The 286,671-nt window shown below is 38.6% G+C and overlaps 17 protein-coding genes, 2 long non-coding RNA genes and 1 other non-coding gene across 41 annotated transcripts; 10 read left to right on the top strand and 10 right to left on the bottom strand.

Annotated features, from left to right (window-relative positions):
• The first annotated feature begins 332 nt into the window (after window positions 1-332).
• On the top strand, window positions 333-9,632 carry smg8 (SMG8 nonsense mediated mRNA decay factor). Its single transcript, XM_042432051.1, has 5 exons — window positions 333-1,022; window positions 2,270-3,173; window positions 4,082-4,227; window positions 5,265-6,149; window positions 7,724-9,632. The coding sequence occupies exons 1-5, from the start codon at window positions 390-392 to the stop codon at window positions 7,934-7,936; spliced, it is 2,781 nt and encodes a 926-aa protein (XP_042287985.1). The 5' UTR covers window positions 333-389; the 3' UTR covers window positions 7,937-9,632.
• A 5,760-nt stretch (window positions 9,633-15,392) lies between these two features.
• kcnj15 (potassium inwardly rectifying channel subfamily J member 15) lies at window positions 15,393-16,415 on the top strand. The gene has a single exon (XM_042431974.1). The coding sequence runs from the start codon at window positions 15,393-15,395 to the stop codon at window positions 16,413-16,415; it is 1,023 nt and encodes a 340-aa protein (XP_042287908.1).
• Window positions 16,416-20,641: 4,226 nt separating this feature from the next.
• On the top strand, window positions 20,642-28,688 carry vps26c (VPS26 endosomal protein sorting factor C). Its single transcript, XM_042431188.1, has 8 exons — window positions 20,642-20,863; window positions 22,865-23,008; window positions 24,011-24,160; window positions 24,543-24,623; window positions 25,663-25,737; window positions 25,831-25,981; window positions 26,068-26,220; window positions 27,218-28,688. Exons 1-8 carry the CDS (start codon window positions 20,807-20,809, stop codon window positions 27,298-27,300), a joined length of 894 nt encoding a protein of 297 aa, XP_042287122.1. The 5' UTR covers window positions 20,642-20,806; the 3' UTR covers window positions 27,301-28,688.
• ttc3 (tetratricopeptide repeat domain 3) lies at window positions 27,559-60,619 on the bottom strand. Of its 3 annotated transcripts, none has more exons than XM_042431185.1 (46): window positions 60,489-60,619; window positions 58,653-58,717; window positions 58,506-58,554; window positions 57,492-57,651; window positions 57,302-57,383; window positions 57,025-57,078; window positions 56,159-56,291; window positions 55,732-55,817; window positions 54,926-55,020; window positions 54,499-54,561; window positions 53,629-53,683; window positions 52,603-52,765; window positions 51,687-51,723; window positions 51,493-51,592; window positions 50,248-50,284; window positions 49,346-49,430; window positions 48,972-49,059; window positions 48,410-48,556; window positions 47,892-47,972; window positions 47,231-47,340; window positions 47,009-47,135; window positions 44,898-45,020; window positions 44,710-44,811; window positions 44,247-44,339; window positions 44,088-44,152; window positions 42,817-42,953; window positions 42,303-42,632; window positions 40,031-40,306; window positions 39,900-39,943; window positions 39,728-39,784; window positions 39,121-39,200; window positions 38,890-39,036; window positions 36,560-37,187; window positions 36,384-36,452; window positions 35,548-35,697; window positions 34,720-34,859; window positions 34,447-34,515; window positions 34,260-34,356; window positions 33,678-33,781; window positions 33,506-33,590; window positions 33,066-33,158; window positions 31,769-32,001; window positions 31,412-31,526; window positions 30,816-30,947; window positions 29,955-30,047; window positions 27,559-29,080 (listed from the first exon to the last, which is right to left on the bottom strand). In XM_042431185.1, exons 2-46 carry the CDS (start codon window positions 58,704-58,706, stop codon window positions 28,970-28,972), a joined length of 5,379 nt encoding a protein of 1,792 aa, XP_042287119.1. In that variant the 5' UTR covers window positions 58,707-58,717; window positions 60,489-60,619; the 3' UTR covers window positions 27,559-28,969. The 3 variants fall into 3 exon arrangements, with proteins under 3 accessions (XP_042287119.1, XP_042287118.1, XP_042287120.1); XM_042431184.1 differs by having other exon boundaries at window positions 58,644-58,717; XM_042431186.1 differs by lacking the exons at window positions 50,248-50,284; window positions 51,493-51,592; window positions 51,687-51,723 and having other exon boundaries at window positions 58,644-58,717.
• LOC121910141 lies at window positions 59,944-62,500 on the top strand. The gene is made up of 2 exons (XR_006099598.1): window positions 59,944-60,328; window positions 61,606-62,500. It is a non-coding gene; the product is annotated as an uncharacterized LOC121910141 (long non-coding RNA).
• An 85-nt stretch (window positions 62,501-62,585) lies between these two features.
• On the bottom strand, window positions 62,586-75,066 carry LOC121910139 (E3 ubiquitin-protein ligase TTC3-like). The gene is made up of 17 exons (XM_042431187.1): window positions 74,950-75,066; window positions 73,283-73,356; window positions 73,145-73,193; window positions 72,136-72,295; window positions 71,946-72,027; window positions 71,669-71,722; window positions 70,806-70,938; window positions 70,387-70,472; window positions 69,770-69,864; window positions 69,312-69,374; window positions 68,861-68,915; window positions 67,840-68,002; window positions 66,886-66,970; window positions 66,513-66,597; window positions 65,939-66,085; window positions 64,730-64,822; window positions 62,586-63,648 (listed from the first exon to the last, which is right to left on the bottom strand). The coding sequence occupies exons 2-17, from the start codon at window positions 73,343-73,345 to the stop codon at window positions 63,538-63,540; spliced, it is 1,524 nt and encodes a 507-aa protein (XP_042287121.1). The 5' UTR covers window positions 73,346-73,356; window positions 74,950-75,066; the 3' UTR covers window positions 62,586-63,537.
• A 1,851-nt stretch (window positions 75,067-76,917) lies between these two features.
• On the bottom strand, window positions 76,918-115,165 carry LOC121910512 (E3 ubiquitin-protein ligase TTC3-like). The gene is made up of 44 exons (XM_042431747.1): window positions 113,970-115,165; window positions 113,087-113,163; window positions 112,946-112,997; window positions 111,809-111,968; window positions 111,635-111,716; window positions 110,681-110,734; window positions 110,077-110,209; window positions 109,640-109,734; window positions 108,888-108,982; window positions 108,416-108,478; window positions 106,868-106,922; window positions 105,884-106,141; window positions 104,782-104,818; window positions 103,720-103,822; window positions 102,917-103,004; window positions 102,352-102,498; window positions 101,307-101,387; window positions 99,028-99,137; window positions 98,806-98,932; window positions 97,809-97,931; window positions 97,622-97,723; window positions 97,158-97,250; window positions 96,999-97,063; window positions 96,156-96,292; window positions 92,246-92,575; window positions 91,498-91,773; window positions 91,372-91,409; window positions 91,199-91,255; window positions 90,790-90,869; window positions 90,550-90,705; window positions 89,320-89,953; window positions 89,135-89,203; window positions 86,119-86,268; window positions 85,480-85,619; window positions 85,301-85,369; window positions 85,114-85,210; window positions 84,299-84,402; window positions 84,121-84,205; window positions 83,684-83,785; window positions 82,153-82,379; window positions 81,774-81,888; window positions 81,115-81,246; window positions 80,045-80,137; window positions 76,918-78,971 (listed from the first exon to the last, which is right to left on the bottom strand). Exons 2-44 carry the CDS (start codon window positions 113,150-113,152, stop codon window positions 78,861-78,863), a joined length of 5,391 nt encoding a protein of 1,796 aa, XP_042287681.1. The 5' UTR covers window positions 113,153-113,163; window positions 113,970-115,165; the 3' UTR covers window positions 76,918-78,860.
• A 1,157-nt stretch (window positions 115,166-116,322) lies between these two features.
• LOC121910596 lies at window positions 116,323-131,333 on the bottom strand. Of its 2 annotated transcripts, none has more exons than XM_042431846.1 (4): window positions 131,233-131,333; window positions 119,775-120,046; window positions 118,569-118,865; window positions 116,323-117,383 (listed from the first exon to the last, which is right to left on the bottom strand). In XM_042431846.1, the coding sequence occupies exons 2-4, from the start codon at window positions 119,904-119,906 to the stop codon at window positions 116,721-116,723; spliced, it is 1,092 nt and encodes a 363-aa protein (XP_042287780.1). In that variant the 5' UTR covers window positions 119,907-120,046; window positions 131,233-131,333; the 3' UTR covers window positions 116,323-116,720. The 2 variants fall into 2 exon arrangements, with proteins under 2 accessions (XP_042287780.1, XP_042287781.1); XM_042431847.1 differs by lacking the exon at window positions 131,233-131,333 and adding an exon at window positions 120,422-121,374.
• rabgef1 (RAB guanine nucleotide exchange factor (GEF) 1) lies at window positions 124,815-134,244 on the top strand. Its single transcript, XM_042431848.1, has 9 exons — window positions 124,815-124,908; window positions 126,998-127,189; window positions 128,712-128,923; window positions 129,351-129,517; window positions 129,637-129,718; window positions 129,869-130,001; window positions 131,253-131,344; window positions 132,251-132,507; window positions 133,795-134,244. The coding sequence occupies exons 2-9, from the start codon at window positions 127,011-127,013 to the stop codon at window positions 134,212-134,214; spliced, it is 1,542 nt and encodes a 513-aa protein (XP_042287782.1). The 5' UTR covers window positions 124,815-124,908; window positions 126,998-127,010; the 3' UTR covers window positions 134,215-134,244.
• Window positions 134,245-135,464: 1,220 nt separating this feature from the next.
• On the top strand, window positions 135,465-135,973 carry LOC121910598. The gene is made up of 2 exons (XR_006099687.1): window positions 135,465-135,542; window positions 135,669-135,973. It is a non-coding gene; the product is annotated as an uncharacterized LOC121910598 (long non-coding RNA).
• Window positions 135,974-139,173: 3,200 nt separating this feature from the next.
• kcnj6 (potassium inwardly rectifying channel subfamily J member 6) lies at window positions 139,174-155,684 on the bottom strand. 3 transcript variants are annotated; one of them, XM_042430092.1, is made up of 4 exons: window positions 147,097-147,197; window positions 144,384-144,641; window positions 143,347-144,267; window positions 139,174-140,362 (listed from the first exon to the last, which is right to left on the bottom strand). In XM_042430092.1, exons 2-4 carry the CDS (start codon window positions 144,520-144,522, stop codon window positions 140,010-140,012), a joined length of 1,413 nt encoding a protein of 470 aa, XP_042286026.1. In that variant the 5' UTR covers window positions 144,523-144,641; window positions 147,097-147,197; the 3' UTR covers window positions 139,174-140,009. The 3 variants fall into 3 exon arrangements, with proteins under 3 accessions (XP_042286026.1, XP_042286027.1, XP_042286029.1); XM_042430093.1 differs by lacking the exons at window positions 144,384-144,641; window positions 147,097-147,197 and adding an exon at window positions 155,441-155,684; XM_042430095.1 differs by lacking the exon at window positions 144,384-144,641 and having other exon boundaries at window positions 147,097-147,193.
• Window positions 155,685-158,697: 3,013 nt separating this feature from the next.
• kctd7 (potassium channel tetramerization domain containing 7) lies at window positions 158,698-169,736 on the bottom strand. Its single transcript, XM_042432218.1, has 4 exons — window positions 168,967-169,736; window positions 166,645-166,814; window positions 161,995-162,173; window positions 158,698-161,013 (listed from the first exon to the last, which is right to left on the bottom strand). The coding sequence occupies exons 1-4, from the start codon at window positions 169,345-169,347 to the stop codon at window positions 160,637-160,639; spliced, it is 1,107 nt and encodes a 368-aa protein (XP_042288152.1). The 5' UTR covers window positions 169,348-169,736; the 3' UTR covers window positions 158,698-160,636.
• Window positions 169,737-172,018: 2,282 nt separating this feature from the next.
• myl10 (myosin, light chain 10, regulatory) lies at window positions 172,019-180,324 on the top strand. Its single transcript, XM_042431251.1, has 7 exons — window positions 172,019-172,100; window positions 172,760-172,849; window positions 174,735-174,810; window positions 175,764-175,868; window positions 177,188-177,266; window positions 178,017-178,065; window positions 179,989-180,324. Exons 1-7 carry the CDS (start codon window positions 172,098-172,100, stop codon window positions 180,094-180,096), a joined length of 510 nt encoding a protein of 169 aa, XP_042287185.1. The 5' UTR covers window positions 172,019-172,097; the 3' UTR covers window positions 180,097-180,324.
• Window positions 180,325-182,643: 2,319 nt separating this feature from the next.
• si:dkey-183i3.6 (LAT2 domain-containing protein) lies at window positions 182,644-199,769 on the top strand. Of its 8 annotated transcripts, XM_042431594.1 has the most exons (14): window positions 182,644-182,710; window positions 182,824-182,938; window positions 183,431-183,566; window positions 188,568-188,663; window positions 189,263-189,305; window positions 190,444-190,487; window positions 190,606-190,639; window positions 194,218-194,252; window positions 194,400-194,438; window positions 194,577-194,607; window positions 197,458-197,504; window positions 197,665-197,721; window positions 197,977-198,033; window positions 199,643-199,769. In XM_042431594.1, exons 3-14 carry the CDS (start codon window positions 183,479-183,481, stop codon window positions 199,672-199,674), a joined length of 603 nt encoding a protein of 200 aa, XP_042287528.1. In that variant the 5' UTR covers window positions 182,644-182,710; window positions 182,824-182,938; window positions 183,431-183,478; the 3' UTR covers window positions 199,675-199,769. The 8 variants fall into 8 exon arrangements, with proteins under 8 accessions (XP_042287528.1, XP_042287534.1, XP_042287529.1 ...); XM_042431600.1 differs by lacking the exons at window positions 182,644-182,710; window positions 182,824-182,938; window positions 183,431-183,566 and adding an exon at window positions 187,186-187,211; XM_042431595.1 differs by lacking the exons at window positions 182,644-182,710; window positions 182,824-182,938; window positions 183,431-183,566 and adding an exon at window positions 187,877-187,927.
• A 1,211-nt stretch (window positions 199,770-200,980) lies between these two features.
• Window positions 200,981-217,429, bottom strand: pgk1 (phosphoglycerate kinase 1). The gene is made up of 11 exons (XM_042431947.1): window positions 217,275-217,429; window positions 212,640-212,690; window positions 212,346-212,501; window positions 211,677-211,821; window positions 208,072-208,175; window positions 207,777-207,896; window positions 205,765-205,879; window positions 203,628-203,807; window positions 203,277-203,454; window positions 201,982-202,080; window positions 200,981-201,884 (listed from the first exon to the last, which is right to left on the bottom strand). Exons 1-11 carry the CDS (start codon window positions 217,337-217,339, stop codon window positions 201,844-201,846), a joined length of 1,254 nt encoding a protein of 417 aa, XP_042287881.1. The 5' UTR covers window positions 217,340-217,429; the 3' UTR covers window positions 200,981-201,843.
• A 1,578-nt stretch (window positions 217,430-219,007) lies between these two features.
• LOC121910287 (cytochrome c oxidase subunit 7B, mitochondrial) lies at window positions 219,008-221,744 on the bottom strand. The gene is made up of 3 exons (XM_042431439.1): window positions 221,636-221,744; window positions 220,176-220,291; window positions 219,008-219,221 (listed from the first exon to the last, which is right to left on the bottom strand). The coding sequence occupies exons 1-3, from the start codon at window positions 221,670-221,672 to the stop codon at window positions 219,138-219,140; spliced, it is 237 nt and encodes a 78-aa protein (XP_042287373.1). The 5' UTR covers window positions 221,673-221,744; the 3' UTR covers window positions 219,008-219,137.
• A 237-nt stretch (window positions 221,745-221,981) lies between these two features.
• On the top strand, window positions 221,982-222,092 carry trnal-caa. Its single transcript has 2 exons — window positions 221,982-222,019; window positions 222,047-222,092. It is a non-coding gene; the product is annotated as a tRNA-Leu (tRNA).
• A 1,213-nt stretch (window positions 222,093-223,305) lies between these two features.
• Window positions 223,306-230,845, bottom strand: pgrmc1 (progesterone receptor membrane component 1). 2 transcript variants are annotated; one of them, XM_042430577.1, is made up of 4 exons: window positions 230,693-230,845; window positions 230,057-230,303; window positions 225,896-226,051; window positions 223,306-225,701 (listed from the first exon to the last, which is right to left on the bottom strand). In XM_042430577.1, exons 1-4 carry the CDS (start codon window positions 230,765-230,767, stop codon window positions 225,607-225,609), a joined length of 573 nt encoding a protein of 190 aa, XP_042286511.1. In that variant the 5' UTR covers window positions 230,768-230,845; the 3' UTR covers window positions 223,306-225,606. The 2 variants fall into 2 exon arrangements, with proteins under 2 accessions (XP_042286511.1, XP_042286512.1); XM_042430578.1 differs by lacking the exon at window positions 230,693-230,845 and having other exon boundaries at window positions 230,057-230,438.
• Window positions 230,846-232,043: 1,198 nt separating this feature from the next.
• rab24 (RAB24, member RAS oncogene family) lies at window positions 232,044-251,020 on the top strand. 4 transcript variants are annotated; one of them, XM_042430575.1, is made up of 10 exons: window positions 232,044-232,618; window positions 232,809-232,888; window positions 234,777-235,004; window positions 236,890-236,958; window positions 239,273-239,351; window positions 241,713-241,780; window positions 242,411-242,510; window positions 243,940-243,990; window positions 247,164-247,223; window positions 248,426-251,020. In XM_042430575.1, the coding sequence occupies exons 3-10, from the start codon at window positions 234,888-234,890 to the stop codon at window positions 248,494-248,496; spliced, it is 615 nt and encodes a 204-aa protein (XP_042286509.1). In that variant the 5' UTR covers window positions 232,044-232,618; window positions 232,809-232,888; window positions 234,777-234,887; the 3' UTR covers window positions 248,497-251,020. The 4 variants fall into 4 exon arrangements, 3 of the variants coding, with proteins under 3 accessions (XP_042286509.1, XP_042286508.1, XP_042286510.1); XR_006099528.1 differs by lacking the exon at window positions 232,044-232,618 and having other exon boundaries at window positions 232,790-232,888; window positions 248,426-248,570; window positions 249,738-251,020; XM_042430574.1 differs by lacking the exon at window positions 232,044-232,618 and having other exon boundaries at window positions 232,790-232,888.
• A 2,645-nt stretch (window positions 251,021-253,665) lies between these two features.
• Window positions 253,666-286,346, bottom strand: nsd1b (nuclear receptor binding SET domain protein 1b). 6 transcript variants are annotated; one of them, XM_042430857.1, is made up of 26 exons: window positions 286,075-286,346; window positions 285,888-285,980; window positions 285,678-285,771; window positions 283,130-284,046; window positions 278,731-278,872; window positions 277,628-277,800; window positions 274,270-277,381; window positions 272,388-272,500; window positions 271,973-272,228; window positions 269,788-269,888; window positions 269,346-269,388; window positions 268,653-268,918; window positions 268,366-268,503; window positions 267,131-267,254; window positions 265,525-265,725; window positions 265,260-265,439; window positions 264,318-264,474; window positions 263,945-264,150; window positions 263,659-263,771; window positions 262,200-262,346; window positions 261,835-261,957; window positions 259,914-260,030; window positions 259,028-259,169; window positions 258,376-258,482; window positions 257,801-258,002; window positions 253,666-256,602 (listed from the first exon to the last, which is right to left on the bottom strand). In XM_042430857.1, the coding sequence occupies exons 3-26, from the start codon at window positions 285,691-285,693 to the stop codon at window positions 255,854-255,856; spliced, it is 7,845 nt and encodes a 2,614-aa protein (XP_042286791.1). In that variant the 5' UTR covers window positions 285,694-285,771; window positions 285,888-285,980; window positions 286,075-286,346; the 3' UTR covers window positions 253,666-255,853. The 6 variants fall into 6 exon arrangements, with proteins under 6 accessions (XP_042286791.1, XP_042286792.1, XP_042286793.1 ...); XM_042430858.1 differs by having other exon boundaries at window positions 278,731-278,869; window positions 286,075-286,345; XM_042430859.1 differs by lacking the exon at window positions 285,678-285,771.
• Between the last annotated feature and the right edge of the window lie 325 nt (window positions 286,347-286,671).

The raw sequence follows: 286,671 nt of genomic DNA on the forward strand, positions 1-286,671 counted from the left end.
AAAGATATATACTTGATTTGACTAATGTGGACGGCTGAAGCTTCACAGCAGCTTCAGAAAAAAACTTTTAAATCCATTTTTGCACAGAAGGAGACTTGTGGATTTTGTCCCCCATCACTTACATTGTAAGTACATTATGAAGGGATCCTCTAATGGTCAGTATGAACAGGAGGAATTATTACAGCAAGAAAAACATGTTTCAATGTTCATTTGGGCACCTGACTGATGTTTTAAGACAGACTTGAAAAATTGTGAACCTCTCATAAAGTGAAGGATGAGAATACTTCTTCCATCACTGAGTGAAAGTAAATGTTGTATCTACACGGACATTTTAGTTTGCGGACCAGGAAACTGGTGCGTCGTTGTTTTTATTCCGCTGATTTTTCACCATGAAGGAAGCAAACATGGCTCTCCCTGTGAGTGTGGGGACTCTGCTGCAGGCGGACCTCCAGGAGGACGCTGCGTACCGGGACGACGGCCTGTGTGTCGTCGGTATTTTCGGTAAGAGCAACATGCAGGCCGGCCCGCTGAAGGAGTCTCTCATCAACAGTCTGGCGGACAAACACATCTTCTCTCTGTTCGGAGCACCGGAAGAGGACGGCGGCACCGCGGACTGCAGCAGCCACATCCAGGCTCTGTACAGCCAGGAGGACCGGGTGCTGTACCTGCTGCTCTCCTCCGTGTGCGACAGCCGTCAGCTGCTGCGGGCCTGCCGGTCTCTGAGCGCTGGCACCGGCCACTCCGACGCCCACGACTTCTGGAAAGGCCTTGACAGACAGCACTGCCTCCACCTGCTCTACATGTTCTCGGTGTGCCACGTCCTCCTGCTCGTCCATCCCAACCAGACCTTTGACGTGAGCTACGACCGGCTGTTCAGAGCCCTGGACGCCCTCCGGCAGAAGGTCCTGCCTCTGATCCGAGCTGCCATTAAAGACTGCCCGGTGTCCAAAGAGTGGAAGCTGAACTGTCGGCCCTGCCCTCCGCGCCTGCTCTTCGTCTTCCAGATGAACGGCACTCTGAAGGTTGTGTTTCCAATAATGTCCTGAAATATTTACATAAAAATATATGAGCAAGTGTTCATATTTTCTACCCTTTTGACTGTGACCCCAGACATTTAGGTACCCCAAAGCCCACAGATTCACTGTGTTCAATGACTAAACTATGAGGACCTTTAAGGCAGCAGTTCCAGGGGTCCCCAGAAAAATGAGGAATATTTTAATTTCACTATTATTTCATTGACTAGAAGTTAGCCCAATGAGAGAATGTATAAGAATGACTCTTCTGTTCATAGTTTTCACTCTCTTCACTATTGAACCACCAGTCTACAGTATAGACAGTTATGGATTAACTAAATCTTATCAGATGGGGATCCTTTAGACTTCATCTTATCAAATACAGGTCCGTGGTCTGATGTGTATCAATTTGGAGGTCTGTGACACCAAAAAAAAGTTGAGAACCACTGCACAATTTTTCAAGTCTGTCTTAAAACAACAGTCAGGTGGCCATACAGACATTAAAAGAGGTTTTTCTCACTGTAATCCCACTGGTACTGTATGTGTATATGTAGGTAACACTACTGCATATTAAATATAGTTTAATGAAATACTTTATTGCCATGTCAACACAGTTGATAGAAATTTGCCTCAGTGCATCTTAAAAACAGAGAAAAAACACACATTAATTAGATAAAACAAGAACAGCAAAAAAGTTATCACATTTATACATTCAAACATACATAATATAATGATTTCCTACATACTATCATCTTGTGTGTGTGTGTGTGTGTGTGTGTGTGTGTGTGTGTGTGTGTGTGTGTGGGTGGGGGGGGGGGGGGAGTCTTGTAAGTGCTTTGTGCTGTTACTTACATACTTTTGAAGTGCTTGTTGGCTAATGCTTGCTCTGCTACTACAAGTGCTTGTGGGGTCAGAGTTCAGGTATTATAACAGTCTCATGATATGTGCTGTTCCTGAGGTGAGATGATGTCTTACACTCTTTTCCTCAGTGCCTCATACTGTCTGAATGTTGTCCTGCTTGTGATGTGACATGGCAATGAAAAAATATATATGATATGTGTATAAGAATTAAACAGAGCCAACAGGCAAGAATATGTGATTATATTTTGTAACTGATTTAATTTTGTCACTTACTGTGAGTCACAGCCCTGAATGTGCTTTAAGATTTATTACATCAACAGCACTGTTTGCATTAAGCAGTCACACAATAGTCAGCAAGTTTCATATTAACCTCTTTTCTGTTTGTTACTCTGAAGGTCTCTGCAAACAGTTCAGAGTCTGGAGGAAACCCTGACAAGCCCAAAAAGCACTCTCCCAGGAGGAGGCTGCAGCACGCCCTGGAGGACCAAATTTATCGCATCTTCCGTAAAAGCCGAGTCCTGACCAACCAAAGCAGCAACTGCTTGTTCACCGTGCCGGCCAACCAAGCATTTGTTTACGTGATCCCAGCGGTAGACGAGGATCCTGTGGGGGCCTTGCTTGGCCAGCTGCGATCCAACTGCATCCTGTGTGACCAAGACTCCAGCACGTCAGTGGCAGGACCGAGGCGTTATCAGCAGATGCGACGTTCAGTTCGGCAGCCCAGCTACATTGGAGACACAGGCAGCATGTCTATGGGCAGTCAGCTGGTGGACTGCAGCTTGAAGGAATTCCTCTGGCAGCACGTGGAGCTGGTGCTGACCAAGAAAGGCTTTGATGACAGCGTCGGCCGCAACCCACAACCTTCACACTTTGAGCTGCCGACCTACTCCAAATGGGTTCAGGTCGCATCCAGACTTCACCAAGTCCTAATTAGCAACACAGAGGAAGAAATATCTGAGCTAGCCACCAAAGTGCAAAGCCAGCTGAAGGTTTTGGAGGGCTTTCTCGATGCCGACACAAAGTTCTCTGAGAACAGGTGCCAGAAAGCTCTGCCACTGGCTCACAGCGCTTACCAGTCCAACCTTCCCCATAATTACACCACAACGGTGCACAAAAACCAGCTGGCGCAGGCACTGCGAGTGTACAGCCAGCATGCCCGTGGTGTGGCTTTCCAGCGCTACGCCCTGCAGGTTCATGAGGACTGCTACAAGTTCTGGAGCAACGGCCACCAGCTCTGTGAGGAGCGAAGCCTCACTGACCAACACTGTGTTCACAAGTTCCACCTACTGCCTCAGCCAGGTGAACACTCTACTACTGTCTTTTCCTCTGCTGAACTGCATCTGGTCAATATAATATGTAATGATATGTAAAAAGAAATACAAAAGAACATATTCTGAGTATCTGCACACTAAAATCGTCCATGTAGTTTCTTTTAACAGTAAAGCTGCAACAATTAGTCAATTAATCAGTCAATTAACTGAAAACTAATCGTCAACTATTTTGATAATCAAATAATCATTTTGAGTCATTTTTTATTTATATGCAGGCCGTCCAGTCTAAAGCTGCAACAATTAATTGATTAATGGATTAGTTGTCAACTTTTAAATTAATCAGCAACTATCTTGATAAACAATTAATCATTTGGAGTCAGTTCTTAAGAAAAAATTCCCAAATTATCTGATTCCAGCTTCTCAAATGTGAATATTTTCTGGTTTCTTTAGTCCTTTGACAGTAAACTAAATATCTTTGGACTGTTGTTTGGGATAAAACAAGACATTTGAGGACATCATCTTGCTTTGGGAAGCAGTGAACAACATTTTTTTTACCATTTTCTGATATTTTATAGACCACAACAACCAAAACTGACAGATTAATCAATAATGAAAATAATTGTTAGTTGCAGCCCTAATTAACAGCGACATTTCAGTCAGCCTCAGACAAACATCCACTGAGTGAAACACAGTAGTGGGAAACAAATAACCTTGATGGATGTAACATTCTGCTGGAAAGTTGATCATCGTACCACTTTCTCATTCAAATAAACACAAAACACAACATAATGTAACAGCAACATCTCTTACAAACATACACAGGTTCTCTATGTGTACTTGCATGTTTCCCTTCGGATATATATTTACATATATTCAAATGGAATGAGGATAAAACCAGTGACACAGACACACAAAATCTGACATTCATTTCTGTAGGAGAGAAGCCAGACGTGGATCGCAACCCTCCCATCCTGAACCACAACAGCAGGGGGCGCTCCACCAGCTCCTGTAACTGTGGGAGGAAACAGGCTCCTCGTGAGGATCCGTTTGACATCCAGGCCGCCAACTATGACTTCTACCAGGTGAACGGTCACACACACCACTCTCCTCTCTCAACAGGTTGTCAGACATCACATGTGCAGCTCTGACGGTGCTGAACTGTCACTTCTAGTTTGTCATTTCTGGTGCTTTCTGCACTGCACTTCCTGGAGATCACCTGTCAGTCAAAGCAGCCATTTCTTCATGACGAAGTGTATTTCTGGCACTCTTTTCTTTGTCTATAGAGAGCTTCAGTATATTAATTTGATACATGATACAAATCCAGGTACCTCATCAATGCAAATATCATGTAAATCCAGTATTTCCATAAAAGGACTCTGACAATGGTCTGATACATCCACAGACATTAAAGGGCTGGTTACCATGTTATAAACAGAATAGAAACATCTCTGGCAATTTCGGTGTATACTGTCACATGTATACTGTCAATTCCATATTTGCCCGAATAAAAGATGATTTTTATTCTTAAAGTGGCATTTGAATAAGTTTGGGTCGTCTTACGTTGTTTATAGTGTGTCTTTTAGAGTCAGTTAAACCTAAAAGTGTTTTGTTAGCCCAATTAAACCTGCAGGAGTTTCTGAAGGCTTGTGTTTTTCTGCCACGGAGGAAATAAATTCATGACAAGTGAAAACCAGTTGAAAGCGTCTTCTGACGAAATGAATTAGTGCTGTCACAGATGACCAGAAACTCAAAAAGGCAAACAGACAGTCTGAAAAATAAGAAAATAATAGAAAATAATTTAGAACGCTTCCAGGAGCCTGACAGGAGTGAGTGTGATTATGTGACTGATGGACAAGCCAACATTACATAAATGTGGGTTTTATGTTCTGCTTTAATCGTATTATTTCATTTTTACGATAGAAAAGAAAAGGCTTCACAAATGAGGACTCTTTTCCTCCTCTCCAATAGTATCTCAGGGAAACTTTCCCAACAGAACAAGTGTGTCTTCAAAAAGTCAATAATCGGGTCATCTTATAGTTGAGCCCATACAGGTATTCGTTTTTCCACAGGTAAACTATTTCTGTTACACATGTTCTGTAACAGCGCTCTTCCTGAACAGATGCTGGAGGAGAAATGCTGCGGGAAGCTGGAGAGGATTGAATTCCCTGTGTTCCAGCCCAGCACTCCTGACCCAGCCCCGGCCTGCAACCAAGCCCAGCGACTCCCATCTGAGGCGTCAGGCTCTGGTGAGGCAGAGAGGCTGAAGGAGCCAAGCACTGCCCAGAGCCACACACCTGGAGACACCAGCCTCAGCCTGGCTCTCAGTCTCGGCCAGTCCACTGACAGCCTGGGGCCTTATGGGGACGGGGACGGAACAGAAACTCAAGTCCAGCAAAAGAGGCCAAGTCTCGTCGACCGCCAGCCTTCCACTGTGGAGTACCTGCCTGGTATGGTGCACTCTGGCTGCCCCAAGGGCCTGCTACCTAAGTTCTCCAGCTGGTCGCTGGTCAAACTGGGCCCAGCCAAGTCATACAACTGCCACACTGGTCTGGAGCAGCCAGGCTTCCTACCCGGTTCTTCCTTCCTCTTGCCGTGGGACTTGGTGATCCGCTCTCGGTCAGAGGAGGATACGGGACTGGTGGAGCCTCTGGATGGAGGCACCTCCTCATGGCCAGCCCCCAACAAGAGCCTCGTGGGAAAGCGAGGGAGCACCGGAGGACTTGGCAGGAGTCGCAGGAGGGACGACATGGCTCGGGTCTTTGTGGGCTTTGAGTATGAAGACAGCAGAGGACGACGCTTCATTAGCTCCGGGCCTGATAAAATAGTGAAGGTGCTGGGGCCGGGGGGTGCCAAGGATCCTGCTACCAGGGTGCTAAACACAGACATGCCGCTGTACATCCCCTCCCCTTCCCAGGGCCGCGGCCTGAAGGCTCACTTCGCCCAGCTGACTCGCCTTTTTATTGTGGTGCCTGACGCCCAGCTGGAGGTTACACTCAACCCTCAGGTAAGCAGCTGAAACTGACTCCACTTCCATGACTGCTTTATCCAAGACTAAAAACAATAGTTGCAAGTATTTCTTCTTTATTGTGTTGTTATTTGGAAAATACAAGGTCAAAGAATATACAAACATTTGGGATATTTCTACAAAAAGCCCATGTCCAGTTTTTTTATATATAAACATGCACAAGAATTAAAAACAGAGCAGTAGTTGCATATACAAGTGTTTATATCTATCAATCTATTCACATACTACTCACCCACGCACCCATGTGTGTGTGCAACATATACAGTTGTGCACTTCTACTTCATTCCGTCACCAATTTTCACTTTTAACTTTCTTACACTTGCTCATTCTACACTCACTGTTAGAAATGCAACTATAAACATTAGAGCCAGGGTAGCTTATATTACTGCTATTCATGAAGAGGAACGAAGCATGAAACGTTAGTTTAGTCTGTATAAAGTCTGCTCGCTCTGGGTTATAAATTTGATCACTTTATTCCACAATTCATCAAGTTTGCCTTGTTTCTTTTTGAGTTGCAAGTATTGCAAAGTCAAACAGAGAAACTAAAATAGTCAGCAATTTAGTTAATTATGTATGACTGCCTCATAATTTCAGCAGTAATGAGTCTCTATAGATTGCAGTGGAAACCTCAGGGGAGTTTTTACATTTATTTTACATCTATCTTTAGTGCTATTTGTTGGAGACGGTAATGTTGTTGGCCTTATTTCATCATTTAAAACAAGATGTTAAACTGGGCCTGAGCCCAGCGGAGCTCAGCTACGTCTCCTTCAGTATCACAGTGTTGCCAATGTTCATTTGGCATGAAACATCCACTTTCAGACTCTTGTCTCACGCTGACCGAACAAATGTATGTTTCATCGATTTCCATGAGTAGCTCACAGCAACAGGATCAATAGGTGTGATACTGATAGAGGGGCTGTGTGCAATTTATGCATATGGCACAGCAGCGATAACTTCATTAATTATTTAAATTTTCTGATATGGCACTGGGATCTTATTGTAGACAACTCTACAAACAGGTCAGCAAGTTTATACAGTGAAATCATGGGAAGGAAAAATGATCTGGATGCGATGAGTTTAGCACCATCACTTTTATAGTTCAAGGTTGATTTTCTTACTAAAATCTCTGTAAACAACAGTGTCACAGGGTCATCTGACTGTCTAAAAACAAAAAAACAGATGAAAGACGATCTGAGTTAATAAAAATGTAATGCTTATCTGTGTCACCTTTAATATTTATGCTGCACTCACAGCAGCAAGTGGTGCCACTGTGTTTTTTGCCCTGGGTTTGGCGTCTCAGGTTACAAACAAGCTGCCCCTACTTATTGTTGGAGGTTGAAAAACTTCACAAAGTACTTCACAAAGTTTAATCTTGTTCCCCTAAACTTATTTAAAGGGTCTCTTTACCCAAATTACAAATAAATTAATAAATATGAATGAAAAGGAAAACAGTAGCTAATGGCCTAAATTCAGTGTGAACTGTGGGCTCATAACGGTATCTGAACTGGTTGGTATCATCAGTGATGTCTGTGACGTTTGTTTTTTATTTTCAGGTCCAGCCTGGTCCTCCTCCCTGCCCAGTTTTCCATCCAGAGCAGACAGATTTAGTGTTGCCTCCTGATGGTCTCTGGGTGCTGCGGTTCCCTTATTCCTACTTGACAGATCGCGGCCCCTGTTACCCCCCCAAGGAGAATCAGCCCCTCAACAACTACAAGGTGCTGCGAGGCATCCTGAAGGCCACGACCGCAAACCCTCCTCCACAATGAACCTTAATCCTTTTTATAAAGGACTTCACTTTCCCGGACTCAGTCGTATTTATTTACATCTCCTGACACAGGCTGAGAAAATGTTGTTTTTTGTTGCCTTGCTGCTGGCAGGGTCAGTCCATGACCCCCCCCAGACATCTCGTCTCTCTACAATGTCAGGTCAGAATTTCCCCAAGTGTGTTAGAAACGAATGGCTGTACATGGACAAACATGGTCCCCATAGACTGAATCCTATTGATTTTGATGAGCTCCTGACCTCTCTGTCTGTTTACTGAACACGTTCATGTTTCCCAGAACAGCAAACCATCCTGAGGTTAAACTTTACAGTTGTAACTCTGAGAATAGCAAAATCATCAGTATGGCTTTTGTTCTAATTCTCCAAATCTGACTGAAGGGCGAAATGAACATCATAGCCTCTAACAGACTGTTAAGATCCTGGTTCAGGCTCTGCTGGGACGTCGTTAAGCATCTGTGTCTGACTGTTGGTTCTTGTGATCCCTTGTCAGCAACTGATAGATTGATCAGGTTAAATCTGTGTCAGAGGAAGTTGGTGAGAGAAAGAGCTGTCTGGCTCTAGCCAGGCAGTGATTTCATCCATTTGTCCATTTTTCCATCTACTCCACAAGCAGAAGACAACATGCTGACAATGTCAGTGCAAAGCAAAGAAAAACTTCAGTGTGCCAGCTGCAACTTGTTAGTGACGTGGATCTAGGAATGCCGATGTTGGTCAGTCCACCACTGTCATCCAGACTGAAATATCTCAACGATTGCCAAGAAATTGTATTTGCATTTACACCACCGTCAGCTGTACTTTGTGTTTAGTGCTCATAAGCAAATGTTTGCTTACACACTAAACTAAGATGGTGACCGTGATAAACATTGTACCTGCTAATCATCAGCATATTCAAATTATGAGCATGTTAGCAGACTGACATTAGCATTTGGCTACATGACTGTAGACTTGTGAGGTTGTGTCTCAAGACAATGATGAGATTAATTAGTTTCATCGGGTATGTAAATGATTGTCAGGTTATGTTTGGAGTGTGTTTATGTGTTCATTAAGAGTTTTCATCTAAGGCCATGTCCATTTGCTGAATGTAAGTTAAACAGTTACACAGAACAGTAGACTCACTGGAAGACGGGTTAAAGATGGTGGGTGGCACAAGAAGCAGTTTGTTCAATGACCATGTATGTTTCCTTTCTTTTTTCTCTTTCCTGGTCCTCGTGTTGGTGGAAATGTTCGATATATGGGTGCGACTCCCTCAAGTCATGGTTTTGGCGCATTTGAGGAATTATGACCTTCTCATAATTTTGATAATTCGACTCATGTCCCACCTATACTAAACTTGAGTCAGGCCTGTGTGTAAACGCCTCTGGCCTTTCAGTCTTGTATCTTGTGTCACAACTTTGCATATGTTGTTTTCACATTTTATAAGGTGAAGTCCGAGCAGCCAGAGTGAGAAAGAAATGTCAGCAACAGTGAACTTTGCTGCCATTAAAGCAGAAGGCGACAGTCAATAACTAGTTTGAACTTATGTATTTTGTATCATGTGCATGAAGGCACAATATTATCATGACACTCACATCATTGATCCACATCCTACTGCAACATTGATCACTACTTAAACATACTGAATACACTGGGAGCTGGAGTAGAACATGTTCTCGTTTTTCTATAAATAAAAATAACTGTTGGTGATTTTGTGTCAAATATTATTTATAACTTTACAAGTAAAATCTATATAAATGAACTAACAATCAGAGCAATCATTTCTGTTCCTCTATCATCTTCACTTCATATAACTTAACATTACGATACTGTTGAGGAAATTATTCAGAAACTCTTCTTAAAGATGCCAAACTTTGTACATAAGGTTGCTCAAAAATGGTGCTGAATCTCTCCCTGACATTGTTTCCTACAGTAGTTCATACCTTGTTACAAACAAGTCATCTCAGTAGGTTGGTGTTGAAATGTAAATAAGAATAAAAAGGCATCAGTACAAAGAAGACTAACACTATAGAGTACAAAAGAGTTTTATTCATCTAAATTAAAATAAAGAGAGAAAGTTCAAAACAAAGGAAATCTTAGAAGTAAATCCTCTGAAATAGAGAAAAGCCTCATGTTTCAGGTAGATTTTTACATGCATTGCATTTTACTTTTCTTCCACTAGATGGAGTCGGACTCATTTTGTTTAAACCTGCCCATCATTCCCAAGTGGAGGATAAGGGTTAGGGTTAGACCCATTTAAAGATGTACTATGCAGGATTTGTTGGTTGGTGTTTTGTAAACACACAGCATTCAGAGTTGGCCCCTCCTCCCGGAGCAAGACAGAGAGAGAGAGCAGCGGTGGTCGAGCGAGAAGCGAGAACAAAGCAGTGAATTAGATAAATAAAACATTATTTTCTGATTGTCTCACAGTGGTTATGTTCTAAAGCATAAATAAACACACCCACACCTCCACACAAACATGCAGAGCTTGTCTGCTGTGGCCTCTCTGCTCTGTGTGTGTGTGTAGCTCAGCCCCCCCCCCCCCCCCCTCGGTCAAGCAGACACACAGAGAGACAGAGAGCAGAGCAGAGCAGAGGAGATGGAGACAGTTGCTACACTATGAGTCCCGACCTCACACCCTGCACGCTGTTATTGGCTGGGGGCAACACACCCACCGCCCAAAAGTTGATGCCCAGAAACAAAGAAACAGAAAAAATACACAGCAAGATGTTTTATGCTGGGTAAAACAAATTAACCTTTACTCTGAAAAAAATCAGTGGAGGGCTTATCTGAGTCTTTTAATATTGAGTATTTGCGATGATGATTTACAACCAAATCCAGTCAAGAATTTGATTTTTTTCTCCCCTTCACATTACAGCTGTGCAGCATACTGAGACTATGGTAACATTTCATTAATTCATTCTTTTCTATACAGTCAAATGAGAAAACCATTTAAATCAGATGCATCTCAAGCTTTCTGTGATTGTTTCCTTTAATATTTTATAGCGTGCTGTTGTATATAATTTCTGTGCAGAATAGTGTCAGTGGAGCTTTGAACAAGAGTCAAACAGCCTCTTATCATATCCAGTGTGAACTAAATACTGAAGTTCAAGTGCAGTTTTGTGTTCTGCTTCACCTGCAAAATGTCAAGTTGTTTTTTGTTGTTTTGTGTCTTTTTTATTCTGGGTGTCTCGCTCCTATGTAGGAGTGGTGGGAGGCGTTTTACAAGTTTGTGCACGGGGGGCAATTGTCTCATAATCTGTCCATGATTCCACCTACCAGGCAGAAAAATTACTACAAATACTGATATTGATTTTTCTTTAGTCTGCTTTTATTCTCTGGTATTTTGCCTTACATCCCTAGAGAAAATGAGAAGTTGTTGCATCCAGCTTGTTAAGACTCTTTTTCTCATGTTGCTTCTGAATTTTTCATTTGTGATGTGAATGTTACAGATGATTAAGATCAACAGGCTGAGTTAACTTTACTGCTGGACGATAGAAACAGAGATCAATGTGTAACATACGTTCTGTCGCTCAATGCCACCTGCATTTTTACATTACCGATCGCACTCTTGATCCTGTAAGGAACAAGGAAATCAGCTGTTTATCTAAAACCTTAGTGACACACACACACACACACACACACACATACACACTTAGTGTTCGGGAATGTGGGTTATAACAACAAGGTTAATAACAAAGCTAAGGAGTGTGATTCAAGGTCATAAAGTTGAACAACCACTGGTCGAGACTTAAAGAAACACTTCCATTCATTTCTTAATCTTCAGCTGACAGTTTGAACTGTTTTTATCGACTACACGTCAACTAATTAAACTGATTATTACATTTTTAATGACAGTGCTGCTTTCAGCTCTTCATCTGACCTTTCCAAACTCCTCTTAGCTCTTAGACTTAAGTTGACACTTCAATTCCTTTCACTGACTACACTTAATATGACACTTATTGATATTAATTACTTTGTCCCATGTCCTCTGCCTGTTGCCAGACGGTCAGCTTAACATGGCTGTTGGCGATTCTACTACTTTACTAACAATGTGCTATGATCTACAGTTGTCTTACAACCCTTGAAGTTTAAGTGTTAGTACACTAATGCCACGTGACAGTCAGGATCAGCAGTGGGTCTCGGACCATTTGAACGATGACGAAACTGCTCAGCTTAGGGAAAAAAGTGAATGAACGGCATGGTCAGTGACTACAAATCTTTTAACTAAATTGATTGAAGTAATTCGAATCAGCAGAGTGACTAGTAATTTCTACTATTTACCTGTTGATTGCTGGGAGCAAAGATACAATTATTTCCAACATGATAACTTTCCACAGTTATAAATATTTTTTAATTGTAATTATAAATCCCTCCTCTTAATATTATAAACCACTGTGCAGTGTTTTGGTGTCTGATAAGCCTTCAAACTCATGGATGGACCAGTACCCGAAGCAACACACTCCCAACAACACAACCCACTGCATTTTTGAGTCTGAACACCCACATAAACAGAAAATTCAACTTAATTTTCTACTTCCACCTCAACTTCTTTCAGTGCTTCAAATTTGTTTCCTTTGATACCTTGAACTTCAGCTATTACTGCCACACAAAGACATTTCAAGAGATCCAAATACTTAAACATGCATTTTCCTTAAAATAATTAAAAAAAAAAATCATTTCTAGTTTCAGTTACAGCATAAGACCTAAATTCAGACCAGCATGCATTTATACTGACACCAAGAGTGTTGCAATAGTCCATAATGCCCTTCAGAGAACCCTTATTAGGCACTGGAAGCAGTAAATCTTGGTGTGTGTGTAAAGCAGCAACAACCATAAAAGGAGCATAACAAACTTAAAGGTTCAGTGTTGTTGTTCCCACCTGTGGACAGGTAGGGGAGGCGGGAGGGGGGGATAAAAGCCAACCCACATGTAGAGCAGAGTTTACAGCTCGGCTTTGTCTCTCATCTCTGTTCTACGCTGGATACCACTGTGCCAAAGTTCAGTGCTCACAACACAGGGACAATAGCAGAAAGAAGACACTGAACTAGATGTTCTCCGGCAGCTTCATCTTACCGATTGTGTGCGTGTGACCCCGAGACAAGTGAAGGCAAACACCTGAGACTGTTCAACAAGGCAAGCACAACGGCGTGAGTACACTACACTTGTCAGATTTATCAGGGAATCAATGATTATTTAAAGTTACAGCAAGTGTTCTTGTGCTCCTGCAATGGTTTACTACAAGGTTAACGTTCAACTTAAGATAATTAAGATAAGTCATATTAACAGTGAGAAGAAACAGAAATCTGTAATATCAGTGTGTTATGTAGACACTGAATTGAGTTTTGTAAAAGTATTTTATTCATAAGTCTGTTGATTTTTATTTGTTATGATGTGATTTTATAGTTTTTTTTATCTTATTTTGTTGCTCTGCCCTACTTTTTGTCCCCTTCAGAGGACAAATCTTGATGATCAACTTTAGAGGAATATACCAACATTTTTGTACACCTAACCTCAAGGGTGCAACTATATACATATACTCATATCCAGCTGTACTTAAGTAACAGAATTTGTACTTTCACTGCGGTACATTTGAGATTAAAACATTTTACTTATATTTAACTTACTTACTTAACTTTAAAATATATAGATAAATACTATATAGATTGTGGAGAATCTCCTGTGTCAACATTTTGTCAATGAAGAAGATGTATTCAAATGTGAAAGAGGTGAGAGTCTTTTCTCAGCCTGTATAAAAGCATGAGAACTTCAGATGTTAATTAATTAAAGGATTTTAACGTGTAACTATATGAGGCATTACTGTATGTAAAACTCATATACTACAGTATAATGAAGTAGTTGGATCAGGCTCTAGACCAGCTCCAGCTTTAAAAATGCTCCTTACAGTTTAACACATCACTAATTTAACTTATTAAAGGAACCTTCTGTACTTTTGAATGTTAATATTTGTTTACTTTTACTTTAGGAAAAATTGGAGATTTTTACTTGTAATTAAGTTTTTTTATTATTATTATTATTGTGGTAATGTTACATTTAGTATTTGAGTACTTCTACCCGTGTTTTTTTGCTTTTTCCTATTCTACAGGCAGAGTAGAAAGCAACACATACAACACTTGTTTTGTCTCTTTTGTGGTGCAGGGAATCAATTCCCCCGAAGATCCAATTCCAAAGGAAAAAGTCTATTCCCGCACACACTTATCACCTCTGCATTGATTTATAAGAAAGAGTCAACATTTCAGTCACAATAACCTTTTCTTAAGACGGTCCTTGTGACCAAAACGTCAACTCTTTTTAATAAATCAATGCAGAAGTGATAAGTGTGTGCAGGAATGGACTTTTTTCTTTGGAACTATTCTACAGGCAGCCATTGATGTCCAATTTATTTCTAGTGTAAAAAGCAACTTTAAAGGGGTTTCTTATAAAATCCATTTCTGTTTTTAGGCCTACTGTTATCCTGTGATTTTTTAAACTTATGAATGGTAATGTTGTGTAGATTTTTCATATCAAATTGCAGTAATGTAACTTTAACAACAACAAAAAAAGCAGCGATAATGTTCACTGTGCTCAGTTTGGTCTATATCTATCTCAAGGAAGTTTCTAGTCTCTGCAAGTTGGTTTTCATACATTATTCCAAAATCTAAAACACTATTTTTCAGCAATGTTACAGGAATATTTTGACACCGGAACAGCACTAATTCGCTCTCAAGCAGCTCTTGCTTTCTCTCCCTCAAGTCATTACTACCACTGAGGTGCCTTTGAACAATAAGCCCCTTAACCAACAGATCTGACTGTAATTTTTCTTATTTATTGTCGTATCAAGCCACACAGATGGTTGTTGGTTCTGTGTCCAGGTTTTAAGATACATCTGCGGAACAAATAACCGCCCAAATACATCTGAAGTGAAAGAAATATTATTTGTGTTGATCACAGCAATGAAAAATTACATTTGGAAAAACTCATTAGAAGTTTGCCTTTTGACTCTGAGGCTATTTTATTGGTAGTTGGTTAGTAGTTTCAGTGAAACCTGTTCACAGCGTTGTCTGTAAACATGAAGAAACTGTTTCTGGAAAGACAAGTAGCTGTTGGGTTTTTCAAATTGATAGGTCAGGACTTTGAGCACCAGATATTAAATTACATTGATCTCTATTGTCGAGACGGGGTGGAGACAGAAATCTCAGAAACTGGACAAATAAAATCTAAACTATCTGTGTGGCTAGATACTACAAGAGGCAAGTGATAAATTGTTTTTTGTTTTGTAATTTGGATGAGCTGACACCTTAAATGATATTTTTGTGTTAATATTGTTTTATATGTTTAATGTGAAATTCATATAACTCCAGCTGAAATATTAATTATATCTTTTTTGGTCTTTTGTCAGTCCTTCCACTGGGAATGCCAAACTAAAAGCTCAGACGTCACTGTCAGTTTTAATTGACCAGGAGCAACATGGCCATCAGGAAGGCAGGCGTCCAGCGAAGGATTGTGTCCAAAGACGGCCACAACAATGTGCGGATTGTCAACGTGGAAGGCATGGTCAAGCTGTACCTGCATGACATCTGGACCACTGTGGTGGACATGAAATGGCGCTACAAACTCACTCTGTTTGCCTCCACCTTTGTCATGACTTGGTTCATCTTTGGCGTCATCTTTTACTTCATTGGCATGGGCAATGGAGACTTTGAGGGTGGTCTGAATTCCAACCACACACCCTGTGTGGTGAACGTGGATACACTCACTGGAGCCTTCCTGTTCTCCCTGGAGTCACAGACCACCATTGGCTATGGTTTTCGTTATATCTCCGAGGAGTGTCCACTGGCTATCTTCACTCTGGTGGCTCAGCTCGTCATCACCGGCCTGGCTGAGATCTTTGTCACTGGCGCCTTTCTGGCCAAACTGGCTCGTCCCAAGAAGCGAGCAGAGACCATCAAGTTCAGCCAGTCTGCGGTGATCTGCTGGCGCCAAGGCAAGCTGTGTCTGATGCTGAGGGTGGCAAACATGAGGAAGAGTCTTCTGATCCAGTGTCAGCTCACAGGAAAGCTCCTTCACTCCAATGTGACTGCGGAGGGCGAGAAGACCCAGATCCACCAGAGCTCTGTTAATTTCTGCATTGACTCCAGTGGAGAATGTCCCTTCCTCATCCTCCCGCTCACCTTCTACCACGTCCTGGATGAACATAGCCCGCTGGCAGGACTGAACGCGGAAAACCTTCACACACGTGAGTTTGAGCTACTGGTGACCCTCAATGCCACCATGGAGTCGACTGCGGCCACATGTCAGAGCCGCACCTCTTACATTCCTAAGGAGATCCTCTGGGGTTATGAGTTCAAGCCGGTGCTGTTCAGCACCGCAAGTGGCCGTTATGTGGCAGATTTCAACTTCTTTGACAAGGTGCAAGTGAGCAACGACGCAGCGTTCCTCAGCAACAACACAGAGAAGCTAAAACTGGAAAATGATTATAAAAAAGAATAGAGGATAAATGTGTCATTAATGTCAATGTTTGATGTGACTTTGATATATGTTAGATAGGCCCTAATTCAAACATTATTATTAAAATGTTTGACATTTTTATATCATATGGCCCTATTTTTAATAATAACTTTATTTGTATAGCACATTTCATACAAAGATTGCAGCTTAAAGTGCTTTAAATGGAAATGTCAGAACATAAGGACAAAGTCAAATAAAAGATCAATAAAAACAGATAAGAAACAAACAAAAAAATAAACCAATAAAACCAGAACATATGGATAAGACAATAAAAGGTAATTAAAAGCAACGGCTGGGTTACAGCAAGAATGCGGACTGATAAAATACCAGGTTGTACAAATGTAGTTTGTGCTGTTGCTATGAAGATTTTTCTTATTTTTCATAATAATACAATGACTTTCTGTTTTTGTGAATCAAATTTACCAACAGACTTAAAAACCTCACATGAAATTGAATTTTGGCTTTTCATTTTATATATTCATATAATCATTTCATCATGAATTTGAATATGTTTTTATTTAATTAAGTACACCAGAATACACCAGAAATGGATGATGGAAGCCCCATCTTTAGTTCAGTTCAAATCAGATCTTTATTGTCCTTTGAGGGGAAAAAACACAAACACAACATACAAGAGGACATGGGACATTAATCACAAGTTACAGCAAAAAAAATGATCTGTTCTCTGTGCCTCAATAAAGTTCTGCTGAGCAGTGCAGTCAAGATTTAGTGCAAACGAAGCGCATTTATTTATATTGGAACAAAGGGGGGACAAAACAAATACAGCCGGCGAACAAAAATGGAACAATTTTTTCACGTGGGATTAATGTACTAACACTTAAAGGTGGGATCACCCAGACTGATAACCGTAAATAAAATTCAATTGTTTGAGTTTTAATGGAAGGTTTTGGTGTCCCCTAAAGGTCTAAATGCTTTTTAGTCTGAGAATAATTTAGATTTTGTGCCAAATAATGACAAAGGTGGAAATGAGAGTTTAAATGAGAAGATTCATACCACTCTGAGCTAGTAGCCGGTTAGCTTAATTTAGAGACAAAAAAAAGCGGGAAACACAACAAAATCCACCTACCAATACTTCTGAGGCGTTCTAAATGACGTTATTTTTTGTTTGTTTAATCCACAAAAACCAACATTTAAACAAAAAGTCATGGTTTTACGGTGATTATGTACCTGATTATTTCCTGACCTGCAGTTAAAACTAGAGAATGAAAAAAACATATTTCCCAAACTTTTCCCTTGAAAGAAGGAAGATGAGTCGTATACAATGTATTTAGCTTAGCATAGCAGGATGGAGCAGGACTTTTGAGATGTTGTGTTCAGTGGTTGTTGGTCAGGAAACAATTAAATAATAAAAGATATAATGTGTAATTAATAAGACAGCTTTTTTTGATGGAAGGTGTATTTTTTTTCAACTTTGGACAGATTTATAGGCTCAACATTCAAGAGATTTATTTGTTACATAATTGTACATGTACAACAGCAATGAAATAAAATTGCAACAACTGCGGCAACTGTGTGAATATCAAATGTAAAGCTATATAGCAGTGTAAAAATTACAATTAAAATATATATAAAGCTACATACAGGGAACAATAACAGAATATCACAGAATCTATATATACATAATAAAATAAGGTAAAAATAAAATAAGTAAGAAATAGGTGGCAAGTTATAAACAATTTGCAGAGTGTAAGGGACAGTTGGCAAAAAGCAAATGAAAGTGGTAAGGTATCATTAGGCTAGCAGTTTCCCTCCGTTTCCATTCTTTGTGCTAAGCTAGGCTAATACATTGTATGTCTGAGATGAAACTGTTATAAAGACTCCTCATCTGAAAGTGAACAAAATATCAGACTTTCCTTTGAAGACACTGATAATCAGAATTAATTATATATTTCTGGCAGCTTCAAACCAGAAATATCAGTACCAGTAGTTTGTAAACCGCATTTTGATGAATGAAGGTTGGATAATTTTGGTTGGATGAACAATTTTCAAACTCAGATCAAAGATCAAAGAAGATTTCCTTACCTGGAGTGGAGAAGTATGAATCTACAATGAGTCTATGTTAGTTATTATGCTACACATCTACAGGTGCGAGTGCTTCACTGTTACAGAACTTGTAGATGTAATTTTTACTTGTTTAGTTTTAAACAATTAACATTGACAAATAGGTAATTATGTTTGCACGAAGGGGTATATAATGAAGACTTTAAAGGCTGTTTTGTTTTGTAAATAAATATTTCTTTAGTAAAAATTACAGTGCTGTGTTCACTTTTTGTCTCCCACTGCATGCTACAGGCCTCAGTCACCAGTGACCCTGCATAGGAATAAGTGGTAATAGACAATAAATAGAGAGATGAATGGATAGAGCTGTTTGAAGGGTAAAACAGGTTCAGCCGCAAGCTCTTCCATCTCAGTTGTCTCTAGCTGTCGGCTTTTGTTGTGGCAACAAATGAACTCCAGCTCACTGTATCTGGTCAAAACAATATTTTAATCCAAAACAAAACTGATCTTTCGCTGACAAAGAGGTAAAATTTTGATCAACAGGTACTTTATTAAAAACGATTGGCTTAAAAAAATAAATCTGACATTTGCAGTGCTGATGTCAGAGCATCTACAGTCTGTAAATGATATAACAGGCCTCAGCTGTTGTCAGACAAGACCATATTATACAACTCTGTATAACTAAATGGAGATTGCCACCAGTAAATGATATCATTATTAACTCTATGAACCACATACTCTATTTACTTTAGATGATCCATTCCTCAAAGCAAACCCTCCTTATAATTAGTCATGGAAATTATTAATGAACAAGGTAAATATACAGATTCACAGAGATTGTACTTTCTTTATTTTGTGGGAACAAACTATTATATTGAATGAACAAGTTATTATCTTGGCTGGAGCTACATTTTATTTCACCTCAAAAATGTCACACATTGACATTTTTAATGCTCTAGTACAAAAACACAGGACTGTATGTTACAGGACACATGACTGAGCCAAAGGAAAGACTATGCAGGTTATTAAATGTGTCACTGTTTTCATCCACAATCAATTACAAAGTCTCAGACAGATACATAAATATAGCTAGAAGTGATGAGAAAATCACCTTAAAGAAAAAGAAGCTTTTTGCACAATACATTGTGGAATTTTGTTTCAAGATAAAAACTTGTTGCTCCACACAGAACATCACTTAACAAATAAACTTTTTTATGCATTTATGTACTCAAAAATATCTACAGGCGTCACTGGGACTATTTCTTCTAGAGAAAGTAGTTCCGATAAAAACGGTTCACAGTGAGATCTGTTAACTGTTCAGAGCTTTTTTCTGGGAAGAGATGTTGCAGGTGATTTTTTTAAATGTCTTTTTTATACTTAGACACCACAAATGAAACTGTATTTACCCCCATTTTATTGGATTGGGGCCAGAAGACTCAGAGACAGATATCTCAAAACGTTGGCACACAAAACCTTAAATTTGCATAGCCTGACACCACAAGGGATGAATGAAAAGATGTGTCTTTTGTATTTCGGGTAAACCAACCCTTAAAGGCTTTTATAATGTTGTAAAACTGTTTAATGTTGTATTCTTTTATTTTTTATTTTTTCATTTTGTAAAGGACTTACCTTGCCTTAAAGGGAAACTTTCCCATCTTTTTGTGTCTAAGTGACTAATGGGGACAACATTTTTTATTATGGAAAGGACCATACAGAGATATAAAACATTTTCTTTTACCTTTCAGGTCTCAGCTCTTGTAAGATTTCAGAGCCTTGAGGGAGACTTGGTTAGACACCATAACAAACAGACTAGATCAAGCGAAAGGTAAAGAAAAATGTTCTATTTCTCTGTATGGTCCTTTCCATAATGTTGTCAGACATGTATAATAACAATCTGAGCCTGTCAGAAAGAAAAACAAGCACTTTTAGTGGGTGTACATTGACGTCGGATTACGTTACAGCCTGTTTTGCAGCTGCAGCACTCTCGCTCAATACTGGACCGATTTCAAAAAATTATTGTCCCCATTAGTCACTTAGATACAAAATGATGGGAAAATAGGGTCCAGGTTGAAAAATACAGATGTTTCCCTTTAACTGTTTAGATTTGTGGAAATTACGCTTTTACTTTGAAGGATCCAAGCCGGAAGCCTTTTCGAAGAACACAGGCTGAGATTCCGCTTTTATTCTGAAGGATAGAAACCGGAAGTTATTCAGCTGCTGCTGCTGCTATTGCTGCTACCGACTGAACAACAAACCAGCTAGTAGATGTTAAAAAACAGTTTGTTTAGTTCATTAATACGAAGGAGCCTTGCAGCAGTTGATTAAACCGTCTGTCTGATTTGTTGTGGTCAGAGATGAGCGTCACTTTGGATATAAGACTGAAAAGAGCGAACAAAGTTTATCATGAAGGGGTGAGTAACGTACGTTAATAACGGCCAGCTGAGCTAACAAGCTGCTTCTGTGCAGCTCATCTTCCTGTCTTGCCATTTAAATGAACTGACAGTAATATAGAGCATTATAAGCACGAAAGTTAGCTACGAGGCATCATCCTCTCAGCACATGACCAGCAGCTGATCAGTGGGGTGTTACACTTAAAACTGTGACCCGTCAGATTGTGTGCTGCCACAACAGGAAGAACACAACTGAGTTTACCAAATACTGACAGACTGTTAGCCACCAGTCTCTGCTGTCACAACTATGAAAATGTGTGCTTCTATCTAAATCTAAATTCCAGGAGGCAACATTTATGTTAACTGCTAATAAAATACAGCATATGATCATGATAAAAAACATTTTAAGTGGCATCTATAGTTCATGTAAAGTAATGATATTACTTCTGCTATTACTTGTACCAGTGCTAGTAGTCCAACTAGACCTGCTACTGTTGCTACCAGAGCTGATTAGTCAATTAATTGCTTAGTTGCTGTGAGTCTTTTTTTTTTAAAGCGACTTAAAGCGAATTCTCTGGCTCCAGCTTCTTAAATGTGAATATTTCCTGGGGCCATTTGTCCTCTATTATATAAAACTAAATATGTTTGGTTTAGGGCTGCAATTAACGATTATTTCCTCGATAATTCATTTGGTCTATGAAATTTCAGAAATTGGTAAAAAAAAAAATTGTCAGTTACGACTTCCCAAAGCCCAAGATACAACCTCAAATGTCCCAACAAACAGTCAACTACTCAAAGATATTGAATTTACTATCATAGAAGATTAAAGAAACCAGAAATATTCACATTGAAGAAGCTGGAATGAATTTTAGTATTTCCTCTTAAAATATGACTCAAGACGAATAATGGATTATTAAAATATTTTGCAATTATTTTTCTGTCCAACAAGTTATCGATTAATTGACTATTCGTTGGAGCTCTATATTGGTCATGGTCTGTTGGTCGGGACAAAACAAGACATTTTAGGTTGCATCTTGGGCTTTTGGAAACAGTAATCAACATTTTTCACCATTTTCTGACATTTTGTAGAACAAAAAACAAAAGATAAAAAAAGAAAATAGTCAACAGGTTAATCGATAATGAAAATAATCATTAGTTGCAACCCAAGTTGCTACTGTAATCACTAGCACATCTCTTACTGATACCAAAGTGATACTAATTATAGTGGTATCATTATAACTTCCACTATCAATGTTGCTATTGTAGCTAATGCTAGAACTACAACTTTTACTGATACTGTTACTAAAACTGTATTACTTGCAGTAGTACTACCACCTCTTCTACAATGGCTAGTACTACAGGTATTACCAGTGATGTAAGAAGTCCTGAGATATTTTACTTAAGTAAAAGTACCAACACTACAATGAAAAATTACTCCATTAAAATAAAAGTCCTGTATTTATAAGTATTGGCAGCAAAATGTACTTCAAGTAAAAGTTCTCACAATGCAAACTGGCCCAGTTAAGTGTTATATGTATCATATATATATATTACTGGAATATTAATTCATATTGATTAATTGCTGTATATACAGCATTTTAATTTTGTGAAGGTAAAGCTAATGTTTAAAACGTATACTTTTTGGTAGTCTACTCTATAACAATGCATATTTTATAAACTGATCATATGTTTCATGTGAGGAGGGACTACTGAATGGCTCAAGGGGTTAGCGGGTCCCTAGACCAGAGCGTCTGTTTGAAGTGAAGTTAATATGTCTTGTTGAAAAGTCGCAGTGCTCTGTTTAGGTAAAAGTAGAGATGTCTCGATTACAGATTTTGCTCCTGATCCTGATTAGAGTATTTTAATATCAAGTATCTGCCACCCAAATCCGATCAAATACCCATTTTTGCTTATTGTTTCCTTCATATTACAGCTGCACAGCATACTGATGCTACAGTAACATTTCCTTTAAACAGTAAAATTAGTAAAGCAGTTTAAAGCAGTGTTGTTGTGTGTGTGCAGGAAACTGTGGCCGGCGTCATTGTGCTGGTGTGTAAGGAGGCGATGCAGCATCACGGCATCTCTCTGAGCATGGAGGGACTGGTGAACCTGCAGCTGAGCTCCAAGAGCGTTGGCGTCTTCGAGGCTTTCTACAACTCTGTCAAGGTGAACCGCAAAACACTCCATGAGTAATGGGTCATCTGCTGTTGAATGATTGCAATTCCGTATGGATGCCGCCCAAATGATTTGATCAAACCTCATTGGTCCTCACAGAGAAATTAGTTTGCATCAACAGACGTTGTAGGATTTGTCATTGAGGGCAGAATAGAAGCATAAACAGCAGAATACAGTTTGGTAAAAGAGAAGTAAATCTTTACATGTGCTGAAACAATGAATCATTAATTAGTTGACTGATGAAAAAATAATGAACTACATTTTCATGAGTTGATAAGGATTGATTGAGGGAGAATATTAATTGTTTTTCATATTTTTCCACAATGAGTAAGGACACAAAACAATACAGATAAACACAGAAAACACAAAATGATAATTTTTTCATTAGTCTCTGTCATACAAATGTTGCATTTCCTCATCAGTAAGTACAGAATTGGTCCAGTAACTTGATTCCCAGTTATTGGATGAAGCATCCCCAGATTTTCCAGTGTGTCTGTAGGTTCCTTTAATATCTTACGTCAGCTTTTCTATGGGCAGGGAACTTGAGACGGTCTCCAGCCATTGATTAACAGTTGGTGCTTCAGTTTTGCCTGTAAGATAAAAAGGCGAACCATTTGACCGTAGACTTTGATTATTTCATATCATCAGGCAAGAGACACATAATACAAAGATGTGGGCAGAGAGGTAATGCTAAAGAAACAATATCTGATAGCCTGAATGAGCTGTTAGTATGAGTGTTTGTATCCATGATGGGAGCTCATAATGTTGCTATGATGTAGACCTTGTCACATGGGGAGAAGGAGCAGGATCAGCTTCCTCACCTTCAGTCCTCTGAAAGTCTTATTCTGCAAATACTGGCCACAAATCTTTGACCTACACATATCTGACAACATGATATTGATATTTAAAACATCTACACACAGTAAAGTTAATGCACTGTTGCTCATATCAGTCAAACCAATCACGCTCTGACCTTCCTGTCACATGTTGCAGCCCATCCAGCTGATCAGCTGTAACATTGAGGTGGCCAAGGCAGGAAAGATCCCAGGAGGCAAGACTGAGATCCCCTTTGAGTTCCCTCTGCAGACAAAAGGCAACAAAGTGCTTTATGAGACCTACCACGGCGTCTTTGTCAACATTCAGGTGAGTTAGAGCCACAGAGTTTGAATCTTATGTTAGTTAGACACACGCTGTGATTAAAATACTGTGGGACAAGAAAGTAATCTTAACTGATACCTGAATCAAACAGCTGACTGTGTGGAAGGAAAATCACATACAGACTTCACACTGAAAGACTCCAGCCAGCTGGTGAATTGGTATATCAGATTATGAAACTTAATTTGATTAATTTGAACTTGACACTCCATATTCTGAATTTGTACAAAATGGTTTGAAATTAAATAGTTTTTAGATGAATAACAAAAATCTATGATTATGAATATATGACTAAGCTCAGATAAAGTTTGTAAGTAAAATGTTGTGGTACAACGTCATTAAACCATCGTGTATGTATTTGTCTCTTCAGTACACGCTCCGCTGTGACATGAAACGTTCCCTGCTGGCCAAAGACCTGAGCAGGAACTGTGAGTTCATCGTGCACTGTCAGGTAGGAGAAACAGGGTGGATTTAGATAAATAATCATGGAGTGGTGTATGAGGCTACAGGATTATAGGACTCGTAGGTGCCATTCTCAGTTGTATGTAAATATTGTGTTTATTTATGTGTATTTATGTTTGCACCTCTGACCACCAGGTGGTACTTCCTTGTTTTGGGTAATTGTGAGTTGTACCTAAAGGTGCGTTATGTAAGAATCAGCCACCTGTTGAATTCATACTCCAAACTCCAAACCAATTGGGGGCAGCATATCACCAGAAAGTTGGGGTGTCTTAAAACAACAGGCAGGTGCCCAAATAAACACTGAAAGAGGTTTTCCTCGCTGTAATCATTCCTCCTGTTCATACTGGATATTATAGATCCCCTTCAAATGGGCCTTTAATGTTAAGTGATGTGGGGAAATGTCTGACACTGAAATTTCTGTAGATTAAAGGTGGATTAGAGCTGCAATGATTAATCAATTAGTTGCCAACTATTAAATTACTTGCCAACTATTAAATTACTTGCCAACTATTTCGATAATCAAGTAATGTGAATATTTTCTGGTTTCTTTAGACCTCTGTGATAATAATTCAATATCTTTGGGTTGTGGACTGTTGGTCGAGACAAAAGAAGACATTTGAGGACGTCACCCTGGGCTGTGGGAAACAGTTATAGACATCTTCATAATTTTCTGACATTTTGTAGACTAAACAACTAATCGATTAATTGAGAAAATAATGGACAGATTGTTAGTTTTAGCCCTAAGGTGGATTTAAGTTTCCCTGCCTTTCCTTGTGGTTCGTTTAAATTCCATCTTTGCTATTTTTATATCTGCTCTTTGGGACAGGAGGAATCACACCTGCACATGGTTAAAATGACCGATCTTGGAATATGTAATGAGAACACCATGTCTGGGATCAGTTGTGTAGTTTAGTTTGTGCACCCTCATGTCAACCAAACAACAGCCTTGAACATAAATGTCCTGTGGTGTGAGCAGCAGTCATCAGCTGTTGAACTGTTTGGAATCTGTCGCTCTGTCTGATTTTCAGCCGCAGAAAGCTAAAGTTGTTCCCACTCCGGTCAACTTCTCCATCACTCCAGACACCCTGCAGAACATCCGCGAGGTGAGAAAACCAATTTCACGTCTTCATTTTACTGTTTCATTCTGTTTAAATTGAAGCTGTACTGAAAGGATGAACTTGCTTTTCTCTCTTCAGCGGAGTTTACTGCCAAAGTTTCTGATCAAAGGCCATTTAGACGCCACCAACTGTGTGATCAGCCAGCCGCTGACTGGAGAGCTGGTGGTGGAGGCTTCTGACGTTCCAATCAAGAGTATTGAACTGCAGCTTGTACGAGTGGAGACATGTGGTAAGTTTGTGTTATCAGATGATTAGAAGAACGTTTCTTTTGTAGTGGCAGAGTTGCTGGTTTTACAGATGTCTTCTGCGTTTCAGGTTGTGCTGAAGGTTACGCCAGAGATGCCACTGAGATCCAGAACATCCAGATAGCTGAAGGTGATGTCTGCCACGGCCTCCCGATTCCCATCTACATGGTTTTCCCCAGGCTGTTCACCTGCCCCACTCTAGAGACCACCAACTTCAAAGTCGGTCAGTAAAACCTTCCAGCCTGGTTCAAGTACTCTGCAGTAGTGTTTTTATTGAATTTAGCAATAAATTAGCATTTTCTCACAGTATTTCTTCCCAAAGTTACAGTAGTGTGTACATGTTTAGCCTCCTGCTTACACAGTTCATGTGTTTTTAATTGTTTTTGGACAGCAATGGAGATGAGTGGCACAGAAAAATAAGATAACAGGCTTTGGCTACACAGACAATACTTGGGTGTAATGAGGTCAATTAATTCTTGGTTTTAGTGTTTTCATGGGATTTGTTGACAGTAAGAAAAATACAGAAAATCACCAGACTTAACCGTTAAGTAATAAGGAATCGCAGAACAGAAATGCCAAAGATGCTGTAGCTATTTGGAAAATATTATGCTATATTCCCATATCTGTTTGTTGAATGAATAGTGTGACATGTTGGCGGAGAGTTAGGCTAGATGAGAGGACGATACCTCTCGTCAGTTAAATAAGAAGCTACAGCCAGCAGCTGGGAAACAGCTAACCTGTCCGGCTCTGTCCAAAGGTAACAAAATCAGTCTACCAGCACCTCTAAAACTTACTAATACACTTGTTATATATCGCTTATATAGTCTGTACAAAAGCAAATCGCCGTTTATCGGGTGGTTATGTGCCAAACTACTTCTTGCTTCTGAGCTGTTGCCAGACAACCAGTGGCGACTCCAGAGAGTTAGTTATTGTTCCCGGCCAAGAAGTAGTCCTGACTCTTGCACATAATCCCTTGTAAATGTTGATTTGTTACGTTTTAAACTTCGGATTTTATACGGATTAATCAAATTAGATATAAATTGTTAATTTGTGAGCTTCAGAGGTGCCTGGTAGGCAGATTCTGTCTTTCTGCCAGAAAAAGATAAAATTTGTTCCCCTAAATGTTGAACCATCTGTCTCTGCCTGTCTGATTATATCTGCCCAGTGTGGAGCTCTGCTTCTTTGACGATGCGACAATATGTTTGTTTCTGTCCTTTTAGAGTTTGAAGTCAACGTCGTCATCGTGCTTCATGATGATCATCTGATCACAGAGAACTTCCCTCTGAAGCTGTGCAGAGTCTGAACCCGGAGGTCACATCAGCACTGAGATAAGTTCACTGGAGGCCTGTTAGCTTTCACCTTCTCTGCAACACACAGGACTGAACATTTACAAACCACAAACACATCTGTGCCTGTTGACATCTGAACTGATTTTCCTCTGAAGCCAGAAAAAGAATAATGCTAATCTACAGTGTCTCTGATAGGAAATGGATTATGTGAATTAAAAAAGCCCTGCAGGGTTTTCCTTCATAAATAGATGGATATAATGAATATGACCAAAACTGTTTAATATAGTTTATTATTTTGTTTTATTGTCATAAACATCACTTAATGTACATTTTGGCATTTTACCTGTGAAGTTATACAGTAACAAACATTAGAGTTTACAATGTCCCAGGTTTCAGGTTGTTTGTCAATCAGTGAACCCAGAACCATAAACCATGTCATTGAACGTTATTATTCAAAGTATGTCCAAAAAAAATGAAGACAGTAATTTCCCTGTACTTCCATACTATGTTCATATTCTCATTACACCCAATAGTACTTTTAGCAACTCATTTCAATTTGTCAAAACAGTCCCACCTCAAGATCCACTTACTATACTAGCTTTTTCCAGAGCTTTCAATCACATCACAAAGTCTTTATCAGCAGATGGAGTTTGCTCAGTTCAGTCGTTATGGAGATTCATCCTAACAGCTACTGACAACTGTGTAAACTCAATCAGCTGATAAAGAATGTATGATATGATTGAAAGTGCCAGGGAAAAAAGTTTGTAAGTGGACCTTGAGTTAGGATTGTTTTGTTGAATTACTAGGAATGACATTTTCAAGATTAAAGGAATAATTCAAAATTTGAGGAAAATGCTTATTTGTTTTCTTGCCAAGAGTTAGATGAGAAGATCTATATCTATATCTCCGTTTATCTGTTAAATATGAAGCTACAGGAGATGTGTAGCTTAGCATAAGAGTAAAACAAGGGGAACAGCTAGCCTGGCTCTGTCTGAAAAAAGAAAAAAAAAAACCTGCCACCTTCTCTGAAGCTTTGTAATTAAAACTTTATTTCCATTAAGTGTAAAAACAACATATCGTGGTTTTGCAGGAGGTTGTGTGCTTGACTATTTCTTGGCAGGGAGCAAATAAGCGTATTTCCCAAAATGTTAAACTATTCCTTTAACTTGCAACATTTGGACATTTACAGAAGTAAACTGTAATTGTTGGTTTGTTTACTAGTGCAATGAATGAAACACAGTTGAGACACATCTCTGATCAGTTACTAATTTATGTACACAAATGATCAAAATGTTAACCCCTGATACACACTGTTCTCCAAACTGCAGAAGAATAATTGCTAAAGCACTTTGATGTAAAGTTTGAGGAGCAGTAAAGCAAATTAAATTCTATTCAATAATGAGTGTTGTTGTGTAGACTATATGTAGTAGTGTAAACAAGAAATCAGTGCACTTCATGGCAGTAAAGAAGTGCAGCTTTGGCCTTCAGAAATTTCTTTAATCTGACATTTTCATTTCCTTATAGTGTAAAATGGAATGGTGCCTCCCTAAACTAATGATACAAAAACTCAAATCAGCACATTTTTTGATTTTAATGAAATAAGTGGTAAAATAAAAAAAGAGTGATAAAAGATAAAATGAGACATGGGTAGTGAGGGATGAGGAGGAGAACATGGTTAAGACATTATGGTGCTTGGCGTCTCCTGCCGGGCAGCACGGGGAAATCATCAGGCAGCAAGGCGTGATCTCTGCAGGTGGGACAGGTGCTCTGCTCCTTCAGCCACGACTTTATACACTGAACACAAACAGATCAAACGTTGTACTTTAAACCCTGCAGCAGCTCAACAGAAACTATCAACTGCTGTCACAGTCCACACATCAAATCTAAGACTTGATATGTTTACTGCAACTTGTTTTGATAGAAACTGGAATAATTTGGTTAAAAAAAAACAATGATAATCTATTTTTTCATTCATTCACTCAGCATTTACACTGAGGATGATTAACAAAATCAAGTTTAGGCAGTAAGTTTCCTGCTTGCTTCTGTTTTCACAAGCTTGTATGAATGCCTCTAGTATAGAAAAGTAGCATTCGCTGCTGCTGCTGCTGCTGGCGCTATGCTTTCTGTGTAGATGTGGACCTCAAGGATACGCAATGTGTTTTGGTAAAAACAGTAAATGTAAACAGAACTTTGTTTATAATAATAATGTTTACTCCATAGGGTACCTTTAAGTTTAAGCTTGATTTGCTCTGTAGCTCAAGATCATGGATGAACTCTGGCTGATAAAATCAAAACTAATGACTTTAATATATATATTTTTTCACATTTTTAAATAACTGGAGTGTGCTCAAGCCCGACTTCATTAATTCTAACTGGAGTTGAATATCAGTGAAAATTGATTGAGCTAATATCCATAATCTGCAATTAACTATCTTTTAATAATACCATTATGGTTGGGCATTCACCTGCAGTTTTACAACAAAAACAGCTGGCTGTAGCACCATGTACATGTAATCTAACAGGTGATCTTAAACTGCATGATGCAGTTTTGAAATGGTCTGTTAAACTCATTTCACATTATTCCAACTTTAAGAACAACAGGAAGGAGGACTAATAAAATCCTCCCCTGGTGGTTCACTACAAACACTAGTACAGTATTCACCCTCACCTCCTTGTGGAAGCTGTGTCTGCACTCCAGCACGCAGATGTCATCTGGACTCATGTCTTCGTGACAAATGATGCAAGGATCCTCCATGTTCAGCTGCAATGAACACACACACACACACACACACACACAGTCAGGTCCAAGTACCTCTGCTGCAGAGATCACCACAATACATACTGAGTATATACTGTATGTATTATACAAATATATTCAACAGTTAGTTGGTGGATTGCAGGTTAAGGTTCAAAGATTTTCTAGTTTTGAGACGCAGCAGCAGACCTGGAAACAGGCCTGTTTAAAAAAAAAAAAAAAAAAAAAAAAAAGTGCCTGTAAGTGCAAAAAAATGTTGCTTAAAAGGAAAAGTCTTAATGTCAACAGATCCAATTAAAATAACAAAAACACTTTCTATCTTGTTTTTAATCTGTATTCCATCTTCTTTTTATGTATCTTACTATTGTTTCCTGTGTTATTATTTTTTAATAAAATTTAATATGTTTGAATTAGTATGTAATGGGAATTTATTTATATTATTTTTGATGTATCATAGGTGAAACAATTCATCAATGTTATAAATTAATTAATTGAAGAACAAAACAAAACAGAAATTGGTTACAACTCCAAGCCAGGCAACTTTTTGCCCTTTAAAATCAACATCTTATGAGTGCTCTGTGACACAATCAATAGCCTACAGAGACACAAACAGGTTACAAACACTGATTGCTAAGTGTTAAAATGTTTGTTTAGTCTCTTTGTCTATTACCTACAACTCTGCTCTTTGTTGCTACTTGTCAAAGAACATTTTCATCTTCAAAGTCGAACCTTCAGACTGAAGCCAGTTTATACTACTGGATGTTTTGGACTTACTGCATTGGAATGTGTGGGTCTTTGGGGTCCAAGTTGCTGCCAGACAGGGGCCGAGGTTACCAAAGGGGGCGTAGCACGATTAGCTGGACTCCTACGCCCCATGGCGCTGGCTTTGGCAGAACTGAGCTTCTCCTGAGAGGGAAAAAACAACCAGATTGTTCCAGATGACAAATGACTGGACTGTTAAAATCAAACACTAGAGGCCCTCTGATCTGAGACCTGAGCAGGCCAGGTCCACATTACCTTAGTGGCCTGAAAATTACACTTGGAAAAGTATTCTTTATAAAGAATATTGACCCTACAGAATGTTGCATTATGGGTGGTTTATAAAATACAAATAAAATCCTAAAAGTGAAAATTTGTTGAAAGTGTCTCCCAACATCTGTAACAACTGCAGAAACGGACCGGAGACCAAATCATCTATAAAGCAGCCAAGAATTACCGGAGTCACGGAATTTTACAACGAGGAGCTCAAAAAAAGTCTCAAAAAGCCCGACAGGAGTGTTTGAGTATGTGTCTATGTTTGGGTCAGTATCCAATCAAATCTTGACAACCCCCCCCCCCCAAAACAAACAAACAAAAAAAAAAACATCTACCTGATGGTCCAGGATCAGCTGGGTCACTCCACCGACCACATCCTGCAACGTCATGCTGCTAAGACTTCCACCGCTGGATGAACGCAGCTCCTGAACAAACCTCATCAAGTTCGACCTGAACACACACAAAGTAAATTAATTTTATTGCCCACACATCTGTCCTGCATGAGGATTTTTTATAAAGTCCAAATACTCGATACTGAGGTGTGTTGCCGTGTTTCAGCATTTTAATAAAGCAAGAATCCCAGCAGAAAATGTAAATAATAAGACCCTAGAAAAAAAGCCATAATGTTGCTTTATTTAATAGCTGATGCAGTAACAAGCGTGTATAAGCTGGTATCAGTGGCCCAGTGTTACCTTGTATAGTCAGGGAACATGATGGCCAGGCGCTCCATGGCCTTCTCAAACACAGTGCTGTGTGGATGCTGCAGTGTCTTGGTCGGAGGTTTGTGCTGCATCTTAGCCGGAGCGGCCGGTGCCTCAGCTGCAGCTGCAGCTGCAGCTGGAGCTGACTGCTGAATGAGTGGGGAAGTTCTGTGAGAGGCTGCAGCTGAAGACTGAGGAGAAAAGTCTTTGGCTGCCACCGACAGCTGCAACATTCACACAAGAAAGAAAAGAGTTTAATTTCTATATTTCTACCTGCAATTAGTCATTTATAGTAAATTGAATATTTTAGGTCCAACAGAAATCACATTTAATCATCCCTCTTTGTAGTCAAAAATACCGTTATGTTTTTTAAATATACTGTTAGAATTAAAATGTAGAACAAAGGTCATTCAGAAACGTCGCACTGAGCCATGCTATTAATGGCCTCCAGCAGTGGCGCTCTGCTAATTTGATGACAAACACATTGCACTTCTAGTCTCGTAACCTCTTCATGGTAAAAGCATCCCAGTTGTTTGCCAGTGGAAAACGTTTAATGTGAAGCAGGAAGAGAAGGAAATGATGGATTTACATCAGCAGTAACTTAACACCTCTTCTTAAATGGCTGATATCTGAAAGTACAAACAGGAACGCAGGACAGAAACTAAACTCCAGACTCAGTTAGAGGCCACAAATGTACTGAGAGCTGAACAGAGAGACTTTTAAAAATAAAGTTCTCTCTCTGGCACGGTTATCGCCTGCTGTGAAGCTGTAGTGTAACGCATGCCATCATGGCACACCTAAAGTGGACCGACCCAGATTAATGGAACCCCGCCCAAAACCCGACAGCAGCATCTACGCAGACTGAAGTGACATTTTCAGGTATTTTTACATGATTATTGTGCTGCAGCTGAGCAGCTCATTGGCTATCTAGCTAACTTACATTAGCGGTGCACTTTTCCCCAGTGAATACTTGTTTGGTGACTCGTTCAACAAGCTAAGCTGCAGGACAAAACGTGTGTTCATGTTTGTAAGTTAGATAAGGAGGACGTTTTCGCAGGGAAGTACGCCTGTTTTTTCATCAAATTGATAAACTGTTTTGTAAACAAAATGTCAAAAATATTGAAGTTGAATCTTAAGTTACTAAAGTCCAAATTAATGTCTTCCTATTAACCAGTAAGTGATATAAAACCGAGACAACCAGCACATCGTCAAATTAGAGCAGCTGGAAGTATTATTGTTAAACAGTAAGGTGTTTTACTGGTTAGACTAATCTGGTGAGACGTCTTACCGGTTTAACTGACGGTTCAGGCTGTTTAGTGTTGTTGACTGGAAACAGCTCAACGCCATTCTTCACTTGATCCATCTGCTCCTGATAATGCATCTGTGGACCAAAGACAAGTCTTATTTAAACAGACATCATAGGTGTCCAACTCAACATGGTTCATTCATACTATAAGTCCTAAAAAATTAAACTATTAGGTTGTTTTTAGCTGTCAAGTCTGTCCTCAATATTGAGGCCTGAAGTCCTGAAAGATTATATATTTTTTTTATCTTTTCATATTCACAAAAATGAATAACTTGTGTGAAGATACAGTATATAACAAAAAACGGAAAATGCTCTTCTTTGCCACAGTGCAGTGTTACTATACTGTAGTTTAAAGGTATATAAATGAATGAAATAATATAATATTCTTGACATAATAATATAGTGGCAACAGATTCATGTACCTCAGCAGTGGAGATTTTCTTTTCAACTTCTTGGACGTTGGCTCTACAGCTTTTTCTAGTAATTTCCAGGTCTTGGGATGGATATCTGGAAAAGATCACCACACATGAATCTGATACCAACCAGTTCATCTGTACTCCATCTGATGAGAAGCTGTGATGTCACTTCACTTACTTGTGTGCTGCTTCGTCCAGTTGGTTCAGCAAAGCCTTGGCGTCTTCCAGCTCTCTGTAGAGGCTGTACAGTCCCTGGTCCCGGCTGCTCTTTGCAACTGACAACTGGAGGAGCAAAGTAAGCAAGTTTCATGTGATTTACTGAGCTTTAAAAGTGAAAAAATAATACATTTCTTTAACAACCTGGTTACAGAAAAGCTGGGGCAAAGTTACTGATAAATTTGTCAGCAGTGAAGTGTTTTGTTCCTTTTTATTTCATTGTATAACCTGGTGGACACAATTAAGACACCATTGTCATCACTTAGTGTCTAATAGCGCAGAACAATGTTGTCTTATTCAGTCCGTGTTTTTACAACATTAATATTTCTCATTTCATTGCTCTGCATGTCTTGTATTATGTGTTTCTGTATCACATGTTTTAAATAGCAGCTGAATGCTGAATGAGGATGATGGATTTTGTTTTTAATTACTTACACAGGAGGAGATCTCTTTAGGGCCAGTATGAATATGAGGAACATTTGCATTTTAAGACAGACAGGAACTAACTTAAATTGACCGATTAGGGTCGAGATCTTGAACCTACCTTAGCTGTGTGAGACCTCCTGGAGGCCGTTGTGAACAAGGCTTTACATCGCTTGATCTCGTCCTCCAGACTCATCTTCTCGGCTGCTGACTGATTTCTGAAAGATCAATAAGACAGACATTTAGGAAAACTCTGGGAGATATTTAGTTAATGTTTTGTTAACGATCATCACTCTCTCACCACTTACCTCAGCTCAGAGAAATCACTCAGCTTTCCGTCATAGCTTTTTTTCTTCTCTCTGATGTTTTGGGTGAGACTACACGCGGAAAAAAACACAAATATAGAAGAATTATTAGAGATCAGTCTCATGTTTTCTTCGGTCACAATAAGTGTGAGCTGTTGAGACTATTGTCGATTAAGACTAGCACGATGTAACATCTCTACAAACATTGATGAATGATTCAAGACCAACCATTATATTAGAAATAATTTCATTAGTTTAATTCATGTTTGCTCATACCTCCCGTGTTCCTCCACCAACTTTTCTATCTCCACCTTCAGGGACTTCAGTACCTCCTGGTTGGCTTTCTTCTCCATCTGGTCCTTCTTCACCTCCTCTTCCAACTTCTGCTGGAGCAGTACCAGGTCCTTATTGGTCACCTTGACAAGAGAAATAATAAAAAAATAAAGTTTATTTATATATCATAGCACTCAAAATTAGGAATTACAAAACACCTTACAAAGACAGGCATAAAAAGAACAGAATAAAATACCAAATACACATACCTTTCCACATATGCAACATTTAGGGCTGCAACTAACAACCAAAGATTAGTATCTATTATTCAGTATCCAACCAAATGTGAAATATGGTCACAATCTCCCCTTCTGTTCCTGAGTTATGATGTTGAATAATGGCCAGAAAAGTGTTTTTGCAGAACATTATGATATTACAGTGAAGTGTGAAACTTTGTCACAATTAGCGTACAAATTGTTGAGTTTGGCCAAAAACGTGTTTTGTGAGGTCACAGTGACCTTTGACCGCCAAATTCTAATCAGATTCATCCTTAAATCCAGTTGGATGTTTGTGCCAGATGTGATGAAATTCCTTCAGGTGTTCCTGAGATCTGCTCATGAGAATGTGATGGATGGACTGTTGACGGCACGGAGGCATAAACATGACTCAAAACCATTAAACAAATATCAAAATACTTGTCAATCAATTTTCTGTTGATCAACTAATTGATAATTGATGAACTGTTGCAGCTCTAATAACAATAAAACAAAAAAAAGACACTTCATCATTCTGGTTGAGCTCATCTTTCATGATAAGTGGTTTTGGACTTACTTGAATTTTGACAGTGATCTCCTTTATCTCTTCCTCAAAAAAGGCGATTTCTTCTTTGCGCTTTAGATTGACTTCGTCACAGCCATTTTCCATTTTACTGATATTTTTCTCTAACTCCTTGATGCTCTTCTCTTTTTTATGGATGTCACCCTGAAAGAATGAACAAGCCCAAAAGATAACATCATCAAAACAGTTGGAGATGAATAGATATTTCTGCCTTCATGTTGTGCTGCTGACATGGTGTACTGAGTATTTTTTTTGACACTGTTCAGAGAAAAAAAAACAAATTTCACTGGTTGTGTGGCCATTTTTTTTACACTGTACACATAAGAGGTCTATGTTGGCATATGATGTTAATACAGCTGATTTTTTCAATACATATTTTTTGTGTAAAAACTGCCTTTTCTGCTCAAAATTAGCATTTTTTGCACCACGCTGTAAACATGTCTATTTCTAATGTAAAGTTCGGCATTTTAACATGGGGGTCTATGGGGATTGATTCGCTTTTGGAGCCAGCCCCAAGTGGCCATTCAAGGAACTGCAGTTTTTGGCACTTCTGTGTTAGCTTCGGAGGTTGCCACTTGGTGACCTCCTCCTACAACTCCTCAAGTCCCAAGCCACGTTCCTGTGTCTTGCTGGCCACCCAGCTGAAGTGAAGGGGTTGGCCCCAAAAACTTTGGCCCAGACTCACTTAAGGTGGACCAGCTATTCTCATTTTAGTGACAATCTCAGCCGCTTTTCTGAGTTTTGCTCGGCACTCCCCCCTTAGCATAATATGAGTGTGTAGTTACCCTTTAAAAGTAAAATTATAATGTATGAAGCTATAAAGGACTCACATGGCAGCTCTCAAAATGCTCATGAGGCTCTGTATTCACAGCTACACTCCTCATGGTCTCTAGACACGTCTGAAAGAATGTAAAACAAACATTTTACACACAATTTCAGCATTCATTCACGTATTTACATGCTCAATCTGATTTTTTTAACAATCTGATGAAACGTTGGTATCAACCTGTACTGCTTCATGTTTCTTCAAAACGCTTTCCTCAGATGTCACTGAAGCGATTCCACCTGAAGATGAATTAGTTTGCCTGACACCTACATCTACCTCACTGTCATGAGAATCCAGGTCCTCATAGCCATTAGGCAAAAAGTAAGCAGCATGCTGTTGACTGTCAAGGTCATCACCGTTACTCCAATGGGAGAAGGGATCAATCCCTGTCAGACTTCCTCCAATAGCTGACTGGACAAGTGGAAGAGGTTGAGTGCCAAATGCATAAGGATTTGGGAGGACGGGATAGACGTCAGTCTCTGCAGATGAATAAATATGGAATAAATATTCCTGATTATAACATGCATGCAAATCAGGAGGTGAAGAGTTTGTGTCAGGGTCCTCTAAGTCATCCAGGTCATCCAGGCTGCTTCCATGTTCAGCCTGCTGCAGGGAAACGGCGTGCTTAGCCAGGCCGATACTCCTCCCCATCTTTATGAAGCGAAGAGACTCCAGGAGGAAGCACTCAAAGCCGCCCGCTTCTTGGATCTTCAGCTGAGCCACACGAGGGAAATTTTCAACTTCACCCACCAGCAGGGGGTCCTCAGCAACCAGGGGTCCATGCTCTTCCAAGATCTGGGCAAAGTAGCTGCAGTAGAAGAGAGAGAGAAATCAAAATGAGGACATGGAACACATGAGACAGGGTTTCTGCAGCATTCACAAAGAGTGCAGAGTGAGGGTCTCTGGCACAACTTCACCTACTTCCAAGGTGCACGGAGAAGGGAAATAAGTCTAGAAAGATGAGAACTCCTGCAACGCTTGTAGTATGAGGAACAACTTTATTAGTTGACCGCCACGTTTAACTTTTTTTTTTTGCCTTTTTTCATATCGAACTTACTTTAAATGGTGTTTGTAATGTGTTTTATGATGACCCTGATGAAGACCACAAGCCAAAACGCATCGGTCAACTAATAAAGTTGTTCCTCATACTACAAGTGTTGCGGGAGTTCTCATCTTTCAAGATCTTTTCAATACCATATAGATTTCAATACTGGCCAAAGTATGAAAGTATACTAAGAAACCAGTAGGGACAACAAGGACTAGATTGATTTATTATAACTTTTTTCAGTGCTTTCCATCAGTATGTTATTATTTCTAATGATGTAATTAATCAAATGAATGCGACCTGGACTCGGACAAGAGGCAGAAATTGAAAAGATGGATTAACCAATTGAAAATGATTAATTTGTTAACGTTTTCTATCTGAAATTTGCCCATTACAAGTAGATGAGCTTCCACTGTCACAACAATCCCATTAATGAGTGTGTGAGACGTCTCCTGACAGCCCACAATCGGATACAAAAGCATTTTATAAATCAACATTACTGCCTACTGCAGGCAAGAGAGAATATTTAAGAGTCTTGTATTTTAAATTTAAGACTTTTAAATACCCTCTACTGCCTTTTTTGAGGAAAATCCTTAAAAAATTCAGTGCTTTTAAAGACTTTTCAATACCTGCAGAACCAGGGAGAATACAGTGTATGCAAGACAGAGTGGACATCAAGAATAAACACCAATGCTTCAGTCACAGCCTTAAATCAGCAAGGCTGATATATTGGCTGATAGTAGCTTATTGTAGATATATTGGTTTCAACATGTGTCAGCTAATAAGTAATAAAACATTACAGTAGAGACCTGTCAAAGATATGTTTAAGGTAATTTAGAAACAAGAGTTTTCTTTACATACTTGGTCCACCAACGAGCATTGACAAGTTTTTATTTTCAACTGTAAAATCTCCCATGAAATTATTCTACTGATGTTATCAAACAAAAATGGGAGAAAGAATTGGGCCTGGAGATATCAGAGAAGGACTGGAAAGACATTGCTCAAGATATAATGAAATGTTTTGGAATAGATATTATTGCTCTTCTGTTATATCAATATATCATGGCACAGGATGAATATCAGATATTTTTGGCTGCCAGCAAGAAAGCTACCACACGGAAATGGCTGCAAGCAACCCCCCTCAACAAAGGACGACTGGACGGCAGTTATCAATGAAATAAACTGATGGGAGAAACTGACATTTACTTTAAGACTATGATATTAACAATATGTAAAATAATGGAAAAGATGACCTACATATACAGTACTGTGCCTATTAGCTGTAACTCCATTATATACCGTATGTCACTGAGATAAAAATAAAGGTTACCATGAGGTTCATAGCTTTTTCATAATTCTCTTTGAGGCTGTAACATCAACAATTACTCCCCTCTCCTCACATGACAACAGCCTGACAACAGGTTTAAATAACTCTTGTAAACAAGGAAATGTAGCTTGAACTTACTCATACAAACTCTCTTTTGTTGGGTCTGGGTTGTTGTCCAAAAAGTGATTTCCGTGTCTCATGCTGTTGTACTGCTCCTCAAAATCAGTCACTTGCTCTCGAAGGTGACTTGGTACACTGAATGGATCAACAGGATGAAGGAATGATCTGTTGACAGAAAGCTCAACGTTATACAACAGTTACAAATCTGCAGGAGATGAGCTGTGTGTCCACGTGGATGACGCAACTTACAAAGAGTCATCTTCAAAAAAGTCTTGGTCCCACTCATCTCTTGGCGTTACACCTCTCATCCCAGACAAAACAATAACACCCTGAGAGGAAGACAAGAGGACACACTTCAGCGTGATGATATAAAACCATATTCTCTTTACTAGAGCTGACATGATTAGTCGTTTAAAACATATGTTGATTCGTACAAAATGAATTGGCAACTTTTAATAATAATGAATTAATAGTCCAAATACCAAACATCCCCCAGTTTCAGCTTCTTAGTGTTGAGGATATGCTGTTATTCTTTGTCTTTTTTTTTTTTTTAACTTAACCAAACTTAACTCATAACAGTTTGCAAAATGAATCTGACAAGTTAAGCTGCAGACAAAAAAGGAAACCAAGTCAAAAAAAAAAAAGAAAACATAGATTATGTTTGTTAAATGGTCTTTATAGGATTGTTGTCAATTTGGTATATGATCATTTTGAAGAGGCGACTGATTCTGATGTTTTATATACAGCATTTTTCACTATTCACAATTCATAGACTAAACAATTAATCAAGAAAATAAATGGCAGATTAATAAGTGATGAAAACACAATTGTTAGTTGCAGCAGCACAACTCCTGACCTTTGGCTCTTTCTGTTTCTTTTTCCTGCCTCGACTCTTAGTCTTCATAGGAGAATTCTGCAATGAAAACAAGTTGAAGTCAAATCGCATTTAGTTTAGTTAATGCAGAAACAAACATCTATCCTGTTTATCAGTAATTATAGTCATTACACTTTGGTTTCTAATGACTTACATTTTGATTTTCATCAGACTTTTTTAGGACTGAACAATGTCCATCTAAAAAACAAAGAACTGGAAGTCAAATCATGAAGTCAGGACAAAAAGAGCAACAAATCAAAGGTTAGTCAAGTTCAAAATACGTACCAATCATATCAAAATACTCATCCAATATAGTGTGGCAAGAGTCATAGTCACCCCTATGCTCCTCTAGAGTCCAGATAAAGAGTCTCATGTCATGTGGTGGGGCCTGTTTTAGGTATTCAGTCACAGTCAAACCAATGCTTGAAAAAAGTTCAGGCCTAGTTCCAAGTTTCTCTATAATCATCTCCTGCAACGGGCCAAAGTTGAGGAGAAGAGCCAAGTCCAGCTGCTCCAAGTGTTCTGCGTTCCGCTCAATGAAGAATTTGGCAGCATTCAGACCTAAAAGAGAGCAGCAGTTGGTCAGGATTCACACCCTGGCACTGATGTAAAAGTCTACAACTTTTACATGAATTCTGTATGTAAAAGTTCTTCATTCCGAGAATAAAGATGATGTAGCAACATTTCCAGGTCTGTATTTATATTCTGGGGCTCTACTGGAATATCTTTGCATGATTTAGAGTTAAAAAAAACTTATACGGGCTCTTTATGCAGCGACTCAGTTCAGCCTTCGTCTGAAACAGGCCATTTTAGCTCCTGTCTCTTTTAAGGCCCCCCTCCCGATGAGCCCATTCTGTTCTGATTGGCCAGCTGCCCCTCTGCAAACTTCTGCCAGCTCCGGAGGCTACGTAAACAAACAGTAGTAGGACTTCACTTCTTTTTGTCATTCTTTACTCGAAATATAAACTCCTCAAATACATCTGTACATGTTCGAGCCTGAATCCAATCCAGTAACATTAAGTGCACAATGGGTGTTCCACAAGGGTCAGTGTTAGGTCCTCTATTATTTAGCTTATATAGTAATGATCTCCCTCAACAGTGTCATGATGTAGAACTGCAAATGTATGCAGATGACACTGTTGTGTACACACATGCAAAAACAGCTGAGTTAGCTGCTGCTAAGCTAACAATTGCATCGGAAAGGATCACACATTGGCTTGATCATGTCTGAGTTTAAATGTAAACAAGACAAAGGGTATATTTTTCTCTGAATGGTACAACCTCCTAACGCTGATATTCTCATCAAATGTGAAAGGACTGACATAGTCACTGATTTTAAATGTCTTGGTGTGACAATGTATCCAAATTTGAACTTTAAGTAACATGTTAAAAAAAATGGTTGAAACCATAAAGTAAAACTTAGCAAATTTTAGACATATTAGAAACGGTCTCTCTTTGGACACAGCCAAGATATTTACGCATGCTATGGTTCTTTCCCATGTCTTATTGCATCACATGTTGGGGGCAGGCTGGAGAAACAGCCATTCAATTCAATTCAATTTTATTTATATAGCGCCAAATCACACCAAAAGTCATCTCAGGGCACTTTTCACATAGAGCAGGTCTAGACTGTAATCTTTAATTTACAGAGACCCAACAATCCCCCCGTGAGCAAGCACTTGGCGACAGCGGTAAGGAAAAACTCCCCTTTAATGGGAAGAAACCTCAAACAGAACCCGGCTCTAGGTGGGTAGCCATCTGCCTGCCTCTTGAGTCCTAACTCTTGACAAGACGCATTTCCATCACTGTAGGGTACTGGAGACATACAATTTAGTAAGTTTTGAGAATTTTAGATTATTCTCAAATTTGTGTCTAGTTTATAAAATTTTAATGGTTTGGCCCCTCCTCCACTATGTGACTTTGTGTACACTGACTCAGTAAGTTCTATTAGACCCTCCTGAATATCCTCTATACAAGACTGCACCATACCATTTCATCGCACTGCATTTGGGCAGTCAGCTTTCTCTGTGAAAGCCACAACTCAGTGGGATGCCCTACCTGACGATATGAAGAGCTGCAGTTCCATCAGTACGTTCAAAACCAAAGTAAAAAATCTGCTAAAAATTACTCAGCTCTGTTACCACCGACTCTAAATTTCATCTCATGGTCTTCTCATGAATGCAAATAATCTTACTTTTAATTTGACAAGCTTACATCATTATTATTGTCTCAGTCTCTTATTATTGTAAGAGACTGCAGATGAAAATTAGCTTTAAGCTAAATCTGGTGCAGTACATCAAATGTAAACATTTATGTTTAACATAGTACATGGTCCCAATAAATACAATACAACAACATCACAAAAATGAACTTCAAGCTCACCCATTTTGTAAAATTCTGATATATTCTGACTTAACTGTACTAAACTTTACACCTCACTGCTGAGTTTTATGTCACATCTTTCTGGTTATTGTACAAATAACCATTTTAACTGTAGTATGCTAAAGCTGTTCAGATAATCGCACACATATTTAACTGTAACATGATAAATTCTGACCTGCATCGTTGAGCCGGCAGGCCCAGTTGTTGAGTTTGGGATTTGTATCCAGACAGCCAGACAGTAGGTGGATGAGGACACGAGCCCAAACCCGGTTCTTCCTCTCTAGTAGCAGTTCAACAGCCTGACCAAGAGTCTCTAGGTTCTCCTGCTGCCAGTTCAGTATCCTCCCAGCTATCTCGTTGCCCCTCGACAAGTCCAGCTCCAGCCAGGGCTTCAGACTGCTGGTCAGGGTGGACATGTGGAGGCCCTTTTCCTCTCTCAGCAGCTCCATGTTCTGGCTGATCTGCAGAAGAACTCGATCCCTGTACAGCGACCAGGCTGACGACACTGTGGAAACATTTCAGGCATATTACACAACTGTTTTTAAATGAAAAATTACTATTATCATCATATGTTTTATGCCTTTATTAGATAGCCAACAGTGGAGAGATGACAGGAAATGAGCGGAAAGGTCTGCAGCTGGATGCAACCCAGGCACCACCAGCAATTGTGATAAAGATAGGAGCAGTACCTTTCTGTTGACTCTGGGTTGCTGAATCGTCTTTCTGCATCAGAATCTCATCATTGCTAGTCAGGTTATCTTGAAATGACTTCTTATACTGTTTCCTCTTGAGTCTGCGCTCTTCCTTTGATTTTAACTTCTTCACACTGAAAATTTAAAGGAAAATATAGAAAGGTGGTTATTTAGAAACCAAGTACTTGTCAGTTAGTATACAATCATTTAAAGTAAATCAGATGTATGTTTTCTTTTTAGACTGAATTCCAGCATCTTTTCAGAAGTATATTATAATTACAACTGGTCATCTGTAAATCAAAATATGAATTTCATTTTTAAAAAACAAAATCATGTAAACAACACGTTGGGGTATTTCTTCCATCATGAACAGTGTCTGAAGAGTTTTTTAAGTTCCACCCATGAAATGGTAGGAAAACCTGTATTTGTCCTGCGAGGCAAAAGCCAGGGCACGAAAACACCCCACAGTACTCCGTGCTCCTCATGATGCTTTTTGCTTTAAGCACATAACAGCTGAAGGCAACATTTGTAAGTATGTGTGCTTTTTTTTTTAAAGACATTTCATTTTTGTCTGTATTCAACAATTAAACGTAGATATGAAGAGAGAAAGAGGATGTCATGCAACAAAGGTCACCAGCCTTAGATCATACAGACATTTAGCCATTTTTATCTGTTTGGAAAGACTGGAGCCATTTCTACTTTGATCTGTGTCAATATGTCAGTATGTTTGAATGGGTTATTAGTCTAACTCGTTCTTAATCTGTCTTCACATAAATGATTTAATGATTAAACTGCAAAATCAACTTTGGCTTTCAAATCCCAATTGATACACAAATTGTAATTACAAAAACAGAATTATTTGGCAAATTTAACAATTGTTTTATTATTGTTTACTCATGTTCTAGTTCAAATGCAAATTTAATTAATTAAATTAAAAACAATTTCATCATAATTAAAAACACTGCACACAGTCTATAATCATTCTGATGGCACAGTCCAGGCTCCATTGTATTAACAATGTGAATGAAGGCAAAAGAAGCCGAATCAACTCATATCCAACTTGTGCACATGTGTAGTTCAAGAATTGCTATTGATTCTATCGGGGTTTTTTTTTATATAATTAGCCAAAAAAGGCTGAAATCAAAACACTCTAAAGAGTGTAAGAAGCTGCACTGACAGAGAAAACTACCCTCTCTTCTGGCAGCTGCTTCATATTTTCATATCGTCATAATGACTCAGCATCAACTGTTATTTGACTGCAGCCTCACCTTGTACATTTCTGATTCACTCTTGGCTTCTTTGGAGTCTGAGGTTTAGTGATGGCAACTTCAAACTGAAAAGAGAAACGACTCAGGTCAACATTGTTCATGTGATAAACCAGCATAGGAAGTCTAAGAGCCAAATTCACCTCCACTGAACATCCTTACCTTACATTTCACCAGGCCTGTTGGACAAAAGATTCTGATACTACAGATTTGACCGACACAGTCTGGAGTCAAACACGCTTCTTGCAGGAACTCCTGCAACACAAATATAACACGTAAATAAACAATTTCAACAGCTACCCTCTCTGTCCAAAATGAAAAAATGCAGCTATTTGAAATACAGCTAAATTTTAGCTTTACCAAAGGTTGAGCAAAAAGAAATGCACTTATGAAATCTAAATTTCGTTTATGCTTATGTTATTTCTTATGCACTTCCTGTTGTTTCTTACTTTATATATTTAAAAAACAGCAACAACAACAAAAAACTCTCACTGCACTTGTACCAGGTCAGCTACTTGTGAGTTTGTGGTCCTTCAGAGTCACTGTCCTCTAACCCTTGATTGTCTTGCCTTGTTTGTAAGTCACTTTGGATAAGTGTCTGCCAAAGGACAAAATGTTAATTTACCTTTTCATTCTTTTCAAAGAAGGATGATGTCTTGAGCATTTTCCAACAGGTGATGTGGTATTCAATGACGCAACTCTGACAGCAGCGTATTTGAATGAAGCCCTGCACAAAGAAGCACATTAGTCTGAATTATTTGAGTTCTTTTAATCTTTAAAATTTGTGATCTTTGTTTAACTGCCGCCATTTACCTTAAAATCTGGGTCAGTGAAATAGATTTCCGTTTTCAAATGACCATGGCATTTCTCATGTCGACAAATGGCATCAGGAATAGGCGGAAATTTGCACAACTCTATAACACTCTCCAGAATTTCCTAAAAACAGAAAACACGAGTCAAACTTAGGATAAATGAGATTACTAGAACTGTTTGTGAACTTTGTTAAATGTCTGCAATGTGAAAATTGAGTTATTACAAAGACAAACAACAACAAAAATTGTAATTCATCAAATTAATTTAATATATCAAATTAGGTCACACATTAACACAGTGATGAAAGTACAACCATTTATAAATGAAAATGAAATGAAAAAGAACACATTAGTCCAGTCTTAGCTGCTCTGCACTGGCTTCCTGTAACATTTACAATTAACTTTAAGGTCCTCCTCCTTACATACAAGCCCTTAATGGGCTAGGACCAAGCTACACTGCTAACTCCCTTGTTAACTATTTGCCTTCAAGAACACTGCGATCAACTACTGCTGGTTTATTGGAGATTCCCAGCAACAGCCCAAAGAAAATCAGAGATGCAGCCTTTGTCAATTACACCCCAAAACTATGGAACACACGACCGATAGATATCAGAGAAACCAGCTCACTAAATATTTTTAAAAGAAAGCCAAAAACGTATCTCTTCACTTTAGCCTTTAACCAGCTTTTCTCTCAGTCTGCTTCACACTTAGGCATGACTTAACTTCTTTTAAAATGTTGCATTTTATTTATTATTTTATTTTTATTATTCAGTATGTATTCTATTTTATGTGTCGGTGGGTCAGTGGGTTTTATTTTCCATTTTATGTTATGTTGCTGCGGTCAGTGGTTGGTAGGTCTGAGAAGAAAAAAAAAAGACTGTGGTGTGTGTTTTTTAACCCCCAAATTGCCACTAACGTTTTTTTTTCCAGGGCAGCTTCAGGTTGCGCCCGACACAAATAAATACCCACAGTGAGGTTAAACCTGTGGGAAGATGTTCTAGGGTGAGCTGAAAGAGGCTTTATTTAGGTTAATCAAGACCGGTGGTTAGTCTGTGTCTGTAGGGAAAAAGGAGGTGCTGTTATGCTTATGGCTTCAGAGACCTAGGTGCCATTTTAGAGATTGTCTACACATGGCGTAATACTTTAAGTTTTGCTCATTAAGTCTCAAATTACAACTACTGAAGTACGCATTCTATTTTCACTTTATCTTATCTTATTTTTATATCAAGTGAATTTATTTTCCATCTTATGTTACATGGGTGCTGAGGCCAGTTGTTGGTAGGTTTGAGAAAAAAAGACGGTGGTGTGTGATTTTCACCCCCCCTCCGGCAGTTTCAGGTTGCGCCCAACACAGACATGACCCACAATGAGGTTAAACCCGTGGGAAGCCGTTCTGCTGACCTCTTTCTGGTAAGCTGAAAGAGGTTAATCAAGACCAGTGGTGAGTCTGTGTCCGTTGGGAAAAAGGAGGTTCTGTTATGCTTATGGCTTCAGAGACCTAAGCGCCAATTTAGAGATTGTGTACACGTGGCAAAATACCTTCTGAGTTCTGGCTTAGTAAGTCTCAAATTACCACTACTGAAGTAGGATTTTATTTTCCATTTTATGTACATTTTATCTCGTTCATTTTATTTCTTTTTTTTGTTTTTTTGATGTGAAGAACTTGGTGCATGTAATTTATTTTGTTGTAAAGTACTTTGAGCTGCATTTTTTGTATGAAAGGTGCTATACTAATAAAGTAATAATAATCATAATAATTATTATGATTATTATTATTATTATATCATCCAACCGTCCATTGATTAAACACAGGTGATCTCCATTCATATTATGACATATGATGATTTCAGTGTCATAGCAAATGGGGTGAATACTATATTTGTAATAAAGATACACTCTAAGAACTATGCATTTAAGTCTGTTCTGTTGATCAGTGTCAAAAAATCTAATTACATTCACTGTAATTCAGAAGGGGATGTAAATACTTATTTACATACTAAAGACACTGGATGTTGTCCTACGTACAAAAACTTACATGCTACCTGAATAATCTTTAAAAATGTACTTAAAATGGTTTGTCAGATATAAAACATCTGGTTAATGACAACATACCTTGAAATAGTCTTGCTGCGTTTCTTTAACAATGTCTTTTGTTAAAGGCCAGGTGAGTTTACCCGGCGTTATTTGATTCTTGACCATCTGCAGGGAATCTGAAAACTGTTCCAGAGCAACTGCAAACCTGTTCAAAGAAGAGACACGTTGGTTGTAGAGTTTGAAACAGCACAAAATCTAAATGGACGAGACAAAACACCACAAGACTGGAAGCTACAGTACCTGTTCTCTTTGACATACACCTTCCCAACAGCATAGTAAACCAGACACTGAAACTTCCTCTCTTCAAATGATTTGATCTTCTCCAGAAGTTTTTGAGCTTCTGCAAGTTCCTGTTTCACAAAGCAACCACACATGTAAAGACTGAGACAGTTCATTTCATTTACAATTCTTCATTCTCATTGTATAATCCTATAGCCCATATAACACCACCATGACTTGTAAATGGTTGTGGTAAGCATTCACCCTGCTGAAGCAATGAACTAACTCTATCAGGAATACAGAGTAACGCTGGAGGGGAGATGAATACACCTGGAATAAAGTGCACCTCCACTAATGTCAGGGGAAATAATGACATTTTAATGAAATATTAGGCTTAATAATCTTCAGGGAAAACGAGCTGTGGCGCTTCATCACACAGTAAAGCTCACGTATTTAATCGAGTGAGGTGATAAAAGTCGTCTAGTAAAAAGAGAGGTATCAGAATCTGAATCAACGCAACAGGTGATTTGTTTGGGTAAACGACAACGTACAATATTTAACACAAATGTTACCAGGGCTACAACTAATGATTGAGCTTTTCATTATTAAATTTTTGCAACAAAGTTCTCAACAATCTATCCACATTATTTACTCCACAGACACAAAACTATCTGTGAGTTACCTCAGACTGGCCGATTTCCGTCAAGGCGGATGCACGGCCAAACAGCAACAATGGCACATCCAATGGGGAAAGTCCAAGTTCCTGAGAAAAGCAAAAGGGAAATTTATTATTCTCGTGACTATCAAATGAAGGCATTTTTTGCCCTCATTTGATAGTTGATAGTGGTGACTGACAGGAAACATCAGTAGAGAAAGAGAGGGAAAACGTCTCCAGCAGGAAATAAATTACAAAAGTGACAATGTTGTCCGGGCGGTGCCTCGTGGACAACAGTCAAACAAACAGCACCACAATCTGCAGCCAAAGGGAATTTGTGCAGCTGAATTTAAATTTTTAAAAGTCCTGTCATGTATTTTGTGCATTAAGTTGCCTGGTTTTATCATTGGAACACACATCTACATAATGTCTACAACAATCCAATACATAAAACAAAAACTCTACACACATTAGATAATTCCCTCACTCTGCTCACAGTTGTGGAACAGTAGAAAGTACTGAAGTTTTGGCACTGGTATGATTACCTTGGGTGTACTGGTATCCACTAAGGCCAGTGCCCGGCTGAAGGCCTGCTCGGCGTTCCGGCTGCGGAGGTCGGTCAGGGCGGTATGGGCGTCATGCACCGTAGATCTCAACTCTCTACACACATCTGATTTAGTATCAGCCACTTTCTGATTTTTAAAGGAGAACACACATCACAGCACATCAGCCATTTCATTCAGTGATACTGTTATGACTTAAAAGCTACAAAATATTCTAATAACATAATAAATATATTGCCAAGTTGTGGCTACGTTAATCCATCTTACTGGAAAAGCTTTAAAAAGGTCAATTAAGTCATAAGCTATTTTGTTAAACATCTTATTTTGTCCAACCAACAGTCCAAAACTCAGTCTGTTATCAGGTTTGACAAAGACCAGCATTAAATATTCACACTAGAGAGGCTGTAACCAGCAAATCTTTGGTTTCCTTAAAAAAAAATAATTCAGCTCTAGATGAATCATGTTCATCAAATGAGAGAAGCAGAGCTCCCCACAAAAATAATTTAAATATATTCTTGACTACATATGTAAAATGCAGCCTTACCTCATCTTCAGACGGACCATTTCTGCTCTTTGATTTCTTCTTTGTTGCAGGGTTTGAGTCTCCTTTTCCATTCTTTGAAAAAGACTCACTGGAAGTACAGAACTTTTAATCAGCTATATAATCCCAGTTGTATCTACATCTGTTGTTGATGTTTGCATCTGTTTATAAATTTATTTGAGTTATAGTTAATAAATAGTTAGTCAATAGCTCCAACGTTCCTTTTATCAACATCTGCGCAGGTTTCATGCATTTTTTAAATCAATAACAGTAAGTTGGGGAAGAAAATTGCAGTCCTAGTGGAATCAACTTAAATAATTTAAAAACGTGTGACATGATTCATGAACACTGATACTGGAAACAGAACTTCCACTGACCTCTTTGATGGTTTAAAGTCTTTAATGCTGCCTAAAGTGCTGCCTTTAGCGCTGCCCACTGCCTGTGGGGTCCTTTCTTTTTTCACTGCAGAGAGAATATTTGCTATTAAGTTTTTATGATGATAATAATGTCATGAGAATAAAATCCACTGAGATCTGCTATCAGCTTGTGTTGGCTAAATCAATTACTACAATTCTATATAGAGTATTTCTTAATACTCAGAGTTAAGGATGTTCCAAGTTGATTCAAAACACCGGGATGGACACCCGAACCTGCATTTTATCTCTAAACGGATATAAAATAATAAAAAACCCACCTAAAGACACTATACATAATAATAAAAAGGAATTCGACGAAGCAGGTTTTATTGTCTTAATATTGTCTAAAAAATAATTCAGTTGTCAAACATTTAAACTGATCAAAATAAATAATTAATGTAATTTAAAAAACAGTGTAAAAGTGTAACACAAATTGTGCAAAAACTCAGTGGTTGCTCTAAGCTTTTCATGTGACTTATTATTTCAACTTTATAAGCATAATATTTGAGATTTAATCATTTTACCTGAACAATGTGTGGTTTACTATATAAAAACTGATGATTAACTACGTTAAACAGATGTGGTGAAAAAAAACAGGAGATAAAATGTCAATACTTTTGACAAAATGGTGAAAAATGGCTCAAGATGTGCATTAAATCAATATATGTGAACAACATAACGTAACACCTCTTCGTACAAACATGACAGTTATGGGGACACGGCAGCCAGCAGCTTCTTTTGATACAGTGAGCTTAAGCCTCAAAAGGCACAAAATTGTGTTTGTTTGTTTACTGCTGCCAGAATCTTTAAAAAAATAAAATAAAAAAAACACTGCATCAGAAAGGCTGTTAAAACAAACTCACCTTGTTGGGTCGGCATGTTCGTTACAAGCCCGCAGCGCTGTCAACACACAAAAAGTTCATTATCAACTTCATCAAACTTCGGCTAATGTCCACACAAACTGACAAATGTGCCGATTAAATAGTAAAAGTTGTCTCTTCACTCTGACAAAACAATTTTTTAGTCTACAGCCATGCTAGCAGCTCTGTGGTGTTGTGCTTTGAACTCAATGCTAATATCAACATGCTAACGTGCTGATGTCACTAGCTTTGCAGGCATTTGGTCTTCAACCAAATTGTTGTACAAAATGAAATTTTGTCCTGATGAAAAGTTAGGGGATCAACAAAGTAATTACAATTCATCCTGAGGGGGGCGGGAATGTGTGTATGAAACTGGCATTATAGGAAAAGTGAGGTGATCACCAAAGTCATTTCGAAACGCAGATGTTGCGGTTGTATGGCATGTGTCTTAACCAGTAGGATACTGGGTGGAGCTACAGAAAAAGTCAAGAGATCACCAAGTTCAGTAGGATTATTCTGAATTCGTCTGTGGTGGGCAGACCAACCGACACTGCCATCGACAGCTAACAAAACAAAGGCTTAAATCTCTTCTTTCACCTATTTTAGTTACAAAGAGCTTTTTCAGACTGATCCATTCTGGAGACTGATATTTATCCTCCATGTTAACAGACCTAAAACTCTTCAATTCAGAGATTGTACCATGTTTGTCCCAATGAGGGCTGCAACAACTAATTGATTCATTTCATTATCTATTATATTCTCAATTAACTGTTAGGTCAAAAACATAATGAAAAATCCTGATCACGATATCCTGGAGCAGAGGGTGACGTTTTCAAATGTCTTGTGTTGTCCGCTCAACCGTCCAAAATCCCCCAAATATTAAATTTACAATAATGTAAGACCAAAAAAAAGCAGCAAAATCTTACATTTGAAAACCTGCGATCAGCAAATGTCTGGCATTTTTGCTTGAACAGTATTTTAAATGGTAACTTATCAGCAACTATTTTAATTGATTATCAAAATAGTTACCAATTAGTTTCCTTTAAATCAACTAATCGATTAATCATTGCGGCTCTAGACCCAAATATTTCAGTTCTTTTGTATTGGACTAATCATGCAATCATTAAGTGACCTACTGTCTAAATGGGGCCCTGGCTATTTTCTGTCAAACATTGACAACATCGATTAACATTGATATCTATTAAATTATTGTTGGGGAAATGTAAAATGACCCTGAGAGTTACTAACGATTCTCTGTGGTGCTCCTCCTCCCACTGAATTAATCTTAACAGTTTTTCCAGGCTGTAGTCGTAACTCTGTTGCATCTGCTCTGTTAGTGCTCACTGGCCTACAGAAAACCACAAAAATACAAAAAGGATCGTTATTAAGTTTATCAGCATATTTATCAATCATGTTAGTACAAAGTGTGTGGTAGCACATACCTTTTAGTCTTTTCTTTATCTGTCTTTATCTGTTCAGCTGAAAGGAAAACACAGAAACCAACCAGATTAGAATTTTTTTTCTTGCATTACAAGCAATAATCTATAACCTCTCGTTTCACTTTTTTCCCCTCTTGCCATCTTGACGTTTGATTTTTGTATGTAAATGAGAAGGTGTAGCAGCTCCTTACTGACACTGGTGGAAGTCTGTCATAGTAAAATCCAGAGTGTAATGTAGCGTTGGGTAAGCACCACTGACTGTAAATAAATATGGACGACGCATCTCCACTTCCTGCCGATATGCAAAAGTGAAGCCATAATATCTAATTTTTGGGAGCTGCTTGTGTGACGTCATTTGGAGCCAGAGTCTGTGCAGTAGAGTCAGGCGGCGGGATAACGGCCTGCGGGACACGCCCGCTCAGCTGTCCTGCCGCCTGACGGAGGTTTGAGAGCTGCTGTTACAGCTGTCAATCATGATGTCACACCCCCTTTCTATATCGTCTAATAACTCATTAAAAACAAACTTACAAGAAAAATGAGCACTTGGACAAACATCAGCATGATAAGAACTACCTGAAATGCTGGAAACTATTTTTGGGAAAAATTTATTTGATGTGTTATTTGATTTTTTTAGTTTGGCTCATGTCCCATCCACTAACATGGAGGAAGAGGAATTTATGACCTATATTGCAGCCAGCCACCAGGGGGCGATCGAGATGTTTTGGCTTCACTGTTAGGGAGCTGACATGACGTCCATATTTATATACAAGTCAATGTTAAGCACTAACAGTTGTATTTTTTAAATTTTGCTGGAAAATCCTGACTTTCTGGCACTTTTGCCGTTTCAGATGTATTAAAAAAAAACATAAATATGAATTAAGGTGGTGCTGTGAACAGGACGTGAGTGCAGTGACTGTACCGTAGGACTCTGGCATTTCAGTGATAAATTTCTGGTGTTGCTGTTCCAGGTCTTTGATTCCCTCTTGATCATCTTTACACAGATCCAGGGCTGAACTGTTGGCTTCGATCGCCATTTTGTAATGTCCCAAGGAGAACAAAGCCTCACAGTATCGGTAGTGACCCTGCAAACAAAACATGCACATGCCTTCACTTCCTAACCATAACTATTGTTTGTCTCATCAGTTACTGGCAGGAAGTACATTTTTGAGTCAACGTTTTGGAAAAGTTCCAACTCTGACCCAATAATGGCGCTAGAGGAAAAGTTCAGGGATCACCAAAGTCATTATGATTCTTCATCTATGGACCATGAATGATTTCACTTGTATCTGTGTAGTAGTACAATGTTTTGAGAAAATATATCACAGAATTAAGTACAAAAATAAAAAGATGTATACAAATTAACTGGGATCAAAGGATTAGTCATTAACATAATAGTATCATTTAAATCAATTCTAGCTCATATTAGAATTAATATGAAATCATAAAAATATTAAAACAGTATTAAAAAATAAATTGGGTCATTAAATTAAAATGACACACATCTGAGTATGTTTGACTTGTGCACTTCACTATTGTTTTCTACTGTAATAAAACTGATATTTTAGGGAGTTTTCAGCTTTAAATTGAGGGCATCAACATCCACATGAGATCAGTGTGATCTTATTTAAATATGACATGAATTACGTCACATTGAACACGTTGTCTGTTGGCCAGGGAAAAAAAAGTGTGCTTTTGATAAAGATTTAAAAAATATTGTAAATTAAATAATTTACAAATACACATCTCAACAGTGTCATGGACTGTAACTCTATGCCTCTATGGGGCCACAAAAATGCCTCGATCAGCGTCAATACTGACGTTGCTGATCAGCTCATGACATCCTTAATTTCTGTGTAACAAATGTTGGATCAGGTTCACTTTTTCAGTACATTTCACTTTCTTTGTTCCTAGATTACTGTGTTGGGATCATAAAAGAGATGAGTACCTTTGCCCAGGCTGGCTTTATCAGAGTAGCACGTTTTCCATCACCAACCGCTTTCCTGTAAAATCAAAAATTCATGTTTGGATTAAAACATTTCTTAAGATGAACCATTAAAATTAAAAAAAAAACAAAAAAAAAACATTTCCTGCAATAAGTAAAAGTTCACTCTTGCTCTACTGTGTGACTCATACTGACACTGGGCTCCTATTTATCACTAACACTAAACTACAGCAGACTGAGCAGGGACAACGATTTCTGAGTGAAACATCCATAATTAAGTTGGTCTTTATTTACTTAAATTTTGGTTGTGAAGAAATCAGTCAGAATGTTAGATTAATCTGTTGTTTAACTCTTATCACATCTCAGCACCTGTCTGTGTCACTGCCTGTGGTGTTGTAGACTGTCTGTCTATCTATCTATCCATCTGTATATGTATATGTATATGTATATATGTATATATGTATATATAGGCCTTCTAGTGTTGTACACAGCCATGTCTATTTCGTTTGTTATTCTCGTGTCGCCTCTAAATACTGGAATTGTCATTTCCAAACTAAAGGACGCTGATAAAAAGCTTTCATTCTTTGTCCTAAAATTAGGACCAAAACAAAGTATCACTGAAAATTTTTGGCAAGTGACGGATTTCCTACTCTGAGATGCTTGATAAATATGGGCTTCAAAAAGGTGTAATAATGTAGGTTTATTTATCTCTTTATTAACACTCTTCTATCTATCTATCACTTTGAATTATGGTTTCAAAATATAAAAAACTGAGACCTTTTGCTCTGAATAGCTCAAAAAAGCTTTGTACTTATACTGGCTGTTTCAATTATTTACAAATAAAGAGAATGAGAAGTCTGACGTTGTACTTACAGATATTTCTTACTTCTGATATAGCATAGGGCTCTGTTTCCATACAATTTGTGGTTGTCAGGGCTGGATGGAGAAGAAATACATTCAGTTAGTACACATTTAACAATTAATTATTAGATAAACCAGTAGGAAACAACAACCCTGCAAGAACCCCACTGTGTCGACGAGGTGTTAATTTAGCCAGTTCAGTTGCTTCAGTCACTTTTACTGCTGTAGTCAGTGGTGGATTTGTATTATAACGAGAGGTGTTTCTAAATTAAATAAACAACTGTCAACAAAAACTAAAATATATAAACTTCACAAAAGATTAATGTTCATGTACAGGTGTACCTTATAATCTGATGACTCAAACTTGTAAAACAACTCCATATAACATTTTAAACTCCAATACAGATTCAAGTTTCAGGCCTGACAAAATACAACTTACTAATGTTCGATGGCTTTGGAATAAAACTTCACAGCTTCTTCATACTGACTTTTCTGAAAGCTCTCATTTCCTCTCATCTTCATGTCTTCACTTTTCTAGATGAGGTAGAAGACAAACCAAAGTTTGTTTTTATCCACAGGAACAAGACAAACATTTCAGAATAAAGGCGGACACTTTTGTTCAAATTTGAGCTAACATTTGGACACGGGATAAATTAAATATTTAATATTTATTGATCTGTTTGAATTCAACATTTACAAGTGTCACAGGCTGCAACTAATGAGCCTGAAGAGATAATCATGACCCAAAACCATATAAGTAGTAACATGAGGGAGCATTTTGGATTTGACACTGTTGAAGGAAAAATCATGGATAAAGGTGACACTACTACTTTACTATATTATAGATTTACTATATTATAAATCTGTGATACAAATATGATGAGCTTCTTTTTTGTACTGGCAGTCTTTTTATTTCAATGTTTTGATGTTAGTATTGTTATTGAGATTATAAATATTAGATGTTTTACCAGAGAATTATTAAAAATTAAGAGTAGCTTCTGTTGTTAGAATAACAAATGAAGATCTATAGTGAACAAAATATCATGTAACTATAACTACAGTCTTCATTTTCAAACCACATGATTACTGTCTCATTAAGCTCAGATCTCTGTCAATAATTCAACTCAGTGAAGCAAAGAAGTAAAATCAAAAAAAGCCTAAGTTACGGAAAAGTTTAAGCAAATTTGTAGTGATGTCCGTCTCTAGTTGCCCAGCTGTTCCATAAAGCATGCCAGTGAGTCTTACCGCTATGTAACCGTCATTTGTTTGAGCTCCCAGTGTCATCATGGTCCTCATCATATCTCTACCCATTTCCTGAATATAATGAGCAACTGGTTGAAAGTAAAAGAGGAGTTTGTGTTAATTCACATTGAAAATAAACACTAATTGAATGAAAGCATATTCCTACAATCTACATACAAGTTCTACAGGCGTGTTTGCACAATTCATGACACAATGCACATTTCTCTGCTTTAAAATAGATGAAATGTAGTTGAAATGAAGTAAACAGAATTTATAAACATTGACACTGAATCCTCTAACTGCTCAAGCCTTTTAAGTTATCGTCCCTTCACTTGAATTACTAGATATGTTTTGTGACTATAAAATAGCTTTTGTAAATGTCAGAGAGGCCTGAGATGCATTACTGAGTAGCAGTGTGACTGTATCTTACACTCTGTGAAGATGAGGCGTAGGGCTGTGAAGCAGGTGTTTTGATGGCCGAGCTCCCCGATGCGGCTGCGGATAGAAATGTCTCCTGTTCGCTCCAACCAACATAAAGCATCGTTCAGAGCCTCTTTGGAATGCTAATGATACAAAGTCACAATCAGATTAAGTTGTCAAAGAGGGAAACCAACCAACTATCTCAACCGATCATTACACAGGCAATGATGTCGACTTTGTAAGCCCTTTCTCAATTTTTTTTTTTTTTTTGTCGGCAATAGCATTTATGGTTTATCTACCAATATTCACAAAAAAGCCAGCTAAGACACACTTGACATCACACTGTGCATATGAATAGTATACACTTTATTTAAAAGAAAAACGCAATCTAAAGCAATCCAATGTAATAACCCTTCAATAAACACAACAACCACGAAGCTTATTAATATTACTTTTCTGTGTTTTGTGTGCGTCAAAGAGGTATTCAATCAAATTTATGCTTCTTTTCAGGCTTTTTTTCTTGCTTTGGACTGTAATATATGTAAAAGGACTTCTTTTATTTTAGCAAGCACCATTTTTATGAAATTTATTTCAATATCAAGCAATCAGCACAAGAGCAGCACAACTGCCTCAAAAATACCAAAGAGCGGAATGAACACCTCCTATTGGAGGTGTTAGTACTGCAGAACTTTTAATATTTGATTGTTTGAGGTTTCTATTTCTTGGTCGTTGTGTTCTGTTAGCTGTTGTTCTCCGGATTAAACCAAAAACTAGAAAAAGGCGGCCATGTCTCTGTCATTGATTGGAGAACCGTCACTCTTATTAATTGATAACATCTACATATTCAATGCACAAGATCTCTTTTTTCAGACTTACCAAGTTCAACTTGTTGCTTATCAAGATAAAATGCTTAGTTTGATCCTTTCTCAACTGGAACAGAGAACAAATCACAAAACAAGAACTATTAGATCAAAGCTGATGCACTGTAGAGCCATTACAGCCTGTGTAACAAATAAACATAAAAGCTGATGTATCCGTCAGGCTTGACTACAGATTGCAGCCATTAGGGGGGAAGCATTAGTCATTCATGCTGCCGTCTTCTAGGTTGTGCTTAAAAAGGCCTTTGGACTAAACCACAACAGAGTCAACTTACACTTCCTTTCTCCAAAGCTCTGAGGATCGCTTCCAATGTTTCTATCCTGTGTATGTGCTTCATAGTTAGATTTTCCCTGTTTCTAGAAGGAGACAATTACAAACTTGTTAAAAGTCTAAATTTTGAAGAATCAAAATGTTATTAATTGGTGGTTTCAAAATATCTGGATCGCAATTATATTTGTACTTACTTTAAGTCAATTAGACCTATTTCTGCAGCCCAGCAAGTTGTAGTGCTGATGTCATTGTGCCGCAGCAGAATGGGAAGCCAGAAAGCACAAAGTTTCAACAGCTGTGCACCTTCGTTTTTCACATCAACAGGGATACTGGTCCATCGATCATAATCTTCCCCTAAAATACAAAATATACAGAAAATGCATGTAGTTTCACCCAACTGAAAGCAGAACAGAGGATTTACAATCTCAGTTTTGAAAATGATTTCAGATGTTGAGAAAAAGGCAGCAAGAGATGCTCCATAGCACATTAGCTTTATTTTTTATTTTTATTTTATTTTATTTTTAACAATATTTATTCTTGGAGCATTAAAATACAAGAAAACAGAGCAATCATACAAAATCTGGACGAAGCAAGGACTTTAAATGTATTATATACAGCAAAAATATTCTGTAGTTTCAGAGTTGCTTTTTAAATGGCCTTTTCTTTTCATTTATAATTTATTTTTATTTTTTTTACTGCTGCAATATAACATAACACAACTAAAGACATTAGAACATACAGTAGGGTCCAAAAGTCTGAGACCACTTTCCCTTTGGACCCCACTGTATAAGACAGTTGTCAGTTGTGGACGTGTAAGGACACATTACGACAGAACAGAAAAACATTCTGACATCAGACAATGTAGTTACAATAAAAGTTACAATGATTGAATCATTTTACCCCATTCAAGTTAATGTCAAAACTTGAAGCAAAGGGATTACTGTCTGCACACTGCATACAGAACAGAACCTGTTTTCTCATGGTTCATGAAAATATTTGACGGCATATCTCCACAAAAATCTCCACGGGTGAATGCAAAAACTCTAGTTTGTGTCTACTGATTACTATTCACCCCTTTTCACATCGAGAGTTTCGCTTCAAAAGATGAAATGTTGGTTAATCAGTCAAAATATTTGTTCTTCACCCTTGCATACACATACTTTAGCAGATACCATAATAACTATTATAGTGTGTATAATGTCCTGTACCTGATGGTTTTATAGTGATCACTGTGTCCTTGTGAGCACCCTTAAGAATCTGAGGAGAAGAAACAGTTTATTAGCGACATAAAGAGAGACAATAAGTTGGCTAAATGCTCTTATTTTGAAGACTGGTTAATAACTCACAAGACCCACATGTTTCATTTCTTCACTGTAACTGTAGTCAGAATCAGAGTCTGAATCTGACATTTTGTCCGAGTCTGTAAGAACATTTGCGTAAATCACTCCATTCCAAAACATGCTGTAGTGAACAACATTTGACTGTTTTTTCTACCTTGGAGGCAGCTGTGATTTGCATTCATTTCACTGTATGAAAATCAACTAGCAGGAACTTGAAACACGTACGATTTCTCAGCAAACATGATACTCACTATGATGGATTACCAAACAATCTGGTTTCTAGTCTCTGCAAGATGATTTACATTCTGCTTGGAAATAAAATGAAACCAGCGAACTGCCTGAAAGCTTGAAAAAACACATTCAAAAATCCGTCAAACATACAGTCAGAAGAAATGCACAGTTACACAATTTGTCACAGCAGAGGAGAATTGCGGTGAGGTGCTACATTATGGTACAGCTTGGCCTTCACTTCTGTTTATATAGGGTGTATCTATTATTTATTTTGCCCTTTTTTGCCTGTTTTTTAAAAACTGACTCAGTGAGTTACACACACGAATTCCAGTAGCTCTCTCTCATATATGTTTTTTTAGAGCAGCTGATCGTAGAGCTGCAACAATTAGTCGACTAATGATCGACAGAAATTTTATCGGCAACTATTTTGATAGTAGATTACTCGTTTGAGTCATTTTTTTAAGCAAAAATGCCAAATATTCTGTTTCCAGCTTCTAAAATGCCAGGATTTTTTTTTGCATTTTCTGTTTTTATTGCTATAAACTTAATAACTTTTGATTTTGGACTGTTGGTCGGATAAAACAAGATATTTGAGAATGACATCTTGGACTGTGGGAAATTATTATGGCCATTTTTCACTAGGAAAAATGATGAATCAACTAACTGGGAAAACAATCATTAGGTGCAGCCTTAACAGTGTGGTATGGTAAAGGGAAAACAGGTAAATAATGTGAAAATATAATTTTTATATGTAACATTGTTCTTTTAGATTCAATTTTACTGTGAATGTAAGATTTCGCCTCATCGTTTCCTTTTGGTTTTGGTTAAAATGGTGAAAAGTGCCCGTTATAATTGCATGATGCAACCTAAAATGTTTTAGGTTGCGAAACTGTTATATCCCTGATACCTGTCAGGTTTCGTGTATTTGTCATTACATATGTGGCCAATCTGGGTAGTTACACGTGGGTGTGGTCTTTAAGAAATATATTGGACTAGTTTGACTTCATTACAGAGCGCTTACTCATGCTTTGTTCTAAGGAAACAGGACCAAAGGTACAGCTAACGATCACTCCCTGAACCTTTTCTCTATGTCCTCCTGTTGTTGTTTTACTGCATTTTCATCCAGTGCCGTGTTGATTGTAAAACACCTAAACAACAAACTGTGTTAATATTAAATTACTGTGGGGGGATAAAATACGATTTATAAACTTCAAATAAAAACACCACCAAAATCTGAGTATTTATGAGTAGTTTCTCAAAACAAACTCTCTCAATGCAATAACGTGACGTTGCTGACGCTGTCGCTCCTTGATTGGTCGGCACGATGTTAGCATGTTAGCCTGTTAGCTAACCTTCGCAGTATTGTTTTGATGTTGTAAACAGCTTGTAGTTAGTTAGCAGTCCACCTCTGGACTACATGAAGCTGTTGTGTGATTTATGCTGTATTTTCTCACAACGTGGTGAGCTTTAGCTAATAGCTGTTTATCGACGCGACACTTTTATCCTACTTTGTTTAACGCGAGGGGGAAAACGACCTCACGAATACAACTTAGCCAGTTAGACGGTGTTACTGTGTTAAAAACAAACTATTTAATTACGTTATATCCAGAAAACACTCACCTCTTTATTCCAACGATGTGAACGCTTATCCGTGCTTTCTTGTCTTGTTCATATTAATGTGCGGAAGTTGAAACCGAAGCACCGTGCACGTACCACGCACGCACCGGTGCATGTCAAGACGCGCGCGAAGGGGGCGGGTCCATTCAAGTTTTATTCTGAAAATCCTTTTCTTCAGTTTCGAATGACAGAAAATGAATCGCCAACTATTTTGATAATCTATTAATCATTTGAGTCATTTTTAAAAAGAAAAAATACCCAAAATTCTGGTTCCAATTTCTCACATGTGAATAATTTCTGGTTTCTTTAGTCCTCTATGACAGTAAACTGAATGTCTTTGGGTTGTGGACTGTTGGTCGGGACAAAATACGACATTTTAGGTTTCATCATGGGCTTTGGAAAGCAGTGATAAACATTTTGAATCATATTCTGACATTTTATAGACCAAAAAACTAATTGATTAATCGAGAAAATAATCAACAGAAATAAACCTGTTTCAAGAACTAAAACAAATCTTTGACATCTGTGTAGATAGTAGATTTTTAAGTGTCACCCAGTTATTAATACCTGTACACTCTCATGCATTTAATGTTGATGAATTTAAGTCGCACCACTGCTTCCTTTTTTATTAAGGAAGGCTTTTTCATCATAACTCTTGTTATTTTCTTTGTGTTTGTTTTTTTAACATTGTAAGGCAAGGTACGTGTATTTGTATAGTACATTTCAACAGCAAGGCAATTCAAAGTGCTTTATATATAACATAAAAGGTATCAAGACAAAATGTGAAATAAAGACATTATAAAAAGATATTTAAATACAACTAACACTTTGAGTTTCACTGCAATTCAAAAGTGCAGTACAAATTCATTATTATTGTTATTGTTATACCTCTAACTTTTTCTTCACACGTCATAAACCCATTCTAATTTTGCCATCCTGTTTCCTGTTGTATTTCTGTAATTTGTCTTCCTTGTTCCATTCTGTACACATATGTATTTTCTAGTAAAACAAGCCACCAGATTTAACCATTAAGTAACAAGGAACAGAAATGCCAAAGATGCTGTTGGTATGAGATCATTTATTTGTCCAGCTGAAACCACTGTTGTTTCTGTCCTTTTAGAGTTTAAAGTCAACTTCGTCATCGTGCTTCATGATGATCATCTGATCACAGAGAACTGAACCCGGAGGTTTCAGCACTGAGATAAGTTCACTGGGGACCTGTTAGCTTTCACCTTCTCTGCAACACACAGGACTGAACATTTACAAACCACAAACACCTCTGTGCTGTTTACCTGTGAAACCAGAAGAATAATGCTAATCTACAGTGTCTCTGATAGGAAATGGATTATGTGAATTAAAAAAGCCCTGCAGGGTTTTCCCTCATAAATAGATGGATATAATGAATATGACCTAAACTGTTTGATATAGTTTATTATTTTGTTTTATTGTCATAAACATCATATTTTAATGGACATTTTGGCATTTTACCTGTGAAGTTATACAATAACAATTATTAAAGAGTTCACAATGTACCAGGAGTTTCAGGTTGTCTGTCAATCAGTGAACCAAGAACCATAAACTGTGTCACTGAATGTTATTATTCAAAGTATGAAGACGGATCAAGGTTCACTTATTGTACTGGCTTTTTCCATCATTGCACAGTCTATCAGCAGATGGAGTTTGCTCAGTTCAGTCGTTATGGAGATTCATCCTAACAACTACTGACAACTGTGTAAACTCAATCAGCTGATGAATGTATGATATGGTTGAAAGTGCCAGGAAAAAGTTTGTAAGTGGACCTTGAGTTAGGATTGTATTGTTGAATAACTAGGAATGACATTTTCAAAATTAAAGGAATAATTAAACATTTGAGGAAATGTTTTCTTGCCAAGAGTTTGATGAGAAGATCTATATCACTCCATTTATCTGTTAAATATGAAGCTACAGCCAGGAGATGTGTAGCATAGCATAAGAGTAAAACAAGGGGAACAGCTAGCCTGGCTCTGTCTGAAAAATATTTTTTTTTTTTACTTATCAGCCTCTCTAAAGCTTCGTAATGAAGACATTTTAAGAAGAAATAGCACTTTGATGTAAAGTTATTGTTATTCAATGAGCGTTGTGTTGTGTAGCCTGTATGTAGCCGTGTAAACAAGAAATCACCGCACTTCATGGCAGTAAAGAAGTGCAGCGTTGGCAGGGTTTCCCCCAGAAAAGTTGTTAGGCCCGGTGGCAAGCATCATTTGACGGCAACATTAAGGTAGGGCCCTCTAGTTTCTGATATAACAGAATCACAGACTGAATTGTGGATAACAGTGCAGATTCAACAGGGCCCTACCTACATCCATACCTACAAGTCAATGCTAAAAGCTGACTGGAGACCTGAAAATATGACTACGTAATGTGTTGTTATGAATAAGTAATTTATTCAACACACATTTTAAAAAAATAAATAACTATTGCAGTCTAACGAAGAATGTGACAATGTACAGTCTTGGAATGCTGTAACAAAGGCCTGAATTGCTGGAACAAAAGAGCTTTCCAACTATTACATGTATGTTTCCAACCAAGCTGCATGAATGAAACGCTAGAGGACTTATAATTTGAAACTGATACACGAAGTGGCGGCATTTGGCCGACTAATGGTATAACTTCATCACTCAGTCACGCAGCATTTGACAGACCAATAATGTAACCGCCCCGCTGTTGCAGTCCAGCTAAAAAACATTTTGAAAATACATTTATAAACAAAAAGAAAAGAAATCCCTGATGTTTAGGTCCGGGGGGCCGCCAAGTTTACAATACACTGGCAGAAACCCTGGTTGGCCTTCAGAAATTTCTAACCTTTAATCTGAGATGTGACAGATGAGCATCCAACACAAGACATTTCTATTTCCTTGCAGTGTGAAATGGAATGGAGCCTCCCTAAACTGATGATACAAAACCTCAAGTCAACACATTTTTACAGTTTAATGAAATAAATGGAAAAATAAATGATAAAAGATAAAATCAGACATGGGTAGTGAGGGATGAGGAGGAGAACATGGTTAAGACATTATGGTGCTTGGTGTCTCCCGCCGGGCAGCACCGGGAAATCATCAGGCAGCAAGGCGTGATCTCGGCAGGTGGGACAGGTGCTCTGCTCCTTCAGCCACGACTTTATACACTGAACACAAACAGATCAAACGCTGTTGAACCGCTGTCACAGTCGACACATGAAATCTAAGACTTGATACGTTTACTGTAACTTGTTTTGATAGAAACTGGAATTAATTGATTGAAAAACATTGATAATGTATTCATTCATTCACTGTTTACTCTGAGGATGATTCACAAAGTCAAGTTTAGGCAGTAATCTTCCTGCTTGCTTCTGTTTACACAAGCTTGTATGGACTCCAGCTGAATGACTCTGTACCCTGTGGAGTTTTTGACCAATAGTAGCTCTACAGACCCATGTTTTTACAAGTGGATCCTCATTTTGTTTGTACTGTGTACACACATCAGAAAGCAGGTTCCTGCTGCAGATTTTAGGCTATTTTGCTGATTAACAGCTGGTGATGTTAACTGGAGAAAAAGACTGCTAGGCTAGCAAACAAAGCATTATGTAAAATATTAAAATCATGACTGAGGCAATATTTTACAAGGAAAGAAATTCTTTTGTATGTTACACTGTTTCTACACTGAGCATTTCAGACGCGTGTTTCAGTCTGACCGAACAGACACGCTGTTACTTTAATCAATCCAGCTGTCTACACATCCCGCGCAACAAAAGCTTATTTTTAGGCTTCAAGTCTATTTTCCATGCTTAAAGGACCAGTGTGTAGGATTTAGTGGCATCTAGCAGTGAGGTTGCAGATGGCAACCAACTGAATATCCGTCCCCTCACCCTCCCCTTCCAAGCATGTAGGAGAACCTATGATGACCGCAAAACTCACAAAAAACATGAAAGGCCCTCTCTAGAGCCAGTGTTGGTTTGTCTGTTCTGGGCTACTGTAGAAACATGGTTGTGCAATATGGCGGGCTCCGTGGAAGAGGACCCACTCCCTCTGTAGATATAAAGGGCTCATTCTAAGGTAATGAACCATGTACACGAAATCTAACAGGTGATCTTAAACTGCATCATGCAGTTTTGAAATGGTCTGTTAAACCCATTTCACATTATTCCAACTTTGAGAACAACAGGAAGGAGGACTAATAAAATCCTCCCCCGGTGGTTCACCACAAACACTAGTAGCCTTCACCCTCACCTCCTTGTGGAAGCTGTGTCCGCACTCCAGCATGCAGATATCATCTGGACTCATGTCTTTGTGACAAATGATGCAAGGATCCTCCATGTTCAGCTGCAATGAACACACACATACACACACACACAGTCAGGTCCAAGTACCTCTGCTGCAGAGATCACCACAATACACACTGAGTATATACTGTATGTATTATAAATACATATTCAACAATAACTATATAGTCAAGAATACATATTCAAATATATATTCAACAATTGGTGGATTGCAGGTTAGGGTTCAAAGATTCTCTAGTTTTGAGATGCAGCAAAGGCCGCAGCAGCAGACCTGTTCAAAAAAACACTACGGGATGACGGCCCGCGGGACACGTTCCTTCAGCTGTCCTGCCGCCTGACGGAGGTTTGAGAGCGGCTGTCACAGCTGTCAATCATAATGTCACACTCCCTTTCTATATATCGTCAAATAACTCATTAAAAACAAACTTATAAGAAAAATGAGCACTTGGACAAACATCAGCATGATAAGAACTACCTGAAATGCCGGAAACCATCTTTGAGAAAAATTTATTTGACGTGTTATTTGATTTTTTTAGTTTGGCTCATGTCCCATCCACTAACATGGAGGAAGAGGAATTTATGACCTATATTGCAGCCAGCCACCAGGGGGCGATCGAGATGTTTTGGCTTCACTTTTAGGGAGCTGACATGACATACAAGTCGATGTTAAGCACTAACAGTTGTATTTTTTTATATTTGCTGGAAAATCCTGACTTTCTGGCACTTTTGCCGTTTCAGATGTATTAACTATCTTGTGACTATCAAATGAAGGCATTTTTTGCCCTCATTTGATAGTTGATAGTGGTGACTGACAGGAAACATCAGTAGAGAAAGAGAGGGAAAACGTCTCCAGCAGGAAATAAATTACAAAAGTGACAATGTTGTCCGGGTGGTACCTCGTGGACAACAGTCAACAAACAGCACCACAAGCTGCAGCCAAAGGGAATTTGTGCAGCTGAATTCAAATTTTTAAAAGTCCTGTCATGTATTTTGTGCATTAAGTTGCCTGGTTTTATCATTGGAAAACACATCTACATAATGACTACAACAATCCAATACATAAACAAAACATCTACACACATTAGATAATTCCCTCAATCTGCTCACAGTTGTGGAACAGTAGAAAGTACTGAAGTTTTGGCACTGGTATGATTACCTTGGATATACTGGTATCCACTAAGGCCAGTGCCCGGCTGAAGGCCTGCTCAGCGTTCCGGCTGTTGAGGTCGGTCAGGTCGGTATGGGCGTCCTGCACCATAGGTTTCAACTCTCTACACAAATCTGATTTAGTATCAGCCACGTTCTGATTTTAAAAGGAGAACACACATCACAGCACATCAGCCATTTCATTCAGTGATACTGTTATGACTTAAAAGCTACAAAATATGCTAATAACATAATAAATATATTGCCAAGTTGTGGCTACGTTAATCCATCTTACTGGAAAAGCTTTAAAGGTCAATTAAGTCTTAAGCTATTTTGTTAAACATCTTATTTTGTCCAACCAACAGTCCAAAACTCAGTCTGTTATCAGGTTTGACAAAGACCAGCATTAAATATTCAAACTAGAGAGGCTGTAACCGGCAAATCTTTGGTTTCCTTAAAAAAAAATAATTCAGCTAGATGAATCATGTTCATCAAATGACAGAAGCAGAGCTCCCCACAAAAATAATTTAAATATATTCTTGACTACATATGTAAAATGCAGTGACACGTGAGTGCAGCCTTACCTCATTTTCAGACGGACCATTTCTGCTCTTTGATTTCTTCTTTGCAGGGTTTGAGTCTCCTTTTCCATTCTTTGGAAAAGACTCACTGGAAGTACAGAACTTTCAATCAGCTATACAATCCCAGTTGTATCTACATCTGTTGTTGATGTTTGCATCTGTTTATAATTTTATTCAAATTATAGTTAATAAATAGTTAGTCAATAGCTCCAGCATTCCTTTTATCAACATCTGCGCAGGTTTCATGCATTTTTTTAAAACGATAACAGTAAGTAGGGGAAGAAAATTGCAGTCCTAGTGGAATCAACTTTAAATAATTTAAAAACGTGTGACATGATTCATGAACACTGATACTGGAAACAGAACTTCCACTGACCTCTTTGATGGTTTAGAGTCTTTAATGCTGCCTAAAGTGCTGCCTTTAGCGCTGCCCACTGCCTGTGGGGTCCTTTCTTTTTTCACTGCAGAGAGAATATTTGCCATTAAGTTTTTATGATGATAATAATGTCATGAGAATAAAATCCACTGAGATCTGCTATCAGCTTGTGTTGGCTAAATCAATTACTACAATTCTGAGTACTTCTTAATAGTCAGAGTTAAGGATGTTCCAAGTTGATTCAAAACACCGGGATGGACACCCGAACCTGCATTTTATCTCTAAACGGATATAAAATAATAAAAAACCCACCTAAAGACACTATACACAATAATAAAAAGGAATTCGATGAAGCAGGTTTTATTGTCTTATTATTGTCTAAAAAATAATTCAGTTGTCAAACATTTAAACTGATCGAAATAAATAATTAATGTAATTTAAAAAACAGTGTAGGGGTGTGAGAGCGGCTGTCACAGCTGTCAATCATGATGTCACACCCGCTTTCTATATCGTCAAATAACTCATTAAAAATAAACTTATAAGAAAAATGAGCACTTGGACAAACATCAGCATGATAAGAACTACCTGAAATGCCGGAAACCATCTTTGGGAAAAATGTATTTGACGTGTTATTTGATTTTTTTAGTTTGGCTCATGTCCCATCCACTAACATGGAGGAAGAGGAATTTATGACCTATATTGCAGCCAGCCACCAGGGGGCGATCAAGATGTTTTGGCTTCACTGTTAGGGAGCTGACATGACGTCCATATTTATATACAAGTCAATGTTAAGCACTAACAGTTGCATTTTTTAAATTTTGCTGGAAAATCCTGACTTTCTGGCACTTTTGCCGTTTCAGATGTATTAACTATCTTGTGACTATCAAATGAATGATAAATATAAATATGAATTAAGGTGGTGCAGTGAACAGGACGTGAGTGTAGTGACTGTACCGTAGGACTCTGGCATTTCAGTGATAAATTTCTGGTGTTGCTGTTCCAGGTCTTTGATTCCCTCTTGATCATCTTTACACAGATTCTGGGCTGAATTGTTGGCTTCGATCGCCATTTTGTAATGTCCCAAGGAGAACAAAGCTTCACAGTATCGGTAGTGACCCTGCAAACAAAACATTCGCATGTCTTCACTTCCTAACCATAACTATTGTTTGTCTCATCAGTTACTGGCAGGAAGTACATTTTTGAGTCAACATATTGGAAAAGTTCCAACTCTGACCCGATAATGGCGCTAGAGGAAAAGTTAAGGGATCACCAAAGTCATTATGATTCTTCATCTATGGACCATGAATGATTTCACTTGTATCTGTGTAGTAGTACAATGTTTTGAGAAAATATATCACAGAATTAAGTACAAAAATAAAAAGATGTATACAAAATAACTGGGATCAAAGGATTAGTCATTAACATAATAGTATCATTTAAATCAATTCTAGCTCATATTAGAATTAATAAGAAATCATAAAAATATAAAAACAGTATTAAAAAATAAATTGGATCATTAAATTAAAATGACACACATCTGAGTATGTTTGACTTGTGAGCTTCACTATTGTTTTCTACTGTAATAAAACTGATATTTTAGGGAGTTTTCAGCTTTAAATTGAGGGCATCAACATCCACATGAGATCAGTGTGATCTTATTTAAATATGATGACATGAATTATGTCACATTGAACACGTTGTCTGTTGGCCAGGGAAACAAGAGTGTGCTTTTGATAAAGATTTAAAAAATATTGTAAATTAAATAATTATACACATCTCAACAGTGTCATGGACTGTAACTCGCCTCTATGGGGCCACAAAAATGCCTCGATCAGCGTCAATACCGACGCTGCTGATCAGCTCATGACATCCTTAATTTCTGTGTAACAAATGTTGCATCAGGTTCACTTTTTCAGTACATTTCACTTTCTTTGTTCCTAGATTACTGTGTTGGGATCAGAAAAGAGATGAGTACCTTTGCCCAGGCTGGCTTTATCAGAGTAGCACGTTTTCCATCACCAACCGCTTTCCTGTAAAATCAAAAATTCATGTTTGGATTAAAACATTTCTTAAGATGAACCATTACATTTTTTTTTTTAAAAAGTTACATTTCCTGCAATAAGTAAAAGTTCACTCTTGCTCTACTGTGTGACTCATACTGACACTGGGCTCCTATTTATCACTAACACTAAACTACAGCAGAATGAGCAGGGACAACGATTTCTGAATGAAACATCCATAATTAAGTTGGTCTTTATTTACTTAAATTTTGGTTGTGAAGAAATCAGTCAGAATGTTAGATTAATCTGTTGTTTAACTCTTATCACATCTCAGCACCTGTCTCAGCTCAAAAAAGCTTTGTACTTATACTGGCTGTTTCAATTATTTACAAATAAAGAGAATGAGAAGTCTGACGTTGTACTTACAGATATTTCTTACTTCTGATATAGCATAGGGCTCTGTTTCCATACAATATGTGGTTGTCAGGGCTGGATGGAGAAGAAATACATTCAGTTAGTACACATTTAACAATTAATTATTAGATAAACCAGTAGGAAACAATAAACCTGCAAGAACCCCACTGTGTCGACAAGGTGTTAATTTAGCCAGTTCAGTTGCTTCAGTCACTTTTACGGCTGTAGTCAGTGGTGGATTTGTATCATAACAAGAGGTGTTTCTAAATTAAATAAACAACTGTCAGCAAAAACTAAAATATATAAACTTCACAAAAGATTAATGTTCATGTACAGGTGTACCTTATAAACTGATGACTCAAACTTGTAAAACAACTCCATATAACATTTTAAACTCCAACACAGATTCAAGTTTAAGGCCTGACAAAAAAAAAGACACTCAAAGAAAATATTAAAATATTACAACTTACTAATGTTCGATGGCTTTGGAATAAAACTTCACAGCTTCTTCATACTGACTTTTCTGAAAGCTCTCATTTCCTTTCTTCTTCATTTCTTCACTTCTCTAGATGAGGTAGAAGACAAACCAAAGTTTGTTTTTATCCACAGGAACAAGACAAACATTTCAGAATAAAGGCGGACACTTTTGTTCAAATTTGAGCTAACATTTGGACACGGGATAAATTGAATATTTAATCTTTGATGATCTGTTTGAATTCAACATTTACAAGTGTAACAGGCTGCAACTAACGAGCCTGAAGAGATAATCATGACCAAAAACCATATAAGTAGTAACATGAGGGAGCATTTTGGATTTGACACTGTTGAAGGAAAAATCATGGATAAAGGTGACACTACTACTTTACTATATTATAGATTTACTATATTATAAATCTGTGATACAAATATGATGAGCTTCTTTTTTGTACTGGCAGTCTTTTTATTTCAATGTTTTGATAATTCACGTCAGTGAAGCAAAGAAGTAAAAGCAAAAAAAGCCCAAGTTACGGAAAAGTTTAAGCAAATTTGTAGTGATGTCCGTCTCCAGTTGCCCAGACCTTCCATAAAGCATGCCAGTGAGTCTTACCACTATGTGACCGTCATTTGTTTGAGCTCTCAGTGTCATCATGGTCCTCATCATATCTCTACCCATTTCCTGAATATAATGAGCAACTGGTTGAAAGTAAAAGAAGAGTTTGTGTTAATTCACATTGAAAATAAACACTAATTGAATGAAAGCATATTCCTACAATCTACATACAAGTTCTACAGGCGTGTTTGCACAATGCACATTTCTCTGCTTTAAAATAGATGAAATGTAGTTGAAATGAAGTAAACAGAATTTATAAAATGACATTGACACTGAATCCTCTAACTGCTCAAGCCTTTTAAGTTATCTTCCCTTCACTTGAATTATTATATATGTTTTGTGACTATAAAATAGCTTCTGTAAATGTCAGAGAGGCCTGAGATGCATTACTGAGTAGCAGTGTGACTGTATCTTACACTCTGTGAAGATGAGGCGTAGGGCTGTGAAGCAGGTGTTTTGATGGCCGAACTCCCGGATGCGGCTGCGGATAGAAATGTCTCCTGTTCGCTCCAACCAACATAAAGCATCGTTCAGAGCCTCTGTGCAATGCTAATGATACAAAGTCACAATCAGATTAAGTTGTCAAAGAGGGAAACCAACCAACTATCTCAACCGATCATTACACAGGCAATGATGTCAACTTTGTAAGCCCTTTCTCAATTTTTTTTTTTTTGTCAGCAATAGCATTTATGGTTTATCTACCAATATTCACAAAAAAGCCAGCTAAGACACACTTGACATCACACTGTGCATATGAATAGTATACACTTTATTTAAAAGAAAAACGCAATCTAAAGCAATCCAATGTAATAACCCTTCAATAAACACAACAACCACGAAGCTTATTAATATTACTTTTCTGTGTTTTGTGTGCGTCAAAGAGGTATTAAATCAAATTTATGCTACTTTTCAGGCTTTTTTTCTTGCTTTGGACTGTATTATATGTAAAAGGACTTCTTTTATTTTAGCAAGCACCATTTTTATGAAATTTATTTCAATATCAAGCAATCAGCACAAGAGCAGCACAACCGCCTCAAAAATACCAAAGAGCGGAATGAAGACCTCCTATTGGAGGTGTTAGTACTGCAGAACTTTTAATATTTGATTGTTTGAGGTTTCTATTTCTTGGTCGTTGTGTTCTGTTAGCTGTTGTTCTCCAGATTAAACCAAAAACTAGAAAAAGGCGGCCATGTCTCTGTCATTGATTGGAGAACCGTCACTCTTATTAATTGATAACATCTACATATTCAATGCACAAGATCTCTTTTTTCAGACTTACCAAGTTAAACTTGTTGCTTATCAAGATAACATGCTTAGTTTGATCCTTTCTCAACTGGAACAGAGAACAAGTCACAAAACAAGAACTATTAGATCAAAGCTGATGCACTGTAGACCCATTACAGCCTGTGTAACAAATAAACATAAAAGCTGATGTATCCGTCAGGCTCGACTACAGATTGCAGCCATTAGGGGGGAAGCATTAGTCATTCATGCTGCCGTCTTCTAGGTTGCGTGTAAAAAGGCCTTTGGACTAAACTACAACAGAGTCAACTTACACTTCCTTTCTCCAAAGCTCTGAGGATCGCTTCCAATGTTTCTATCCTGTGTATGTGCTTCATAGTTAGATTTTCCCTGTTTCTAGAAGGAGACAATTACAAACTTGTTAAAAGTCTAAACTTTGAAGAATCAAAATGTTATTAATTGGTGGTTTCAAAATATCTGGATCGCAATTATATTTGTACTTACTCTGAGTCAATTAGACCTATTTCTGCAGCCCAGCAAGTTGTAGTGCTGATGTCATTGTGCCGCAGCAGAATGGGAAGCCAGAAAGCACAAAGTTTCAACAGCTGTGCACCTTCATTTTTCACATCAACAGGGATACTGGTCCATCGATCATAATCTTCCTCTAAAAAACAAAATATACAGAAAATGCATGTAGTTTCACCCAACTGAAAGCAGAACAGAGGATTCACAATCTCAGTTTTGAAAATGATTTCAGATGTTGAGAAAAAGGCAGGAAGAGATGCTCCATAGCACATTAGCTTTATTTTTTATTTTTTAAAAAACAGCAACAATATTTATTCTTGGAGCATTAAAATACAAGAAAACAGAGCAATCATGCAAAATCTGGACGAAGCAAGGACTTTAAATGTATTATATACAGCAAAAATATTCTGTAGTTTCAGAGTTGCTTTTTAAATGGCCTTTTCTTTTCATTTATAATTTATTTTTATTTTTTTTACTGCTGCAATATAACATAACACAACTAAAGACATTAGAACATACAGTAGGGTCCAAAAGTCTGAGACCACTTTCCCTTTGGACCCCACTGTATAAGACAGTTGTCAGTGGTGGACGTGTCAGGACACATCACGACAGAACAGAAAAACATTCTGACATCAGACAATGTAGTTACAATAAAAGTTACAATGATTGAATCATTTTACCCCATTCAAGTTAATGTCAAAACTTGAAGCAAAGGGATTACTGTCTGCACACTGCATACAGAACAGAACCTGTTTTCTCATGGTTCATGAAAATATTTGACGGCATATCTCCACAAAAATCTCCACGGGTGAATGCAAAAACTCTAGTTTGTGTCTACTGATTACTATTCACCCCTTTTCACATCGAGAGTTTCACTTCAAAAGATGAAATGTTGGTTAATCAGTCAAAATATTTGTTCTTCATCCTTGCATACACATACTTTAGCAGATACCATAATAACTATTATAGTGTGTATAATGTCCCGTACCTGATGGTTTTATAGTGATCACTGTTTCCTTGTGAGCACCTTTAAGAGTCTGAGGAGAAGAAACAGTTTATTAGCGACATAAAGAGAGACAATAAGTTGGCTAAATGCTCTTATTTTGAAGACTGGTTAATAACTCACAAGACCCACATGTTTCATTTGTTCACGGTAACTGTAGTCAGAATCAGAGTCTGAATCTGACATTTTGTCCGAGTCTGTAAGAACATTTACGTAAATCACTCCATTCCAAAACATGCTGTAGTGAACAACATTTGACTGTTTTTTCTACCTTGGAAGCAGCTGTGATTTGCATTCATTTCACTGTATGAAAATCAACTAGCAGGAACTTGAAACACGTGCGATTTTTCAGCAAACATGATACTCACTATGATGGATTACCAAACAAACAGGTTTCTAGTCTCTGCAAGATGATTTACATTCTGCTTGGAAATAAAATGAAACCAGCGAACTGCCTGAAAGCTTGAAAAAACACATTCAAAAATCCGTCAAACATATAGTCAGAAGAAATGTACAGTTACACAATTTGTCACAGCAGAGGAGAATTGCGGTGAGGTGCTACATTATGGTACAGCTTGGCCTTCACTTCTGTTTATATAGGGTGTATCTATTATTTATTTTGCCCTTTTTTGCCTGTTTTTTTAAAAACTGACTCAGTGAGTTACACACACGAATTCCAGCAGCTCTCTCTCATATATGTTTTTTTAGAGCAGCTGAGCGTAGAGCTGCAACAATTAGTTGATTAATCGATCGACAGAAATTTAATCGGCAACTATTTTGATAATAGATTAATTTAGGTCATTTTTTTAAGCAAAAATGCCAAATATTCTGTTTCCAGCTTCTAAAAGGATTTTTTTTTGCATTTTCTGTTTTTATTGCTATAAACTAAATAACTTTTGATTTTGGACTGTTGGTCGGATAAAACAAGATATTTGAGGATGACATCTTGGACTGTGGGAAATTATTATGGCCATTTTTCACTAGGAAAAATGATGAAAACAATCATTAGTTGCAGCCTTAACAGTGTGGTATGGTAAAGGGAAAACAAGTAAACAATGTGAAAATGTAATTTTTATATGTAACATTGTTCTTTTATATTCAATTTTACTGTGCATGTAAGATTTCGCCTCATCATTTCCTTTTGGTTTTGGTTAAAATGGTGAAAAATGCCCGTTATAATTGCATGATGAAACCTACAGTTACTAACTACGGTTGCAACTAACAGTTGCAAAACTGTTATATCCCTGATACCTGTCAGATTTCGTGTATTTGTCATTACATATGTGGCCAATCTGTGGCTAGTCACACGTGGGTGTGGTCTTTAAGAAATATATTGGACTATTTTGACTTCATTACAGAGCGCTTACTTATGCTTTGTTCAAAGGAAACAGGACCAAAGGTACAGCTAACGATCACTTCCTGAACCTTTTATCTCTCTGTCATCCTGTTGTTGTTTTACTGCATTTTCATCCAGTGCCGTGTTGATTGTAAAACACCTAAACAACAAAGTGTGTTAACTAAACTTCGCAGTATTGTTTTGATGTCGTAAACAGCTTGTAGTTAGTTAGCAGTCCACCTCTTGACTACATGAAGCTCTTGTGTGATTTATGCTGTATTTTCTCACAATGTGGTGAGCTTTAGCTTATAGGTGTTTATCGACGCGACACTTTTATCCTACTTTGTTTAACGCGAGGGGGGAAACGACCTCACGAATACAACTTAGCCAGTTAGACGATGTTACTGTGTTAAAAACAAACTATTTAATTACGTTATATCCAGAAAACACTCACCTCTTTATTCCAACGATGTGAACGCTTATCCGTGCTTTCTCGTCTTGTTCATATTAATGTGCAGAAATTGAAACCGATGCACCGTGCACGTACCACGCACGCACTGGTGCATGTCAATTTAAGTTTTATTCTGAAAATCCTTTTCTTCAGTTTCGAATGACAGAAAATGAATCGCCAACTATTTTGATAATCTATTAATCATTTGAGTCATTTTTAAAAAGAAAAAATACCCAAATTCTGGTTCCAATTTCTCACATGTGAATAATTTCTGGTTTCTTTAGTCCTCTATGACAGTAAACTGAATGTCTTTGGGTTGTGGACTGTTGGTCGGGATTGATTTTAGGTTTCATCATGGGCTTTGGAAAGCAGTGATAAACATTTTGTACCATATTCTGACAAACTAATTGATTAATCGAGAAAATAATCAACAGAAATAAACCTGTTTCAAGAACTAAAACAAATCTTTGACATCTGTGTAGATAGTAGGCCTAGATTTTTAAGTGTCACCCAGTTATTAATACCTGTACACTCTCATGCATTTAATGTTGATAAATTTAAGTCGCACCACTGCTTCCTTTTTATGAAGGAAGGCTTTTTTATCATAACTCTTGTTATTTTCTTTGTGTTGTATGTTTTTTTAACATTGTAAGGCAAGGTACATGTATTTGTATAGTACTATAGCATTTCAACAGCAAGGCAATTCAAAGTGCTTTATATCTAACTTAAAAGGTATCAAGACAAAATGTGAAATAAAGACATTATAAAAAGACATTTAAATACAACTAACACTTTGAGTTTCATTGCAATTCAAAAGTGCAGTACAAATTAAATTCATTATTATTATTGTTATTATTATACCTCTTTAACTTTTTCTTCACATATGTCATAAACCCATCCTACTTTTGCCATCCTGTTTCCTGTTGTATTTCTGTAATTTGTCTTCCTTGTTCCATTCTGTACACATATGTATTTTCTAGTAAAAAAAAAATAAATAAAAAAAAATACAATAAATCACCAGACTTAACCATTAAGTAACAAGGAACAGAAATGCCAAAGATTCTGTAGGTATGAGATCATTTATTTGTCCAGCTGAAAGCACTGACAACTTTACCTTTCAACTCAGAAATGTTCAGTTCAGTACGTATCCTGGTCACATATTTCAAATAACCATCTTTGATAGCTATCCTCATTGAAAATGTTTGTTTTAAAAAAAGATCTGTCGATATATTATCAGCCTCAAAAATCCAGTATCAGTCAGGCTCAGCTAAGTGGCCAAACAAATCAACGTGTGGCTGCCGAACAAACCAATGTATCTTGTAAAAATTGAATTTTCTATAATTTGCTGATAATATCCCGCCTGTTTAGTAACTATTGTTTTGATTGCCAGGAAAGAGATTAAACAATGACAATTTCACTGATTATCTATTATATTAATGTATTTGTAAAGGAATGAAAAGTTACATTTGTGGTGATAACTCTACAAATGTATGGAACAATTTAGAAAATATTATGCTATATTCCTATTCCCGAAAATGTCAAACTATCCATTTAACTTCCATCATGCCTCCCTGTGTGAATATTGTTTCTGCCCAGTGTGGAGCTCTACTTCTTTCATGATGTGACAATATGTTTGTTTCTGTCCTTTTAGGGTTTGAAGTCAACTTTGTCATCATGCTTCATGATGATCATCTGATCCAGAGAACTTCCCTCTGAAGCTGTGCAGAGTCTGAACCTGGAGGTCACGTCAGCACTGAGATAAGTTCACTGGAGGCCTGTTAACTTTCACCTTCTCTGCAACACACAGAACTAAACATTTACAAACCACAAACACCTCTGTGCTGTTTACCTGTGAAACCAGAAGAATAATGCTAATCTACAGTGTCTCTGATAGGAAATGGATTATGTGATTTAAAAAAGCCCTGCAGGGTTTTCCTTCATAAATAGATGGATATAATGAATATGACCAAAACTGTTTAATATAGTTTATTATTTTCTTTTATTGTCATAAATATCACGTTTTAATGTACATTTTGGCATTTTACCTGTGAAGTTATACAGTAACAAACATTAAAGAGTTTACAATGTACCAGGTTTCAGGTTGTCTGTCAATCGGTGAACCCAGAACCATAAACTGTGTCACTGAATGTTATTATTCAAAGTATGTCCAAAAAAATGAAGACAGTTCAAGGTTCACTTATTGTACTAGCTTTTTCCATCATTGCACAGTCTATCAGCAGATGGAGTTTGCTTAGTTGTCATGGAGATGCATCCTAACAACTACTGACAACTGTGTAAACTCACTCAGCTGATGAATGTATGATATGGTTGAAAGTGCAAGGAAAAAGTTTGTAAGTGGACCTTGAGTTAGGATTGTTTTGTTGAATTACTAGGACTGACATTTTCAAAATTAAAGGAATAATTTAACATTTGAGGAAAATGCTTATTTGTTTTCTTGCCAAGAGTTAGATGAGAAGATCTATATCTATATCTCCGTTTATCTAATAAATATGAAGCTACAGGAGATGTGTAGCTTAGCATAAGAGTAAAACAAGGGGAACAGCTAGCCTGGCTCTGTCTGAAAAATAATATATATTTCTATTACTTATCAGCCTCTCTAAAGTTTCGTAATGAAGACATTTTATAATCCATGAAGTGTAAAAACAACATATCGTGGTTTTGCAGGAGGTTGTGTACTTGACTATTTCTTGGCAGGGAGCAAATAAGCGTATTTCCCAAAATGTTAAACTATTCCTTTAGCTTGCAACATTTGGACATTTACAGAAGTAAACTGTAATAGTTGATTTGTCTACTAGTGCAATGAATGAAATGCAGTTAAGACACATCTCTGATCAGTTACTAATTTATGTACACAAATTATTGAAATATTAACCCTTGATAAACACTGTTCTCCATTGTTCTGATTTTGAGCAGAAGAAATAGCACTTTGATGTAAAGTTATTGTTATTCAATGAGCATTGTGTTGTGTAGCCTGTATGTAGCCGTGTAAACAAGAAATCACCGCACTTCATGGCAGTAAAGAAGTGCAGCGTTGGCAGGGTTTCCCCCAGAAAAGTTGTTAGGCCCGGTGGCAAGCATCATTTGACGGCAGCATTAAGGTAGGGCCCTCTTGTTTCTGATATAACAGAATCACAGCCTGAATTGCGGATAACAGTGCAGATTCAACAGGGCCCTACCTACATCCATACCTACAAGTCAATGCTAAAAGCTGACTGGAGATCTGAAAATATGACTACGTAATGTGTTGTTATGAATAACTAATTTATTCAACACACATTTTAAAAAAATAAATAACTATTGCAGTCTAACGAAGAATGTGACAATGTACAGTCTTGGAATGCTGTAACAAAGGCCTGAATTGCTGGAACAAAAGAGCTTTCCAACTATTACATGTATGTTTCCAACCGAGCTGCATGAATGAAACGCTAGAGGACTTATAATTTGAAACTGATACACGAAGTGGCTGCATTTGGCTGACTAATGGTATAACTTCATCACTCAGTCACGTAGCATTTGACAGACCAATAATGTAACTGCCCCGCTGTTGCGGTCCAGCTAAAAAACATTTTAAAAACACATTTAAAAACAAAAAGAAAAGAAATCCCTAATGTTTAGGTCCGGGGGGCCGCCAAGTTTACAATACACTGGCAGAAACCCTGGTTGGCCTTCAGAAATTTCTAATCTTTTATCTGAGATGTGACAGATGAGCATCCAACACAAGACATTTCTATTTCCTTAAAGTGTGAAATGGAATGGAGCCTCCCTAAACTGATGATACAAAACCTCAAGTCAACACATTTTTACAGTTTAATGAAATAAATGGAAAAATAAATAATACAAGATAAAATCAGACATGGGTAGTGAGGGATGAGGAGGAGAACATGGATAAGACATTATGGTGCTTGGTGTCTCCTGCCGGGCAGCACCGGGAAATCATCAGGCAGCAAGGCGTGATCTCGGCAGGTGGGACAGGTGCTCTGTTCCTTCAGCCACGACTTTATACACTGAACACAAACAAATCAAACGCTGTCGAACCGCTGTCACAGTTCACACATGAAATCTAAGACTTGATACGTTTACTGTAACTTGTTTTGATAGAAACTGGAATTAATTGTTGTAAAAAAAAAACATTGATAATGTATTCATTCATTCACTGTTTACTCTGAGGATGATTCACAAAGTCAAGTTTAGGCAGTAATCTTCCTGCTTGCTTCTGTTTACACAAGCTTGTATGGACTCCAGCTGAATGACTCTGTACCCTGTGGAGTTTTTGACCAATAGTAGCTCTACAGACCCATGTTTTTACAAGTGGATCCTCATTTTGTTTGTACTGTGTACACACATCAGAAAGCAGGTTCCTGCTGCAGATTTTAAGCTATTTTGCTGATTAACAGCTGGTGATGTTAACTGGAGAAGAAGACTGCTAGGCTAACAAACAAAGCATTATGTAAAATATTAAAATCATGACTGAAGCAATATTTTACAAGGAAAGAAATTCTTTTGTATGTTACACGTTTCTACACTGAGCGTTTCAGACGCGTGTTTCAGTCTGACCGAACAGACACGCTGTTACTTTAATCAATCCAGCTGTCTACACATCCCGCGCAACAAAAGCTTATTTTTAGGCTTCAAGTCTATTTTCCATGCTTAAAGGACCAGTGTGTAGGATTTAGTGGCATCTAGCAGTGAGGTTGCAGATGGCAACCGACTGAATATCCGTCCCCTAACCCTCCCCTTCCAAGCATGTAGGAGAACCTATGATGGCTGCAAAACTCACAAAAAACATGAAAGGCCCTCTCTAGAGCCAGTGTTGGTTTGTCTGTTCTGGGCTACTGTAGAAACATGGTTGTGCAATATGTGCAAAAAATTGTGCAAAATAGATATAAAGGGCTCATTCTAAGGTAATGAACCATGTACAGGAAATCTAACAGGTGATCTTAAACTGCATCATGCAGTTTTGAAATGGTCTGTTAAACCCATTTCACATTATTCAAACTTTGAGAACAACAGGAAGGAGGACTAATAAATTCCTCCCCCGGTGGTTCACTACAAACACTAGTACAGTATTCACCCTCACCTCCTTGTGGAAGCTGTGTCTGCACTCCAGCACGCAGATGTCATCTGGACTCATGTCTTCGTGACAAATGATGCAAGGATCCTCCATGTTCAGCTGCAATGAACACACACACAGTCAGGTCCAAGTACCTCTGCTGCAGAGATCACCACAATACACATTGAGTATATACTGTATGTATTATAAATACATATTCAAATATATATTCAACGATTGGTGGATTGCAGGTTAGGGTTCAAAGATTCTCCAGTTTTGAGATGCAGCAAAGGCCGCAGCAGCAGACCTGTTCAAAAAAACACTACATGTGCCTTTATGTGCAAAAAAGTCCCTTAAAGGAAAAGTCTTGCCGTTTTTCTACTACATGGTACCGGCTCGACTCAACTCGTACCCCCTCAGTGTGGAGCGGGGCATGCAGGGCCGTTGCTGACTGGTGAGAGAGAGAAAGCCAGCACGGCGGTGGTCAAGCGAGGAGAGGGAGCAGTGGTAGAGAGAAATCAGTGAATGAGAAAAATTACTGACCTATCAGTGGTCTGCAGTGTTTTCACATCATCTTTTAGTATAAAGCTCAGTTTGCTAAGAACCTCAACAGAGGAGCTACGAAAAAAAGTACCAGGTACTATCCACAACTCTTGCTCGATGGAAAACCAAGAAAGGTGAGCAGAGTCAATTTGAGCTGGTACCATGTAGCGGAAAAAGGGACTCAACTTTTTATGTATCTTGCTATTGTTGCCTGTTTTATTATTTTTTAATAAAATATAGTATGTTTGAATTAGTATGTAATGGGAATTTATTTATATACTTTTCTATGTATCATAGGTGAAACAATTAATCAATTATGTAATAAATTCATCTTTTTTCCCTTTAAAATCAACAATATCTTATGAGTGCTCTATGACACAATCAAACAAACAGGTTACAAACACTGATTGCTAAGTGTTAAAATGTTTGTTTAGTTTCTTTGTCTATTACCTACAACTCTGCTCTTTGTTGCTACTTGTCAAAGAACATTTTCATCTTCAAAGCCAAACCCTCAGACTGAAGCCAGTTTATACTACTGGATGTTTTGGACTTACTGCATTGGAATGTGTGGCTCTTTGGGGTCCAAGATGCTGCCAGACAGGAGCCGAGGTTACCAAAGGGGGCGTAGCATGATGAGCTGGACTCCTACACCCCATGGCGCTGGCTTTGGCAGAATTCAGCTTCTCCTGAGAGGGAAAAAACAACCAGATTGTTCCAGATGACAAATGACTGGACTGTCAAAATCAAACACTAGAGGCCCTCTGATCTGAGACCTGAGCAGGCCAGGTCCAAATTACCTTAGTGGCCTGAAAAATACGTTTGAAAAAGTATTCTTTATAAAGAATATTGACCCTACAGAATGTTGCATGATGGGTTGTTTGACAAGTAAAAATTTTTTGAAAGTGTCTCCCAACATCTGTAACAACTGCAGAAACGGACCGGAGACCAAATCATCTATAAAGCAGCCAAGAATTACTGGAGTCACAGAATTTTACAACGAGGAGCTCAAAAAAAGTCTCAAAAAGCCCGACAGGAGAGTTTGAGTATGTGACTGTTTTTAAATTTACGTTCTGCTTAAATGAAAATCATTTATGTTTAAAAGAGAAAAGGCTTCAATGATGATTACTATTCTCTCCTAAGACTAATAGCATCTTCTCATTTATGCATGTCAGGTTTGGGTCAGATTCCAATCAAACCTCTACAAAACACCTACCTGATGGTCCAGGATCAGCTGGGTCACTCCACCAACCACATCCTGCAGCGCCATGCTGGTAAGACTTCCACCGCTGGATGAACGCAGCTCCTGAACAAACCTCATCAAGTCCGACCTGAACAAACATTAGTAAATTAATTTTGTTTTGCATGAGGAAAGAGGAAAAGTCCAAATACTCGTTGCTGTGGTGTTTCCTTCTTTTGTTTAATTCCATTTATTCTCCTGCACCAGTGAAAAATGTTTCAGCATTTTAATAAAGCAAGAATCCCAGGGAAAAATGTAAATAATAAGACCCTAGAAAAAAGCCATGACGTTGCTTTATTTAATAGCTGATGCAGTCACAAGCGTGTATAAGCTGGTATCAGTGGCCCAGTGATACCTTGTATAGTCAGGGAATATGGTGGCCAGGCGCTCCATAGCCTTCTCAAACACAGTGCTGTGTGGATGCTGCAGTGTCCTGGTTGGAGGTTTGTGCTGCATCTTAGCCACAGCAGCCGGCGCCTCTGCTGCAGCTGCAGCTGGAGCTGACTGCTGGATGTGTGGGGAAGTTCTGTGAGAGGCTGTGGCTGAAGACTGAGGAGTAATGTCTTTGGCTGCCATTGACAGCTGCAACATTCACACAAGACAGGAAAAGAGATTAATTTCTATATTTCTACCTGTAATTAGTCATTTATAGTAAATTGAATATTTTAAGTCCAATGGAAATCACATCTAATCATCCCTCTTTGAAGTCAAAAATACTGTTATGTTTTTAAAATATTCTGTTAGAATTAAAATGTAGAAATAAGGTCATTCAGAAATATTGCACTGAGCCATGCCATGAATGGCCTCGAGCAGTGTGTTTGAGGCCATTTATGGCAGGGTGTGAGTGTTTTTCCACTGCACAGTTAGGCAAAGTGGTGTACTTTGATATGTTTGAGGTGTGCTGGTCATAAACTACAGTCTAACATCTAACAGCTCACTGTGGCTGTTTCTGCCTGTACTATTCCTCTCTGCAATATGCAAAACTGATCTGCCAACCAAACAGTGCAGAGTATGTCCATATCTGGTTGATTAGATCTGTTTTATTGACGAATAGCACTGCTAATGAAGGTCTGCTAACTCTGTGTTGCCGGTGGAAAACTTTTAATGTGAAGCAGGAACAATAGGGAACATTGGATATACATCAGCAGTAACTTAACACTGTTTCTGATACCGCTGATATAAGAAAGTACAAACAGGAACGCAGGACAGAATCTAAACTCCAGACCACAGAGACTCAGTTAGAAGCTACAAAAGTACTGAGAGCTGAACAGAGAGACTTTTAAAAGTATATTTTTCTCTCTGGCATAGCTATCACCTGCCATGAGGTCGAAACGCTCGTCATCACTCCTTGGCAAGGTGCAACTAAAATGGGTTGATGGGAAAACCCTAAAAGTAAACCAACTACCGTAGCTACACATCATGTACACACAGTGTGATGCTAGTGGGGATTTTGAAAAGGATCACACCAACATCTAATCGGACCAAGGTGACAATTTCAGGAATATTTACATACGGTTTAGCTATGTAGCCTGATAACTGACATTTTCACTAGTGAATGTTTGTTTGGTGACTTGTTCAACAAGCTACAGGAAAAGACATGTTCATATTTGTAAGTTAGATAAGGAGGAAACATTAGCAGGGAAGCTACCCTGTATTTTTATCAAAACTATCAACTGTTTTGCCTAGAAAATGTCAAAAATATTGACAAAGTCAAATATTAAGTTACTAAAGTCCAAACTATTTTCTTCATATTGCTTATTTTGTATAACCAAGTGATATAAAACCAAGACAACCAGCACATCCTCACATTAGAGCAGCTGGAAGTATTGGTGTTAATGAACAGTAAGGTGTTTTACTGGTTGGACTGATCTGGTGAGACGTCTTACCGGTTTAACTGATGGTTCAGGCTGTTTGGTGTTGTTGACTGGAAACAGCTCACTGACTCTTCTGCCATTCTTCACTTGATCCATCTGCTCCTGGTAATGCATCTGTGGACCACATAAAGACAATTCTCATTTAAACACACATCATAAGATAGGTGTCCAACTCAACATGGATCATTCATACTATAAGTCCTAAAAACTTAAACTATTAGGTTGTTTTCAACTGTCAAGTCGGTCATCAATATGGAGGCCTGAAGTCCTGAAAGATTATATTTTTTATCTTGTGTGCACAAATGAATAACTTGTGTAAAGATATATAACAAAAAACTCTCCTCTCTGCCCCAGTGCAGTGTTACTATACTGTAGTTTAAAGGTATATAAATGAATGAAATAATATAATATTCTTGATATAATAATATAGTGGCAACAGATTCATGTACCTCAGCAGTGGAAATTTTCTTTTCAAGTTCTTGGACGTTGGCTCTACAGCTTTTTCTAGTAATTTCCAGGTCTTGGGGTGGAAATCTGGAAAAGATGAACATCACCACACATGAATCTGATACCAACCAGTTCATCTGTACTCCATCTGATGAGAAGCTGTGATGTCACTTCACTTACTTGTGTGCCACTTCGTCCAGTTGGGTCAGCAAAGCCTTGGAGTCTGCCAGCTCTCTGTAGGGGCCGTACAGTCCCTGGTCCCGGCTGCTCTCCGCAACTGACAACTGGAGGAGCAAAGACAGCAAGCTTCATGTGATTTACTGAGCATTAAAAGTGAAAAAATAATACATTTCTTTAACAACCTGATTACAGAAAAGCTTTAGCAAAGTTTTTTTAGTCATTTAGTGTGTGTGAATGAACACTGACAACAATGAACATTAAGTTTTCAGTGTAGTCTGGTTGTTAACTGATAAATTTGTCAGCAATAAAGTGTTTTGTTTCTTTTTATTTCATTGGAACCTTGTGGACATTATCATTTATATTTTTGGTAGAATAATAATAAATGTCAAGACAACACTGTCATCACTTAGTGTCTAATAACGCAGCACAATGTTGTCTCATTCAGTCCATGTTTTTACTAACATTAATATTCCTCATTTCATTGCTCTGCATCACTTTGTGACGTTGATCATGTCACTTTAATGAACTGGAAAAGAATTCACTTGATTTGTCAAACGCAGACTGTTGAAGCCTCAAATTAGCTCCAGCTGAACTTGATGCATTTTCACACAGAATGAGGACATTGGATTTTGTTTTTAATTACTTACACAGGAGGAGATCTCTTTAGGGCCAGTATGAATATGAGGAACATTTGCAGTAACTTTTCCAACTTACATGTGGGCATGTGAGTATCGTTTTAAGAAAAAATATGAACCTACTCTTTAAGACAAGAACTAACTTAAATTGACCGATTAGGGTCAAGATCTTGGACCTACCTTAGCTGTGTGAGACCTCCTGGAAGCTCTCATGAACAAGGCTTTACATCGCTTGATCTCGTCCTCCAGACTCATCTTCTCAGCTGCTGACTGATTGCTGAAAGAACAATAAAACAGACTTAAAGGAAAACTCTGGAAGAAATGTATTTAATGTTTTGTTAACGATCATCACTCTCTCACCACTTACCTCCGCCCCAAAAAATCAGTCAGCTTTCCGTCATAGCTTTTTTTCTTCTCTCTGATGTTTTGGGTGAGACTACACACGGAAAAAACACAAATATAGAAGAATTATTAGAGATCAGTCTCATGTTTCTTCAGTCATGATAAGTAATAATTGTAAGTAATTTAATTCATGTTTGCTCATACCTCCCATGTTCCTCCACCAACTTTTCTATCTCCACCTTCAGGGACTTCAGTACCTCCTGGTTGGCTTTCTTCTCCATCTGGTCCTTCTTCACCTCCTCTTCCAGCTTCTGCTGGAACAGTGCCAGCTCCTTATTGGTCACCTTGACAAGAGAAATAATAAAAAATAAAGTTTATTTATATATCATAGCACTCAAAATCAGTAATTACAAAACACCTTACAAAGACAGGCATAAAACGAACAGAATAAAATACCAAATACACATACCTTTCCACATATACAACATTTAGGACCGCAACTAACAATTATTTTCATTATATTTGATCTACAAAATGCACAAAAAGATGAAAAATGTTGATCACTGTTTCTCTAAGCTCAAGGTGACCAACAATCCACAACCCAGAGGTATTCAGCTTACTATCATAGAAGAATAAAGAAACAATTTAGGAGCTGGAATCAGATCATTTGGACATTTTTTAAATTGAAAAATGACTCAAAATGATATTTAAATAGTTGGAGATCAATTTTCTGTCGATTGACTAATAATTGTAGCTCTAATAACAATAAAACAAACAAACAAAACAAGACATTTGATCATTCTGGTTGAGCTCATCTTTCATGATAAGTGGTTTTGGACTTACTTGAATGTTGACAGTGATCTCCTTTATCTCTTCCTCAAAAAAGACGATTTCTTCTTTGTGCTTTAGATTGATTTCGTCACAGCCATTTTCCATTTTACTGATATCCTTCTTTAACTCCTTGATGCTCTTTTCTTTTTTATGGATGTCACCCTGAAGGAATGAACAAGCCCAAAAGATAACATCATCAAAACAGTTGGAGATGAATATATATTTCTTCTTTCATGTTGTGCTGTTGACATGGTGTACTGAGCGTTTTTTTCTACGCTGTACAAACAAAACCAAATTCCACTGGCTCTGGTTGTGTGCCCATGAAAGGGTAATTAACCTTAAATATTTTTTTACACTGTACACATAATCACAGAGGTCTATGTTGGCATACGATGTTAATACAGGTGATTTTTCCAACAAAACATATATTTTGTGCAAAAACTACTTTTTCTGCTCAAAATTAGTTTATTTCTGTCTGCCTGAATATGAAAATTGGGCAAGTAGGCAAGACTCCGAGGTATATTTCAAAAATCAACTGCGCAGCAAGTATAAATATTAGAACAACGGCTAACTGTAGCCTCAGTTTGTGCTTCTCACACAGAGCTGCTGGTAGTGTTAACAAACCTGAGAACAGACAGCAAAAAGGTGATGTTGTGCTACTCAGAGAACTGTAATTATGCAAATAACTCAAAGATTTATTCCTTTTCTGTGGCAGTAAACAACACATGGGCCCGCCAATAACTAACTGTGCTATATTCAGAGCTTAACAAGATATTCAGAGCTGACGATGGTAACATTTACATGATAAACAGCAGGGCTGCTGCTATGTACTGTCACTCCTCCACAGACACCCACAACAGAGAGCCGCTAGCTCAGCTACAACAAAGTTACAACACAGAAACTGTTAGTATGATTTTTATCTGGCCCTATATACTTCACTGATTTTGGGTGTTGGACATGTGACATAAACATTCCAGAGTCTGCATGTCACCTTAGGTAATATGGTATAGCCCTTTGGGGGGGCCTTAGAGATACAAACAATGGGTCCATGGTCAAGTTTGGAACTGTTCCAGATGTGGTATGTTGTGACACATAATATGTTGTGAGGTAGCTGTCAATCACTTGATGGATGGCTCCCAACTGAAGTAGTGCCCATGGAAAACATGTTATTCATGTGATAAGATACAGATGTGTAACCCCATATAAGCTATGCATCGCCCAGACCATCTTTGTACATGGAATGGACCCGATGGCCATCGTCTAATAAACGTCTTCAAAATAAGAACTTGGCCAGCTCCTCCTTTGAACGATATCATCACACATCCTTCCTTTCAGAAACTTTTACAAAGAGTCATGAATGTGCTTCTAGTGACTGTCAAGGCTCCAGCGGATTCTGTGTTTCCAGCATGGACACGGAGAGTCTGACAGCAGCGGCTCGTGGCTGGTTAGCTCTGACTACCAGCTCTACATCGCTATTCATGCTATGTTGAGCGGTGGTCAGTCGGTGTCCCCTGACACCCCAGTGTCACACTCTACGTAGCCACAAGGCCACACACGCTACGGTCATCCTGTGCTGGAAGCAATCACACAATAATGTTGAATAAAAAAACAAAACAACAGTTGAATAAAAACCATTGGGACGAACCGTCCAACTGAGTTGGAACCTTGGTCACTTTGACACTCAACTGCTCGGAAGTCCCTTATCGTACAGACACCATTCAAACTGTAAAATGTTCATAACTTTGAACTTTCAAAGTTATCAGATTATTTAGTGATATCTTTTGTAGTTTTTCAGCAATTTAAGCCAAAAGTCAGGGGTTTTTCAGACTTTTTCAGGTCTCACCAGTGTGTCATGTGATCAGGCACAGTGGAGAGCACAGATAATTTTAGACCAGAAATGTTTTTCTAAAGTGCTGTCATTCCCACAATTTTAACTCCTCAAGCACATATCTTGCCTCAGTATGTAACCACAAGCCTCCTCTCTCTCAAAATGTAAATACATTTCACATAGGACTTATAGTTTTTGAGATCTGAACCTTAATTGATAAAGAGTACCTGTCATGTTCTCATTGACTGCAATACAGTCTGCAGGATGTGTGTCTCCTCTCACTCTGGTTTCTTAAACTTACAGATTCTCTCTTCCTTCAAACACTTTTTGCACATATCATTCATTCTCATGTTAAACCAGTCTTGCTTTCACTAATGATGTACAAATCTCTGGGCTTCAAGCTCTAGTTTAAGACAAATACATTTTCCTCATCAAAATGGAGATTTTTTCCTCCCATTTTTGTGAATGTCTGTTGGCTCAGTGGTTTAGAACACTGTTCTCTGATCAGCTTCACCTTAGATGACAAGGTTGTGTGTTCAATACCCACTCACTGCAGTGGTCCTCATAATATTGCTCTCATTTACAAAGTTGCTTTCCATCTCTATCATGTACCATAAGTCAATTCCTCTCTAGCTTACTTTAACATCATTATCTAAAGTGTGGATTGCTATTCTTGTTAAATACATCTTTTCCAATTCCACAGATCCAGTCTGAGTAGTCCAGTGGTTTAAGTTCAGATCACCTCTTAACTCCTTTTAGATACAAAGGTTGTGAGTTTGAGTCCCACTTAGGGCAGAACTCAGTAGAGTCGAAGGATGCAGGCGTGCACAGCTGATGTCAATCTGCTTAATGAGCTGAGCTGAACTGCTTTTTTGTCAATTTCATGCAATTGACAGACTAAACACCAAAATCTGGCCTGCCATTACTGTGTGACATGTTAGCTCAATGCATAGCATGTCTGTCTTACAAACATGTGGGTGTAGGTTCAATTCCACCCGTTGCTAATTTTAATCTTGCTAGATTTTTCAATACTCTTCAGCTTCCAGTTATGCAATCTGAATCCACTTTCAGCATTCACACGCAATTTCTACAGAAATTGCATTTTCTAGTTTAAATATGTTGGGATGGAGGGAGCTTCCAGTATTTGAGTGTGTAGTTTAAAAGTGAAGTGATAATGTATGAAGCTATATGGGGACTCACATGGCAGCTCTCAAAACGCTCATGAGGCTCCGTATTCACCGCTACACTCCTCGTGTTCTCTGGACATGTCTAAGAGAACGCAAAAAAAAAAAAAAAAACATTTTACACACAATTTCAGCATTCATTCACGTATTTACATGCTCCATCTGATTTAATTAACAATCTGATGAAACGTTGGTATCAACCTGTACTGCTTCATGTTTCTTGAAAACGCTTTCCTCAGATGTCACTGAAGCGATTCCACCTGAAGATGAATCAGTCTCCCAAACACCAACATCTATCTCACTGTCATGAGAATCCAGGTCCTCATAGCCATTAGGCAAAAAGTAAGCAGCATGCTGTTGACTGTCAAGGCCATCACTGTTACTCCAATGGGAGAAGGGATCAATCCCCATCAGAGTTCCTCCAATAGCTGACTGGACAAGTGGAGGAGGTTGCGTGCCAAATGCATAAGGATTTGGGAGGACAGGATAGACGTCAGTCTGTGAAGATGAATAATTGTTCATATAGTTTGTGAACTCCGGATCATAACATGTATGCAAATCAGGAGGTGAAGAGTTTGTGTCAGGGTCCTCTAAGTCATCCAGGTCATCCAGGCTGCTTCCATGTTCAGCCTGCTGCAGGGAAACGGCGTGCTTAGCCAGGCCGATACTCCTCCCCATCTTTATGAAGCGAAGAGACTCCAGGAGGAAGCACTCAAAGCCGCCCGCTTCTTGGATCTTCAGCTGAGCCACACGAGGGAAATTTTCAACTTCACCCACCAGCAGGGGGTCCTCAGCAACCAGGGGTCCATGCTCTTCCAAGATCTGGGCAAAGTAGCTGCAGTAGAAGAGAGAGAGAAGTCAAAATGAGGACATGGAACACATGAGACAGGGTTTCTGCAGCATTCACAAAGATAAAGACTATTTAAGAATTTTCAAGATCTTTTCAATACCATATAGAATTCAATACTGGCCAAAGTATGAAAGTATAATAAGAAACCAGTAGGGACAACAAGGACTAGATTGATATATTATAACTTTTTCAGTGCTTCCCTGAAGTATGTTACAATTACATAATTAATAAAAATAATGCAACCTGGACTTGGACAAGGGGCTCAAAATGGAGAGATGGATTAACCTATTAAAAATTATAATGTTTTCTAACTGACACTTGCCCATTACGAGTTGATGAGCTTCCACTGTCACAACAATCCTACTAATGAGTGTGTGACGTCTCCTGACATTGAAATAGTTGCAAAAAGAAATAAATTTCCCATGAGGTTCATATCTTTTTCCATATATATATTATATTTCCATATAATTTTCTTTAAGGCTGCAACATCAATATTCACTCCCCTCTCCTCATGACAACAGTCTGAAATCAGCCCAGGTTTAATTATTCATGTAAAACATGGAAATGTAGCTTGAACGTACTCATACAAACTCTCTTTTGTTGGGTCTGGGTTGTTGTCCAAAATCTTTTTAAAGTGACTTCTGTGTCTCATGCTGTTGTACTGCTCCTCAAAATCGGTCACTTGCTCTCTAAGGTGACTGGGTACACTGAATGGATCAACAGGATGAAGGAATGATCTGTTGACAGAAAGCTCAACGTTACAGAACAGTTACAAATCTGCAGGAGACAAGCTGTGTGTCTACTTGGATGATGCAACTTACAAAGAGTCATCTTCAAAAAAGTCTTGGTCCCTATCGTCTCTTGGCGTTACACCTCTCATCCCAGACAAAACAATAACACCCTGAGAGGAAGACAAGAGGACACACTTCAGTGTGATGATATAAAACCATTCTCTTTACTGGAGCTAACATGATTAATTGTTTTAAATATATGTTGATTGACAGAAAATTAATTGCAGGGTTTCTGTTTTTTTATAATGTATTATTAAGATATTTTTTAAACTACAGCAACAGTGAGGTGGCTTGGTAGGAAACAGATATAATAGTTGGAAAGCTACCTACTGTAGCTTGCTAGTTAAGGACAGAAAGTTTAACAAAGATTAAAAAGTGATGAAAAGTGATGAAAATATAACCGTTAGTTGTAGCAACAACTACCAAAACAACTCCTGACCTTTGGTTCTTTCTGTTTCTTTTTCCGGCCTCGACTCTTAGTCTTCATAGGAGAATTCTGCAATGAAAACAAGTTGAAGTCAAATCGTGTTTAGTTTAGTTAATGCAGAAATGAACATCTATCCTGTATATCAGTAATTTATAGTCATTACACTTTGGTTTCTCATGACTTACATTTTCATCAGACTTTTTTAGGACTGAACAATGTCCATCTGAAAAACAAAGAACTTGAAGTCAAATCATGAAGTCAGGACAAAAAGAGCAACAAATCAAAGGTTAAGTCAAGTTCAAAATACGTACCCATCATATCAAAATACTCATCCAATATAGTGTGGCAAGAGTCATAGTCATCCCTATGCTCCTCCAGAGTCCAGATAAAGAGTCTCATGTCATGTGGTGGGGCCTGTTTTAGGTATTCAGTCACAGTCAAACCAATGCTTGAAAAAAGTTCAGGCCTAACACCTATTTTCTCTATAATCATCTCCTGCAACGGGCCAAAATTGAGCAGAAGAGCAAGGTTCAGCTGCTCCAAGTGTTCTGCGTTGCGCTCAATGAAGAATTTGGCAGCATTCAGACCTAAAAGAGAGCAGCAGACAGTTGGTCAGGATTCACACCCTGGCACTGATGTAAAAGTCTACAACTTTTACATGAATTCTGTATGCAAAAGTTCTTCATTCCAAGATTGAGGAGGACGTAGCAACATTTCCATTCCCTGGCTTTTGACCTGAAGAGAGCATGTTTTCAACATGACGATGTTTAACATAGACATCTGACATCATAACTACATAATTAACAGAATATCACAGAAAGCATGCCATGTCCCCTTTAAGTCACTTCCCTTTGAGTCATCACTAAAATTAACTTCAAACTTACCCATTTTATAAATTTCTGATATATTCTGACTTAACTGTACTAAACTTTACACCTCACTGCTGAGTTTTATGTCACATCTTTCTGTTTATTGTACAAATAATGATTTGAACTGTAATATACTAAAGCTGTTCAGATTATCGCACACATATTTAACCATAACATGATAAATTCTGACCTGCATCATTGAGCTGGCAGGCCCAGTTGTTGAGTTTGGGATTTGTATCCAGACAGCCAGACAGTAGGTGGATGAGGACACGAGCCCAAACCCGGTTCTTCCTCTCTAGTAGCAGTTCAACGGTCTGACCAAGAGTCTCCAGCTTCTCCTGCTGCCAGTTCAGTATCCTCCCAGCTATCTGGTTGCCCCTCGACAAGTCCAGCTCCAGCCAGGGCTTCAGACTGCTGGTCAGGGTTGACACGTGGAAGCCTTTATCCTCTCTCAGCAGCTCCATGTTCTGGCTGATCTGCAGAAGAACTCGATCCCTGTACAGCGACCAGGCTGACGACACTGTGGAAACATTTCAGGCTTATTACACAACTGTTCTCTTTCAAACCTCGCTCGGTATCTCACTATGGGAAGCGCCTTCTGGCGTGACCAATCATGGAAGCTCCAAAACCACCACGTCTGTTGAGAGACAGAACAATCATCTTTAATTGCACAGGCCAGCCCATCCCCCCTTTATAAACGGCACCCCACACAGCATTCTCACTTCCCTGTGAAGATCATTCAAGCTCCTCAGCTGTCCTGACATCCAGATTTTCCCTCAACTGCTCTTCGACGCAGCCATCAAGGTAGTCACTGTGCATGGATATCTGGTGTAAGGATTTTGCATTTCTTTTCGTTAAAGATTTATTCAGTGTTGGTTCAGATGAGTGTTGTCACGTTGTAGCGGACCTCTACCTGATTCTAACTGCCTTTAGAAAAAGCTAGCCATTACTGCTGTTAGCCATCAAGGTTTTTCAGTCAGCTATAGCAACCACTGCATCTTTCAAGGGGAACACTGGTGGCAACAAGGTTGAGGACGTTCTGCCCTTGCCCAGCTGCATGTGGATTAACCATCTCGGGAGGGACCCCCATACCCCTTGCATGTATGGGAGTTAAGCATGCCCAGGCATCGCTTGTGGACTCCGAGTCCTGTGAGCACTGTTGCACCATGCTGGTGAAGATTTTGGAGCGTCGCTTGCGAGTGTCGGCAGCCCCAAAGCTGACCCTTGCTTTTCTTACACTGCAACAAAGCCAAGAGATCAGCAAACTACGTCTAGCACTTGCTGGGGGGATATGGTGGAGGACCCCAATGCGGAATTTCCCCCTCTGTTCAGCCAGCTCCTTGACTCAGAGAAGGAGCATGGTGGCAGAGAGGAGGACAATGATGGTGTTAACCTGGATCTCCTCAGCAATAAGAATAAGGAGTTGATGAAGATGTCATTCTTCCCCCAACTCAGACGTCACAGCCAGGCAGCTCTGTCAGTAGGGAGGCGGAGCCTTCCTCTGCTCCACATGAATTAGACTTGCACGAGGTCTGTAAACGGGCAGCGACCCGACAAGTGGGACGAGAGGGATTTATACAATGGGAAAATCTTCTTGTCAGGTCTACTTAAAGCAGCTCATGCCCTCCATTCCCGTGCGCATTTAGGATATAAAATGATATGGGGACAAACTGGTCCGGCACAGAGTTCCATCAAGGGTTACTCTGGCCTGGATATTACCAAAAGCAAGGTTCAGGTGTGGTAGTGGAGCAGTCGTTAGTGTACCATCTCCAACCTAACAACTGGTCCACCCTCGACCGGACCCACACTCCTGGGCAAGAGCACTTCACTGCCTCCGTGTACCAAAAAGTGTACAAGTCAGTAGCCCAGTCTGTCAAAAACCTAAATGTGGTCATCCTGCTTACAATGTACCAAGTTGAGCTGTTCAAGGACATGGGCCACATTTTAGATAAGGGCTCTCCAAGTCCAGCTCTTTGGGAGGAGATATGTGTTGTTACAGACCTTATCCTCCATGAGTCTAGAGCTGCAGTTCAGGGCTGTGGCTAAATCTCTCCAGCCTGCCAGACCAGGATGAACAGGTCTTAATGGATTCCCCATGTGACCCATCAAAAGCTAAGGGCTTATTTGTGGAGGCTCTTACCTCTATGCAGTAGGCTAGCAACCTGAGAAATAAGCAGAGGGAGGCCTTAGATCTCTGCCTTCCCCACAAGACAACACCTCACCCACCACTGCAACCTAAACCGGGCTTTGCAGCTATGGTGGCGAGAGGATGCAGTAGGAGTTTTAAGGGCCCCAGATTCAAGACAAGATTAAGCAGCCTCTCCGGTTGGGCTTCAGTATCAATCTCTTATCTCCCAGTCAGAATACAGAGTATTTGGGCCTCAAAATAAGTTCTGTTTCTTTTTTGGCTTTTCTTTCACAAGATTGAACACAGAAATTTCACTAGCACCTCAGAATATCTCTTGACTCTCCATCAATAGAGAAACATGGGTGTTCACCACCGGCACTCCCTTGGGAACAGTGACAACAGATGCTTCATTGACAGGGTGGGGAGCTGTATTCAAGGGGAGGTCTGTGAATGGGATCTGGCCCCCCAAGGCTCTGTCATGCTCATATAAATTACCTAAATTACCCAGTTTTCCTGGCAAACATCTTTGTCATGTTTTGGTCAGGGCAGACAAGTTGACAGCAGTGGCTTATATAAACCTGCAGGAGGCACATGCTCCCTAACATTACACAGACTGGCCCACAGTCTGATGATGTGCTGCTGTCATTATGCACGGTGCATGTTCCCAGTAAATTGAACAGCCGGGCGTCCGTAGACCTCTTAGCATCATGCGAAAATGTGCAGTGTCCTCTGTTCTTTTAGTTAACAGAAGATGCACTGCTAGGAGCAGATGTACTGGCTCATCAATGCCCCAACATGTTGCTGTATGCTTTGCCATATTTTACTTTTTCCTGATCACTTTTAGCCATATCGGAGTCCTGTCAAGTTACTGCTGATGAAAAAGTTTCCTGCTGCTGCTGCTTCATATTAAAAGCTTTCCACTGACAAACTAACAGAAGGCTTTTATTGTGAAGAACATATAGGAAATTAAATGCGTTTATTGCTGAGTTAGCAGAGCTTTGTTAGCGGTGCTATTCTTCGATAAAAACTAGTCAACTAGTCAAAAACTAGGCGATATTTGGAGCTATTTGTTCAGCAGATCAGTTAGAAATACTGCAGAGAGGAAAAGTACAAACAGAAACAGCCGCATTGAGATGTTTGATGAAGGTCGTCGTCGTCGACGTCGGGCTCTTTGTACATTTTTGGCAAACAGCACATCTGCAACAGGTGCTGTTTTACCTTTTGTTTTACCGTGTTTGTTATTGATTTATTATTGTTTGTCCTACCTTACACAACAAAATATTCTAAATAAATAATGTTGAAGTTGTGGAGAAGTTTGGACTTATTTCTTAGAACTGAAATAAGTCAGTACTGAATTCCAGGTACCATAGCAGTTTCGGTTCAAATGTGAACGGTACCCAACCCTTGTGCTAGCCCATGGGGAGGGCTCATGGTGTCAACCCTCCTGGTTCAAGGTGTTCTGGGTTTCGGAGCGTGCTATTCAGGAGTAGGCCACAAATCCCATAGTGAGATACCGAGCAAGGTTTGAAAGAGAACATTTGGTTACCAGGGTAACCCCAAATCTCTGGACCCGAGTGAGGTATCTCACAACACTGCTCTGCTTGCATATGTAGGGTACGTGGAAGCAATATGCTTGAGAATGCTGTGTGGGGCACCACAGGCATTTATAAAGGGGGGACGGGCCATGAAATTGCAGATGACTGGTCTGTCTCCTGACAGACATAGTGGTACTGGAGCTTTCATGATTGGTCACTCCAGATGGTGCTTCCCAAAGTGAGATATCTCAGTTGGGTTTCAGAGAACCGGGATTACCCTGGTAACCAAAAGTTTTTAAATGAAAAGTTACTATTATCATCATATGATTTATGCCTTTATTAGATAGCCAACAGTGGAGAGATGACAGGAAATCAGTGGAAAGGTCTGCAGCTGGACGCGACACCACCAGCAATTGTGATAAAGTTAGAAGCAGTACCTTTCTGTTGACTGTGGGTTGCTGAGTCGTCTTTCTGCAGCAGAATCTCATCCCTGATAGTCAGGTTATCTTGAAATGACTGCTTATGCTGCTTCCTCTTGAGTCTGCGTTCTTCCTTTGATTTTAACTTCTTGACACTGATAATTAAAAGGAAAAAGTCGTTATTTAGAGTAAAGTACTTGTCAGGTACTTAGTGCTGCTCATGATGCTTTTTGCTGTAAGCGCATCAACTGAAGACATCATTTATAAGTATGTGTGCTTTTTTAAAGACAGTTCCTTTTTGTCTGTTTTCAATAGCTGAACATAGATATGAGGAGAGAGAGAGGATGTCATGCAACAAAGGTCACCAGCCTTAGACCATAGAGATATCCCTTACGCCATTTTTATCTGTTTAGAAAGACTCAAGCAATTTCCACTTTAATCTGTGTCAATGTCTGTCTGAATGGGTTATTAGTTTAACTCATTTTTAATCTGTCTATAAATAAATGAATTAATGACTGAACTGAAAAAATAAACTTTTAAAAGGGTTTTGAGCATTTTACTATGTTTGGCTATCAAATTCCAATTGATACGCAAATTATTAATTCATAATGACAGAATACGGAAACAGAGTTATTTGGCAAATTGAATGACTCATATCAAACTTATGCATATGTAGTTCAATAATTGCTATTGATTTTATCTTTTTTTTCTATAATTAGCCAAAAAAGGCTGAAATCAAAACACGTTAAAGAGTGTAAGAAGCTGCACTGACAGAGAAAACTACCCTCTCTTCTGGCAGCTGCTTCATATTTTCATATCGTCATAATGACTCAGCATCAACTTATTTGACTGCAGCCTCACCTTGTACATTTCTGATTCACTCTTGGCTTCTTTGGAGTCTGAGGTTTAGTGATGGCAACTTCAAACTGAAAAGAGAAACAACTCAGGTCAACATTGTTCATGTGATAAACCAGCATAGGAAGTCTAAGAGCCAAATTCACCTCCACTGAACGTCCTTACCTTACATTTTACCAGGCCTGTTGGACCAAAGATTCTGATACTACAGATTTGACCGACACAGTCTGGAGTCAAACACACTTCTTGCAGGAACTCCTGCAACACAAATATAACACGTAAATAAACAATTTCAACAGCTACCCTCTCTGTCCAAAATGAAAAAATGCAGCTATTCGTAATACAGCTAAATTTTAGCTTTACCAAAGGTTGAGCAAAAAGAAATGCACTTATGAAATCTAAATTTCGCTTATGCTTTTGTTATTTCTTATGCACTTCCTGTTGTTTCTTACTTTATATATTTAAAAAACAGCAACAACAACAAAAAGCTCTCACTGCACTTGTACCAGGTCAGCTACTTGTGAGTTTGTGGTCCTTCAAAGTCACTGTCCTCTAACCCTTGATTGTCTTGCCTTGTTTGTAAGTCACTTTGGATAAGTGTCTGCCAAAGGACAAAATGTAATTGTAACCTTTTCATTCTTTTCAAAGAAGGATGATGTCTTGAGCATCTTCCAACAGGTGATGTGATATTCAATGACGCAACTCTGACAGCAGCGTATTTGAATGAAGCCCTGCACAAAGAAGCACATTAGTTTGAATTATGTCAGTACTTTTAATCTTTAAAATTTCTGGCTTTGTTTAACTGCCGCCATTTACCTTAAAATCTGGGTCAGTGAAATAGATTTCCGTTTTCAAATGGCCATGGCATTTCTCATGTCGACAAATGGCATCAGGAATAGGCGGAAATTTGCACAATTCTATAGCACTCTCAAGAATTTCCTAAAAACAGAAAACACGAGTCAAACTTAGGATAAATATTAAGTGAAATGTGAGCCATGGATGCAGTATGACATTTTACTTGAATGAATTCCATTGTTTCAGTTTATTGATATGGATAAACATATTTAAATATATATAATGCCTATGAAAGACTATTTATCCTTTTTTTACAATACTGAACAACAAAAGGCATTATTTACATTTTTTTGACACTGAAGAGAGAAGCCTAATGCCAAAAAACATCTAGCAAACTAGTAAAGTAAGTAAACCTTTATTCTGTAGTGCCTTTCAAAACCAGTTACGACGTGCTTCACAAAATACAACACCATAAAATATAGGTGCAATCTCATCATACATATTTCAACTCAGAGAAATGGGATTACTAGAACTATTCACATCACAGTTGTTAGTGTTTTATGTTTCTTTTTGTCTGAAAATAATTATTTTTGTGAACTTTGTTAAATGTTTGCAATGTGAAGAGACAAGTTATTACAAAGTGTGCAAACACAAAAACTGTAATTCATCAAATTAACTTGATATATCACCCAACTGTCCCTCGATTACACATAGGTGATCTCCATTCATATTATGACACTTGAGAGATGATTTCGGTGTCATAGCAAATGGGGTGAATACTATATACATATATATACTGTAATAGAGATACAATCCAAGAGCTATGCGTTTAAGTCTGTTCTGTTCATCAGTGTCAAAAAATCGTATTAGTTTCAGCGTAATTAGTGAGGAGATGTTAATACTTTAAGACACTGGATGTTGTCCTATGCACAAAAACTTACATGCTACCTAAATAATATTTAAAAATGTACTTAAAATGGTTTGTCAGATATAAAACATATGATTAATGACAACATACCTTGAAATAGTCTTGCTGCGTTTCTTTAACAATCTCTTTTGTTAAAGGCCAGGTGAGTTTACCCGGTATTATTTGATTCTTGACCATCTGCAGGGAATCTGAAAACTGTTCCAGAGCAACTGCAAACCTGTCCAAAGAAGAGACACGATGGTTGTAGAGTTTGAAACAGCACAAAATCTAAATGGACGAGACAAAACACCACAAGACTGGGAGCTACAGTACCTGTTCTCTTTGACATACACCTTCCCAACAGCGTAGTAAACCAGACACTGAAACGTCCTCTCCTCAAATGATTTGATCTTCTCCAGAAGTTTTTGAGCTTCTGCAAGTTCCTGTTTCAAAAAGCAACCACACATGTAAAGACTGAGACAGTTCATTTCATTTATACAACTCTTAATGTTATAAAGGCTCCAAATATCCTGCCCATATAATACCACCATGACTTGTAAAAGGTTGTGGTAAGCATTCAACCTGCTGTAGATAGATCACATTGTGCATTCAATTTGCAGTAATTAATCAGAGTAGCACGCCACAACATCAGGGAAAAAAGAAAAGTTGAGACAAACAGTCGAATAAGTCACAATCAGGTGCTGATGTGTGAGGAAAAAACACCATGACAGACACCAGAGCTGAACTTAATTTGACCAGTTGGACACACATTTTACCCAATAGAGTAACAGTTAAATCGGCTGGACAACAATCAATGGCTATGATCTGACATCAACCAATTTCTTCAGGTGAAACCCAATTGATCACTCATGGTATAAAGGTAAGATGTGCTGGGACTACATGTGGACCACAGTTTACCACATGTTTCAAGACTCCAAGAAACCTGACCCCTGGGGGTCCGCACCCAAAGTGTGAAGCTTCACCCATGGATCCAGGTTATCAAAACTAGAGATTCCCCTCTTATCTTTCTCTTTTCTCCACGAGCTGCAGCAGGAGCAGCTCCTTGCTCTCTTTCTCCTTCAGCTGCAGGAGCAGCTGCTTGCTCTTTCACACCTCCAGCAGCTGCTAGAGCAGCTCTCTGCTCTCTTGTGTGGCCTGCTCACAGCAGACACACACAGTCTTCTTTACAGCAGAGGACATGAGAGCCTGCCTTGTGCCAGCAGCTAACACACAAATCTGCTGGCCAGTTTAACAAGTACAGGAGCTGCGAAATGGAGTTAGCTTGCCGCTAACTCTGCACAAAGGAGTGACCTGGGCCCTCTGCACGACTGGAGTGCTGTCTCCCCAGCAACGCCTGCATCTTTCAGCTTCAGAGCCGACTCACCCACGGATTCACCGGTTACAAAGCAGAACGCCACAAAGCATCTCTTCCTTCATGGACTGGTAACAACTGGGCATAGCCTAGCAACACAGTGAGGCATAGTACAGCTAAGCAAGAATGTTTAACTCAAACAATGTACTGTACTTGTATTGATTTGGTTAAGGTTATACATTGAACTGTTGTTGTGATGTCCTTGTTGCACATAGTCAGGTTGCTGCATAGCCACACCACTAGGTTAATGTTAGCAGGCTTAACACATGTTACATCCAGTAACTAGGCCTTGCATGCAACTAACCTCATTTTAACCTGGCACTTTTAGCATACACCAATTGGCCTTGAATAGAGAACCACACAGTTAAGAGGTTAAAACCTTGTTTGGCAAACTTTGGTTCAGGCAGCACATGTGGTTCAAGACACCACATGGTCTGGCCCTTTTATCTCTGTAGTTCCCTTTATCAGCCAAATTGTCGGCATGCCATGTGCTCAGTCACCAGGTGACTGCAGCCATCTTGCTATTGTCTTCCCTACACACACACACACTCACACTTGTATATAGGTACACTTAGCTAGATTAGTATTGTGTGTTGATTTTACCCTTTGTTAAATAAATGCTTTTGGATATACCTGTTGTCTGTTTTAATGTTGCACAAGAATGAGTTTTGCCAACCCCTGCTCTGTAAAGAACTCCAAATCATTTAACCATAACTAACTACTGATATGGTGATTTGGGTGGTGCCCCATTATTAATTCTTATTAATAATTTTATTGATTTTAATAATTAACAATTATCTTTGATAATCATTAATTATTGCTGATAGCCAAACTTGTAGCCACGGCCCAACAGATGTAATGCAAACACAGCTTTAACGATTGAGGTACAGCCTTCCCTGTCACTTCCGGACAAATAGGTGTGGTTATTCATAAAGCTCGCAGCTGGCGCTTGTCTGTATGTCAACATGGGACAGTGGTAAATGAGACCTCTTTGTCATAAAGGCTTTAGTCATTTCAGGAACATTGTTTTTTTGTCTTCATTATTGAACAAATTTTTGCATCAAGGTTCTCAGCAATCTATCCACATTATTTACTCCACAGACATAGACCTAATGTGTAAAAGTCACATTTTTGCCTTGTATGTGAGTCATGATATGGGCAGGATAATTTTTTAATCTTATAAATAGTGTAACAGATGAGCTTTTGCCTTCCGCCTCTAACAAGACTATCTGTGAGTTACCTCAGGCTGGCCGATTTCCGTCAAAGCAGATGCACGGCCAAACAGCAACAACGGCACATCCAGAGTGGAAAGTCCAAATTCCTGAGAAAAGCAAAAGGCAAACGTATTATTCTTGTGTCTTTTACAGCTCAAACCAATTAGCAGTTAACTTTAAACCTTGATGCGGTTCTTAAACTGCAACTGATAATTTAAGAGGACATGTGAAAATGTGAACACAAAAAAAACAAATTATCCACTGTCAAAGCAGGATAAATTCACAGGTTTTTCATGATATTTTTAGAAACATTTTTTTGCCTGCATTTGATAATTGATAGTGTCGACTGACAGGAAACATCAGTAGAGAAAGAGAGGGAGGACGGCCTGCAACAAAACGTCTCCCGCTGGAAATAAATTACAAAAGTGACACAGTTGTCTGGGCGGTGCCTCGTGGACAAACAGTCAAACAAACTATTGTCTCTGTCATCTTCACCCACCACTTATAACATCACAGTTACTTAGCACATTATATCTCAGGCAATATATCTTATTTATCCATCTATTTATCATTTTGTCATTTATTTATCATCATATTTATCTTATGTCTCACCCTTGTGCAGTAAGACTTTATCCCATTTTCTTTTTGTGCAATTATCAAATTTCCAGTGCAATATTTTAGTAAAATGCTACACACCGTGTGTATTATCACTGCTGGTCATATCTATACATGTGATATAGTGTAAATACAGTAGCTTTTATTAATATGGTTTTTATTTATCACTCACTCACTCTTTTTCTTGTTATTTTGAGGGGCTGTAACAAGTGAATTTCCCCTGTGAGAATCAATAATAGGAAATTTGTGCAGCTGAATTTAAATTTGTAAGTCCTCTCATGTATTTTGTGCATAAAGTTGCCTGGTTTTATTTTTGGAACACACATTTACATAATGTCTACAACAATCCAATACATAAAAAAAAATCTACACACACTAGATAATTACCTCACTCTGCTCACAAAATAACTTGTGGAACAGCAGAAAGTACTTGAGCTTTGGCACTGGTATGATTACCTTGGGTGTACTGGTATCCACTAAGGCCAGTGCCCGGCTGAAGGCCTGCTCGGCGTTCCGGCTGCGGAGGTCGGTCAGGGCGGTATGGGCGTCATGCACCATAGATCTCAACTCTCTACACACATCTGATTTAGTATCAGCCACTTTCTGATTTTAAAAGAGAACACACATCACAGCACATCAGCCATTTCATTCAGTGATACTGTTATGACTTAAATAACAGCTAATAACATAATATATTTCCAAGTTGTGGCTACATTCAAGCTCCAGTTTTTATGCTTTGGCGTGACAAGCTTTAAATATTCACACTTTAGAAGCTAACACCAGCAAATCTTCGGTGTATTTCCATAAAAAACAATTCCTGCTGATTTATTTTCTGTGGATTGACTCATCAGCACACTGAACGTTGCCGCTCATGATACAGCATCATGTGAACATGACGCTGCGTCATGTGAACATGACGCTGAGTCATGTGAACATGCATCTGTCTTCATAACAGGAGCAGAGCTCCGTACAAAAATTATTTAAATATATTCTTGACTACATATGTAAAATGCAGCCTTACCTCATCCTCAGACGAACCATTTCTGCTCTTTGATTTCTTCTTTGCTGCAGGGTTTGAGTCTCCTTTTCCATTCTTTGAAGAAGACTCACTGGAAGTACAGAACTTTTAATCAGCTATACAATCCCAGTTGTAGCCAAAACACTTTCTGCCACTCTGCTAAATAATTAAAAAGGGACAATCAATAGCAGAAAACTTCTTGTTTGAAGTATTTAATCTCATTTTCCTGTCCTTCCTACCTACTGGCCATCTGGCCAATGCAGCTCAGCAGGGAAACACAAAGAAGGAATTTGATGCTAAAAAGACTGTAAATGTGGCAAATATCCACTTGATATGACTAACTCAGACTGCTGAAGCCTCATATAAGCTTCAGATAAACTTTTTAAATGCATTTTTTGCATAAAATGACTTGGATTATGGGCCCCATCACTTACTTTGAAAATTATTCAAAAGGAAAACTCACATCTAATTAAAATGGCCGCAGAGTTAAATATCTTAATACTGTAGGGACAAACTGAAGAAAAAAATGTAATAATTTGATTTGCATCTGTTTATAATTTTATTCAAATTATAGTTTTCACACTAGGATTTATCTCTCAGTACAGTCACCAAAAAACCAAAGTACATCGTCATCAATAGCTCCAGCGTTCCTTTTCTCAACATCTGCGCAGGTTTCATGCATTTTTTAAATCAATAACAGTAAGTAGGGGAAGAAAATTGCAGTCCTAGTGGAATCAACTTAAATAATTTAAAAAGGTGTGACATGATTCATGAACACCGATACTGGAAACAGAACTTCCACTGACCTCTTTGATGGTTTAGAGTCTTTAGTGTTTCCATCTGCCTGCTGGGTCCTTTCTTTTTTCACTGCAGAGAGAATATTTGCCATTAAGTTTTTATGATGATAATAATGTCATGAGAATAAAATCCACTGAGATCTGTTATCAGCTTCTGTTGGCTAAATCAATTACTACAATTCTGAGTACTCCTTAATACTCAGAGTTAAGGATGTTCCAAGTTGATTCAAAACACCAGGATAGAGGCCCGAACCTGCATTTTATCTCTAAAACAGATATAAAATAATAAAAAACACACTACAGGACACTATACGGAGGCCTTTCATGATAATTAAGTCATCGACTTTTCGTATGATAATGTAATTATCCAAATTATCATGTCCATATATTGACTTATCATACAATATATGGACATGACCTTGATCATTTTTGCTGACCTCGATATTGCCCATTGTGTTTACATGCGTGTTTGTTTACATAAGAATATCACCAACATTTTAGCCAACATGATGCCAGAGTAAACAGCATAACTTATTGTGTGCGTTCTATCTTTTTAAGGTTAATAATGTGTCTGCCCGTTTCAGCAGGTTGTTTCCAGAAGGTTTCAGCATTTTGATAAATCCAGTTTTCACTTCTGCTGTTCAATTTAAAACACGGGGGAAGGCGGCACGTGAAGGCCCGCTCTTTCTCGGCTTCCATATATATATAATAGGCTATTGAAGTCACACTGGCTAAGTAAATAGTCGCTGCCATTGCTCACAGCGCACGTCCCAAACGGGGAATGCACAAGTGAGCGGTGATGCTCATATGGCATTAACTCCGTCCAGGCCCGTGATGGCAGGTTAGCATTTTTACAGAAGCATAGCACTCACCCTTCAAGAACAACCACCTTCTTGTACAAACATGACACTTATGGGGAGACGGCAGCTAGCAGCTTCTTTTGATACAGTGAGCTTAAGCCTCAAAAGGCACAAAATTGTGTTTGTTTGTTTGTTTACTGCTACCAGGATCTGAACCTGGATTAAAAAAAACAAAAAAACTGCATCAGAAAGGCTGTTATAACAAACTTACCTTGTTGGGTCAGCTTCTTCATTACAGCCCCGCTGAGCTGTCAACACACAACAATTTCATTATCAACTCTGAACATCATCAAACCTCTGCTAATGTCCACACAAACTGACAAATGTGCCAATTAAGTAGTAAAAGTTGTCTCTTCACACTGACAATTTTTTAGTCTACAGCCACGCTAGCAGCTCTGTGGTGTTGTGCTTTGAACTCAATGCTAATATCAACATGCTAATGTGCCGATGTCATTAGTTTTGCAGGCATTTGGTCTTCAACCAAATTGTTGTACAAAATGAAATTTTGTCCTGATGATGGTACCAGATGAAAAGTTAGGGGACCAACAAAGTTATTACAATTCATCCTGAGGGGGGCGGGAATGTGTGTATGAAACTAGCGTTATAGGAAAAGTGAGGTAATCATCAAAGTCATTTGAAATGCAGACGTTGCGGTTGTATGGCCTGTGTCTTAACCAGTAGGATACTGAGTCAAGTAAAAACTTTGACCTGATGATGGAGCTACAGAAATAGTCAAGAGATCACCAAATTCAGTAGGATTCATCCTCTGGGGAACATGAATGCCTGTGCAAATTTCATGCCAATCTATCAAACAGTAGTTGAGACATTTCATCTGGACAAAAACATGGTGGGCGGACCAACCGACACTGCCATCAACAGAGCCGCCATGCTAACAAAACAAAAGGCTTAAATCTCTTCTTTCACCTATTTTAGTTACAAAGAGCTTTTTCAGACTGATATTTATCCTCCATGTTAATATGACCTAAAACACTCTTCAGTTCAAAGATTGTACCATGTTTGTCCCATTTAGGATTTATTGATTATATTCTCAATTAACTGAAAAATCCTGATTACAATTAATTGTGATCAGTTGCCAATTAATTTCCTTTAGGTCAGCTAATCAATTACTCACTGTGGCTCTAGACCCAAATATATCAGTTCTTTTGGATTGGACTAATCACACATTCATTTAGTGACCTACTGTCTCAATGGGGCGCTCCGTATTTTCAGTTAGTCACTGATAACATTGATTAACATTGATATCTATTGAATTATTGTTGGGGAAATATAAAACGAACAAAAGAGTCACTAACCTTTTTGTGCGGTGCTGCTGCTGCATTAATCTTATTAACAGCTTTTCCAGACTGTTGTCGTGAGTCAGTCGTGTTTCCAGCGACCTCTCTGGACTCTTTCCGTTTCAGGTAATCGCCAATGAATTTCATGTGTTGCTGTTCCAGTTCTTTGATTGACTCTTTATCATCTTTACACAGATTCCGGGCTGACTTGTTGGCTTCGATCGCCATGTTGACTTCTCCCATGGAGAACAAGGCTTCACAGTATCGGTAGTGACCCTGCAAACAAAACATTCACATGCCTTCACTTCCTAATCATAATTATTGTTTGACATATCAGTTATTGGCAGGAAGTACATTTTTGAGTATTGGGAAAATTAAAACTCTGACCCGATAATGGTGCGAAAGGAAAAGTTAAGGGATCACCAAAGTCATAACGATTCATCATCTGTGGACCATGAATGTATGTACATTTCACTTGTGTCTGTGTTGTAGTACAACCTTTTGAGCCCAGATTGGCTCAACTTCAAGTTCAAAGGTATAAAACAGACTCCAGTGTGTGTCACTGAATAAATACTTTTAGTCCCACCTATGGGTTTAGCTACAACCAGTAGATCAGTACATATTTTCAAGCCTGTCTCATATCAATATCAATAATACGATACATTGAAACTAACACTATATGCATTGGGTATTATGAAGAGCTCTCTCAAAAGCAAATAACATTGAAAATATATTACAGAATAAAGAACAAAAATACAAATTTGTACACAAAATAACTGGGATCAAAGAATTCATGTCATATAGGGCTGAACCGAATGCTTCAAAGCTTTGTTCGTTGCCATGGTGTTCAAACGGATGTTAATTTAAGGATGTCATGAGCTGATCGGCTCATGACACACTTAACTTCTGTGTAACAAATGTAGGATCAGGGTCACTTTTTCAGTATATTTCACTTTCTTTCTTCCTACATTACTGTGTTGGGATCATAAAAGGGATGAGTACCTTTGCCCAGAGTGGTTTTATGAGAGTAGCACGTTTTCCATCACCAACCGCTTTTCTGTAAAATCAAAAATTCATGTTTGGATTAAAACATTTCTTAAGATGAGCCATTAAAATTAGAAGAAAAAAAAAATCACATTTCCTGCAACAGCTAAAAGTTCACTCTTGCTCTACTGTGTGACTCATACTGACACTGGCCTACTTTTTATCAAGTGTTTCAGAATAATTCGTAGCTTCCTTCATTCACTTTCAACAGAGAAGAACGACTCCTGGGAGAGAGTTTGACAATGATATTTTTTGTTTTGTTGATGTTTGTGACTTCAGACACAGCAATAGTGTTCAAAATACAAGTTCTAGTCCACTCTCACATAGGACCCTTGAGTTGATCAAAGTTTGATTTATTATGGCTCAAACTGTTGGTCCTGACAGAATCATCACAGTTCCCCGTTACAAAGAAGCGTAAAGGTTGTGAAGATGTCAGTTTCTGCAGGAACAGCGTGTTTTCTCATCTGTATCTTGCACAAAGTCATTCAAAAAAAATATTTCTCCTTCTGAAATTTATTCTAACGGCATCTTTTAATGAGCTTCGAACTTTCCTAAAACATGTGCGACTGGCTCAGGAGGTAGAGCACTAATCAGAAGATCGGCAGTTTAATCCCCGGCTCCTCCAGTCCACATGTCAAACTGTCCTTGGGCAAGATACTGATCCCCAAATTGCTCCCGGAGGTTGTGCCATCAGCGTATGAATGTGTGTGTATAAAGTGCTTTTAGAGGTCAGAAGACTAGAAAGGCGCTACATACATGCAGCCCCTTTATCATTTACTGTGTCATCAACTGTCTCCGCCTGAAGACCAACTGCCAGCTAACACATGATGAAGAAATACACATCTTGGCAGTGCAGACTTGCTAATTGCGTGACATCTGGAAGCATCTTCCTGTCCCCTGCTGGTTTGGCCTCGATCTTATCATTTACAAACTGTGTGTCACATCCTAAGCTCTGATTACCACCTGCCCCCACCACCACTACCCTTCCTTGCCTTTTGTTCCCAGCTATTTTTTGTCTGAGTCAGCTCATCAACTCAGATCTGCTCTCTGTCGATAAGTTCGCCAGTGTGCCAGCATGCTTCAGTAAAACCACCTAGACTACAGCAAACTTCTTAACAGGACTTGAATGATTTCTTCGACACACATTATCGCCTCTAAATACTGGCGTTGTCATTTCCAAACTTCAGAACAATGATAAAATGCTTTTATTCTTTGTCCTAAAATCAGGACCAAAAAAAGTATCACTGAGAATTTTTGGCCAAGGAGGATGGATTTCCTAGTCTGAGACGCTTAATAAAGGTGTAATAATGTAGTAATGTTGCTCTCTTTATTAACACTCATCTATCTTTCTCTACTGATGCTTTTGGACCATCACTTTTAATTACGGTTTCAAAATATGACAATGGAAATCTTTTGCTCTGAAGGGCTCAAAAAAACTTTGTACTTATACTGGCTGTTTCAATTATTTACAAATAAAGAGAATGAGAAGTCTGATGTGGTACTTACAGATATTTCTCACTTCTGATATAGCATAAGGCTCTGTTTCCATACAATTTGTGGTTGTCAGGGCTGGATGGAGAAGAAATACATTCATTTAGTACACATTTAACAATTAATTATTAGATAAACCAGTAGGAAACAATAAACCTGCAAGAACCCCACTGTGTCGACGATGTTAATTTAGCCAGTTCAGCTGCTCCAGTCACTTTTAAGGCTGTAGTCAGTGGTGGATTTGTATTATAACGAGAGGTGTTTCTATCTGTCCCCTTCATGTATAAATTAACTGTCAACAAAAATGGAAATACATAAACTTCACTAAGATTGGGATTAATTGTATGTACATGCACAGGTGAACCTTATAAACTGGTGACTCAAACTTGTAAAACAACTCCATATAACATTTTAAACACCAATAAACATTCAAGTTTCAAGACTGAAAAAAGACACCAAAAGAAAATATTAAAATATTAAAACTTACTAATATTTGATGGCTTTGGAATAAAACTTCACAGCTTCTTCATACTGATTTTTCTGAAAGCTCTCATTTCCTTTCTTCTTCATTTCTTCACTTCTCTAGATGAGGTAGAAGACAAACCAAAGTTTGTTTTTATCCACAGGAACAAGAAAAAAACATTTAGGGATGAGGGTAGACACATTTTATTCAAATTTAAACAAACATTTGGACACAGGATAAATAAAATATTTAATCCATGATGATCTGTTCAAAGTTTGACAGTGGAGCTCTTATTAGATATTTGTACTGGACAACAACCTGGATTATGACTTTGTCGTATTTATGTACCATATTCAGTAGTTAAGAACACTTCTAGGTATTTGTCAAAACAGGAAATTAATGTAAAATATGGCTCTGTTTAACATATCTTGCGAATATCAAAATAAGTAATTTTTTATTTGAGTAATACTTTTAAGTTTCTGTCGTCTCATCTTTTACAGTGACACAATTTTAATGTTTGTCTCACAGACTGGCTGCGTCTGAAACATCTGCACCCACCCCGAACTGCATTTCTCCAATACTTCAGTTATTTTGTCTTCACTGGACACGTTTGGGTAATAACATTGCTTTGAACTACAGGTGGACATTCTGTATGAAGGGATAATTTTATCGAATATGTCGATGTGAATAAAATTAAGTCAGTTAGAGAGTCATAATATCGGTTACTTTATGATTAATTTCCCAGCCCTAGTGTAGAGAATGCTAGTGAGTCTTACCTCTATTCGACTGTCTGGCGGTTGAGTGGTTGTCCGCTTCAGTGCCCTCATTGTCTTCTCCAAATTGTTACCCATTTCCCGGATATACTGAGCATCTGATTGAAAGTAAAAGAGGAGTTTGTGTTCATTCACCCTGAAAATAAACACTAATTGAATGAAAGCATATTCCAACAATCTACATACAAGTTCTACAGGCTTCTGTGTTTGGACAACTGATGACACAAGGCACATTTCTTTGCTTTAAAATAGATGAAATGTAGTTATATAAGTAAACAGAATTTATAAAATTGCATTGACACTGAATCCTCTAACTGCTCAAGCCTGTTATGTTATTGTCCCTTCACTTGAATTACTAGATATTTTTGTATAAAATAGTTTCTGTAAATGTCAGAGAGGCCTGAGGTGCATTACTGAGTAGCAGTGTGACTGTATCTTACACTCTGTGAAGATGAGGTGCAGGGCTGTGAAGCAGGTGTTTGGATGGCCGAGCTCCCGGATGCGGTGGCTGATAGAAGCGTCTCCTGTTTGCTCCAACCAATATAAAGCTTCGTCCAGAACCTCTGGGGAACGCTAATGATACAAAGCCACAATCAGATTAAGTTGTCAAAGAGCCAGTCAACTATCTCCACTGATCATTGCACTTTACACTACAACTTTATGCTACTTTTCAGGCTTTCTTCTTGCTTTGGACTGCATTAAATGTAAAAGTTATTATTGTTATTATTTTAGCCAGCACCATTTTTAAGAAATTTATTTCAAAATAAAGCAATCAGCAAAAGAGCAGCACAAAAGGCCTCAAAAAACCAAAGAGCTGAATAAACACCTCCTATTGGAGGCGTTAGTACTACAGAGCTTTTAATATTTAAATGTTCAGAGGTTTCTATTTCTTGGTCGTTGTGTTCTGTTAGCTGCTGTTCTCCTGATTAAACCAAAAACTAGAAAAAGGCAGCCATGTCTCTGTCATTGATTGGAGAACCATCACTCTTATTAACTGATAACATCTACATATTCAATGCACAGCATCTCTTTTTTCAGACTTACCAAGTTAAACTTGTTGCTTATCCAGATAACATTCTTAGTTTGATCCTTTCTCAACTGGAACAGAGAACAAATCACAAAACAAGAACTATTAGATCAAAGCTGATGCACTGTATACCCATTACAGCCTGTGTAACCAATAAACACAAACACCAAAGTTTTGCTGCAGTCTAGATGTAAAATGCTTAAAGGACATTTGAAAACTGTGAATATGTTCTAAACTTTTCATAGAAACATTAAGCAGGATGTGAAATATCTAGATAACTAGAAACAACACCTTGTGGTTTTATGCCTCCACCAACCACTCAAGTCACAGTTTACATCCATGTCTGTCCAGACTCAAAGGTAAGCAAACCTCCCTAGTCAAGTGTATTTGGAAAACTATTCCTTTTGTTGTTGTCTAGCTTGCTGTTCATTGTCTTTCCCCTTGCCTCATCTTTGTTATTCTTGTTCTACCGTATGTCTATTAGTGTGTACGTTCATTGAGAGAAACAAAAAACGGAGTCAAAGTCCTTGTACGTGTTCACAAGAACACAAAGTTGTAGCCATGACAGTAGACAGTAGACAATGCTTCAGATATGGATGTTGCTACAAAAAAGCTACACATTCTAAAACGTGGACGCTTCACACACATCTTCAACCGGGCAGCACAGAAGATCAATACAATCACCACAGTTTCAAGGTGGGCACCCAAGATAAGTGTCACCAATTCAGTATCTGACCAAATGTGAAGTATGGTCACAATCTCCTCTTCTGTTCCTGAGTTATGGCGTTGAATAACGGCCAGAAAAGTGTTTTTACAGAACATTATGATGTCACGGTGAAGTTGACCTTTTGGATATGAAATGTCATCACTTCATCATTGTATCCTTTTGGACATTTGTGTGAAACTTTGTCATATTTAGTGTATGAATTCTTGAGTTATGGTTAAAAACGTGTTTTGTGACATCAACTTACACTTCCTTTCTCCAAAGCTTTGAGGATCGCTTCCAATGTTTCTATCCTGTGTATGTGCTTCATAGTTAGATTTTCTCTGTCACTAGAAGGAGACAATTACAACTTGTTAATAGTCTAAACTTTGAAGAATCAAAATGTTATTAATTGGTGGATAGCAATTATATTTGTACTTACTTTGAGTCGATTAGACCTATTTCTATAGCCCAGCAAGCTGTGGTGCTGAACTTGCCATTACGCAGCAGAATGGGAAGCCAGAAAGCACAAAGTTTCAACAGTTGTTCAGCTTCCTTTTTCACAGCAACAGGGATACGGTTCCATCGATCATAAACTTCCTCTAAAAAACAAAAATATACAGAAAATGCATGTAGTTTCACCAAACTGAAAGCACAACAGAGGATTTACAATCTCAGTTTTGAAAATGATGTCAGATGTTGGGAAAAAGGCAGCAAGAGATGCTCCCTAGCACATTAGCTTTATTTATTTATTTATTTATCTTATTTTATTTAGCAGCAGCAATATTTAGCAGCAGCAACAATATTTATTCTTGAAGCATTAAAATACAAGGAAAACAGAGCAATCATACAAAATCTGGGTGAAGAAAGGACTTTAAATGTATTATATACAGCAAAAATATTCTGTAGTTTCAGAGTTGAGTTTTTTTATTGGTACAATATAACATAACACAACACAAGACATTAGAACATATAACAAGACAGTTGTCAGTGGTGGATGTGTCAGGAAACATTAAGACAGGACAGAAAAACATTATGACATCAGACAATATAGTTACAAGTGTGGATGGCTACGTTAATCAGGTTGAACAAATAAAAGTTACTTGTTGAGGTGTATGTGAGGTGTTGTGTATGGTATGTTTGAATGCAAGAGGGAGATGAATGAATATTGCAATGACTTTAAGAGAAACTGGCTGATCACTCTGGACATTAAAGTGTTTTGAAATGTGTCAAAACTTTAAGCCAAAGTGGTAATAAATGTCTGCACACAGTGTACAGAACAGAACATGTTCTCTCATGCTTCATTTGAATATTTGACGGCATATCGCCACAAGAATCTTTCCAAGACGCTTTCCTCAGGCAAACGCAGAAACACGTTCTTATTTAAAAGGAAGGCTCACAGTTAAGTGTCTGCTTTGATTGGTTGAATGTTGATTCATCAGTCAAAATACTTGTACTTCACCCTTGCATACACATACTTTAGTAAATACTATAATAACTATTATAGTTACAATATATAATATAGCATTATATCCCTGAATATTAACGAATTGTCTATTAAAAGATCAATGTCCTGTACCTGATGGTTGTATTAAAGTGATCGCTGCATTCTTCTTCGAGTTCTTACGTGTCTGAGGAGAAGAAGCAGTTTATTAGTGACATACAGAGAGACAATAAGTCAGCTAAATGCTCTCATTCTGAAGACTGGTTAATAACTCACAACATCCATCCGGTGTCTGATGTCTTCACAGTCACTGAAGTCAGAATCAGAGTCTGAGTCCGACATTTTGTCCGAGTCTGTAAGAACATTTGCGTAAATCACTCCATTCAAAAACATGCTGTAATGAATAACATTTGACTTTTTTTCCACCTTGCAAGCAGCTGTGATTTGCATTCATTTCACTGAATGAAAATCACTAACCGGACAAGCCACAGCATGCATAACTTCAGTTCCTACTTCTAAATAAAGCTACTGGGAGGGATGCATGGCTAGATAGATCTTTATTAATCCAAAGGGGAAATTAGAGTGTTACAGCAGCCACTTGACATAAATCAAAGTACAAAAACAATGCAGAAGGTAAAAGAAACATGCAATTAATGGGTTAACTATATACAATAACTAAACAGACTAACTCAGATATAAAAAATAAGTAGAACAGAAAAAATAGAGACTAGAGATATAACCACAACTACAATATACTATTTGCTGAGCATACACGGTTCAATGACTGTACCAAATGTTAATACTTATTTATACAATGTACAGTATATACAGTCAGTACTTTAAAGATGATCAAAATATGGATCTGAAAGAACAGATGTGATGGATAATGTAATAAAATAAAAGTCCAGGTGAGCGAGATTTAGGAAAAATAAATCAAATTATTAGCAGATAATTAGCAATTTGTGCGAGACTGTTATACCCCTGATACCTGCCAGGCTCCGTGTATTTGCCATTATAGATTTTAAATCTGTGGCTAGTCACATGTGGATGTGGTTATTAGAAAACGTTTTGACTAGTTTGACTTCATCACAGAGTCCATACTCATGCTTTGTTCAATGTAAACAGGACCAAAGGTCGAGCTAACGTCGACTACCTTAACCTTATATCTGCATGTCCTCCTCTTGTTCTTTTACTGCATTTTCATCCAGTGTCCTGTTGATTTTAAAGCACCGGAACAACAAACTGTGTAGATATTAAATTACTGTTGGAGGATCAATTACAATGTGGTATAGTCTTGCAAAAAAACACACAGCCAAAACCGGAGTAATTAAAAGTTGTTTCTCAAATCAAACTCTCTCGGGAATGATGTGACGTGGCTGACGCTCTTTGATTGGTCGGTACAGTTTAATTACTATAATCCCAAAACCCCAGAAAGATGTCTTAATATTGTATAATCAGCGTCCTGTCTCATTGCTGAACAATGAATATAACATTATTGCATTATGTCTAGTTAATAAATTAAAGAAAATCCTGAATTACTTATGTCTGGTAAATACATAATTGACAGTATAAGACTCATCTTTGATATCTTAGACTATTCAGACTTACTAAATAATAGTTTCATTCTTTTCTCAAGCCATTTCACTCGATGGAGCATTGATATATGTTTAAAGCGCTTGAATTATTTGGATTTGAAGAGCACTTTAAAAAAATCAATAAAAAGCCTATATGCTTTCGGGAATAGTTTGATTAAATTGCATTTAAAAAGTAGCATAAAAAGGTATTTGGGTAGCAGAAAGGGTAATCTCTCTGAGTCAGCTAACCTAGCGGATGATACAGCTCTATTTTTACAAGATAGATTTCATATTCATATCGCAGTTAAACTATTTGATACGTTTTCAGCTGCCTCTGGTCTCAAACTTAACCTTTCCAAATGTGCGCTGCTTCCCATGATGGCCTGCAGTGATTTACAAGTTTCAACACTTTCTGTGAAATTTCAATACCCAGGTGTTAAAGACCACATTTCAAGAATGAGTGAAAACTTCAATCCACTATTTTTTTCACTACAGCAGAGATTGTGGATTCAAGCATGAATAAACCAAAGCAAGCATGTATAAAGAGGATGGATTCAAGGAGACGTGACCATACTTGGTCGAGTCTTTTCTCCAAACCATTGTGTTAATAAAGTTTTGTTTTTTTTAAGCTCTCTCAGCACAATGTTAGCATTTTAGCCTACTAGCTAACATGCGCAGCACTGTTTTGATGCTGTAAACAGCTAGTAGTTAGCTAGCAGTCGGACTTTGGACTATATGAAGCTGTTGTGTGATTAATATTGTATTTTCTCACGACGCGACGAGCTTTACCTAATGTTTGTTTATCGACGCGACGACACTTTTTCCTACTTTATTTAGCGCGAGGCCAAACGACCGTGATGCAAACCAGGAATACAGTTTAGCCAGTTAAGCAGCGTTAAAAACAACCGATAAAATTAAATGTTATATTCCGACAACACGTACCGCTTTCTAATGTGAACTTCGGTCTCTTGTCCTTTTATCATATGTGTGCGGAAATGAAAATCAAGCGCCCTACACGCACGCAGTTTGTACTGCGCATGCGCATGTCCACAATACACAGCATCCAGCACCCAGTGGAGGTCATAAAACGACGGGAAATAATAAGATAGTGGCAGTACAAAAAGAACCGGAGCAGGAAAGGAATGGAGCTGATTAGGATATCTGCACGGGAAATAAAAGATTTTCGTTGTCATTTATGGTCATAACTTGCGCTGCTGAAATACAGGGGAAATCAGAAAGAATCAAGATGGTGCTGGAGGCTGCCAGGAGAATTGTAGACATATCTGAAGAAAATCTAGATGTTACACTACGGGAAGGATTTGCATCAGCTCAGGCAATTGGTTCTTGGTTATAGAATGGAAAATGTCATGAATGAACACTGTAAATAGTTTGTACTGCGAAGTTGTTACATTCCTGCAGATGGCGGTAATGCAACAGTTATGGATGCCAACTACCGTAAAAACAAAACAGAAGAAGAAGCTATGCCCACTGAATTATTTAGTTTTTATTAAGAAAAGTATTTTCTTCAGTTTCAGATGACAGAAAACTAATTGCCGATTATTCTGATAATCTTTTAATCGTTTTGAGTCATTTTTAAAGAAAAAAAACCCCAAAATTCTCTGATTCAAGTTTCTCACATGTGAATATTTTCTGGTTTCTTTAGTCCTCAATGACAGTAAACTGAACATCTTTTTGTTGTGGACTGTTGGTCAGGACAAAAAAGACATTTTAGATTGAATCTTGGGCTTTGGGAAACAGTGTTTTTTTTGAGTTTTACATTACAAGACATTTTTCAAGGCAGCATAGACAGGTCTTTAAGTAGAGTTGGTTTAATATGTTTTACAGTTCATGCAGCAAAATACAGTGAATTATACCATGTGAAGTAAAGATGGACAGCAGTGGAGCATAGTATACAAGAGTCCAAGAGTTATATGAGAAGACTTTGGTCACTGTTCAATGCCAAGAAATAGTCTGTCACATAACACCTGAAAACTGCAAAACCAGAGGTGCTGGTCGGCAAATTTTGTTACCTTCAGAAAGAGCCAGGCTAGTTTTTCCCCCTTGTTTCCAGTCTTTGTGCAAAGCTAAGCAAACCCAGAGTTGTATAGATCTTCTCATCTAATATTGAACTATTCCTTTAAACATTTTGTGCAAATGTTTAAGTATTAGGATACTGATCATCATACCCTTTCATATGACACCCACTTTCATAATGACTGACAGAGAATAAGGAATTAAAAGTGACTGATGAGGATGCACATTGTAATTTGTTAAACAGTACCATATTTAGTTCAGTTGTGGGTCTGAAGATTTAGTTGGACATTATTCACTTCTGTCTAAGCTGTCTTAAGCTCAAAGTCATCGTTCTGCCTCAGTAGGTTGTGAATGACTTTCTCGGGATACAGGAAAAAGTTTCTGTTTCGGTCCAGGTCCTGAGCATTAATAATACGAGACACCAAAGCTTGTTGTATGGCTGGAGACTCACAGGGGTGATGCCGCACGTTGTGACTCACATTCCTCAAAGGTTCAATGACCAACAAACCCAACATGCCAGCTCCCTCATCTCTACTATATGCAGTAGAAACATTGAGTGTCTTTCTGCTCATCATACCTACAGTGGTTTCATCACCTCCTTCTGTCACATTAAGTCCAAAGTCTTCATTGGATGTACCTGTTTTACAAATTCTGCTCATTTCAGCTGTTGAATTGGGTGTGATAGTCTCATTAAATCTGTCAGTTGAATTACTTGGACTAACTAGGCTAACATTTAAGAGGCGGTAACTTGAACAGGAGCTATTGGTTAGGCTGGATATGTTAGCTCTAGTTTGTCTTGGTCCACTGTTGGTCCTGGTTTTGGGTTTCCGTAGTCTTGGAGCTCCGGTTTCCTTAATGTTTCTGCGAAGATAGTTTGCGTAGTCCTGAACCAGGCCAGCTAAACTTGACTTATAAGACAGACGCAATGACTCAGCTGACCCAAACGGCACAGAGTGAAGCCGAACCTGTTGGAACAAGAATAAAGGTACTTTTAGATCAGACCAGTATCCCGAAGAATTACGTCTGTATTGATTGATTCTCTGCTATGCCCTGTCACAGACCTTCAATTAACATTCACTCCTTTATTTAAAGACTGTGTAAAGGAAATTCAGAGATTTGTTTCTAAACAAATTGTACATGTTAGAAAATAATTGCTGAAAACATGTGAAACGACTGTGAACTATGTAGTATTGAATTGTGGAGTTAAAGTGTTAAACTGTTTTTCACCATTTTTGTGTTTAGGATTTTTTGGGCGGGCATGAAATGGTGGCTCGATGATGCACTGGAGTCATACTTAGCACCTTTAACATAACCTGAAAATCTCATTTTTGCTGGCATCCAGTGGTTTAACTTCTCACCTAGCTGCAGTGATGCATAGATGTACTGCAGGACGCCATGACATCACTGTTGGGTGTCGTTACAGGTGCAACAAAGCACACTTCTAACTGCACCCATCAGTGATGCTGGATGTCAGAGGTGAAACAGGCTGGAAACTTTCAATAAAAGAGGGTAAAACACTGCTTTTCAGCCTGGTGTTAAGTTACTCTTTAATTGTAACCACCTCCTTTCCTTAACCTTAACCACGTGTTTAAGTAGCCTAACTTTATCCATACCTTAACCACAGCTTATTTGCCATAATCACAATCTTTCTCTTTACCTTAGCATACTATAGTTACCATGTGCAAATAATGTAGTAAGTGAGAATTTTGCATTGTCATTGAAAATCGTCTGGGGTTTTGCAGAATCATCTAATTTCAGTGTTCTTGTCTGGCAATAGACTTGTTGAGAAAATGTTTAAAAAGTCAAACATAAGGTTTAGCTCCTTTTTTCAGCCCAATAATTCATGTATAATCCCACTTAATCTCATATATTCAGTTCAATTAACTAAAGGCCGCCTTGCCACTACTTTTGTTTGGAAAGTTATGTTTTTACAGTGTGAAAAAGGTTTCATGCAGTTGCCATGTAGTGGATATCACTTTAAGTACTCATATGTGAAAGAGACCTAGACAACTGAATGTGTGCTGTCAATGTTCTGTCATATAGTGCTTGCCAGTAATGGCAGTCTTTGCTATGATTATGAAAACAGCTGAGCTAAAGGTATTAACCTTTTACTATTTATTAACTATTATTTGTTTTTTGTCTGTCCTGACCTGGTGGATTCTCATGTGCAGATGAACTGCAGCCCCCGTCAGCCACTGCTGCATGGACACTGAACTCATCCTCTTCTTAGTGGTCATTCTCTCATAATGGTCAAGCAGCTCACGTTTCAGCCAGTTGTCATAGAGCTCTGTGGTCTCAGCCATCTTATCCTGGTTGTTGGCAATGCCGGGGACCAGGCGGAGGTAATCTTGGATAATCCAGCCGATTCTTGAAGAGCTGCTGATGCCAAAAATCTTGTTAGCCTGGGATCTCTGGGTTGATAGCCTCCCCTCTGTTGATCCTCGGACCTGATGGGATAGTAGAAATTTTGGAATTCTGAATTTCAACATCATATTCAGTGAAAGTGTAATGGAGAAGCAAGACAGTGAAACCAAATAGTATGCTTTAAAGGATTCTTTCATAATGCACTTTCAGTGTAAGTAATGGGGAACAAAATCCACAGTCTTCCTAATGAGCAAAAAATGTATTTTAAAGTTTAGCTGGTGCTAATATGAGGTTTCAGCAGTCTGAGTTAGTCAGATATCCTCCACATTTACATTTTTTTTAGTACAAAATTCCTCATTATGTCTCAACAGAGTGTTTTCCAGTTCAGCTGCAGTGGAAGGATTGTAACAAAAAAGAAAAAGGGAATTTGGCACTGAAAAGATTTTAACTTTGAAAAATATTAGCTTGATTTGACTAATTTGGATGGCTGAAGCTTCATATTAGCTTCAAGTAAACTTTTAAATATATTTTTACACAGACTGAGGGCTGTGGATTTTGTCCCCCATCACTTGCATTGAAGGTGCTTTATGAGGAGATCTCTTAATGGCCCGTATGAACGAGAGGAATGACTACAGCAAGAAAAGTTCATCTGGGCTCCTGACTGTTGTTTCAAGACAGACTTGAAAATGTGTGAACCTGTTCTTTAAGATGGCTAAGAGAAGAAAAAATCACAGGATTAAGAGTCTACAACAATGCTATTGTCTATGTGAGGCTGTAATGCTCATTATAAAGGAAAAAGTGTTAGAAAGATTTTTAAAAAATATTTTGGAGAAATTTACATTTTCACCTGATGATGCCGCTAAATTAAAATTCAAGGGATCACCAATGTCAGGAGGCTTCAATTGACTTGCAGTATGGTCAGAGCATTTTAAACACTGCAGAGGGCGATATTCATCCAAGACATATAGAAAAAACAGAATAGTTTTACCTACTTGTTGGAAAATTTGCTCAAAAAGCACAGACAGAGCCAGAGCAACAACCCCCACTCCTCCACAGGTGACCCTGCTGCCTCCCAGCTCACCAGTCAGACTGAGGTTGAATGCAGTCTGCTGCTCCGAGCTCATGCTTCGCTGTAAGAAAGCATATTGATGCCGCAGTGCTGCCGAGGACTCCAGCGACAGGAAGGTGGTGAGGACAGGATCCAAGGAGATATCTGGGATGATGCTGGCATCTCGAGCCACGGAGAACAGCTCCTGGACGGTGGCTGGAGAAGGAAGACACAAAGTGCGGCCCATCAAGATCATGGCTGCATCTGTCAGTCTATGTGTGTGTGTGCAAAAGGTCTGCTTGTTATCTGTATTTCTGACCCTCTGTGTGTTTATTTGCCCCAGTCAGATTGATGTTATCAGTTCCAGTCTACCAAAGCACCCATGCATATAAATACAAATGCATAACCCATTTGCTTGAATGAAACAAGGTTTATACCCACACCGCCCACAGTAGTTACAGGATTATAAACACCCAGACTATGAGATTTTAGATTGGAACCCCCAAAAACAACAATAATAGAGGAACAATAGTTCCTCCAGTCCTAGAACTTGAAATTCATTCACACTAAAATGAAGTGCAACAATGGTACCTCCAGTCCAGACAAAGTCCTCCCAATCCTCCAGACGAAAAGGCAAAGAGGGGGGGGGGGGGTCAAGTTAATCAAGTGTTTGGTGACGCATGAAGTTCAGTAGCCGTCAGGCGAAAACTGACCAACCAGTAAGGCTTTAAAAATCAAACCAGATGAAAACCAATGTAAGTCAATGGGGAAAAAGAGGAAAAACATCAAGAAGGGAGAACAAGTGCTTAATTCCAAAAGCTGTAAAGAAGCAAGCACACCTGTTGGTAAGAAAAAACCAAAAGAAAAACATGTCCCACTCATTTGGTGCCTCCTCCCTTGTTTGGCGACCGCCTATGTGGCTTATGCCATGGGCCACCCCTGAGTTATTAGGCCCTATTTTCCTGTTGGTGGCAGGGCAAACGCAGTCGTTATGCAATTTTCATCAACCTGTACTCTATTTTCTGTTCTGTCCCCAACCAAATGTGCTTGCTCCGGCGTGGGAGGAGAGGCTGAGCTATGGCTTTGTTTATGCTGATCAGGCAAGGCGGCGCAATTTTGGTGCTCATTCTGGCATGAAATTGTATTTGTGCTTCTGCCTACTCAGACCACCTGTTACAGCAAACATAAGATAATTTTGGAAGTGACTTAACAACAGGAAGGAAAGCAATGTTTCAGTTCCCTCTCCAGTTGAAAGTTTCAAGTCTGTCTCACCTCAAAATAAAGCTTAATTTATACTTTCTGCATCTGCAACAGCTGCAACAGCTTAGCAGGTCCATGAGAGGTAAATTTCATCATCTGCTGAAGTCCATGAGACCATCCTTGTGAAAACATGAATACATCCACCTATGCTACCTTATCAACAAAGCCCTGAGAAATGCAATTTCATGTCATTATATGTCATATTTGAACTGAAAAGCATGAATGTAACTGTGGTGAGATGACAATAAAGATCTTTGTATCCTTGTAAGTTAAACCACTGGAGGTGGGCAGACACATGTAGATGTCTCCAAAACATTTTTTAATGAATATTTTACTGTTTTGTTACTGGTTTGTAATCTATTTATTTTGTGCCATGTTTTATAATTTTATAATTTTATTTTTAATTGTGTCTTTTATTGCTCTTCTTTTCTTTTATCATTTAAACTGTTCTCTTACCATTTACTTATCTTTTACTTTTACTCATTAAATTAAGTATTTTAAAGTAGGTTTTATTAAATCTATTATCTTTTATCATTTATTTATTTATTTTACATTTTTAGAAGTGTGCATCCTGTGTGTTTGTCAATCACTTTTAAAGCACTTTGAATTGCATTTGTCTTGTTTGAAAGGTACTATATAAATCCTGTGGGTTGAGTTTTTCCTCTTTGAGATTACTTGAGTTTGGACTACAGATTGAAATGTCCATCAAAATACAACTTGAACATAATTCAGAGATCTGATGTTTTGCAGAAACATCAGTACTGATCTGTTTGATTAGTCAGTTTTGTAGGATGTCAAATATTTTGTGCAATACCTGTAGCCATCATACAGGAGCAGGAATGGCATGTGCATTTCTTATTTGTTAGGTGTATCAGCTTTTAGACCAAGTTATAGAATTTCTTGTCCAGGTCTAACGATCCATCTGTCATTTGACCTGCGATGTGAAATGAGACTTATCTCTGACGTGTCTGTCACATATTTTCTTTGTCACTCAGTTTGGTCAATTTTCTATGTCAAAGGTTGAAAGTGCAGGATTTATTTAAAGTGTGGCTCAATAGCACCAAACACTGTTGCATGAAAAATCAATATTTCAGAGGTGTGACAGTGTTCTTGGTGGTGTTTTGTCAGCTTAGCAAAAAAAGGAAAACTATTGAAACTATCACTGCCACAGCAAGTTTATAATAAGCATGTTTAGATTCAGTGGAGCTGATAAAACAGGAATTGCAGCACCTTTTGTAATCAGATTGGCTTTTCAGGCATAGAGATAATAACTGAACATTAACCTTAATGTCAATAAGGAAGCAGTCAGCTCACTGTGAGGGATTTTCAATGCTGGCACTTCAGTACACTTCACTTTCAACAACTCTAGTATGGTCTCAAGTAAGAGTCAAAAAGATTTTGAGCTTGTTAAATGATGTGTAGAAACAACTTCAAAGCCTATTGGTCTATTAGTAGCTGGTAAAATGGAGAATGTGTAAATATATCGTTTGGAGTGTCGGTTATTAAAAAACTTTCTGAGCAGCATTTGATACGATTACTTAAGAAATCAGAAATCAACCTATTGATCAGCACAATCCACCAGTGACACAAATCGAGAGATTCGTTTAACATTTTGGGAAATATGTTGGTTTCTTGCTGACAGTTAAATGAGAAGATTGATACCACTTTTATATGTGTCTGTTAAATATTAAACTGGTGCCAGAAGCATATTAGCTTAGCTTAGTTTACCATAAAGAAACAGGGGGAACCAGCTCAATGCTCTGCAGTGGTGGAAGAAATACTTAGATCCTTTACTTTACCAACACAGTTAGCTAGTTTAGTCCAGTGGCTCCTAACCTAGGAGTCGGGTCCCTCCAAAGGGTCACCAGATAAATCTGAGAGGTCGTGAGATGATTAATGGGAGAGGAAAGAAGAAAAAACAAAGTTCTGAAACACAAATACGTTTTCAGTGTTTGGACTTTTTCTCTAATCTTTGATTTTTGGTGAAATACTGGATCATTTGAACATTTATTGAAATGAAACCATGTGAGAAGTTTAGAGGGAAAAATCACTATTTGGTGGAGCTGTTAACAACTCACAGACATCTGAAATGTGACCCCGACTACACACTGCTTTTCGTAAGACGTCAACACTGGTTTCATCTTTAACAATGTGTTGTATTTTAAAAGCTTGTTATATTATCCATTGTGTCAAATCTTCATCATAAAAGTAACTAAAGCTGTCAAATAAATGTAGTGGAGAAGAAAGTACAATATTTCCCTCTGAAATGTAGTGGAGTGGAAGTATAAAGTAGCATCAAATAATACCCAAGTAAAGCACAAATACCTCAAAATTGTACTTAACTTAGTTACTTGCCACCACTGCTTCTGTTTACACCTTCCTGATTTTAAAATAAATAATTGCATCTGTGATATATTTCCAGAGGTGTACATTTTTGTCTTTTGGTGTCTGATAGACGTTCAAACTCATGGATCTGTTTGTCTTCTTGCTGTTTTTACATTTTTTATGGATACAAGCAAGATATAACGTGTTAATTGATGAGTTTTAGAGTCAAGTTAAGCTATGCTAATCACCTCCTGGCTGAAGCTTCATATTTAATGGACATATAGGAGTGGTACTGTATCTAACTCTGAACAACAAAGTGAATAAGTGTGATTCTCCAAAATGTGAATGAACTATTGGTTTAATATTTATGTTCAAGGCCCACATCATCTGTAACTACTTGTTGCTCCCTTGGATGTATATGAAGGAAAAACTAACCTGTATTTAGCTTAACTACAGTACAATTGAGTTTGCAGTATCATTGTCTGAAACACCGGATTAAAAAACTAAGTCTGTGTTAAAAAACAAACAAACAAACAAACCCACATCAATATGCGGAAACACTGAGGAATGCAATTATCAGACTATAGTTGCTAGGAAGTGTATTGATAACACTCAATGTTCATAAACTGTAAACCATAGATCATGTATTAAGATTGATAAACCTGATAGTTAAGATTATTTCTTTGTTAAGCACTAATTGACCTCAGAAATAATTTCCTAGTTAGCTGTTTTTGTCTTTTTATGTGTGCACCCACCAGAGGCACAAGGCAGGTAGACAGACCTTCTTTTTAAAATTAATTTCACAGTTTCAATAAACAAATTAAAACATAAAAACATACAAAATAAAAAATAATAATACAAAAGCAATAAATACAGTGAGAAATAGTCTGTTTCAATTATTTAAACCTTAATGTTGACAAAAAATATTTTAAAATAAATGATCTACTCTAAAAATAGGTAATTTAATTTCAAATTATTACATTCAAAAATTATTATTATTGTTATTGTTATTGTTATTGTTATTATTATTAAGTTATAAAAACGTCAGAAATGACCGGAGGATTATTATTAGAGAAACAAAGTAAAAATATTGCAGACAGATAAAGTTTTTTTTTTTTTTTTTTGAAGTTTTGGTGCTGCTCCGCACGTCCATGCGGTCACATGACCCTCGCCTTAAACTTCCGGTGCCGGTGCTTCATGACGACATTTACACATCCCTTAAAAATTAGTCCCTTATGCGGAAGTAAATGACCCGAAAAAAAACGAACAAAAAAACCCAGAAGTAAAACAAAACCATTATCTGCGTTTGAAACAAAAAACCCCCGACTCAGTTCCCACTTTAGAGTCACAATCTGAGCGCAACTCTGTGGTCGCCATGGTGTCTTTGAGGTGACGTCATTGTCTGTACCCTGAAAATTGGTCGTCATGCGGAACAGAAACGGAACAGAGAGGAGGTCTGCTATTTCTGCTGCTGATCGGTGAAAACATCACAGGTGAGTAGACACGTTCACCAAATAAAACATAGGTGATAAGATTAGTTAATTTTAAATGTTCGTTGGCTTACTTAGGTCCGTGTGACAGCTGGGTGAAATACTGCAACATTTTGAGCTCTATATGACCTACAGACGGGTGACAAATGAAAGGAAAACCTGAATAAATGAGTGGAGACACATGAGGAATAGTGGTGTGAGGTGTAGATTAGGTCATACAGGGCAGAGAGGATCACTGAAGTGTGAACATGAGGTGAATCATGAATATAAATATGCTTTGGCCTCCATAGTCACCAGATCTCAACCTATCTGAACACTTATGGGGGATTTTGGAGCAAATAAATAGCTTCCCCCTCACTAAAACACCAAATAAGGGAATTTCTTGAGGATGAATTATGTTTTTTTTTTTTTTTTTTTACTATGGCAGAGATCTAGAGACTTGGAAGAATCTATTCAAAGGAGGTTTGAAGCTGATCTTTAGGTTTAGTGGTGGTGGTTTGTCCTTTCAGTTGTCACCCACCTATCATTTTATACACCGTGCATCCTTTTCAGGGTCCCAGAAGTTATTAACAGGTCTGATCTGAACAAGGTGACAGTGATAAACTAAAGGTTCAAACCAAAGTCCACTGCGAAACATTTTCCAGGCATTATCGTTATTGATTTATAATAGTTAATTATATAATAGTACAAGTAACATTCAGTCATAAATATCAAGATTTGTAATATTATAGAAGTGATAAAACATAGAAAACATGAATCCTGTAAAATAAACTAGAGTTTCAACAATTAGTCAATTAATTGCTTCGTCAATCTGCAGAAAACTGTTAACAATTCCGATTTCAAGCATAAATTCACAGGTTCCAGCTTCTTAAATGTGTATATTTTCTTGTTGTCTTAGTCCTATATAATAGCAAACTGAATATCTTCAGGTTTTGGATTGTTCGCCGCACAAAATAAGATATCTGGAAACTTGTGACGGGCATTTTTCACAAATTTCTGAGATTTTATAAGCCGAATGATTAATTAATAATGATAAATCGATAATGAAAATAAGCGTTAGTTGCAGCCCTAAAATAAAGAAAGTAGGAAAGACGGTCAAATCTGAATTATTTTTGTCATTGATTGAAACAACAGATTGTTTAAACATGAAATGAGGAACACTGATGAACAATATCATTATGAATTGTATGTTTAAAACATTTTGCTTTTATTTAGAATTGCATTCATTAAAGCTGCATTAATTACTAGCTTATAAAGTTGTTACAGCTAAGGTACTTTAGGTTTGCAATAAACTGTTTTCAGTATTGATTGATCTGCTGAATTACTTTTTTTGGTTAATTTATCACGTAGTTTACAGTGAATTTACTAAAGCTCAGGTTGATGTTTTCTGAGTTTATAATTCACTTATTTTGTACTTCCGTGTTGTGAGACTCCTTTGGAATAACGTGCATCTTTATCAACAACCATATTGATGTACATTTTACATTATCTAGGAAACATGTACTGTTTGGAATACTAGAAGATAACTCTAAATTTAATTTTCAGCTATATATTACAAATATTTTAATTTTATTGGCTAAATTTCATATTCATAAAAGCAGATTTACAGGTTAAAGGCCTTTTTGGTTTTCACAAAGGAGATCAAACAGCCTTTACAGCCTTTGGATTTGATTTTCCTCTGATACAAAGGCTGTAAAAACTATTAACACCTGTTTTGTTGTTTAAAATCTTTATATGAACTGTAACTCCCCTTAGCTCAGCACTGTAATACATATCAATAAAGAAGAAAAGAGAAAAAAAAGGTGATGTTATCAAAATGCACATTTACTTTGTTTACCTTCTACTTTATTTAACAGGTTATATTGTCCTTTTAAATTTCTACTCACTTGGTTGTTTGCAATCCTGAGGATTTTCAAGCTGTAGCTGATTTTTAATATGTTTGTTAAGCTTTAAATTTAGATGGTTTTTATAACACTGCCAACAGGATTAGGAGCACAGTGCATATAAGCTGAGAGTGTCGTTTAAACACACTGTGCAGGCAGCAGTGCATACAAATACTCTAATATATAAGACGATGAATTTTTCATTCCAGGTTGTTCAACATCATGAGTCAGCGGACGGAGCGACGTGGGATACATGTGGACCAGTCAGACCTGCTGTGCAAAAAGGGATGCGGTTACTATGGTAACTCAGCATGGCAGGGCCTGTGCTCCAAGTGCTGGAGGGAGGAGTACCAGCGGGTACGCCAGAAACAGATCCAGGACGACTGGGCCTTGGCTGAGAAGTAAGACCTTCTGCTGCATCATTACGAGCCCACACCTTCACCACACAACTACCTCCCTTCACCCGGAGGAAAACTAATAAAAACATACATTCATCTTCTTATAAGCTGCCGTAAGCAATTCTTATGAGTTACAAGCTGATAATAAATAATGACCATGGGGGAAAAAACTTCATCTTGATTAAATGTACTGCTTTTGTAGATATGCTGCATCAGCTTTTGATCAGACTTTGTGTGATTGGCCTAACTATTTAAATTACTCTAGACCAACATCAAAGTTATCAGCCTTGTCTAACATACTCTTATTTATTCTCAGTTGAAAGCTTTCTCCATTAAAAACAATATTTTATAGATTTCTTCTGTCTGTATTTTATGAAAACATGAAACAACAACTGCAGCGTTGAATGTGATAAAAAGTATCATTCAGACTGAACAAAGTGTGTCAGCACTTTTTATTAATTTATCTGATGGTTTCTATACTGTGGTCCACAATATTTTAAGTCCTGAAGTATTTTAGTACTACTAAGAGAGACTGAAGAGACTGCTAATTAGAGAGTGCTAATTAGCCGGTTTTGTGTGTTTTTAAAAATAATTTTCTTATAAAATAGGTCGGCTCACGCAATTCATAAAATGTCTCAGCTATAATTTAATACCAAAGTACATGTCTTGAGTGCTTCTTGTGTTTTAAATTATTACAGTTTTTCTCAGTTGCTTTGGCAGAACCCTGAAATGAAAATCATGAATCATAAAACACTGTAAGCAATTCTTAAATCCACAGCTCATTTTCTCTGACACATGCATCGCCTTTTGCTTTCACATAGAATCCATCTGTGTAATTTAACATATCTTGAATTAATTTAGTAGTGCACTGAGTTTGCCTTGGTAACCAAAAAGTATAACACTGCTTTTCTTAATGTTTTTTTTTATCACTCACAAGCACATTTATCAACATGCTTATTGTGTAAATCTTCACATTCTCAGTATAAGACAATATTGTGGAAATCAGGCAGCTGGTATGCAAGCGATGCGTTTCCATCTAAAGTCTAATTAAAATTCTTTGTCTTATCTGGTGAATACAGGGAAGGAATCCAGAAACATTGTGCAAACTGGGTGAAAACTTTGCCAATGCTTAGAAGGGCTAAATTATTGTAAGGATTAACTAATGCAATCAAAATTGGACTGTCAAACGCCATTTAAAACTATAATTTACCAACAGATTATGCTGCATGAACACATGTGGGTATTTTAGGATTTAGTTGACTTTTGTCATGGTGTTTTTCTGATATCGAGGCAAAGTGGTGAGTCAGTTTTGATTTGATGTTCCATTTTTTAAAAAAAATTATAGCTTTAGTGCTCATCAGTTGTACCTGTAGTGTAATAATTCACTATACAAGAACAGCTTTGTCAGTGTCACAGAGTATTTTGCAAGTTTTGCGTCACAAAATAAGGGGAGCTTGTTATTCTTGATCATCATAATCTTCCACTGATTACTTTTATCTGCTCTGTCAAATTTGTATGGCTTTAGGTTACAGCGAGAGGAGGAGGCAGCGTATGCCAGTAGTCACGGAGCTCAGGCCCAGTCTCACTCCCAGTCCACAGCACCACAACCGAACCAAGGGCATGCTTCTCTAGGACCCTTCTCCAAGTTCGAGGAGAAGAAAACCAATGAAAAGACACGGAAAGTGACCACCGTTAAAAAGTTCTTCAGCCCTTCGTCACGTACAGCTTCCAAGAAAGGTATGGCAGTTAGTGCGACATTAAACTGGAACTCTTCCCAGTCTGTTATGCTTTCTGACTGATTTGTTGCCTCACAGTTCACAGCTGGTCTGATGTGCACAGAAATGCTGAGTGAATAGTTTAAGCACATGAATCTTCCTAAAACTACAACTTTTCTTTGTACATTTCTGTTTGTTTGTGGATTAAACAAGCAAGACACAACATGTTAATCAGTGAGCTTGAGGTAACTTTTCTTCTAGCACCATCAGCAGGTAACAGTTTTCACTTATCCTGTGAATATCAACATCTACTGGATGGATTGGCACAAAATTTGGTACAGATACTGTATCCATTGTCCCCTGCATGACTGCTCAGTAGACAAGGACCTATTTTTAGTTGTGGGAAGAATTAAGTGTAACTTTTTCTAAATGTATTTTCTCTTCATCAGAAACCCAAGAGGGCAAAACACCCAGTCCGTCCATTAGCCGCCACGCCAGTTTCGATACAGAACAAGTGTCCAAGGACTTTGTGGACTTCTTGAAGAACCTCCAGAAGCCCGGCCGGGAGATCCATAAGCAGTGCCGAGCTTTTATTGTGAACATGTCCAGCAAGAAGGTCTGTTGAACATGGCATGATGATAATCTTAAAAATAATAAGCCTGTGTTCAGTGTTTTTATGACCTGTTTACTACACTTATTTGCACATTATGACCTTCTAACTTCATGTCTCGCCAGGACCTCAGTGCTGACGAACTGTCGGAGTGCGTGCAGGATTTCTATCAGAACATGGCTGACCGCTTGATGAGTCACTTTAAAGGTTCACTCAGAGCAGCTTCTTATCTGAAATCAACCGTTGTGTCCAGGAGGCATTAATACATTATATACTATACTATAGCGCACTATAAGAGCTTGGATTTGATACATCTCTTAACTAACTAATGAGATGTGATACATCTTTGTTCTCCAGGATCTTCGGAGTCTGTGGAGCAGGTGATGGACCAAGTGGAAAAGTACATCATGACTCGTCTGTATAAGAGTGTATTCTGTCCAGAAACCACTGATGATGAGAAGAAGGATTTGGCCACACAGAACAGGATCAGGTGGGTTTCCTGGATTCAAAGCTGGCAGTGATGTTCAGCCCAGCAGCCCAGACAATGAAGCTAATTCCTTTTGAATTATGCTTTGATGGAAGTCAGTTTCTTCTTCTTCTTATCTCACTGCAAATCCTGAAGTCTTACTTGTTCATTTCATCATCAGCCAGTATTGTATTATGCAAAACTTTGAGCAATTGGCTTGCAATACTTCAAGCAATACTTTTGGTCAAAGCAGTAACTAGTAAGAAGTAAAAACATAAATGTAGTGCTTATTAGCCATGCTAGCGTTGTAGCTCTAACGATGGCAGTGTCTGTCTGCTAGTCAGTTGGGCTACCACTTCTGAAATATCTCAACAATTATGTGATAGATTGTCATTAAATTTCATACAGACATTCATTCATCCTCTAGCGCCACTAATAGGTCAAAGTTTTCACTTATTATTTGAAATATTTCAACATCTACCAGATGGATTGGGGCACAATTTTGTACAGACCTTCATGTCCCCTTCAAGATGAATTGTAATCACTTTGGTGATTCCTTCACTTTTTATCTAGGACCATCATTAGGTTAAAAGTTTAATTTGTCCAGTACTTGCACGACTAATAACATTCCCATCAGCCGCAGCTGTACTTTAGCAAATGCTGTAACACGCATGATAAACATGAGACCTACTTAACATCAGCATGTTAGAGAGCTTATAGAGTTGCTAGCATGACTGTAGAGCTGCTAGCATGACTGTAGAGCTGCTAGCATGACTGTAGAGTCTTCTGTTAGAGGCTGATTCAGATCTCGTACATGTTAAACAGTCTGATGTGTGTGCACATGTTTTATAATAAAGAATAGTAATATATATTGGGAGTAATTACAAGGAGTAGAAGAATAGACAAATTTTATATTCATTTGTTTTGCACAAGGAGAGTTGAGGTGAGTCTGGTTTTAGTCTCACATTTAGCATGCTTTTTGTCACGGCGGTCATGTGCTCGATTAGTTTCAGTCACACATTCTTTTAGAAAGTATCACGGCATCGTGGTTTTCTTCTCTTCCATCTTCAGCAGTCTGTGAAAACCTCTCTGTCTGTTTGATTACACGTTAGCCAGTTTTAGCAGTGTTCTCTATGTTTTTCTTACATGTAAAAGTGCAAAATGTAAAACTTGCTATCCAGGAGAGAGTGAGCATTACAAATCTATGTGTAGAGTTTCATTACATGCAAAAAAGAAAAAAAACAGTGAGGCTTACTCCAGTTGTCTGTGTTGCAGGGCTTTACACTGGGTGACCATCCAGATGCTGTGTGTGTCCATGGATGAAGAAATCCCTGAAGTCTCTGAGAATGTTGTCAAAGCAATAACAGGTCAGAGTGTGTGCTTGAATTTTCAGTGTGATTGTATTTCATTAAAGACAGTTGGACAGTCGAATGCCAAAGTGCAGTAAAAATGTTTTATCTTTGTATCGACACCCTAAACCTTCAATCATGTGGGGAAATGAGCTACTTTTGGATTTAAATTGGCTTCACTGTATGGCTGAAGGTAGAATATACTGTTAATACATTTTCTTTTAGTGCATAGCACTTTAAATTGTTTGTGAATGGTAAATAGGCTTCAATTATATATTTTAACTTTAGAGCTGAATTAAGTGCTGTAAAAAGTCTTTTCTCACTGGGGTGGAGGCAAAGACAAAATACAACAAAAACTACCTGCATGTCTAGATACCACTAGGTGGAAGCAAGTAGGGTTTATGATTATTTGATTATTTATTGTATTTTCACCTGAAGTATTATTTTCATTATTGATTAAACTGACGCCTGTTTTCTTAAGTAATGGATAAGTAATTTTGGTCTAGAAATGTCTATGAATCCCCATCATCAATTTTCCAGAACTTAATTTGATAATCTTCAAATTCCCTGTTTTGTCTGAACAGTCCAAAAGAAAAGATACTCTATTAAAAAAATTTTGTTATTAAAATAACAAAACCTGTAAATATTAACATTTAAGCAGTCAGAACCAGTGAATACTTTGGTCCATTAGATTAAAAGTGATGTAAATGATTAATCCTTTATCAAAAATAGTTAATTAATTTTCTGTGTATTGACTCATAGATTCATCAATTAATTGTTTCAGCTCTTGAAGTGAGAAAATGTTTTTTTGACCCTTTAAGGACACTTTTTTTTTGCAGGAAACTGATGTTTTTTTTTTAGAACTAACTGATGATACGTTTGTCTGTCCAGCTCCTGACTTTTATGTATGTCCGACTATTCCAGATATCATTGAGATGGACTCGAAGCGGGTTCCTCGGGACAAACTAGCGTGCATCACACGCTGCAGTAAACACATCTTCAGTGCCATCAGGATCACCAAGAACGAGCCGGCCTCAGCTGACGACTTCCTCCCTGCACTCATTTACATCGTGCTCAAGGCTAACCCTCCACGGCTTCAGTCCAACATCCAGTATATCACCCGCTTCTGTAACCCCAGCAGGCTGATGACTGGAGAGGATGGATACTACTTCACCAACCTGGTCTGTTTTTATTTCTTCTTCTTACTTTAATCCTTGTCAAAGCCAGTTTGAGCAACAGGCTTTTAGCTTCACAGCGGTATTCTCATGTTGTTTAATCTGAGAAGGTGAGGCTACTTTAATGAGCTATGTGGGTTTTCCCTCTATTAACTGTCAGATATCACGAACCTCATGACAGTTCAGCAGAATTTTATCTGGAATATTTCAGCTTCCAGACAAACAAATGTTTACCGACAGCTGCTGACTGAAATCTGAGGAGAAACGTGTAAATGTGTTGAAATTGTATTTTGTTGCTTAAGTGGTTAATTGAATTTAGTATATTTTGATTATTTGATATATTTTTCACATTTTAGACTAAATGAGGATACCAGTGGCAAAGACGAACAACTGCAACGATTAGTAATTAATCAATTAGTCGATCGGGAGAAACTTAATCGGCAACTATTTTGATAATTAATTAATCCCTTCAGTCACTTTTTAAGCAAAAAAGCCAAACATTGTTTGGTTTCAGCTCCATAAATGTGAGAGGCAAACTTGTCTTTGTCATTTAGGTTAATAATAATACAAACATTGTTCGGTTTTGGACTGTTGTTCAGAAAAAAAAAAGGAATTTGAAGACGTCACCTTGGACTCAGAATCAATAATGCAAATAATCATTAGTTACAGCCCTATAAAGATGTACAGCTGGTCCTCCACCCAATGATAATAGCACAGATACCTTGAAAGGCGTGAGAAGGACAGCAGAGCAAGGAGAGAGACAGGCAGAGGAAAGCAGAAGCTAAATGGAAACATGCTGCGTCATCAAAGTAGTCAAAGGAAACCATTTTGTGGCGCTGCTCACTTTATTTAACTGAGCTTAAGTACCATCGTGTACCAGAAATTAATTCCACCAAACTCAATTTTGTGGTCATTATAATTAAGTCTTCACCACTGCTGCTTTATTAGCGTCCATTTTGATTCAATTCCTTGTTAACAAAAAGCTTCACTATTATTAAGTAGCAGGAGCTTAATGACACATCAGGCACCAGAAGAGAAGAAAACTTATAATAAATAATTTAAGTCCCTTTTTACTTTAGAAATCAAACAATGTCCATCCTGAGCATACATGTACAGTATAATTAGAATAACTTCCCATTGCTTAATTATATTAGTGAAAAAATAGCTAAAAAAACTTTAAGGTTGTTACATTAACTGAAGCTCATCACAAGTAAATTAATTCGAATGTGTGTGTTTTACAGGAAGGCCATCTGGCTTAACGTCTCAGTTGTTGTATCTCTTGTGTTTGTGTAGTGCTGTGCAGCGGCCTTCATCGAGAAGTTGGATGCTCAGTCTCTCAACCTTTCCCCGGAGGAATTTGAGCGCTACATGTCAGGCCAAGCGTCGCCACGATTCAGCAGCTCAGAGGGTGAGTGGCCCCACGATGGCCCGGCACCTGGCGCAACTCCCACCAACCCTGTCCTGGCTCAGCTCAATCACAACCTGGAGCTGCTGTCGGACCTCAGCAGCCGGCAGGAGTCGCTGATGGAGGCTGCGCAGAGCCTGCAGGCCGACCTCATCTCCTGGCCCAAGAGTGTAGAGCGGGAGGTGCAGGACGTCCTGGAGAAATACCCTCTGGAGATTGCATCACGCACAGTTTCTGCCATCGATGCCAACAACCTGGACAACGACCACCTGCCACCACCCCTCACACCCCAGGTGTTTGCTGGGTAGTGGAGTCTACAGAGGGAGGAAGAACATTTCACACACAGTGAGGGTACTCCTGCTTTTAACGTCTTATACACGAGTCTCCTGAATAGTTTGGAGCACTATCATGCTTAGCTTCTTCTGCACTTTAAAGCTCGGTAACACCAGCATTCAAAACAGCTAAAATATGCAGCAAAATCAAATTCATTTCTTCTTTTTTTAAAATTTTAACTTTGTGCAATAACAATGTAAATAGCAAGTGAAGTGACATTAAACAACACGTGACATAAAACACAAATAGACACACAGAATACAGACAAGAGTGAATCAAAAGGCAAATCACAAAGAAAAAATGAGAAAACAATTACAGTAGTAGAATTACTGTGTTAATTACTTCAATATCAATTTCAAAGCAAATTTGTGCATATTTTAACTTCAACAAACTGTCTTGATGGTGCTAACCTGTCAGAGGAATATAGAGCAGGAATTTCCAAAATGGAGGAAGCTATCGTAGCTTATTAGTCGTGTTACAACATCCAGTTTTATTTAAACCTCCTCTGTCGGAGGATAAACTCACACTAGAAACATGGTTTTTAGACAGTTGTGAGACAGGAGATAATTGTATAATAATATAATTGTCTCTTGAATAAACTGTGTGAGTCTACTGTTAGGAGTAGCGGAGCAGATGGATCCAAATGCAGGAGACCGTAGGCAGAGCAAGAATAACTGCTGAACCGCACTGAACAGAGCAAAACTGAGCAATACAGAGCAGAACAAAGGATCCAAACAGACAGATACACGGGGGACTAATCACAAAACAAGGCACGGCTGGTGTGAGCAGGGACCAGAGTAAAAAGGGAACATAATGATTGGGTAACAAGGTGATTAGGAGGGCGTGTCAGGCAAAACACAGGTCAAGGCTAACGAGGCTAACGCAGGACAGGTGAGCAGGGGAAAGCAGGCTTGGCAGGGCTATGAGAACACATGAGGAACACAAGAGGTTACTAACAGACAAGAGTAAAACCAAAGCAAGGCAGAGATAAAACTATCTCTGCCATCTTTTAATGACACAACTCAAACAGCTTTCTCCCACTCAGTCCAGTCCAAACAAAAAGGGAGAAAAGTCAGAGGGCTTCTGGAGGACATGTGGAGGGACACAGAGCCAGACTGGGTCAAAACCAAAACAACTGTACCATCAGCGACTGAGATAATAAGCCTGCTAACTGAGAGTTTAACCAGCCAGCACGCAGAGCTTATTTAGTAACTTGTCATAAATTAAATGAAAACAAAATGCCACAGAGAAGCAAACAGAGAAGTCGTCACTCTCCAGTTTCAGTAGTTCACCAAATAGCCCTGTGAGTAGTTTCCTACATCACCAAACTGGTTTGACTGGAATCCCCTCTAAAGCCCTCAAGCTCTTTCATTGACAGTTGCTGTTGTGACTTTTCGTAACCACAGTTTCTGTTTTGTCTGGGTTACAGGTATGTAATGGCAACGAAAAACATGTCCTCACAGCAAGTATAATGCATCTGAATGGTGTGACATGTTTGTGTGTCTGTTTGACGCCAGTTTGACTTGTTAACATAACACATTAATCCCCTTTCTTGCTGTTTATGTGTCTGTTACTTAGTTTGGCGAACCGTTAAAACTGGAATCCAGCTGTAACACATTTAGAGGAAACACAGAACCACTCTGAAACAAGATCACGTTGTCTTGTCTTTGTCAAGTATCAAATTAATGTGAAGAGTTTTATTTAATCTAGTAAACACATCATGTTTTAACATCGTGCTCTGGTCTTAAATTTCACTGTATTTTAGCAGGCTTTCGGCACATTCACCTCTATAATGAGAGTGAATAAGCTGTGTTGGAATGAATAAGCATGTTATATGAAAGCGTACTATGGATAATGTCTTTTAAATATTGATTCAGTTTGTCGTTTTGTGATGCACTGTATAATATTGGGCCTACAGACAGGCTGGCGTCTGTTGAATCACTGTGGCCCTACTACTGGTTTTGTTTTTGTGTCGATTAATTTGCTTGAGGATGTTTTTAATACTGTCAAATAGAATAACAGCACTTCATTCAATGACTAGCAGAGGGACAAATGAACATATAAAATCATAGAAAGTGTTTGATTATTGTAAATGTACTGACTGACTCAACTGCAGAGGGAACCAGGCCTGGTTTAACTAATCCAGAATAACATGATGTTAACCAGCTGAAATTATCCCGTTAATTCTCATTCAACTAATTGGTTCCTCAACATCAGTTGTAGGATTGATTATTTAAATCTTAGATGAATTGTATTGATGAGTGATTGGCATGGTACGATGGCTGCAGATGGTACTTTTTTTCTGCAGTTGCACAGTAGCTAATTTTAATTTGAAGAGCCACCATAAAGGATCAGTCTGGTGATATTCTGTATTTTTATTACTGTCAACAAATCTCTTAAAAAGACCAAGACAAACATTGAATCAATGATCTTACGATCAAGTATTTCCTGTGTAGCCAAACACTAATATAGCTTCTTCCATTGTTGTCCAAAACTATTAAAAACACATAAATGAGCTACACTTTGCATCTATGAACACGAACACTATAAATCATATTGTGTTAATTCCACATGCACCAAATGTGTGTTAATCCGCAGCTGAAAATTGTCCCAAAAAAAAGAAAAAAAATCACTATTTGCTCCTGTTTGAGTAACGTTTGCTAAGAACTACAGTGCCCAGCTGTTTTAGGAAAGTACTTGTTGGATTTGTTGACAATAACAAATATATAGAATAACAGCAGCATATTCTGTGAAATAAAAAGCTACTGAAATCTACTGAAACAGAGTAGATTTATGAAACTGACTTGACTGAAATCGAGTGCTTAAAGCCAAGTGTACACATTTCATATGTGTCATGACATTTCATCCATTTAAGTGTTAAATAACAAACATTTCTGAAAATAAGTTTAAAACTTGGCTAAATTAAACGCAATACACTTCAGTAAAATGTGGGTGAAAGCCTAAAAGTTGATGATGTTAGTTGTTGGAAAATTATAGAAACACTGTGATAATTATTGCATTTTTATTTGAGTGAAATAAAGAAGACAGTAAAATGAAACAAATGAATTCAGTCGTTATTTGGTGGTGGTGCTGGTGGGTTAACTGGAGAAATACTTCAGTCATATTATTTCTCTTGAGAAATAATATATTTCTTATAATAACTGTGACAATATTATGGAGAAGGACACGTGCCGTGATACTGTCACACTGAGATCCTACGCAGACACCGCAACTGGGTCTTCTGTCCTGGCTCCAGTCCTGCTGTGGGCCAGGCTCAAGGTTGGGGGTCAGGAGTCATCAGAGAGGGTCGGCAGGTGCCCTCCATCACCAAGTGGGACACCATCAAACTCATTATATACAGCATATAGACATGGTACATTTCTATATTCTTGACAATGTGCAGTTAATGGTGAAGATTTTGACTGAAAGATTTATTATTTAAAGTATCAAAAGTAGAAATACTCATTATGCAATAAATTGTCCCATGTGACTGATATTATATAACATTGGATTGTTCATACTGGTGCATCAGTGTGAGCATTTTACTGTTGTTGTTGCTGGAACCAGTTTTAACTACTTTATATACAGTAGTTTAGTCCAGTAGTTCTTAACCTCGAGGTCGGTCTCCTCCAAAGAGTCACAATATGAATCTGAGGTGTTTTGAGATAATTAATTGGATAGGAAAGAAGAAAAAAAAAACATTTTGCTGCACAAATTTGTAATTTGGCACTTTTTAGATTCTGGACTGAATCTTTGCTTTTTGCTAACTATTACAGAATTTTATACATTTTGGGCCTCAAATAGTTTTTTAAATGAAACTATCTGAAGTTCACAGTCTTTGAGTGTTTGAAACCACTGGTTTCTCTCTTTAAATTTTATAAACTTATCTTTTTTTTAAAATTTGAAATCTTAATCTGAAAAGTAATTAATAATTTCAGCTATGAAACAATATAATATTTCCTCTGAATTGTAGCAAATCTTTAGTGTGATGATGTGCAACAATTGTGATGAAGTTGTAGCATGTACGAATGATTTTTTGTAATCATTTTAATAACTTTTTTTTTAACTTTAGTGACCATCAGAAGGGTTGTCCCCATATTTGAAAATATGTCCTCTGGTACAAGATTACTGGGAAAGATTCAATCAGTTTTTGCTCATATGAAGGGAATTTGAGTAAGAAGAAACCGAGAGAAAGGAAAAGAATAAATACAGTGAAGTGAGAGAAACATCAATGTGATTTCTGAGCTGATCCCCGTTTCCATTTAGTAATTACCATTTGGAGGTTGACATGAATGCTTTTTACAAGTCAGAAACTCATAATAACGATAACTCTGATATGACATGAACGTGCCAAAATATTTGCATTGTGGGATCATCGGTGAGGACTCACAACAGACTGAACTGGTCTGAACTGGTGACATCATATGAGAGGTCACACAGAAAATGGCCCACAATTGAATGTGAACTGTGACATCATCAGTGGCATCTGTCTGTGACATTTGTTTGTTTTTTGTTTTGTTTACCCACCCACCTACCCATTCCCACATCCCCTCCCTCCCTGTCATGGAGCAGAGTTGGTAGCTCTGTTCCTCGGAGGAAAGCCGGTCAGAGCCTCTGTTCAGGACGACTGGAGGAGAGATACTTTGCAGGCGCTCCACCTCCGAAACGAAACAAAACTAAGGATGAATGTGCCGCCCATTTATTGGCTCCCAAGATGCCGCCTCGGTCTCTGTGAGGTCACAGATGAAGCCCAAAACATGAAGATTTTGGACAGATGTCAGAATAGTTGCATCACATATTATTGCAATGACTGTTTATACTTTGTACAAAACTCTCAACAACAAAAAAAACATCAGAATAATTTGAAAGATTCAATAATGACAATAAAAAAAAATCTACATTCAGTAACTGTAGAAATAAAAAACTTAATCGAGTCAATGTGAAATTTATTATTTATTTATTTTTGATACTGTTAGGTGACATGTGAAGGATTTTTGGAGACTAAAATAGCAACTGACTCTCTCCACCAGAGGTCTCCAATGTGCAAAAGTGACAAAATGCAGTTTTAAAGGGCCGTTGTCTGAAGTCACTCAGCTGCAAACAGCAAGTCATGGCTTCTCAAGGAATTATATTGTAGTACCACCTTGAACATACATTTATCATTTGGGGAAGAATTTGTCATTGGTTTAGACTAGAGTTTGCATCCATTGAGATGTGTGTTTCTTATATCATTATCATCATACAGTATATACACAATACAAGATAAATAAACTGCTGATAATGTTTATACATGCTTATATATTTCTGGAAAACAAATAATGAAAGCTTTATACATACAGTAAGGCATATAATATATATACAGAACTAACCTAAATGAATTAGTATCAAACATCTGTCAAATATTCACACCGCAACAAAACAAAGAATTCAAAACATTTTATAGTATATACAAAAATACTTATGCAAATGCCCCTAAGAATATTTTAATAGAAAAAATAATAGGAATCTCATCAGGATCAGGAGGACATCACATTATATTTGAAACATGCACTTGCCGCAAAGGGTTTTCAGTTCAGCGGTGGGCCACATGTCTAGATGTTTTGTTGTTTTTGGGGTAACTGTGAATCACTGAGAAGAAGCGGTTCTTGGTGCAGGGATACTTGGTCTACTGTGCTCGTTGGTCCTCATTTAGTGCCTCAAATTCTGACCTGTGCTCTGCAAGCGCTTGTGTCCATCCCGTATTTCTTTCTTTCCTTTATTATCACACTCGCTACACTTTAGACTCACTCTCTACGTTGGCAATGTCCCCGTTCCTCTCCGTCTGCTGGCTCTTACCCTGGTTGTCCAGGCTGGTCTTTGTCTCCTGACCCTCCTGCTCAGACTCTGGCAGCCCCTGCTGGCTCAGCTTACTGGCCAGCGACCAGGTGAGGGGCAAGCGGGTGCGGTTGGTCATATCGGCTAACTCTTTGGCACTGCAGGCGGGTGTGTTAGTTTCGTAGATATCGTGGAAACTGTTGTAGTCCACCTCATAGAAGCCGTCCTCCAGAGTCAGGACTGGTGTGAAGCGGTAGCCCCACTTGATCTCACTGCTGACGTATGAACTTCTGGCCTGGCACGTCATGCCTGAAACATTAAAGATTAAAGGTTGAGGTGTAAACATTTATGGGAAAACTGCAGTTTGGGCTACCTCAAAGGTTCAGTTCATCCAAATAACGAAAAAACAAACATATTTTCCTACTTTCTCCCTGTGGTATCTATGCATGCAGCTATTTGTGGTTTTATTTGTCCAGCTTTTCAAATGTTTGTCCCTCAGATTTCTGTCAGCAGTTTTCAGGCGACCAGATTGAGAGCTATACTCTACTGCAGGGATCAGAAATTAGGCTCAATCATGGGCCATTTTTTTTTGTTTATATGCATATGTTTTGTTTGTTCATTTCTTTTAATTGTTTCAAGAATAAAATTGATTTATAAAACAGTTTTAGGGCTGTATCTGAGGGCAGATGTCATAATAACAGAGTGGCAGCAGCTTTAGTTAATAATCATGTGGCAAAAAATGACCCATAAACATGAACATATCTTCTGTGTTACACTACGAGACTAGAAATGTATTTGATGTCTTATCCACAGACAGTAAATAGTGGACTGCTTCATTTATGGTTGAAGCAAAGTAATGAAGCAAAGCCTGCAGCCCAACTGGAGTCTGGACTTGACTTGACTTGACAATATTAGCAAGATGAGAAAGCTTAATAGGCTAAAGTTAAGGCAAAGGTCTGCGATGAGTCTTCCAGGTCAGGTCATGGTACATCCAAAAGCGCTGAGTCAAGAGCAACTGGACTTGATGTAGATTTATGAAGACATTTCATCCAGAAGGCTTCTTCAGTTCACACATGAATTCATGTGACTCACAAACAAGAATTGTTGGCTCTACCTTTTCTGTTTTCTGAAATGTTGTGTTTTGTCCAATTTTGTTATGTTTTGAACCTCAGGACCACTATACTTAAGACTATCACATGACAGACATGAAAAGTTTGACACTATGACACAGGGGGCTTCGGTGGTTGGAGCATGTTGTTTGAGGTACCGGTGAGACAATGAAATACGACCCAGGAAGTCGAGTTGGAATTACAGATTATGCATTTAAGGACACTGTGCAGAAGTTTGTTAAACTAAAAGACAGGATTTTAAAACTCCGGCAAGTTTTCATGGTGGCAACTGTTTTATCTTTCGTCGCAGTGATCAGGAGGTAAACAGTCGAGTAAGGGGTTCACGTTACAAAGTAATCCACCAGGAATGTGCGCTTGCATCTATGTGATTTGCCACCACAGCATGACGTTGGGTTGCGTTTTGGCAAAAGTTGAGTCAGGTTCAACTTCTTGGCGGCTGCTGCAGTTGTTATGCTGAGCCCTATGCAGTCCCAACCCCTGCAGCGTAAACATTCTGCTCCCATTCAAATGAATGGGAGGACTGCCGTTTTTCACGCATTGCTATATTTATAGTGCATGGTTTTCTGAAATGTTGTGGTGTTATCAGTTTTGTTGTTGTGTTTTGCACCTCAGGGCTACTATACTTATGACCACATGTGACCCTACAGAGGTTAAATATCTGGGAGCTCCCCACCAGCCAGACAGAACTAAAGAAGCTTTTTGGATGAAACGTCTTCAAGAAACTACAACAAGCCCAGCTGCTCTTGACTCAACGCTTCTGGATTTCTTTGTATTATGATGCATCATATGTTGCAAACTTCTAATCCGAGAAGTGAAATGAAACATGATGGCTCTGGCTTTTTAGTTTTGAACATGACTAACATGAATAATTTGTCAGTGCACATATGCTTTCTTGAGTCCCTCTATCATCCATTCTTCCACAGTTATCCTAACACTACAAAACAGTGGCTTTTAATCATTTTCCGATGCCATTTACTTTTGATATAAATCAGTGAGCTCTTTAGACGCAGCTGTCTGGAGGAAACTGAGTCCTCTGTGAATCTCCAGCTTCAAAACACGTCCACTTATGCCACTCAGACATTATGTAATTGGCTCATTTTATTATAGCTGATAGTGAGACAAATGATCTCATACTAGATATCCAGCATTATCTGATTGGACATGTTTTTGTTTTGGAAAATTGGGCCCCGGGGAGGGGGTGTGATTGAGTGTGCTCGAGCCTGTTGTTCCTAATATATGTGTTTGGGAAGTGTATGCTTATGATTCTCCAAATCTAAATCTCTCTTTTTACCCACATTTCCTCTACCGGTTGTTGCCCGTCCAGAGGTTTCGGTTCTGCTGCTCCCTGCTGAGCAGCTTGCAGATCATCTTGTCTCAGCTGAGAAAATTCCCTCAACACTATTCTCAGCGTTTACAACCGTCTTTATATATATTTATTTTAACCAGCCCTCTGGAGTCCAAGTTAATTTTGGTTCATTTTTGCTGACAGCAGTTCATGGTTGTAAAAAATATTGTTTCAATTTTCATTCACACAAATGCAACAGAAAACAGTAATACGGATTATTTACATGTAAAGCAATTGTATCTTTTTCACTTAAAATATATGTATGCTGCTGTAAATAACTCAAATTACTAATAATTCATAGTTTTAAACATTCCTTTAAAGGATATGGTTGACAATTTTCAATATTTTTCTTATGTCCAACAACTCTCGTTTGTGGAGCCGAACCAACAATGACGACTTTGACTTTATACTGAAGTTCTTTGAGAAATTTAAAATGTAGTACAAAGTCAAGAGGTTGTGATATGATACTGAAAATTTGATCACTGTTATTAGTCTTTGGAGCTGTTCCTTAACAAACTAATGTGACCATAATCTTCGTGGTGAAGGAACATGTCACCCAGTGCAGCAGTGTGGCTCACTGATGTCTTTTTAATAGTTTTTGGACAATGACAGAGTCTAAAATCTAATGATTCTATGGTTTCGCTGTTTTAATTTGCTGCCATAGCACTTGAAGCACTTTGTATCGTGGGTGACTATAAATAAAGATTTCAATATAATGATTGTATACACTGTCTGGACTGTACAGACCTCATCTATACTTAGATATCATAAATACTTTTGGTCAGAACACCTCTGACTTCATGAATCTGACGACTCACCTGTGGCCTCCACCATCCCCTCCAGAATCACGACAATTTCAAGCTCCTCCTTGGCCAGGTGGGCTTGTGAGATCTCCCAGAAGGGGCTGTTCTGGTTTATTTCATGGCAGATGATGAGCGGCGACACGAGGAAGAGCCTGTCGTCTCCCGTGTTATAACCCACATTTATGTCCGTCTGGTTCAAAGGGATGAACTCCCCTTCCTTGGTCTGTTTAGACTTGATTAGCTTGGCCCTGATAGAAGCCTCAACGATGTGCGAGTTTCGGAGGTCTCCAACTCTGAACATCAGGCACAGCCGTCCATCTCTCATTGAGATGACCGCGTTGGTGGAAAACACTAGTGTCTCTGCTCGCTTCTTAGGCTGCGAGATCTTGACAAACATGCAGCCCACCATGAAGGCATTCACAATAGATCCCAGCACCGACTGAACTAAAAGCAGAACTATCCCCTCAGGGCATTTGTCCGTGATGACTCTGTATCCATAACCAATAGTGGTCTCTGTCTCAATGGAGAACAGAAAGGCTGATACAAACCCATTGAGGTTATTGACACACGGAGTCCACTGGTTGTCTGCTAAGTGGTCTAGATCACCCCGAAGGTACGCAATAAGCCACCACATGAAGCCAAAGAAGAGCCATGTGACCGTGTAGACCAGGACAAAGATAAAGAGGTTGAACCTCCATTTGAGATCTACCAGCGTGGTGAATATGTCCGTCAGATACCGGTATGTCTCCCGGACATTCCCGTGATGGACGTTGCACTTCCCGTCTTTCTGGACGTACCGCTGGATCCTCTTTGCCCTGTCCATTTCTTCCAGCTGTTTAGGCAGGTTCTCACGGGCCTGCTTTGGCAACTTGGGTTGTCTGATGGTGGCTGGGCTCTCCACATCCTGCTCCATGGGGTTTCTAGATGGATTCAAGCCTATAAGAGAGGCCACATGGTGGTAATTAGTAAGAATATTAAGTGCACAAACCTTGTTGTGTTTTCACTGATTCTGAGTGCAGTACTTTGACAGAAAAAGATGATGGAAACTTTACAGGAGCTGTTGGATGTAACATGGAGCTCCTGATCCACTCCACAATGGTTTTCGGTCCACTTTGGCAATTTTTTATTTGACTGGGTGAGTAAAAATGATTTTGGACAGCTTGTTGAATTTTTGGCTACTTTTTGCACCATTTGGGCAGTTTCCAACAATGAAAAGTCACAAGCTTCATTACAATAAATCTGCTCTTCTTCATCTCAAACTAGAATAGGTATAATGGAGATTGATAGGGATGTCTTCACTGCATCTACTGCTGTGAATTGAAGAAGAAATTGACAAGGTGTTAGTTAGTTAGGCTTAACACATAATCACTAATGAGTGATAAGAACAAATGTCATTTTTCTTTTTTTTTGCTTATTCCTATTTTTCCTGTTCAAGCTGTGATAAAAACTTGCCATTTAGTAGAAGACATTTTCTGTTTCACTGATATGTATTTAGCTACGGTCTACTGTGTGTTTGAGTGGGCCTTCGTTGTGTAGAGGCTGTAACATTAATGTTACCCAAACATTACTGTCATGGGTTTGCTTAATCTTACACCAATAACACAAAAGAGCATAGATGCGTCTTAGGACACTTTATTTTCCTTCTCGTATTCAACAACAGAACATAACAAGGACGAGAGGAGGGACAGAAAGTCTTTACCTGTAACAAAACCCAATAATGGCAATTTCTGTTGTTAAGTATCTTACATTAATTCTTACATAATTTTATTTAAATGTGTATTTTTATTATGTCTCGTGTTTCTTTTACATCTTTTTTATGTTTTATATAAGTACTTTGAATTGCCTTGTTGCTTAAATTTATAAATAAACTTGTCTTACATTGTTTTAAAAGTATTGACAAAATGTCATGAAAACAATATTTCATTCATACATGTGTTAGATGAAAAATACACCCTTTTCCAAAACTTGGACTACTTTTACCACTGATTGAGCTATTTGGTGTCAAAACTTGCAACACTGAACAAAGCAGTACAGTACAGTAGGTCATACAGCGTACACAGGCAGCTGGTGTGGACACTGGAACGTAAAATATACCTCCACAGTCCCCATGAGGCTGGTGTCCCCACATGACTTCAGTAATGCAAAATAATACAAAGTCATACATCAAAATAATATAGAAACCTGCTGGTAAAATTGTGAATATGTGCCGTAAAGTCACTGGTGTAAATTTCCTTCCTTTTATCTCCCTAGAGGTGACATAAACAGGTACATGATGTCTTTTATTCCATCAGCTTTCTAAACAAAATGTGATTTGGTCTGTTACAAGCTGTGGATGGATTTCTGGCTTCTGTTCTTTCACTGCTTCCTCTGATGGTTTTGGCGACACTTGATATTGACAGCAGAGACGTTGGCGTTGACGTGTGTTCTCGTGTGTTTTTACAAATTGTCGTATTCTTTTTGTATTTATCATGATGGTCCGCTGTCTGTGAGCAAAATTGCCCCTCTGGGACATTAAAGCTTTATTCTACTCTGCTCTAAAAATAAAGTTTATTTGTGTGGCACTTATCAAACCAACATTACAAAGTGCTTTACAGAAACTACATGATAAAACCAACATACAGGAATAAAATCAACAAAATAGAATAGCAGTAAAACTGTCATAAAATATAAAAATCTGAGATGCTAAATGTAAAGATATCAGTGTATAAAAGTGTAAAATCATGTTGGGTATCAGTCCATTTCAAGCACTAATTATGATTCCCATCATATCACCATCCATCTGCTTTGATACAAGATACATATTGAAAGGAACAGGTCTATTTACAGTAACAGTAATCCTGAAGCAATGGGAGGAGGAAGAAGTGCAGCAATGGAGAGGAGATAACAAACTGATGGATTGTGTGAAGGATTAGGTTAAAGAAGAAGGATAGAGACTGTGCAGAATGTTGCAGAGTGGCAAGGAGAAATACGCAGCTTGATGCTATATTAGAGTCACTTGAGATTCAGATTGAGTGGCAGCAACAAAAGCACACAGATAATATTATAAACAATAGACCTCCTACTCTGTCGTAGTCTCAGCACAGTACTCCTGAGTACGTACAGGAAACCAGAAATGAGTCGTGTACAGTGTTCAGTAGTGGAGCCCAGTATGAAATTGCATGAAATTGTGCAGATACAGTAAGGCCAAAAGAAAACTCTACACCACCCACACTGCCGAAAGAAAGCTCCACTTTGTCACAGTAAGTCACACAGTGTAAAGTGAATGTGTAACACTGAATTAAGGTTGTAATGCTCCTATTAGCTGCTGATTCTGTGGGTACTCAGGTTGGGCATTGGAAGAAAAATTGTCTATTAAAGACAAATAGAGCATTGGAAACAGTGTCAAAGCAGAGTTTTGAGATAAATTGTGTCCTGGCCTTCCTGGTGGTGTCTCATGATATTTTGGATGATATTGATACTGATCTGTTGTGGCAAGAAAATTAAAGGTTAAAACTGCTTTAATAAATATTTTTATATTATTGTTCAAAGCACAAAAACAGGGTTCACAACCACAAATCAATTAGATTATTCCTGCTCCTATTTTTGACATGCATAATTTCTAGATGAACTGTGCACATTTAGTTAATTTTGTATTGTCGATCTTAAGTTCTGTTATCTTTAAATTGTACTAATATAATTTTCTATCCTTTGAGTTACCGCGGTTGATTAGGCGGACGTCTGGCCTCAATCATGTAAAAGATTGACTGATCCATTACTATTAAATACCTGCACCTGGGCCCTGGACTATATCAACGTCCTGCAACAGCAAGGTGGGTCTGGGGAGAGAGCCTGTCAAAATTTGATTGTTGACCTATTTTAGGGCCCAATTTAACCACAATTGCTTTTTGGGGTAAATGAAAAACCCAACTCTTTGAAACTACAAAAACCTGCATCATGTGCCTTGCTGTTCGGTCCCTAACAGTTTTATTTTATTTAGTTTTCTCCTTTTCCGCTACACCTTCTTCAGTGTGCAATCATCCTTCAGTTTTATGGTTGAGTCCTTTTTATCTTTACAGCAACAATGAGTGTCAATTAACTAATTTCCAACAGGTGCATCAAGTGACTACCTGTAATCAGAGGCGTCCTCAGACCTGCCTCACTGAAAACCTCACCGGGCCCCTTCCCAACATTAAATCTCCCCAAAAAGCAAAACCTAAATACATTTACAGGACTACATACAGATATACAATCAAACAGGTATTATTGTGGGTCAAATGTGCAATTCCAAAACAACCTCCAAACACCATAGATCACCAAAAGACAAAATAACTACATAATGAATGAACATATCTGTGGTAAAGTACAATGAAAGTTTCAGATCAACCATCATGAGTCATTGCAGTATAAGACAAAACAAATATAACAGTCGATAAAATAACTACTAGTATGTGAAAGGGTAACTCGTACTGATGAATGCACAGGTTTTTATCAATTTACTCTGCAGCTCACCTCAACTCTAGAGAGAGTTTCAGTTTAATGTTTTGGCTTTACGGCCTGCAACTTAACTGCTTTGTTCAAAGTGATCTCTAGATGCGAGGTAGGCAGCTGTTTTCATTGAAAAAGCTCTATAAAATGACTGTATGCTACTGAGCACCGAATGACAGATGGACAAAATTAGCAACTAGCTGGTGAACATAGGAGAGCATTTAGCAACAATGCTGTGTGTTTTTTAAGATGTGTAAATGAGCAACTGTTTGCTAACATGTTCACTATAATAACTTTTAGAGGTGATAATATATCAGTGTTGGGTTTAGAGCTTGTTTCCAGTGGCTAAAAAAAATCAACCAAGGCAGCTTTAAATAGCAACATAATTATATTGTAATGTAATAATGTCTTTCTATGTTTGCAAACAAGTTTGTCATATTTACAGGTTGTTCATACTTCCCCCCATGTGGCCAAAAATCAGTTAAAGCAAATTGAAATCTGCTGTAACTTTGTTTGACATAATGTAATGGTGCAGTCAAGATGTAATTCATATTGTAATGTTGTACGAACCTTTTAGTGCACTGTGTGTGTGGGTCTATCAGGTATAGCTGACACTGTGGACACTGTGAAATTCATGTCCCCATAATGTAAATCATTAAATTTGAAGGTGAAGACTCAGTTTAAGGTTAAAGTAAGGTTAATGTTATGCAATGTCCTCTGAAGCGATGGAAACTGTGTATGTGTGCTTGTCAGAACACGTTCCTTCAGGAGCTATGTTGGACTCCCCCTTGGGAAAACTAAATTTAGCGCCTGTGAAACACAGAGTAGGATTGTTATTCAATTAGTGATCTTTCTGTCACATGCAGCAGAGTTTTTGTTTCTGAGCTGCAGACTGTCCTGAGATCAGAACGGATTTCTTTTACTATGCTCATAGTCTTGAGCCACCATCAGTGTTTTTACCACTGGAACAAATGGCTGTGTTGAAGCCGTTCTGCTCTCCATTCACAGGGGAATATTATGAGCTTGAGCAGCGCTGGTTTCCATGACAACGCACAGCTCAGTCTACCAAGTGCTCACAATATAGCAGGAATGTACTGGATGAGGCCGCAGCATTGGATAACATTTGTCTGTTTCATCCAGTTTCAGAGAGCCTGAGGAAGAACAAATACTGTATCTTTCTTTGTGCATAAAGCTGTCTTTTATGACATATGTGGTATTTTTGGCTTCGACAGATGAATATCTGTGTATGTAGAGCATGTTATAATGATACTGACAGTAAAGACACAATAAAAGCCACTAGAACAACAACAGTTTTAATTTTTACTAGTGTCATATTGGCTCTTACAGGATATAGGCAAGTATTTACAGTAATTAAAGCTGCTATAGTTGATATTTTTATATTAACAATGGATCAAATAAGTACTTGTAAATGAAAGGTGATGAAAAGTGATGAAACCACAGAAAATTTTCACCTGACACTGCAGCTCCTCTCAGCTCTAAAGAGCCTTTAAGGTCATCGTTTTCCTTCTATGGCCCTTTTTACTTTTGTTTTGTTTCACTCTCACATGTCTGGCAGCTTTTTTTTTTTTTTTTAAAGCAAAACAAGCTCTCAGGAATGACTGTACACTAGACAGACGGAGACAGACAAAACTGCGAGCTGGTGAACATAGTGGCGCATTTAGCTGCTAAAGAGTCCGATATTTCTATCAGGAGTTGGTGGAGAACAAAACAGAGCTAAAGCGTGTTCAGATAGATTGCAAAGTGAATTTTAGAAATGGCAAGAGTACATACAAAATCAATGGAAAGACTATTTTGGGTATCCCTGGTTTGGGAAGTACAAATCCATTCATTATCCCATATACAATGCTACATTAGCCCACTCACAGAGTGCTTCTATACAGCTTGAATCAGCAGGACACTCTCCCAGTTAAATCATCAGTACAAAAGATGAACAACTGCATTTAAATATATCTGGTTCTTTAGTAAAAAGTCGAAGGCACAAGACTATGTACATAAAAATTCGGGGTAGAAGTTAACTACGACTCCAGAGATACATTTCAGAAAGATACAGCCAATCACCAAGCTTAAAAATAGGTCATGTGTGCTGCTAATGCAAGGCAAAAGCTAAAGATTAGGTTACTAATGTAGCTAGTGAGCCTTGGGACTGCCTATGGGTTCAAAGGCCCATTATTCCAAAGCCCCAGTAGTTCAAAAAATGTCCCATTGAACTGAAAGCCAATTAGTCTGACAGCCCGTTATCCCGAAAACAAACACCCATTGCTCCAAAGGCCCGTTGCTCCGAAAATACACACTCTGGAGTTGTTGGAATTCAGTGACTGCCGGCCCTGTCCATGGTGCTGAATCAGCAGGGGGTTGATGAACAGACTACTAGTATTTATGGTTAGGCATTCTGATTTTAGGCTATTTCTGTCGCCTTTTTGGTTAGGGTTAGGATTAGTATGCAATAAATGCACTAAAAAGCAAGTATTTTGTAAATGGCATCTTCATGTTTGCAAGTCAAAATACACTAAGGGCAAAAAACTCCAGGGAGAGTGTGTATTTTCGGATCAACGGGCCATCGGAGCAGTGGGCTTTTGTTTTCCAGATAAGGGCCGTTGGACTAAAGGGTTTTCGGTCCAATGGGAAGTGTTTCGAAACTATTGGAGTTTGGAATGATGAGCCGTCAGACCACTGGCATGGCACTGTGAGCCAGTGAGCTGGGCATGCTAATGTTAACGTTAACGTAAGAAAATAGTTAATGCAGATTTAACTAATTGCTGAAAGGGGCTTGTTCTAACATAACCTGAAAACCCTGACATTGGCAACTCATGCTACAGCAGATAAACACATAGTTTAATGCATTCCTGACAGTTTTGCTGTTGTGTTTTTGGTTTTGGAGAAACAATAAAAGAGTTATATAACGCTAACAGACCTGCCATGCCTAGTTATGGTTGCTAAGATATCATTTCATAATTGTTGTTCTGGGGATGGGGTTTAGCAAAAGTAGTGTTAGTACAGAGAGGAAAATCATGAAGTTAATGATGGAATAAATTGAACAGTTAATTGAGGGGGTTATTATGATGAAAAATATTATGGTAGTTTTTATTTTGCTTTTCTATTATCTCTGCTGTGTGGAGGAGACTGTTTGGCAGGTAGCTGGATCCAGATGTGGCAAAAATCGAGCTGAGGCCACATGGGGACACACACATGCTATTTTTAGTCATACACACAGCTGAGTGCAGGTGGTATAGACGTTACATACCAATAATTTTAAATCTTAAAATAGTATTGCTCTAGTTCTTTAAAGCTCAAGTGAGAATGGTGGTCAGTGGATGGAAGTTAGCCATATTTAACAACCAATTCATGAAAATACAGCAAATTAGCCATTGTTGTTTCCGTCCTTTAATATGGTGCTTGGTGCTAGATGGAGCTCAGTTATCCAAAGTCATGCAGGCTGCCAAACCATCCACTGTATTAAGAGCATTAAAGGATCCGTTCACCCAAATTAATAGCTATATTGTATATCTCACTTACCTTAAAAGGGAAGTGAGAAAAATGAAGGTGGAAACACTGAACGAGCACATAATACTGAAACTAATGAACTAATCTGGGTGACCTGACCCTTTAACCTGAATGTGAGTGAAAAGAAAGAGTGGTGACGTGACATGACAGTTTTGAAATTAGTGCCGTATGGTTCATTATGCTGAAATGATCAAGACAAGATGTGAACACGGAGGAGGTGCTGAGTTTGCCTGGTAGCACACAGCAGCGACAGGAAATTAAAACAAGAGCAGATCAGAAAACAAGGAGGCTGCTAACTAAAATATAATAAAATATACTTTTTAACTGCAGGGAATTTCAAATAAAAGCCTGTTTTTTTGCAGTTTATATAAATTAAAGCCCATGGCTACTATTTGGGAGTTCACTGTAGGGTCACAGGGTTTAAGCCATCAAATCTACAGTAATCAGTGTTTAAAAGTCATTTATAAAGGCTCGTGGGTTTTATTTATTGTTGATAAATTGATGTTTGTGAGGATGCTATGTAGACTTTTTAAGAAGGTTAAGTGGTTGAACTGAAACAATTCTCCTCGTTGATCGACAGAAAAATAATTCTACATTATTTTACATTAGTCATAAGTCGTTTTCAAAATAAAAAAGGCAAAACATTCCCTATTTCCAGCATTTCAAATGGACAGTACTTAAAAATTGCATTAGAGAAAATGTACTTCACGGATCTATAATGTCTTATTTGGTTTGTGGAGAAGGGAGTGGATAAGTGGACGGTGAGAGACCCTGGTTGGTGGTGCGCTGCTGTGGGATCACCAGCTGGGAGTACATCACATCTTCTCCTGAAGTGTTAAACTATCAGGGAAGTTTGTAAAAGGGCAAGAATAGAAACAGTAGATAGTTGCAATAGAAACACTGTAATTCCAGTTCTATGAGCATGCTGAAGTGACCCAAATCTGATTTTTTCAGTTCTAGTGAAATGATGAAATATCCAACTTGAAGTATTCAGATACCAAAATAGTATCCGCCAAAGTAGTGATTTGTCATTGCGATGCAGCAAAAACTGAGCCAGATTTAACTTTTTATACAACATTTTTTGGCGCCAGCCCCCCCTGTGTTAAAGCAGTGGTCTGTAAAAGAGGAGGCCATGTTTTGTGGCACTGTGTCAATGCCTCCATGCCCAGTTGGCACCCAGTTCTTGGTTCACTGAACTGGAATTACATTCAGGTAATAGGTAATTTTTCTGCCACATGATTTTAATCACCTTTGTTGTCCAATTAATAGCTGATTAATAACGGACGGAGCTAGAAACACAATTCAGATTGTCTAGTTTCCAGTATCTTCGGGAGATTGTTGCCTTTACTTTTCAGTCTACCATCTTTTAGACTTTTTGAAATATTAAACTGTTTGTTACAATGCATCCTCTGAAATCTGAATCTTACTACAGGTTACGTCATATGTGATATACACAGCAGGTTCTCACTAACCATCTGCCTCTCTTATCAGAGAATGACATCATTAGCACCACCATGTTGCCGCTTATGTGCTACTGAACTGTTTTGCTCATAAATCCTGAGAGTTTTTGTTGCCTGATATTCTAAGATAAAGACAGTAAGTCAGTATAAGCAATCATTTTGGACTTTTTTCCAAAAGAGGTTTATTGCAATTGCTCCTAAATATTTGGTACAATCTTGATCATATTTGGTAAGATATCTTGAAAATTCTGAAGAAACAAATCTACTTGATGTATCTTATGCTTTTTCCTGAACTGGCTGCCAAAGTCTTAACTGCAGGACTAATTTAATTCATATCGATTTAACTGGACATGTGCCGGTAAAAACGTTTTGTACCATATATTCAAATATTCATAAATGAGTGGCTCAAAGTCTGATGCACTTGTCATGTCCAAATTATCAGCTTTTAGCATTAATTTGTCAAGATCGGCATAGTTTGTCAGCATGAAATTTAAGCTTCTGTTCTGAACACATTTTTGGAAGAGCTGCCTCTTTGAGGAGCTGCAATTACACTGAAAAATCTTATTACACTATATCTATATCTATATCTATCTATCTATCTCTCTCTCTCTCTATATATATATATACATATATGTTTTTCATTGGAAAAAACTGCTCTCATTAAAAGAAATCTAGTCAAACTGTAAAACAATTAATAATCTTGTTTAAGATGAATGATTTTATTTACTGGTTTCATTTGAGATCAACATCTCTTTCTTGAGATTACAGGCTACAGATTAATTGAATTGATCTGAGATTATGTGGTTTTATTAGTGATTAAATTCACAACCTGTAATCCTAAAAGGAAGCAACCACCATCAAAAATTAGAATAAAAGATTGGATTACCACTTTTATATTAATTATCAGGTGCTTTAGATGATATATAAGTAGTTATTTGAAGTGATTAGTGTCTATATATTTTTAGATATACATTATATAGATATATATATAGATATATATTTATATATATCATCATTTAGGTATGATGACAAGTAAACAGGTCTATAATTTCAATTTTGTTTTTTATCTATAAAGTCACATTTCAATTTTATATGTGACCATAACTCAGATTTATATCATACATTAAAACAACTTGTTTCGAGTGAATGTTAAGCCAATTATTAGCTCTACAAACCTGCTTTATTAGCCTGTAGCCTTTTAATTAGATCACTTATGTTTAAAATTTAATTTAATGTAATTCAACCATCAATAATTTATACATTAATTAGGAAGTGTTTAGATGATAAAACTATATTAGTTGTTATTATGAGTCTATTCTGATTCTGGATGAGAAAAGACTGGAGCACATTGATTGATTTGCAGCCTTTAATAGTGAAAACGGAGCCATGTTTCGACACTATTATGTCTTCATCAGAGTAAGAGGTCTATTCTGACTCTATTTGGTTATGTCACAACCTATTTTGTTGTTTGAGTTTGATGATAAATGTAAAAAAAAAAAAAAAAAAGAGTGTAAAATAGGTCTATAACTTCAACCGTGGTCAGATTAGAGACACAAAAATAGTGGTTTTCCATTTCTGAAGCCATATTCTGCCTTTAATTTCCTCTATTTGAAGATAACTTTTAAGAGAAGAAACCCGAGTGGCTGATTAGAAGATTATTAGCTCTACAGGAGGAATAACCTGTTTTATTAGCCTGTAGCCTTTAAATTAGATCACTTGTGTTTAAGATTTACGTGTAAATCAAAAACAAGAACACAACACTGGATCCAGCTGTGACTTTCATATTAATTAAGGGGTGTTTTAGATTAATATATAACTACTTCTTAGTTAAGTCATTTGTGCTTCCAGATTCTATTTGTTTTGTCTTTTAGGTTTGGTGACAAATGGTGTAAAATTGGTCTGTTATTTCAATTGTGGTCAGATTAGAAACACAAATATAGTGGTTTTCCATCTCTGAAGCAATATTCTTACTTTTGAGAGAAGAAACCTGAGTGACTGTTTAGAGGATTATTAGCTCTACAGTGGAAATTACCTGCTTTATTAGCCTGTAGCCTTTTAATGAGATTACTCGTATTTAAAAATGTAGGCTACATGTAATTCATATTTAAAAAAAAGTCTTCTTCAGCATAATAATGTGTTTTTTTTATTACGAGCAGGCTAGGGCTAGATGATTTTTTTTTTTTTTTTTTGCAGGGATCAGGTGCATCCGCAGGAAGCGGGGAGCAAACGTAAGAGATTTCCCGTTGTCATGGAGATGGAGGTGATCCAGATAAGAATAATAGCCTCTCGGTTCATGTTTCGCCTCTCTGTGCACCACTGTGGCTCGTTTTCTGCTCTGTGCTGTTGTCCTGTGGTGATGTGAGGCCTGCAGGCTCTTCACAGCCTGGAACATTTTCTCCAAACACCTTCCAGTTTTCTTTTTGCTTTGCCTTTGAAAACATGTCACCCGGTGATGATCCACACTTCATTTGCTGTATTCACATAAGACATGAGTGTTATCTTGAATACTGCTTATCCCCCCCCCCCCCTAATTAATCCCTGACTCGCCTCGCACTGTTATGTAACTATCCACCCCCACCGTCCCCCCATAAAATAGACGATTACATTAAACAAGCCATCATCAGTATCGCTACAAGGAGCAGCTGAAGGGAAAAGGTGCTTACCTTGTGCAGCAGATCAACGTTCACTCTCCGGGTCATTTTAAGCCGTTTTGCTCCCATTAAAAATGTTCTGTTGATCTCGTAGCTTCTGGTTGTCAAGTCGTCCTGAAGAATAGCCACTAATTCCCCTTTTCCTCCATCCTCTCCTCACAGAAAAAAAAAAAGCATCGGCCGTCAGCCTCCACCCCTCTGCTGGGAGAGAGACACGGGTGAAGACTGAGAGAGAGAGAGAGAGAAAGGCAGAGAGAGGAAGAGAAACACTGAGGAAGAGGAGGAGAGAGACAGAGAGAGAGAGAGAGAGGAAGAGAAACACTGAGGAAGAGGAGGAGGAGGAGAGAGAGCGGGGGGCAGAGAAAGGAAGAGAAACACTGAAGAAGAAGAGGAGAGAGAGAGAGAGAGAGAGAGAGAGAGAGAGAGAGAGAGAGAGAGAGAGAGAGAGAGAGAGAGAGAGAGAGAAAGGCATAGAGGAGTAGAGGAACACTGAAGAAGAGGATAGAGAGAGAGGAAGAGAAACACTGAAGAGGAGGAGGAGGAGGAGGAGGAGGAGAGAGAGGAAGAGAGACACTGAGGAAGAGGATAGAGAGAGAGAGAGAGAGAGGCAGAGAGAGGAAGAAAAACACTGAGGAGGAGGAGGAGGAGTGAGAGGCGGAGAAATGTGTAACTACTGCTACACACTTTATATGTTACAGATTAAAGACATTTCACACATTTCAAATACAGTATCTACTGTGATCTATTTCTCTATAAAATCACATCAAAGTTAAAGTTATTTATTAAGAGTTTCACACTGACTCAGCTGATTTTATTTATTTATTTATTTATTTTAGTTTTCATCAGATTTATAACAATATATTGATATCTTTAATGGCAGACACAAAACATTTAAATTAAACATTTTAACACCCAAAAAGGAAACTACATACATGTTCCAAACTATAAATATTCAGCAACTAAGTAAAAAAAAAAAAAAATTAGAATTAAGATGAAAACATGTGTGGTTAAAGAGAAAATGAACAAAATCAATACAGATAGGGAATTTAAAAAAACATTAAATACAATATAATCACTTTAAAATTAAACTCAAGTCATCTAGGCTACATAATATACAGGATATTAATACATTTCCAATATTGTGCATATGTACATATTCATGTTTATGTAGATATAAACCTACTAGATCAGTGATTCTTGACTCTACTGTTGACTCTAGATTATCGGGGCCTGGTCACATTTGATTGACAGTTGCCTGGCAACGCAAGCAAACAACCCCACAGCTGTCATCATACAGGTGCAAAGAAGTGCATGACTTCACCTTTATTCAGCAGAACTCTGCTCGATTCAAACTAGGAAGAAGAGTGCAGATTAAAAAAAAAACAGCAGACAGGAATCTATAACGTATTAACAAAACTGCTTCTACTTCATCCATGAAGCTGATTGAGAAATTAGATATTCAGTGTCTTTAAGATCAAGCTGTGTCCTCCTGTTTTTACAGTCTTTGTACTAAGCTAAGTTAGCCAGTCACGTGCAGATGTTAATTTCTGTTTGCTACCTTTTATTAAATTAATTATGAGACTATTTATTTATATCTCACACTTCACCGTAGCTGCACCATAACTTTGTGTCTGTGATTCTCAGTCATCCAGGTCATGGTTATCCGAGGAGGGTTGGACTTGGTTGTAGATACTTGAAGATCTTTCATCTCTCATCCAAGGGGCTTCTTCAGTTCTTGGGGAGTTCCAGGTCTTTAACCTCTGTGGGGTCGTTATGAAGGTCATTGATACCACTCGGTTCATTAGTGTTCCTGGTTGTTGTAACCACGGTCGTTAGAATCACTGGAGTCACTGATCTTTTACCTTCTACTTTATTTTACTCATTTTAAATCCTATTTGTATGTGTCTTTCTATATTGCATTGTTTTTTTTTTCTTAATGTCTTTTATGTTTTATGTAGTTTTGTGTAAGTGAAGCACTTTGAATTGCCTTGTTGTTGAAAGGTGCTGCACAAATAAACTTGCCTTGCTTTCTAATTTAACTCTCAGCAAGGAGTGTTTCTCCCAAATGTCAAACTTTACTCTTATGGTGTTTCTTTATTTTGTGCTGCTCATAAATGCAGACTAAATCAGCACCATGGACAGGGCAAAACCAGGGATGTCAGACACTTATTATCAGGACCGAATGGCTTGGTGCTCTCCAAGGTGCTGATCCTACTTATCCTGGATGCTCTCATTCCTCCCGTCCACACCAGCAGGAAGCTCCAGCCAGTAATTGCGAGGTCAAATCTTTAACTTCACCAGTGAGCCCGTTTTGTTTGCCACAAAACATCTCTCGAGCCTTTTCTGCAGAGTTTATTTGATCTTCTACGACCTTGATTATTGTCAGGAAGCTGCAAATGAGATGATGTACAAAGAGGTATTGTACACATCATGGCTGTGTGGATCAATCTCAGATAATAATAATAATAATTTTATTTATATAGCACTTCTTAAAATCAATATTTACAAAGTGCTTAACATTGTCTACACAAAAGCACATAAAATAATCAATACATTTTAAATTAAAGTGTAACACAACACAGTGATGCCCACAGGAATAAGGTAAAGAAAAAGAGATCAATAGGGAAATAATACCATCAGCGCTAAAAGATAAAAGGTAATAATAGACAACATCACATAAAAGCAAGTTTTTAAAAGAGATTTAGAAGAATTCACAGAATCTGCGAGCCCCAGATCCTCTGGTGGTCCCCCTTTGTTGTTAATTTGGAGTTTGAAACTTTAAGTGAAGACCTGCCAGAGGCTCATAAGGAGTCAGCAGGTCTGCAATGTACCAAGGAGCCAGTCAATGAATAGCTTTAAAAATGATCAGTAACTGGTCAGAACAAGGTTATGTGATGTCGTCTGTTAAAACTCTTTGTTAAAAGCTTGGCTGCTGCATGTTGGACAAACTGAATGTGTGAAAGTAATATTTGGCTGATTTCTACAAGTAACGGGTTACAATAATCAAGTCTGGAGAAGAAGAGTATGTAGGAACTTTTGCCAGGTCATGGTGAGAGAGCATGAGTTTTATTTCTGTGATTGTTTTGAGGTGGAAAAAGCATGATTGATTTTTTTTTTTTTTTTTTGGATGTGTGGTTTGAATGTGAGGTCTGAGTCAAAAATATATCATGTCAGATAAAAAAAACGTAACCATCCTCTGGACTGTAGATGTAGAGTTTCAGATATTTTGGCCAAGTTGTGACCAAGTTTGGAAATCATCACTTCTTCAGTATCATTACAATTTTATTGATTATCAATACTTCTACAGTCTTTTATAAATAAATGAGAGACACATTGTGAAACAACAGTTGTTTTTTTTACTTTTAGCATAAATAATAAAAACGATACATTGCTTTTTCACTACAAACAAACACAAACAGAACGTAGAGCTAATAGCTTCCTAGAAGCTAACGGAAATGGATAAATAATAAAAAAAACATTCAAAACATTATAAACAAAACAATGTAAATCAAGATGAGTAGTGTTCCCAAGAATAAATGTAGCATCTCTCCTGCATTATGTGGTAACAGTACATCAACAAAATCAGCGTGTTGGCTCTCTTAGCGAACATAAATCACATGTTCAGACTGATGCCGGCGCTGTTGCTTTTATGGAGTTATATATCTGATAACGATTGTTGCTTTGACATGAGGTAAAAATAAAAATAAAATCGTGGCTACAATCACAAGGTGCTTATTGTCAAGTACAGTAGGAGATAGCATTTAGCTTAGCTAGTTACGCAATTAATTTCATAATGATGTTAATTTGCTTAGCCTACATGAAAAAGGTGGAATGGAAGTGGACATTAAATAAGAATAACTACTGAAGTTGTTTGATTTAATATAACATTCTCTCTGTAATTGATTGTAATAAATATTTCTAAGGGAAATTAAGACTCCAGTCGGTGGACAAGTATGTAAACTGTGTTTCTGTTAGTGTGAGATTGCCATGACAACATATGCAAATTAGCTTTAGTGTAAAGCAAATGTAGCTCCCTTCATCCCCCAGCAGCCCAGTTACCTGGTGAAACTACAGTAAGTAACTCGGTAAATTGTGAAGACTGTTTGACAGTATGACAAAATGGACGCCACCGGACCTTTCTAAAGGGTTTAAAAACACACTCCTCGGGAGGCTGCTTAATTAAAATATACTCTATGTATCCAAAAGGAACAGGCTCACAATTATTCTTCATCCCGAACCAACACATATTCCTACAAAATACAGATTTTACTTCATTTTACTTATTTACTATAAGGTCATTTCCTTGAATCGTGGCTCTGGAAATGTGGTGAGACAGTTCTAAACCCCATCACGTATCAATCCACACTAGGGCAAAGCAGCTATGGTTACATAAATAAGTTTGAAATGCATATAATCAGCAGAATTGGCTTTTAAAATAAATGATATTTTCATGTCATATCAACCACTTCTGATGCAACACAATCAGCCCTGACTTTAGATTTTTTGCATGTTTTTGCACATTCAGGTTTTTAATCTAACACCTTGTCTACACTGGCTGTGCAGTGATGTCAGCAGCTTCAGTTCTTCCTCAGTGTCTACACAGGATGCGTTCAACAGCAGTTCTGCTGTGGCCTCAGGTAGGTTATACACAGACGCTGCAGTTAACATGCAGAAGTTGGAAGAGCACAGAATTTAAGACTAAATCGGATTAAAACTGAAGCAAATTTGTTCCGTTGGACACAACAGGCTGTTCACACCAACTTGTTTTTCATTCGCCAGTCTCACACATGTCTGACAGACAAACATGCTTCAGTTATAATGAACAGCGACTGTGTATTGGACTCTGAGCACTGACCTCACAGCAGCGCTGTGGCTGAACGCTGAAGTGTCAACACTAGCTGAGACAAGGTGCGAAACTGAAAAATAAGGCTGAGACGTGTCGTAGACAGCTTGTCTGTGTTAAATAATGCGTCCTAAATGTCAGCATTAAAATGTCAGTAGACCTTTGAAGTAGTATTAGTGGAAGTGTAGGTATTGGATGTTGGTATACTTATGTGTTAGTGCATGATTTAAAGGGTGACACTTCAAGACATCAGCACCAAATATTGGCAACTTTGATACAAAAACCAATATTGGCCGTGTTGTAGTAAAAACTGAACACCCATCCTTTTGCTTTTTGGTCCTATAAGCCATAACTGTCTCCCTCGTTCACCACCACGTGATCTTGAACTCATAGATGGGCCTTTTGCAGTAGTAATGGTTGATAAGGTGCTTGTCGCAGACACCGATGCACTGCTGCTCGGCACTGATGCCGCGCTCGGCCAGGTCACTGACGATGCAGTGCAGCAGGTCGTAAACGTCTGCCACTGCCTCCCAAGGTCCAAAGGAAACGTCCACCTCGCAGTGATGCTCAAAGAGCTTGGCCTCGCTGTCCGAGCGCTCGAAGCGCAGAGAGTTAAAAAGAGGACGCTCGTACGGCGTGATGGGCATCTCCTCCTTGTAGACACAGATCTTCAGCTTGGCAAATCGTGCCTTTTTCTGCATGGCCCTCAGTTTGGCGATCTCCACAATACGCTCCAGATTGTCTGAAATGAAAATAGCATGATTTATTAATGCCATTTAAAATATTTAGAGACTTATGTGTTTTTTACATCAAAAGTAAGTACATCAAAACCTTGACTTCATGGTGGAATCTGTATAAAAAAACCCTAATTTAGTTGTTTTTCTTCCAACTTGAAATAAAACAGCAGAAATGTGTTAAATAAAGCAAAGTCTGTGTACTTTGCTCTTTGCTTACATGTACTGCATACAGCTCTTCTGTTTACATCCTTTTGTATTTCATTTTCAGAATTCATCAAAATCTTAATTTATATCTCATATGTAAATAGATGCCCTTAAAGGGGAAAAAAAAGCACACCTCAGAAGTTCATTCACATATTGTTACCAAATATGTTATCAATCAACCTATAATTTTGTCATCCTGTATTTCCATGCTGTGTGTTTCTGTAGTTTTGTTACATGTCCGTCTGTTCTGGGAGAAGGATCCCTCCTCTGTTGCTCTCCCTGAGGTTTCTTACATTTTTTTTCCTTATTTGAATAAAAGGTCTAAGAATAGAGGATGTTGTGTTGCTGTATTGGGCTATATAAATAAAACTGACTTGACTTGACCGAACAAACTAAAACCTTGTTTCCCAAATATTCCCGCATATGAAGATGTAGACTGTGATTAGGCTGATAAGGTTGTAATTATTTGGTTCAGAGGGCTTTTCAAATCAAAACAGGTTGTGTACTGATACAAAAATCTCTTTCCAAACACAATGAGATGTTTACATGCACTGTTGACACTAACAGACGGCACCTTTAAATTTACAACATGGTCTAGTAGCAGCGTTGTATTCAGTAATAATGCCTGTGAATTACTGCCTTGGCTTTCAACGGTCTTATAATTTATGTGCGTACTGAGCTGCTCTGCTGTGTGGATGCTGTTGCAATAGTGCAGATTGTGTACACATGGACATTAACGTCTGTGCTCAGTTCAGCATGTGAGGGAGACAGACTGCAGTTACCTCTGTAGTAGGGCAGCAGATCGAGGAAAGCTTGTCGAACTTTCTCTCCCGTGAGCGGCTGCGTGTCCTCCAGGCTGTCCAGCAGGGGGCCGATGGAGTAGTACTGAGCCTCTCTGTGCACCGCTCTTACTCGGTCCCTGTGAGGGAGCTCACCTTCTCGGAGGAAGTTCAGGATGTCCCTTTGGATGGAGACAGTATGACTAGAACATGTCCACACAAAGAGTCTGACTTTAAAGATGTGAGAAGGTCGGCAATATTTGAAGGTTTAGTGATACAAAACAGCTGACGGCTGGATAATTTAAACCTGGAATATACTCTTATTGTTTTATAACATTGAATCACAGAGATGATTAGGTGTATTTGAACTTTTTCAACACGTATCAATAGAAAAAGACTCTTTAAAGTCAAAGAGGAAGCATATTTTTTCAGTTTTTTAAAAGACGCATGTTAAGTTGAATGAACCTGTGTTAGTACTACAACTACTGAAGTTATATTTGCTGGCAGGTGTCCGTTAATTTCTAGTAACCAGACATTATAACCAGACTCCACCATCTTTGGTATGATGGGGAAAGGAAGCGGTTAAGCAACCGATGTTATGAGCACAGAATAAAAAAGGAACTCAGCTTGTGAATCTCTAACTTTAGTCTGATGTGTCATTAATGTTTTTCTCACACAAACCCAGATGATTATGACTAACTGAGCGGTTTTGTCTTTAACATGTCATTTCCTAAAAACTGCAACATCCTGTGCTGATTAACAGCTTCGAGCCCAATAGAAGTTAAGTCAATGTGTTTATTTATATAGCACATTTAAAAACAACAAATGTTGACCAAAGTGCTTAACAGAGAATGAGAATAAAATCAAATAAAAGCACAGACATAGTTATGAGGATCGAGGGGAAAAATAATAAAGAATAAAGTAAGAATAAGTAGAATAAGTAGAATAAAGTAACACAATTTAGATAAAATCTCAAAGACACAACAGTATTGCACAGAGAACAAATAAATAATAGGAAGTAATTGTGACCAGTCATGTCTTCATGATGAGTTTTAAATATATCAGTGGAGGGGAAAGAAAGAACCTGGAATACAGAAAGTAAACCTGAACAAGCAACAACTGTCATCTGCTGAGCTGAGTCATATAGTTAAAGATCCTGAACATTTTATTATGATCAATACTTTACAATTGACACTAGTGAAACTTTCCTGTGTGAAATGTAGCCTGCAGTAAGAGACAGTGAGTTCATAATTCTGTTACGACATCTCATTATGAAAGCCAGACAGTTAAACATGAAGTCTAGCCATTTTACACATCAAAGTCTGTTTACAGTTGTTGTTGCATGTGTGAAAGACGTTGTATGAAACCTTTTGTGGCTCCAGAGGGAGCTTCGTACAGTCTACTTCAAAAGAGTCAGCATCTGTTGGGCCTCAAGACTACGTGTTTAAAAATCTGGGGGTGTGTTATAAAGAAGCGAGGTTAGCAGGCCTCTGCAACCCGCTCCTCGGCTCCAGGCTACATTACCAGCACAACACCTGAATCTCTGAACCAAAATGTCGGCTGTTGAGTCGTATTGTGGTTAAATTAGGCTAGAGCTGAATTTTAATGTGTTAAATTTCCGTGAGAAATGTGCATTTTTTTTTAAAGTTATAACAAAAATCTTGATTTGAAACACACTCTATGTTTAGTCTCGACATTGTCTGCACTTATATCGAAAGCTACTGACAACAGGGCACAAAGTCCTTGAATCTATAAGCATATTTGACCAATAAAGTTGATTTTGATTCTCGTTCTGCTTCTCTGCAGCAGGACCTGGAGGGCTTGTTAACAAAGAGGATAAAAAATAATGCAGAAAAATACTCCAGGAGGAAACTCTGCTGCAGTGTACAAGACGGCAGCAGCTTGGGAGGAGATTTATTTTCCAGCAGGACAACAGACCCAAAAACAGAGTCAGCCAACCGTACGCATCAGTGTTAATGTCCCAAATGAAAAGACTCCCTCTGGGTGTGTGTGTGTGTGTACACCTACAGCAGGCCAGCAGCATCCTCCAAAGGTTTTTTATTACTTTACATTAGGTCTCAACAATTAATCGAAATTTTAAATCGAAATAGCAGGAGGTGCAAAATACCATTTTAAATTAAATATTGTGCTGCAGAGATGTCCTGGACTACACATTATATTCTACAGACTTAAGGAAACATCTTTGTTTGGTACAGATCCCTGCAAAAATTTAAATCATAATCATTTTTTCAGTTAAAATGAAAATAATGATTAATATCGCAAAGCATGTTTGCAATTGCAATATCAGCCAAAATAATCACAATTAGATATATTTTCTACTTTATAGTTACATGCAGTACCTTCCCTCTCTGATTCTGACAGCTCCTTGTTTTTAAATGTTTTATACACACACACCCTCACACAGACACACTTCTTACATTAGTCATACACCTCGACTCCACTTGTATGACATTCATATTTAAAGCTATTTGCTTTTCCTTTTTAGCCACACGAGCAGCGACGGCTCCAGGGACAATAACGACGGTCGGTCAGTCCACCACTTTGGTCCAGACTGGAATACATCAACTGTTATTGCTTTCTGTAGCCTCACCAGTGTTTCCTCTGTATTAATTTAGCAGTGGTGCATCACCAACAGCAAGAACATTACAACCACTGCGATAGAAAATGTTACATCAAAATAAAGATTGTAATTTAGCCTTAATGTTATCTAAAACTAAAGTTTAGTCCCGATGCTTTTGAAGTAGTGATTAAAAACATTTTTTAACACTACAGCCTCAACTTTAAACATAACTTGGACCCAAATAGTGACACATATGGGACAAAGCTTGAATTATTACCCAAAGCACCACAGCTGTATTAAAATTACAGAGGAAACACTGCTTACATTACGTATATGTGTATGTAAGTAACGTGATGTATCAATGTTTAGTAATTTATGTGCAGTTAATTTCGGTACTTGCAAGAGAAGAACATTTGTATGTTATCCATGAAGCTAATTATGATGCCTGATTGTGATTTAAAAGGCTAAAGTAAATAGTTTTGTTGCTTGAATATTATTTGTTTGTTGCTTATATTTTATAATATTATATTATCCACCTTTATGTTGCTATACATCATAAATATCAAAAATATCCTCGTCCTTATAGCCATCCTGCTATCCACACAAGAGCTGCAACGATTAATCGATTAATCGATTAATTGATTGTCAGAAAATTAATCTGCAACTATTTTGATAATCGATTAATTGTTTTGAGTCTAAAATTCTTTGGTTCCAGCCCCTTAAAAGTGAATATCTTCTGGTTTCTTCAGTCCTCTATGAGAGTAAACTGAGTATCTTTGGGTTGTGAATTGTTGTTTGGGACAAAATAAAGCATTTTAGGTAGTAACTGATATTTTTCACCATTTTCTGACATTTTATAGATCAAATGACTAGCCATTTAATTGAGAAGAGGATTCTCTCTCCTGCTGTTTGAATCGTATCCACATCTGCCGACACAAACCATTTAATGATGTAGCCGTTTTTATAGTTCATACACACGATGTGATTCGCTGACTTTTCCTCTAGCACCACCATGAGGTTGATATTTGTGGTTTTGAGTGAAATGTCCCTATTATTACTATTGGATGGATTTCCATTTGTCCAATAAACTGCAGCCTCAGCTGATTAGCAAATGCTAGCATGCTAATATGCTAAAGTGGGATGGTGAACAAGTTATACTTTCTAAACACCAGCATGTTAGCGTTGCCATTGTTGGCTGTGAACTCTTAGTCTTCTTATAAGATAAGACCAAGGTTCAAGTGTTGATTTTTGAAGAGGTTATTAAATTTTTTTGTAGAAAACCATATCGGACACAAAGTCAAAGCAGAGTATTTTTTATATGTGTTCAAACATGTCTGGAGGGATTTTCAAAGATCTCAGCAAAGTCCTGTTAAACTGTAATAAGGTTCATGACATCAGCAGTTCAGATCGCTACTGGAAAAACCCACACAGGTCATTAGTTATAAATAACTGCACCTTTTCAGTCAGTTTCCACAGGCTCTACTCACAATGTCTTGTTCTCCTACTCCACAATGCAGACCGCCATGTAACTAGAGGCCAGTGTGTAATTATCATCAGCACACAGACTAGATCTAAACATCTGCTGATTTCATCTCATCACAGATATAATTGGTAGTCTATATGTCGACCATTACGTGACAAATTACAAGAAATTGCAGCATAGAAATGTCAATTATAGCATTACAAGAAGAGAATACTTAATTCAGGATATAATAAAAATTTCAGCATATAGGTCATAAAGTGTTTTATAAAAGCGAGCAAAACCACTCCAGATTACAAAGGGAATATATTACATATAATATAATGAGAGTGAGATTTTCCACACTGCTACACTCTCACACCTCCTCTCCTGAGTGTTTCTACCACACTCAAGCTCATCAAAATGTTAAAAAAAAGCCTAAATAATGACCATATTGAGTCTTACTAACCATATTAGGATCATTGTGGTAATTATGATGTCACCCTCTTTTGTATCTCCAGTGAAATAACAGGAAATCTGTTCTTGATATTTCATATTTCACCGAGGCTCTCTGGTCTAAAAACAACAACAGCTCACACGCAGTGCTACTCACCCAAAATATGCTCCATCCCGATCGATGAAGAAGCGTCCCTCAGCATCGCGGGGGATGTAATGACGCCCGCTGAACATGGCGGCCAACATGGTGTCCTCGTATCGCCGCAGCGTAGACAGGCGAGTGGTGAAGTACGTGCCGCCAACGTTCAGCGAGATGACCTCTGGAAACTTTAAATGAGAATGGAAAAATACTGTAACTGGTGAATAACAAGACACCATTAAACCAAACTGCTGGATTGATGATAAACCAGTCAAAAAGTGTGATAACATATATTACAAATACTCACTACTGAAGTGTTTTTATCTACTGAATACATTAAATAAATATCACTCAGAGCTTTTCTGTTTATTGTTCAGTAATATTAATAAGACGTCCGTATCGTTTCATTAATCGTTACTGAATTAAAGGTGACAGTTAATTGTGATCTCACCCGGCCTTATAACTAGCGGAGCAATAAAAAATATGTTCTGACTAACTTGAATCCACCTGGAACTCTGTTTGATGTCTGTTTGTAACTGTAATGTTGTTTGCTGTTGTTTTATTTGTCTGATATTCACCACAGACACACGAGGAATTAACAAAAGGATAATAAATGGAACTAATTAACATCCTTGTATATTAAATTGTTTTATTGGAAGCTGTTTTTCCTGGTACCGCTGCAATATGTTGTGTGAATTTTTACAGGAAATGTTAATAAACTGAGTACAAGTGTCCTGGATTCCTATATTTCTTCACAAATTATCTGACTTAAAGGGGACATCTAATGCTTTTTTGTGATTTTCTGTTATTTATATACTGTTATGGTGCTGGATATCTATGTTAAACATGGTTAAAGTTCCAAAACTTGAGGTGAATGTATGTAAAAATGCTGCCTGTAAGTCAAAAGCCAGGGCTTCAGCTTCGCCTGAATGCTTCGTTGGCAAAGTTACCTCTATTTCCTGCTGCCGTCCATTCAGCAGCCTTTGTTGTTAAGCTTGTATTTGAGTTTCCATTTCAAGTAAAGAACAATATTGTTTGTTTTCTTAATCAGCTTCCAGAAGCTGACCAACCAGAACAGAGTGAGCTTATCGGGAGGGGGGCCTTACAGAGACAGGAGCTAAAACTGCCTGTTTCAGACAGAGGCTGAACCGAGGGGCTGCATAAAGAGCCAGTATAAGATGAATAAGGAGTTTTTTTAACAGTAAATCATGCAAATATATTCCAGTAGTGCCCCAGAATATAAATATAGACCTAGAAATGTGCATGATACACCCCCTATATCAATATGCCAGTGGTTAGAGCAATAGTTAATAATAATTTTAAACCCTCATGGTGTTTTTGCAGCATTTCATTTTAAGAGTTAAATGATAGTCGCTCCCTCCTGGAGAAGCATACAGTGACTGGACACTATCTAAAGAGTAGAGTCCTGATTTATTTGTACATATAAATGGTGCTGTATTTTAAAACAGTAGGTCACCAGGACAAACTGAATAGAAAATGTTCATTTAAAACCTCTTCAGACTATTCAAACTGCTGAGGATGGTCTGTGTGATAAAACTGTGTGTCCCTCTGTGTCTCTGAGCAGCCGTCAGACCACAGAAATAAGAGGATTATTCTGCTGTAGCCATGTTTAGATCCATCAGCAGGGTAGTGGGCAGTCAGAGAAAGACATGGCATATCACATGCTCGCTCATTAACGCGAGTCATGTGACACCACTGCTGGACCAATCAGGACGGGTCTCAGCTGCTCATGGCTGGCTTAACCAATCACTGACTCTTGTATTAATAGCCATATATAGCAGACATAGTGTAATAATTTAACAATATAATGTGTTGTATTAGTTTTAAGAGAAAATTGACTGTTACAGTGTCTCATATTTACTGGATTTTTGACTATTTTTTATGCACCACAACACAAAGGCAGATACACTGTAATGATTTGGTAGTAATATAATATATTATAGTAGTTTTTAAAGGAGAAACTTGACTGTTACAGTGTCTCATATTTGCTGGATATGTATTTATACTTTCTCTATTAATGTTTTAACTATTTCTGACTGTTATGCATTACAACAACAAGGCACATTCCTAATCCTACTTGGCAATAAATCTGTTTCTGATTCTGATTTGAACACTTTTCTGCTTTTATTTAATGAGTAGCAAACCGTACTTTTATGTGGATAATTTAATACTAATTCTTCTTATGTTTGAGGCCAGTTTTTATCTTAACATGTGTGACAATAAAAACAGCTGTTCGCTGGTTAGAGAATGTGGTTTGTGCGCTGGTTTGACAGGATTTCCCCTGTGTGGTGGTGAAGCGGTCCCGGTACAGCGGCCTACCTCCTGCTCCTGAGTGCCCAGCTCGGAGCGGAGCGGCTTGCTCAGGGTGAGGCTCGGAGCCGGGGAGGCTGGCTTTCGGAAGTCGTCCTCCGCAGAGTCCGAGCTGGACATGGCATCGCCCGGTTTGTCGGTGTCCCCCGCCGCGGAGAATACCACCATCACCCTGGGTAGAGGCAGCGTCCGTCGCTCCTGCATGAACCGTCTCACCCGCGTCGTAGCAGCGGGCAGCGGGCTGAAGGACAGAGTCTGCCGCTCCCGGCTGCAGCTGTCGGAACCGCTGGAGCCGCTCGAGCCATTCTGCTGCATGCGCACGGACAGCCAGCTCTGGCACAAGTCAGGAGGGTGAAAGCACGAGCTACAAGAGCGCGAGACTGCTAACATCAACAACAGCAAATGGAGGGTGTGGCGCGAGGAGCAGCGGCAGCAGCGGGAGCGGCACACTCCGCCTTTAACCCGGAGCGACAGCGGGAGAAGAGAAAATCCCCCTTTAAATAATAAAATATTAAAGAAACATAAGTTGTACACGTTGGATATTTAATCCAAGTGTGTGTAAACCGAACTGGGCCCGTGCTGTTTTCGGTTGTACGTGCGGTGACGTGTATGAAGTGTACGCCGTCATCACGTCAAGAGTCCTTTGGGGATAAGAGAATAAAATCCCCCAAGAGAGGAAACTTTATATAAAACATGTCTAGAACTGAAACCAACATTATTTTCCAGTGGTGTAAGAAGTAGATCCTTTACTTAGTAAAAGTACCAAAACAGCAATGTAAAAATACTCTATTACAAGTAAAAGTACATAAGTATACATATGTATTACAGTAAAAGTAGTGGTTTGGTCCCTCTGACTGAAATATCATTATATATGACATCATTAGATTATTAATACTGAAGCATCAGTGTTAGAGCAGTATGTTACTAATGTAGCAGCTGGAGGTGGAGCTAGTTTGAACTACTTTATATACACTTAGCTAGTTTAGTCCTCTGGTTCCCAACCTAGGGGTCAAGGCCCCTCCAAAGGGTCACTACATAAATCTGAGGGGTTGTGCGATGATTAATGGGAGAGGAAAGAAGAAAAAACAAAGTTCTGATACACAAATCTGTTTTCAGTTTTTGGCTTAGTTTCAGCTTTTTCTCTAATCTTTGATTTTTGGTGAAATATTGGACCATTTGAACATTTATTAAAATAAATCTGTGAAATTAAAATCATCTGTGAAATCACAGAAAAGGCTTGTACAGTGGCATCATCAGTGATGTCTGTGACATTTGTTGTTATTTTTGTTTTGTTTACCCACCTGCCCATTCCCACATCCCCTCCCTCCCTCCCTCTCATGGAGCAGAGTTGGTAGCTCTGTTGCTATGAGGAGAGCCGGTCAGAGGACAACTGGAGGCCAGATGCTTCACAGGCATTCCACCTCCGAAGGGCACAGCCTGCAAAACAAACAAACAGAAAAAAACACAAAACAAAACAAAACTGAGGATGAATGTGCAGCCCATCCATTGGTTCCTCCACCAGCCCGGAGCAGACGCCCGGACCAGTCCAGCCCCATCACTGTTCTGAACTGTGACATCATATATATATGTCATCATCTGTGAGGTCACAAACACACTCACGCACAGATGACGTCACAGTTCAGATATTATTGTAGGCTGCTTCCTTACATGATGAATATACAGTATAAAGTCAGTATAATATATTCACAGTATAATGTGTAACCAAGGGGATCATTATCAAATATGATGTTCCTCCTACTTTCTGTTTAAATTTTACATGGCCACAAACGCTCTGTGTATTGATTTGATTAAACAGGGAGATAAGGCGAGGAGCTCAGAGGGGAACTGCTTCACATTGAAAGGAGTCAGTCAAGGGGGTCGGGGTATCTGATCAGGATGCCTCCATTCCACCTCCAGCACTTTAGAGATAACAAAGAGTATCTGACTGTGAATGACTCAGGGCTCCATAGGCAGAGCTGGAGGACGTCGCCAGGGAGAAGGTCGTGTGGGCTGCCTCGTTGTCACTGCAGCTGGTTAGACTAGATTTGTGTTGCTGACTGGTTGCAGCTGGATTTTGTCCAAAGATGACAAAATCTGCCCGCTAGCACCTCTAAAGCTCACAAATGAACAGACTTAATCCGTACAAAGACCAAAGTGTAAAAAGGGATTTGTGGTTTTATGCACGGTGGCACAATGACCTTTTCATTGCAGCCAAATGTTTGAACCCAGTATCAGTTACTGTGAGGTGACAGAGCTAAACACTGAGCCAACAGGCACCACTGTAGTGTACTGGTATATGTTAAATTTAATTAATTTTCCCATTTTATCACTTCCTTCTGTAGTATGTTGGTCTTTCTCAGACATCACAGACTGACCATGTCTCATAGATGCACAACTATGCACATAGACAAGACACATACGCACACTTGCACATAGCGTACATACACTATAAATGGATATTAAAATATACACCTGTTTTGGTCGTCACATCCGTCATCCAAAACATGCGTCTCTCCGAAGTTTCAAGGTCAGAGCCACAAGTTAGAGGTACAGCTGTGAGACAGAAGCACATTGTGGGCTGTTTTTATTCCGACAGCACTTTCTCCAATTACTCAAGTTCAACAAAAGCTTTTTCACACAAGAAAGTAAATTCTTTTTCTGCTTTTTTTGTCCTGAGCTGCTCTGTTTCACACTTGAGTTAAACTGAAATGTTAACAAAAAAACTCAAACAAAAAGTGCTATTGTAACGGTAATAGTTTATTTTCCTGCAAAGGTCACTTAATGTTTAAAGCTTCTTCTAACCCTCAAGGGTGTTAGTTCATTATATAGCTAATGTGGGTGCTTTGTGTGCTAAGATTAGCCTGAATGAAGCCTCAGGTATGAGCATTTGTCCGTCTGCCCTGTGGTGACAGCTCCTTCTGTTCACTACAATGGGTAACAATAGAAATTTTATGGATGATGAATAAGGGGGAAGAGCTCAGGCTCTATATGGAAGAAATACCTGAGATTGATCCACCCACAATTGTCTAAACTTAGCCCAGGTGGCTGATGTGGCCAGGTCTATATAACTGCAAAGGGCGACTCTGAGGTGTTCGATCAGGAAGTTCTGAACGCAAGACGTGCTGAGAAACTCCTCCGCCATGGTAAGGCTGATCTCCTTTTTCCTTCACATCCTCCTTTTTCCTCCTAACCTTATCTGTTCAAGCCTCTTCTTTTGAGTCGCTGGTTTAATGAGAAAGAAGGAGAAAGAATATCCAATTTATGTCTGACACAAGGATGGAAGTGCAAAGTTATCATATCTTTTAGAAAATATGTTCATATGCAAGTGTTTGTCTTCGCAAAATATGAAATACCTGACAAACTGCAGTTTTATTCAGATAGTAAGAGAGAAAGATTATATTAAACATAGATCTACAAAAACTGACAACATTTTTAGAAATAAATATCAGCATGTGGCAGTAAAAGTATTATTAAGGTGAGGCAACTTAAAAGCTTGGTAAAGGGTCTAGCAAACATTGTGGTTATGCTTAAATAAATGCAAATGTTTATTCTTAAATGAACACAAGAAACACTAAGGGAATACATTCTTATGTTTTGTCCATTTGCATGTGTTTCCATAAAGTCGCAGTATGATGAGTTCTTTGAGCCACAGTAGGGATCAGAAGGAAAAAGACTAAACTTTCAGTGTGTACATGAAATTAACAAGTAGTGGACAGAAGAGAAATAAAGCAACATGATCAGACATTTAAGGAAACAATGCTCCCATTAATATACAAGCAATCTCTTCAAATTCTGCCATCAGGCACCAAAGAAAGCGAAGAAGAAGACCGCCGAGGCAAGCTCCAATGTCTTCAGCATGTTTGAGCAGTCACAGATCCAGGAGTTCAAGGAGGTGGGACGACCACTGGCAGCTACGTCTGTCACATTCTTACTAATCTTGTATCAAATCATTTTGTCTTAGCCACCAGGCCATGATTACTAAAACTAGATTTCTGCTTTAAGTTATTTTTTACAACACCTATAAAAATATATGAGTTATAGTGTCTTTGGGCAAGATATAGAATCCCAAATTGTGTGTGATCATTGTGTGTGTGACCGGGTGAGTGAGCATTAGAAACATTGTAAAGTGCTATATCGATCCTGATTAGCAGGTTGGCGCCTTGCATGGCAGCCTCAGCCATCAGTGTATGACTGTGTGTGTGAATGAGTGAATGTTGGCATGCGTTGTTGTGGTCGGTAGTCTAGAAAAGCGCTAAATGCAGTCTATTTACACACTCCCTGATCTGTCATTCATGTCTGTGATGTGATGGACAAATATATTTCCTAACACTGCTGAATTTGAGATACTGCACTTGTCATTATGTCAGGTAATTGTCTGAATTTCCTTGTTTTACGTCTCAAAAGATGAACATTATTACCGTGGAGAATACAATTCAGACCTAAAAAAACCCACTGGCTCATTCTGAAAAATATTGTTTTAGTGGTAAACAAGGGATGATAGTTATTTTTAGAGGTGGAAAGTGCCTAAGTACATTTACTCAAATACTAAGAATAAGAACATTTTTCAAGTATTGTTACTTTACTTCAGTGTCTCCAATTTAAACTATTTTATCTGCCGTAGTGATGTACATTTCTAAGAATATTTTACTTTTTACTTCCTACTTCTATTCAAAGAACTAGCTCTTCAGAAATGCACTGCTTCGCTTTTTTATGAGAATGAGATGAGAAGATCAGATGTCAATCTCATGACTGTGCATTAAATATAGAGCTGCAATCAGAATGTGGTTAGCTTATCTTAGCTTAGCATTAAGACTGGAAGTAGGGGGAAACAGCTAGCCTGGCTCTGTCCAAAGTACAAAAAACACACTACCAACACCTCTAAAGCTTACGAAATAATGTTTCATCTAGTTTGTTTAATCTGTACACAAGCAGAAATGTAAAAACAATGGTTTTAGTGGGAGTTGTGTGTTGTAACTATTTATATCCATCCGCCCAGCACTTCTGTGCAATGTTTCCAGCTATAGTGTAGGCTGCTAGATACAGTCAGATATAGTGCTCAGGTTTTGGTCCTTGAACATTTACGATGACAACCATCAGTGTGTGCAAGAAATAGCAATAGCAAGTGACCCCCTCTAAAGTTAAAAACTGTGAAGTTTCGTTTCTATATTTCTATTTGTGTACCGATTAAATAAATGAGATATAAACAATAGAGGTGTCTTTGTACAGAGCCAGTTTATCTGTTTCCTGCTGCTTCCAGTCTTGATGCTCAGCAAGGTCAACTATGTCCTGACTGCTGCATTCTTGACTGATTAAACTAGTTAAAATAGTATATAAAACTTCTTTTAAATACTTACATGTTAATGAATCACTCAAAAAAACAAAACACGTTGCTGATAATATCACTTTACTTTTACTTAAGAACATTTTTGATTTTTGACTTTTACTTGTCAAATTGTGTTAATGTTTCTTTCACTTAAGTAAAGGATCTGTATACTGCTTCCACCATTACTTATTACAGTATAAGATAACAATTCATTTCCTGTTATAATGGACTAGCAAAATATATAATGTAAAATATGTAAGGAAGCCATTGACTACAGCAGGTAGTTCTCAGCCATTAACTATCAAAGCCTGAGAGGCTGCAGGTTGAGGATGAGTTTTTCAAATGAAAACCTGCACACCAACAGGTGAAGATGCTTTGAATGAATGCATGTTAATAAAAAAAAAAAAGGGACTGTAAACCGTGAGAAATGATAACACATACTCTTTCACTCCAGGCCTTCACCATCATGGACCAGAACAGAGATGGCTTCATTGACAAGGGGGACCTGAGAGACACATACGCTGCTCTGGGTGAGCTGCCTCTACTGTAGCTTATGTAGGTTACAATTCAAGTTAAAAGGGCCTCAGTCTAAGGGGCTGCTAGGAGGGGCTCCGCCAACGCACACACATATTATTCTGAAGACTAAGTACTACATGGCTAACCTCAACCTTTAAGGTGCTTGCATGCTGCAACGGAAATGTTTGTGAGATGGTCGGACAACATTTGAAAACATCTTCCCCCACATCTTTCCGACTTCACAATAGGGAGTCTGTGTTGCCCCGTGGCAGCTAATGGTGGGTGTAAGATAAAGATTTTCATGGTGAGAAAACTTAAAACACAATATGCAACTTAGATAGATTTACTTTTGATTTCTGGATCTATTTTTGATGAACTCGGCGACTACAGCAACATTTCATTGAATGAAAACTGAATTCGCTACAGTTCTCATTGACACTTCTGTCTGACAGAACATAAAAGATTCCCGTTTCTAAGTCTTACAAGATACATCACAGTCTTTCAAGTCTGTCTTCAAACAACAGTCAGGTGCCCAAATGAACATTGAAAGAATTTTTTCTTGCTGTAATAATTCCTCCTGTTCATACAGGCTATTAAAAGATCCCCTTCAAATGCACTTTCAATGTAAGTGATGGAGGCCAAAATTCACAGACATATTGCCTTGGATTTGTGCTTCAGTGGGCAGGTAGACCTGATGATGTGATCACTTCTGTAAAGGAACAGAAACCATGGCTTGTTGTGCATTAGGCTCCAACTATATGTTAATAGTCATTCACTGACAAAAACACAAAACACTCCACAAGTTATCTATGGCTCAGTCATTCTGATTGTAGAAAATAAGCTGCTGCAGCTGTAAAATCCTGGTTTTGAAACAGTGAGAATGAGCTTTTCTAAGTTAATTACTGTATGATTGTCAGCATAAAAAAAGTGTGTGATCTGACTGTAGTGACCACTCTTCTGTCTGCAGGTCGTCTCAACGTTGGCAATGATGAGCTGGATGAGATGATGAAAGAGGCTCCCGGCCCCATCAACTTTACCATCTTCCTAGCTATGTTCGGCGAGAAGCTCAAAGGTCAGTCAGAATATCTCTAAACTACAGCTGCATTCTTTAAGATCTTTGAATGATATCAAGGACAAAGCTGGAAAGGATGGGAGTCCTCGATAATGACAGGCCAATAGCACTAGCCAGTGTGGTATCTAAAGTCCTGAAAAGGATTCTATTAGATCATTTATGTAAATATTTTGTACCACGGAGAACCAGTTACCAATGCTAAGCATTGTACTGATTTGTGTATCTATGCCTTGAAAGAAGTAGTTGAAATATATAGAAGGCAAAACTCCTTTGTTCTAATCAGTTTTATTAATGCCTCTGAGGCTTTTGACCAAGTTAATCACCAAAAGCTGTTTCTGATATTGACTCAAAGAGGCGCATAAGAATCCTGGCATACTGGTATGCTGGTAGAGTATGCAGGTCAAATGGGGCAATAGAGTCTCCGCTCCCTTTGGCATTGGTAATGGACTACGGCAATTTTCACTAGCACTCTTTAAAGTATACATGAATGATTTATCTGACCATCTAAGAGGCTGCATGATTGGTAACGCCCTAATAAACCATTTTATGTATGCCGACAGTCTGGCTATTATTTCTCCTAGCAGTGCTGGGTTTCAACAGCTGCTGAATATGTGCTCTGATTATGAGGTCAAATATGATGTGCAATACAATGCTAAAAAGAGTGCTGTCCTAATATGTAGAACAAAAGGGTATAAATACCTCAACTTTCCAGATTTTTATCTGCCAGGGCAAGTGCTATGTGTTTATAATAAGACAATATATATATATATATATATATATTATTATTATATATACATGTATAGGCAGTGCCGTATAATATATGCTCAAGCTAACGTGTTCACGTGTCAAGTCTCTTCAGAGCATATTGCACTCCTCTCTACACTGCCCCCTTGTGGGACAAGTTTAAAAGGTGAGCATGCATAGACTTAAGGTTGCCTATAATGACTGTATGCAGATATTACTTAAAAAACCTAAGTGGCGTAACGCAAGAGACTTGTTTTGTTAGGCAGATGTCAACACTTTCCAGGATCTATTGAGAAATCTGATGTACAAATTTATTTGTCGACTGAATGATTCTCAAAACGCCATTATTATGCTGCTGGCAAATCCTAGTTTTAGTGTTGTACAATACCAGTCATCCCTGCGGAAACATTGATAAAACTGTATTTTGTAAAAAGTGGCAATGTATTTCTTTGTATTTTAATATATTTATTGTACCTTGTTTGTTTTATTTACCACCACATAACACTATTTTCTCTTATTTACCACAATGTATTGTGGTATTAATCTGTATTTGTGAAACATCTTTCATCGATTAGGTACTGACCCTGAGGAAACCATTCTCAACGCATTCAAGATCTTTGACCCTGAAGGAACAGGCGTCCTGAGAGGAGACGAGTACGTATTGTAAAATATCTCTACAGCCATGCTAACTGCTCTGTGAGGCTGTACTTAGGACTAGCACTGCTTTGAGCTAAATGCTAACATCAGCATGCTAACATGCCCAAAATGACAATGTTAACATGTTTATGTTTGAGCCTGTCCTCCCAAGAAAAACGACACAATAGGTCATCATGTCAGTCAGCCAAAAATGACCTATAGTTATGTTTGAATGATATGCCGTCTAACAGCTGTAGTAATTATGACCCAGAGAAGTGGCGCAGTTCAGATGACGTCTATGTATAAGTTGCCCAATTTCTTCATGCAGAAGTGGTGGGTTGGCCTGATGGTTTAACCCTGACTTGCAAAAAGTGGACTTTTGACATCGCTGCATGAGACCACAGTTCATTTGTCAAGTGTCACATCCAACCATGTGCCGGGACAGTGTTTTAAAAACCCTAACTACGATCATCCCCTAACCTTAACCCTGCATTTATTATTGTAGCCATGACAACAAAGCCTAACTTTAACCCACACTGCATGTTTCTTCAACCTTAAAAAAGTGATCATTTTAACCCAAACCATGATCTTTCCCTAAACCTGGTAATTTTTGTGCCTAAACCTAACCTAACTTTATTCATAGCATTGTCACATCATAAAACATAATTTGTTCTTATATTTTTTAACAGTGATTGGTGACGGTTTTGAAAGCGCAGACAAATGATGTTGTTAAAAGCAAGTAACAAATTATTTATTTTCCCTTCACAGCATCAAATACCACCTTATGTCTCAGGCAGACAAGTTCACCGAGGAAGAGGTAATGCATGTCCATCCATCACTACAGGAGTGTGGTGATCTTTGCATGATGAAGGGGTTACATATTAAAGACTGATACATAGCACCTTCACTTTGAGATTGTCAGCTGTGTTGTCATTGTACAGTACATTAGACAATTAACATTTTAAGAAACAGATAAAAAGAGAGCCTGCATGGTGTGCTGTGTTGTGGTAAACCAGAGATTAAGTATGAAGTTCTCAGAGCCTTCGAGCCCTCTACACAACAAATGCTGTGTTTCGATGGGTTGGAGATATTCCAAACGTTAAAGCAGTGCTGGTACAGTGTGGGTGGTTTTCCACAGGACAGCATGGCATGGTTAAGAAAGTTGTTGATGATGTGTTGGAGGCGTGCCACAGTAAGAACCTGCTGTCTGCACCTCTTCATCTAACATTTCACTGCGGCTGTTTTTTCTGCTTCATTTCATTCCTGCAATATTTAAATCTGATCTGCTACCAAACAGCACCAAATGCATCTATTTCATGTTGTTTAGACCTATTTTGTTGAAGAATAGCTCCACTAATAGAGTTCAACTAACTCAAAACACACGTTTAATAAGCAGCAACAGCAGGAAATGTTTCTATCAGCAGCTCTGATGCCACTGAGAGCAATTAGTATACAGTAAAATTAGGCTGATATCTCAAAGTACAAACAGGAGCATGAAACTAGGAATGAAACTAGACTCCAAACTACAGAGATTCAGTTTCAAGATAAAAATGTTCTGGGAGAGAGAGAGACTTTAAAAAACAGGGCTTTCTCTCTAGTTGTCAACACAGTCAAGCGTGATGAGTCAATCAGCTTTGTGCAAGACAGTTTGGTTTAAAGGTCATCACAGTTTAGCCTCGGTCAGCCCTGATACCAAGCAGGAACACAACAGTGTGGGTCAGTGTGATTTCCCCGTGTTGTGGGACCGTAGTGGTCCCGGCTTGGTGCTGCACAGCTCGATTAAAGGGGGCTACACCAGGTCTTTGGAAGAACAGACACCTCCTTGCATATGCTTTTAGCAAAAACATACTTGCTTTTAACCACATACTCACATGTACATTATAGTTATCCTGCATGTCCTCAGAAATTAATGCCACTTGTTCGCAAGATGCAGGTGAGCCCATGAACAGTGGAGGCGGTATACTGATCAGGATGTGAAGTAAGATCAGGAACAGACTCTGAACAAACCTTGAGGAGAAACTAAAAGCTCAGCAAAACTGCTGCTTAAAGTGAGGTTTCATCAAGCTGCACTTACATGAATTTGACAGCTGGTGAGGTTTTGGCAGTAAGTTTCAGCTACAAACTACCAATGGACAAGTTCCCTGACAGTAAAGACACAAATTTCTCTGTGTATGTGTCACAGCTCATACAGACTGATTCCAAACTTATCAGGATTTCTTGTTTCTTCTCTGATTTTACCCTTGATCTTCATCATTTATCTCCTGTCTCTGTACATTAATAAAGTGCACAACTTGGGATAAAAGCTGCATGAATATTTTAGCTCAAGTCAGAAAATTTCAAATGATGTCACACAAATGTTTTGGAAATACACTTATTTGCTTTCTTGCCGAACATTAGATGAGAAGATTGATATCACTCTTGTATCTGTACGCTTAATATGTACCTAGCCATGAGCCATTTGCAGTCTTTACGCTAAGCTAAGCTAATCATCTCCTGCCGTTCACTTCATATTTAATGAACAGAGAGTGGTATCAGTCTTCTCATGTGACTCTCAGCAATGAAGCCATTAAGTGTATTTCCCAAAATATTGAAGTATCGCCTTAAGAACCATGTAGGGGTTGTAAATCAAGAAGCGAAATGACATTTCAAACTTGTATCAACTACATGGTTTCTAGCTAGCTTAGGGTCTTTTGACGATCAATCTGAGTTTTGACTCTCATCCTTACTTACCCTCTCTTAGGTAAACCAGATGTTCACAAACTTTCCCCTGGACGTTGCTGGAAACCTGGATTACAAGAACCTGTGCTACATTATCACCCATGGAGAGGAAAAGGAGCAGGAGGAGTGAAACAGCCAAAGACAACCCTCAACCCTCATCACCTGTCAATCACATGTCATGTCCTCTGAGATTCAACTGAACACCATCACATTTCATCTTCATTCACCCACAGTTTTAATTAAACTTTCATAAGAGTCCTGTGTTCATTGGTACTGTATCACCTAGTTTGTATGGCATTTAAAGGAACAATGTGTACGATTTAGTGGCATCTAGTGGTGAGGTTGCAGAGTGCAACAAACTGAGAATGTAGGGTGACTGCGAAACTCGCAAAAAACACAAAACACCCTCTCTAGAGCCAGTGTTTGGTTTGTCTGTTCTGGGCTACTGTAGAAACATGGCGGTGCAACATGGTGGGCTCTGTGGAAGAGAACCCGCTCCTTATGTGGATATAAGGCTCATTCTAAGGCACGAAAACACAACAATTCTTATTTTCAGGTGATTATACACTAATTAAAATATACTTATAAATATTACATTCCATTTCTGGCAAGTCTGTTCTGCTAGATGCCACTAAATTCTACACACTGCACCTTTAAGTGACATCCTCTGGTTGAACTAGAGGGGTTTTATCGGAATCAGTGTCTTGAAATAAACAGAATTACAGTTCAGCAACTAGTAGGCGAGCAAAGTTGGGCAAACAATTGACTGTTTGTTAAGCGGTGTCCCCTTAGTTACCATTGCTAAGCCTGTCAAACTTTCTGTTCTCATACAGCACATACTGTATGCCGTTTACATTCAGATTTACCACTCAAAATTCTTATTTGTAGTAATTTTGCAAACAATAGGTCCTTTACGTCAGCCAGAGTTAGAAAAAAGCAGGCTTCTCACTTCTAGTCGGCTGAAATGACAACTGTAACTAGCAGATTTTATCAGCTGTTAGTTGTTAGCGAGCTACTTATGACTTGGTTGAAAACTCTGTCCTGCTGACTCATATTAAAACAAAAACTATGTAAAAGTATCTTAAAGGGAACACATCTCTCTGTGATTTTCTGTTATTTTTATACTGTTATGGTGATGGATGTCTATGTTAGACATAGTCAAAGTTCAAACACTTGAGTTTAACGTATGTAAAAATGCTCCCTGCAAGTCAAAAGCCAGGGCTTCAACCTGTTCTGAACGCTTCATTTGCAAAGTTACCTCTACTTCCTCCTCTGATGACATCAGAATGTTCCACAAATGGCCATCCAATCCATAGCCTTTGTTGTTAAGATTGTTCCATGGGTTTTTTGCATTGTCCATTTGCATATTTTGGATTGGATTTCAGCTCGAACATGCATGCATATTTAAGAAGTTTCCATTTTGAGTAAAGACTGTTCACATAGCCTCTCGAGCCACCAAGCTAACCAATCAGAACAAAGTGGGCTCATCCGGAGGGGGGCCTTAAAGAGACAGGAGCTAGAATGGCCTGTTTCAGACAGAGACTGAACTGAGGGGCTGCATAAAGAGCCAGTATGAGATTAATAAGGTGTTTTATGAACTGTAAATGATGTAAAGATATACCAGTAGAGCCCAAGAATATAAATACAGACCTGGAAATGTGTATGATACGTCCCCTTTAAATGTGCAACTGATGGCTACACACATGCTATTGTGCTGAAAGACTGCCAGCTAAAACTAAATGTCCCAGGAAAAAAGTAAGCATACTCGACAGTTGATCTGTGTAAAGACATAGATCAGATTGCATTCTAACATAATTCCTTTTCAGCTTCTTAGTTTATGAAAAACAAACTTGTGCAAGAAACACAGGGGGTAAATTTAATCTTAATTGTCTGTATTTTCACTTTTACAAGAGAAAAGAATCTTTAGCTTGCGGTAAACTTCATGAAATCTAATAGAGTAGAACAGAGGTGGTAAAAATACACTGAACTCTGATACACTGAGCTCTGTAGGGTAAATATGACATGTGGGTTTCAGACCTGAACCTGGGTTTTTCTAGTGTAACCTGTAACCCACAAAATAATCTTAACATTAGTTAATGATGTGCTATGTGGAAATACATTACTTTATTGTGTTACTACTTCAGGTAGTAAGCTAGTTAGCTTGATATGCTAACATTTACAGTTAATATTAGTAGATAAACAGAGAGTTTAATCCATTCCTCACACTTTCACTGTTGTGTTTGTGGTTTATGAAAGGCAGTAAAAAAGACATGACCCTCCAAACTCTTTATATGTAGATAAGGCTGCAACTAATGATTATCTTTATTATCATATAATCTGTTGATTATATTCTCGCCTTATCGATTAATCATTTGGTCTATAAGATGTCAGAAAATGGTGAAAAATGTCGATCACTGTTTCCCAAAGCCCAAGTCCACACATGTTTTGTTTTGTCCTGACAACAGTCCACAATATTCAGTTTACTGTCTTAGAAGACAGAAAACAGAAAATATTCATATTTTCTTCTTAAAAAATGACTCCAAAAGATTAATTGATTATCAAAATAGTTGGTGATTAATTTAATAGTTGACTAATCGATTAATTGACTAATCATAGCTGCTCTTTATGCAGAGTATCACCTTACTACCCCATGTATCACATAGGCATGTGGAGAGCACCAAAGTTCAAAAGACCTGCTGTGCCTCAAACAGGACCATCAATTCCACAAGAGCAGGGCAGTAAAGGTAGATTAGAGGTGCACATACGTCTCCAATTAAGCAAGTCAAAGTTTGTTCAGCTCTGAAATCTGTTTTTGAAACGGTTTCCGAATGCCAACCTAAAAAAAAGTTGCAAAAAGGCCTCCGACTGTGAGGAAACTCCATCACCTGGTGAAAGGTCTTCTGTAACTGGTGCTGTAACTTCCCTCTGATAGTCCCAAATGTTCTGGCTTGTAATCTCAGTCACTCATGTTGGTAATTACTCTTTAATTACTCAATGAATTTTTTTTATTAATGCTTACTTCCAAAAATGTATTTGTGTGCAACTACATAAAAAGCTTGAATCCTGTTTTGTACTTTAAAGTTCCACCTGTGAAGAAATTTACTGTATTTGATCATTTAAAAAAGAATTATTCTTACAGAAAATGGCACGTAGCACCTTTTACATTCATATGTATTATATTTTTCTGTGCTTATGGCACCAATTAACACCTATTTCTATATATATATAAGGGTTCAGTATGTAGACTTATTTAATGTGGTATTTGAAAAAAAAAACAAAAAACATATGTATATATAAAACTAACTCATGTTGCTCAAGACCTGGTAACAAAAGCCAAAAGGTCACTTAAAAAAATGATTGGGGTTTGTTATAGAGAACATCTTAAGAGAAATGATACTAGTGTCTTGAAAAGAACTGTCAAACAGAACAGCAATGCCTTTGTGTCCACTTCAAACCACATGCAGGCTGTAAATGTATGCTTCAGAGGGTCTTTTCTGTCTTGAGCGTGACGGATGTGGCGAGGTGTTGAAAGAGGAAGCACAGCTCATACTTGCTGTTGTCTGAAATATGAGAAGAATGAAGGCAACCGGACTACTGAAGGTAATACAGCAACACGCCAGATAAGAAATCTTCCATTTTGTGAGTTAAAGCTTATAATCGTTGCTTTTGAAAACAGATTCATATTATTCTAAACGTGTGTGTTTGTATTCGACCTGAAGTAGATCTGGTGGTTTTGCTTTCAGCAGCAGCATTTCTGGTGGATGCAGGTGGGAGGATTTTTACCAGACACTCACGGAAAAAAACATATGTGTGATCATTTTGTGAAATTTAAAAAGGACAGTGATGATGGATGAACAAAATCAGATCGTGATAAAAATAAATCATAATCACACTACTGTTTTGTAGAATTTTGAATGTTTTTAGCCTTTTAATCAGGGTCTACAGACAAAAATATAAAACGAAATGTATTATTTTGGCCATAGAAGAGATGTAGATTGAGTTCTTTATTAATCTCAATGAAAAATTGCATAGTTGCAGCACATGAATCACAAAGTAAACAACATGAGGACATACAAAGTACAGAAAACAAAGTATTAAAAAACATAAATAACTAGAAACTGAACTAACACTAAAAACCAGGACCATTCTCTAAACCTTTATATATTTATATATATATATATATATATATATATATATATATATATATATATATATATATATATATTTGTGTGTGATAGTGTCTGGTAATATACTGTACATGTATATCATATTGTATTGGTATGGCAACGTGCTTCATCGGAAACACTTTAGAGAAACACCCCGAAAATATAGAAACGACAAACACCACATACATATCTAATTTGTTCTCTTACAGTAAATAGTGTTGAGTCTAAGGATGCTGAACGAAAATATTTTAAATTTTGTGATAATTGTCTGTTTGTATTGAAACCAAAAATGATCGGTCTTTGTTTTACAATAACAATCATTCAGGATATTATACTAATTATGGAATATGGGCTCTATAGCAAATTGAGCATTATTGCTTTAGATTACAGTCCACAAATTAGGGTGTATCAATAAAATACTTAATGGTAGATAAGGGAAGAAGTAGGGAATAGGGGGGTAATAAATTTGGATGGGACCTAGAAATAAATGACAGTGTAAATTCTTGAAATTATTCAGTATATATTAAATTATTGCAATGTACACAATAGCTATGGTATAATTACTTTAAAAATGACAATACACTAAGTATAAAATAGCTCAGGCACATTGGATTAAGAAGATGAAGCTTTTGGGAAGAGGAAGCAAAAAATTACACTGTAAGTACAGTACAGGAAAAAAGATGCTGAAAAATGATACTCTTGTGTGCGTTAAAGACTAACAATTAGATAAACAGTCAATATAAGAATTAGAAAAAGACATTAAAGGATGTAAATTAAGTTAAGTTAAATGTTATTTATGGACATTTTGCAGGTCAACCATAACTGTAAAGTGCTGCTGTTGGTTGAATCAGCATTTTGTCCAAGCTGGAAATGAAGAGAGGCTGTCCAGCTGCTTTTCACAGCTCCCTGCACCAGCACCACCAATATTATACAAAATACATACAAAGATTACAGAAAACCATCAAAGGAATCCTGTAATGGAGGTTACATTTGAAAATATACATTTTTTTTTTACATTGGGCTATTGTAGGCTTACTTCAGTCTAAGTATACTCCTTGGAGTATACTTATATTAGGAACATATGACAAATAAATGTCCGAAAAGATTCGGCTTAGTCAGATTCTCAATCTTAAAAGACCTGGACTGGGATCAGGAGAAAAGAAAACATGATCAGGACATCCCTCCTTTTGACGTAGCCTGTTCAGTGATCCATTCATGTTTGTGCGACAAGAGCAGTCCAGTGTCCAAGGAATTACGTCCATATACTATAGTTTATGTGCCATAACCATGATCTCTCCTGAATCTTAACTATACTCTATTTGTGATGTCCAGATAATGTAGAAAGCAAGGATTTTTAAAACCTTAGCAGTGGGCGTAAAAAATATTGTAATTAAACATAATCCAGGGTTTTGCAGAATTGTCCAATACTGACGTTGTTGTCTGGGGATAAGGTTGCCAGGAAGTGTATATATAGCAGCTCTAAATTAAGAGGGGTTTGTAGCTAAAATGGAAGAGACTGTGTATACAATCAAAGAAAGCAGAAACCAGAGTTGAAAAACACAAAGTGAGAGACTTAAATAAAAAGGTGTCATGGGACTAAAATAAAAGCCAAATACTAATAGAAACATACCACCCTGCTACAGAGTCATGTTTCTCTGCAGCAGGGGAAATATGGCAGGTTCGTGAAGCTAGAGAGTAACATGAGTACAGTAAAAACAGAGAAACTGGCTGCTGTCTCACAGAGAACTGCCACCGTGGAAAGATTTACTTTCCAGTGAGACTATGACCTCAGACATAAAGCCAAAACCACACAGAGAACTTCAGAACAATAATGTTAATGTCCTGCGGTGGCCAATCAAAGACCAGACCTCAATCCAAAAAAACACCCATATTTGTGCACACAAATTAATAAATCATGCTGTGGAACTGATAATTACTGTGCATTAATTAACATAACACAGCATTTAACACTATTGTTGACATTTGAACACTTGTTAAAATACATTTTCACTGTTCACTTTCACTTCATAAGAATACACAGTTGTACATGTGCACATGATGATTTTGGATACAGATGGAGACGTACTTCAGAGTTTGCCTTTTTTACCTTGTGTTATCTTTTACATTCCTTAAACATAATGTCAAAATGTTAATAATATAGTTTAATGCTACATTCTGTCAATTCACCCGCAAATTATGAAATTGAGAGTACGAATGAAGTAATTCAAGAGCACAAATTAGCCATTTGTACTCAGAATTTATTAATCCAAGAGTGCAATTTACTAATTTGTGTTCAAAAATGAGTTTTTATTCTCCGCATGACACCTGCCATGGTTCGTATTCATAAAACTTGACAAGATGAAGTTTTACAAAGACGAACGGGGAAAAACCGTCGTGTTGAAACGTGTATGCTGATCTTTCCACCGTACTACGATTTCAGCCAAATGGACCTCTATTAAATATTTACTTGAAGTGAGAATACTTATTCAATCAGTTATTGTGTTTTTATATTCGGAGTTCATTTAGATCAAGTTGTGGTAATTTATTTTAATTTAGATTTTTTCTCAAACTTCAAACAAACATCTACCCAAGGATTTACTGTGCTGTGCAAACTGTTGAGGTACTAAAAGTAAAGTGAGGATGCTTTTAAAAATAATGTCATGAATAGTTTTTATTTATCAATTCACTTCATACAGAGTTCAGTAAACAGAAGAAACCTAAATGAAATCAATATTTGGTTTGAGCAGCTTTGCCTTTAAAACAGCAGCAGTTCGCCTCGGTACACCTGCACACAGTTTTTCAGGTACTTGGCGGGTCGATTGTTGGATTTTGGCGTCTCAGCTGCTCCTGTCTCTTCATGTGATCCCAGACTGACTCCATGATGTTAAGATCAGGGCTCTGTGGGGGCCAAACCACCTGTTGCAGGATTCCTTGTTCTTCTCGTAGCTGAAGATAGTTCTTTATGATTCTGGCTGGATGTTTGGTGTCGTTGTAATGCTGCAGAATAAATCTGGGACCGATCGGACGCCTCCCTGATGGTGCTGCATTATGAATAAGAATCAAAACATCTAAAGCAGTGGTAGGCAACTAGCGGCCTATGGGCCAAATCACTCCCTCCAGATATATTTGGCCCCCCAATGAAAGCTGAAGTTTTTACTTTGATAAAAAATACATAATTCTTCACAAATCTATGGAAGGTAACAAAATGAACGCAGGACTCTTGTAAATTCCAATCAGTATGTAGGTCAGTAAAAACCCAACAAGAGGAGAAACATTAACACTGGTTACAACATGCTATTTGAACAGTGCGGCGCTAAAATTACGTCTAATGAATCAGAAATTAAATTTGAATGTGTGAATGTGAATGTGTCAACTTCAGTCTATCTGCCCATCACAGATTTATTTTTCATGCACACAAACAGTTGGCAGTTGAACAGAAATGGCGCGTTGGTTTCTAAGGCAACAACAACAAGAACAACAATAAGTACTTTTAGTCAACCATGAATAAAACAAGATAACAATAAAGTATGTCTCTTGTCTCAAAGTGCGACAGAGAACATATTCGTGTGTGTTATTATTGCGTGAGTTTAGTTCTTATGAGTATTTAAATAAGCTGTAACTCTGTTAGTTATCACTTAATAGGAAAATGACATCTACCCACAGATGCAACCCTAAACATTGAACCAGTATATTGTATATCCCAGTTTGACTGTTGCAGAGTTGTCTCTCTTCTTATAGAGCTAATGAAGCCTTTTCAGCTCATGAACAGTGTAGAAGACGTGTGTCGGCTTGTGGGTGAGATTTTTTTTTGATCAACAGAGATGTGGCTGTGAATTTCAGAAACACAGCTCTTGGGTGTGAAATAGTCTGGAGGTAGAGTTAAGGCTTTGTCAAACTTTATTTAACTTGCTTTAGACTTTAGAACAACTATAACTGGCCTATCGTAACTCTGTCGACCAGCCCCAACAGATGTGGATAGAAGTTGATAGACATCCAATAGCCTATATTTGTGTATTGTCAGGAAATTCATTTCCTGAGTTCTTGTTTTTTTTTTTTTTTTACTGTATTCTTGCTTCTGGGAGTGTGATGCTTCTCGAGTGGCAGTAAGTGTAAACCCCATATACAAAATGCGACTCCTACTGTGTTTCAGTTTACTTTTGGCCAACCACATCCTGTGGTTCGCTCTGTCTTGTTAACAGGAAAACGGCAGCTACTTCAACCATGACAGTGTGAATAACTGTCAATTGTTGACCAGTAATCTCTGTGTTTATATAATCTTAACAACCTCTCTTATTAGTTAATAAGAGAGTTAGTTAATTTAAATAGAGGTAACGGTTGAGCTGGCGGTCAGTCATGTGATCTATATAACATTTGTGTCAGTTCATTTTGACGTCAAGCCATAGTGGGTTATTTCTGTCTTCTTTGTGTCTTCTAGGTATGATAGAAAACTCCAATCTGCTGGCTGCAGCCTTGACTGTTGCATCACTGATGTCACTAACTCTTCTGTGCCTGCGATGCAAAAAGAAATCCAGTAAGTATTTCTAAGAGGCTGGGCAGGTGTGACTGTGTGTGATCTCTGTATGATGTGGTTGCGGTAGTAGATAAGGACAACAGAATCGGAGTCATGTGTGCTGTTTAGCCATCATTTGCACCCACATTCTTGGCATTTCAAACTTTGCTCTTTCAGTTTAGGCTCCACTTTCATGGAGTTGGCACAATGTTTTAGATGCTCATTGTATAAAAAAAAGAGAGAAGTGCTCTTTGTCATTAACATGCAGGGAGTTGGTGGAGGATGTGCAACCAAAACTGTAGTTTAATATTTATGTAGAGTCATGACTTCGCTCTTGGATTGTGGCAAGAAGGGGAGAAATAAATATAATGCTTAAAATTGACAGTTTTTACAACAAATGAGGCAAAACTAACATGAACAAGACAGTAATGTCATTAAAACCGTTGATGATGAGTTACGATGAATCACTGTTTCACGTGGTAAGCCACACAATGATGCGTTCACTTACCGTTAAACATACTGAAGTGCATTTAACGTGTGATGCATTCACATACTGTTGTGGATTTGAGTTGTGATGCGTTTACTTACTGTTGTAAGTAACTGCTCTGTATTTCTTGTAGAGATCATACATGAGGAGGTTCAAATATACAACCAACAGACATTGTGAGTATAAAGTATTTGTTCCACACTCTCAAGCCATGTTTGAAGGTAGTTTTGACCATCATTGCTATGGGTTACAGTAACATTATGCTCACAAAGTGAATTGCTATGTACAATGTTATCTTGGAAGACAGTGACAATGCTACAATGAAGTCTGAGGGGCAAGAAATACAAGCAGTCAGAGCATCAGACAACAGTTTATCCAGATTATCTAAACCACTTTATTTGGAATTAAAAAAAGAAATTGAGTCTGCGTGAAGTTACTGAATTATTGCTAATGTGTGCATACAACTAGGGTGAATATGGTAGATCTGGTAGATTTGAACAAATCAATCCAATACATTTGAAAAGTCTCAAAGAGCCCTATCAAATCTACAAAAATTTAACCCGTGTTGTATAAAAAATGAATTATTTAAACCTAGTTTTCATTCCAAAGGTGCATCTTCAGTTCACCTCAATCCAAGTTGTTGACACACTGAGATCCAGGTTGAAATCTGTGTACTGAGAACATAAGTCCAACTTTTTTAGGATTGTAAAATCGCAATAGAGCAGGTCAAGACCGTACTCTTCAATTTATTTAAATTACAGAGACCCAATAATTCCCCCATGAGCAAGCACTTAGCGACAGCGGTAAGGAAAACCTCAAGCAGAACCCGGCATTTGTGACTTTCACCAGTGCTGTCTCTGTGCTATGACGCGCTTTAAATTCTGACTGAAAATCTTCAAATAAACTATTGTTATGTAAAAAGTCATATGACTGATTGGCGACTGCTTTCTCAAGGATCTTAGAGAGAAATGGAAGGTTAGATATGGGTCTATAGTTGGCTAAAACGCCTGAATCAAGAGATTAATCTTGCCTAGTCCTCCTCTAAAGACTTAAAGCACGACTCCTGTCAGTAACATACAGCCTCCAATCATAGTCAACACCGTCTGTTTTGTTAGAATTAATATTTAATATTCTTCATGCATCTGATCTTTTTTTTGTTCTTTTTTATTGCCAACTTACTTCTTCATTTTGCTGTTTTGACACCAACACAAATTCCCTTTACAGGTGTACTATAGTCTGATTCTCATTCTAATAATGAAATATATTAAAATTAATTAAAACATTAAAACTAACATCAAAGTGTTATCTTGACAGCCAACGTGGGGGAAGTAGATTTGCTGTGACGCAATCAAAACCAGGTAAATCATTATTCACCAAAGCATCAGCGACTGTATTCGTTGAAGTGAGATTTTTTTTGTCACCTTTAATTAGTATCTTTATATCTAAAAAACATATTTATGCTGTTTTCTTTTTCAGTCACGAGAACCAATCAGATAACTTCAATCACAGAGTATGTACAGTATATTATGATACACGTCAGCTAATCTCATCACTGCAACATCAATACTGACATTTCCTCTGCATATTTATCACAGTCATACTGTAAATGCAGTGTACTGTATGTGTTTGAAGGAACAGTCATGCTTGTTTTGGGCTTTTTTTTGCCATCATATCCAGTCATACGAGAAGATTACTGTAATGAATTGGACCCAAATGCAGAGACCAGAAAGTAGGGCTGAAGAAACCTTTTATTGCTGAGACATGCAGGCAAAAAACAAAAGCAGGCTGGGCTGAGCAGAACTGAAAACAAAAAACGACTGAGCAGGCGGCACAGAACTGAGCAAACATGACAGGAGGGAACAGAATAGACAACTTGACAAAGACTAAACTGAAAACTGGACTTAAATACAAACTGAACTAATCAGACAACAGTGAACAGGTGGTAGGACACAAGGGCAGGCTGGGAGCTGATAGGCTGAGAAAAACACTAGGAGCAGGGCAGGGCAGGTGTGAAGGGAAAGTGTTGAGGTAAAAGCAGAACAGAGACTTGCACACCCACACCATATACTGTGGGCTCTTCTCATTTCTCTATTTTGTGCCTCCTCGTCTCCTCTGTCCTCCTGCCTGTGACCTGGAAATTGATCTCAGCACGCAACATTTAAGGATGTCCCAATTCCTAAATTGCATCTGGAGGAGAGAGGAGGCTTGCCGGATAAGCTATGAGCGAGGATGCACAGGTGTATCCTTTGCAGAAGTTTTTCGGCACCCGTGACGTATAAAAGATATACATATATATATATACATATAAAAAATATCAATGTATGACATCGATACATCTTTGTCACATTATGACACGTTGTGATTTGAATGAAAAGTAAATATACAAGTTGTCATGCTCATCTGACAGAGATCATAAAATACAGCAGTAGGCTGTAACAAAACAATGGACAGATGATGCAGCTCTGCCACATGTCATATTTAATTGACGTTACGTTAAAATGACAGCTCCGAAGCAAGGATCTCTCAGTTTGTTAAATGCCTGTTGCCTCGACTCATCTCTCCTCTTGTCACTTCCTTGCCTCCTCCACTCACATCTCAGGTGGGAGGGACTAAGACGTGAGGAGAGGACGTGAGGAAAGGAATCGAGGATGTACAAACTGAGAAATGAGAAGAGGGGACAGACTGGGGGGGGGGGCAGAAGAAACAAAACAAAACATTAGGAAGACACAGAGAACATACCAGCCAATAAAAGGCAACCAAAGAAACACCATGTCAGAAAGTCCTAGAATACAAAACTCAAGTACACAACACTACAAGTCAAATAACATAAACGAGCTAAATCAAATGACCCGAAGGACTAGGCAACATAAGCGTAACACAGTAAAACCCAAGAAGCACAAAGAGTCCTAAACCACAAGTCCATGACAATTAGTCAATCAGTTTAATCTCTATGCGTCCAGTACAGAGATCCAGCTTTGAAGATATCTTTGTTGAAAAGCACTTTGATAGAGCTAGGCTAGTAGTTCTTGAGCTAAGCTATGAGCTAAACACCTCACTACATCTGTCTTTGTATGAAACACAAACATCAAGTTGATATTGATCTTCTTTCTGATTTGGTAAGATGACAAATTAACGTATTTCCCTAAATGTTGGAGTCATCCTTTAAGGCTGCTATAAGTATACCTAGACTGAAGCAGCCTGGTCGCCAAAAGAAAACATTGTCACTGTACGTTTCTGCAAACCACAGATACGTTGAATATCTACCTTTCAACACATGTAATTCGTAGCATTTCTGAAGTAACGTAGTTCACATGAGATCTATATGAGCTGACTTTCTTATTAGGAGGAAGATGGGTTGGTGGATGGTTAGGAAGTTTGTTGCTGTTTGTTTGTTGGCAGAAACCAGCACAGAGCACGGTTCGAGACCACCTTGAAGCCAATGCCCGCTTCCTGCTTCAACCGACAAGGCCAGGTGTTTTTAGTGAGACGTGCCTAAACCTAACCAGACCTTAACCACATCATTATTCAGTGTATAATGGCCAACATTGAAACGTAGACATTCAATGTATCTGTGGTTTGCAGAAACGTACAATGCCAACGTTTTGTTCTGGGTTGATTGGAGCTAACGATAACTGTCCAGAAAACCAAAATTCAGCTTTATATTGAGTGGAACTGCAAACTTTATATTAGGTTGTGTTCAGGCTGATGATGGCATAACATCAACTAATGCGGTGTCCTCATTCATTTCAATTAGATGACGGTAATACAGCACTGGGACCATCTGACCGTAGAGTTCTGCTACCAAACTCCGCCAAAGTACTGCATTTCAGGCCGTTTCGTTGTGTGAAGCTTTGGGCATGAGTTGGGGTCACATTATTTTCAGATTTAAAGTAATTTAGACATTTTGCTCTTTTTCTCTCAGACTGTGCCAATCTGTGTTCATGTGTGTTATGTGTTGCGAGTAGACACGCAATACCCAGTGAGAAGAGCGAGGGACAGAGTGAAGCCAATGTGCTGCGTTAGCCTGTTCATGCTAAAGGTCGTTAATGGATAAAATGAAGCAGAAATATAGCTTATTATTGGTCTCTGGTTGGGTTCAGGTGTCAAATTCGGAAGTACAAGTGGGGCTCAGTTGGGCTAAGTCTTAATATGCACACAGGCTGGGTTCAAGTCTCAGTTTTAGGCTCATTCAAACACCACAAAAGTTACACCAATTGTGTATTATCGTGTATTTAGAGGTGCTGGTAGGCAATTTTTCTTTAAACTTTTGTCATAGCTAGGCTAGCTTATATTAAAAGGATAGGTTCAAATCTGTCTTAAAACAACAGTCAGGTGCCCATATGAACACAGAAAGAGGTTTTCCTCGCTGTAATCATTCCTCCTGTTCATACTGGCTGTTAAAAGATCACCTTCAAATGTGCTTTACTATAAGTGATGGGGGCCAAAATCCACAGTGTGTCCACACAGTCATTTTGTGCAGAAATGCATTTAAAAGTTAATCTGAAGCTTATATGAGGCTTCAGCAGTCTGAGTTAGTCATATGAAGTGGATATCTGCCATATTTACAGTCTTTTTAGCATCAAATTCCCTTTTTGTGTTTCCCTGTTGAGCTGCGGTGGAAGTATAGTAACAAAAAGAGGGACTTTGGCACTAAAAAGACTTGATTTGACTCATTTGGATGCTGAAGCTTCATATTAGCTTCAGATAAACTTTTAAATACATTTTTGCACAGAAGGAGGACTGTGGATTTTGGCCCCCATCACTTACATTGTAAGTGCATTATGAAGGGATCTTCTAATGGTCAGTATGAACAAGAGGAATGATTACAGCAAGAAGTATCAATGTTCATTTGTGCTCCTGACTGTTGTTTTAAGATCGACTTTAAAAGTGGGGAACCCGTCCTTTACTCTTTAATCTCACTGTCAGAAAGCAAACAAACATATTTCCCAAAATGTTGTACAATTATTTCAACACAGTCCTGTTTTCAGTCTGAATGCTTAATTAACCTTAACTACCAAAAGATGTTTGCTGTGTCAAACAAAAAAAAACAAACATTTGACTACAGAAATCTCATTTATATGTTTCCAGTGAAACTACAGAGGATTATGAGGAATTTCCTTCAGGTAAGCTCTTCACCTTTTAAAAGGTTTTCAGTTTTAAATCAAAACATTGACTCATATTCTGATGTCAAAGATTTAAACACTTTTGTAATGGCTCATGAGGTGATGATCCATCAAAAGAATTTAATATTGAACCATCATGTTTTACAGATGCAATGGATGAATCAGACTATCAAAACATCACAGAGGGTAAATTTGCACACATAATACACAGTAAACATACTGGTTAAACATCTGTTTTCAACTATTTTTTAAAATGAAATGTATTTATCATCATGTACTTACATTATTACTGAAAGTATCCTGTTACATTTTGTGTTGCTGCAGCTCAAACAGGAAGTCCAGAACATACATATGTGTAAGTGTTAAAGCTCTTCTCATATATGTTCACATTGAAGCTTAGAGTGAAGCAATGTGCATTTACTGAAATGATCACTTGTGTTCTTTTTTATTTTATGCAAATAGCTCAATTTTGCATTCAGAAGCAGAGAGACTCCACTTAATGTTTGAACAGAGGATGCATTTTAGCCCATGTAGGAGGGTTCAGCAAAAGTGGAACACATTTTGGCACCAGCGTGCTATTATAACAGATACTCACTTACACCAATTATGTTTTTGTGAAATGGTGCAAACCTTGTTAACATAGTGATGTAAGTTTTTAAGGGAAGTCAAAAGTTTCTCATCTCACCCATTTAGTTTTTTTCAGGTTAAGTGGGACAGCTTGTGTGCTAAAGTGGGACTCTTGTCTACATTACTGCGCCTTCTTTCACCCCCGGATTTGTTTTGTGTTAATCAAGCTTCCCTGCATCATTTTTTCTTCTTTCTAATTTGCATTTCTTTCTCTCCTTTTCCTGGTGATCTATCATTAGAATTATATGCTAATATGGATTTAACTAGAGCTCAAAACTATGTTGTAGTAGGCTAAATAAATAGACGAAATACTGTCTTATAAAGGTGTAGCTTTTTAAAATAATTAAATGTAGCTGCTTCACCAAATTTACAACAATTATTAAACTAAGACCCTGTTTACACTTGGTTTTAAAATGCGTCTCGGGTGATCGGATCACAAGTGGACAGCACTAAATATGTGTAAACAACCACCAAGGCGCACTCAAACCTCTTGCCGAGGTGGTCTGGGATGAATTTGTCCACATATCTTTTGTAGTGGAAACACTAATGTATACTGATGCGTCCCCGACAAGGACATAACAGGAAAATGTGTCATCAGTGCAGGACATGGTGGTTGTTTTGTGACAGCACACCAACGCCAAATGACTGTGTCCTGCCAGTCTCAACGGTTAGAATAGCCTGTACATGTATATTCTTGAAACATTTTTGTTTTCTTAGCTAGCTCCTGACAGACTGACGTAATAACTGTGTGCGGGGCCCTTTGACCCTCTAGAGGAGGTGACGTGGGCAGTAACAAAATCTGAACACAAGTGGTCAGCTGGACACCTTAGAGACACATGATAGACACAGGTGTGAACGGCGATGTGTCCCAGCTGTCCACTTGTGTCCGTATCACTGAAATGCATTTTAAGACCAAGTGTAAACATTCTCTAAAATACTGTATATGATATTGCAGGAATACTGAATGAAACATTGTTATGCCCCGTCTTTCCTAAGTCCCAAGCAGCCACAAAGACAATTTAACTGAATATAATGAAGGTGGGTTTATTTACAATGTTAAATAACAAACAGGGAGCTGGATTTAGCTTCAGAGTAGACAGAGGCCAACATAGCAAACAAAAACAAATCTAACTGGGAAGCTAAACAATATAACCTCACAAAATCAAATTTACAACTTACCTCCCTCACTAACATAAAACTGAGAAAGCAAGGTTAACCACCCTGGCAGCTCACCGCCCTATTACCTCCAAAAGAAGGGAACAAAAGTTAAGCCGGGTTGGACTATAGGAGGGAAATGGGAGACGAGCCATCTTGGCTCTTTATATAGCTGATGTCCTCTCAAAGCTGCCAATCACCTGCCAGAGCTGGAAGCTGCTGCAACAATCACCTCGTTGTCCCCTCACACACACTTCTTACATATGTGCACACACACGCCCACACACCTGACACATCATATACACATCCATGCTCATCAAATAAACATGTTAATGACCACAGTCGTACTAAAATGCCTAGAAAAGTGTCCCACTTGACATGAAAGTACAATCTCAGTTTTGGTGAACACTCTCCACAAAAGTGGGACAGTGCAGAAAATATGGTTTCCAGGAAAAATAAGGACAATATTATGCATTCTTATTTTGAACTGAGGTCTGAGTCATAATGGCTTTAATAAAATACCATGTCTGCTGTAGATGGGAGATGTATATTTAAATATTTATTGTTTTTTAAAGTCAGAGTCATTTACTTTTCCTGAACACACACCAAACAGTTCGTTCACCATGGTTGGTTGATTCTATCCAGTCAAATAGTAAAACAAGGCAAGACATGCTTAAATGTCCCACTTTTGCTGAAACCACTCTACCTATTTTTTAATATTTTGACCATGTACTGTAAGAGCCCTTTTAAAGTGTATATATGAAACAAATCTAATACTGTAAAGGAGGGGCTGCAAGAACGTTTGCAAGTGAAAACTCTTGGGGAAGTGTTGAGTTTAATTCATGGTAGCTTAATATTGTTCAGGGGAAAAAGGCAAAGTGAAACTCCTCACATGATTCTTCCTGTACTGATGGAAATTAGTGATGTGAAAATATTTTATTGAACAACAAACATTTTGTTGAATTTATCAAAACAACGGGTCACCATGGAGGAAGTTTTGAGTTTTGCATTCACTGGAGAGGACAAGAAATAAGCAAAGAAGGCTTGATTCTCTCTACTCACCACTGAGATTTCACACTAAAAATCACTGGGTTAAAATTTTTACCCAGTTTGGGTCAATATAAATCAGCACTGGATTAACTTTATCCAGTAGGAATCTATTAGTTTGACCCAGTGTTACACACAACAACAAGCTTGAGCTAAAAACCGCCACAGATGCATTGTTTCCTGTACAAAACAGATGTGTATTAAAAATCAATAACAAACTGTGACATGTAAGTTTGAGGTAGAGCAGATTTTAAAAAGCTTTAGTTTGGGTAAATAACCCAACAGTAAAATAAAGAAATACAAATACAACAGAACAAAATGGTCAAAAATGTTATTTTTGAAGACTGCAATGTCAAATTTGTGTATTGTTTTGCAGAGCTCCACTCGCCGACTCATTGTATGAAAATGAAGAGATGAGAAAAAGTGAGCATTCCCTCTGTTTTTTAACCTTAAATGTGTGTATAAGATGAATGAAAAGACTTTAAAAGAATTCAAAACATGTTTATCACCAATCTCTCCAATTCAGATTTGAATGCTGTGTTACAAGTTTTAACATTCATCACATACACTTTTGTTCATCTAGATGCTAATCTGGCTCCAAGTGTCTATGGGAACATTGACGCATTCCCAAATGGAGGAGGTATAAATTGTGTCTGTTGTCTTGTTGATTGACCATTGTTATTGTTTTTGTTTTGTACGACTGACTGTCACCTGCTGCAAACCAAATTTCCTGCTAGGGGAAACTAAAGATTGATTAATTGACTGGCATGTTCAATCAAAGTATCCATTCTGATTCAGTAAGAGATGAGATGTTTCCAGTAACAAGGATTGATTATTATCACAGAGCACCAGACGCTAAAGCTTGACTCATTCAAACTGTTGTTACACTAAACAGATGACGATGACTACGAGAACGCTGATTTCCTGGAACTAGCTGGTGAAGAAGAAGATGGTAAGAGCCAAAAATAGCATTTGTTTGTTAATTATATGTTTGATGCCTAAAATGTATTCTGCATGTTATTATTTAGGTTTTAACACAATGTTCATTTATAATCAGAGAATACCAAAATATTCTACTCAAGCAGAGTAAAGTTTGTAGCCTATCTGAGTAGAAGTGAACAAACTGACTCAACCCAAGTCAAAGAAAAGGGCAAAAGATGCATATTAATTCATTGTGGAGCACAGTGATCTTCTTAATGAGGTGACAAAAGGTGAAATTGTGGGAAAATGGGTTACAAATACTCAGTAAGTGGTTGTGTATAGTTTATTCAAGATCTACTGTATAGTTACAAAAAATTCTATAAGGTTAAGATAAACTAAAGCTTCAGTTTCAGTACATATTTAAATGTGATGTACTTATAAATGTAAATAAATGCAAGATACACTAATTATGCAACAAAAACAAAAAGCTGAAAACTTGGCAAAAAGGGCAATATTGTAGGAATGATAAGGAATAATTATGGTTCATGTTTATGGATGTATGAATTTGCATGTGATTAAAAACTCGTACAGCTGACATCTGAAAGAAGCTCACAAAACATCAGACTTTGACAAAAGAGATGTTGTTTGCTTCCTGTTTTCTACTGTAACTCCATGACCATGATCTTGAACTAACCCTAACCAAGTAATTTTTGTGTCTAAACCTATCCAAACCTTAACCATGGAGCTTCAATTTTAAACAGTTTTAGAAGGCATAATGCTTATATATGTCCTTCTGGAGTGGGACAACAACACAGGTGTTTTAATTTAACTGATTAACTCCTCCTCTGTGTGCATGTAGAGGTTTTTCATTAAAAGCAATTGCATTATCATTTTAGTGTTCAGCAACTTTTAAAGGACGAGTGTGTAGGATTTAGTGGCATCTAATGGTGAGATTGCAGATTGCAGCCACCTGAATACACCTCCTCTTCCAAGCATGTAGGAGAACCTAATGTGACCATAAAACTTGCAAAAAAAAAGCCAAAGGCCCTCTCTAGATCCAGTGTTTGGTTTTTCTGTTCTGGGCTACTGTAGAAACATGGTGGTGCAACATGGCGGCCTCCGTGGAAGAGGACCCACTCCCTCTATAGATGTTAAGGGCCCATTCTAAGGTGACGAAAACACAATGATTCTTATTTTCAGGTGATTATACACCAATTAAAACATACTTATGAATATTATATTCCATTTCTGCCAAGTCTGCTCTACTTGATGCCACTAAATTCTACACACTGCACCTTTAAGTTGTCACCAACTTTTCAGCAATCACATTACATTTTCTTTAAGAAATGCATTTTCTTGTTATTTGTTCCCAGCATTACATTTCTCTTGTAATTGTTAAACTTGTTACAGCACGTAGAGCTGTAACTGATGACATTTTCATAGTACAATAAAAACTTTAAAAACTAAATTTTCACCAGCGCTGCAGTAGCTCATGTAATAAAACATTTAGCTTATTATAAAACCTTTATATATTATATATATATAATTATAAAACCTACAATTGTGTTATCTGATATGATTTAGTGGTGCTGCGCAGGAAGTGAATAAAAATATTAACCATCCATTCACTCTTTGAACAGATGAGCCAGATTATGTGAATGAATGCACCTGACACGGACTATGCTGACCACCAGAGAACATCAGTGGACAGATTTAAACAGCCTGCACTCTGTTCTGTTTATTGTATAAAACTGGAAATAAAACATATTTTTTATTCGTGCAATGTGTGATGTGCAAATTATGTGGACAGCTGTGTGTATAAATACTTGTGGACCTCGCTTGTCTGTGAAAACTGAAGCTGCCATCTAGTGGTAAAAAAAAATCTACTACAATATACAACGTATACTCTACATGAAAGATATAATGTTGTATCTACTTTTGTATTCTTGGATGTTTGCTTTGATAGATAGCTTTTGGGGTCAGAATGGAAAATTTGTTATGAGCTTTGAGTGTTACAGATTAAATCAATCCAATGACTCCCTCCACATGATCACTGATCATCAATAGTCAAACTGACCAAACATAAATAAAAGTAAAGGCATCATTCTGTAGTTAGAGATGCTTATTTTGCTTTTCTGCTACTAGACAGCCATTCACAAAAACATGTTTTTGTTTATCTCACTGAGTTTTCCTAAATGCCATTAAATGTTCTGACTGAAGCATTTTCTGTTCATGAAGCTGCTGCTGATGGCGGCTTTTACTAAAGAGCAGAGACACTGAGCCTGAAATTCAGTCATGCAAACATTTTACTGCAGTGGTGGAAGAAGTAATTATATGCTTTAGTAAAAATAATAATACCACAATGTAAAATACATTACACTGCACATATACTGTGCAGTACTTCAAGTTAAAGTATTCAAATATTACTTGAGTAAAAGTACATAAATAAAAGTGTACTTGAAGTATTAAAAGTACTCATTATGCAGAATGACCCATTTCCACCTCTTGCATTATTATATATTCTTTATTATTGGATTATTATTGATGCATTAATGTTAAAAGCTGCACAGCTGCTGGTTGAGGTGCAGCTGCTAATAATAAACAGCATCTTATTTTATGAGCTGCTCATGTTTTGTCTTCAAAATCTTGATATAATAATTAGAAGATAATAGAACTGCAACAATTACTATGAAATTGCAAACCTATCTTTTAAATGGTATTAAGACAACCCATCTGCTCATGATAAACTGTCATAGAAGTGATCTGTAATATGCGAGCGAGGATCTTCATAGGTGTGAAAGTAACCAATGTGACATTATACAAAGTGAGAAGTCACACCCGAGTATGTAGGCGAGAGGATGAACTCGAAGATATTCACCCGGTCACTGACTGTGCATCAAAGCTGGTGATGATTATAACAAGAAAAACCTGCATTATGACAGTTACAAAGACCTTTAAAATGAGGAGACAGTCACAGATAAGTTTTACGCAGACGGTTTTATTAGCCCGAACAGATCAGCTGAGAACGACACGTCTCAGTCTGAAGCCGCTCGGAAACCAACAGCCAGAAAAGACAGATGACCAGAGCCGAAGTTAGTGTGAACAGAGAACATCTACAGTAAATACGTACACACCACATTAACCGTTTTTATATATATATATTTATATATATACTGTATGTGAACACGCTCGAGAGTGGTGCTGTGATGTTTCCAGGGTGGAAAAAAGTGATGCAGCGATACACACATTCATACACACACACACACACATACATACATACATACATAAGAGCCAGTGTTTAAGTATCTCATGGGTGAACGGCTGGAGGTGAACGCTGACGGCTCAACACAGCAGAGATCCTGACATGTCTGAGCGACGCCAGGCACAGAAGTGAAGCCATCTGCTGTCTGAACTCAGATTCAGGTGACGGCAGTGTCTGCTGTGTTTCAGCCGTCCATTCAGCAGGTCAACAGGAAAAACTTCCACCTTAACAAGCCATTTCATCCATTTTTTTCCCCCTATTCATCCATCAACAGGTCATGATTCTCTTATTTCCAGCAGTTTGACTTGAATTCATCAGCGTGTTGAAATAAGGCAGAAGGATCTACTTGTTACAGACAGCATTGATTGATCTGAGGCAAAGGAACTTGTTCTCCCATGAATCACAACTGGCATTATTTCACAAAGACTGAGCTGGTAAAGCAGGGTGTGTTTTTTTTTTTTTGCAGGGTTTAAGGAGTAAACAGGAGTCTGGCTTAGTCGCTACCCACCTCTCATACACGCACGCAAACACACACACACTCTCTCTCTCACACACACACACAGCGGGCTGATGGGAAGTTTAGACGTTGCTCAGGGCATCCACACCAGGCAGGACTTTACCTGTGGGCACAAAGAGAGAGCAAATATACAGTCAAACATCAAGTTGGCACTGTGTTGATGTTTGTATTTGTTCTACATTATTTTTTCTGTCACTCACCCTCCAGCAGCTCCAGGCTGGCGCCGCCTCCTGTGCTGACGTGGCTGACCTTGTCTTCTGTGTTCCACTTGGCGCAGCAGGTGGCAGTGTCGCCCCCACCTGGACAAACGCAAACATACATCATTCATGCATGATTAAAAAGGTCATCACAAAATCTTAAAAGACTAAAATCATTTTATTTAATGATGACAATCCTAAAAAGATAGAAAGTTCAACTCAGGTTTAGGCAGCAGTGGTTTGGACTCAGTTTAAAATCACTTCAATTTGAGCTGAGGAAACCAAGATTTTTTTTGGAAATGTAAACTTTGTACGCCAGACTCCTCTATAAAATGTCAGAAAGTATTGAAAATGTCCATTATAATTCACAAGAGTCCAATATGATGTCTTCAAATTCCTTGTTTTTTTCTGACCAACAGTCCAAAACCAACAATATTTGTATCACTATGCTATATGACAAAGAAAAGCAGGCACTCCTCACATTTATGGAGCTGAAACCAGCTTAAAAAGTGATTAAATCAATTCATTTATTTCTTTATCAAAATATGTGCCAATTAATTTTCTCCCAATCGACTATTCGATTGATCCACTAATCATTGCAGCTCTACATTTGTGTTCTGTGATCAGCATTTCTGTTTTTAATTTTATCTCACTGGTGTCAGCCTCCCTTCTTTACTGTTCACTCTCCTACAGTCGTATCAGAGCTGTATTAAGTTACTGCAGATGTAAATCCAACAGTTTCTACTGCCGCTGCAGCTACAGGAAATACGATGTATGTATTTATCACCTAGCAAGGTCCAACATCTACAAGAACAGTCATATTTTGAGCTTTTTTAAATCAGAATATCAGTTTAAAATATAGCAGGGAGTAATAGACCAAGAAGGAGCAGCTACAGTGAGCTGTTAGACGAAGAGCTGCAGGTGACAAGCTGCTCACCTCCAACTCCTTTTAGCTACTGAGCCCTGCTGTTGTGGAAAACTATTCAAGCTGTGTTTGCAGCATGAAATTAGATTGGTAGCTTGCAGCATGAGGGTAAAAAAGCTGATTATTGACTTTTAATTGAAGAAGAGTGAGGCTGCACTGTAAATAGATACACCTGTTGTTCTTATTCTACATTTCTTCAAGTGGCAGGTTGAAACACAGACGTCTTTTCTCTGAATTTGTTATTTCCAAGTGGACATTCTTCCAGCAGAGACTTGGACCAACATACAGACTGACTGGTCGCTAACGAGGCTACAAACAAAAAGACAAACCCACAAATAAACACATAATTCAACTCCCCTCTGGTCTTTCTTACCGATAATTGTGATGCAGCCTGCTTTGGTCACCTCGACCACTTTGTCCATCAGGCTCTTTGTCCCCTTGGCAAAGTGATCCCACTCAAACACACCGACTGGGCCGTTCCACACAATCTGCTTGGCCCTGCCGACGGCTGCTGTGAAGGCCTTGCAGCTCTCTGGTCCGCAGTCCAAACCCTGCAGAGGAGAGGAGACATTTATGAGGAAATTGTGAAAAGAAAACGTCATAGTTCGTTTTCAGCTTGAATCTGTACTCGCTAGATAAATGAGATTCAAATTAAGTCAATAACCATCAATTTCGCTCATAGTGCATCTTTAAATCTTTGAGCCAATGAGATTTCGTCTCTCACCATCCAGCCGGCGGGGATGCCAGCAGCGACGGTTGCAGTGCCGGTAGCAGCTTTCTCATCAAACTTGTCAGCGGTGACGAAGTCGACGGGCAGTGTGATCTTGACGCCGTTCTTCTCAGCTTTGGCCATCAGGTCCTTGACGATGCCGGCTCCCTCCTCGTCGTACAGGGAGTTACCGATCTGAGAAGAGGAGAGGAGGAAAGGAAAGGAAAGGAAACAAGGAGAGATGAGGAGACAAATAAACTTCACAAATGTCAAGAGAAGAACTGAAGATAAGAATTTAATAACTTTGTCAGATTACTGTAGAGACTAAAAGAGGCTGATAACGAGGGTGTATTTTTAAAACTCTTAAAACTTTTCTTTTAAAACTTTTAAAACACTTCATGAATGCAGCTTTATATTTTCTCATATTTATTTTTAGACTTTAAAAGGCATTAATTTATGGATGTTGAGATTAGAGATGCAACAAGAAGTTGATTAATCAATTACAGCAACTATTTTAATAATTTAACAATCGTTTCAGTAAAACTTCAAACAAACTATCACTGGTTTAAGGCTTTCAAATTTGTAAAAATGTTGCTTTTCTTGATCTGACATTACTGTAAATTTTATGTTTTGGTGTTTCGGAGTGTTGGTTGGACAAAATAAGACATTTCAGGATGTCTCCTTGGACTAAAGGAAGTTGTGAAGGCCGTTTTTCACCATTGTACGATGTTTTGTTGACTGAATGATTAAGTGTGAAAATAATGGACAGATTTTAATTATATTTATAATTATAATTTGTGGTGCTCACAGTACTGAAAATGGCATTTTAAAAAAACAGTAATGTGTCTTTCTAGAGACGATTTCCAGAAACTCTGGATAATCTACAGACCTACTATATAAACAGATTTAATTAGGACTACTTCCTATTAAAGAAATAGAGAATTATCCAGATGAATGTAGGCATTGTTTCTGGAAACAGATGTTGTTTTAAACTTTTTTAATGTGATTTTTCAGTGCTGTGAGCAACACAAACTTAACTGCATTCACCTCCATAGTATTGAGGTGGTGGTAGATATGGACATTTCAAAGTTTAGGCAAATAAAACATGGCGTGATACCATTTAAAGGACATATGTTTTTTTGCAATGTGGGTGAATTGAGCCTTTCATTTAGTCAGAGGTCAAACTCAGGTTATGAACATTATTCCTAATCTCTGCTGTGACACAAACAAAGCAGTTTCATAAGTGTATTTGAACACCACCAATGTTCAACATTGAGTCCAACAGCTCGACTGGGAGAGCATGTCGATGTGTGGTCATACAGGGTTCATTCAAGATACCTTTTCATTTCGTCACAGAGCAAGAAGAAAAAAGATCTGATTAAGAGAAATCATCGCACTGGCTACAACAATGACTACATGCCATGTGAAAGGGTTCCCTCGTAGTGATAAACCCACAGAGAATTATCACCCGACTCCACGGTTCCCCTCGGCTCTTTCAACTTCACTTTTTTGTTCACTCTCACTGCTCTCATAGTTTCATTTTCAGTCGCAGCAGGCTGCTGTTTTTCAGAAAAAAAGTTTTAAAAACCAACTGTCCATGACCTGCTCAGCACCAAACAGCAGACAGACACAGTTAATGACTAGCTAATGAACATAGTGGAGCATATGGTTGGATGATGTGTCAAAACTTCCCAACTGGCAACCGTCAGCCCAACAACCGGCGATTGCCGATATATCCGCCAGGTGTGCGAAGTTTTGGTTTCTTTCAACATCCGAGGGAAATATCTGGCTCATTAGCTTCTAAATGCTCCACTATGTTCACCAGCTAGTCGCTAACTGTGTCTGTCTGCCGTTTGGTGCTGAGCACGGAGCGTACAGCAGGATTTTAAGGCGTTTTTCTCAAAACAGTTCCCTGCTGCGTCCATAAACGACACTTAAAAGAGCACCAAGACTGAACCAAAACAGTCAATTTGCAGGCCAGTAAAACCACATACACGTAGTCATGTGATCCATGGTTAACATGAAAAGAAAAGATGACATCACTTCAAAACTATGGATTGTGTGTATTTTTGAGATACTGGGGGATTAATTTTATACTGGTTTAAATGTTCTGCTAGTGACACACACAGATCCTCTGTGTAGTTTTCCTCACCTCCATGTTGTTGAGGACTTTGAGGAAGGTGAAGGCCATGCCGCCGCCGATGATCATCTCATTGACCTTATCCAACATGTTGTTGATCAGCTGGATCTTATCTTTCACCTTCGCTCTGAAACAAAAAGTGCAAGAGGCAGAAAACATCAGAACAGATAAAATGCACAGAGACTGATAGATGAGAAAAAAGTCAACAACAAGCCAGAGTTGCACTGATATGTGCAGACAGCGGTTAAATGGTTTATACTTTCAATATAATTTCTGACCTGGGCTTTAATATTTTATTAAATTAGACTGTTGGTCTCATGTGATGCTCTGAATGCTGTTCCTGCATTCTTGTAGTTTTCTTTTGATATGAAAATGTTATGAGACATAGTGTTTTAATAAACTGGCTAAGCTAACTAGCAGCTGGCTACAACTTCATATTCAACTGAGACATAAGATTGATATCAAGCTTCTCGCCTAACATTTGGCAAGACTGAATAATCATATTACCCAAAACATCTGCACTGTTACTTTAATGATTGATTTTGTTTGTTTTTAATTGCAGTGTACTTAAGGTTTATTAATTTGAACACATATTATTCCAAAGAAAATCGATCAGTTCAATTATTCTGTGTTGTTGCCCCAACTGTACATACAAGAAAACAAACACTAATGAAAATATGATAATTCAGATAGAAGCTTTTAAACGCATTATTTGTTTCACTGGTGTCTATTCAAGAAGCTGAACTATGCAGCCTCTCACTGGCTGATCATTACACACTAAGGGTCAATGTCCTCTGTTTGTGAACTGGATGGAAGAAGGTGATTGGCTGCACTGCTTGACGCTGAGCGGGAGTGACAGTTGCACAATGCAGTCGGGCCAAAATGGACTCTGGCACAAGACCGACTGGAGGCTTCCACAGCGGCTTCACCCATTGTTTTCTCTGTTTTCATTCACATGTGGTGCCACAACTTGGACCTAACAAAGATAAAACCACCTGCAGCACCACAGACACACTGTGAACTCATTACCTACTGAAAATACTCGTCTCTCAAGTTACATAAGGTGGCAGCATTTGGTTGCTTTTAATGTAATGGTTATTATCTCTGAACTCCTAATTGATTACAGATGTATTAATGATTGTGAATTTCAATTTATTGAAGTTTCTGTTATTGAACTGTGTAATATCAGATAAAACAGGATGGTATTAGCTTAATTCCTTCAAGGAAATCAGTCATTTTAGGACAAATACACTGATTACTGGAGTCCTGCTTGATAACAAACATTGACTGTAGTTTTACATCTGTGTATACATAATCTTTGTATTTTTACATGAGCAAAACTGCCCTTTACTGTCAACTAAACAAAGATCTAGCGCACTGACATGAACATATTGTAGGAGAACAAGTTAAAAATGTAAGTAAGTGTTGAGCAGTGATAGCGTCTTGAAGAAAGCAGTGTACTGTGACACCACAGGTTACATAATGAGCTTATAGTCTCTATTCCTGGATGGTCACCTGGGTATTTTAGAAAGATGCTGGCACGCTGCAGTGTGGTGATACCTGAACCCAGGAGAGGACAAAGCTGACAAGACTTCTTTTAAAATTAAAAAGGTACCAGCAGTAAAAAAAAAAAAAAAAGTATTGTTAGTTTAGTGTTTCTATAAAGTAAGAATAAAATATGAACGAACGAATGAACCCTCTGGGGTTGAAAAACTCTTGTATCATGCTCAAACTAAGGATTATTTTCATTATCGATTAATCGTTTGGTCTATAAATGTCAATTAATATTTAAATTAATTGCTGTTAAAATTTCCCACAGCCCAAATTGATGTCTTCAAATGTCTTGTTTTGTCTGACCAACAGCCCACAAAGCAAAGATATTCAATTTACTTTCATGTATGACACAGAAATATTAAATTCTCACATTTAAGAAGCTGGAAGCATAAAATGTTTGGTATTTTTGCTTGACTAATTGTTTCAACTCTACTGAAACTCCATGAATTGTCGAAACTAATTGTTCTCACCCTCCGAGGATGGCCAGGAAGGGCTTCTGAGGCTTCTCCAGAGCCATGGCGAAGTAGTCGAGCTCCTTCTTCATCAGGAAACCAGCTGCCTTCTGTGGCAGATTCACTCCAACCATGGAGCTGGGAGAGAGGAAGAGGAGGAGGAGGACAAAGAAGAGAGGGGGAAGGGGAAGAAGGGGCATTTAGGAGAAGTAGAAGAAGACCTTTTTTTATTTTGATCATCTTCACTTCATCACAGATTGCTATTGTCCTCCATTAATCACTACTGTGTCCAGACGACCTGTGTCCTGCTCACCTGTGGGCTCTGTGAGCTGTGCCGAAGGCATCATTGACGTAGACGTCTCCCAGTTTGGACAGAGATGCCCTGAAGGAGTCAATCTGCTCCTGGGTGGCCTTGGTCTGTGAAAAAAAAAGAAGACAGGAATGAATAAGAGAAGAAGACAGGAGGACGCAGACACACACAGAAAAAAAGTAGTGACCTTTAGGAACAACTGCAATCTGTGTTTTTAATTGAGATATCTTTATTTCACCATCGTTCCTCACAGCGGATCAGTTACTGTTTGCTTGACGACCACTGATAAGCAATATCGGTGCCAGTTGAAAACATAATTGGACGAGCATTTGATTTCCAAGTGGAGGGCTGATTTATTTCCTTTTTAAAAGGCTTCAAAGTGTTCATCATTTATTCATAAAAAAAAACCCAACATATTTCCATTTTATTTCAACTACAAAATTCAGGCATTAATTGATGAATTAATTGTTAAATTCATTAAAATGTTGTGAGCAGCTGCTGCACCTGCTCCATTATCATCTTTGTGCAAGATTCAAAGCATGTTTTCAATGTGCTGAACGTCCATATTCACATAACAACCATTATAGGTTGGCTGCAGTCCTGGTGATGAGACAGATGTGAAAGAATGAATAAAGGTGCACAGCAACAACAACAATAATAATGATAATAATAATACATTTTATTGATAGAGCCCTATTCAAGATAAACAGACGATTTACACATTAGTTAAAAAGGATCCTGAACTACAAAAACAAACTAAACAACAACATTACAAAGAGCGACACGGCCTTTCTCTTCATGATCCCACTTTTCCAGTGATTCTTACCCTCCTACTGTAGGCCCAGTGAGTTCTGTATTTACAGGGTTTTCGGCAGTTTATGACGGTCCCCAGAAAAACTTTATAAAGTTAAAATGTATGTTCATGGAAAACGAGGAATGGCGCTACATCAGACAGCAAAAGCAATACATTTTATGATTTTAGGGAGTCATTTGACAACTACAACTGATCAGAAGTCGAGATACATCAAGATCTGTCGGACTCAGCCCAGAAGATAACAATGATTGATGCTTTGTGTTAATCAATGCAGCAAATCAGGTAATCAGCAATGTAGGTGAAAAGAAGGTTTATGACTGGACTGTAAAACCTTCGATGCATCTACTAAAGTATGTGTCTGTATGATCAGTAGCACTATATACTGTAAATGCAGTCCGTGATCAGTAAGACATTCAGTCCGTCATTATGGATCAGGTTCCTGCTGCACTTTAACAGATGAAGGTCGTGACTGTGTGACTGGAGGGCAGAAAAAGGTCAGGTGAGTTCTTCAGTGTCGTCCAAATGTCAGATATGAGTGTTGCACGCTTCAGTCAGGGCATGACTGTAACTGCTTCCTACATTTCACCTTTTAATCCACAGATTATAAAAAGGTAAAAACTAGAAACAAGTTACTGCTGTGTTCTTTTTTGCCCCTGACAAATTCCTTTTTGTCAAGAATCGAGGCTATATTAGCTGCTACTAGCATAACACCCCCAAATCTCTGACTGAGCTGCTGGAGGGTGAGTTGCATTGTGGGTAATGTAGGAGCGAGATTTTGACGAGGACGAAGAAAACATGGAATAAAAAAAAAAAGACGATATCTCTGGTTTTGCAGCCTCATGAGTCTGACTATGTGATAGAAGTACAATGCTAAATCAGTTAAGTACTCTTTTCTGACAATAGTAAATAGTGTGTCACTGCCTTTTTTGTATCAGTGACACAAGCAAGCGGTGCTTTTTTCTGCTGGAGCCAGTAAAAATTTAAAGATGCAATGGGGAAGTAAAAACAACAACCAACAAATTATGAGAGATTTCACTGCGCCAATGAAGTAATAAGTAAGCTAATAACTACTTTATCTGAAAAGACGAATTGAGCAATAATAGTTTGGCAAGAACTTCTTCTTTAGCACTCAAGTTGAGCAACTAGATATGAAGTGCCCTGAAAACTCCCATCGACATTCACTACTGCACTAAATAAACTCTAGCAGTGCACCGAACCTGCAGTACGTTCACACAAAGAAAATAGCTAAATGAAGTACAGTCTGCACTCGGAAATTACTGGATGCTTTGGTCCCACAATACAATGCAAAGTGGTGGAAATGAAGGAGCTACTAATAGCTGTATAAATTTTAAGTATGTGTTCAAGTTCAAGCTCTCTTAACAAAAACCTAACTGAGAAATGACTGGAGCTCTGAGTTTGACTTTTGATCGAGTTCAAGTCAGTTCCAGTTAGATTTACAATTGGTAAAAAGTGATACCAGACTTCTATTTGTTGCACATATACTGCTAAAACAACATTTGTGTGTCTTTTAAACTTTATAGTATTGTCATATGGAGCTGGGTAAGACTTTAACTTGAGGTTGAACTCAGTGAGTTTCTTTAATGAGCTAAAAATAAAGCTCCCTGCCTGGTACAGTACAGCAGTACAGTAGAAACCAACCCACGCCGGCTGCATACCAACCAGGCCTCTCAGGACAGGAAAAGCAACACGTCCAGCCAGCACAGCCAACTGACCTTCAAAATAAATGTCAGCAGGTCAAGGCTGCTGATCCTCCACAGGAACCGACATTCATACAGTATCTGAGGAGAGTCCTGAGCCCTGATTTGTCCTTATATCATCTACATCTCACCGTAATGAAAGATAAAAACTGACTGTGGTCAGCACTCAGATGTCAGAGTCTCTCCTCTTTGCCTCCAGAGGGCATGAAAGCAGAGATGGCACATTAAGAAGGAGGAGGACTGGAATAGACAGAGCTGTGATCTAGCTCTTCTTAAAAGTTAACGCACTCAGTCTGGGTAAAAATCTGTGTGTCAAAAAGTTGAGAAAGTCCAACAGTCCAACACAATTTGAGCTGAATCCTAGCAGACAAATAAGGTGATCAGAGCAGATAATTACATGGTATTACAGTAGAATAAAACTTCATATGATAATATATTTTATTTAGAAAATGGTTCTTGTTGCTCTTTTGATACAATTTTCTCCTAAAAGTCCTTAAATGTTTCTGTTTCAAATGCTGTATGACATCAATTTCTGTATAATAAACACTCACTAGATTCCTCTGTAGTGAAGATTTTGGACATTAATGAACCACCGTCATTGGCCGGTGCAGGGTCACATCACATTAAATTTAAAAATGGTAAAGAGGAAGCATTGGATTGTGGGGTTTCTGTGTAAGAAGCAGAGCACATGCTATGGACACCACATACTTTGTTCCATTTGAGAGCACGTCGTAGTGTATGAACTTAAAAATAAAAATAGAATAATATGGTGTAAACATAGTGCACCGGGTGCAATAGGAGGAGCTTTTGGATAGAGCCACAGTCTCTGCACCACTCCTGATCATGACATCATCAGACAGTGACACAGCTATTTCAGAGGGACACTGCAGGGACGCTGCAGCTGGAGACAACTGGGCGTTTTCCTCCAGCTGACCCAGCAGTGAGAAATTGTGTTAGACTCTCCCGCTGTCTGAGGATCACTTTAGCTATTTCATGTGAGACAACTTTAATTTTCATTCCTTCTCTGCACACTTCACAAGTTTGAGTCAGAGCGAGCAGACCGCTGGGAGTCTCACCTTGTTTCCGGAGGCATCTTTGCCCTTTCCTTCCTCTGCGACGTGGAAGCGGAGGTTCTCCAGCAGGATGACGGAGCCGGCAGCAGGGTTAGCGCAAGCAGCTTCAACGTCTTTACCAACACAGTCCTTCATGAATTTAACGTCCCTGCAAAGTCAAAACAATGTTCATTATATGATCTTGACAAAACAAACTCTGTCTTCTCATTTTGCGACCATTAAATAATTATCTTGTGATTGAACCTTAAATACTTTTCTTGTGGTTAGCAAAACACAATACTTAAGTGGCTAGTAGTTTAGGTTGGATTGAACTGGAGAGCTAAATGGTCGCTCTCCAGTTCCAGTAATGTTTTGCTAGGTTACAACTAATGCAAAACAGAAATTACCTACTGCTGCTGCTTTTGCACAAGAAGAGCTCAAATGGAAACCTATGAGGTGGCTTTTATCGTGCGGAGGCCACAGGAAACGCAGTTAGCGCTGACTGCGGTTGTAAAATACACTTGCCATTACTACCAGTAACCACAGGTGTCGCCAAATCAACCAAGACTGAAATCTTAAGGATTATAGCTACAAAAATACTAATATTCCAGTTGTCTCTGTTTTGCTTTAATCACTGAGTTTTATCATTTGATTTTATTTTTTAATAAATAAACTGGATGTCTATCAACTCACTTCCCCAGCAGGTTCTTGAGCTCGGCAGCGACGGCCTCCAGGGAGTACTTCTCGGGCACGAAGTTTCCATCGGGGCGGCCCAGATGGCTCATCAGGACGACAGACTTGGCGCCGTGATCCAGGCAGTGCTTGATGGTGGGAACGGCAGCCTTGATCCTGAAAGTCAACATGCATAAGAGTTTGCTTTAGTCCTTTTAAGAACCCAATTTATTTTAATCAACAAAGTTAATGATTTATTTATTGACTTTAACTGCGAGAACAGAAAAGATGCTTTAGAAAAGAGATGGACTTTACCTCTGGTTGTTTGTGATGTGCTTGTCCTTCATTGGGACATTGAAATCAACCCTGAAAGAGAAGAAACGAAATTATCAAGAGGAGACTAATTTTTATTTGTATGGCCTAATATCACAAATCACAAATTTGCCTCAGGGGGCTTTACAGTCTGTACAGCAATATATCTTCTATCCTTAGACAACTGATCACGGTTTCCGTTAAAAAAAAAAAAAAAAAAAAAATTGGTGCCACGTGTCCTGGAAGATTTCAGTGTCCCGGACAAATGGAAGAAATTCGGGTCAAACATTGTGTTTGTTGAGATTATAAACGATTGATAGGCAGGCTGTATGAAGAATGACATCATCAAGGCATGTAGATTAATAATAATTTTTATTTTGGCCCACTCAAGATAGATTTCGCTGAAATTCCTGATGAGGACTTCGCAGGCTGTTAAGAAATTCAAGCCTCCATAGCACGCTGTCACCGGACATTATGACCAGAGAGATTTCCAGATAAAAGAATTACTGGATAATGGAAACCCAGCGCTTGATTCAAATAAGGAAAAACTACCTAAAAAAAACTTTAATGGGGAAAAATGGAAGAAACCTCAGGAAGAGCAAGAAAGGAGGGATCCCTCTCTCAGGATGGACAGACATGAATAAAGAAATCTGGGAACCCATCAGCTGTCGAGGATTTAGCCTCTGGGGGGCGACGGCCAATGTTTGGGGGCTTCTGATGTAGCCAGCGGATATCCAGGCAAAGACTTGCTCTTCCGTGTGCCAGTCATTGTTTCCAGTCCAATTGGCAACTTGAGACGCGAGAATGGAGTTGGAGTTGGAAGACGACATCTACGACCGGATTGTTTCGTAGCCAGGCGTTTTAGGTCCAGGCGACATTTCGGCCAATGCGTTCCGCCTCTTTCTCTTCCCACACGGACTGTTTACCTGCATGCAACGGAAACCAGAACACTTCCGATCCCGAAATCTTGCCCCTAGCCTACAGATTCTGCGTTCATATGCAGATATCTGTTTATAGAGATTATGCATTAAGTGAATGAAGTCACTCTCATTGAGGTACCATGTGGTGTGCTTTTAAACTACAGCGCAAAAAAAGTAACACTCACATTCTGGCCTGTGCAACCAAAATATACTAAGTAACAGATTTATAGTTTGAAGCAGGAGTGATACCTCTTGATGAGATCTACTGTTCTGTTTCTCAGTGTGTAGTATGCTTGACGATATGTTATATATATATATATCGTGTCTACTTCTTATGGCCACATTTCTTTCAGCCAAACTGCCTCATCTGCCTACACGTGGGTGCAGCTACACGTCAGGGAACAGTTTCAATTTCAACAGCTGCCTCAGATCCCCATTCAACTACTATTACTGTTTCTATTACAAATAACCTTTATCTAATGACTCAACTGCTTTTGATAAAAGGTTTTATTATCGCCACTGTGGCCATTTCATGTTAAGAGGGGTGGTCACTAGGGCTGGGCGATATAGCTGAAAGATTAAATCATGATAAAATGTTTCATTTCATTGATAATCATTGATAATTTTTGATGACCTATTTTTAATAAAGACCAGGAGAAGAAAGGTTGAATTTGCACTCATTTTCTCATTCCATGCTGTTTCTGTTGCTGTGTCACATGTCGACGGTGCAACCGAACACACCTGTTAAATGATTGGTTGTTTGTGTGTCGCTCATAGCACGCTCCATTATCAAGGGATATGATAGGCTGTTGAGGGAGGGAGGGAGCATGCTTAGGGTTTGTTCATCCAACCAAGCTTTGCGTATTTGTTATGTGTTTTCATGGCGGTTTGCATTTAATGAATTTAAGTGAAACTACTGAACATCCTCTTAACAATTTTCTTATTGCTATTGATAAAGTATCTATCGTTGGTAGATACCACCATCGCTTTATCGCCCAAATGTAGACTCTAGTCTATAAGCTTCAGTCCGCTGCTGTCAGACAGTCGACAGACATTTTCAGACATTTCCATCAGCTGAAGTCTTTTATCCAAATTGGATTTTCAATGGCAGCATTAATGCCTTGCTGGTTGCTGCTGCATCAATGCAGCGATGCACACTGGCAGCTCATGAGAACATGCTGCATCCCTCGTACTCCAGTCTGTTACATAACTCGCCCCCTCCTCCCTGCCCCGTCCTCCCTCTCTGCCTGAGGACCTGATGCACTGAGACACATGATAAGCCTCCATGAGCACAGCTGACACACACACTCACATACCAAACCCACTGCCATTATAGTGCCAATCCATTGTCTTAAGCCTAAAATGCATCAGTCAGCAATTCAGCGGCTCAACAGGAGGCTCTTGTACAAAGACAATGTTCAACCATGCAACAAGTGGAGTAGATTTCCACTCATAAATTGTCCCTTCTGTTCCCCTTGAGTGTGGAACTGCATGTAATTGAAGGTTTTGCTCCTTCGTTTTAATGAAACACACTCGACTCCGACGCTTCTCTGAAGCAGAGCTGATCTGGAGCCATAAATGAGCTCATTGGACGAGTTAAACCTTGATGGGTGAAGCAGAAGAACTGCGGTTGTACAAAGCAAAGGTTAGCTAATGGCTAACTTAGACCTTAAACAACAATGAATGAGAAGTATCTTCCTCCTCTCTTGCCTTGGCTGCAGTTTTACTTTGCTTAACAGAAAAACTATCTCATTAGCTCCATCGAGAGCTGCAACCAAAGATTATTTTCATTATTGATTTTTCTTGATTTGTCAATAAATCATTTGGTCTTTAAAATGTCTGAAAAATGTGGATCACTGTTTCCCAAAGCTCAAGATGCGACCGTAAATGTCTTGTTTTGTAGCGACCAATAGCCCGCAATCTAAAGATAATAAATATTCAGCTGAAACCAGGACAATTTTGCATTTTCCATGACTCAAAACAAAATATTTTTTGCAGCTGTAGCTTCATCTATTAAGAATAATTTAACCAGTGAGATTATTGTTGTCTTTAAGAAATGTTTGAACAACTTTAACTCTTAAAAAACTTTGCATTTAATGATGCAAAAGAGAGATATACAATAAGAAGAGGGGTGAGCATGTGTCGTGCCTCTCCAGGAAATCAGGTCCTGGCCTCTGCAGGATTTGGCCGCTGGACAGATTTCTGTCAGGGACTGCCAGGTCTCTACAGCAACATCCCGGCCTGCTTTCCCTCTTTTTAATTCTGCACCAGCAACTCACTCACAACACCTCCTCTGTACACTGTCTACTGCTGAAACTTCATAAAACATAACATGGCATGCTACGACAGGCCCTGGGTGTGATGTGAGGTAACTTTATGTCTGATCGTCTCAGTGCAGCACACTGCTGGTCTACACTGAGACTTACAGAAAGTGAAGTGAATTTGACCTTTTACCACTGAGTGGTGCAGGCTGGGGGGCTGCTGCTGCTGTTGCCGGTGACCCTTGTCCTATGCCGCCTGTCGTTTCAACACCAAGCTTAGCAAACCAAGATGGCCCTCTGACATTTCCACAGAGGGTGTCAGTTTCAAGTGAACTCTCATCACAGTCTGTAAGAATGTCCAGCAAGTAAATGGCAAATAATACTTTTAACAGAACTGCATTTGAGATCAGTTTAAAACCAACTTTTTATTATTACAAAAATCAATTTAGAGTCTATGCTGTTCAGCCAGGCAGCAGGACATCCTTCCAGCTAAAGAGACTGTACTTGGACCAGATAGGGAGGGATTATGTGGACTGCCCTGCCTCTGAGCAAGGCAATGAACCTGCTTGCAGTTGTAATGTTTAGGGCTGCAACTAACGATCATTCTGCCAATTATTTTCTCAATTAATCGATAAGTTGTTTGGCCTATAAAATCTCAGAAAATGGTTAAACATGTTGATCACTGTTTTCTGGAGCCCAAGGTGTGCCCAAATGTGTTTCTTGGTTTTAAAAACTCCTGAAGGGACTGATTGGTGCTGAATACTCGCTCACTACTAAATGAATCGATGCCTCTTTTGGCGAATAACCCATTACTCACCATCTCAGCAGTCCTTCACGTAAAAATGCCCAAATTTTTGTAATTACAAAATGCAGCGTTTCCTGTTTCCTTTTTCCTCTTTCTGCAATTTCTCAGCCAGACTGCGTATTTGCCAATACTTTGAGGGTTTATATATATATATATATATATATATATATATATATATATATATATATATATACACAATATTAATCAGATTAATAAAATACCTAAACGACACATTAACTTCCTTAGATTATCAATAAAGTATCGCTTATGTATTACATTTTAGTACAAGACTAAATATTGGACTATTATAATGTTTCTGCCCTTCATTTTCAGTGCCTACATCTCGGATGCAGTTAGTTGCATCCATGCAGCATCTCCTCAGAGGCACGTAACATGGATGGAAAAAAACGTGACAACCACCAACTTCACTTCCTGCCTTCACGTAAAATGGTCTGAAGTGACTCACGCATCGTTCACCATCACTATGAGTATCTTCACAGTAAAACCACGAGGGCACAAAGCACTTCGTTACCGCAAAAAAGACGTTAAATTTGCGGACTACAACATCTCCAAAATGTCAGTTAGCTAACGTCAAATAATCCAATTTCCGATTAGCCTGCGTAGGTTCGTCAACTAGGAGATAAACGCTCACCTCATGATGACACGCTTTCCCTTGACATCCACCTTGTCCAGGGTGAGTTTGTTAGACAGAGACATGTTGCTTGTTTTGCTTGTTTCTTTCCTGCACCTTCCTTTGCTGGGTCTCCTCCGCTTCCTTCGGCTGGTTTGCCACCGAGTGACAGCAGTGACCTTAGTGCAGCGAGAAGGAAGAGCGGCGGGGCGGGACGGACGGCCCTCCCCCGTAGCTGATTGGCTGAAGCCGGAGGAGAGCGTCGCATTTGATTGGAGCCGGTTACTGTCTGTTCTCTGACGTAAACATCTTGCTCCTCTGACGACTTCTCTAGCAGACGTTACTTCATTCAGTCACAGCTTGTACTGTTAAACATTTTATAAGGACCTTATCCTCCCAGCGTTAAACTATAGCGTTAAAAAGTGCACATTTTTGTTTATTATGTGAACCCTTTTGTGCATATTATGTACATGTAAGATGTTTCTGTTAATAATTAATAACTAATTTGTGTCTTGTGGATTTTGGCCCCCAACACTTACATTGAAAGCACATTTGAAGATCTTTTAATAGCCAGTATGAACAGGAGGAATGATTACAGCGAGGAAAACCTCTTTCAGTGTCCATATGGGCACATATGTTTTAAGACAAACGTGAAAAATTGTGAACTTATCCTTTAGTACATTGATTGAAGTTTTGGAAAGATTTTGAGAAAAATTTAGAGGATATCACTTACAATATACAGACATGAAATATAGATATTGTTGCTTACTATGATTGCAGTGCATCCCTTCCAAAAGATATGTTTGTTATCTTATTACAAAGATACATTCAAATCAATTACCTGGAAAAAAGGTCAAGAATGGTTAAAGCCCATGGAAAAAGTGTTGCCAAGCATCAAAGTCTGCAGTGGCAATTTATTGGTTTATCTGATTTTGTCATTTGATAAGCAATTTCCCCTTATTGTATTTGTGTACTTATTTTAATGTATTTCCAAGCTGAGATGTTATCTTTTTTGATAAAGCTTAAATAACATGTACTTTACTCCAGTATTTTTTATTTTATGCTACTTTATAATTATACTAAACTACATTTCTGTGGGATATACTGTACATTCATTTCACAGCATTTTTACTTTGCAGATTAAGATTTTACATACTTATTATCAGTTTATAAAATATGCTGCATTACTAGATAGACTAAAATAGTATGCTGCACAAAGCAGTTAAAATTACCTCCAAACCAAAACATGAATGTACTGCTTACATGTTCATGCATTTAAAAATAATCCAATAATGTAATAACATTAAGGGATCATTCTACATAATTAACACTTTTACTTTTGATACTTTAAGTAAATTGTGTTATAATACATTCATACTTCAAGTTAAGTCTTAAATGTATTATATTGACTTCAGCATTCTTACCTTGTTGTATTGCCACTTTTACCGATGTAAATTATTTGAATACTGCTTACATCTGTGATATTTGGGAAATATGGGAGTACAATAGAGAGTTTTTACATTTTGTTTAACTGTGTTTTATGCTAACTGGTCAAAAGAAATCCCAATTTCCTCCTGTGCAGTTTCCAAACTTAAATAGGATGGTGCAACAACACAGGCTGTCCCAACATGTTATATATATATTTTTATTTTTCCTTCTATACTATTTATGTTAATTTTATTATGACTTTGAGCAATAACATGGCATATTGAGGAACAAGAAACTTAGTGACAGCTTAAAAGAGGAGACAATGATCAGTAGAATCACACTTAATTTATTCAGACATGTTGGAATAAACACAGGCATTCACTGTGAACACGCAATTCTTCATCTGTACAACCAGAAGGTTTATTAGGTGGGATGCAGGTCTGTCATGGCGGCTCTTTACTCCTCAGGCTCTCTCCACTCTTTGGGCATGAGCTTCCCGACTGGTGACAGATTCCAGGTGATGCCAGTCTGAGTCAGCACCTGCACAAAGACAAGAAAATTATTTCTCAAGATTTTGGACCTTTATGTGCTAAATGATTAATTAATTTCACACCAAAGTTAAACTAAACACCATAAAACAGTAGCTGTATTCATGTCTACAGTTGTACGTTTTTAAGTTAAAAAAAAATTATATTGAAAATATCCATGATTTAAGGCCCTTACTTGTAGTAAAAATAATAAAACCTTCTCAGACATGTGCACTTCTTAAAAATTGCCAGTCATTCTGTCAACCTCAAGTGTCAGTAAACCTGCTCAGTTTGCCCCCCAGTGGTCATAATAAATATGTACACATATATTAATACAACTGACGTTCAATTGGACAAGTAGATGTGTTCAGAGACAATCGTACTGACAAAAATCGTTCAATAAATATGTCTGTTGCATCATTAGGTGCTAAAGAATGAAATACAACAAAAATATGATCACAATCACACAATATTTTGTCACGGTATGACAAATGCAACTGAAGGTCAAAGAGCTGAGCGTTCAGTGACATTTAACCATCTTTTTGTACAAGTACTGGCCTCAGTAATATATATATATATATATATATATTAAAATTACTGTACTGTATTTTTTATGTACTTATGTCCTTTGTTTAATTGTAACTTGACCAAACTGAGGCCAAACGCAAATTCCTGTCAGATAAGGTCACTGGTAAGGGATTCATGGTTGATCTGTTTTCAAAAAGGAAGCTTTAAAAATTATGTGCACTTTTGATTGTTAGGTTTTCTGTACTGTGACTGTCAACCCCCTACTTCTTTCTCCTCCTACACTGAAAGCCTGAGGGTGGGTGTTGCTCACTTGAAAATGAGACCATTTTTTAGTCCCCACATGTGTTCCTCTATGTAACACTTTGCAAGCAAGCTATCTGTTCAGATTAACTATAAATAAATGTGGCTGGGCCTCACAGGACAGGACAGCACTACTTACAAATGTCCAAACACTCGTGCAGAAGATAGCGCCACCAATCATCAGACCGGTGCCGTACTTGGAGTGGAAGTCCTGGTGGGAGGTGGAGCTATGCCTCACCTGCCGTGCGGCCTGACCTGTATGACAACAGCAACAACAAACCCATCATTTAGAATTACTCTCATTTCTGTCCTGCACTATTATTTATTTTTATTGGCTTTACTGTTTGTAGCATTTTAAGTTGTCATTATGGAGTACAATCACTTAACTATTCAATTATATCTTATATTAACTAAACCGGAATAGGCTATGCAGTTAATTACACAGATGGATCAGATGTCAAGTCATAATGTGGACACAGAATGAGCTACCTTGTTATTTCATGAGCCCTTTTACACTGAACCACCTAGCATAAATACAACCTTTGGCATTTTGGGGCTAGATTAAATATGATGCATCAAACCACCAGTTACTAGGGCCCAAAATTGTTCAGATGTAAATAGATGTCTCTCTAGTATTCTATCATTTTTATGGGTCATAATAGATCCTGTTTTAATTTAGTGACACTCAAACTGTACAGTTTAGGCTTAAAACAAAAGGGGGATCATATTTTTTTGCTGTTTTAGCTACAATGCTGTGGAACAAACCCCTCCTCAGTATCAGATCAGCTGAGTCACTGCCTCAGTTTTCAAAAGTTTATAAAAAAACCAACCTTAACAGACTGGCATTTGTATAATATTTTTTATAATGTCACTCAAATGTTTTCATGTTGTCCTTTTTATATTTTGTTTATCTCTCAAAGTTTGCCCACTTCTTGAAATCATTTTGCACCTATATTTTATGGTATTGTATTTTGTGAAGTACTTCGTAACTCTGACTTACTAAGGCGCTGCAGAAATAAAGTTTCTTCTTCTTCTTATTATTATTAATATTAGCGTTGTCTGAATACAAGTCAATTACTGCGTCAAAATTCTTTCAAATTTGTTTGACAAAAGTGCCAGCTGAAAAGACCATTCTTATTTGCCTTTTTCTTTGTGAGACTATTCAATTTTATGCACATAAGCTAGACAGTTTGATGTGTTCGTTTCCATAACTAAAGCACATTTCTATTTCTCCTCGAAAAAGAAACAAACATTTACACGAGCTAATCATTGACCTAACTGAAGCAGGTCAGTATGTCGGGCAATGACATCTTAATGAAAAATATGAGCATGTTACAAATGCTTCTTCAAACGTAACGTTAAGTTTAACTTTCTAAAGACCATTAAATAGATTTAATTGAACTTATAACCGTATTTTGAGACATATTACGACTCCTTTGGAGCCTGCTAACGTTAGCAGGCTGTTACTGTTAGCACGCTGGCTGCGGTCAACGACCAAAGAGACGCCGGTCAAACTTGTAGTCAGCTGAAATAAAAATTTGGGATGATCTTAAAAAAACAAAGAGAACATAATTTGCTATTTAAAAACAGTCTGCTTACCGGTAATGTTCACCGCAGCTTTAGCAAACCGGTACATTTTGACTTGTCTGGTGTCTTCAGATACCCTTGAAGAACGGAAGTGTAGTATGGTCGCTTCACGTATCACGTAGACACAGCGGAAATTACGATAATGGATGTGAGCATGCGCAGGCTTCACCAAACGCGGAAAATGAGTAAAATGACGCGAAAATATACACCAACGGACGTTAGTAACATTAAAGACAAGCACAAGGCAACTACTAGTTCTTCTTGTTAAAAAAATACAACAATTAATATGACTACCGAATTGTTCGGTGGTCACGTTGTCATGAATAAAAACACAACTGACATCAGCATCTCTCACCGTGTCAGGATGGCCGAGTGGTCTAAGGCGCCAGACTCAAGGATAAACTCCTTCCGCTGAAACGGGACTTCTGGTCTCCGAATGGAGGCGTGGGTTCGAATCCCACTTCTGACACATACCTTTTCTTGAGTTTTAGCATTAATTTTCTGTATTTACTTTCCATAAGTTTAACAATTTCGTTTGTAAATTCAACATGGCAGACGCGTTAATAACACGTTTTGTGAAAAATAAAAACAAAATAGAAGTTTGAACTGTTGTAACTTATGTGAATTACGTTTGTTGATTAAAGGGCAGTTTCACAATTTTTCAAGTTTGTTTTAAAACAACAGTCAGGTGGCCAAATGAACACTGAAATAGGTTTTTCTTGCTGTTATCATTCCTCCTGTTCCTATTGACCATTAGATCCTTTCATCATGCACTTACAGTGTAAGTGATGGGGGCCAGAAGCCTCCTTCTGTACAAAAAATGTATTTAAAAATTTATATGAAGCTAATATAAACCCTTAGCTATCAAAATTAGTCAAATCAAATACCTTTCAATGTTATAGTCTTTTTAGTGCTGAAGTCCCTCTTTTTATTACTATACCTCCACCGCTGCTCAACAGGGAAATACTGTCCGAGGAAACACAAAGAGGGAATTTGAGGCTAAAAAGACTGTAAATGTGGCAGATATCCACTCGTGTGGACACACTGCGGATTTTTCCCCTCATGACTTACATTGAAAGCACATTTGAAGAGAATCTTTTCATAGTCAGTATGAACAGGAGGAATTATTACAGCGAGGAAAACCTCTTTCAGTGTTCATATGGACACCTGAAGGCTGTTTAAGACAGACTTGAAAAATTGTGAACTTGTCCTTTAACATGTTAAACAAAAACAAGAAAATCAACGTTATTAAAAAGTAAATATCTCCAAGAGTTTTTCTGTTAGAGTAGGTAAACAACAGTAAGTGTATTGAATTATTTAAACTTTTGAAAAGTCAAATGAAGGGTAAAAGCCACCTCAGGAACATCATTTTATTCCCTTTGTCTGCTGTAACACCAAGTGAAGTGTTTTAAAACAACATGGTGACAAAGTGAAATAGACAACAAAAGCTTGTGGTGTCATACAAGGTGCTGAAAAGTCTTTTTTTTTTTAAGTGTAACACAGTCCACAGTAGATATGTTAGTATACTGTATGTGATATCAGAAGGATTACTGTATGTCTGAGTCCAATCAAGCCAGAAAACTGTGTTATTTGAATCAACAGGTCATATTATTGACTCATTTTAAAAATAAAAATAAAATCTTAAAAAAGTATTGAAATAAAACAAGATTTGCAGATGGACATGAAGTCTTCATATTTGTAGTTTTATTTATTAAATCAGAATATAATTTTCAGGATTATAACTAACAGTATTATAACATTTAGTTCATGTATGTACACACATACTGAAAATATTCCCTCATTCAATCTGCTTTTCTGGAGAGTGGCCGATCTTTTACAGGACAACATATTTTTCCTGCAGTCAGAAAGAACAAACTTCTTCCATATAACTTTAGTAAAACACAAATTAACTAAATTTCCTTGCAAACAATGTTTCTGAAGGATTTCATGGATACATCTGTGGATAAAACAAGCTCTTGTTCTACTATTTGCAGCCTTGAAACCAACTTCAACTACAGCAACATTATTAATTTCCCTTGATTAATGATTTATGATGAAAATTTTGGTGACTTTCCCAAATATCTGCGTCAACTTGGCATGTGAAATATTGCTAAAAAACATTATAAACTATGATTGCTAATCATCACAGTTTATTAATGATTATGAGTTTAGGAAGAATGCCTTCAGATTCAGGATTTAAATCAGAGTCAAGGGGAATGTCGGGAAAACATGGAGGGAAAATAAAACGTGAAGACATTTGATTTCTAAAATTCAAAACAGCTGTTAACTAGCAGCAGCTCAGCCTTTCTGATGTTTTTATTATTTAACGTGTAACCATTTCCCTCTACACCACATGAACACTAAAAACACTACTGCATGTAAATGAGGGCAGAAGAAAAGCAGCAAACCTTCATATCTGAGAAGCTGAAAACCATAAAATGGTTGATATTTTTTGCTAAATAAATGACTTTTATGGAAGGTGTTTTCAGTTCCTTTTCTGTCAATCGACTTTTAATGGAGTCACCGCACTACGTCAGACTGCTGAGATCAAGACGACCTCTGTAACAGCCTGGACCGTCACTGTGAGATAGAAGAAAACTTGTGAACTTTTCCAAAATCTCAGGATCAGTTTCAGAGTTCTCAACAGACATCAACACTGAAATTCACACAAACATAGAAATGCTTAAATGTACATGAAAATTCAGAAAAGTCAGCAGATACATTTGACGGGTTGGAATGTTGCCAAAAAAAAAAAAGTAGATTATCCTTCTCTTATAGATTTATGGTAAAAAAAGAAAGTATATCACTCACATTTTGGTGAAAATGACATGTATATGGTGCAGTAAATCAAGAAAAAGTGCTTAAAAAGAGATTTATTTAGCAGTATTTATGTGATTACATCTTTAATGTCTTAAAGTGTTGAGCCCCACTGGCTGTATTGAACATTTCTGATATTTTACAGTCTGGGTTTTATTCTCATAATTGTATCGACTCTGACTATGTGTCATAACTTTGCACTCGCCACCCCTGCTGTGGAGATTCAGCAAAACCCTACTGTAGTATCACAGCAAGCAGGTCGGGTCTCCTAAAGCTTCCTAAATAAACTTCAACTTTTATTTTACACAAATGATGTCACACGTTCCTGAGTCCGACCGAAAGTCTGCACAGAAATAAATCCCCCGGATTAGCTATTACAGCTAACGGGATAGGGATTTTCTTTTCTGGTGAAACTTACCAGAGTAGTTTAAAGTCAGACTCAGACAAGTGTTTGGATGATTTCTGTAAAATTTAAGTTTATTTGAAAAGCTTCAAGCTCTCGCTACTTGCCCTGATATGAGTTGTTTTTGTTTGTTTGTTTTTGAGTCTGTGTTTCGGACGGAGGTTGCGAGTGTAAAGTTAGCATAACGCACAGTCAAATGGCCACAATTAATAGAATAGGATCCAAAATAAATCTGCCCTCTGGCTCCAGACCCTCAGTACATATATTTCTTAGTTTGAGTGAAACCGCTTCCTGAGATAATTCATTTCAATGCGAGCCGACCTGAACCTTGAATAAAAGGAATGTGTACAACCCGCAATACACCAACAGCGAGCTTAACTAAGTGTCCATCGGAGCTGTGGATCATTTAACTATCAGGGGCTTCATAACATGTTGGAACTGATCCGTCAATTAGTTGCTGAAGTTCCTGATTCTCATGTTTACAGAAACTAAACTCTAACAACACTACACAGCTCTACATCACCAGAACGCAGTATATTTAACCATTAATGCCGTCTAACCTTCAAATATGATCAATGGAGATCAGTGTTATTTAGTCATCATTTAAAATCCAGATGTGTGATAGTCCAAAAACAATACAGAAGATGGAAGTGTTTTCTCTGAACGATCCTAACAGGAGGCAACAGGCACCAAACGACAAACAAACAGTAAGGCATCTGTATCATTTTTTCCCCTCGCTTGTGCACTTTGAATTTTCATTCTTTTAGTCCGCCTTTTTGTCTTTTCCTTCCTCGTCGTCCGTGTACTCTGTCGGCTCCTCTCCTGGTTTCAGGAGCTTGCCGATGTAGTCGTACTTGACTGTAATGGAGGGAAAAAAAAGGGAAAAAGTAGATGAGTAACAGCCTCAATGACACTGAACTATCAGACAGTTTCAAGGACCCAGCTGGAACAACCAAAGTCTCATTATCTCATCATCTTTCTATCATCTTACAACATCTGGTTCAGAGGCTGGAACCGAAGAGGGTTTCTCGCTTGATGAACGAGGCACTCACCGGTGAACTGAGTCTCCCACTCAGAGAGGCTCTCCTGCTGCATGGCGTTCAGGTCGGACAGGTCGTCGTGTTCGTCTTTCAGCGCCTCCTTCTCCAGGCAGAACGTAGCCAGACCTCTGGATGCATCTCTGCCTGCAAACACTCCATATGGCCCGTCTGCAAAACAGCGAAGACACAGAGAGCACAGTGTGAGCTGAGAGCACAACTAAAGTAACAGCAGCGATGGCAGCGGGTGCACAAATGCTATAAAACTATTGAACAGTGAACATCATGGGCTTTTTTTTTTTTTTTAAATGGAATTTTCTCTCTAGTAGCCTGATGTTGAGTCAACCAATTAATATCATAGGACCATTATATCACTGTCAGCAGACTGGATTTTAGTCACTAAGCTCCTCTTTTCTGAAAAATACAGACAGACAAAAGGAGAAGTTTGATGATATTCTATATTTTTTTACATGAGAAGACCGAGGCCAACAATGAATTGATCCAACTAACAAGTAGCCTATTGTCTGTCTGTACTAACTTCTTCCTCTGTCCTATCAACCTCCTTTGTTGTCCAAAAACATGACATGGTTCTTCATTGCAATGAACACAGCTGCTGTTATCTGTTTCGGGTCAATCTGACATAAACCAGCAGGATAGCTGCCAGAAACACTCACTAGAGCACCACGTGTGTATTTATCGGCAAACAACAAATGCACTGTTTACTCCTGTTTGAGTAACACAAAAAAAACTACAACACAGCTGTTTTAGGAGATCACTGAGTCCCTTTTACAAACTAAACCAAATTTTAAAGATTAACCATCTTCAGTTGGAACGAATGGGCTGGGAGGTGAAGCAGTTTTACAAGTTGTGATTCTGTCTCCTGTCCAGATATCCTGAAATGAACATGTCTTTGCTTGTTTTGTAATAAGAAAAACGCTTTATTTTGCATAAAAAAATAAAATAATACATGGTAATATCAATATAGACAAATATAGCTGATAACAACACTGTGAATTTTGGTTCACATTGTAACTCCAGATGTTACTGGGACAGAGTGTTAAACCACAATCATTTATGGTGTTGACCAAAATGTGTCTGTGCAACCAAGAAACAAAAACTGTCAAATTTGTAAACTAGTTTATTTATTCTTTGATCATTTAGTTTCTGATTTAAACTAAAATGTTGTCAGTTTTAGTATTTTCTTTAGATGAAATTTTTGTACAGCTGCTTCTGTTTAAACATTCACCATTTGAGACCTTTGACTCCTTCTCTTTAATAAAAAAAAAAGGTTTATTTCTCAGAATACTGTCTCATTTAGGTGTCACTGCATCACTTTTATATCTGTACCAAAACTCAGCAACCACAGTGGCACCAGTAACTAAAACTTTCCAACAATACCCCGAGCTAAACGCTGCGAGTTCAATAGTCTGGAACAGCCCGGAGTGTTTGAGTAAGACACTGAACTGTAGAGAAAATCTTACTAAGCTGAATTCCTGAAATAAAACAAACCCACGCAGGATTTCAGAGGCTTCAGAGCTGGGTGTGCTGTGCACTGAAACAACTTTGCATGACAGTGAGATATCATGTTGGTCAGAGGTTACAGGCAACAGAGGTTACGATCTGAGATTAGACGAAAACAGCGAGGTCTGACTCTGTGTCTGTTTCCAGGTAACAGAAATGTCCCAATGAACCACGGCAGAGCAGTTTTCAGAGAACTGTAGATGATGGAAAAGTTGTGACGCAGGCTTCACTCTCTCTAATAAAACCCTACATCGATTCAGCCTCCCTGCTGTTAAGTACAACAGATATGAGGACTCCTCTGACTGATCACACAAGTTTTGCTGTCTGCAGTTAAAGATTGAGCTCTGTGCTGTTTGTCAAGATGAATCAGATATTTTCCATCTATTCAAGTTTTGGGTTTGGTATGAATTCACACTTAGTTTAGAAGGCATTACATTGTCAGTCTGCTATCGGTCTCTTTATAGGAACAAGGGCTCTCATTTGACTGCTAGCAGGAAGAGAAAAGCCAGTATCTGAGCGCAGGTTTCATGGGCTTTATTGAAGCGTGCTGGCTGCATTAAAGTGATCCAACATTGGCTTTAGCATATAGCTGTTGTTGCTGTTGTTGATTCCCATTTTTCAAGTCTATGTTAAAATAATTTAACATTCCCTAGATGTTAATTTAGGGCTTCAACTAATGATCATTTCATTTTCTCGATGAATCAATTAGTTGTTTGGTCTACAAACAGTCAGAAAATGATGAAAAATGTCGATAATTGTTTCCCAAAGCCCAAGATGCAACCTAAAATGTCTTGTTTTGCCCCAACCAACAGTCCACAACCCAAAGATATTCAGTTTACTGTCATAGAGGACTAAAAAAATATATATATTTATCCACATTTAAGAGACTAGAAGCAAAGAATTTGAGCAATTTTTCTTTAAAAAATGACTCAAAACAATGAATCGACTAATCATTGCAGCTCTATGTAAATTAATAGAGTTGTCATTGCTACAAATGTTCCTCCGATCCCAAGAGCCCCCATCCTATCTTGATCCTAAATAAGGCAAAATCTGCAAACATGACTTCTTAAGTTCAGCTGAGGCTGATATGAGGCTTCAGATATCTGAATGGGCATGTGTGTCTTAGCTGGTATCTTTGCCATATTGTTTATTGAGATCCCCATTAGTTGTTACCAAGGTCACGCCAGTCTTCCTGAGGTCAATGTCAATGACATAAATGTAAGGATGCACCATCTGACTTTTTCAGTCCCGATACCGATACCTGGGCTTTGGGTATCGGCTGATCTGATACCAGTTTATTATAAATAAACTGTGTGGAAGAGACTGGGATCATTATTTTATGTGCGAGGCAACATCAAGCTTGACTTAAACATCACTTTCCTAACTTTGCAAAATGTAGCAAATAAATAAATACATATATATAAATTTACTGAATTGTTATTTATTAAAATGATGATATCCGATACAAGATTGGCCCATTGTCACCGATACCCGATCCAGCTATTTGAGTCAGTATCAGACTGATATCCAATATCAGTAACAGTATCAGTGCATCTCTACATAAATGTATAGGCATGCTTTCACATACATGCATTACATACCCCCCCCCCCCCCCCCCCCCCCAATTAAAACTCTATAAACATTACAAAAACCAAACAGTTTCAACACAACCATGTAAAACTCTTTCTCTATACATCTCTCACTATGTATACATATATATACACACACACACAAACACACATGCATACACACACATGCTTATTTGCACATACATACAGATTGCCATAGGTCCCTTAGAAGCTAATTAACATGCTTTTAAAGATGTAATGATTCTGTCCCAAGTAATATTGAAATTATTAACACCATCCCCTCTCCTATAAGAACATGTTTTTCACACAGAATATGTGACTATATGATCATTAAAGAGGAATTTCTTTATGATTTTACTTTTAGTCACTGTATATGCTGTTTTTAGTGGGCACAACTATCATTTTTGAGCTGTATCAAATATTTTTAGATAAAATGTGGGTACTTTTTGTCATTGTTGTTATTAGTGTCTTCAGTAGTTTTATTGATGTTAATAAATTGTCTTGTTTGTCTGTTGGGTTTTGTTGTTTTGGATTTGATTACACAATTGTTTTGCATTATGATGTAATGTGTACTTGTGTGGACCCCAGGAAGAGTAGATGCTACCTTGGTGGTGGCTGAAAACTAACTTCATTACTACGGAAGCGCATTCATATAAATACCTCATAAATCAACCAATTAATTAATTAATTAAGTTCTAGCCGGAACCACTTTTCCAAACATGGCGGCCAAGTAATAATATTAGACAATGAGTGACTCCACTTCTTCCATAGACGATCTCTGGTTTCAAGGCTCCTCTGTTGTGAGATGGGATCTCAGCTGGCAAACTAAAGGGGGTGTGGCGTCACCTTCCACTTACAAAAGTCAATTTAAAGTTATATTCCCGAAAAAGTACGCATGAATTTTGCTAATATTGTCAGTGAATTGCTATCGTCAATAAAAATGTTACAAAACAAACGGCCACTTCATGCTAGCTACCGTTGGTGACGTTGTGTTCGAAACAGAAGAAGAAGAAGGGTGACTAAACATTTCATAACACCGTACAGCGAACTGCTCGGCAGACGTTACCTGGCCCGTAAAACTTCTTCCCCCGGGTGACGTCGAACACTTTTCCGTTGACAGCCATGAGGATCCTCGGATTTTGCTGTCCATCGTAGGGCTTCAACTCTGCCAGGGTAAAATCTCTCTTTTTCAGTTTAGGCAGTGGCTGCTCCATCTCGCCGAGCTCCGGTGGTTTGTCTCCGCGGAAGATTTTGTACAAGAGGAACAAGCAGAGGCTGAGCAGGGTGAGGTTCAGCGGGGATGTGAAGATCTCCTGAAAAATACCACCAGAAGTTAATTCGCTTCCCTCTGCTTCAGCCATGTTGGGTTCTGTCTCCCCGGTTGTGTGTGTGCGTGTGTTGGGTGGGACTGGCAGAGCTCCTGAATCCTGAACCAATCCCTGTAGCGGCCTCAGAGGCGGCGGTTAACCCTTTGGACCAATCGGGCTCCTGTAGCTGCGTGCCAAAAGTCGATCGATAGAAATGTATTATTGTCGATAATTTAGGGCCGCAATTTACTGGAGGGCATTGCAAAAAGTCGGAGGCCTTATCTCATAAATACTGACTTACTATGTCAAAAATACGAGATCTCATAATTACGAGATATGGATCTCAAAATTATGAATTACTATCTCAAAATTATGAGATAAGATCTCATACTTACGATATGGATCTCATGGTTGTGGACTGTTGGTCGGGACCGTGGCTGTATCATAAGAGCTGGATAGGGCTCCGCCATTCATTCCTATAAAAGTTGTTCAGTGGCGCATCAAGCCAAAAAAGTCACTTCCCGCTATAAAGAAATTACCCTGATGGAAACATAGTGCGCACGCTCTATGGGCTGCATGTCCCCCTAGAGCATGCTCACTAGAGACTTCCACCAGCTAACTTCCGATTTAGCCCTCCAGCTAACTTGAATGGGGATAAAACAATTCAATCGTGCTGCTCTTCTAGACTTTCAGAGTATGATCGGATCAAATGGATCAAATTCTGATGGTGAAACGAGTCATTTCGTGGGGGTTGTGACACTCAAAAAAATGTATCAGCTGATTTACAGACATCTCTTTCACAATGTAAGTCTATGGGGAAAAATCTTTTTGGGCCAGTGTGCATCACGTGATGTAATTACACAGTTTGGCCGCTATGTCAAATTTCCTTCAAAGCCTGGCGCTGTTCCTATATTCAGTTCACTTTATGCATCCATGCAGCCTTTCAGACAATTTTTTCGCAGTGGCCACCCGCGGTATTGCAGCAAAAAATACCACTGCAGCTATGTCAATTATGAATCTTTCTATTATGCATTTTTGTTCCATGGAGGTTTTATATTTGTAAAACTTTCCTCAAGCTGAAAAAAGCTATTTAAAAATCTGTGACGTCATCACAATGTAAAGTCTATGGGCCAAGCGGGAACTTGTGGGCGGGGCCAGTGGGGGAGACACTACTGTGCATATTCAGTGGGCCGCACAACACAGAAGCAAACCCAGACGCTAGAAACTTTTTTTGGTGTACCATGGACGTATTATAAGAGCTGAATACAGATCTGCTGCTCAGCCTTGCAGCCAATTTTTCCCAGTGGCCACTTGCAGTATTGCAGCCAAAAATCCCCCTGCGGCCCAAAGAGCATTTTCCCCATAGACCACCATTGTAAAAGAGACGTCTGTAAATATTCAGAGGGCCGCACAACGTGGAAGCAAACCCAGAAGCAAGAAACTTTTTTTGGTGTATCCACCAGCCGAGCAATTCCTATAGGACTGAAAGGGCGCCATTTTTAGTCTGGTATCCAACTCTTATAATACATCCATGTGGCATATGCACCAGCCGAGTAATTCTTATACTACTGAATGGACGCCATTTTTAGTCCGGTATCCAGCTCTTTTAGTACATCCAGGGTATGCGCCAGCTGAACAATTCCTATAGGACTGAATGGGCGCCATATTCGGTCTGGTATCCAGCTCTTATAATACATCCACGGTCAGGACAGAACAAGACATTTGGGGATGTCACCTTGGGCTTTGGGAAACAGTTATCAACATTTTTCACCATTTTTTTGATATCTTATGGACCAATACACTAATTTATTAATCGAGAAAATAATCCACCATTATTGTTACATCATTTTTGAAGTGCAGGCTGTTGGTGGTAGTTTTTATGGATGATTTTGTTTCCCGTGGCACACGTTATCTTTTTCCCACCCGCATTCTGCGAAGGCCCGCCCTACACTGCCTCTGATTGGCTCTGACTCTGATATTCTTACCGTCACCCAACCATCTCACTCCTCATGCCTGAACCTAACCAATCGAACCAACGAAGACAACGAGTACTAGCCAATCAGAGTAGAGTAGGCAGAGTTGGGCGGGTCTTCACGGAATGCGGGTGGGGAATAGGCGCGCTGTCCTGCCCTGCTTCCAAACTTCCGGGGGATTGTCTCATGCAATTAGGGAACTTCCTCCTCCTGGAAACCGCCTCTGATGCCTTGGTTCCCACCCAAACAAACAAAGCTCAGTTGGAGATTTTTTCCCCCTCAGAAACGTTTAACAGCTCCGCGTCCAGCCAACTGATTCCCGTCAGCTGACTGGACTTTTTTTTTTTGGTAAATTCAAGCTTCTGTCAGCTAGAGACGATGTTGGCTAATCATTATCTATTTCTGTAACGTTTGCTTGTATTTTCAGCCATTGCGCAACAGTGGCAGCAACGGTAACCTAAGCTAGCAGCACCCGGCGCGGCAAGGCTGGGCAGAGATGACAAGCGGTTTGGCTTTTACCTTCTTTACTTTAAAACAGGCTCGGTAGGCACGGATTGACAGCTCCGGTTTGGCTCTTCAGATGCTGAGAAAGATTTGTTGAGTCAAGCTAGCTATCAGGTGAGTTTTCAGTATATCTTTCTGGTGCTGAAGTAACCGTTAAATTAGCTGAGCTCTCAAACCTCCATCACCAGTAACGTCAGGCTTGTTTTGACTATGTCATGTTTGTCCCAGTGAGGTAACTGGAAGACTCACAGCGGTATGTCTGCAGAGGAAATAGAAACTTCGATGTAACATTATCTCATCCTGTTACAGTTGAAATTTAAAGGTGCAACATGATAAAAAAAAAAGTACGCGCGATAAAAGTACACGATGTTACGTTTTACGTTTGCATGAAAATAAGCATTGGTTCACGTTTTTTTTTTTTAAAAAAAGTCTGTCTTAAAACAACAGTCAGGTGCCCAAATGAAAAGTGAAAGAGGTTTTCCTCGCTGTAATCATTCCTCCTGTTTACACTGGCTATCAAAATATCACCTTTGTGCTTTAAGTATAAGTAATGGGGGGCAAAATCCACAGTGTGTTCATACAGTCATTTTGTTCAAAAAATGTATGTAAATGTTGATCTGAAGCTTATATGTGGCTTCAGCAGTCTGAGTTAGTCATATCAGGTGGATATCTGCCACATTTACAGTCTTTTTGGCATCAAATTCCCTCTTTGTGTTTCCCTGTTGAGCTGCATTGGAAGTATAGTAATAAAAAGAGGAACTTTGGCACTAAAAAGACTGTAGCGTTGGAAAAATATCTACTCGATTTGAGTAATTTGGATGGCTGAAGCTTCATATCAGCTTCAGATAAACTTTTAAATCCATTTTTGTACAGAAGGACTACAGGGCCCCCATCACTTACATTGTATTATGAAGGATTGAAAAACCTGTTTTAATGTTAATTTGGGCTCCTGACTGTTGTTTTAAGACAAATGCTAATGCTTGTTGCTTTAAAATAAAATAGTTTTCCAGTAGTGCTAAAAAGACTAATTTGGCCAGTTAAAATTAATCTATATAATTACAGTATTTGATATGTCACCATCAGGTCCTTATCAGTTTTGTTTAGTTACTTAAACAAATACAGTTATATAACTTTTGTTTCCCCCAACTCGTACTATTATGAAGTGACAGTGTAAATGCTTTTTTGTTTCTGAACTGCTAGCCAACTATCAATTTAAGACATGACTCTGGTAGATTGTAACAGGAATTTACCATTATTATTATTATTATTATTATTATTAATTTATTTATTTTTATTTTTTTACATTATTAATCTTTTGCGGTCATCCAAATTAACAGTTTGGAAAAAGAGACTTTTGGTTTCTCTTGTATGATCTTTTTTATGAAGATTTTAGGGCTGCAACTAATGATTTTTTTCATTATTGACCAATTTTCTGATAGTTTTTTAAATTAATTGATCAGCCATTTTGGTCTATAAAACATTAAAACTGTGAAAAATGTCCATCACAATTTTCTAGAGTCCACGATAACATCATCAAATATCTTGTTTTGTTCAAACAACAGTCCAAAACAGTTTGTCATGTAATTCTCAAATCTGAGAACCTGATACCATAACATTTTTGGCATTTTTCCTTAAAAAAGGATTCACCATGTATCAAAATAGTTGTTGATGAATTTATCTACTACTAATCGTTGCAGCCCCAGGAGATACTCTTCAACAAGGGAGTTAGTTTGACCTCTGAAGTGTAAAAATACACAAAGTTATCCGCAGACACAACAGATGAAACTGACACAGATACAAGTAATCCCAGAAAATATAAGAATTTGGTCACTCACAGAAAATATGAAGTTAAGTTTTACAATTATTCTCAAAAAACGTACATTTGTTATCATTTTCAGTCTGTAAGTGATAGTTTTCATTTACTTAGGGAGGGTAAATTGTGTTTATGAATTTATCAGTGTTGTCACTCATCTGTTATGTTTCCTGTTTTGTCATCGCACAGCACACTGAGCAGCACAGCAGCTGCCTTGTAAGTTAACCACCCCTGCCCCCCCCTCCCCCTCCTGTTTGCTGCGCTGCGGTCTCGTCCTGAGCTTTTCCAAACTCTGTTACTATGAGTGCAATGCGCGTGGATGCCAAGGTTGTGATGCTGGGAAAGGAGAGTGTGGGGAAGACCAGCTTGGTGGAGAGATACGTTCATCATCGCTTCTTGGTCGGCCCGTACCAGAATGTGAGTGTCAGCTGCTCTGCTTCAATGCCCATGTCAGCCCGTTGCTGTTTCCCTCCCTGCTTGCTGCTTGCATGAAAGGCATTATTTTTATTTTTATCCCCCGGGTGGTTGTGGTAACGGAGGCTCAAGTCTGTGATCAACTTAAAGCATAAAAGCACTGATATAAACTAGGGATGCAGTAATGATTCGCTGTGTTTCTTTCAGCAGTTACTGCATTAGACAAGCATTTTTGTAAGAATCCTGCATATTAACATGTAAATCAGGACATACCTCCTCGTATTCTGTTTAAGTATGAACCATTTATAATTTGACAGTTGCATTAAGTGATACAGTAGATTCAGAAAGTGTTCAGACTTCTTGCACAATTTATTGTGTTAAATATTTTATTTAAGATGGATTAATAACCAATAATAAAAAAGACAAATGCAGAATGTTTTGCAAATTCATCAAAAGTAAAAAGCTAGAATCATTCACATAAGTGCTCAGTATGTACAAAAAAAATATAAAAATGGCAAGTTGTGGTTTTACAAAGAGTTATGTGCTGTGACTATTTCTTAGCCAGGTGCACCTACTTGCTGGAGTCGTATACATGTACTCATGTAACCGGGTTACTCAGAGGAAGCATGTCATGTGGGTGATTGGGGAACATGTATACATGCACTGTAGTGACCTGGTTACTGTAAGTCTGCATATAGAGTACATGCAGCAAAACAGGTTTCTCTCCTATCCCCAACCTTATATGGAAGCGTGGCTTACAGATTTAGTTATCGTATACCTGATAGAAGACACTGCTGCTTCCTGATTTTTCTTTTGTGAGACACAGACAGACATGTAGGAGCTCTACCTCGAAGCACGAAAGTGTCTGAATTTAATAGACGGTCGAATGTTCAGTGGTGGAAACTGACTAATTTAGACTTCTACAAGCTACTTTATTTTAGTTTCAGTTTTAGTCAGGTTTTGGATGCAGTTATTTTAAATATGAGGGCGCAATGCCCCATGTAACGGTCTCTTCTTTCAGTCAGCAACTCCACGCTGTGCTTTCTCTGTCTGCAGTCTGCTGTTGCACATGCTTACTTGTAAAAGGCTGATTACAAACCTGGTTATGCATACACATGGCAGAGAATTTGGCATTCTCCATGATAAATCTACCAGGTCTCTCTAATCCCCTACCGCAATTACAGAAACCAAGTTCCTCGTTTACATGACAGTTTAGAAATAAGCTTTCTTGAGGAAGCCGACTGTAACCCGGTCACTTGAGTGCATGTAAACGCACTGAGTGATTGAAGACTCCAGTAAGTCTCTCGCCTTGCCAAAATAGTTCCAACGTGTAACCCAGGCAAGCTGTGTTTTACCCTGCCTCCAGTCTTCAGTTTATTTTCTCATCTAACTAAGACAAAAAGTGAAAAAGCATATTTAAAAAGATGTCAAGTTATTCCTTTAAACCATACTTTCACCTTAACCCTCAGTTTTATATATAATATCTTAAACTTAAAGCAGTTAGAATATGATTATTATGACAAGAGGTCTGCAGTAGAAGAATTTTTCCTATGTGTTTGGATGATTAGAGGGTTATATTCCCTGTGATCTTAATACTTTGAAAAAACAACAAAAAAAATCACCTTCTGTTGGCATTTATGTGCAACATCTGCTGATTCACCAGTTCACTGACATATAAACGTAAATGAAAACAACTCATGACAAATGGACTCCAGATATCAGCACACAAATATCCGTCTAACGCTTCTCTATCCCATCTCCCATTAGTGCCCACTTAGACTGCGGTCTGTGAAAGTTCAGACTGAGAGTATCTGCAGTCTACAGGGACTCAACATCACCATCCCTGAGTGTCTGATGATTTACTAAACTTGTTTTCTCCTCCTGACAGACTATCGGTGCTGCTTTTGTAGCCAAACCAATCCAGGTGGGAGAGAAAGTGATTACCCTGGGAATATGGGTGAGTTGGAGGCTGCCTAATATGGATTCTGTTTACTGCATCGGTGTCACATCTAGCTTAGGTGGTGCCCCGGGCGAGAGCTGAGAATATGCCCCCGATAAAAGCCTAATAGCCAATTACATCACATTAGCTCCTCTTACAGTTTAATGAGCCGGCAGGAGAGAGCAGGACAGTGGTTCAGGAGGAAACATTTCCTCTCCAGGAGGCAAAAATCGACACCACCCCAAAAAATTAATGTATATTACTATTAGCAGTATATTAATATCTAGAAGATTATTATACTGAACTTCCCAAATGTATTATATTGCAACCTAAATATGCTTTTAAGGCAGAAGATGTTGGATTTACTTTTAAGGAGAGATGGAAACTCAGTGTGTACATGATGCGCACACAGTTAATTTAATGGAAGGGCTGCATCTAACAAGACTAGGTCAAAACCTAGTACATGACTGGACCGTGTCTGGTCAGTGTGGGAAATTGTGGCCAGTTCTTTACAGGGATAGTCAGTGGTAGTGTCTATAATGTGAATTCTTGGATATTAAATGTTCATCTGCAATTTTCTGTAGGGGTTCCAGTAATATTTGTTGTTAAAGTGTACTGAAGTAGCATCACGTGACATGGTTAAGCAACGTTTGAGTTTTATAAGAAATAAAAGGTTGTAAATACTTTTGCAAGAACAAAACTTTCCACACATATTTTAGGATGTTTGATTTGAATGAGAACTTATTTTAATTCTAATTATAACTATTCTAATTAACTATCTGATAAACTCCCCCTGCTCTTTCATCTGTTTCACTCTGCGGATGTCTCACTCTGTATTGAGTGTTTTGTCAGAGTGATGGTTATTTGGGGTGCTTTAACTGTGCGCTCACCCTCAGGCCTCTATGTGCCTCTTTCCTGCCTCTTTCCTGCCTCTTTCCTGTTTGATGATCATGGAGGCTCCGGTGGAAAAGTTTTGACAGCATTTTGGGTGCAAGTTCAGGAGGCTTATCTCCGCCCGATTCATTTTGAAAGAGAAACAGCCAATAGAGAAACTTCAACACTGGCCTGACCAAGGATGAAACTTCATCACTCACTCATGGACAATCGCCGTTATAGGGCTTGTCTGTGGCCGGTCCAGCCACAAAATGTGTTTCTGTTATTATTATCTGTTGACTTATTGTTTTAATTAGTTGATGAAAAGGTTGAGTTCTGTTAGTTTTATCAGTGTACGACTACATCGTGCGCTACAGTGCCACCACTGTACATACTAATACTCTCCAGCCATTTACATAAACTGAGAACAATCCTGCGGACACAACCAAGAATTTATTTTGATTATCCAGAGAAAATGCGGTTTTGAGATTTTCTTAAAAGTAAAAAAGTGAGCCGCTGTTCAAATGGTCTCACTGTATAAGCGAGGAATCTGTGTAGAGAAGAACAGAAGGCCAATCAGCATCACACAGCTGTATGTCAGAGGATTTAAATAATAAATGAAGGTACCTTTGTCACATATAGGGTGTTGAAAATGGTTGACTTGCAGCGCTTTCTCTCAGTTATGTGTTCACTTCTCTTTATATTTACCTTGATTAGACATGGAAAAGACAAAAATGTGAGATAAAAAAAAAAGCAAATCATGTAATTTTGAAGTAAATGTTAGCCAAGAGAAACTGTTGAGGTGGGGACATTGCTGCAGAGCTTTTCACACTGGGGATTACACAGCATTTAAAGCCTGCACAGGGGCTGTAGGAATGTTTACTGTTGTGTACCAGTGTAACATCAGATCTGAGATATACAAGGGCAGTGATGTTTAACCTTAAACGCATGACAACATTTAAGCTATTTAACAGGAAGTTAGGTGGAGTGAGTTAAACAGGAAACAGTTAGCATTCTTGTGTCTCTTCTCTCTTATCATTTCACCCTGGCTGTGTTTGTTATTCATACTAAGTATGATGTCAAATTGAGTATGTGGTGCGTTCCAACTGTGGATTTTGTGTGCATGAGAAATGCCCAGATGTAGGCCTATACTAGATTAGCAAGAATTTCTGAGTTTGTTCCTCAAGCTGTGCAGTGGCTGAGATTTTTAGCCAGACTAAAAGCTGTTGTAGTTTTTGCTCGAGGACTGTTCATATGTCAGTTTAGTAAGTTTCAATGTTTTTTCAGGTGAAAAAGTAACCATTCGGATTCCCAATATGTTGTCAGTTTAGTAGTTTAGTGTAGTATATATTACACTAGGCGATTTCAACCACAGCCTCTGTCTTCATGTCGATGAATCTCAACTTCTGTTCTCCTCTCTCTCTCTCTCTGTCTCTGTCTCTCTCTCTCTCTCTCTCAGGACACAGCTGGATCAGAGCGCTACGAAGCTATGAGCAGAATCTACTACAGAGGAGCCCGGGCAGCCATAGTCTGCTATGGTAAATGAATACTTATCCTTATCATGTTACATGGAGAGCTATCAGGTGTCATTACTCAGTCTCTGGTAGTTAAAGTCACTTTCTGTGCTTTTTTTTAATGGAGAACTGAACATTGTGCCATTAATACGTGATGTATTTCGGATAAATGTTTTATACATGCTGTCAGTTTGTTAAATAGCCAACCCCGGTGTCTGGTTAGCATTGGTTTTGGCAAGTTGATACATTTAAGCTGATTTTTCTTAAGCTGAGTGTGCAGAGATTTGGACTCTGCTCAGTTTCAGCCAGTTAAACCTCTAATATGTCTCTTGCTGCACCGTAGTGAACCTCCTCAAAAGTGTAACTACTCGTTGGAGCTACGGTGGCTACAGAAATACAGAGACTGCAAGAGCTGTTATTAGTCAGCTTGGGTTGCTTGTGTTTTTGTCTCCAAGGGGGCGTATCATGCACATTTCCAGATCTATATTTTTATTCTGGGGCTCTACTGGAATATCTTTGCATGATTTACTGTTAAAAAAAAACTTGTTTATCTTATACTGGCCCTTTATGCAGCTCCTCAGTTCAGCCTCAGACTGCAACAGGCCGTTTCAGCTCCTGTCTCTTTAAGGCCCCCCTCCCGATGAGCCCACTCTGTTCTGATTGGTTAACTGCCAGGAGCTGCCCCTCGGCAGACTTCCAGCAGCTCCTGAGGGTTATGTAAACAAACAGTAGTAAGATTTCACGTCTTTTTCTCATTTCTTTTACTCGAAATGGAAACTTCTCAAATATATTCATACATATTCGAGCCCGAATCCAGTGCGAAATATGCGCGTTGACATCATGAGCGACCCATGCAACAATCTTAGCAACAAAGGTTACAGAACAGGCGGCTGTTTGTGGGAATGTGCGAACAATCTCTCGTCATCACGAGGAGGAAGTAGAGGTAACACTGCAAACGGAGCAGTCAGAGCAGGTGGAAGCCCTGGCTTTGACTTGCAGGGAGTATTTTACATACGCTCACCTCAAGGTTTGGAAATTTGACCACGTTTAACATCCATAACATCACAACAGCATCAAAATAACCAATATCACAAAAAGCATATGTCCCCATTAAAAAGTTTTAAATGCGGGCAGAGTCGGTTGATAGTGAAGACAACCTGGAGCAAGTTGAAGAGAGGCTGAGTTATCTTCTACTTTTCAGTAACAGACATCTCATTTGCAGACCTTCTGCTCACTGTGCCCCCTGCTCTCTATGACAGTGAATGAAAGCACAAAAACACAATGACTTTGGCTTTGCATAGCAGTACTCACCTATTTCTAAGTGAAACTCTTTGCTCTCTATTACAAAGTAATTGAAAGAAAAATTCTATCCCGTACAGTTATTATCGGGAATATAATAAAAACACAATATAACCTCTTCATGCATACAGGTGAAGTCATATGCTGAACTAAAATCTATGTCACTGCATCAAGTATAAATCCATCTTCAGTCTAAAGAAGTAACCGTGTATCGCCCAGCACTTATTTGCTATTTACAACTTATTTTAGCTGAGAGATAGAGAGGAGTCACAGTTAAATATCCCAGATCTCTCAATACATCAGAGCTGAGAGTCGAGGCTGGATGTAGAATGAGGTGAGACCCTGTGAAAATGAATGAGTGCACCAGCATCGAGAGGGAAGATCAGACGAACACTGTGAGGCTGAGATCAGAGCAAAGAGAAAAAAGAGGAAGAAGAATCACAGAATGATAAGACATAGAGGGTCTTGATGATGCTAATAAAATGTTTATCCATAAATTTGTACACTGAGAATACATCTCACTGGTTGGTGGACTTCACATCTGTTGTTACCTGTTGTAACAAAAGATGTGCTCATCGCATTCCTGATCTGCTACCAGGTTAAAGCTTGCTGCACATTGTCTGAATGGTTTTTTTTACGTCTCTGTTTGTTTGTTCCACATTGGGGAACTTTGTCTCTTAAAAAATAGCTAATGGCATTTTCCAGTGTATTACTCACACTGCTGTCATGTTTTATTTAACATCTTCTTTTGTGTCCACTGGTCTTCTTCTTCTTTACCTTCTGTGGATTTTATTTTACCACTGGTTTCCATCCTGTTGTCTGTTTTATTAGGCATTTTGTTGTTTTGTTTGTTTTGTTTTTCATACCTCATCTGCTCAGTGGTACATCTATCACTTTACTCACCAATGTAGAAACATTTCTGAAGTGCTGATAATTGCTGGATTGGTTGTGTATTGTGCTCTGTGCTGTACACATGGTTGTGTTTATATACGTACTGTTTGGTGAGGAGAGCACTGAAAAGACTGTTGGATACTTAATGTCTGACTTCTGTCGATGACTAAAAACTCAGTTGTGTTTGATTTTCAGATCTGACTGACAGCAGCAGCTTCCAGAGAGCTCGGTTCTGGGTGAAAGAGCTGCAGAACTGCGAGGAGGTGAGAGAGCTTTTCCTGTCTAAAGTTTAATGTAATATAGCTGAATGATTTTATATGTGTCATGAATAGTTACAGGACAGTTCCCCTACACTATCGTAAAATACTGTAGCTTCTTACCAGTTCATGAGACTATAGTAAAAAAATATGAGAGCAGTATTTTCATTCATTTAACCTTTATTTAATTCTTGAGGAGTCATTTGGGGCATGCCCTTATTTCCAATGATGTCGAGACTACAATTAAAACAGAATAAATACACACAAAAAATAATTAACAAGAAAACAAACATCAACAGAACAACAGAATCATGGTTTTAAAGTGACCTATAGGTACAGTTGTGTTAAATTAAATGTGTGTTGTAAAAATCTTCCAAGTGTGTGCAGCACTAAAACTAAAAGTAGTTTCCCAAATTTGGTGTTTGCACGCAGGGTTTTGAGCATTAGCCAATCACTTGAATGAGTCAAATAATGACTATAGGACCATTTAAGGAAGTGATATATGTTGGCAAGTTGCCTTTAAGGGCTTTATAAATAAGTAGAAACCAACGCCTGCCATGTGTTACAGTTAGAGATGCCAGTTAAAGTGTATGACTAGATTTCTTTTTGTTTTTTTGTCTGTGTTGTGTACTGCAGCACTGTAAGATCTACCTGTGTGGCACTAAGAACGACCTGATTGAAGCAGATCGGAGCCTGCGCCAAATCGATTACCACGATGCTCAGGACTTTGCTGAAGGTGATTAGAGTCTCACTGTCATAAATCTGCCTTTCTATACTGGTTCTCTGGCCTGATTGGCCTGATGTGTTGAACTGCGGATATGCACAAAGGATTGCATGTGAATGTAATCTCTGTGTTGTGATAGCAGCCTGGTCAGAGGTCTGTTTCAAATAAAGAGTCAGTTGTTATTAAAGTACAGCGCTGTGTGTAATTAACACACACACAATATAATTACTATCATAATGTCCACTCTAAGATGTCTGCATCATTACATTAATTATTTCCTTTGTTCAGCAGAGGGCTGCCAGTTTGCGTTTTTTGTTTGTTTGCAAGCTTTAAAAAAAACAATTAGTGTGATTAAATGCATAACATATCAACATGGTTATTTTAGTATCATTTGTGAGTGTGCACTTATTTGTTTATTCTGTATATTATATAAGAAATCAGTTTAGTAATATTATACCCCCATTTTAAGACTTTATTAAAACTTAATTATGGCTGCAACTAATGATTATTTTAATTTCCCATTAATTGGTCATTTTCTTGATCATTTAATTACTTGTGCAGTCTATGAGATGTCAGAAAATGGTAAAAAAAAAAGAAAAAAACTGTACCAAGCAATATTTTGATTAAAATCATAGAAGAATTTTTTTTTTAAAGTTGCTGATTGAATTTCTTTCGATGGACTAATTAATTGATCCACTTATTTCGGCTCCAACCTTTGCTTATTTTTACATTTTGCTGGCTTTTTTTTATACTGTTGGACATATTGTATAGTTAGACAGGGTGTGTTGTTTTGTTTTTTCACCGACAGGTGAGTGTGCTTGTTTGTTTACAGTTTCAGCCATAGTTGTAACTCCTTCCTCAGAAGTGTCACAGGTTGTGGTGTGATGTGGTTAAGCAGATGGTCAAATACAGTCCCACTGTTGCCTGTTGTGTCTGGGGCAGTTATGTTGCCCCTTCATTCTGGTTTATTATCTGACAGCGTACGTCACACCACCATCTGTGAAAGTGTCTGTTGAAAGGGGCTGAACTGCAGCCAAAAAGGTCAAGGTAAACAGACAAGTCCTCATGTCTGTCAGTAGTAAATGGCTCACAAAGCTGTATCTCTGAAACCAGATTTATCTTCTTTTTTTTCTTCCTATACTCATGTGTTTGAATTTTACAAATACTGTTAAGCTATGGAAAAAGATACCGAAAAGGAAACCAGGTTTTCCATTTACATGAACATTTCTGAAGGTGCTGCCCCAATTTGGGAATAATTTGAGCAGTACCTTGATGTTACTAAAATGCTTTTAAATGCCCTGAACGTTGTTAAGGGTAATTAGGAAATCTGTGACTTTTATCAGCCTCTGCATGTGATTAGTGTGAATTGCACATTGCACAACTTGTTTCGTGCTTCAGCGTGACTGACATTTAACCTTATTGTTTTGGTCTGATTTCACAGAGATTGGGGCGCAGCATTTTGAAACCTCCAGTAAATCAGGAAACAATGTGGGTGAGTCACAACTTCTGTCATCTGCGTTTTAGCACGGATGATTGGCTCAGATCACAGCTGTATTTAGTCACGGGCTGTCGATTCAGGAAGTGGGAATCCCTCAGAATTCTGATATTGAAAAATGTTGGCACGTTTTTAACCACATAAACAAACCTGATTATAGTAATAGAGGTAGATTTATGAATGGGACAGCAGAGAATGGTCTGGCAGATGCACAGTCAGTTCCTAAAGAAAGACACTCTGATGCCAGTGCAAGGTATGTAGGATAGTAAAACTGACAGACAAGAAAAATTAGTAATCGACACACCTGTTCTTACATTTGAAGGATAGTCTTGATTGATTGCCTCAATAAATAATCACTGAAACCTGTCTAGTTAGGCCAGTTTGAACCTCTGTTAGGCAGGTTTACAGTCCTGTCATGTCTGAAAAAAGCCATGACGAACATTTATATAACTGAAATCAAAGTCTGAATAAGAAAAAGCTGTTGATTAAAAAACAGATAGACGATGTTACACATTCACTTCTTGAAAAGGCCAATCAGGGTATGGGGACATAGATGTAGTTCAGACTTAACAAGTCTTAACATTTAGTTGAACTTCTTCAAATAAGCTTTAAACCTAAATACATTCATGTGCAATATAATTATCAGCAGTATATATTGTATGTGTGTGTGTGTGTGTTTGTATACTGTATATGGAAATGAAATCACGAGAACTGACTATTTGGTAGGATTGAGAGAGGTTGCTCTTTGGCAGTATTCCTATGACCCTTGAGTGATTATGAAAATGAAATTTCTAAGAAATGTAAGACATGAGTCAAAGTGAAACAAAGAAGAGATTGTCCTCTTCAAGAAGAGACCATTTGACAGGAAGTAGAGGGCAAATAGAAGAGGATGATTGCTGATGAGGTATTTTATTAAAGCCCACAGTGTACTCTTAACATGTAGATAGAGACAACTTTAACACAGTAAATTAAGAGAAGGATCTTACTAATCACAGAAAATAACCCTCAGTGTGTGCTCTTCAGCCAGTTAAATCATGAGAATCTGACCTCAACGACAGAAGCTAAAAGGAGAGCAATCAGCAGGACATAATCCTTATAATCACACTAGAAATATTGTCAAGGATAACCTGTTTTTGCGCAGAGGTGACCAGTGTGTGTATTTCCTCACTGAGAGCCTGCCATACATTTCTGTACACTTCAGAGAGCATCTGATTTTGATTATGTTGCAAGTTTACCGCACTTGCATCCTGTCATAACCTGAAAAGGGCGTTTTTAAGTTTCACAGATCAGAAAAGAAAAAAACACAGACACTCGACTGCATTTCACCAGTGATCATGTTGTTTCAGTGTGTCTCTTTGTCAGACTCTATTTTTAATTTGCACACTTTCTCCTCCAGAGCTCGAGGCATTTCAGATTGGAGGAGGGATTGTACATAATAGACTGTGTTGAATCAGAACTTTTTTTTGTATTTTGAAATGTAGTTCATTTTTAAGATTATTTGATGTCTGTTTATACAACTTCACTCACACTGTTATACAGTGCTGCTTGAAAGTTTGTGAACCCGTGAATGTGATCAGATTTCCATTCAAGCCCTAAAACTAGATAAAGAGACATCAATTAAACAAATGAGACAAAAACCTTACACTTGTTTTATTTATTGAGGAAAATGATCCAATGTTACATATTTGTGCGTGGCAAAAGAATGTGAACCTCTAGGATTATCAATTCATTTGAAGAGGAAATTAGAGTTGGGTGTTTCAATCAAGTGTGAGTCTGGGAGGCCCTGCCTTAATTAAAGAAGAGAAATCTGGGTCTTCAGTGTGAAACTCTGAGCTTCACAACACAGGTTTGTGGAAGTGTGTCATGGCTCGAACAAAGAAGATTTCTTAGAAGAAGAGTTGCTGAAACCAGGCTGGAAAGAGTTTGGACTCCACCAGTCAACTGTCAGGCAGATCGTGTACAAATGGAAGACATCCAACACCATTGTTACCCTCCCCAGGGGAGGTCAAACAACAAAGATCACACCAAGAGCAGATGTGTAATAGTCCAGGAGGCCACAAGGGACCCCAAGGTAACATCTAGGACACTAAAGGCCTCTTGTGCAGTGGTTACAGTCAATGCTCATGAGTCCACCATCAGGAGAACATTGAATATCAATGGTGTACATGGCAGTGTTACAAGGAAAAAATCCACTTCTCTCCAAAAAGAACATTTCCGCCGTCTACTGTTTGCTCAAGACCTCGTGGTTGGAGAAATGTTCTGTGGATGGATGAGACCAAAATCGAACTTTTCGGCTTGAATGAGAAGCCCTATGTTTGGCGATGAGCAAACACTGCATCCCAACATAAGAACTTTAACCCATCTGTGAAACATGGTGGTGGTAGCATCATGGTTTGGGCCTACTTTGCTTCCTCTGGACCAGAACGGCTTGCAATCATTGATGGAGCTACGAGTTCTGAGTTGTACCAGCACATTCTGTAGGAAAATGTCAAGGTATCCATCTGTGAACTGAAGCTTAACAGAAAGTGGGTCAAGCAGCAAGAAAACAGCCCTTAACACACAAGTCACACTCCCAAAGTGTGGTTAGAGCAGAAGAAAGTTAATGTTATGGAATGGCGAAAGGAGTCAAAGTCCTGACCTTAATCCTATAGAAATGCTGTGGAAGGACCTGAAGCATGTAGTTCATGCAGAGAAGCCCACCAACATCCCCAAGTTGAGACTTTTCTGTAAGGAGGAATGTGCTAAAATTCCTCCAAGCTGATGTGCAGGGCTGATAGACAGTTACCGGAAACGTTTGGTTGAAGTTATTGCTGCAGGGGGGTCGCACCAGTTACTGAAAACAAGGATTCACATACTTTTTCCTCAGACAAATATGTAAGATTGGATAATTTTCCTCAATAAATAAATGAAAAAGTTTGATGTTTTTGTCTTTATCTAGTTTTAGGGCTTCTGTAAAAATCTGATCACGTTTTAGGTCATATTTATGCAGAAATAGAGAAAATTCTAAAGGTTTCACAAATTTTCAAGCAGCACTGTACAGTTACTGCATGCAGCACAGATCTACTGTTAATGAGCTATTAGGAATGTGAGTGAACTAGTTATTATCAGGTCATGATGTGAGAATGAACTGATTGAAATGAAACTGACAGGCCTCATTCTGTCTTTGCCAGATGAGTTGTTCCATAAAGTTGCTGAGGATTACAACAACACTGCCTTCCAGTATATGACAGGTGAGTGTTTCATTCACGTACACTTAGTTTGTATAAATGCTCTTTTGGGGTTTTATCTATGGATGCTACGCTGTAGCCATCATGTGCCCCCTCAAAGATATAACTGCATGCCGGGACTACGGTGGCCAAAGAGATACCACGCAAAGACAGCAACAAATGTATTTGGTCAGCCTGGGCTGCATGTGTGTTCTTGTACAAGTTTCAGATGCCAATGGAGATTATTTATAGTGAAGACAACAAGTTGAAGCAAGTTGAAAAAGGCTCATTAATTGGCTGCTTTTCACTAAATGCCAGAGTATGCCTGAAAGAAATTGTTCTTAAAACTTGTCTTATGAAGACGTCAGAAGGCAAATGTTATTTATAGCTGTCAATAGCTGAAAAGGGTTAGTTTGCAGCATACTGACCCCTTTAAACATGCCTAGCAAAGCCATCTCCACCACAAATATTTTGCTCACTGTGATCACCCCTCTTTATCACTATAAATTAAAACTATCTGTGAAAGGACTGCTGTTATCCCCTTGTGTCAAATATAAACCCAGCTTTACTCTCAATTCACACAATTTGAAGGGCTGTTTTATACCAACTAATGGTGCGTTGAAAGAGTTAAGCTTCGTCCATAACTTAATGAAACCACTGTGGTACAGTGGGGCTCCTGTCACATATATTACACCCATATTTTGAGACACTTTAGAATGTTGAAAAGTAGTGAAAAAAAATAGCACTAGTACAGGAAATGGGCAGAACAAAATGGTTTCCGATTTAGATTGCTTGTTATGTACAAGCCATCCAGCTGTCGAGATCTGAAAGACATTACAGGATTGAGGATGTATTAACTGAGTCACCAAGTTTTGGGGGGGGGGTCATAGATGGTGGTTAAATAAGGTGGTCTAGCTGAAATATGTGGACCAGAAGCAGTATATATACAGGAAATAACAGGGGACTAAAATTGATCTCTGGGGAACACCACGGGTGAGGGGGGGCAGATATACCCATTACTCCAGAGAGTCAATTAAAAAAATGATCAACCAAAATTAAAACATAAAATTACTTAAATACATGTGAGGAAATGTGTAAATATCTGAGGGAGGGAGGTGGGTGGCTGTTTTGCTCAGCTTTATAGAAAATCTACCTCCAGAAACTGATCCCAAACCTGCTAAATACTGCTAAAGATTCTGAACATAAAATTTCTTCCTGTGTTTCAGCAGAGGAAACAGGCGTTGACTTGGGCCAGAAGAAAGACTCATATTTCTACTCCTGTTGCCATAACAACTGATCCTGAGCAGCAGGAAGGGAGACAGAAGAGGTCACCTTCCCTTGGCTGGAGTAAAACCTGGATATGCTGGAAGGGTATTGGATAACTCGGCTTTGGATCTGGTATCCAAATCACAGAAAAAGAAATCAAGCAGTACTGTTTATACCTTGTTAGATATGTTTATTTCTTTTGTGCCATAAAGAACTGAGGACAGCGGATTTTACCCGAAGAGGATTTACAACTGCTGCAGCTGTTGTTGGGTGGAGAGCCATTTAAAAACCAACACACACACTTTTTATCCAGTTATGTCCTGTGTTTTGTCCCCATGTCAACTAGTCATCTTTCTTCTGTAGCTCTGAGCTGGACCATGGAAGTAAACATATCCCTAAACACTGCAGTGATAAACAATCGGAAGCTGCGCTGTGGTTAAAAGATGACCTGCATTGGAGAAGAAGTTAAAGCAATGCTGACGAAAACACGGACTAGCGGAGAAAACTTGAATGAGGCTGTTGATTGCTGTAGCGAGCGCAGTGCTTCAGGACGGTGAATGTTTTGTTTACAATAGTTAATTTTTGTTCACCTTCAACCCTGAGAACAGAGCAGCTGTGACTCATTGTAACATCCTGATGTGAACTCACAGGCTTTTTGTTGAATTTTGTAAGATAAAGGCTGAATGGGCCCTCGCTGGCCCTATTTGACACACTGGTTTGGCTCGCACATCCTTGTTGAAACCTACACAAAGTTAAGTAGGATATAATATGTCAAGGAACAAAACACTCCTCCCTCCCTCTAACTATGTTCTCAACCAAATATAATTGAGATTAATCCTAATTATACCTTTGCAAATTTGGTCTAACAAATGAAATGATACCAATGATCTTTAAGAAGGCCTTTATACCTGCAGTAGAAATGGCAGGACTGTGTGTGTGTGGTGTGTGTGTGTCCAAAATCAACCTTCTGAACTTCAGCTCCTTAATGTTTACCACAGCGTTTGCCATGTAACAGCATGTACAACATGTATCTAGTACATCATCTTTTTTGCACCATAAGCTATGATTCTGTCAGAAGCAAAACAATAAGCTGATTTTAGGTGACAGTTACTGAAATTCCTACATCTTTGTCATCAAATTGCATGGCCTAAACTGACTGAAAGAAAATTTTGAGGACAGTTACTTTTCTACCTTTAAACTCTAAATTTTCTATTTTGTAATTTCAAATGCATATTACACATCTGGAAATATGACTGTCACATTTTCTTTCAGTCTTTTCTAGCAGTGAGGGCGAGCTCAGAAAGGTTTTAGGAAAAACTGAAGGCTTCACCACTTGTTGACGGTGAGGAACTGCAGATTTCACCAACAGGAAAAAGCTTTGTGGGTAAATGTTGTAATATGGCACAAACTGTCAACTCTGTGTTCTCAGAACAATATTTACAGCTATATTTAACATATGTAAAATCTACTCAAGTCACTAATTTATTGCCTTTTATGTTGTGCTGCCAGACAGACATGTGGAGAGATAAATGGACACATGTTGCTGCTTTGATGTTTTGATCCTCCACTTGTTGATAATTTGATGCACAATATTTTTAATGAAAGTTGTTAACGAGAGACCGGTGTAAAGTACAAATATGTTCTGGAAAAATTAAAATCTTCTTGAAAGAATGTTTCAGAGTTCTGATAGACCTTAAATTTTGTATGTATTTATCCACAATTTAAGTTTTTTTGCCCTTGTGTATAATATCTGACCTTTTTATGCAAAAAGTGACAAAATAATTGCAATATACTGTATGTTAAATTGTAAAAATTTGTTCAGTGTATCGCAAATCATCACAAATCTTTGCATTAATGCATCATTGCCTACAAAACTGAATTTGTGACATGCTTAAAACCTTTTTTTTTTGTATTCAGTTTTTTATGTCCTATTTGCAGATAATTTTACTGGTTTCAAATCGCTCATGACCATAATAATCTCATCTCATGCATCCCGACCCTGAAAGTTAAAAAAAAAAAAAAAATTGTGCCTCAAACAGGATTTTACCATGAGTCAAATTTAATCCCTTGAAACCAGCAAAAACTGTCACTAAAACAAAACAAATCGACTTCATATATCTCATCCTGTTCAGTGTGAACACAAGGGGAAGTCACCTGTGAGCTTGTGTTTTACAATTAAATGTTGTAGTTTTAGATTTAGTCCATCACCTGTGATTTAATTGCCAACCATTTTCAAAATCTTTTCCAGGTTGAGAGCATTTTCACAAATGTCCTCGGTGGTGCATTCAGGGACGCTCTGATATGTGAGAACTGATTATCACCAGTCAGAAAGCGGTTTTCATACAGTAAAGAAACGAGGATGTATTGAAAATGATAAAACACTAAATCTAGAAACTTAAAATATGCTAAAATAAAGGTAAAATGGTACAAAAAAGAAATCTGGAAACTACTGACAACTCCCTTTAGTTTTTTTTTTTTTTAAGGACAAATTGAAAAGATAAAATAATTTTCTAACTGGGACGTGTTCAGCAGTGTCGTTCTCACCACCAATAAAATAAATACATCGTAAATCATTTACAGTATTGAAAGTTGAAAGAAATTTGAAAAATCCTTTTTTTTTGGTGCAGCACGAAGCGCTTCATTTAATCTAAACAGAACACTACACAAGCTGATAAAACGTCACTGACAGTATTTTGCTTTATTGCTGATTAAATGACCAGTTATGTTTTGGAGTCCTCTGTATATCTGTATGTAAAACCTTTCTGAGTCTGTGAATGTATCGGTACATGTTTACACTCATTTGCGACTGTTTTATTTATTTTGTACTTGAGTTGAGTGTGTGTGTGTGTGTGAACTTTATTTAAATCTTTCAATACAGTGACACTGAAATCTCACCTCAGAGTTTCTGAGTTCTGAGTGGAGATGGAGATGTGCCAACGCTGCCTTTTCTTTTCCACCGTTGATTCATAAAGACTAAACCTCTGGCTGATTTTGTTATTTAATTTACATACCTATAGTCCTTCTGCACAGGTGTTGTTACTTGTTTTGGCTGATTAGGCTTCTTCTCAGGCCCCAGGACATCTCACTACAACTTTATCATGCTTATTAGGAACAGTCCAAAGCCCCGCCGGCACAATGCTGGCTTGATTTCAAATAGTGCTTTTACACAGAAGACACTTTGACATGTTACAGCAGGGAAAGCACAGGTGTAAATACTGAAATTAACGACGGCTGAATTCCATTTAGCTGCTTCAGTCTCATGGTATTGTGCATGCTAGCTCACTGTCACACTGTCATGACTTACTGGGACGCTCATTAATGTTATTAGTAACACCTGTGATTTTCCTCCTATGACAAAGTCAAAATGTCTGCTGTGAAAACGACCTATTTGGCACAAAAAACGACACATGCTGACCTGAGTGGACTGCTCCATCCGGCAAGTTAACAAACACCATGTGTCCCCACAGCATCATAAACATTACAGACTAATAACCACATTCTGTATCTCACATGGCTTTTATGGTTGAATCCAAAAGGTATTGTTCTGTCTGTGGCAAAACTTGAATAAAAATAAAGTTTACCGCAGCATCTCCACTACCTGTCACTGTTTGATTATCAGCTGATAAGAGATTGTCTCATACTCTACTTCCACTTCAGTTAACCAGTTTTCCCACCCTTTGCTGCCACAAAACAAGCAGTAGCACTGGCCAAATGGAGGGCAGCCATCAGTTCATCAAGTCTGGTGACCTCACACCACTTACCACATAATTTCCAGTTTATGACTCGTAAACAGCTTTCATCTCAAAGTCGTAATTAGTCTGGGAAAGTCTTTGTTGAAATGTTTCTGAAAGCTTAGAGTCCGAAATGCCATTTTTTTCAAATTGTCAAGCGATTGCTGACTTAATTATGAACATATGGTATAGAAGTTATTCGCTCTTTTGTTACATGTTACACCTGGATAAAACTTATGGCTTTCTCTTAAAAATACTTTTGGCTGTTAGCAAGAAAGCTATAATTGTCAAATAAATAAAATGTATGGAGAAATGGACCTTTATCTTAAGACTATGGGGTCTAAGACAATGAACAATATTTAAAATGCTGGAAAAATCTACTTTACATGCTGTTATGCACCAATAATTGAAAGACCCTGTTCCTGTACAAGTCTTGTGATGTCCATGTCAACCTGCTCATTCAGCTTGAACATAGCGATAAAAATAATGTAGTAAATAATGTGGAAGAGCCTGAGAACCAATACTTTTTTGCCTCATATCAGCCAAAGTCTGTTGTTCAACGTAATTAAACCCGAGTTTAATAGTGTTATATTGTCAATGCACAGTATTTTTTATTTTTAGGCATTTTTGCCTTTACTGGATAGTAGCTACTGATAGTAGATACTGGAGAGAGACAGGTATAACATGGACGCTCCAATGCCCAGTATTTTTTTAAACTGTCACGCAACCAATTCTGCAACCATGCAACCTTGATGATACTAACGCTCGCAAGCTGTAATCGTGGGAATCTTTCCATCTGTACCATCCATCCCACATGATATGAACGCAGCATCATCTCCTTGGTGTCTGCGGGGGCCTTTAACAGCTTGCTTCATGTGTAGAAAGACGTTTGCTGGTATTTCAAAGTTAAGACTTGTTTTTTTTGTTTGTTTTTCAACCATTTAGGATTTGCAACTGCAAGACAAAGGTTTGGGCTCTAGTAGCTTGAGATAGGCACTTGCCATTTAATTTGAATTGGTGTAGAATAGATCAAACCAAAACGCAGTTCATAGGTGACTGAAGAAAATAATCAGGAGTTGCAACAATTCCTATTACAACCGCAGCGCTCTAATGGTGCTCACTGAGCACTCATCTTTACCAAACAACAGGGTAGAAGCATCAGTACATACTTGTTTGATAAAAACCACTAAGATTAAATCTTCTCAGTGTGTTGGAGGCAGGAATTCATGATATTTAGCTTTCTCACGACAGTAGTTACTATTTAGCATTTAGCAACGCTGAGAAAGGCATCTCTGTGTACACTACATATTCCAGGAATGCTCAATGCTAAAATTCAGATTATATGATTTCCACTGTGTAGGTTTTGGAAACATAACATAATCTGGTTTTAATTTTTAGCAACAGATGTTTTGTATCTGGCTTCATGTTGGACCATTAAATGGAAAAAGAATGAGTCCAGAACAAAGTGCTTGTTTCATAACTTCTTCTTCTTATATATTTATATAGCAGTTGTTTTAACAGGTCAATGGTTGAGATCTAACAGGTAATAATTACACTGGAATGAAACATTGCTTGTTGGGCATCTGTAAAAAGGCATTAGTAGGGAAACTTGGCTCTCACAGGCGCCAAACCATTCCTTAAAAACATGTCCAAAGAAATACACTCTAAGGCATTGGCAGATAACACACAGACAATATTAAGCTTGAAGACAGAGCGAAACACGTGTGGCAAGAACACATACTGAAGTGCAAGCATCATGGCAGGAGTCCGTCGTTTCAAGCGTCTCGCATCCAATCGAAGACTTTTGTTTCCCCCTCGATTGAGAGTCAAAGTGAGTGAGCGAGCAGAGGGAGCGCTAACACCCCGACTCGTCATCATTTGTGCGTCACAGAATTATATAAATAATGACTACAGAGCACAGCATACACACTGGAGCAAACTTAATGCTATCTCTGTCCTTATTTGTCCTTTTGTGTTGCCCAGTGTTAGATGCTGAAGGATATGATTCTACTCAACCAGCTTCAGAAGTGTCAGTTTGTGAAACCTGCAGTCCAACCAGATCTATGGAGCCAGTGAATAACCTATGAGATTTTTAATCTGACAGTTTTAGCACATGAAATGGTCAAATTTTAAGAAAATTCCTTCTGATGTTAGCTTTTGGTAGCTTCAGTCAAAAACTATGAGTATCTACTTTCAAAAAATGATTTCAGCCGAAACACCTTTCTCCTGCCTCCAGGCTGATTGAAGCTTTCTGGCATGTAGCTGCGCCGTAGAGTCGCAGGATTGGTTGACTGATAAGATGATACCCTGCAGCCAGACGTCCGTTAGACTGCAAGATATTTCCACAGTCGCACAACAACGGCATATTTGCATTGACAGTTTTCTCAAGTTGCTTGATGTGCGATCATATTTTAAGGCTACACCTGGCAGCCAATCATCTGGCACATTCACATTTTTTGTCTGATATTGATGCACGTTAACGCAGCTCCACTGTTGAAGCACCATCTGATATTCTGAGGCGTCGAGGGAAAGACTGGAGTTCATGGAAACGACGACTCCTGTGCGTCAGGTTTGTCGTTCCTGGATGGACGTTGATTTAGATTTTTGCGTCAGGTCTTCAGGTGATGTAGCAGGAAGGTCAAAATGACTGTTTGCAGTTCCTTTTTTGATTTTGCCGGTAGTGTGTGTCCGGTAAAATCCCAATTATACATCACTCACTGATTTTTAAAAAAAGGTAACCACCACAAAATCCACTGACCATATTTCAAATTTCAGTCCAGTAGAAGCTGAATGTCTTTTCATTTGGTGTTATGTTTAAAGCCCAACCAGACTGAATGTGATTGCAATCGAAGGGACTCAATCTGGTTTATTTATGGACAAATGCAACATTACCTCCGGATATTAACATGGTCACCACTGGATCCAAAAGTAACCGAGTAGAAATCGTTTACCAGGCTGAGCGCTACTGTGATTCTGTTGGAGTGGTGAGCTGAATACTGAAGAGTTCAATCCCACCTTAACAGGAAGCTACAGTACAGTGTAGTCTTTTTCTAGCATGAAACACCTAAAACACCGACTCTGTGGTCCAGCAGATACAGTAACTGTCGCAAACTACACAAAGCTTTTGCAGGTCAACTTGCTGACATATATGACACCTGAAATACTACTGAAAGAATACCAAAACAAACCAGCTGTGTGAAAAAAAAACACAAGTATATCAGAGTGAAATATGTTTTGTGTAGCAGTTCCAGATAATTTTCTTTGTCAGATCTCCCATATTGAGTGTCAGTCAGCACCAGTGTGTGCAAAGTCACCGTCTCTACAGAAGGTTTGTACCAAGGTCAGGTAATATGGATCGATTAGTAGGACAGAGCTAATAAAACAAATGCATGAATAAATAGAGAAACTGATGGATATTTGTCTATTTATATATGAATCTATACAATGTTTATTCTGTGTTTATTTACTGATTTATGAATTTCAACATTTATTTATGTATTGATTTAGTTCTGTCCTAAAATTCTTCCATATACACACCTGCTCACTGGATACAAACAGTGACAGACTGGGCTATTTGTGTAATGTGACTGTAGTGACTGTGTGAGGAACAGCGTTGTTCTGCCTCCATTTCCTGTGCCACTGAAAATCCACTGTGCGTCACTCCTCTTCCTCTTCCTCCTCTTCCTCCTCCTCCTCCTCTTCTTCCTCCTCTTCCTCCTCCTCTTCATCATCCTCATCTTTGATCTCAAGGTATTCCTCCTCCTCCTCCTCCTCCTCCTCCTCCTCTTCTTCTTCTCCGTCCTCTTCATGAGAATCAGATTTCTGCTTCCCCTCTTCCACTAACTCCTCCTCCACTTCTGCCAACAGCTCCTCCTCTTCCTCCTCTTCCTCCTCCTCCTCCTCTAAGACATCCCTCTCCTCCTCATATGAGGAGATGGGCGAGTACTGCGGGAGGTCGAACACGTGCGGGCTGCTGGGAGCATCTGTGCTGCTGGGGGGAGGTGAGGTGGGAGGCGCAGAGACAGGAATAGTGATGGGTACCGGGATGGAAAAAGCAGGAAATGACTCGGAAGCACACATGCCAGCGCCGGCGCTGATCTCCTGGTCCCTCTTGGTGGTCTTGTTCACACTTGTAGTGGTGTTAGAAGCAGCAGAGGGGATGACGGCCATTCCCAGCCCCGAGGTTAGGGGTCTGGGTTCGGGAGTGTATTCTCGGATCTCCCCTGGCTCCAGCGGTTCGGGCCCACAGGGGTCGTGCTCACTGCAGGACAGCTTGCCATCCAGCTTGGAGATGAAGAGCAGGCCGTCGCGGTGCTGGCAACAGTAGGAGCTGGGGCACATCTCACAGAAAGACGCCGCGTCCTTACCGCATATGTCGCACTGGTGCCACGGACATTCCCAACGTCCTACAACGAATATACAGACACAGACAAGAACGTCAAGGCAAGCAGGAGGATGCCAAGATAACCATGACTTAAAATTTTACTTTATTTCTTTGAATCTCTGAAAGTTCAATTAAATATTAAATTATGAAATGTAAAAACACTTAAAAATATTTTAGTAACGTTGCTAAATGGCTAGTACTTAATTCTGTTTGTAAATATTATTCACTTCTAAAATTTGTATTAATTTGTACAATTTTTAGGTACTTGTACTTTACTCAAGTATTTCCCTTTCCTGCTACTTTACTTCATACTTAAAACAAAATTTCAGAGGGAAATATTGTCCCTGTCACTCCTCTACATGTACTTGAAAGCTATAGTTACTATTTATTTAAGGATCAAGGTTTTACATACAAAATATATGATCAGCTTATAAATATGATGCACTGTCACAGATAAAACTACCCGAGAGCGTGAAGTAAAATTAGCTAGCAACAACATAAAATGCAGCTTACGCATTAATGCATCAATAATTATAATAATTATATTACAATAATACAGTTTAACAGTGATGGAGGTCATTCCGCTGCCTAATGAGTACTTTTTTTTGATACTTCAAGTACATTTTTCTGCTGAACGTCTTACATTTTTTTAATTAAGTAATTAATTTACTTTTACTTGTAGTAGATTATTTTTACCATGAGGTATTGCTTCATCTGCTCAAGTAAAAGATCTGAATAATTCTTCCACCACTGGCCAAAGCAAGAAGAAGTTGGATGCAGGTCAAACAGGTGGATGCATAAACTCAAAGCTCTGCTACTCTCTACATGTCGCACTAACGCAAGACACAATTCAAACTTTTGGTTAAGCTAAAGAATAAAAATGTCTTCTCTTTTAATTATTTATTTGACCCATTTACTGTAGTTCCCTCTTTTTTGCTTGTTTTTCACTCTCTTTCTCTCTTTTACCTCTACCCTTACACACACACACACACACAGTGCAAAAAGAAAATCTAACTATAAAACTGTAACCCTGTACCTTGAACTTGTGTTTTCTGTTTAATTTGTCATGTTTACATAACAAAGAAAGACATCCCAAAATGGAAAAAAAAAATTATCATGTAGGTAGGAAACGATGGCTGAATTAATCAATTCATCAGTCATCAGAACTTCATCAACAAGAATCTGGTTTTGGGTTCTTGTGTCAATGCAGAGTGACTGACCTGCAGGCCTCTTGGTGAGGTTGAGGCAGTCAGCGTGATAAACTTTGGGACAACCGGGTCTCTTACAGGAAACCATCTGTCCTCCGTCTCCGCAGCTGAAACACTCATCCTCTCTTTCTTTGGTCACCACCGTCTTGTTTTTCTTCTTGCCGTGGCCCCTCCTCTTCATTTTACGACCTTTGTCTTCAGATGGAGGGTTGTTCTGGGTTGCAGGAGGAGAAAGATTTTAATTGACCAGTTATCCTTTCAAGAGTGAGGCAAGTTTGTATAGAACATTTCAACAACAAGAGGCATCAAGACAGAATGTAAAAGCAGCATAAGGCAATATAAAAAGACATTTACATACAAATAAAAAGTGTTAAATTGGAAATAAAATTAAGCTAAAAGAGTACGTTAACTTTTTATGAGCTTCCTGATAAATTAATAACAAAGTAACAAGATCAGTGGCAGTACTTTTATGGTGGTTTTGAGAAGACTTCTTGTGAAAAATGCACTTTATGGTCTGATGTGTTTAACAATATGTCAAACTTTATAACAATAACAAGTTGTTATTTGATGTGTGTCATTCCCCTAACCTTTGGCCTGACGCCCAGGAAGCCACTGCAGTTTGGTGCTCCACATTTACAGACCGTCTTCCCGTTCCCCAAACACTCCAGGTTGTAGTTGAATGTAAGCTCTGTGCCTAAACAGATACACACAAACAACTGAAAGAGGTTGCAACTTTGGGAGATATCTTCTTGATTTGACTTCAGACTACTGAGGCCTCATTTGAGCTTCAGTTAGGGTTAAACTGGTGGTTGAAAAAATGGTTTCAGAAATGCATTTTTACACAATGAAGACTGTGGATGTTGTTCTCCATCTCTAGGGATCATTTCACAGCCAGTATGGTATGGATTCTAAAGCATGTCAACACAATAAGCCTAACATGAAACCAAAAAAATGTTTTTAATATTTATAAATCTCTCAAAAAATAACTCAATATCTCCCTGTGAAAGTACATCATTTTGTTGATTTCTCCATTAAACAGGTGTCTTTACTTGTTGACTAAAGTGGCTTTGACCTCTTCTGTATCTCACATAATCAAGAAAGAGCAGATGTGTCTGATATTCAGAAACTTGATGCTCAAAATCAGATTCTTCCTAAAACAGTTATTGACAGTTGATTCATTAATAAACCACCTGACTTTAGTAACTATCATTATTTTCAGCTCTAAGCAAGGCAGCGAACCTGCGGCAACGTCAACGAGAGCGAACAGTCCGACCCGCGTGTCTCCGCTCACCGTCCACTTCTGGGTCTCACAGTTTGGCTGACAGCAGTGGTTCATGAAGCGAGCCTCGTTCCCCTTCGGCCCAGCATCAATGATCCGATCCTAACACACAAACACAAAGATGCCAATAAGAAAGACAATTGGACATGTCTTGTCCAAACCTTCATCTACTTGCATTCTGTTAAATGTGATGATCATGTGACTTGGCCAGTGACCCATACTCTAACAGCATTAGATTGGGGGCTGGAGTTTTGTGGCAGCAATACAACCAGTGCAAGCAGCACTCTGAAAATTTCATATTCTTCTTAATTTTGTAATGCATTTTGTCCATCTATATGGTAATTTTGTGCCCAGTGCACATGATGTGCAGGTGGGAAAAAAGATTCACTCAATCAAATTCAAATTCAGGCAGCACAAAGAAATTAGTATTTTGGTGGAAACTGGTTGTTAGAAGTTGTGCTGAGAATATAGGTGTCAGAGCCACATCTGTTTCTGGAGAAAAGTCACTCAGCTGGCAAACTGGTGATTCTGTGTTAAAGGGGCAAACTAAAAATTCGGAGGAAAGGTGCTATAAGTATGGAATAATGCTTAAAATGTTAATAAACAATTCTACTGAACTGTGTTTACATTGGCAGAAAAAAAGTTATACGTGATTGTAAAAGGTATGTCGGTAAAGCAGTCTGCGTTGATCTATAGATTAATAAGATCAACAGGGAACAAGGTAGTGAAGGTTATTAAAGCCAAAATACCTCAACATGAGGTGTCATCAGTAGATACTTTGGGACATGGCTGCTCTTGAAAGCTTTAACACACACACAAACACAGACACACACACACAAGCTGTACCTTATCCAGAGTTAGCATGTAGAAGTTACAGATGTCATGCTCCTGGGCGTGTCTGATTCTTGACCTGCACTCCTCCTCATCAATAACCTCCCCGACGTACTCGCTCACAAATTGACCCTGACAGAAAAACACAGGGAACATTCATTATTCAGTGTGGATCCAGTCCCACTGAGCAGCAATAACACCTCCTGATGGGAATTCCGCAGTCAGTAGCAGTGGTATTGCCAGTATTCAAGTCAAGTCAAGTCAAGTCAAGTCAAGTCAAATCACATTTATTTATAGAGCACATTTAAAAACAATGTAAGTTGACTAAAGTACTGTACAGAATAAAATCAGGCAATAAAAACAGAAGACTTAAACAAAACAACCACATCACAACAACCACAAAAATATAACAACACAAATCAACAAACATGGCTGAGGCTTAGAATAAGAACCATTTCAAGTGGATCCAAACACTAAAGAATTAAAGTGCGAGGGGGAGAGGGGAGATAGAGAGGGGGGTGCTGTTCCACGGTCTAGGGGTTACACGAGCAAAGGCGCGGTCCCCCCTGAGCTTAAGATTTGTTCACAGACAGCCAGGAGCCCCAGGTTAGATGACCTGAGAGTCCTGGAGGTGGAATAAGGGGTTACAATGTCAGAAATATAGGAGGGGGCCTGCCCATTTTGGGCTTTAAAAACAAACAGTAGAATCTTGAAATGTATCCTGAACCGCACTGGAAGCCAGTGGAGAGAGGCCAGCGTAGGGCTAATATGGTCTCTCTTCCGGCCACCCGTCAGGAGTCTGGCAGCGGCGTTCTGGACCAACTGCAGGCAGGATAGGGACGACTGACTAATCCCTTTGTACAGGGAATTAAAGTAGTCTAAGTGGTAGGAAATGAAAGAATGGATATCTTTTTTAAAGTCTTTGAATGAAAGGAAAGACTTGATTTTAGCAAAAGTGTGGAGCTGAAAAAAGCTAGCTTTTACTACTGCATTGACCTGCTTGTCAAACTTTAAAGTGGAGTCAAATATTATCCCAAGGTTTTTCACATGGGGTTTGACAAAGGTGGACAGGTTGCCAAGGCTGTCAGAAATCGATTTGGTGGAGTCAGAGGGACCAAATAGGACAACTTTGTTCGTTCTGCTTTCGTTTAAATGCAGGAAATTTTGTGCCATTCAACACTTGATGTCCTCAAGGCAGTTCATAAGACTGAATAGATTGCACTGGTTATTTGATTTCAGAGGGAGATGAATAGCAATGGAAGGAAATGTTGTACTTTTTGATGATTTGGATGATTTGACCAAGGAGAAGCATGTAAACAGAGAACAGGATGGGACCTAGGATGGAGCCCTGTGGGACACCACAGGAGAGACTAGCTGGGGGAGTGGAAGAATTGCCTATGTTGACAGAGAAGCTTCTATTACTGAGGATGCAAACCAATTTAAAGCAGAGCCAATCACACCAACCCCATACTGGAGACAGTTGATTAAAATGTTATGGTCTACTGTATCAAACACCGCGCTGAGGTTGAGTTGAATCAGGAAAGCACAGTCACTGGAGTTGACGGAAAAGAGCAGGTCATTGGATACTTTCAACAAGGCAGATTCTGTGTTAAACCAGACTGGAATTTTTCCAAAATGTTAGTAGTAGTAGTAGATGTAAGTAGGGCAGGAATTGATAGAGGATAACCCTTTCAAGAACTTTTGATAAGAATGGGAGTTTGGAGATCGGTCAATAGTTACTAGGCAGGGTGGGGCCAAGGTTGGGTTATTTCAAGAGGGGTTGGACCAATGTGTGTTTGAAGCAGGTTGGATTAGTACCAGTGGCCAGGGAGCTGTTTATTACGGAGAGGATGCTGGGACCAGCTGTGTCAAAGACGTCCTTCAGGAGAGAAGTGGGAACCAGTAATAATATTAGTAATAATAGTGGTGTAGTAACCTTCTTGATGTCATGGACACAGCGGAGCCCCCAGCCTCGAGACAGCGTCCTGAAGATCTCCACTTGGCTGTACTGACGCTTGGTGAACGCCTGGTTCAGACACCGCTCACCTGCCGGGCAAACCTGCAAGTTCAGAGAGTCATTTTCAAAATTTTGGAAATTTATCTTTTACAGAATATATTACATATTTGACACGCCCGAATCTGATCCAAAATATGCGAGTGGACAATGTGAACGACCCAAGGAACAAACATATGTTCAGCTCAAGTCAACTACTTTCCACTATCATTTAACATACTTTGTGATGTGTTATGATGATGCACTCAACATATTGAATGAGTGTGTTGAGTGAGGTGTTTCTGTACCTGCGGGTGGCATTCATAAAGCAACATGCGGTTGATGCACTCCGAGTCCATCCCACATGGGCTCTCGTCTGTCGCCTTACAGTTACAGCGAGGGATCTCTGATAGGTCAGCTGTGAAGATCTGAACCTTTCCTATTGGTCGATTCACCTGAAAGAATCACAGAAGTAGAAGCAAACATAAACTCACTGCACATCAGGCCGTGTATGAACATGTAGGTCTTGTTACTGAATGGTTGTGTGAATCCAAGGACGTATGACAAATAGACGATTTAGAATAGATAAACGATTATCTATTTATTTTCAGGTTAATATATCAAGTAATCTTTGCAACCTATTGGGGCTTAGAATTAGTTTGACTTCCTTTTTATGATTTTGTTAGAAGTATTGTATACCAGGGGTTTTCAAAATGTGATTTTGTCACCTGTTTTATTATTCCTTGCTCATCTTACTTCAATTTGGGGGATAATACAATTACCATAAAGCTTTGAGGATGTAAACAGGAGGTATCACGTTAGGCTACAACTTGAGCCCCATTGTTTTTAGCATGTATTTGTTTACATTTTGGCATATTGGCACCATTAAAAGTATACCAAATTAGCTATTAGCAGTTCCGGTTTGCAGTGTTGCCATGGATGTACAGACAACCATCACTGGATTACTTTGATACTGAAGAAAAGTTAAAAATGTGATGATTCTCAAGCAAGTTGGACAACTATAGGGAGTGTGTTTTTAATGATTTCTAAGGTGATTTATGGATGTTTATTTGCAATGCACATAATCAAAGATAATGATATCTTCAGGAAGTGTAAATTACATTGAATCTAAAAATATGTGTATCATGTCTGTGTGTTTAGATTTGACTGAGTAATGACTAAAAGAATGTGCTGTTAATTCTCAAATACTGGTCAGCAGTGGCAGAGAGAGTCAAACCTTTAGCAAACATTTATTCTAATTTGCCCTGCTCTCTGGTTACTGCAAACTCAAAACTTCCTCTATGTTTACCTTTTGTCTTGCAAATTGTAACCATATTAACCACTCTACTGCTCTCAGTTTCTCTTTTTAAACACAAATACTTTATTGTTTACTTCCATGACTGAAACTCAACATCTCCTGCAGATTTTTCACATGAGAAGTCTTCCAGTCTTCGCTTTATTGGTAGGCTTTTAATGTAGCAAATCTGACACTCTGGCATTATTTGAAAACCAGCTTTTATATGAGAATTTACAGTAGCTGGAAGGCAAAAGCAGAGATGAATAAATGAGAGGACCACAGCTTCAAAATGCCAGACTCTCACTGGCCTGATCAGATGGATTTCAATGATTTTTGGTAAACAAGAAGCCTGAGTTGGAAACATTCTGGACTGAACAAAGACATGGAGAGAGATCACTATTCATCCCTGCCAGTGTTAGTGCTGTGCTTTATCCAGAAACATCTGTAAAACCACAAGTCTTCTCCAATACCTTAATATGTTTGTACGGAGGAGGCTTCCTGTCGTTCTTTCTGTCTTCTTGAAGCTGCCTAAGCTCCTTCTCTGCCTGCAGCTCACGAAATCGCACAGCCGCCTCCTCCAAAGCTGAGGAAGGAGTTCAGATGTAAAGTCATCATATAGCAGGTACGATCAGAAGACACAACAAACAACATAACAAAACGCTACATTAAAAAACTAAATTTAATTAAAGAAAATAAATGGCGACCTTCACTTTCCCTATCTGTTAAAGAGGCGATTTAGCTGAACACACAAGATACCTTTCTTGTAGGTGGCATCAACACCTTTCCCCATCTTTTCTTTGCTGTTGGCGTCTACATCCATATAAGGGAAGACCCTGGCCTGGTAGGTCCACAGGTAGTCATTGGAGCCAAAGAAGTGAACTGGGAACTCCCCGACATCATGCCTCATCCGCTGGATGTTCTCTGGGATCGTTTTGGGATGGCTGACCTCTGCAGGCCACCACCTTTACAAAGCAGAAACAAACACAAAAAGAACAGAACTGTAGACACATGGTAGATTAAGGATTTAAAGAGAAGTGCTTGTTAATTGTACAGGACTACAGATTTGTGTGCGCTGTGTTGAAGGTTTGGAAAAGTTTGAGAAGTCTAGTTTCTCCAGTTCGCCACTGACCTGTACCGCCCGACCTTCACCCAGAGAATGTCCTTGTAGCGAGGTTTCTTCCCTGCCTTGCATTCATTGCAGTACCAGCTGCCTTTAGGCATCTCAATGCTCAGACACTCTCGGTGGAACGCAGCAGGACAGGATTCGCAGCACAGCAGACTGCCACCTGGAGCACAGGAGGAGGATCATTTTAACTGCTGATTATTGTACAGTGTGCTTTATCAGCGAGGTCGACAGATTGTGTATGGTTGCATGTGAGGGTTGGCCAGCAGTTTGGTGAGAGCAACATCAAGTGTACCGCTGTTTGCTTTAATATGTCTTGTCAGTTAGTTAATGGTAGTGAAAGCTGCTGTCGATCAGTCCGTCCATCACGTTTGGTCCTGATTGAAAAATCAGCTTAAGACATGAAAATATGTCAGTGTTGTGTTCATGGCTTGTTTCCGTTGACCCCAAGTGGCCAAAGATTGAAGACAGAGAAACATCTAGCAGCTTAAGAGTCAGATATTTTTCTCAGGAGTTCGTGGAGACCAAACCAGAGCTAAAAGGAGAGTGAGTTTTGAGTGAGTGAGTTCTTCTGCCCCTTTATGGCAAAAAAGTAAATTAATGCAGCTTTAAGGAGTTTTGTTTGACTCAGTAAATACAAGTCCAGTCACTTTATTACACTATCACTTGATCTTGGTCCCAGCAACAGAAGTTATTTACAATTTGTCCAGAAAAAATCTGTGAGAAAAAAAAAGTCCTGCATTCTGTTGATCACTTGTACTCACTTTCTTTACAAGGTTTTGGACTTTCATCAGGTAACATTTATATTGAGAGTATGCAGGATTGTTTAAAATGTTTTATCATGCATGCATGGTATGCATGATAAGATTGTGTTGTTTATTTGGATTGGGCTTCAATAAATCTGGCTACATCAGGCTGAGATTATTCCACATCTTCATAAAACCATACCTTCAGTGCAGACGAAGCACCAGCTGACATTGACGTGTTCGTGGTTTTTGACACCGCGGCGGGGGGTGAAGTGGTTGGGACAGACGATGCTGTTGTTAGAGAGCACAACGCTGCCTGCTGCCATGCAGAGGTCTGTAGCATGGTAAGCCACCGGGCAGCGCACACACCGAACCAGACGACCTACAGACAAACACAAGAGAACAAGTCAGAGCACGGAAGGTCCACAAAACAACACAGATAGCAAACAGACGAACAAGCAATCTACCTTTGGAGATGGAGGAACTGTTGGGATTGGCGATGAAGCAGGTGAGACAGACATGGATCGAGCAGCGGAAGCCTCGGTTCACAGGTGCGGTCGGGGCAAAGCTGGCGATACACTCCCCGTGGTAAAACTTCCCACACACAGGAATCATACAGCGCCGCACATCCTCACCGCGCTTCTTACACACAAAGCAGGTGTGGATACCTGAGAGAATAAAAAAACATTATGCTAGAAAGTTAAATATAAATCATTCGTACCTGTACATGTTAACGACTATTTAAAATGTATATTTATTTTAAGAGATCCATTACAACAGAAGTATTTTTACATACATAAACATTTTTAAAAATATTAACTTCTGAAAACCCACAACTCATCAACCCTTATATCTTCATAAATAAATGAATAAAACAAACAATAAAAATAAATAATCTAAATTAGTTCATCAGCAATCAATCAAAAGTAAATACATAAAAATACCTGGTGAAGACTTATAGTATCAGGCTTTATCATAAATAAGAATAATAATGTGTATACATTGACGGTGAGTTTTATCAGACAGGTAAAGTGAGTACAAATATTAAGTGTGATACAAGTTCATAGTTATTTTTTAATGTTTATGCAGTCAAAGAATGGACCTGTTTTTGAAAAAAACAGGTCCTGGCGACTCGTTCCTACGGTAATGTGCGATGTTAAGGATTAAAAAAATGGTATAACTAAATTATAGAAATGTATTTATTTATTTAATGTCTATTTTCTACCTTTTCATGTTTTATAATTTTCCACCTGTGGCACTCTCAGAAATGTTATCTTTTTTTAATGTTTCATTTGTCAATCCAAAATTAAAAAGTAGAAATTTGCCAAACTAAAATCTTCATTTTATATTAATCTTACAAACCAAAAATACAATTTAAGAGACATTTCAATGTCCAAATATTCTATTGTAGAATTCTTAAAAAGGAAAATTGGGAAAGAACCAAAACAAAGCTGCACATAGTCGATCATTTATACTCACTTTAATTATGACGTTTTGGTTGTTAGACCATCATCGGATAAAGTTACTCTACTGTACTAATCTTGTTTAAAAATTGGAAAAGCTCAGTATGGAGATTTGTTTGTTTTGTTGTTCCAGACAATGTTTCCTTATAATAATAAAATAATAACAATACATTTAATTTGTACTGCACTTCTCATTCATAGCAACTCGAGAAGGGCATAGAAACTCAAAGGGCTTCAGTATTAATAACATAGATATATTTTACATAGTCCCATAAATAATAAATTATATACGAGAGTGGTTGTGTTTGCCTGCATGAATTTTAGCTGATGAGGGTCTGAGGACAGAAACATCATAAGTAATGTGAGTATAAATGATTGACAGTAATGAGATTTTTTGGTTTTCCAGAGTTTATGATCCGACACACCTGAGTGCCAGAACTTTATAATAAGAGTTAAAATGGAAAATTAAACTGATAAGAGTTACACAGACCTTTGGCCTACTGACAGTTGGCATTAATAGGCTTTATGTATCTATCTATTTTATTGAGTTGCACTGCTTTTATACTGCAGATGTTTTCTCTCAGGCAATAAAGCTTAACCACAGGCGTACCTGATTTGCACTCAGGACAGACGAACTTCCCTTTAGGGGCCTCGGCTAGAGAGATGCAGGGCAGGTGGAAGGCTCCACAGCACTGACCCTCACATAGCAGCAGCTCCCCGGTTTTCTCACACACCTGGGACACAAACACAACCCACCTCAAAATACATATTATAATAAGAGTGATTCAGAGTAGCAGTGAAAGTGATCCTGTGTGCTGGGATTCCTCTTTGTGTGTAGTACGATGGGTAGAGAGAGGTATTATCACAGGATTTTAACAGGCTAATAAAGTATGCATTTAAGCCAATCTGGAACCAAACATCTAATTATAAAAGAAGGAATCTCTGTATGTCTGTCTGTCTGTATATGTGTCTTCACGTATCTCAACAACTGCTCATCCGATCGACTTGGCAGGTGTATTGCTTAGGATCCAAGGAAGTACAGTGTCAAATGTGAAGTTGTTTGGATGAGGGGATCTCGAGAAATATATAAAAATACCCAATGAACAACATTGCTTCTGCTTCTTCTTCTGCCCGTGGAGTCAATGAGAGGAAATACAGACAGCGCCACTCTGCCATTGCAACCCACATTGTGGTCGGAGGTGGAATTACATCCGTAGTGATAAGAACGAACATAGAGAATGATTTGAAGAGTCAAGCTCTACTATTCCCGTTCCTCATGTGGTGGCCAGTCGGTATGTACGTTCAAGACATAGCACAGGATGTCTCAGGCATGTTCTGAACGGGCACTACAGTTCATCTGATCAACTTCAGCTCAGCTTCTGATCAGCTTCCGTCTTCTGATAGTCCGCACAAGGGGCGTTTAAGGGGCATCGGTAAATTGTAGTGTCTACTGATAATCTGCATGAGGCACTGTTCTCTCTAGGTATTGAGAAATCTGCCTGGTCCGAACAGGCACATTTTGAACAGGCACTGCACTAGTCAACCAAATAACATTGTTCTCCACAATAAAGAAAATATTTCTGAATTTTCATCTTCCAGCAGGAGTCTCTTTACTTCAAACCTTATGAGTGGGATATGTTGTGCCTAACCAACTTTGCCGTATTAACTAAAGAAAACATTAAATTATACTGTTTGCACTTGCACTGTTTACATAAGATAATCACTGCTAAAATAAATCTTGAAATGTCCATCAGTAAATAAGGCTCAGAAGAAAAACTTTCTCTCTTCTGAACAAAACAGCTCTTTCTTTGTCCATCAGTAAATTAGGCTCTGGGGAAAGCTCACCTGGCATATGTTCTCCTTCATGGACGCTGGGCCTCCTCGGTCCCCTATGATCTTCCTTGAGGGCAGAAGCGGGTCATCGCACAGCGACAAGTCGTCCTTCATGGAGGAGAAGCTGTGATCCAAACTGGACGGGTCACCCTAAGGAGAAAAAAAAATGAAGTTTAATAATGATAGATTTTGTACTTTGAGATGCGCTTGCAGTAAATCATTTTAATACAAGCAACAGTTCCACATACTGAATAAACAGTAGAACCACAATTCTGTGAAAAGCAAACGTGTCCTCTGACCTCTGACTCTGCTGTGTCCTTTTTGACCTCCTGAGACTTATTGTCGTCTGGTTGAAGAGCATCATCGTCATCTGCTGATGTCGTTTCAACCTGGTTGGGTTCGGGTGGTTCCGGCAGTGGAGTGGAGGGAGCAGGAGTGCTGGGAGTGGGATCGGTCTGAATGGAAGGTGTGGGTGGACAGGTGGAAACCTCTGGGGTGGTCGGTGGGGAACTGGATGCTGTAAGCTGCTTACTCTTTGATTTTAAAGAAGGTGGTGGACCAGAATCTAGGTGTAAGAAAGACGTGTTAGCACCACTTATCATAGGCAAGACTAAAGGTGGCTCATCACAGCTGGTTATTAAAGTCATAACACTGCAGGAAATCTCTATCTAAAGCTATTTATTTTTGATTCTGGGTCATTTTAAATCACACTTTTCTTATGAGAGTCAAATTTATTAGATAATACTGTTCTGTCTGGAAATTCAACATGTCTTTTCTTTAATTTTCTAAAGTTGGGATATGTTTCTGTTTGCTTTATTTGTGAATATTATACTTCTGGAAACAAGGGAAATAACTTTTCAGAAAAAAAAGACATGAGAGTGTAAAAAAGTACACGATGGAGAAGAGGGATATTGATAAGTTTATTATGAACTGCACTTGTGGTGTAATATCAACTGTTTGAAATTGAAATATGAACTATTTGGGTCACTGACCTGATTGAGGAGCAGGATTTGAATTGTTCTTCAATGTTTTGACCTGTGACAAAGAAAAATATCATCACAAATTATTTCTGCCAGGCCAAGCTGCAAAATACAAAGCATTGTTGAATGTATCCCTATTCATGATATTCTGCTCAAGAAAGAACACAAATAAACGCCTGTAAGATTTTTTTCTTTCTTTAAGATCTGATCACTGATCCTGAATAGCTTTGATCCTCAAAAATTACATCCTCTTCACTGAGGGTCTGTGTGGTATGAGGCTTGTTTAGGTTATGAAATGCACGATTTCATTTTGTGGAAAGTCGTCGTCATTAAGTGACTGTTAAGTGCTGCTTCAGGAAACGTGTGCAAATTCAAATTTAAGTGTAAATACACATGTACCAGATAAACCATAGATGACTAAATGTACACACAACAGCACATGCCCATCTTGTACCTTCTTCTTGGGGCCTGTTGAGGCCTCGGCCTCCAGACAGTACTCTAAAATCTTCTGAGTGGGTTTCCTCTTCCGCTTCTTCTCCAGCAGAGGAGCGTTTCCTGAGAATGAGATGTCACAGCCAGCGTAGCATGAAACATAAAGATGTTTATCGAAGGCATATTAAGAGTTTTGTGTGGACTGTGAAACACTCCACACAAGAAAATTACAGTTCATAACAAAATCATCCGGTAAAGATGAAAGCCTTTTTTGTGATCACTATTTTGCATGAATGTAGGAAGATGATGTCCCTATTTTCAATCCGTCCACCTAAACTGTGAATAGTTGATTGTTTCTCCCGCCGGTGAAACAGCTGTCAATGGTCACAGATAACAAACCTATTTAAATAGCTGACATTATCTAACTGACAAGAAAGAAACCTCTGGAAAAAGCAGTAAGTGGATCTTGAGTTAAGATCAAATTATCTGTGAAAGAGGTCAGACTGTACATGATAATACAACACACTGTATCACAAATACTACTTTGTCCTTTTTTTGGCTTTAAAACAAGATTTGCATCTTGTGCCGCAAACCCCTACATGGTGCTAAAAAATAATCTAAGAATATTAGGCTATATGCTTCTGCTCCAGTGTGCATATATAAATATAATAACAGGTGGACACTTGAAACTCTTCTTACTTGTCAGGTTAGCCATACATTTTCAGGATCCCTCAATAGCTTCAACCGAGCAACCAAACTGGACAATAATCTGTTCAAAGTGTTCATGTAATGTCCATGTTAGATCAGCACCAGCTTTGTGCAGAACAAAAACTGATTTTTTCTTATGTTTTGCTTTTTTAAACTCTTTTTAAATACATCATTATACTTCTGTATCAAAGCCATACAGTATTTGTTACTGGAATAACTGACACAATTATGATAAAACTATATACAAAATGTAGCTGAGCTTAGCACCCACTTTGAATAACACACCCAGGGCTAATTAAGTCAAGTTTTGAAACACCAGTTTAACCAGTTGACTTAACATACAGTGTAAGTCTCATTTAATAAAATGGTTCATGGTCTTACAGTCTATAGTTCAGAGTTCCACCTGAAACACAGAACAAGCAAATTCCTATAATTTCCTTATTCACATTGACACATGCGGTAATTATTTAGTGCTTGTGTGGGCAAGGATGACGTCCTTTAAATACATTAAAGTGCATCATTTGTATCCAAATACATTTTACAAGCACAATGTATTAGGAGCAGTTTGTGAAACAAATACACTCTCTCAGGAAATACATGTGCTGCATTCAGTTTTCAGCATTTCAGCCTTGTTAACAAAATACTGATTTTATTCTAGTTCCAGTTATGTGTTTGATGGTTATGGTTTTATGTACAGTGGATGCTGGAATTCATGTGCAAAATAATATGTTTATCTGTGTCTGAATACCACTGTGTCATCTCTGCATACAAAAATGTAAGCCTTAAAATACACTATGCAGCCATAAGTATCTGGACACCCTGTCCACATTCTTTTGTCTACTTTTGGTCTGGGGATATTTCTCAGTAATTGGGCTAGACAGCTTTGTACCAACGAAGGGAAATATTAATACTACACCATACAATTATATTTTAGACAATGGAGAGCTTCAAACTTTGTGGCAACAGTTTGGAGAAAGCTCTTTTCTGATTCAACATGACAATTCCTCCGGGCACCAAGCCAGGTCCATAAATAAATGGTTTTCCCAGTTGGGTGTGGAAGAACTTCACAGGGCTGCACAGGGCTCTGACCTCAACTCCATCTAACACCAGTGGGTTAAACTGGAACACTGACTGCGAGCCAGACCTTATCGCTCAACATCAGTGGCTGATCTCACTAATAATCTTGTGGCTGAATGGGAGTAAATCCCCGTAGCCAGGTTGCAAAATTTGGTGGAAAGCCTTCACAGAGGAATGGAAGCTAGTATATCAACAATTGGATACCCATTGTTTCGGAATGACGTATTCATCAGTTGCATATGGATGTAATATTTGGGGGTTTCCATATCAGTACTTTGTTCAAATGTCCATATACAGTACCAGTCAAAAGTTTGGAGTTGTTTTGGCATTTAAGTGTATCAACACTGACCAAGAAGATTTTCCTTTGACTGTTTTCCCAGACATTCTTTGTGACTTTTGCAAATAATGAAACGATGGCTCACCGTTGTCTTTGACGAGGCCTTCTGACAGTGAAGGTTCAGCTTCAGGTGGAGGGGTTAGCGTGTCGATGGAAAGCACCGATGCATCTTGGGGAGACGTGTTTTCAGTGCTGGGAATCTGTAGTTCAGAAGGTGTTGTTACAGGGATTTCCTCAGGAGGTGGAGTCTGTATTTCAGGAAGTAAATTCAAAGATGGGTGGTCTCGTGCGTTCTTGTCCGATACCGGGGGTTCGGAAATGGAGGTAATGGGTTGAGTGGCCTGAGAAAACAAATGGCCTGATGTCAATGCAAGTCAGTGATACAAGTTTTATGTCTAACTGCAAAAAGTGAAATTGGTTGCTTTATGCCATAGTATTATGCATATATAACAACATGTAATTATAAAGTTACAACAGATCTTACTTTGTATGATTTTTACCTTTCCAATCGACTGGAGAGGCTTTTTGGTTTTCTTCCTCGTGGAGAAAATCTGATCGTACTCTTCAGTCCATTCAATAAGCCGCTTGCTTGGTTTTCTTATTCGTTTATGTCCTGAGAAAGACATACGAAGACACTAGCTATTGTTACTTTTTGTTGTTTATGGTGTATTACATACAGTAATAGAGAATGAAGATTATTATAAATCTCACCATAGAGGTTACACTGATTATTCTGAACCACATAGCCCTTTGTCAGTTGACTTTACTGTTGACATACTTGATGAAATAAAAATAATCTAAATTGAAACGGTCTCATCTCTATGGAAGCTGAGAACAGCCATGCTTGCAATTATTTTTTTAAAGCCATTATCTCAAGATCACGAGTTAATTTATCTCGTTATCTCAAGAAAACAAAAGGCCAATTTCTCGAGATAATTTATCACAAGATTTATCATGGGTGGAGCACATTCTTATTTGTTCATTCCTGTCTTCTTCTCTCCATGTCTCCCTCGAGTATAGCTCAACTATTTAGATCAAGCACAAGAAGCCTTCAAGTGGCTTGTAAGGGCATGGGTTCAAATCTGTCATACGTCGGTTCTTATTCCCTCTCTCCACCCCACTTTCCTTTCTCTTATTAAGTCCAATAAAATGAAAATGCTTGAAAGGTATTGTTTGATACTTCTCCTACATGAAACATCCCCTCATATTATGACCAGGAGTTAATCAAACAGCCATTTCGCAGTTACACAGATGTCATTAAGAAAGATGCTGTTGATAATAATGGGTACTCCTTGATCTGACATTTTCAGCTTGAATCAGTTACTACAGTTGTCAAGGCGCCATCCATGCATGCTGGCATGGCAGTCCTGATCTCTGATGAATAAGAGGAAACAACCTTTTGTTCTCTCGTGGTAACAGGTTGATTATCTCATTATCTTGAAATGATAAAGTTTTTTTAGGTAACAAAATAATTAACTTGTGATCTTGAGATATCGGCATTAAAAAAAATTGCAAGCACCGCTGTTTCCATACAACTCTCACTGCTCTCACATTGTTTTCAGCTGCAGCAGGAAGCTGTTTTCAGAGAAAAAATTCTGGTGAACGTAGTGGAGTATTTAGCAGCTTAAGAGCCAGATTTTTCCCTCAGGAGTTGATAGAGACCAAAAACAGAGCTAAAAGAAAGTGAATATTGGACTTAAATTCTTCAGGTGGACAGAAACACGACTCCAAATGAATCATAATTTTGCTCCGTAACTGCTGGATGTGTAAACACGCAACTGTTTGCAAAAAAGTTTGCCATATCAACTTAAAAGTTGATGATATGTCAGTGTTGTGTTCACAACTTGTTCCCACTACCCCAAGTAGCCAAAACAATCTTTTAATTTTAGGTTTAAAGTTTATTTGTAATTTGTTTAACCCATGATTAGTTTCAACGCTGGAGTTAGCTTTACTGCTAGCAAGTACCAACAGTTTTGCCAAAATATGACTCCATACACTTGTTCCATTGTTGTTACTCATATTGTGACCTACTACCATTGGCTACAGTACAACTAAGTTTGAAATATACTGAGCAAATGAACAGATAACAAAGAAATGGCTCATGCTGAAGGATACTAAAATTGTTTTGTGTGGAATATCACTTTAAACCCAGTAGTTGCTTTCTGTTGCATGGTATCACATTACATCAGCCTCCAAATATGTGACTGAATAATCCAATTTGTGGAAGTGCACTCCTCATTCATATTATATGAATGGGTGGTACGCAAGACATGTACTGCAATGTGATCAACTTGAAAGTACATGATTGTGTAGAACTGTGCGGGATTTGGGTCAGATTGTGCTTCACTATTTTGGGCAGAATGTAAACTAGAATGTCCTTACCTGTTGGAGCCTCGTCGCCTCCTCCAGCGATGCGCGTCAAGCTTGTTTTTGCCTCAGTGCAGTCTGCAACAAGGCCATTCGGCTGCTCCAGACATTGCGTAGTGTTGGACCCCCCCTGCTCCAAAGGCACCATGTTCTGTAGATTCTCATTTACTCTGTTCCACATCTTCTCCTCTCTAATCACTCCTTCACCACTTTCAGCTGCCCAACTGCTGGCCTGCATACCCAACAGGGACTGGACTCTTGATGAGCAATCCACTCCTGCTGAAAACTCCATTCCTGGCGAGGACTCCAGTCCTGGGTAACCAGGTCCAGACCTGGCAGGACGGCAAGGCACTTTGCGGTTGGCTTTCTTTTTCATCCCATTGGAGCTTCCCCTTCTGGTATAGGGCCTCTTGGAGACCTGACTTGTGCTATCTTTACTGTGTGTGATTTCGATTTTGTCTGGACTTGATCTTGATTTGTTATTAACATGTTCAGTTTGTTCATCTTGGCCTGTGGATTTAGCCTTCCCAGGCATCACTAAGGGCTCCTCCTTAACATGTGCACTTGGTGGCCCAATCTCCAGTTCTAAGGGAGCCCCCTCTCGTTCTCTAGTGTCATGCAAGTCCTTCAGCATCATGAGAAAAGTGCTGAACTTGTAGTTTGTGTCTGGTTTGAAGGAGATGGGCTTACCATCGCCCTCATTTGTCAAGGACTGGAAGGATACCTCCTCCACGTTTTTAAAGGCATTCATAAAAGAAAATGGCGAGGAAGGTGCAGAAGAGGAGCAAATGTCAGAGGAATGATCTTCCTTCTTTTCCTTTACTCGAGAAGTGAGAGGCATGAAGTCCATTGGTGGAGTTGAGGATATTGAGAGGTCTTCATCTTCACTTTTGACTTCAGCTTCAAAGTCAGTTGAATCAGAAAACATCAAAGGGGGAGTGCTACAGCTAGAAAAAGTGTCCTGATTATACTCACCATTGTCATTACAATGAGATTTAAGAGATTTTATTTTAGTGCAAAAGTCCAGTTTGGTATCTGGATTCCAAGAGGAGTTGCGCTCAGAATGGCATACAAGGCCCTCTGCTTTTCTGAATGGATTTAAGAGTTCTTTCTGCTCAGCCTCCTTTCGGGCTTTTTCACGCTTCTTCTGTTCTGCCTCCTGCATAGCCTTCAGGGCTCTGGTCATTAGTCGACTGCTGGCTGGAAGATGGGCAGGCTGCTCATGTAGTAGGACTTTATTCACTTGATCTGGAACGTGCTTTGATTTGTGGACAATTGCCTTGGATCTTTCAGAGGACAGGCCTTCGGGTGCTTGAGCATTCCTAGATACTGAATTCCCATGCCGGTGAGAAGGCAAAGAAGATGTCTTATGAGATGTACTAGTAACAGAAGTCGTTTTTTGCTCTGAACTGCCTGATTTGTCAGAGGACATGCTTGTTCCATTGGAGACAGTAGTCTTCTTACCTTCTGACTGGTCTGATTGGTTAGAGGATGAGTAAGTCACATTGCTTGAGCTTATATTTAAAACTGGTATCCTTTCTGCTTCTGGACAACTTAACTCATTAGCGGACACACTTGCCACATTGGAGGCCACACTAGTTTTCCCTTGTGATGATTCTGCAGAGAGGCGAAGCATACCAGCACCACCACTTGCTTTTAACTTCTTAACGGAGATCTTTTTGGATTCTGAACCACCTGCTTGCTTTATGGAGACACTTGCCATGCCATCCACCAAGTCTGATTGTTTAGAAGACATTTGAGTGTCATTAGTATCTGATGTTTTTTCACTTTTAGTACATCCAGGCTGGTTTTTAGAACTAATGATTACACTGGAGTTTAGGATCTTCTTACCCTTTATGTCTTTGCGTATTAATTTGACAAAGGGCAGCTTACACTTTGAGACCAGAGATGTTTGCTTCCCTAGCCTTGCTAATGGGTCAGTAGTGTTGACATTCAAACTGGACGCTGAAGGCTTGTTACCTTCTTTTTCTTCTGTTTGGTCTGAAGTCCTGTCATGTAAATAAACCTTTTTTCTAGCCATCATGTCAGAATGTTCATTTTGACGGATGGTCGTTACACTCTCTGAAAACCTGGACTGATCATTGAAACTGGCCTTCTTGTTGGGCTCTTGGGGCTTTTTAACATCTGAGCTACCTAACTGGTCAGACAGCGTGCCAGTAACAGTGTCGGTTGTATTACAGACTGTCTGTCTACTCTTTGAATATCCACATTTGACACCAGAAGGAACACCAGTCTCAACAGAGTCCAGGGACTTCTGCTTGTCTGACAATCCTGATTGGTCAGCAGGGCTGCCGGTTATATCAAAAGGCCTATTAGCAACCAGGGTGTTTTTACACTTCAAATTTCCTGACTGTTCAGGTGGTAGATTTGTTTCAGCAGGTACCAGAGTCTTATGCTTGTCTGACAAACATGACTGGTCACTGAGCCCACCACTGGAGGAGGAGGCACTGGGAACCAGCGTCTTTTTACTAACTACAGATGAGTTCTTTTTCTTACAGGACACCTTACTAAAGAGAGTACGATCTGGCATTGGACTGGTTGTTTTAGGTCGTCTGTCTTTGCCTGATTTGCTGAACCACAGACCACTCTGAATCTCTGGCTGCTTCTTTACCTCTTTGACAACCGAAACAGACGGCTGAGTTGGAGCCAGTTTAGGCTGCCGCTCAAGTGCTTTAGGACACAAAATCTTAGGGACTGAGTCAAGGTCAGAATATGGGCATTCTCCATTGTCTCTCTCTGATTGGTTTGGGCTATTATGCAACATCTTTTTAGAGTGTTTTCTATTCATGTTCTTTGATGATTTACTCAGTTTCTTCTTGCCAGGAGGTTTCCTTAAAGTGCTTGGCTTTGTTGGAGCTGGTATTGGGGATGAAACGGTTGGGGATGAAATAGATCCATTGGTCAAGTGCGATGTCTCAGGAAGGGTGGAGACAGGTGAGGTGGAGGGGGGTAAGATTTGATGGGCCTTGTTCTCTGGTGTGGAACTGTTGTGGAAGGCATCATCTATGGACGAAGGAAGGGAGGATACCATTTTGGGTCTCTGTGGAAGAACAGATTCAGCTTCTGCAACACTGGATTTCCAAGAGTCCTGAAAACGTTTAGCAATCTGTAGAGACACAAAGGCAAAAACTTGCTCAATCTTTACACAAATAACATATCAGTTTACAGCAGAAACTGTTCGCGATTGCCGTTGCAAGATATTCCTGAACAAATCTATTTTGAAGAGAGTTTTTGGTGTGCAAGCTTTCTTTTATTGTCTAACATGATGATCACCCAACCATGATTATTATGTAGACCAACATTTTATAAGGGGATGCAAATAGTAGTTCATCATTAATAAAATAGTAATTACATTGTATTTGTTGTTCTGCTCCCTTTGCTTCCCCCTTCGGCGCAGTAGGGGGAGCTGTTCAAATTGAAAACCTCCATGGAAAGTGTGAGCAGATTTTTCCGCAACCCAGGCCAGCTCCACAGGCTCCCCAAATGTCCTGACATGGTAGAGCCGACAGGGCCGATCACTGGGCTCTAAGACAACAACAAAACATTAGCCTCAATCTCATGGGATGCATATCAAAACTGCACCATCCTGCACAGTGAGTATAGGAATGCATCAACCAAGCAACGAGAGATTTAAAATGCAAGAACACTGAACTCTCTGCAAAACTAGAATCAAATGTGCATATTAATATCAGGATTTTGAACATTATGTACTGTTACATGGCCAAAATATGAATTATCAGCTGAAAAAAGTGGCTGTAGTTCTTATTCATTTGTTCTAAGATGAGTGTATGATTCATTTAGACTGCAAGAGTGAAACTTAAACCTATAATACCAGCAGTTTGTGGCATTCAATACATTAGAACAACACGATGAATAGCATATGTGACTTGACTTTAACTGTAAATATCCACAGTTGCAGAGGAAAAACATAAAGCAGACAAACACTTTTACAGCATGAAAGCCTGATACATGCCAGTGGATGCAGGTGCTTGACATAAATGCTTTCGACAGTGATGTAGGAGAAGATCCATTGGTTGAAATTATAATCTAGTTTTTGATAGCAATATGAGAACAGTAGATATTTACACTTATGCTGTTTTAAAATCTTTTCAGGCATGATGGTTCTCTCCACTTTGTAACCTGACCAATGTCCAATAAAGACATACTGTTGAAAATTGAACAGTTTACAACAAAATAATTATGCATTTCTGAATGTGTTTTTCAGTTTGACCCCTAAATTATGTCCTAAATTACTTCAAACAGCCTTCTTATCAGCTTTTTGATGCAGTGTTAATCACCACTCTATGACACAATACAGCTCTGTTATTACCAGCTGGGGATGGCAATTAACTGGTGACCGAAATAATCCATAGAGCATATCAAACATGTGAAAGCAACCAATAATAATGCATTAGTTTACATAATCACAATAGGTCAACAATGTTTCAGGCCCACCTTTAACTCTGTGATAGATTCCCTGTACAGGGTCAACGATCACCTCACAGGGCCACCATGGTCTTCGGCTGAACTTTGCCCAAATAACTTCACCCTCTAAAAACTTCACAGGTGGCAAAGACTTTTTCTTCAGGCTGTTCTGCTGTCAACAACATGACAGTGAAGAGAAAAAAATTAAATGAGATGTTTGAAAATGAGACAGGTTTTGCATTTCCACCAAATGTTTTGCATCAGAGCTACAGGTGTGTTCTTGATATTTCAACATGTTTCTGTTCATTGTGACCAGCTGCATTACTAATGTGCATTTCCTTGACATTCAAAGACATTGAGACATATTATATGATCCATAATGTGATGATTACTGGATGTTTATTTCTGCTTGTGTTAATCACCTGCTGAGAATCAGGTCCAAAAAATGAAGAATTCAAATTATTCTATTACCATGTTCCAAGTTCCTTGGCAACTTTGTCTGCAAAATATCGTTTTCACTCATGTTCCACTGAATTAAATACAATTTTCTTGTGAAAACCAAAGGTCGGTAGGCAGGAGAAACGTTCGATGAAAAATGATTATAAGTTATATAAAGTGTGGCCAAGACAGACTTGATATTAAGTATTACATTTATAAACAACAAAGTTGTTTAATTATGATTTAATGATGCAAATCACTATAACCTATACAATGCTAATGCCTATTTTGCCGCTCTAAGTCAAAAAGGAGAAGGCTGGGATTTGATTACCTGTAAGGGGTTTTTCTGACTTTGCTTGACCTGGCTAAGCATCTTGAGGGCTTTGCCTGATTTGTTGACACCAGAAATATGAATCAACTGTGTGGCTGAAAGCATCAAAGATGTTGGGGGAAGCAATACTGACTTGTATGGTGAAAAGAGTCTGAGCACAAAGATCCACTTGTTAGCTTTCAGAGTTCACTCACAGGAAGGCTGTGAATGTTACTGGATATTTGTGCTCATATTCTTTTCACCCTATACTGTTCCTAAAGATCAAGAATGAACATTTGTGCTCCAATATTGACATTTTTTTATCAATTATTTCCACTTGATTGAACAGCGGAGAAAACATTAGGCGATGGGGAAGCAGGTAGAGAGAACGAAGATGAAGGACGGGCAAAGACAAAAATTGAAATTTTATCATATGTGTGGCTGTACAATTCTTTTACACATAAAATGTATGAAAAGGGGGTCTACAAGCTTTTCTGTTCTGTCTATAATAGATCCAAAATTCAACTTGTCTTCCTATTCTAGGTTTCAACAGGTTTCCACTGAAACCACAGTAGAACGCTATTACAACCGTTAGCACTGGTGGCTACTAGGTTTTGGTTTGTTGACAGCACTTTAACATATTAAAAAATAAATCAGACTTTGTTAAAGATAGAACGATGAAGTCCTGTGCTGCCTACTGAATCGAAAACTTCAACTTTTTACTTTTAGTACATGCTGCAGCTGCCCCTTCAAATTACATACTGTTGCATGCAGAATGTGTACAATTGGGACATACTACTTCATCTGTGATTGCGGCTTCTGTCGTTGCACTGCTAATGTGCAGTCTTTGCTCTCTTGGCAGCTAAGTCAATGTGTCGTATCTTCTGCTGCTCAGGGGACTATGAGTCAGAATAGCCAGAAAAGCATAATGGCTTGCATACTGCAAAATGCGACCGCATGTAGTAGGACATGCTGGTACTTTTGGCCTACTGCATTTGACATACTATGTATCGGGACATACTAAATCTTTTTCTGGCACACTAAATAGTATGGTAGTATGGGTACTGGAACACACCCATGGACCTATTTCCATTGTTGTCCCTTGTGTTCTCACAGTCCATCAACCATTTAACAAGGTGGAGACATGCCTTTGTTGTCTGACAGAGGGAATAAGAAAACATAAACACTAAAACATGGACAATTAAATCTTAAAAACAAACAACCATCCTTTTCTGTGTAAATTTAAGTAACAGCTCACAACAGCAGGTTGACTGGACTGGCAGGGCACATGAGCAGGCCTGAGTTATGACCGGCATGTAGCAGGATTGGCCAGAGCGGTGACACTGGCTGTTGCTATGATGTAACCCTGGCTGGGGTATTTTAAAGGAGTAGTTCAACATTTTGGGAAATATAAAAGAAGATCAACACCACAACCACACATATCTGTCTGTTCAGCATGAAGCTGGAGCCAGGTTAATCGATTAATCTTTTAGTCAATCAGTCGGCAACTATTTTGACTATTGATTAATCATTTCAGTCATTTTCCAAGCAAAAATGTCAAACATTTAATAGTTCCAGCTTCTCAAATGTGAAGATTAAAGTTAATTGAAAATCTTAAAGCAGAGCTTCACAATTTTTTCAAGTCTGTCCAAAAACAATAGTCAGGCACCCAAATGAATATTCAAGCAGGTTTTACTCGCTAGGTTCTCCTCTAAATGCGCTTACAATGTAAGAGATAAGGGACAAAATCCACAGTCCTCGTTTTGAGCAAAGATGTATTTAAAAGTTTATCTGAAGATAATGTGAAGCTTCAGCCATTTGAGTTAGTCAAATAAAGTGCATATCTTCCACTTTTTGGTAAAACATTTCCCCTTTGTGTCTCGACGGACAGTGTTTTCCTGTTCAGCTGCACCTGACTATTGTTTTAGGACTGACTTGAAAGGTTATGAACCTGTCCCTTAACATTTTAGTCTGTTAGTCAGACAAAACATGTAAATCGAAAACGTCACTTTGACCTCTGAGTGATTGTTTCACTATTTTTATCATTTCATTCATTTCACACAATGACAAACAGACTCCAGGGACTTCCCGTAAAACGACACCCTTTTACATTTAAAGTATAGAGTATAGCCCAGCCAATCCGTCAGTCAAGCTGACAACAGGGTATTATCCTATCAATCTCTTGTGAACCAGTTTTCCTCAGGTAGTTGTTTTGGTCAGGAAGAGGTGTTAGACGAAAAAGATGTGTGAACTATGAATAAATAGGTGTTCTTGTGCTGCTTCCATGCTGTTCTATGTCCACATGGACATAAGAATATTGGTGGCTTTTGTTGGCTATGAATACCATCTACAGGCCTTTTTCAATGGAGATATTTTTAGATGTCACAGTAGGAACAGCATAAGTGTAAATAATAAATTTAGCGATGGCTGAATTCCATTTAGCCGCTTCAGTTTGAGGGTCCTGGTATTGTGCAAGCTGGCTCACTGTCACACTCATGGCTTACTGGGACACTTGAATGGAACAGAGCCATCCTTAAGGTTATTATTAGTAACACCTGTGCTTTCCCTACAATGGCAAGTCAAAATGCCTGCTGTGTTTACATGTATACATGTATATTTACATTTAGAACAGCAATGATTAGCCGATTAATTGATTGACAGAAAATCCTGATGATCCATTAATTATTTTGGGTCATTTTTAAAAGAAAAAAAGATAAAAATTCTCTGGTTCCAGCTTATTAAATGTGAATATTTTCTGGTTTATTTAGTCCTCTATGACAGTAAACTAAATATCTTTAGGTTATGAACTGTTGGTTGGGACAAAACAAGGCGGTGAATGACATTTTCCACCATTTTCCGATATTTTAAAGATCAAACAACTGACTGAGAAAATAATCCACCAATTAATCGATAATGAAAATAATCATTGGTTGCAGCCCTATTTACACTGATTGTCCTGTGAACTTGTTGATCTGAACCACTTGTCCTATAGTGTCCTTCAGATAATTAGTGGCTATTGAAGAACGAAATACGTGCTGAAACACTGATTAATCGAGGTAAAATTAAAAATACGGCATCAGAGATAGCGTGTGCTGCTTTCTCTCCTGTTTTTTGATTTTATCACCTTCTGAGCGCTGCCAAAATTTAGTTCCAGCAACATATCCCACTAGTGGAGGGAGAAACAAAAGCAGAACCGGTGACTGTGGGTCGCTAAGTTCCTGCTTAATGTCTACCTGTGAGCCAGTCTCATACTTGAGCAGGTGAATGTTTTCCTTTAGTTGTTTTTTAAATGAGGACAACTATGTTTATCAATGACGGAGCTACAATTGTGGAGATATTGTATGTGTACACCCATTATCTAAGATGAACAAGTATTTTGTTATGACAGGTCAAGGGCACAGGGCTTGTGTGTAAAAACATTAACCTAATTCAGCTACGTAACAAATATTTTCCACTCGAGTGAATGTCAGTTGTCCTTTGACTAATATTTTACTACGCTTTGTCTTTCTACACCAGAGAGAAAACTCTTATCAGGACCACAAAACAGCATGAAGAAGGAAGTAAAACAGTGACCTCAGTCTGAAATAAAGTAACCAGGGTGCCACGAACAAACCCAGACTGCTAAAATAACCCAAAAAGCCATTATTTTGTGACATGTCTACTAATAAGGGTAAAACTTGCCATTAAATGCCTTGGAGGGCTATCCCCAAATAGGAACAGCTCGGTGTCGCTCTCCCACTCGTCATCCGAGCCGTCCCAGTATCTCCTGCGCTGACCTGAGGACTGGGAACGGGTGACAACCTTGGCTGATGACACAGTAGCATCCTTGGAATTTAAGTCTCCAGAAGTGGACTGAGGAAGACTCCCCACCCTCTCGTGTTTGTCCCGTGAGTCTCCGACAGGCAACACTACCTCCCGCTCTTCATTATTGTTGTCATCGTCATCCTCAAACAAAGAGGACTCAAAGTGGAGGAAGCCGTTGGCAAATGGGCTGTTGCTATCGAGAGAGAAGGCCGGGCTAGGCGGGCCTGAGAAACAACCTTCTGCCTTTTTCTCTGAGACAACAGGATCGTTCCGATTGGCTGCTGGCGCGTTTCTATTTCCAGTTTGGACATCAGGTTGTTTTCGTCCAGCAGAAGAAGATTTACCAATGCTCTCCTCCCTGCTGGTATTCTGGGTGCCACAATAATCCCTGCCAGTGCAATTGGCCCAGGAGTCCCTCTCCATCTCCTTCCCCCTCTCCTTCTTACTTGTCCCCCAATCCCAGCTCCTGTCTGGCGCCCTCCCCTCCCTCACCGGCAGCACCAGGTCAGGCTGGCTCACCATGGTGGTGAGATGCTGCAGCCTCCTGAGGGGACTGTAGGAGGAAGAGGAGGAGGATGAGGAGGAGGAGTGGTCCCTTTGTGCGAACCCATAGACTGATGCATGCTTGAGGGAGGAGGCGGAGGCAGACATGGTTAAACTGATCCTGCTGTCATGGTGTCTGGAGGAGCAGGAGTGGGTGGAGAGGTCACGACCGGGGGTCAAAGGGCAGCTGGACTGATGAGTCTCCCTGCCAGGGCCTGCGTAAGGCCCACTCATGCTGGCATGGTTCCTCCCTGAAACATGAACAGAAAATTGTTAGTGTGCAGCCTATCATAAACATCAAAATTTGGATAACTTTAAAACATTAACTTCACAGTTTGTTATAATATGCCTGTAATAATTGTTTTGGGACTTCCACATTTTCCTGTGGAACTGATTTTGATATTTTGTATAATCCTTCAATAATATTCCTGTTAGAAATTACACTTTAGTCAAGACTTTTGAAAATCTGCAATCTGTCTTTCATTCAATTAAATGTCACAGCATCCCTGCAGCTCATCTAAAGTTATCCCAGGCTGCTGGTAATGAGATATATCTAAAAAAAGGCACGGTGCATCAAATCTGTAAAGACACACACAGTCTGCCTTCACATGATGTCAAAACAAAACGTAAACAGACTCACGACGACGATCGGATCGACCTAATAATATGACATTTGTGGGAGAAATCTGCGCAAACACCGCAGCCCAGCTGTTAGAGCCTTTCAGGAATATTATCGCGATATGATGAAAATGACATCAAGTACGATAAGGTCAGCAGCCTCTAAACTCGTCGCTGGCTACCAAACACACACATGTATACACACAATAACGCCTGTGAGATTATTAAAGCGCGTCATGTTCAAATCAATCCAACACTGCCTGCGCTGTAACCACAAACTGGGATTAAAATGGACCCGTTCGTGCGCGCGCGTGTATGTAAGGCGCGTGTGCATAGGTGTGTGTGTGTGTGTGTGTATGTGTGTGTGTGTGTGTGCATCTGTGTGTGTAAAGGTGTGTGCAACTGCATATGTGTGTCTGTGTGTCGCTCGTGGCTTGCAGTGGCTCCATGATTGCACGAGACAGAAACACAAACGCCACATAACATGCAAAACGGACGATACACAACAAGTTCACTTACACACACTGACACACACACACAGACACACTTCCACAGGCTTCCCTCCGTCAGATGCGGGCTATGTGCATCAAACAACAAAATCACGCAGAAAACGCCAAATGACACGGGATCTGTCGCGAGAATCTTACCATTCCGGTGTCGGCCACCGCAAAAATGACCCTCGACCTGTTCATTTTGGCGTTTAAATGTGCCAATTTCCAATTTTTTGAAAGCGGATGAGGAGAGTCCCAGCGGCAATACTACTAGGCCTGGATCCTGTGAAACGTACTCACTCACTCACTCCCCCCCCTCCTCCTCCCTCCTCCTCCTCCTCTCTACATGCGCTAAAGCCTGGTCCAGCGGCCCCTGGATTGGAATAGAAATTCAGGCGTGTTGTGCTCCTCCAGCGACACCCCCCTTTTTGCTTTGTGATAACTACAACTTTATAATCCCCCGTTTTATGATTTCTGCTCTGTTAAATGGCTATTTCCTGCCTGCAGACTCTGCCTGCCCCTTGAAAGTCAGTCTCCCTCTCTACTGTGCGCACTGGCAGTCGTCACCACTGCCTCCCTCCCCAGCCGGTCCACAGCATGGAGCACAGAAGGGGCCGTAAATCTCTCTTCAAGAAAAAAAAAAAAATCTGAGCTGTCAGCCTAAAAAAAAAAAAAAAATGCACCGGACCACCACACGACACCTCCAAAAAATCGCCCCGCCCCTCTCCTTAATTACAAGCATCAATTATTAAACTAAACCCGGCTGCCATCACCATTGACATGACACATGCCAAACTTGTCCCAACAACTGGCATCTTCTTCACCACCACCACCACCTCGACACGCACTTGGGCAGCACACATGCGCCTAGAGATGAGACGAGAAATAAATAAATGATAAGATAAAAAAAAAAAAAAATGTCCACCACCACCACCACCACCACTACGTCTGAGAAGAAGCAGTGAAATAGTGCAGCAGGCTACCCGGAAAAACAGATGGGTTTCCTTTCCTGAGACGAGTTGTTGTATGTAGTCTCTGGCTGCACACCCGGTCCCTTCAAAATGGAGTCCTCCAGCCTTTGAGGAGGAAAAAAAAACAGGCCACAAAGTGTTAATATATGCTCGATATAAAGTTCACCCAGCCACGGAGAAACTGAGCCACAAAGCGCACCTCTCCTGTGCTCTGGAGGTGTTTCTGGAGGCTGTTTGAGTCTTGAATCACCCATATCACGGCAGGAACATTTTCTTTACATGTTGTGCCTCCCAAAGTCACTGTCTTATGAGCGTTTTCTGCCACGACAGGGGGGACTGAGGCACATTATCCTCTGCTGTGTATGTGTGTGAGTGTGTGTGTGTGCCAAACGCACGTCTGACAAGCAAAAACCACAACATTTATTGCCACTTTAAGCGTCGACTGTGCTGGTTTTGGTGACTGTTTTTGTGTATGTATAAAAAAGGGAAAACACACGGTCAGCTTTTCTTTTTTCAGAAACGGAGGGCTGAAAGCTGGAAAACAACTGCAGCTCTCGGCCGCTGAAACTGAGCTTGAGCTGAGGGAGACATGCGAGATTTCTGCTTTGGTGTATTTGATTTTATGGGGTGAGGAAATCTCCAGATTTGGACATTTGGAGACGATATGTCAGTGAGGACAGAGAGGGCGGGCGGGGGGGGGGGGGGGGGGGGGGGTTTCAGGTGTAAAAATACCCCCCCCAACACACACACACTCTCTTGTCACCGGGAGGCGATGTGGGGGAAATAGCGTTTATGA

Source organism: Thunnus maccoyii, chromosome 13 (genome assembly GCF_910596095.1).
Source record: "Thunnus maccoyii chromosome 13, fThuMac1.1, whole genome shotgun sequence".
NCBI lineage: Eukaryota > Metazoa > Chordata > Actinopteri > Scombriformes > Scombridae > Thunnus > Thunnus maccoyii.

Coding starts and splice junctions, on each gene's coding strand:
- smg8 (XM_042432051.1), top strand. CDS start 390: ATGAAGGAAGCAAACATGGCTCTCCCTGTGAGTGTGGGGACTCTGCTG. Junction 4,228..5,264: donor CCAACTATGACTTCTACCAG/GTGAACGGTCAC, acceptor CTTCCTGAACAG/ATGCTGGAGGAGAAATGCTG. Junction 6,150..7,723: donor AGGTTACACTCAACCCTCAG/GTAAGCAGCTGA, acceptor TTTTATTTTCAG/GTCCAGCCTGGTCCTCCTCC.
- kcnj15 (XM_042431974.1), top strand. CDS start 15,393: ATGGCCATCAGGAAGGCAGGCGTCCAGCGAAGGATTGTGTCCAAAGAC.
- vps26c (XM_042431188.1), top strand. CDS start 20,807: ATGAGCGTCACTTTGGATATAAGACTGAAAAGAGCGAACAAAGTTTAT. Junction 24,624..25,662: donor AGTTCATCGTGCACTGTCAG/GTAGGAGAAACA, acceptor TCTGATTTTCAG/CCGCAGAAAGCTAAAGTTGT. Junction 25,738..25,830: donor CCCTGCAGAACATCCGCGAG/GTGAGAAAACCA, acceptor TTCTCTCTTCAG/CGGAGTTTACTGCCAAAGTT.
- ttc3 (XM_042431184.1), bottom strand. CDS start 58,706: ATGTCAGATTCAGACTCTGATTCTGACTACAGTTACAGTGAAGAAATG. Junction 55,021..55,731: donor CAAATGACGGTTACATAGCG/GTAAGACTCACT, acceptor TACCTCATCTAG/AAAAGTGAAGACATGAAGAT. Junction 51,593..51,686: donor GATAAAGAAAAGACTAAAAG/GTATGTGCTACC, acceptor GGTTTTCTGTAG/GCCAGTGAGCACTAACAGAG.
- LOC121910139 (XM_042431187.1), bottom strand. CDS start 73,345: ATGTCAGATTCAGACTCTGATTCTGACTACAGTTACCGTGAACAAATG. Junction 73,194..73,282: donor AAATGAAACATGTGGGTCTT/GTGAGTTATTAA, acceptor TCTTCTCCTCAG/ACTCTTAAAGGTGCTCACAA. Junction 72,296..73,144: donor GATCACTATAAAACCATCAG/GTACGGGACATT, acceptor TTTGTTTTTTAG/AGGAAGATTATGATCGATGG.
- LOC121910512 (XM_042431747.1), bottom strand. CDS start 113,152: ATGTCGGACTCAGACTCTGATTCTGACTTCAGTGACTGTGAAGACATC. Junction 91,774..92,245: donor CTGCCAGCTCAATGATGCAG/GTCAGAATTTAT, acceptor GCTCTCTTTTAG/GTCTGAATGCTGCCAAATTC. Junction 84,403..85,113: donor GGAGGTCTCACACAGCTAAG/GTAGGTCCAAGA, acceptor TTGCTCCTCCAG/TTGTCAGTTGCGGAGAGCAG.
- LOC121910596 (XM_042431846.1), bottom strand. CDS start 119,906: ATGAGCTCGGAGCAGCAGACTGCATTCAACCTCAGTCTGACTGGTGAG. Junction 118,866..119,774: donor TTGAGCAAATTTTCCAACAA/GTAGGTAAAACT, acceptor CTATCCCATCAG/GTCCGAGGATCAACAGAGGG. Junction 117,384..118,568: donor TGCACATGAGAATCCACCAG/GTCAGGACAGAC, acceptor TTGTTCCAACAG/GTTCGGCTTCACTCTGTGCC.
- rabgef1 (XM_042431848.1), top strand. CDS start 127,011: ATGAGTCAGCGGACGGAGCGACGTGGGATACATGTGGACCAGTCAGAC. Junction 128,924..129,350: donor ACGTACAGCTTCCAAGAAAG/GTATGGCAGTTA, acceptor TCTCTTCATCAG/AAACCCAAGAGGGCAAAACA. Junction 132,508..133,794: donor GATACTACTTCACCAACCTG/GTCTGTTTTTAT, acceptor GTGTTTGTGTAG/TGCTGTGCAGCGGCCTTCAT.
- kcnj6 (XM_042430092.1), bottom strand. CDS start 144,522: ATGGTGCAAAAAGTAGCCAAAAATTCAACAAGCTGTCCAAAATCATTT. Junction 144,268..144,383: donor TGTTACATCCAACAGCTCCT/GTAAAGTTTCCA, acceptor CCTCTCTTATAG/GCTTGAATCCATCTAGAAAC. Junction 140,363..143,346: donor GGGGATGGTGGAGGCCACAG/GTGAGTCGTCAG, acceptor TTAATGTTTCAG/GCATGACGTGCCAGGCCAGA.
- kctd7 (XM_042432218.1), bottom strand. CDS start 169,347: ATGTTAGCAGTCTCGCGCTCTTGTAGCTCGTGCTTTCACCCTCCTGAC. Junction 166,815..168,966: donor TGGGCACTCAGGAGCAGGAG/GTAGGCCGCTGT, acceptor TCTCATTTAAAG/TTTCCAGAGGTCATCTCGCT. Junction 161,014..161,994: donor TCTGCTGCCCTACTACAGAG/GTAACTGCAGTC, acceptor TTTTCATTTCAG/ACAATCTGGAGCGTATTGTG.
- myl10 (XM_042431251.1), top strand. Junction 172,850..174,734: donor AGATCCAGGAGTTCAAGGAG/GTGGGACGACCA, acceptor CTTTCACTCCAG/GCCTTCACCATCATGGACCA. Junction 178,066..179,988: donor ACAAGTTCACCGAGGAAGAG/GTAATGCATGTC, acceptor ACCCTCTCTTAG/GTAAACCAGATGTTCACAAA.
- si:dkey-183i3.6 (XM_042431594.1), top strand. CDS start 183,479: ATGTGGCGAGGTGTTGAAAGAGGAAGCACAGCTCATACTTGCTGTTGT. Junction 194,608..197,457: donor AGTCCAGAACATACATATGT/GTAAGTGTTAAA, acceptor ATTGTTTTGCAG/AGCTCCACTCGCCGACTCAT. Junction 197,505..197,664: donor AAATGAAGAGATGAGAAAAA/GTGAGCATTCCC, acceptor TTGTTCATCTAG/ATGCTAATCTGGCTCCAAGT.
- pgk1 (XM_042431947.1), bottom strand. CDS start 217,339: ATGTCTCTGTCTAACAAACTCACCCTGGACAAGGTGGATGTCAAGGGA. Junction 211,822..212,345: donor CTCAAGAACCTGCTGGGGAA/GTGAGTTGATAG, acceptor TTGACTTTGCAG/GGACGTTAAATTCATGAAGG. Junction 207,897..208,071: donor ACAGCTCACAGAGCCCACAG/GTGAGCAGGACA, acceptor CCTCTCTCCCAG/CTCCATGGTTGGAGTGAATC.
- LOC121910287 (XM_042431439.1), bottom strand. CDS start 221,672: ATGTACCGGTTTGCTAAAGCTGCGGTGAACATTACCG. Junction 220,292..221,635: donor AGCTGCGGTGAACATTACCG/GTAAGCAGACTG, acceptor GTTGTCATACAG/GTCAGGCCGCACGGCAGGTG. Junction 219,222..220,175: donor GCACGAGTGTTTGGACATTT/GTAAGTAGTGCT, acceptor GTCTTTGTGCAG/GTGCTGACTCAGACTGGCAT.
- pgrmc1 (XM_042430577.1), bottom strand. CDS start 230,767: ATGGCGGAGCCCTATCCAGCTCTTATGATACAGCCACGGTCCCGACCA. Junction 230,304..230,692: donor ACAACCATGAGATCCATATC/GTAAGTATGAGA, acceptor GGTATTTTTCAG/GAGATCTTCACATCCCCGCT. Junction 225,702..225,895: donor GTGGGAGACTCAGTTCACCG/GTGAGTGCCTCG, acceptor CCTCCATTACAG/TCAAGTACGACTACATCGGC.
- rab24 (XM_042430575.1), top strand. CDS start 234,888: ATGAGTGCAATGCGCGTGGATGCCAAGGTTGTGATGCTGGGAAAGGAG. Junction 243,991..247,163: donor TAAATCAGGAAACAATGTGG/GTGAGTCACAAC, acceptor TGTCTTTGCCAG/ATGAGTTGTTCCATAAAGTT. Junction 247,224..248,425: donor TGCCTTCCAGTATATGACAG/GTGAGTGTTTCA, acceptor CCTGTGTTTCAG/CAGAGGAAACAGGCGTTGAC.
- nsd1b (XM_042430857.1), bottom strand. Junction 278,873..283,129: donor GCCCTCCAAGGCATTTAATG/GCAAGTTTTACC, acceptor TGTTGTTGACAG/CAGAACAGCCTGAAGAAAAA. Junction 268,504..268,652: donor AGGACACAGCAGAGTCAGAG/GTCAGAGGACAC, acceptor TTTTCTCCTTAG/GGTGACCCGTCCAGTTTGGA.